The 238848-nt window shown below is 36.2% G+C and overlaps 34 protein-coding genes, 3 long non-coding RNA genes and 5 pseudogenes across 48 annotated transcripts; 23 read left to right on the top strand and 19 right to left on the bottom strand.

Moving 5' to 3' along the window:
• Positions 1–11983: 11983 nt before the first annotated feature.
• LOC121252514 (PHD finger protein At1g33420) lies at positions 11984–15366 on the top strand. Its single transcript, XM_041152208.1, has 4 exons — positions 11984–12515; positions 12671–13019; positions 13695–14306; positions 14395–15366. The coding sequence occupies exons 1-4, from the start codon at positions 12182–12184 to the stop codon at positions 15239–15241; spliced, it is 2142 nt and encodes a 713-aa protein (XP_041008142.1). The 5' UTR covers positions 11984–12181; the 3' UTR covers positions 15242–15366.
• A 3497-nt stretch (positions 15367–18863) lies between these two features.
• On the bottom strand, positions 18864–20751 carry LOC121251489 (B2 protein-like). Its single transcript, XM_041150751.1, has 5 exons — positions 20108–20751; positions 19702–19802; positions 19488–19571; positions 19273–19383; positions 18864–19169 (listed from the first exon to the last, which is right to left on the bottom strand). The coding sequence occupies exons 1-5, from the start codon at positions 20508–20510 to the stop codon at positions 19116–19118; spliced, it is 753 nt and encodes a 250-aa protein (XP_041006685.1). The 5' UTR covers positions 20511–20751; the 3' UTR covers positions 18864–19115.
• A 627-nt stretch (positions 20752–21378) lies between these two features.
• Positions 21379–23494, bottom strand: LOC121253145 (monooxygenase 1-like). The gene is made up of 5 exons (XM_041153082.1): positions 23172–23494; positions 23035–23085; positions 22707–22875; positions 22375–22603; positions 21379–22065 (listed from the first exon to the last, which is right to left on the bottom strand). Exons 1-5 carry the CDS (start codon positions 23396–23398, stop codon positions 21533–21535), a joined length of 1209 nt encoding a protein of 402 aa, XP_041009016.1. The 5' UTR covers positions 23399–23494; the 3' UTR covers positions 21379–21532.
• A 1880-nt stretch (positions 23495–25374) lies between these two features.
• On the top strand, positions 25375–28266 carry LOC121252890. Its single transcript, XM_041152721.1, has 7 exons — positions 25375–25872; positions 25967–26042; positions 26132–26262; positions 26348–26418; positions 26661–26742; positions 27443–27493; positions 27786–28266. Exons 1-6 carry the CDS (start codon positions 25441–25443, stop codon positions 27461–27463), a joined length of 813 nt encoding a protein of 270 aa, XP_041008655.1. The 5' UTR covers positions 25375–25440; the 3' UTR covers positions 27464–27493; positions 27786–28266.
• Positions 28267–30489: 2223 nt separating this feature from the next.
• LOC121252103 (putative clathrin assembly protein At1g33340) lies at positions 30490–31921 on the top strand. Its single transcript, XM_041151589.1, has one exon. The coding sequence runs from the start codon at positions 30722–30724 to the stop codon at positions 31919–31921; it is 1200 nt and encodes a 399-aa protein (XP_041007523.1). The 5' UTR covers positions 30490–30721.
• A 1805-nt stretch (positions 31922–33726) lies between these two features.
• On the top strand, positions 33727–34677 carry LOC121253137 (22.0 kDa class IV heat shock protein-like). The gene has a single exon (XM_041153070.1). The coding sequence runs from the start codon at positions 33946–33948 to the stop codon at positions 34528–34530; it is 585 nt and encodes a 194-aa protein (XP_041009004.1). The 5' UTR covers positions 33727–33945; the 3' UTR covers positions 34531–34677.
• A 772-nt stretch (positions 34678–35449) lies between these two features.
• Positions 35450–38152, top strand: LOC121251405 (annotated as a pseudogene).
• A 4252-nt stretch (positions 38153–42404) lies between these two features.
• Positions 42405–50497, top strand: LOC121252449 (CLP protease regulatory subunit CLPX1, mitochondrial-like). Its single transcript, XM_041152103.1, has 15 exons — positions 42405–43437; positions 43799–43860; positions 44001–44098; positions 44240–44319; positions 44693–44743; positions 44892–44966; positions 45055–45132; positions 46340–46396; positions 47571–47641; positions 47740–47839; positions 47978–48082; positions 48997–49059; positions 49180–49302; positions 49428–49586; positions 50258–50497. Exons 1-15 carry the CDS (start codon positions 42541–42543, stop codon positions 50330–50332), a joined length of 2094 nt encoding a protein of 697 aa, XP_041008037.1. The 5' UTR covers positions 42405–42540; the 3' UTR covers positions 50333–50497.
• Positions 50498–50582: 85 nt separating this feature from the next.
• Positions 50583–51178, top strand: LOC121253108. The gene is made up of 2 exons (XR_005938356.1): positions 50583–50724; positions 50931–51178. It is a non-coding gene; the product is annotated as an uncharacterized LOC121253108 (long non-coding RNA).
• LOC121253107 lies at positions 51016–53715 on the bottom strand. Its single transcript, XM_041153019.1, has 2 exons — positions 53402–53715; positions 51016–51392 (listed from the first exon to the last, which is right to left on the bottom strand). The coding sequence occupies exons 1-2, from the start codon at positions 53626–53628 to the stop codon at positions 51185–51187; spliced, it is 435 nt and encodes a 144-aa protein (XP_041008953.1). The 5' UTR covers positions 53629–53715; the 3' UTR covers positions 51016–51184.
• Positions 53716–55723: 2008 nt separating this feature from the next.
• LOC121251894 (ATP-dependent RNA helicase glh-2) lies at positions 55724–58815 on the top strand. The gene is made up of 3 exons (XM_041151299.1): positions 55724–55921; positions 57101–57275; positions 58103–58815. The coding sequence occupies exons 1-3, from the start codon at positions 55783–55785 to the stop codon at positions 58194–58196; spliced, it is 408 nt and encodes a 135-aa protein (XP_041007233.1). The 5' UTR covers positions 55724–55782; the 3' UTR covers positions 58197–58815.
• A 401-nt stretch (positions 58816–59216) lies between these two features.
• Positions 59217–61086, top strand: LOC121251893 (chlorophyll a-b binding protein CP26, chloroplastic). Its single transcript, XM_041151298.1, has 6 exons — positions 59217–59589; positions 59732–59816; positions 59945–59995; positions 60097–60217; positions 60316–60450; positions 60665–61086. Exons 1-6 carry the CDS (start codon positions 59367–59369, stop codon positions 60923–60925), a joined length of 876 nt encoding a protein of 291 aa, XP_041007232.1. The 5' UTR covers positions 59217–59366; the 3' UTR covers positions 60926–61086.
• A 194-nt stretch (positions 61087–61280) lies between these two features.
• LOC121251892 (protein BEARSKIN2) lies at positions 61281–64115 on the bottom strand. Its single transcript, XM_041151297.1, has 3 exons — positions 63950–64115; positions 62357–62637; positions 61281–62181 (listed from the first exon to the last, which is right to left on the bottom strand). The coding sequence occupies exons 1-3, from the start codon at positions 64113–64115 to the stop codon at positions 61531–61533; spliced, it is 1098 nt and encodes a 365-aa protein (XP_041007231.1). The 3' UTR covers positions 61281–61530.
• Positions 64116–66729: 2614 nt separating this feature from the next.
• LOC121251891 (eukaryotic peptide chain release factor subunit 1-3-like) lies at positions 66730–70242 on the top strand. 4 transcript variants are annotated; one of them, XM_041151294.1, is made up of 3 exons: positions 66730–66862; positions 68217–69677; positions 69802–70242. In XM_041151294.1, exon 2 carries the CDS (start codon positions 68234–68236, stop codon positions 69542–69544), a length of 1311 nt encoding a protein of 436 aa, XP_041007228.1. In that variant the 5' UTR covers positions 66730–66862; positions 68217–68233; the 3' UTR covers positions 69545–69677; positions 69802–70242. The 4 variants fall into 4 exon arrangements, with proteins under 4 accessions (XP_041007228.1, XP_041007227.1, XP_041007230.1 ...); XM_041151293.1 differs by having other exon boundaries at positions 66746–66982; XM_041151296.1 differs by having other exon boundaries at positions 66746–66862; positions 68217–69665; positions 69802–70041.
• An 892-nt stretch (positions 70243–71134) lies between these two features.
• LOC121251887 (uncharacterized protein At1g65710-like) lies at positions 71135–73934 on the top strand. The gene is made up of 2 exons (XM_041151286.1): positions 71135–72715; positions 72861–73934. Exons 1-2 carry the CDS (start codon positions 71360–71362, stop codon positions 73881–73883), a joined length of 2379 nt encoding a protein of 792 aa, XP_041007220.1. The 5' UTR covers positions 71135–71359; the 3' UTR covers positions 73884–73934.
• A 2063-nt stretch (positions 73935–75997) lies between these two features.
• On the top strand, positions 75998–77088 carry LOC121251890 (NDR1/HIN1-like protein 6). The gene is made up of 2 exons (XM_041151292.1): positions 75998–76957; positions 77068–77088. Exon 1 carries the CDS (start codon positions 76173–76175, stop codon positions 76935–76937), a length of 765 nt encoding a protein of 254 aa, XP_041007226.1. The 5' UTR covers positions 75998–76172; the 3' UTR covers positions 76938–76957; positions 77068–77088.
• A 1064-nt stretch (positions 77089–78152) lies between these two features.
• On the bottom strand, positions 78153–87645 carry LOC121251889 (nijmegen breakage syndrome 1 protein). 4 transcript variants are annotated; one of them, XM_041151288.1, is made up of 14 exons: positions 87492–87645; positions 86818–86871; positions 86109–86346; positions 85808–85893; positions 84722–84852; positions 81880–81926; positions 81665–81773; positions 81228–81314; positions 80500–80671; positions 79731–80092; positions 79348–79409; positions 79142–79244; positions 79006–79064; positions 78153–78442 (listed from the first exon to the last, which is right to left on the bottom strand). In XM_041151288.1, the coding sequence occupies exons 1-13, from the start codon at positions 87526–87528 to the stop codon at positions 79011–79013; spliced, it is 1542 nt and encodes a 513-aa protein (XP_041007222.1). In that variant the 5' UTR covers positions 87529–87645; the 3' UTR covers positions 78153–78442; positions 79006–79010. The 4 variants fall into 4 exon arrangements, with proteins under 4 accessions (XP_041007222.1, XP_041007223.1, XP_041007221.1 ...); XM_041151289.1 differs by having other exon boundaries at positions 78153–78436; XM_041151287.1 differs by having other exon boundaries at positions 78153–79064.
• A 923-nt stretch (positions 87646–88568) lies between these two features.
• On the bottom strand, positions 88569–94080 carry LOC121251886 (annotated as a pseudogene).
• A 2697-nt stretch (positions 94081–96777) lies between these two features.
• On the bottom strand, positions 96778–99641 carry LOC121251885 (40S ribosomal protein S5-like). Its single transcript, XM_041151285.1, has 5 exons — positions 99452–99641; positions 99261–99358; positions 97561–97832; positions 97258–97461; positions 96778–97088 (listed from the first exon to the last, which is right to left on the bottom strand). The coding sequence occupies exons 2-5, from the start codon at positions 99348–99350 to the stop codon at positions 97034–97036; spliced, it is 621 nt and encodes a 206-aa protein (XP_041007219.1). The 5' UTR covers positions 99351–99358; positions 99452–99641; the 3' UTR covers positions 96778–97033.
• Positions 99642–100878: 1237 nt separating this feature from the next.
• Positions 100879–102671, bottom strand: LOC121253059 (protein LEAD-SENSITIVE 1-like). Its single transcript, XM_041152955.1, has 2 exons — positions 102518–102671; positions 100879–101616 (listed from the first exon to the last, which is right to left on the bottom strand). Exons 1-2 carry the CDS (start codon positions 102609–102611, stop codon positions 100967–100969), a joined length of 744 nt encoding a protein of 247 aa, XP_041008889.1. The 5' UTR covers positions 102612–102671; the 3' UTR covers positions 100879–100966.
• A 6534-nt stretch (positions 102672–109205) lies between these two features.
• LOC121253274 (protein LEAD-SENSITIVE 1-like) lies at positions 109206–111190 on the bottom strand. The gene is made up of 2 exons (XM_041153271.1): positions 110984–111190; positions 109206–110115 (listed from the first exon to the last, which is right to left on the bottom strand). Exons 1-2 carry the CDS (start codon positions 111174–111176, stop codon positions 109466–109468), a joined length of 843 nt encoding a protein of 280 aa, XP_041009205.1. The 5' UTR covers positions 111177–111190; the 3' UTR covers positions 109206–109465.
• A 3109-nt stretch (positions 111191–114299) lies between these two features.
• Positions 114300–115920, bottom strand: LOC121252102 (annotated as a pseudogene).
• Positions 115921–119714: 3794 nt separating this feature from the next.
• LOC121252927 (nascent polypeptide-associated complex subunit beta-like) lies at positions 119715–121979 on the top strand. Its single transcript, XM_041152782.1, has 6 exons — positions 119715–119855; positions 120004–120071; positions 120251–120399; positions 120524–120580; positions 120930–120968; positions 121623–121979. The coding sequence occupies exons 2-6, from the start codon at positions 120004–120006 to the stop codon at positions 121784–121786; spliced, it is 477 nt and encodes a 158-aa protein (XP_041008716.1). The 5' UTR covers positions 119715–119855; the 3' UTR covers positions 121787–121979.
• Positions 121980–122910: 931 nt separating this feature from the next.
• Positions 122911–131635, bottom strand: LOC121251913 (annotated as a pseudogene).
• A 7852-nt stretch (positions 131636–139487) lies between these two features.
• Positions 139488–140943, top strand: LOC121253270 (F-box/FBD/LRR-repeat protein At1g13570-like). The gene is made up of 3 exons (XM_041153268.1): positions 139488–140300; positions 140407–140565; positions 140671–140943. Exons 1-3 carry the CDS (start codon positions 139488–139490, stop codon positions 140941–140943), a joined length of 1245 nt encoding a protein of 414 aa, XP_041009202.1.
• A 1054-nt stretch (positions 140944–141997) lies between these two features.
• LOC121251999 (protein NSP-INTERACTING KINASE 1-like) lies at positions 141998–145595 on the bottom strand. 2 transcript variants are annotated; one of them, XM_041151442.1, is made up of 11 exons: positions 145072–145595; positions 144834–144966; positions 144603–144674; positions 144379–144522; positions 144203–144274; positions 144052–144111; positions 143830–143927; positions 143556–143705; positions 143106–143447; positions 142641–143020; positions 141998–142531 (listed from the first exon to the last, which is right to left on the bottom strand). In XM_041151442.1, the coding sequence occupies exons 1-11, from the start codon at positions 145172–145174 to the stop codon at positions 142211–142213; spliced, it is 1875 nt and encodes a 624-aa protein (XP_041007376.1). In that variant the 5' UTR covers positions 145175–145595; the 3' UTR covers positions 141998–142210. The 2 variants fall into 2 exon arrangements, with proteins under 2 accessions (XP_041007376.1, XP_041007377.1); XM_041151443.1 differs by having other exon boundaries at positions 143556–143702; positions 145072–145582.
• A 5054-nt stretch (positions 145596–150649) lies between these two features.
• LOC121251997 (pentatricopeptide repeat-containing protein At3g02490, mitochondrial-like) lies at positions 150650–152829 on the bottom strand. The gene has a single exon (XM_041151441.1). The coding sequence runs from the start codon at positions 152718–152720 to the stop codon at positions 150753–150755; it is 1968 nt and encodes a 655-aa protein (XP_041007375.1). The 5' UTR covers positions 152721–152829; the 3' UTR covers positions 150650–150752.
• Positions 152830–156221: 3392 nt separating this feature from the next.
• On the bottom strand, positions 156222–157264 carry LOC121251451 (stress-induced protein KIN2-like). Its single transcript, XM_041150711.1, has 3 exons — positions 157107–157264; positions 156902–156970; positions 156222–156543 (listed from the first exon to the last, which is right to left on the bottom strand). Exons 1-3 carry the CDS (start codon positions 157164–157166, stop codon positions 156469–156471), a joined length of 204 nt encoding a protein of 67 aa, XP_041006645.1. The 5' UTR covers positions 157167–157264; the 3' UTR covers positions 156222–156468.
• Positions 157265–165694: 8430 nt separating this feature from the next.
• Positions 165695–167183, bottom strand: LOC121252571 (S-adenosylmethionine decarboxylase proenzyme-like). The gene has a single exon (XM_041152279.1). It carries the CDS (start codon positions 167045–167047, stop codon positions 165959–165961), a length of 1089 nt encoding a protein of 362 aa, XP_041008213.1. The 5' UTR covers positions 167048–167183; the 3' UTR covers positions 165695–165958.
• A 2643-nt stretch (positions 167184–169826) lies between these two features.
• On the top strand, positions 169827–173307 carry LOC121252599 (probable inactive ATP-dependent zinc metalloprotease FTSHI 3, chloroplastic). Its single transcript, XM_041152321.1, has 4 exons — positions 169827–171171; positions 171573–171896; positions 172341–172641; positions 172781–173307. The coding sequence occupies exons 1-4, from the start codon at positions 170062–170064 to the stop codon at positions 172978–172980; spliced, it is 1935 nt and encodes a 644-aa protein (XP_041008255.1). The 5' UTR covers positions 169827–170061; the 3' UTR covers positions 172981–173307.
• Positions 173308–175465: 2158 nt separating this feature from the next.
• On the bottom strand, positions 175466–178330 carry LOC121253305 (proline dehydrogenase 1, mitochondrial-like). The gene is made up of 4 exons (XM_041153341.1): positions 177675–178330; positions 176139–176784; positions 175800–176040; positions 175466–175709 (listed from the first exon to the last, which is right to left on the bottom strand). The coding sequence occupies exons 1-4, from the start codon at positions 178182–178184 to the stop codon at positions 175670–175672; spliced, it is 1437 nt and encodes a 478-aa protein (XP_041009275.1). The 5' UTR covers positions 178185–178330; the 3' UTR covers positions 175466–175669.
• Positions 178331–183755: 5425 nt separating this feature from the next.
• LOC121252827 (probable 2,3-bisphosphoglycerate-independent phosphoglycerate mutase) lies at positions 183756–188477 on the top strand. 2 transcript variants are annotated; one of them, XM_041152650.1, is made up of 6 exons: positions 183756–183938; positions 184516–184886; positions 185618–185763; positions 186203–186479; positions 187012–187284; positions 187794–188477. In XM_041152650.1, exons 2-6 carry the CDS (start codon positions 184578–184580, stop codon positions 188274–188276), a joined length of 1488 nt encoding a protein of 495 aa, XP_041008584.1. In that variant the 5' UTR covers positions 183756–183938; positions 184516–184577; the 3' UTR covers positions 188277–188477. The 2 variants fall into 2 exon arrangements, with proteins under 2 accessions (XP_041008584.1, XP_041008585.1); XM_041152651.1 differs by having other exon boundaries at positions 183770–183939; positions 184540–184886.
• Positions 188478–189609: 1132 nt separating this feature from the next.
• LOC121252101 lies at positions 189610–191150 on the top strand. The gene is made up of 3 exons (XM_041151588.1): positions 189610–190119; positions 190268–190518; positions 190604–191150. Exons 1-3 carry the CDS (start codon positions 189809–189811, stop codon positions 191119–191121), a joined length of 1080 nt encoding a protein of 359 aa, XP_041007522.1. The 5' UTR covers positions 189610–189808; the 3' UTR covers positions 191122–191150.
• Positions 191151–191363: 213 nt separating this feature from the next.
• Positions 191364–195678, bottom strand: LOC121252540 (pentatricopeptide repeat-containing protein At5g15280, mitochondrial). The gene has a single exon (XM_041152238.1). It carries the CDS (start codon positions 195583–195585, stop codon positions 191770–191772), a length of 3816 nt encoding a protein of 1271 aa, XP_041008172.1. The 5' UTR covers positions 195586–195678; the 3' UTR covers positions 191364–191769.
• A 1608-nt stretch (positions 195679–197286) lies between these two features.
• Positions 197287–199106, top strand: LOC121251398. 2 transcript variants are annotated; one of them, XM_041150651.1, is made up of 2 exons: positions 197287–197721; positions 198021–199106. In XM_041150651.1, the coding sequence occupies exons 1-2, from the start codon at positions 197414–197416 to the stop codon at positions 198892–198894; spliced, it is 1182 nt and encodes a 393-aa protein (XP_041006585.1). In that variant the 5' UTR covers positions 197287–197413; the 3' UTR covers positions 198895–199106. The 2 variants fall into 2 exon arrangements, with proteins under 2 accessions (XP_041006585.1, XP_041006584.1); XM_041150650.1 differs by having other exon boundaries at positions 197291–197730.
• Positions 199107–200565: 1459 nt separating this feature from the next.
• On the top strand, positions 200566–205659 carry LOC121252553 (protein FLX-like 2). 2 transcript variants are annotated; one of them, XM_041152253.1, is made up of 5 exons: positions 200566–200714; positions 203165–203744; positions 204128–204272; positions 204375–204473; positions 204936–205659. In XM_041152253.1, the coding sequence occupies exons 2-5, from the start codon at positions 203185–203187 to the stop codon at positions 205440–205442; spliced, it is 1311 nt and encodes a 436-aa protein (XP_041008187.1). In that variant the 5' UTR covers positions 200566–200714; positions 203165–203184; the 3' UTR covers positions 205443–205659. The 2 variants fall into 2 exon arrangements, with proteins under 2 accessions (XP_041008187.1, XP_041008188.1); XM_041152254.1 differs by lacking the exon at positions 200566–200714 and having other exon boundaries at positions 203141–203744.
• A 1233-nt stretch (positions 205660–206892) lies between these two features.
• LOC121251484 lies at positions 206893–212578 on the top strand. Of its 2 annotated transcripts, XM_041150743.1 has the most exons (8): positions 206893–207055; positions 207373–207481; positions 207561–207707; positions 207901–208034; positions 208346–208529; positions 209556–210140; positions 210850–211029; positions 211968–212578. In XM_041150743.1, the coding sequence occupies exons 2-8, from the start codon at positions 207479–207481 to the stop codon at positions 212142–212144; spliced, it is 1410 nt and encodes a 469-aa protein (XP_041006677.1). In that variant the 5' UTR covers positions 206893–207055; positions 207373–207478; the 3' UTR covers positions 212145–212578. The 2 variants fall into 2 exon arrangements, with proteins under 2 accessions (XP_041006677.1, XP_041006678.1); XM_041150744.1 differs by lacking the exon at positions 207373–207481.
• Positions 212579–213580: 1002 nt separating this feature from the next.
• On the bottom strand, positions 213581–223140 carry LOC121253072. Its single transcript, XR_005938341.1, has 2 exons — positions 223100–223140; positions 213581–213739 (listed from the first exon to the last, which is right to left on the bottom strand). It is a non-coding gene; the product is annotated as an uncharacterized LOC121253072 (long non-coding RNA).
• LOC121253071 lies at positions 213788–214570 on the bottom strand. The gene is made up of 2 exons (XR_005938340.1): positions 214196–214570; positions 213788–214116 (listed from the first exon to the last, which is right to left on the bottom strand). It is a non-coding gene; the product is annotated as an uncharacterized LOC121253071 (long non-coding RNA).
• LOC121253069 (protein trichome birefringence-like 19) lies at positions 216667–221041 on the top strand. Its single transcript, XM_041152962.1, has 2 exons — positions 216667–217386; positions 219957–221041. The coding sequence occupies exons 1-2, from the start codon at positions 216874–216876 to the stop codon at positions 220779–220781; spliced, it is 1338 nt and encodes a 445-aa protein (XP_041008896.1). The 5' UTR covers positions 216667–216873; the 3' UTR covers positions 220782–221041.
• On the top strand, positions 221406–228860 carry LOC121253067 (annotated as a pseudogene).
• LOC121253070 (protein trichome birefringence-like 19) lies at positions 223147–224879 on the top strand. The gene is made up of 2 exons (XM_041152963.1): positions 223147–223729; positions 223897–224879. The coding sequence occupies exons 1-2, from the start codon at positions 223265–223267 to the stop codon at positions 224692–224694; spliced, it is 1263 nt and encodes a 420-aa protein (XP_041008897.1). The 5' UTR covers positions 223147–223264; the 3' UTR covers positions 224695–224879.
• Positions 228861–238848: the final 9988 nt, after the last annotated feature.

Genomic DNA, 238848 nt, shown 5'->3' with positions numbered 1-238848 from the left:
GGGGAGACCACTTTACGTTAACATGATTTCCAATGTTAATATTTGTTGACTTAGTGGTTACAAACAGTTACTTAAAAATCTCAACTCCTAGATATGGTTTTTGAATAAAATAAATAATAACGCTAATAATATAATAATTTAAAACACCAAGATGTGGCATGTGGGCCACCTTAAGTCTCGTAAGGAGACGTGCGCTAACATTCTCCCACTTGGCTCACATAATACATCTTAAAGACTATCTAAGATGAGAAGTTTGAAAACTAAATATGGCCACAAAACTACTTGAACCTCATACTTATAAAAAGATACAATACATGAATCGTGGTGGTTTAATTTTGTATAATAAACAATTCCTTCCATGCATCATTGTGTACGACCTTTCTTAGTAAAACTTTATATGGTAACTCTTTTATGAATAACTTCCTACAAGTCGATGCAGGTCTAAATGTCCCAATGGACAATATTAGGAGCAAATACTATATGTGCACAAATAAATTGTTTTTATCGACAATCAAATAAGAGATCAAGTCCAAAGTGTACTAACCAATCCCATGCTCTCCACATGTTTTGCAAACACCTTAATTGAGAGCCCTTTCGTCATAGGATCAGCCACCATTAAATCAGTATTTATATGCTTAATGATCACTTCTTGTTCTTAGATCCTTTCTCTGATAGCAAGATACTTTATGTCGATATATTTACTTCGACTCTCACTTTTGTTGTTCTTCGAAAAGAACACTGCCGTCGAGTTATCACAATAAATCCTCAATGGTTTTGATATTGAGTCCACAACTTTAAGCCCTGTGATAAAATTCCTTAACCATTTCGCCTACATCTTGGTGCTCTTCCAAGATATAGCACCTCCTGCTACATAAAGACATATCCATAAGTGGATTTTTTAGAATCTTGACATCTGGCAAAATCTAAATCTGTATATCCAACCACTTCCAGATTGTCTACATGCATATAAGTGAGCATGTAATCATTGGTTCCTTGTAAATATCTTATAACCTTTTTGGCAGCCTTCTAATGATCCATTACATAATTATTTTGATATCTGCCAAGCATTTCCACCGCAAATGCTATGTTAGGTCTTACACAGACATGTGCATGCATCAACCTGCCAACCGCAAATACAAAAGGAATGTTTTCCATTTCTTTCTTTTCCAAGGCATTTTTTGGACACTGACTTAAACTGAATTTTTCACCCTCCATAATTAGCTTGGATTCATTCATCCAAAGTTTCTCAAGAACTCTTTTAATGTAGGCTTTAAGAGACACTCCTAACATCTTTCGAGACCTGTCTCTGTGAATCTCTATGCCAATGACATAAGAGGCTTCACCCAAATCCTTCATTGCAAAATTCTTGGAGAGAAATTGTTACGTGTCATACAGTAACGCCCAATCATTGGTTGCAAGTAGGATGTCATCAACAAATACGACTAAGAAAATAAACTTACTCCCATTGACCTTGAGGTATATGCAATTATCCACAATGTTCTCCATAAAACCAAATGAAGTAATAACATCGTGAAACTTTCGATACCACCGTCGGGATGCTTGCTTTAGTCCATATATTGACTTCTTTAATTTGGAAACCAAATATCACCTTGATTAGAACAAAATCCTTCTGGCTTTTTCATGTATACATTTTTTTCAAGATCCTTATTTAAAAAAGTTGTCTTCACATCTATCTGATATAGCTCTAAATCAAAATGAGCTACAAGGGCCATGATTATTCTAAATGAGTCATTCTTAGAAGGTGGAGAAAAAGTGTTCTGGTAACCAATGCCTTCTCTCTGTGCAAATCTCTTGGCTAGTTGCCTGACCTTATATCCCTCAATGTTGCCATTCGAATCTCTTTTAGTATTGTAAACCCATTTACAACCAACAACTTTGACTCCCTTAGGTAACTCAACAATATTCCAGACTTGACTTTTAGCCATAGAATCCATTTTCTCATTCATGACATCATACTAAATATTTGAATTTTCCCCACTCATGGTTTGTGAAAATGAGATGGGGTCATCTTTAGGTCCAACATAAAAATCGGACTCGATTAGGTACATAAGATGGTGACTAGGAATGGCAGATCTTTTTACCCTTGAAGATCTCCTCAAATCTTGAGGCTGAGTCTCACCCATATCATGTGGGTGTTGAACTTCAGGCTCTATATTAACTTGTTCCTCTTGAGGTGGAGGTGGTATTTCTTGATTTGATTGTTCCTCCAAGACATCATGTTGATTGTCTTGAAAGATAATCATTTTACCCTTGTCCACATATTTATCACTTTCATTATGTGTTTCCTCCCACTCTATCTTTCGAGGAATAATGCTCCCACTAATGTCAATATTCTCAAGAAACTTTACATTTCTAGCTTCAACAATTATGGGTGTGTGTGAGGCACAGTAAAACTTATAGCCCTTAGAATTTTCTGCATAACCAATGAAGTGTCCATCGACTGTTCTAGGATCCAATTTCTTCTAATGTGGATTATAAATTTTGACCTTAATTGGACAACCACATATGTGTAGATGTCTCAAACTTGGTTTCTATCATTTTCATAGCTCAAATGGTGTTTTGGGAATTGCCTTGGATGGAACTCTGTTTAAGATATACACTACGATTTTTAAGGCCTCACTCCACAAAAATAGAGGAAGATCGTTGTTGCTCAACATACTTCGAACCATATCCATAAGGGTACAATTACGCCTTTCCACAACACTTTTTTGGTAAGGTGATCCTGACATAGTATACTGTGCAACAATACCCTTATCTTTAAGGAATTCAACAAATGGACCTGGTCTTTGTCCTGATTATGTGTATCTCCCGTAATATTCTTGTAATATTCACCACGCATGTTTGATCTTATGATCTTAATTTTCTTGTCTAATTGTCTCTCTACTTCTGTCTTACATGTCCTCCACGCATCTAGTGCTTCAACTTTACTAAATAGAAGGTAGAGATACATATAACGTATATGGTCATCAATGAATGAGATAAAGTATCTCTAACCATTTAGACAAGGGGTACTGAATGGACCGTAGATATCGGTGTGTGTGATCCCAAGCACTTCATCACTCCTCTTCGCACATTTACTTGTCTTGTTGATTTGCTTGCCCTTTATGCAATCAACACAAGTACCGAAATTAGAAAAATCTAGAGTTTTGAAGACTCGATCTGTGACGCCCCGACTCCCACGTACAAAAAACAAGGGAATCGTGATGTCAGGATGGTGACAACATGGCCACGCATCCCAACGAAATGTGCTCAAGTGTGTGTACAACATGCAAAGGTACACAATAAAAATCGCAGCGGATAATATAAATAAGTCAACTAAGTACCAGAAATTTAAATACAGGTGTCCAAAATAATTTATCTTTAAAAGTTATACAGTCATCCCAAATATAATACAAAAGGTAAATATATAAATTGATAAAAACATAACTCTCTAAACAGGAGCAATCTCAGATCACTCCACCAACGGAGCCAAGCTAAGGCTCGCCATCATCATCTGCATCAAAATCTGCGATACCATAAAATGGTACCACAGGTAAGTATAAACTAAACAACTTTCGGGATAAAAATACATTAATGCAACCAACAATATGACAAAATACATTTAGTCATAAAATACTATTTTTCCAGAAAAATGATTATTTCCAACACACGCCAAAAATCTCATTTTGGCCCAAAAATATAGTTTGTCAATTTTCCAGAAAATGATTCACACAAACAACCCATTTATCGGACACTGTAGGCGGGAATCGCAGGCGGGACTCTACCACCGTCCCTGCTTACCACCATCCCTACCGCGTGCACCGCAGGCGGGAATCACAGGCGGGACACAACCACCATCCCTACTTACCACCATCCCTATCGCGTGCACCGTAGGCGGGAATCGCAGGCGGGACTCTACCACCATCCCTACAGTTCCTTTACACACAATGAATACTTAACAGAGCACTGTAGGCGGGAATCACAGGCGGGACTCTACTACCGTCCCTGCTTACCACCATCCCTACCGCGTGCACCTTAGGCAAGAATCGCAAGCGGGACACAACCACCATCCCTGCTTACCACCATCCCTATCGCGTGCACCGTAGGCGGGAATCACAGGCGGGACACAACCACCATCCCTGCTTACCACCATCCCTACAGTCTCTTTTCCTTTTACTCACATGAGAATCCAATTTTCAATAAACACATGAACATGTATGCAATCATGCGAAAACCCAGTTTTCTTTACAAACATGATCATGCGTGCAATATGCGATGTACATGAACAAGCCATAACCAACAACCAACAACCACAATTCACAATGCAAACAAACACACAACAACTCCGTCCACAATCCATCCGACCCTAACATTTGTTGACTTAGTGGTTGCAAGCAATTACTTAAAAATCTCAATTCCTAGATATAGTTTTTGAATAAAATAAATAGTAATGCTAATAATATAATAATTTAAAATGCTAAGATGTGGCAAGTGGGCCACCTTAAGTCTCGTAAGGAGATGTGCGCTAACACAACGTTTTACCAATTCACTAGACAAATTAATTAGTCATCAACCATGCAATTATTTAATAATGAAGTAATAACATAAAATAAATAAATTGCATAATATTAATCTTGGTATCGAATGAAAACCCTTTAAAGAATTATTTAAAAGTAAAACTTTACGGAGTAGCCAAACTCAGAAAAGTCAATTTTATTATTTGAAAATCAATTACTAGCAAGTTTCAATTACAAAATCTTTGTCAATTGACATTCTTACTTGATCCGACAAATGACCCGTTTGTCTCTACTGCAGTAGCAGTCAGAACCTTTGACGATATTCAAATATTGACTTTTCTCTTGAAACTCCAGTGGCTGAATGATAATCACTCAATCTCAATCTTGGATCAACGATCACATTTTTTTAGAGAAGTAATATGAAAGTTTTTCAAGGAATTTTCTCACCAAATTCCAGTGCTCTAAAATTTTTTTCAGAACTAAATCTCTACATATCCTAACCAATAGGATCCTTTAAATAAACATTCTAAAAGTAGTTTGAATTGCAGTAGGACTTTGTTGACGGAGCGACTCTGTTGTGAGAGACTCTTCTGACGGGATGTTGACACCTAGCACTAAACTTATGAGCAATAGCAGTTTCCCATTTAAACTCTTATCTGGATAATTATAAAATCCTTGGAACTCAATTTTCATACCCTTGACTTATTTAAAACGCTTCCTAATAACTTATAGATAAACTCAAAGTAGTTATAGATAAAGTCAAAATATTTTACATTCATCCAAATTACAAAACCAAAAATAAGATGAAGTCTATCATCTTAGTCACCTAGTTCTATCTAAACTTATCAACTTAATCACCTAGTTCTAATCAAATTTTTGCATTTACAAACTCCCCCTTTAACAGATTGGTGACAAAATCAACTTGATGAATGTAATATAAATCTGTCAAAAGCACAAATAGCAGACTAAGAAATCGAGTAGAAAATCTAAGCAAATAATCAAGAATAAAAAATAGTGACATAAAATAGTGACTAAGTAATACTATCAAAATTTACAAGATTTAAAGTCTAATTCAAAGTCTAAACATGTTCTATTCCAACATGCGGGGCGGGGAGGCGGCTACCCCGCATTGTATGGTGCGAGTAGCACCCATAGGACTCTCGGTTCCTCGGATTGGAAGTTGAGCATGTGGATGACCATCATTCCATGTGCTGTGGCATCCCTCCAGAAATGCTTTTATACATTTTTTGTAATTTCTTTTTTAAAATTCACTTAAATATAAAATACTTTTTAATTTTTAATTTTTTTATCTAATTATTATTTAATTATTATAAATCTTTCAGATAAAACATAAAAAACATTACAACCTTTGAAATTTTCAAAACAAAAATTAGATTAACAAATCATATTCAAACAATATTTTGACTTTATAATATTGATATCCATTTTTTCTCTTTTATTTTTTAAAACTTAATAAAACATCTTAACTCAAATCATTTTATTACTATTCACAAATCACTTTATTATTATTTATATAATTCTTATCTCATCTTATTATCCCAACAATGCAAACATACCTTAAACCTAACTAACTATGTCAAAAAACTAGTATTATATTTTTTAAAACCCACATTTGAAGTGCTTAACGGGCCTCCTAACTTTGTGGAGTTCTTATTTGTATCCTCGACTTAATTTTTGGAATTTTATTTATTTTATTTTATTGGGAGACTCGGAGAGGAACTTGTGCATCTTAAGAGAGTTGCAAATTACAAATGATGTATGGTATTTTGAACTATTTGCAATTGCATTTTTGTATGTTTTATAATTTATTATAATGCCCCCAAATATGAGAAGATGGCAGACGTGGAACCGTGTTAAAATATGCACAAATAATATCTTTTTGTGACAGATTGTGAATGGAAGGCACGGGCGGGGAATTTATGCGTGGCATCATTCGATTGGTATGTAGTGGAATATGCGAATCAACGGAGAGGATAAAAAACGTGCATAACTCATGCGGAGAAGGAGATGGAACTGTTTCGAATGTTGATCTCCGTAGAGTAATATAGTAATACAAATTTTAAATAAATAAGTCTCATATAAGTTTTTAAAAAAAAAGTAGATTTCACTAATAAAAGTTATTTTTTTTTTTTACACTTTTTTAAGGTTGGCTTTACTTTTTTATAAAGACTTGCATACAACTTGTCTATTTAAAACTTATACAATTCATTTATCTTATAATATTATTTGAGTTCAAATTCCTTGTCCTTTTTTTATTAATCTTAAAAAAAAATCATGTCTGGTAACGGAACATATAGCCAGCGAAGTTGATAATAATTGAATAACTTTCATATAAAGTAGTTGCTACTAATTTTGTATATGATATGTGACATAGCTCTAATCTCAAGATGGTAAACTATTCTTAAGGGTCGAGGCTCGTCCATGAATAATTGATATATAGTGGATCTTCATTAGACTTGTTTATGAGCGCTCATACTTGAAGTGATAGACCCAAACTTTCACTTCATAGCTCAAACTTCATTCAAAATCTCATCAAATAGAAGTCCAACACATACTACAGCTAACAGTATCATCTAATCATGGTTCATGTACCTTAAAAATGATAAATACATGTCACCTTTACAATACATTATACATCTATGTTTTAAAATGGGGTAGTGATAGGCTTGCTACCCATATACTACTCAAGTGCATTTCAAAGCTTTTTATTTTTTTATTATTTTCTTTTAAGTATTTTTTTAACATCCTTAACCATTAAGAAAAAATTTAAAAAATATATAACTTTACTAATACCTAATTTCTTAATCATTAAGTAAAATTAAAATTTAAAAAAAATCAAATACAAAAAGAGTAGTAGATGGGTAGTAATAGGGTAGTAACCCTATCATTATTATTTAAAATGAAGAGTAGTTTAGTAAAATTCTTTATAAAAGTAACATCATTTTACAAAAATATTCTTACTTTAAAATGAATGTATTGTGTGAGTATTATTACTCTATTTTAGAATAAACATTTATGATTTAACATATGAGGAAATGGATAAGGACAGATGGTGAAAACTTCGCCAAAAAAACTCCCGAAACATCTAAATATTCAAGCAATTTTCAAGATCACAGGCGATTGCAGCAAGTTTAGATAATAAAGGATAGAATGATGTATTTGGCGTTCACCAATTCACCCAAGCAAATAACATTAAAAAAAGTATTCTCAATGATTCTTCTCATAGAAAATAGGAAAACTCTAAACGCAAGCAAGTTCGTGGACCCTTGCGCACCACCAATCTATCTGGCATGCCACACACAAAAAGAAAACGGTGCGTTTTGATCTTACAAAATGAAGAGTTGGCTAGTTGGGGGACGGGCGAGAGACGAAAATAAGAGGAAAAATTTCATGACCAATCTGGGCGATGAAAAAGGATGAGAATCTCCCTTATGCTTGGCACCCATTGGCCAGTCCGAGAACTCTAAATTCCAAAAATAAAAATCCATTTAAATTAAAGCATTCTAAGAGAGAATCACCAATTTGAAATTAAAAATTAAGATTTTGTTGTTTAGGGGGCCAGATGCTTTGAGCTAGTTAAACCCGATGCAATGTGACGCAATATTTGGAGCAAAGTTGTTGTAAGATAGAGAATAAAGCAGTAAATTTGAGAAACTTGAAATCCTATCAGTACATCGGAGTGGCAAATTTGAAACAAAATCTAAGAAAGTATGCTCAAAATGCGAACTCACAAGATTTTCTCAACTTTGAGAGAGAGAGAGAGAAGTAAAGAGATGGAAATAGATGTAGCTCTCAGAGGAGATTAGCTAATATGTCAAGTTAAAGATTGAATACTCATAATGCAAAAATTTGGGTATAATTTCTTTTTATTGAATATTTACTGTTTGAAAATGTGATTCAAAGAAGATGAACAGGTTCACCAAAATCTGGTCCAATTTATTTCTTTCCGTCATCTGTCTTTTTTTTCTTCCTTTGTTTTTTATTTATTTCTAATATAATATAACTGTTGATGTCAGAGGGTGCACTGGGGTGTGCCAATTCGTCTGTATGTAGAAGCTCTGTAGAAAATAATGTTGTCTCGATAATCCAAAATTTTCTTATTATTTTTCAGGAAAAATCTATGCTTACTATTAGGGCTCTTGCTTAGAGCTCTTGCTGGACTGTTTTTATTTTTTATTTTTTATTTTTACTTCAATATTAGGTAAGTGTTTTTTAATAATATTATAAATTTTTTTATTTTTTAAAAAATATTTAAAGATATTAAAAAAATCATGTAAGAAAAAGAAAAAAAATAAAAAAATACAGAATGTATTAGCGGGAGCCCCCAGTGGGAGCTCCTAGCGGTGGGCGTAGACTCACCCTATTTTTTATGATGATAAAATAAAAAAATATTAATAAAAAAATATTTTTTATTTTTTGGCCACAGGCCAAGTAATAATAAATAGGATAAATAACACGCAATTTGATTGTACGGAAACAATCGGCTTGTTCATTATAAGCCTGAGCCCAATCCAAAATACTGCGAGAAAGACGAAAAGCCGACCGGGGTGGGGTTCGCACTCACTCACTTTCGATTGGGATGTAATATCCTAATTTTAAAAATTTTGGTCGAGAGGCAGAGACATCCCGCCTTATTTTTCGTCTAACTTTCAAACCCGCCTTAATTTCCTCGTCGAAACTTGATGAGCGAGAGGATGTCTACCTCGTTAATTATGGTTTCTTTTAAATAGTATAATTAAATGAGATGAAATAATTTTAGATGAATTTAATAAAATTTTATTAAATATTTTTTAATATTATTATTATTTTAAAATTTTAAAAAATTTAATTATTTATTATATTTTATATAAAAATTTAAAAAAATTATAATGATGAGATGAGATCGTTTCTTTATCCAAACAAACTCATATGTACTTTTTTTTAAAAGAATATTTTGATCAGTCTGGTTTGCATTCGCAACTCATCTCAACTCATTTCAACTCATCTTACTACTATTCATCAACTTTAACTCACAAATCTTATTACTATTCACAACTCATCTCACTATTATTCACAATTCATCTCAACTCATCTTTAAATCTAAACGATACTTAAATATAATCTTATAATGTGTAAATTTTGTACTCTTTTTTAAAAAATGAGATATATTAAAAAATAATTTGTGGATTCCGGATTTATATATATTTCTTTTAAAAACTATGTGTGAGACTTATATCACAGAAATGCATTTAACATGATTCGAATATTTTTAACAGCCCCTCTTAAATGTCGAAACAATTACTTGTTGTACAAAAAAAAAAAAAAAAATAGTCTTAATTTTTTACAAAACCAACATCAAGGGCGTTCTACAATGATCAAAACATATTTTACAATAAGTGATGTGTTAGACACAAAAATTTAAACCTAATAAAACTAAGCTCTCGTTCTTTTTTGGAAATGAAATAAAATTAATTAAAATTAAAGTTAAAAATTAAAGAAAATATTGTTATAATATATTTTTTTAATATTATTTTTATTTTAAGATTTAAAAATGTTGAATAATTTATTTAATTTTATATTAAAATTTAAAAAATTATAATGATTAGATAAAATAAAATAAGATGGATTAAATTAAGAGAAATTATAAAAACAAACTAGCCGTAACAAAAAACCAAACAATTCGTTTAATCGATTCATTCGGATCAAAAGCTTTTACAATTTAATATGAACTGACCTGTAATAAAACAAATGATAAATACATAGCGTTGAAATTATAATATTTATTGTTATTCGTGTCAATAAAATAATATTAAATGTTTAATAAATATTTTATCATCTATTTATGTGCCTACAGACTCTACATCTCTCTCATTATTGATAAAAACTTTAAAGATTCCAAAATTAGTTTAATAAAACTGGAACTTAAAAGTCAACGTGGACAAGGACTTTACATCTTTTCAATATTTGTATAGGCCTAAGGAAAACATGATGAGCAATGATATACAATACTCTTTACAATATTTTTTATAATACATGATGTAAAATGAGAATATTTTTATAAAATTATACTTCTTGTATATGATATTTTACAATAATACTTTTTATTTTAAAACGAAGTATGAAATATATTGTAAAAAATATTGTGTGTTTATCATTTTTCAAACATAATTATGTATCCGCAATTACAGAACAAATAAATTTATGAATTTATATGAGTAGATATTTTTAAACATCAACCATTGATTTTCAAATACTATGGAAGAACCTTGCCATCATATTCGAGATCTCCTTAAACAACTGTTTTGGTAATTGGAAGACATTTATAGCATAGATAGGCATTGCTTGAATAACTGCTTTTATAAGTATCTCTATACATGTTCGAGTTAGAAATTGATTCTTCTTGCTATTTATTTTCTTCTAAACTCTCTCATTAATCCTTCTAAAAGCTTGGTATTCAATTAATTGTGAGCATATTGAATCTAAAATTAATTGTTGAGATTTACATAAATCCTACATGAGATATCAATTAGGGTTTCCAAATAAAATATTTACACATCTAATATAAATATATATATATATATATTTTTTAATTTCAAATTAAATATTTTGGTTGTCGTTCCTTAACATAACCAACTGCTTAAATTGTTTCATTTGTCTCGTCAGTCGTCACTCGTGCTTCGTGGGGCGAGACTTGCGGGTAATTAAAGGGTGAAAAAAGAAAGAAAAGGCAAAAGTTGAATCTGGATTTGATTTTTACCGATTCAAAAAAGACAAAAGAACAAAACCAAAGAGCCGTGCTAGCACGAGGATCGCTGCGACAAGTTATAATTTTTGTTTATTTCTTTATTTTGATTATTTTTTTTATATTTTTAAATATTTTTTTAAAAAAAATAATTCACAAAATTTTTAAAAAAATATATTTGTAATCACTAAATAAAAAATAATGCATCGGGACTCATCCCTATCCTCGATGAGTGTAGATTTATCCAAACCCAAAAGATGTGATTGTAATTTGTGAGTCAAAGCAGATAGGGTCAAGGATCTTTTTTTTTTTTTTTTTTTGTCTTAATTCCGAGTTCTAGATTTAGAAAAAATATATAACAAAATAAAAAAAAAATGTCTCCCTCGATAATAAATCATCTAAAGAAATATATTTTTGTAGGATCTGTTTCTCTTTAAAAATCGAAATATAAATAAGAATAAGAGGTGGGTCTCAAGCTGGGTAACGGTAATAAATAAGAATAGAAATAGTGCCACTGGGTAACTCTTATTAACAAAGGAATTAGAATTAAAATAATAAAAATAAAAATAAAAATTTTATTTATAGTCATTCCTTAAAGTTGGTAAGTGTAGACTTTTATTAAATAAAAAAAATATCGAAAATAATTTTATAATTTTAAAAAATTTTAAAGACAAAATTATCCACATTTGCATTAATTTAGGGATGATTGTAACTAGCCTTGCTCAAAGGAAAAAGCAGAGTGTAGGGAAAGTGCAGGAAGTCCCCAACCGCCATTGAGAACCGTCGATAAAAGAACCACTCTACAGTCTACGTTCCTGAATACTCGCTTTGGAAAACCCTTTTGACTCTCCTTCCATCTCGTCTCGAACCTTATAGATCCATCCGTCGGTTAACAGCGAACAAGCGGGCGAGCCGCCAAGCGATGGTTGTGAACGAAAGGCCGTTGAAGAGGATGAAGAGAAGGATATTCGCAGATCTAAATGACTTTTTCAGTTTTCCGGCCGCGGAGGAGTCGGAGTCGACCGTCGGAGTCCACCACCACCAGCAGCCCTTCAGGGACAGCGTGCGGGCGTTTCTGGAGAAGCACGCGCGGCTCATGCTTACGCCGTCGGTGCTACCGTGCCTGCTGACGTGGCAGGTCCTTCTTCGAGTAACCGACTGTCCGGATCCGGTTGTCGTGGTCCTCTACGTGGTGGAGGAGGACGTCACCGGATCTACTCGGAGATCCGTCTACTGTGACCAGTGCCGAGTCGTTGGTGAGTCGACTCGCATGTGATTCTTCAAAATATTATATATATATATATATATATTTATCGAGAGGATAACGTAACAGTAACTATTTAATTAATATCTAGTATTTTGTTTTTAATTCGAGTTAAAATTATTTTCTGCTGGATTGCTTTTTCCAAAGGTTGGAGTGGGCATCCAGTGTGCCGAAAGCGATACCATTTCATAGTAAGAAGGGAAGAGAGTGGGCTTGCGATGGATGGATACCAAAGGTCGTGTTCGAGATGCGGAAACCAGCTCTCTGAATCAAAGAGTATATGTAAATGTTGGAGCTCTGCGATTACAGTGGATGATTCTGAAGACTGGGTGCATCGTCAACTTGAAGATCTTACTCATCTTCTGCATGGTGTTGTTCACTCCAATGGCTATGCCCATCTTCTTACACTCAATGGCAAAGAAGGAGGCTCCAAGTTCCTATCCGGGCGTGACATTATGGACTTCTGGAACAGGCTCTGTACGTCACTTGCCGTCAGGTGGCATTCTATTTCTATTTCATGCCTAATACTTTCTCTTGGTTTTGGATCATTGCCCATTGCACCCAATTTTCTGGAATGCGTTCTACGTGTTGGATTCATTGCCAACACCACCATCAATACTTCATAAAAATTTCCACCTGTTCAGGGAGAGTTTGAGCGACCAAATTGATACCCACTTTCACACACACACACACACATATATATCTAAAACTTTCGAGATGCTGCCAAGAGAAAAAAAAAAAAAAATCTAGAAATAAATATAAAAAACTAACACAATGTGGCGAAGGTGTGCTCTAAGACAGAGACAAGGACTGTCTTTATTATGGGCAGCGGGGCACTTTTAACTTTTGTATTACAAGCAAATTATTCTGGGACGTAATGCTTCATGCATTTTTTCAACCCTTGGTTGGTTGCTATAAACATGCAAAACTTTTCCTTGGCCCAAGTAGAAAACCAAAAAGAAACAGAATTAGCACTTAATAACGTTGCCACTACTATTCAAACTGTAGAAAAAAGTAAGAAACAAAATGTAATAAAAAATAATCAACACTCCAGAACAGGAGGAAAACTTTTCCACGTGTTTCTTTCATGACAATCTCATTCTTTCCTCGCAATTGTTGCATGATTGACATTTTAACTGACTGGCACAAATGAAATTCATTTGTTGATCAGGAAGGTTAGTGTTATGGATGTATCAAAAAAATATGGGATGGAGTACCGAGTACTTCATGCAATTACCAAAGGTCATCCTTGGTATGGTGAATGGGGTTACAAATTTGGTGCAGGGAGCTATGCTCTCACCGAGGAGGCTTACCAGAAAGCTGTAGATACAATATCGTGCATGCCCTTGTCCTCGTTTTTGTTCCAGGGGAGGGGAGCTCGAACTCATCTGCAGGCCATTATTGCTTTTTACCAGTCCCTATCGGACACTCCACTACAAACAGTCAAGGATCTTTTCTCTTTTTTGCTGAGTTTGATCCATAAAGTTCGTAAGCAACTGAAGCCAAGTACATCTGAGAAGCCTGAGTTCAGCACCTCAAATGTGTTGGTTGCATGGACAAGTAATGATGTTGTACGTGTGCAAGAAGCTATTATTAAGGTGCTACTTGCCGCAGCTGGTGAGGCCAACTGGGTGACAAGTCGTGCTCTTAAGGGTGCAATGTGCAAGTCGGCATCTCCGGGGCTTCTTGATTATTGCCTTAAGCACTTGGGAGGGAAGCTGGCAGCCAATGGCATGGTGGTTTTGTCTCAGTACAATCCCATTTCCAGTGCCGTGGAGTTCAGGTAAAGAGGGCAAAGATTGTTTGGTTTGAGTTGCTTCAATATTTCCATGCATGCACTAAATTGTGTTCTGACCTGAATTGACAAACAGGCTTGAGCCTTCTAGTCTTGTGCACAATGGATTTGATTTGAATTCAAACCATCCATCAGAGGAGCAAATTGTTTGTGATCTCAAATTTTTATATGAATCAATTCTACACCCAGATACCATGGTGAACTTTAAACCCCAAGCAATGTGGGAACGTCTCTTTGATTCTGCAACTAAGCTTCTTGACTGCAAGCAATTTATGAAGGACTATGAAACTGATAGAAATGCAGCCGAGAACCCTTCTGCCATACAGCTCTGGTGTCATGTTGAGCTCTCTGATCGGCCTAAAGATGACCTAGCACTACCTCCAGAGCTAGTGGTCTTGCCCTTGAATGCAACTGTTGCAGACCTTAAAAGTGAAACTACTAAAGCTTTTCAAGAAGTGTATGCTATGTTTAGAAGGTTTCAGGCTGAGAAGCTACCCGAGTTTGGCTTCATAGAAGATTCAATTACTTTGAAATTCTTGGTTGGATTGAGTGCATCAATTCGAGTTCAAGGAGGATGCCGTGCTAAACACGGGCTACACCGCTTCCGGATGGAGAGGGGAATGGAGAAATGGACGGTTGATTGCACATGTGGGGCTAAGGACGATGATGGGGAGAGAATGCTGGCTTGTGATACTTGTGGTGTTTGGCAGCACACTAGGTGTGCTGGGATTGACAACTCAGATGCAATCCCAACAAAGTTTGTTTGCCTGAGTTGCTTTAAATTATACAGCAAGGAATATAAAGAGGTCACTAATTTTTGTTGTGAAACTAATGGGGATTTGTTACCCAGTACATCTTGTAAGGAGGAAGTTGTGGCGACAGATGGCCCTGGCATTGCCTCCATAACTTTGACTTTAGTGTAGGTTCCAGTGTAGTGTACTAGTAGGTCATCTTGTATATGTACAGTTTCTTTTTTCGACGACATGCTATTTATCAGTTTTGGCCCAATTTATAAAAAGCTTTAAAAGAAGCAAAATTTTTGCGAGCCTGTTCATAGATGCAAGTAAGGTCACATTTGGATAGCAAGATTTTATCATCTTATCTCAATATGCAAAACCTATAAATACATTTTTTTTAATTTTAAATATTCAATTTTTTATTTAATCGTTATAATTTTTTAAACTTTTAAATAAAATATAAAAAATAATTCAAATTTCAACAAAAGGGGACACTTTACACTTACCTTACTTTCCTCTTTGATGATTAGTTTTTGTATTTATTCCTTCTGGCTGTGCTAAGGTTATTACCATCCACTTTCTTAAACGTCTGTTATCTCCATATTTTGAAAAAAAAAAAAAAAGAATTAGAAAAACCTCAAAAACGCCATCCCTATATCGGTCCAATCTAATTATTTTGTTATTTTGTTTCATTTTTTTACAAATAAATTAATATTTTTTTAAAATTATTAAAATTAAAATTAAACAAATTATTAATGTGAATTATATAACTAACTCATTAAAAAAAATATTTAATTATAATTATATTTATGATACTAATAGTTACTACTTACTAACTTGACTTTACTCTTTAGTATGCATAATTATTAATAATGTCATACATTTTATATATATTTCATTGTACATAGATTATTCATGATTGACTGCAACTTAGGTATTTAAAAAAAACCTAATTACTTTAATTAATTATAAATAGTAGAGTATGTATGATGTATTAACTATTTATATATAATGACATAAATTATTACATTATTTATGATTTATTATTAATTGATAACATATATTATTTAATATTTCATATGGTCAATAATAATAAATTAGATAAAAATTACATTATTAACTTATATAAAATGAGTTCATTATCGAGACCGACTGGTACAGTATTCGGTCTGAATCGAATTTTGTACACCCTATGGGTGAGATCTATTCCGTCTAGGATATAAGTTGGATCTACTGGATTCTTGTGATCAACAAAATTCATTTCGACTCTCTTTTCATTTTCTTTAATGGAGGCTTGATATAGATCTACCAAATGTTTTGTTGTACGATAAGTATGTGATTAATGTCCATTTATACCACATCTATAATATTTATCCTCACAGTTCTTCGCAAGCTTATTCTGTATGCTTTTATTTTTATCATTTTTTGTCTCAATATTGTTCCACTTCCGGTGGTATATTGAGTTACTCTTTGAGTAATTTTGAATATGGTCTCTTTGATTTCTATAATTTTTTCTACCACAACCATGTCAATGATTTCTTTTAGGATTATAACATGAGGTTCCATTCTTTTCACGGGATGGAGTAGAAATGGTTGTATGAGATTTGTGATTTTTTATTAAAAGCTCATTGTTCTGTTCAACCACTAACAAAAAAGATATTAGTTCATAATATTTTGTGAATTTGTGCTCTCAATATTGTTGTTGTAGGAGCACATTCAATACATGAAATTCGGTACATGTCTTTTCTAACATATTCTCATCAGTGACTTTCTCTCCACATAATTTTGACTGTGAACTTATTTTGAAAAGTGTAAAGTTGTATTCAGACACTGTTTTAAAATCTCTAAGGTACATCCTATCATAGAGAGCCATTGGAAGGATTACGGTTTTCTGTGCTCGTATCTCTCCCTTTAACTATTCCATATAATAAGGGATCTTTTATAGTGAGGTACTCAGTTTTCAATTCTTCATGTAAATGATGACGAAGAAAAATTATTGCTTTGATGCGATCTAGCAAGGATGTTTCATTCTCTTCTTGTATGGTATTTCCAAGGTTCATTGCATCAAGATGAATTTTAGCATCCAAGATCCGAGATAAGTAATTGTTGCCAGAAACATCAAGTGCAACAAATTTTAATTTTGTAAGACTTGATATTATCTATATAAAAAAATATATTAAAAATCACATAAGTAGATATTATGAAATTGAAAAAAAAAAAAAGAATATACAAGACTTATAGACTCTAGGAAGCCATATGAATTGCATTGATACTATAATATTTTACTTCAAAGAATATAGCATAGAACATATGTTATAAGATCATTCATAATAATATCAATATTTATAAACACATAATTCTAACATGATGGTTAGAAAGTGACCTTATGAAATTGTAGAAAGACTTACAGTGATCAGAGAAATCTCATAGATAACTTTCAACGTCAAAGATAAAAAAAAAGGACAATTGGCTAGAGTTTCGTGTTGATAATGTGTTGTGAAATTAAAAAAGAAAAGTAACAAGAGATCAATTGAAAGACCACAATATCTGAAACTAGTTCTTCAAGAACTAAATATTATTTCTTTCAACTTTCTTGTTTTGCATCTCCAACAAATGCACGGTACACCTCAAGACACCATTTTATTGACATAAGAGGAGACATGATATTAAATGAATACATGAACTTAGGGAATGAGAATACATAAATCAATGAGATATATGAACATGAGAAATACGAATACATGAATGTGTAAGAATTCTAATAGTCATCCATCAAATATATTGAATGTATTTTACTATGTTTATGTATTTACAACATCCTCTTCGTTTTAATTTCTCGACTCATTAATCGATATCACAAACACGTTTTATGTATTTTCAAAAATTAACCATTTATATAAAATGTCACCTAATATAAAATATAATTTACTAAGATTTATATAATTAATAATAATAAATTTTATAGTAAAAAAATTATATAAAAAATTAGTAATTAAAAGATTATATGAATTGACTAGTATACTACGATCATTTGTATTTCGAAACATTATCAACTATCGACAAAATTCCGGTCAAACAAAAATTTTATATAGAAGTTTTACACCATATATTTTTATCTAATCAATATGTGATTTATCATTTTTGTTCCTCTATCTTAATACTTAAATATGTGTGTATTTAAATAGAATGATAAAAATGATAAATCACATATTAATTAAGTAAAAATATATGATATAAGATTACCTTATAGAATTTCTCGAAAAATAGTTTATATACTCCCACATTTCTTTCTTGAATTATCCTATTTACAAATTTAATGTTTAACACGTCAGCTTACAAATATTATGGATTGATATTGCAAGCTTTTACAATAGAAGTATGATGGATAGAGAAATGCCATTTATTATCCTCACACTAAATCACACATTAACATGTGATTTGTTATTTTTATTTTTATATTTAAATATATATATTTATAATCAATATGTGTGTGTTTAAATATAAGGATAAAAATTATAAATTGCCCATTTATGTGTGGTGAAGGAGATGATAGATATAATTTTTTATGATTGGTATGCCAATAATAAAAATTGTAAATAAATTATATTTTCTTTCTTTTCTACCGGCATGAAATTGAAATAGATTATAGAAGAGTGGCTTTGCTTGGGCCTCCTCGTACATGACGTTGGTTCGGCTTTACAAAACCTCGGTCTCTTCGTCAAACTGCAATTTCTTTTTGTCTTGTTTTTTTAAGTTGGATGGTTGAGATTTTGTAGCACTCTTTCGCCCAATAATCTCTTGCTATGTATGGCAGTGAAAGCGAAACTACTTTGTTGACTTTGTGGCAGCACATGATAACATCAATAATACACTAATTCAATTCAAAATTTCAATTCTACAAGTCTGACAGATAGCTGACTCTTCAGTCTTTAGTTCTGAATATCATGATCCGGTACTCAATGTGTAGGAGTCCTTTAACAAGTCCTTGAGGATCCTTGTCTATTCCTACATATATAGATGTCTTGTGATCTTTAAGGAGCTCCAGTTTGCAGCAATTCTGCTATGTATCCTTGTAAAGATCCTCTTCTGTAAACAAGTCTAACAATCCAAGTGCCTGCCACAGATGAGATCTCAAATTTAATAACTAGTACTGTCTGAACTTATGTATAAACAGATAACGTCTTGTGGGTACTGAGGATTTCAGCATAGAAGCTTACCTCCGGCACGGTGAGCTGCAACCGGAACTTTGGGCCATCGTAGTGGTGCAAAATTGGCCTAAATGCATCTTCTTCTAATGGTTTGCATTTCTTCTTGATTCGAATTCTAACCTGGAATTAGAATTGTTAACGATCTCATTTGTTTGAAACTTAATTTCACAGAGAGCTGTTAAGAAAATCAATCTATTGATCATTTTGCCTGATCTTTTTTTTACCTGTGCTGGAAATCTTGATTCTCCTTTGCACTTCTTGTCTTCCCATGCTGTTGGGTCAATGTTTGACCCTCCAAAACTCACAGCCTTTTTCATTTCAAAAAATTAAAAAAAAGGATGAAAGAAAAAGTTCATAATTTTGGATTTTCAAGGCCCAAGCAAATGATTGAGAGTGGAAAATAAACTAGCGATTGGAATAGATTTGTAGCATGCAAACCTGGAATAATCCATGCAGCTGGTGTGCTGTGTAGTTGTAAAGGAAAAGGGGTAGGCCAGGGGTTATTGCCCTCACAGAGTCTTTATATTTCTGAGGCAGCCCTGCAAACAAAATTAGACTAGTCAGAAGATTAGCTCAAATTATTATAAGGTCAGTATGATCTCTAAAATTGTAATTTGCTACTATGATCTATGAGGTATAACTGTCGAAGTATCAAATTTAAATTGGACAGCTTTGTTTTGGTCGAGTTCAATTCAGATATGTCCTATTGGATGACTAAATCAGCTTAATGTATACAGTTTGAGCCGAATCCATAGAAAACATGTCTAAAAGTTGTAAGATTTGGTGACCAAGGTAGGTTCCTTGAAGTCTTACAGAACAATGACACCAAGACTAGTGAGCTTACCAAAGAGTTGGCGACGGAGATCCTCTTGCATTGTTTCATTGTTGCATACAAAAATGAAGCCTCCCAAGACCTCATTCCTCGGCAGCATTTCTGCAGGGGGCAGCGTCTTGTGCCACTTATCAGGCTGCTGCCCATGAAAAGGATGCTGGATTTTCATCTCAGAAAACTTGAGTAACATGTCGGGAAAACGATTCTTTCTACAATGACCATCATCATCTGTGTTTGCATATCTTTCTGCAATTCTCAATTCATTGTCAAATGCAAGCCTTGATGCCACTGACCTCCATCTGTGATAATCATCCGCAGTGGCCACTGCTTGATGGAACTGGAATTCACTACCATATTGCCACAGAGTGCTTCCACTAGCAAGGTTACTAATGGTAGTGTCATTAATCATTGACATCGTGAGAGAGAGAGAGAGAGAGAGAGATAAACAGAGAGCACTCTTGAAACCTGCGAGTGAATGAACTTTGCCACGTTATAAAGATCGAAGGGAGGTACTTCTTTTGGGTGGACAGAATTAACTTTCGGTACACTACAACCCTTGGTGTTTTTTTTCCTTGCTTTCCAACCTTTAGCAAGAATTTGAACCAAGAGTCCGCCATCGCCTTCCATAAAGTTATGCTACTGTACACCATTTGTCATTTGATTTTTGAAATCTCCCTTCTGCTTTGATAGAAAGGCGATGAATGTATTCATTACAACTGTCCACTTTCGGGTCCACATTACCCTACTTTGTTAGTATTTTACACAGACAACGTGAAACTGATTAACGTCTCCTTGATGAGTCACAGAGAAAAAAGTTTCCTTCTTTAATTTTGAGCAGTCAGAAATTGGATCGGCAATAAACTTCTCTCCACAATAATGCTTTTCCTATTGGGTCCACCGCGACCTAAGACAATTGATAAACTCATTGATTGGTGATGAATTTGCACATTGTTAGTTAAAACTCTGCTCACTTTTACTCAAAAGTAGGTAACTCTGTCTTTCCACTGTCCCTATTTCTTGCTCCCCAATAATAAAAGGTTTGCTATACGCTTAAACTTCATTTAATGTCTGCTTAAAGTTTGCAGGTTTCTACACAATTTCTTTAAACAAGTTTTTTCACTTCTTTACAGCATCTTCTGTTTCTACCCTACGAGGTTACAGAATTTTCTTCAGAACATCTCTTGTTTCTACCCCTCAACCTAGCAAAAAGCAAGAACCCAAGTGAAATATCACACAAAGATCTCTCATCTGGAAAAGCAGGAATGATGCAATCCTGGTAGAAATTAGTACATATAACAACACCAATAAAATTGATCAATACTAGAGAAGAACATTTGACGACACTGGCAATAAAAGTATCAACAACATATGTAGGATTTATTCAATTCAACCAGAGATATCTCTATTCTCTAAACTTGAGCTCTATAACGGTAGGTTTTAAAGGCGGCCACAGTCATATCGACTGTGGCCGATTGGGTCCCTAAATAGAGCCACCATGGCGATGATAACACCTAACTTCACCACCATCGGCGAAGAGCCTATTAGAAGCGTTCCCATAAGATAAGTTTGTGTAGATAACCGCACTAGTCTCATCCTCCTCTCCTTTGTATATGCATCCAGTGCCTCTCCAACTTTCTGCACCATCCTGCCCCTGTCACCCTTTTCCAAATTTACCTCCAGCAACGTTGGTGCTAGGCATCTAGCAAGCACAATGGAATCTTCAACACCTGCTGAGCCACCCTGACCAAGGAAAGGACCCATTACATGCATTGCATCTCCTGCCACTGTCACAGTTCCTTTCCGAAACTTTCCGAATAGGACGTCCCAAGGTGCTCGATATCTCATGTGCGTGAGGGACAATGACTTTAGGTCACTGCCATCGATCATTTCTATCATCTCAGTAGGGAAGCCCTTGACTGACTCCAGAGCAAGCTGCCTAATGAGCTCTGGATCTTTCCAGACATTTGAATCTGTTGATATAAATAATAAATAATAACCATATGTATCATGAAACAAATGTAGATCTTCTGCTACATAAGAAAAGAAAGGGTCTTCTGCCACATTAGCTACCCATTAAATTGACGTAGGCGGGAACGGCACAACTTACCAGCACCAGTGCAATTTGGTCCTCCAACATTACATTAAGGTTGGAGATGAGAGCTTGTGGGAGAAAAACCTATGAAATAGCATTACAATGCTACGGAAGAAGTACAGTTCCAACCTCAAGGTTGGAAATGAGAGAGTTTTTAGGGGAGAGGGAGAAAATCTATGAACAGTACCTTCAGGGTAAGCTTGCAGAACTACGAACCAAAAAACCAGCGTATCAGTAACAGGAGCTCTCCCAAGCAGGGCTTGCCCTTTTATTTGGCGGATGAATTCAGGGGCAAGTCCATGACCATTTGGATAATTTGTAAAACCTCTCAGCGCACATGCAGATAAAAGCTTCGGGGGTTTTAGCTCAAGAAAATCCGCAATGACAGAGTTGGCTCCATCACATCCAATCACAATCTATACGACCCATCAGTAATTTGAATATTAAAATGGACAATAGCGAATGATCATACCCATTAAAGAGAAATTATCCTGGAAATTAAATTAATTAAAGAACTACCTCGGCCTTAATTTCTTTTCCATCATGCATCTGAAGTATTGGGCTTGAAGTCACTGTGTCCAATTTTACTGAAACTATTTGGCATCCAAGGCGAACAGTGCCAGGCGGCAGATGAGCGGCTAGTGCTTCAATCAATTCACTCCGTATAACACAGCGAGCTTCTCCTTCCCTGCCAAAAACCATTAAAAAAAAAAAAATAGAACCTTGTAATCACTTCCAAATGTAAGGTCTATGCTTCCTCCCTCTTTTTTGAACAATATATCTTTGTTATTAACCATGGTTCAACACACACGAATAATGAAAATGAAAAAGCTTATAAAGTAATTACGAGATGGGTGTTTCTCGTTGCTTCCCACTGTCAAGCCATGCAGTCCGTGCCCTGCATTCATCAGTAGAAACAGTAAATGAAAGATGTACAGATTTGCGGTATCAGAAAAGGGGGATGAGGCTGAGCTGGGGGCTTACACTTGAAGAGGGAGGGCAGTTTTTCTGAGCTCTGAACCAATACCCAGTTGATCATAGGCACGCCAACCATTAGTGTGAACGGCAATACCTGCTCCCGTTGCTCTCAGGGACTCTGATCTTTCCAAAACTACACTTTTAATTCCCTTTTTGTGAAGAGCAAGTGCAGTGGCAAGCCCACAGAGGCCACCGCCGACTATTACGATCTCTATATCTTCAACTGCGTCCATAAGATCTTTCCTTCCTCTGTTTTCTCCGTCAATGATAATTCTCTGTATCTCTCTTCTTAGTTCTTACACAACGGGTTGCAACTTAAACGGGCTATATGAAGAGTGGCTGACCCCTATCATTTGATTTGATTTTTATATTATTTAAGATATTTATCTTAATATAATTTTCCTATAAATTAAAATATATGTCTTATATTCAATATCAATTGAAAAAATAAAGATATAATCTTTAAAAGTCTCTTGCCCTCTTTCTCTTCTCTATCTTCTTTTATATTATATTTTATTTTCTATCATGATATCAGAGCTCTTGACTAACGTTAGACTCGATCCTGTAGAATATTTATTCTTTCGCTAGCTATATTATATATATCTCACAAAATTTTCGTAGCTATTCAATTATGTGTAGTCTCAAATCAATACATTTGGTGTATCTCTATATTAGCCGTGTGACTTTTTTTTATTGTTTATTAGGTTTTGATCTATTGTAAGCATTGTTTGAAGTTCCAGATCCAATTTTGGCCTTTAGATTTTGGTTTAATAGTTGATTAAAGTCATATATAGCCTATTGTTAGTCACAACTTCAGATTTGATGTTTCAATTAATAGTCACTTCATATCAACATTATCATCTCATTAACGATCAATTAATGAATATGAATGCTATTTTCAAATTTCAAACTCAAGATTTCAAAATTTTCTATCTTAAATTTGAGGGAGATGTTGAAAATAATATCAAATTAATAATTTGATTTGATTTTCATAATTATCAAATCGCTTTAATTTGATATGATTTTTATAATTGTTAAATCACTTTTATTTAATATTATCTTAATTTAATTTTTATAATATTTAAGATATTTATCTTTATCTTATCTTAATATAATTTTTTTTTTATAAATTAGATTGTATATCTTATATTTAGTAATAATTGAGAAAGCAAAACGTAGCTTTCAATAGTTTCTTGTCCTCTTTCTCTTCTTCATTTTTTTTATATTATATTTTATTTTCTGTCAATTGTTACTTTAAATATCTTGAAAAATATCCATAGCCAATCGTTCCTTGATTTTGGTGGAACGGGCATTATCCATGCCATTAATTTGTCCCCCTGACGTTCTGAAGTATTCAAAGTTGGCATGTTGACCAATGTGAATCGACTTTATTTTTTCTGGTGGAGAGTACGTTCTTGCTGACCATCAAATTTCCTAAGGCGGCGTGTGGATCAATGATCAAAGTGAAAATATGATTTTGTTTTCATAAGTTCTCTTTTTTTTTTTTTTTTTCAATTTTATACAATAAATTAATAAAGTATTATTTGAAAAATTATTTCAAAAAATAAATAAATGTCGCGTGTCAAAGACAATATATCCTTTATGTATCCGCCAAGTGTCTCAACGAAACCTTAAAATAACAATACGTCATGATTAGAAATAATATAACCTTCTTGATAGAAAATGTTGATTTTTTTTTTCTCTATTAAAACAATGTTATTCAAGGTATATTTATGTCTCTCTCTAACACCATGACAATGGCCTAAATGTGTAATGTCTTTACACAAAAAAAGTTGAAACTCTTCTAGTCTTTTAATATAAAATAAAATTCACAAATTGATGAAATTATATGTTAAATTTCTTTTTATAATAAAAATAATTTTATAATCTAATATATTTTATTAAATCAATTTAATCTAGTGTCAACGGTCTGTGGTATGATGGCACAAAATCTACATCTCCAAGATGGAGATCATGGGTTAGACCCTATCCCAATGTATTAAAAAAAAAAAAAAAATCAATTTTTTTATAAGATTTCTTTACTGACCAATATTTTTTTAAAACTAATATTGTAATATGGTAACTGGTCCGGGTTAATGGGCTTATGTTGGTGATCGTACCCAATAATTTTGGGGCTGGGCTCGAAGCCTAGACCGGGTTTGTCCCAAATGAAATGCAGTGCAGTGCAGTGCCAGTTAAGGCAGCCGCAGCGCAGATATTAGTGAAAGGCTGAGGAAAGGCGGCGTTGCGGAAGAAACCCGAGAGAGAAGGTGAGATGGGGAGCCAATTGCTCTGGAAAAGGCATATCGGTTTGGGATATCATTTGGTTCGTTCATGTTCTTACTTTTATAATTATCCTTTTTCTTCGTCATCACCAAGCTTAGTCTTTCATAAAGCTTCTTGCCCAACCCCACCACTTAGAATTTTAGGAACGGGAAGAGGAAGAGGAACTACTTGGGTGTGCTCGCAGCAAGAGCAACGATATACATATGCGACAGCTAATAATAACCTGAACAATGATGATGATGGTGATAAGAAAGTGTATGGGAATTGGAAGGGGAAAGAATACCTGGAAATGACGGACCAGGAGCTGATGAGGCAGTGCGAAATGGACACCTTCAAGTCATCGGGCCCCGGTGGTCAGCACCGCAACAAGCGAGAGTCCGCCGTCCGTCTCAAGCACCTCCCCACCGGTCTTATTGCTCAGGTTCCCTCCCTATATTTTTTTATTAAATTTATATCTCAATTATTTAATAATTTTATCGGTATTTGAAAATGTTCGTTTTTTGTTTGCAATGAAGGCTGTTGAGGATCGATCGCAGCACATGAACCGCGCTTCAGCTTTAGCGCGCCTCCGTACTCTCTTGGCACTTAATGGTAGGTAGGCCAACACTGGCGGAGATTACATTCATTCGTTCCCAATGGCTACTGATCGCTAAGCATTTTATTTTTCAAATACATTTTAGTGAGGAGCAGTGTGGACCTTGATGCTTATTCACCACCTCCGGAACTCCTTCGGATTCTTCCTCCTAAGTCCACCGTCAGAACCTCCGACTCTGGTCCCCAGATTGGACCAAACAACCCCAAATACCTTTTGGTATATATTCTAATTCTGCTTCCTTTTTTCTTTTTTAAATTGCAATTGGAGGAATTTGATCGGCAATAACCACATTTCTTCGCAGGGAATGCAAGCTCTCTTGGATGTAGTTTTTGCAGTTGAGGGTTCTGTCGCAGAAGCGGCCAAGTTTCTTGGGTATATATGACATCTTGTCCTACGACTATTCTTCATTTTATTTTGTGCTATAAAAATAGTATATCCATCTAACTTTCTTCTCCAACCTCCATCACTGCCCTGTTGATGAATATGGTCAGGCTTAAATTTTTAGAAGGCTCTTTCCTTTTTTATGAATAACTTGATAGAGGCATAAATATGAATGATTCCTTGCTAACACTGGCCTGGGACATCGGGTCTGGCCTTTCTACTATATTTCGCAGCTTAAGCACCGGTGCACTATCACGCTTAATACTCTCCAATGATTCTCTTCGAATGGCCGTCAATGAACTGAGGACTTCGAAGGTACATCATCTGCTGAACATTACCTACCATTGCCATAACAAATGAATTAGAATTAAAAAATTACTAAGAAAGGTTTTAAAGATGGAACCTTTAATTTAACCATGGTATATCTTCCTTGGACGGTGAAATATTGAAAATTGTTCTGAAGTTGACCTCAAATATTCCTGATTACTAGTGTTCATCTAAAATCAAGGAGTGGTTGTTTTTCTCCTTGTGACAAATGAATGTCTTGTGCTGGTTTCTCTTCTTATCATCTATTTTTGATTGAATGTGTAAGCTGGGTACAGGAACAGTTAAAAGAAATCGATGAATGTGTCCGAAGTATTAAGAAGAATGGCTGGTTTCTCTTCTTATCATCAATTTTTGATTGAATGTGTAAGCTTGGACAGAAGTATTAAAAAGAATGAAAAGGGAACTGAGAAGTTTCTGTGAAATCTGTCTTCACTGTTGCTTACATTTTATGGTTGTGTGCTTCCATCACTTGTCTACTGCCTCATCATTCATTCTAGTTTATCAAAGTATGCATATCTTCTTGATGTCAGTAAATTTCATTTTTCTAATGAAGGAATACATCATTCTACTATTGTGCTTCTGTTTTGTTCTTATACATGCAGAAAAGAATCTGCTTTTCAATTACAAGGACAGATGGAAAAAAAATGTTCTGAGTGCAATAATCGAAGTTATTATCGTACTTGTGCAGGGTATGAAGCCTCTCAAGTAGGAGTTCTTGGATGCTAATTGCACATGTCAGGTGCAATTCTCTATTTTTGATCTTTTCATGCTAAGACAAACTCTCTGCACGGAAATTGGTCTTGTTGCTTAAAACCCCATATCAGCTTTACTGTTTAAATTACATGGATGTGGAATTCGAAAGCTGCTTTTAAGCTCCTCATTTACATCTAGTTAATTACTGAAAATAGAACAGATGCAGGATTTGTCGATTTCGCTTCAATCCCCTTTGACCCCTTATCGTGTAGTTTTCCTTTCATTCCTTAAATGTATGTAAAGTCTCTCTTCTTGGTGGGAGCTTCTATCTAATGCAGGACTTTAAAAGAGGTTGCTATGGCATCGTCTTATATATGGTTCGACTCTAAATTGAAAAAACTTGTGTGCGGCAGTCGGAGCAAGTATACTGCAGGGAAATCGTATATGGTGGAATTCTTACCAGTCTGACTCTGATGTTCTGCATTGCTACTAACACTTCGAAATTAGAGAGGCAGACAGGGTAGGATGCCATTCAGATTTAGTTAAATGTGTCAAGCTAGAGGAAGGTTATTTTTCCACCAGTGACAGTGTCAGTGATGGTGATCGGGTTCAAAGTGGTGGAGAATGGGCGGTGAATGGGTGAATGCGTGTGATTGAAATTGAACAATGGTGGGCTCAGTTATAGCTTATTCTGTATTGCAAAGTCAAATTTGAATGATATAGAATATTTTTGTTAGGCTGCCAACAGCAATTCCCTTTTGAAACTCTATTACAAAAAATCTCGAAATTGATTCAATGCATATATTCTATTCCCTCTCAGATTTTGTTCGGTTGCCGGAAGTTATGCTATATTCCATATGTACCGAATTTAAATTATATTTGATGAGTATTGTCCGTGTCATACTATGCTATATTTTATTTGTTTTACTATGTTTTTCTGTCTGTACTTCAAGAATCACAAGGCAGCGTTTAAAAAACCATTGGTGCAACATATTACTCTAATTACCCGCGTGCGCATTGACACTAAGCCTGTCCAACCAGCGAGAGGCTACATACGGGTACTCGTTTTGCCTCCAGTCTCTTGCACTTGACCTCTTGAAATTAGTCTATATCCAAAGCCAAAAGTATATTTTTTAAGGGCTGCGCAACCTCTCGGGGTTTGACACAACGAATTGTCCCGTTAGAGCAAGAGAATATCAACCACAACATTCATCTCCAAATATCAGAACCTGACAGATGTGAGCAAGTATGCATTCGATTGATTTACAACGTAGTTGGCCGAATGACTTGGTGGTTTTGTTTCCTGCCCAGGCAAAGCTGCATATGCTAATAAACTACGGCACAGGAAGCTAGCTGCCTAGCTGGCTTTGTTTTAAAGATGGTGCTATGTCAGAGTCAGAGTCTTTACATCAGTCATTCTAGTAATTAAAATTCTCAAAATATATATAAGACATCATTGTTTGATCTGTTTGTGCATTTTAGGAACATTATAGTGAGACTGTGCTGCTAATACCGACTCAAGTATTAGTTATACAGCACCTGTTTGGATAATTGCTAGAATATAATATGGCAAAGCATTTATTCTTTGTTTTTTTCTCCCTTCTATGCTAGTTAAGTACTGGGGCTTCCAACCTCCTCTTACAGGAGGAAAGAAAAAGTATCATGATGAAAGAACCTGTGGATGATTTTAAAAAGAAGAACTTTCAGGGTGAAAAAAATGTTGTCTATGATGTGATGTTGCGAATGGGAAGAGAGTTGGATGCAGAAGAATCCTATTCCTGAGGAACGAGGTTCCTTAATTCTCCCCACCACTATTAAGTACTTTTGCCTCGTTGACTCTTTGCTTGTTATTCATATCCAAGAAAGTTTAGAAAGAAAGCCTTGTAAGGCACTCTTTGTTATTCCCTCTCTTTACACTTGCTTTTGTTTTGATTTCGACATTCATAACCATCCAAGTCGTCCTTTTAGAAGTGGAAATGTGGATGAACACAATTAATTAGATTGAGTACATTGTACAAAGAGAATCCAAGGCTTTTTAGTGGTGTACATGTACGTGGCCAGTGAGCAAATTTATAAAGTACCTTTTCTTCTTTCTCTCTGTATAAAATAAAACTGTCTCTTTATCCATCAATTCTCGTTGAGCTTGTTGGCCGGGGCCTGTCATTTTTCCCTCATGGAAGCATATGCTTCATCCCTCCATCGTACAAAACAACTGCATGGAGTACATTTTCATCAAACTCAGTACAATCATTGTTTTTTCTTTGTTTTTTTTAGCAGAAGCTAATTGTGCTGTGCTCTCAGTGACCGGATCTGTGAATGGACCCTTTTAAGAGGTTTACGTTGAAAAATAATTTCATATTGTCTGTAAATAAAATTTTGAGTATGTTTATAAAGAATGAATAATTTTCTCTAATAAAACTGGTTATGAGATAAGTTAGACTCATAATTTTCTTCATAGAATTAGAGCTTATTACAAGACGAATGTGGGTCTACATTACTTATTCCGTGATAAGGATCAGAAAAAAATACTGACTTGCGCGTGAGGGAGGTTGTTGAGGACAAGGTCTTGGACATATTTATAAGAAATGAGCAATCATCTCTTATAGAATTGATTTTAATAAGATAAGTTAGACCCATAAATTTCTTTATGTTAAATCCCTCCAGTTAATAATCCCAATCACTCTTGCAGATCTCAAAAATGCTCATTGATTAATAGTAGAGAATTGTTGGGTCTATAAATAAATTTTTACGCAAAATAATTGAGTAATGCTACTCATCATCTTAATTTTTATCATCTTATTATGTGGTAATAGATGATTAAAAATTATTTATTATATTTTACTTGTAACTCTATTATTTAATGTCATATCATAGAATGATGGATTGATGATGAAAGTCAGATCATGAATATATTTTTTCTTAAACATTTCTCCATTTCTCTTAACCGTATACATCTGTCCATTTCTACAGTACTCGTTGACTTGTATTCTTTTGCAGGATATAATAATGATAGAGTTGTAGCCTGTAGGGCCTCAAAACTAGGAAATTTTATTTTTGAACGAACATTCTTCCGCATAATGTCTCTGTTTTTGGGAGAGACGAGACGAGGCACTCGTCATATTTTAAAATGTTAAGATTTGATTCTTCATCTCTTGTCCATTTTCAGTGTCTCTCTATCTGTCTCTAACCCCTTTATATATGTGCACTCCTGGCCCAGCTGCTCTCTACACTCACAAATTGCTCCTATCGCAGCATTTCTAGCTAGCGAAAGAAGATGAGGGTAGACATTCAGGAAAAGCTCCGGCTGGCTCTTGGCTCCGTAAAGGATCATGCATCAGTCGGAAAGGCCATGATACACAATCACCACGATGGCTTTTCCGACATAGAAATTGCAGTCCTGCGCGCCACCGGCCATGATAATTGCCCCGTCGACGACCAGCACATGCATGAAATCCTCTTCCTTGTCTCTAACTCTCCCGGATCCATTCCTTTTCTTGCTGAACGAATTTCTCGTCGTCTTTGCAAAACCAGAGACCGCATGGTGGCCCTGAAAACCCTTGTTCTGATCCATCGCCTCCTGCGCGGAGGCAACCGTAGCTTCGAGAAACAGCTACGCGGCGCACATGTATCAGGCCATCTCCAAATGAGTACCCGTTGTTTTACCAAGAATCCTGACCCTTCGGTTTGTTTCCTACACAAATATGCAGCATACCTGGAAGAAAGGATGGGCTGGCTCATCAACCAAGCTGGCAAACTTGAACCCGTTATGCCTAAAGGCTTGGAGTTTCGATATTATGAAGAGAAGTCAATCGGCATGGTATTTCGTAAATTGCCCAAATGTCAACTACTTCTAGATAGGGTCCTAGATTGTTCACCATTGGATATCTTGCCTTCTGATAACCTGGCTCAAGCAGCTATGAGCAACACCTTGAAAGAGAGCTTTCAACTATACTTGACACTTTGTGAAGGCGTTGCGGCTCTTGTTAACATGTTCTTTGATTTAACAAGGTCGGCGAGGGCTTTAGCCTGTGACATACTCAAGAGGGCTTCCCAGCAAAGTCAAAAGCTTCATGATTTGTACGAGAATTCCAAAAGGATTATTGAAAACAAGAACTTGGGGTACCCTTCTGTTCAAATTATCACCATGGAGCATGTTATGTCATTGGAACAATGCTTGCCCTGTTCACAAAACCTCCAACGTCCGGCTATCTCCCATGGCTCTGTATTCTGCAAGACTACTGGTGGTTCAGCTGTTCATGTCTTGGGCTGTCTATCAAAACCAACCAAAACCCAAGTGACAACAGCAGCGAAAGAAGGCAAAATGAATGAGAACAACAACAACGATATTAGTTCTTCTTCAAGTACTCTTTTCTCGTGCGCACTGGAGACCAAAATAAGCATGGTATGGGTTGTGTTTGATGAAGATGATCCCAACCAATCACAAGGATCAGTTGGCAAGACTCTTCAATTGTAAGGTACTTTGCGATCTTTCTTCCCAGCGTATGTAATATAGAGGATGTGCATATTAATGAGATTAATGAACACTGTCGGCCTTGGTTTTTCTTATAAACCCGTTTACAACGTGCACGTCTCGTTACAAGCATGGTGCCCGAGCTATAAATGAACTCCGATCAACCAAGAAGTTATTGTTCATAATAGGAGTGACCTTACTGGTTTGGTGCAATCAACTCAATTAATTTTCCGTTGTTCTTGTACTTTTAATCGGAGTACGTTCTTGCACGGTACTTGCTAGCTTCTCGATTCAAAGGGGGAATTTGAGGGTGCATGTTTGAGCAATGAATATATAACAACTCGGGTCCAAATTCCTTAGTGATCATGAAGAGAATCTAATTTAGACCTAGTAACATAGTGGTCGCCAAGTTTTGGAAGAAAAAGATGAAAGAAAAAGGAAGAAATTAGGAGTCGTTTGATTGAAAACCACTTTCAATCCATCTCATTTCATTTTATTATTACAACTTTCTTAAATTCTCACGTAAAATATAATAAATAATTTAATTTTTTCAAATTCTAAAATAATAATATATTAAAAAATAATATTATAATAATATTTTATACAACTTTTAACTTTTATCTAAATTCATCTCGTATTACTATCCGAACACTACTTAATCTACCGCAAATAAAAAGTACTAGGCATAATGATAACTGAAGATGTCAACACCAGACTTTGTGGACCAATGTTAATTATAAGTGGGAACATTCCGATTCAATCCGTGGGAGAGGAGAGTTTGAGGATAAGACTTGAGAGTCATCCACTAATCTTAAATATTTGCAAAACAAATCGAAAATTAATAATAATAAAAAAAAAAACGATAAAGAAAGAATCACAACCTGATGATGATCAAGACAACAGCGGAAATGATAAAGTATTCTCCCATTTGAACCATAAATTGGAATAATCCCCAGGATCTTCTCCATGCTTGGTTGATTTGGGCTATGCATTCATTGTCAATGGCTTAGAAAACAGATAATGTCAGTTGCTCAAAAGGAATTGCCTCTTTAATTAATGATCATGATTAGCTAGGAAGAGATCATGGCGCTTAGATAGGTGGCATGCATATTTGACTATCAATTAATTAATAAATGCATTGTGAAGTTATCTAAACAACTTTACATGATCATGTGTAGTAGATGAAGATCGATGCAACTTAACGAATAATAATCCATAATTAGACATATATATATATAGTGATCGATTGCTATATGGGATAGTGAATAGTAAATAATAATTCATAATTCATAATTAATGATGCAAGTGGCAGATGGCATTTATACCATCATAATTTATTCGCATAATCAATATAGTAACACCATCCCATCCACGAGTTGCAAGGAATAACTCTACTCTAAACATCCGATTTTGAAACCAGTAGATTCCTCCTTTTCTCCCTCTTTCCATTCTTCTTTTTTTATTATTTCAGGGTGCTGGATGAGTTCAATTTTCACCCAGGCATTACGCTCTCCCAGAGCATAACCAGTCCCAGCTTGTGCAATTCATACAAAGGTCTTATCTTTGGTTGGAGGATGGGCGGCCATGGGCCCCTTGCATGCAATAAATTATAATATTGTAAGTCGCTTCGGTAAAACAGTAGTTGGGCTCGTTTGGAGATTGCGATAGAAAGGGCCCAAAGTCCCGTAGAAGAGCTTTGAGCCCGCTCAGTTTCCGCAAGCGTCTGGAACATGTTGGAAAGATCTTGCACCCTCGCCTAGTGTCAGAGGCAGCTTCATTTCCACACTGAAAATCAAAAGCTGGAACCTTCCCTACTTCTCTATACCTTTCTAAAGTTTCACCAACCGATCCCCATGATGTCTAATTGCTTGTCCCTTCCCCGCATTGTATAAATAGCATACATCCCCATTTTCTTCCCCATCCTAAAGTAAGATTAACAAAGAGCACGCTACCAAGTACGTATCGTCCATCCATCAACATTAGTAAAAGAACCAAGCGCACGTAGTATATTCGCAGGAAGAGGAACAATGGGAGCACAGCTAAAAGACGTTGTCCTAGCTTTGTTTGTCTCCCTTTGTCTTGTTCAGTTTTCCAATGGGTACTTGCTGCCGCTCGTAGAGCGTCCGGGGAGTATGTTGACTGATATATGGGCAGACCCGTTCCGGGTGTTGGAACAAATCCCAGTTGGCCTTGAAAAGGACGGCAACGCCGTGACACGCTCTCCAGCAAGGGTAGACTGGAAAGAGACGCCGGAAGGTCACGTTATAGAGATGGACGTGCCGGGATTGAAGAAGGAAGACGTGAAGATCGAGGTGGAGAACCGGGTGCTGAGAGTAAGCGGAGAGAGGAAGAGGGAGGAGGAAAAGAAAGGGGATCATTGGCACCGGGTGGAGAGATCGTATGGCAAATTTTGGAGGCAGTTCCGGTTGCCTGAGAACGTGGACTTGGATTCTGTGAGAGCAAAGTTGGAGAACGGGGTGCTCACATTGGAATTGCCCAAGTTATCCCCTGACAAGATCAAGGGTCCCAGGGTGGTCAGCATTGATGCAAATCAAGAGAATGAGCCTCCCAAGCTCATCAAGAACGGTAATGAGGCCAAGCAGGAGCTTTAAACCTTTTGGAGTCTTGGACAAGTTCTGAGTGACCAAACTATATATGCTTGTCACTAGTAGTGTGTGCAATGGTTTGAGTTTTGACTCTGTGTTTCTTCTTTTGTTGTGTGTGCTGTTGCAACATCTTATGATGTAATATCTTATCGTGTGAATTTCACCTCCCCCGTCCTCTCTAGTCCTTAATTTCTTCACAGCATTGCGCTTAGTTTCAGGCGATATATATATATATATATATATATATATATATTGAATGAAAAAGAAATGCTAGATCAAGGTTACATTAGAAACGATTGAGTTTTGGGTCGAGCGAATTAATTCAAGACTCAATAGTAGCAGAAGTGAACATAATTGATATTAATTCTTCAATTCATATACTGCATGCTTTTTTTTTTCTCAAATGATAAACTACATATACTGCATGCCGATCATCATGCTCGATTATGAGAAGTCAAGTGACCAGAAAATTCTAGGGTCGCTAATGCTATGCACAAGTTGACCGCCAGTTGGAAGTGTGAGAAAAATGTACCTACTGATCATCATCCTTGTTTAAAGCCAAGAAAAGAAGAAAATAGACATTTTTCTTAAATTTTAACTTGTTTTATTGCCCTTTTAACTATTCTAAGGTCGTTATTTAAGGAATTTATATGAGTATATGAGCTGAGATTTGTAAATATAAGAATAAAATTTTATTAAAATATTATAATTATTTTAAAATTTTAAAAAATTAAATTATTTATTATATTTTATGACTCTGCAATTTAAATCGGAACTGTGAGAAAAATGCACGTGCTGATCATCCTTGTTTGTTGACCTTTAACTAATTTAAAATGTGTTGTATAATAATAATAAAATTAAATGTAATTGAAGATTGTTAAAAAAAGAATTAGGAGGAAAGTGAAATCCAACGTGCATACATATAAAATCAGACGGCGAAGCGACAGTGAAATGAAAACAAAACAATCCCAGAAAACAGGAAATACTGCTGTGGAAAATGGAAATGGAAGCAGCAGGAGGAGGTGGAGGGGAAGTACGCTGTCGGAAATATACCAGAATGCGAAGAAGGTGGTGTTGAGGACAAGGGACGAGGTGGAACGCCTGGAGCTCCTCGAGTAATCGAGCGGTAGAGCTGGGATGGACTCTTCCGAACCCTCATCCTCGATCACCAGGGACATTACCCAAATCCAATCCCTCTGCGTCGAGATGGACCGCCTTTGCCGCTCCCTTCCCTCCAAGTCCCACCGTGATCTCTGGAAACGGTAACGGTTCTTTTCTATTTCTCCAATGAAAACGTGTTCCGATTCCCTTCATTTTGGGGACGGGGATTTACTTGTTATTATCGCTAGGGCTTGGGTTTCTTCTTCTTCTTCTTCTTCTTCTTCTTCTTTTGTTTGGTTTTATCCTAATCCATTATTTTGGAAATCGATTCACTTTTTAGTACCATCCGAATGACTCATTCCAAGTCATTTTTTATTGGGTGACTAAAATTCCATGTAAAGGAATCACTTTTTTATGTGATTGAGCTTCAGGTCAGATCCTTCAAAAATTTATGAAAAATGTTTATGTGCTAGTTGTACTTCCACGAACAGTACATCTGCAGTTTGTAAGGAACTTTATTGTATACCACGATTGCTTGGGGCAATCTGATGATAGGCTCCATAGCTTGTGTATTTACGATAACTATTGTAGTTTTGATACAATTTAATGGTCATGTCTCATGCAGAAAAGTTGAACAAGTAGCAGAAGAGGCTGAATCGTTGAAACAAAGTTTGGATAAGCATTCTTTAAGAAATCAGAAGAGGTTGATGGAAGCCAAAGAGAGGGCAGAATTGCTTGGAAGAGCTGTAGGTAGTTCTTTCTGTATCTAGTGCAGTAAGCTTGCAATGAAATCCCTTATGGTTTGGGAACTGAATTCTTTTTGCTTCAGTATCTTACAGAAATACTTTTATCTTATAGAACGGGCAATCTCACGTTTTGAGAATATTTGATGAGGAAGCACAAGCAATGCAGTCATGTCGTAATTCTGCCAGGATGTTGGAAGAAGCTAGTTCAACTGGAGAGGCCATCCTGTCTGCAATGTCAGGGTCAAGGGAACTTCTAAAGGTATCTTAACTCAAGCCCCCATGTACCCACACGTGCTCATACATACACATAATGTGCACATATAGTTCATACAATAAGCTATTGCTGACGAAAAATGTGCCTGTAAAGTTGCAATATAAGCAAGACAATTTGCATACCAGCTTTTATCATTGGGTTCTGCTATGAATTTATCAAGATGATATCTACTTTTGTTTAATCGGTAAACAAAGATTATATCTACTTATATAAAGAAAAACAAAATTTATCAAGATGATATCTATGATCATTACAGGCTAGCTTGACACTTTAGGTTTAGGTCATTAGGTAAGAAAATAATTATATTTTCACTTCTGAATGCTCTGGTGACCGATAAAAAAAAAGTTATCAATGTTCTGGGGGTAATAAATCCGGTAGTTGCTACTGCAGCTGCTTTGAGAATTGGTGGTGATAGCAGTTCTGTTTCCTTTTTTTACCATCGAATTAAGATTTTTAGGCTCTGCTTAGCCACCATTCTCAAGAACATAAAAAAAGAAATTGTTCTTGAGAATGGTTCCCGATTACTTTTTTGCCAAATATGCAAAAACAACAATTCCAAAATTTTTCGAACTCATTAAAACAAACTCTTGCACCCTACATGTCAAAAAAAGGCAGGGATGAGGGAGCAGTGTGCCTCCATGGTTGAGGGGGATATCCCCTCTGGCGGTGTGCAGCATGGAGGTGTCTCCTTCAGCTGCCTTGCACGGAAGGGATCCCTTTGCTGCCACGCACGGTGGGCGGAGCCCTATTAAAAACATTTCACAAAGCACTTACCAAACTCTCTTTGAGCCTACAGTTCAGAAATATCCTCAAAACACTTTTTAAGATTCTATAACCCCAAAACACCAAGAAATTTCTTGAAAACATTTACCAAACAAAACCTTCAATTCTGAACTTAAATTTCTCTTGTACCAATCAATGGTTTCGTGAAGGTGTCTTCAGAGATATGTTTTTTTTTAAGCACTCCTCAGAAGCCTTCAGTTGGCTTCAAAATATCATTGCTTTATAACATTATGTATGTGGTATGCCAGTTTCGTATATCTGCATTGTCATTTGGTATATGATTATGTAATGTTGTGGTTCCAGTAGGTTTGAGATTTTAATTATTAATTGGGCATCATTGAGATTTTGTATGAGGGTTCGATTTAAAGTACAACGTTATTTTATTCTTTTGGATTGAGTAGAAATCTGAAAAGGAAGACCGATGTCTAAAATGTTTGGAACAGCTCATTTCCTTAACAAATAATGGTAATGATGCATTGGGATGAATGTTGCAGCTGATGCTAATTCTGTTCACTTTTTCTTGGTTCAGAAAGCACACCGGAAAGCACTAGATGTTCTTAACACAGTGGGGCTCTCAAATTCGGTATTAAGGTTGATTGAGAGGCGGCACCATGTTGATAATTGGATCAAATATGCTGGCATGGTTTTGACACTCATCATTGTGTTCATCAATTGGAGAGCATGATGATCTTTAAAATCGATTTACATATAGGGGCTCTATACTATTCCACCTTTAAATGCAGTGGCTAGTGCAGCTCCATTTTTTGAGTTGTTAGATATTGCATATATGATAATATATATATATATATATATATATATCATAGTTGTATGATGAAAGAAGCATTCTAAAAGGCTATGTTTAGATAGTGAAATGATCTTAAATGATTTGTAAATAGTAGTGAAAAAATAACGAAAAAATAATGATAAAATATTAAATAGTAATGAATAGTAGTAAAAAGTAGTGAAAGTAAGTAAAAATAATAATAAAATATTGAATAGTGTATATCCAAACATAGCCAGTCTTCTGCAGCAAAATTGTACTCATGCAGTTGGTTGTAAGTTTGGCTTTTTGGGTGCTGGTTCGGGTAGCACCCCTTCACTGCACCATGCGGGGGAGGGTTTCCAACCCTGCCCTCCGCCCCCCGCCTTGATACTCGGGGGTGGGTTGAAATTGCCCCCCCCCCCCCCCCCCCAAAAACTCAACCTAGTGATCCATTGAGTCTACAAATTTTTTTTGAATTTGATGAATATAAACTCATTAGAGTTGTATTTTGGATTGTTTTGGCCTCCTAAATCAATTTTTATATAGGAAGTCAAGGCAATACAATAGTCATATTTAAGCAATGTGAGACTTAACACTATTAACTTGAATTCAACTTCAAGTTTTTAATAAATTTTATATATTTATATACAATATATTTATATAAATATAAAAATAATATTTTTTATTATAAATATGAGAGGGGTGTGGTGTGGGGCAGGGCCCCATTGGGTTTAGCTCACCCCCTGCCCCCACTAGGGGTCCTTCATGCAGGGTGGGGGCCCTCGCCCCCGCATGGGTGGTGCAGGGTAACCCGCCTGCAAATGCGGGGGCGGGGCCTGACGGAGGGTGGGTCTCCGCTGTCCACTCCTAGTATTGCCTCATTTTTTGAAACAAATAATGTAATTGAATAATCCGATAATGTTTAGTTTTTTCGTTCAATTATCAGAAACAACTTTTGTCGTCTTAGAGCATTAATAGTGGGCTAGTTAAAGTTTGACTAAAATTTGACTAATACACTTTTATAAATTTAATTAGTCACTTTTTAACATCAAATAACAAACTCTTCAAATCTATTAATATTCTATTAAAATATTAATTTTAGATTTTTTATTTATTTTAATTCTAATTGTAATTTAAATATTTATTTATTATTAAAAAAAGTATACATTAATTTTCTAAGAATCATATTATTCGAACGAATATAATTTTCTAATAGTCATATTCTTCCAAATGATATATTTTTTCAATAGTCATATCTTAGTAATGGATTTTTATTTCCAGGCTTATTTTTTCTAAAAGTTATATTTTTAATGGCTATCTCTTAATTATTAATTATTGGATGAATTGATTAGGAATGCAATATAGAGGAAATATTTGATATAAAAGGATCCGCTTGAAAGAGCTCTAAGAATTTTTTATTTTTGTTTTTGTTTTATTTTGTTTTAATTTTTTAAAAAAGCTAATTAAAATCTGATTCTGGAAAAACATTCAGTCTTGTTTTCGAAATAACTTGTAATGTTTTGTATAAGACCGTTTTGAAAGGTAATAATCTATTTATTAGAAATAAAATCAGTCAATTGTTGTGACATGATTAATTATTATAAGCAAAATCAATAATTTTTTATTCAAGAAAAATTAGTTGACTAGCCGTTTGGGCTGGTCAAATTTGGTTAATGAAAAATAAAAGGGCCAAATTTACTATATATTTGTTGAGAATCGTGCAGAAAGTTTTTTAAGCAACTTAATTATAATTTGACCAAAATTTAATTTTGGTTAAGCCTAACTAATATTCTTAGACTAGACAAATTGCCATTTGCAAGTATTTAGGATGAGAGGAATTTTTCCAAATGCAACTCGCAGTCATGAAAATATCTCGGATTAAATATAGGAATTTGTTTGTAAATCTTTTGTCATTTACAGTTGGGAAATTAAAACCCGTTTTTTTTATTTTTATTTTTATTTTTTTTAGCAACATAGTCTCTAGATTTGTTAAAAGGTGTCTCCTAACCATGTGAGAGAAGCATCGACTTGTTCTAATTCAGAAAATTATCATGTGGGTGGGTGTCAAACACGTGAGACGGTTTTATATGTATGGGAGAAATAATTCGTATAAGTTTTAGATAAATAAATTTTATATAAATTTTTGTGAAAAATAAATTTTAAAAAATATAAAAAAATGATTTTTTATAAGTAAAAGTCATTTTTTTACACAGAACTTGTATGAGAACTGGATGAGAAGAGTGGTAAAGCAAAAGGCAGTGATGCGATGGTCCAGGTGAATAGGTAAACTAAATGGAAAAAATTTCAAACCGGGACGGGTGTAAACTTCTAATTTACACCAACCAATAAAAACCAGACGCGTAAGAGACTCATATAATTTACCGTGAGTGCGAGTTGATGATATTTTCCATTGTTTCTCTCTCATTCTCTAGAAGCTATAAAGTTTCCCCTTTCAATCTTGGTCTCTCTCTCACACTCTCTCTCTATCCAAACACCCCATTTAGTCTTAACTGCTTCCTCTTCCACTATTTCTCTCATAGACTTTGTTCGTAGGTACCACCACTATGGAATGAGAACTTCTCTCGCGCTCTCTCTCTCTCTATCCAACATAAGCAGCAGCCAAGATCTCTTCTCAATAGGTCGCAAGTCGTTTTTTAACCCACCTCCTTCAGCCAGAGGTTGCGAACTTGTCGATTTCTCTCTCCTCAACAGGTTGGGAAATCGTCTGTTGTTGAGTTTCAAACCCATCCATCCATAAGTATTTTTTTCTACTATGACATATCTTTGTTGAGGGGTACCGAATGATTTTCACGAAAGAGTTGAACTTTTAAGAGAATGAGAAAAGAAAAAAAAAATGACTTCAGTAACTATTATTTGGATAATGCCGATCAATGCTTTTAATACTGCCATTATAATTGTGTGTTGAAATTCTAAGTCTGAATTTTGTTCTACTCTTTGGCAGCCAACTTTTGATTCTGCTCAGTTTCATATCTTATTGTTTGCAGCTATATATTGAAGAGTGAGGTTCCTCAAAGTTGGCCCGAGTGTGTGTGTGTGAGAGAGAGAGAGAGGGGAGGAAGGTCTCGAGAGGAGGAGAAAGTTCCTACCAAATTGATTATTTTCTTAGAGCTAATTTTATTTCACATTGAGAGAGACTCATACATGTCATCTCATGATTGGGTGGTGTAAAACATTTTTACAATTCCTGCTCCCAGGCGCTCCCAGGTTTGTCGTTTGCGCCTTGGTTTCTTTTAGATTCTCAACTCATCTCAACTTATCATTATAATTTTTTTAAATTTCAATACAAAATATAATAAACAATTCAATTTTTTTAAATATTAAAATAATAATAATATTAAAAAATAATATTTTAATAATATTTTATCTTTTCAATTTAATTTAACTTAATTCACTTCTACGTCTAAACGTAACTTAATAATTCATGTTGGTTCACTCGCGCACCAGAGAGGCGTGGTGTGGGGGGTGCTTTATCTGAAACTATGGGCAGATGCAGCAGATTTCTCAAGTCTGCCAAAGTTCCTTATACTGTAAGGTAAAGACTCCACGGAATACTTTTGACCAAAGAGGAACACACACTGATACAGTTACGCAGCCAAGCCGAAACAAAACCAGGTTAAGATACGAGGAAAAGTACAGAGATAATACGTTAGGAAATAAGTTTTTCGCTGACATTAAGATGAAATAATTTTAAATAAAGTTAAAAAATTAAATAAAAAATTATTTAAATATTATTATTATTTTAAAATTTTAAAAAATTAAATTATTTATTATATTTTATTTAAAACTTTAAAAAATTATATTTATAAAATAAGATGAGATCAAATCATTTATGTATCTAAACATAATTTGTTTCTTTTATTAAAGAGAAATTTCAAAAACACACATATTTTTTAGCTTTTATTTTACAGTAATGATATACACACAATACATTACATAATATTATAAAATGAAGATATTTTTATAAAATAATTTTATTTTTATAAGATATTTTATGAAAAATAAAATTATTTTTTAACATAATTGTATAAAATATTATACTTAAATAATTTTCTTTTATCTTATTACTTGTTCCTCAATTCTCTCCCACCTCCTTCCCATTCTCATTCTTTTCCTCGGCCTTTCCTTCCCTTCAAGGCTCTCTCTCTCACCGTATATACATAGATAACATCTAAACTCTTTTATCTGGGTCTGTCTTTCACACTGTTCAACTCTCTCCCTCATTACTAACAATATAATAATAAATAATAAAAGAAGTATCCCTGCCAGAAAAGCAAAATAAAACCAATAAACATAAACACAGTTTCATCTCTCTCTCTCTCTCTCAGCGAATGTCTGGAATTTTGCGATGGAGGAACAAGGTGGAGCGAATGGCGCTGCTGCTGACCTCAGATACCTTCCTATCCCACCACCACCCCCACCGCTTAACTCAGTTGTCCTCCATCTCGACCCATCTTAACCACCTCCATTTCGGCACTCAGCGCCGGCGCGAATCCCTCATCGGAGTCCAAGAGCGCTACAAGTGGGGCCGCAGTGGCTCCGACTCCGATGGCCTCAACCATCATAATATCCGTAAGATTCGTGCGGATGCCAATTGCCCCCGCTGCTTCAAGCACATGGATCTTCTCTTCTCCTTCCCCAATCGCCACAATTTAGCTCCTCCGGTTCCTCTAGGTGCCCTTGATGTTCCCGATGATGCTCATGCTAACACCGGAGCTTCCGCCAATCTCTGCCCCAATTGCAAAAGGGCTTACTACTTCCGCCCCGACAGGATTGTCCCTCTCCAGGGCAGCTTCGTCGAGATTGGCAGGCTCAATAACACACCTACAAGACCTAGGAACAGCAACGGGGCTGATGAAAATGGCAACGGCAGAGGAGACGAGCATAATCGAAATAATAACACTATTGCTAACACAAATAGTAGGTTTATAGCCTCGTTCTGGGACACTTTAAGATCCTATAGTTCTGATGTTGGTGGGGACCCGCCAGAGAATTGGGCGCCCCCGCCTTCGGGAAATGACTTGGCCGTGCATACTCCTCCTGGACCGCCTTTTATGCCTGGGGTTAATGTGGTTCGGGCGTCAGGGCCCGGTGGTGGCGGTGATGGTAGAAGTGACGGAGACAGAAGCGGATGGGGCGGGTCGAATTTAGGCAAGAACTTGCCCACGCCAAAGGAGATCTGCAAGGGTCTCGACAAGTTTGTTATTGGCCAAGATAGAGCCAAAAAGGTCTTGTTTCTGCTCCTTACCCTTTCTGCGTATAATCATACCAATTCACACCCACATGTTCTTTCGGTAATTGAGTTCCTCCCAATGCATAAAATGTTCATCAAATGCAAGAAAGATGTTGAGGCTTTGTTTTCACATTGATGGTCCGCTGAGCTTTTTCTTTTGCTATCATGTTTCCTTTCTTTGGTTGTTATTCGCATCTTCTGCACGGAGAAGATTATTCCTTGAATTTCAGTGTCCGCTGTACTTTTTCATCCTTGGCATTTGTGAGATATACAATGCGTATTCGAGCAATTTTGTGTTTAATCTCGATCACTTTCTCCGAAGCATATGACATGGTTGCTTCATGTCTATACTGCAGGTGCTTGCAGTCGCTGTTCATAACCACTATAAAAGAATATATCATGCATCCCTGCAAAAAGGGTTAGTTTTTCATAATGATATTTTATTTAATCTTTTTGTGACCCCTATTCTTATTTCACCGCGGGAATGGTTTTCTAGCCTTTTATAGTCATTTGGGATTTAACTAAGAGAACTGAACTTCTGATTTTAATTCATGTTAGGTCTGGAGCAGAAGCAGGAATTTCAGAGAGAATAGATGATGACGATAGTGTGGAGCTAGAAAAGAGCAACGTCCTTTTGATGGGCCCGACTGGCTCAGGTACAACTACAACTGAAAGCTGTTTCTTCTGTGACATGCTCTGAAAACCACTGGGCTCCGCATTATTTATTTGAAAGCTGTGTATTGAGCCTCTGAATTTTAATATCAAGCTGCCATTCTGATCTACATGTTGTATATCAGGGAAGACGCTACTTGCTAAAACACTAGCTCGATTTGTGAATGTGCCCTTTGTCATAGCTGATGCAACAACTTTGACACAGGTAAGTCTGTTTCTCACTGATGCATCATTAGAAATTACTGAAAATATGCAACTTACATCAGTTTCCTGAACTTATAATATGGGCATCAGGTTGAGTTTGTTTGTGACTTTTTCCCCCTTTACACACTAGTAGTTATTTTCTTTCAGCAACGGTAATTAGTGCTTTTTTACCATGCTTGTTATCTATAACTAACTGCTCAATTGTGAGCGAATTTCATTTTGGAAAAAGGAAAAAGTTTGCCTGCTCTAGTATTGTATTGATGATTTTTTTTTGGCTAAATTTTTCTGGTGTGGATTATTCCTTTATTTACTTACTATAATAAACTGAAGGAGGCAACTAATGCATTAGTTTATGTTCTGTTCTAATCTTGCAGGCAGGTTATGTTGGAGAAGATGTTGAATCAATCTTGTACAAATTACTTGCGGTATATTTCTATTTTTCTTCTTTAGATTGCAGACTGACATTCTTTTGAATGCTTCTTGGCTGTATGCTTTTTATGTGGCCCTTCTCTATCTGCTTGGCGTTTCAGTATCACTTGACTAACCTTTTTGTGCTTATCTATTGGCATTTAGGCAGCTGAGTTCAATGTACAAGCAGCTCAACAAGGGATGGTTTACATAGATGAAGTGGACAAGATAACTAAGAAGGTTCTACGATGATTAGGCTTTATCTTAATTTTATTTAATGTGCACATATTTTTATGCTCGAATATTCTTATTTCATTTTTTTTTTCAGGCTGAGAGCTTAAACATTAGCAGAGATGTTTCTGGTGAGGGCGTCCAACAGGCGTTATTGAAAATGCTAGAAGGAACAGTAAGTCAATTATTTCTCCACTGCTGTCATTCTCTTCAGTTTATTTATTTATTTATTATGCACTTTTAAAATCATTTTTACTTATCCATGCATTTTTGTTCTTCCTTATTACTTAAAAAAATATCTTTCTGAAACTTTTTAAGGAATTTCGGTTTTGGTTTTTCTACTCTGGTTCTAATGACACAGAAGGTATCTAATATGCACCCTGGCCCTGTATAGGCTTCTCAAACTATATGCACAGATTTGAGCTTTTTTCTTGTGATGTTTATGACACAAACTATATACACAATATTGAGATTCTTTCTTATGATGCTTATGACTGTATCAAGTTATCATAGATCACTAAGTTTTGAATAATATGGTCTGTGCAAGGATTTTTTTTTTCCCTTTTTTGATAAGTAAGAAATCCATGTGGTTATGCTAGTTTTGCTTTAAGACACAGCTAAATAGAGGACTAGAAACATTCATTGATACAATGGAACCCATGTTCTTTGGCATCCAAAAGGGTCGGAGGAACCTTTTCAGAGAGACTTGCAAGTTACACTTTGAGGACTGAGTAAATCTTTAAGGGGATCCTTGGAGAAGGTCAAGCTAGAAAAAAAGCCTTGCTTGCCACAAACCCAACAATATGTTTATTGAGAGGGATAATAATGCAAGTGAGGTGAGAAAAAAGGGGGTGGGGTGGGAGTTGAAGTGCCTCGTAGAACAGCTCGAGTTCGTAAAGCAAATCTTGCAGTGTACATATAATCATAAAATATGAAGTGGTGGCCCTAAAACCCAGTGGAAGTATTGAATGTAGCAAATAAGCTGCATGTTAGAGTAAAGACACAAAAAAACAATCGATTTTAAGTTTACCAGATAACTAAGGATCCCGGGCATTTCCTGTCCCCATGATCTCATCGTTTATTATAAGCATTGATTATATGTGTCTTTACATTGTATTAGAGGTCCCTTGTAATTAATGTCTTTTCGTTCTCTCTTGTATACTTTCTGTGTACTTGGGCTATGCCTATTTCAATATTAATAAATATCTTCTTACTTATAAAAAAAATTAATGTCTTTTAGTTCATACCGAGTTTTCATTTTAATTTACCCAATTTCCTTCAATTTATGTTTTGTACAGTTGTTAGCATTTTATTTTCTGGGCAAGTATTAGCACTATCTTTGTTAGTAGTCTAAACACAGATTACACTTTTTTCTTGTCTAGATAGTTAATGTACCTGAGAAGGGGGCAAGGAAGCATCCTCGGGGTGATAACATACAGGTATAATAGGCCTAAATATATTCTTTTATGTTTCATCATTCCAGATTATGTGCTTTGTTACAGATATTTCATAGAAGATTGACCATTTTGGCATTGTTTCAGTGCCATTTTGGTACATTATTTGTGTTTAGCTATCTAAAAGCATTTTATTTTCCCTCAGTAATTTTAAAATTCATGTTGAGAGACAAGGTAGAAGATTTTTGTCTTGAGATATTGTGGTCCTGGTAAATTTATCAAAAGAGGAAGAGATTGTGTAGTTGTAGGGTTTCAGTATACAAATCCCAGATGATTGTCTCAAAGCTCTTTTTGGAGGTAAAGATTTGTCTTTTTCATTTTTTTGGAAGCTAAAGACCCATGCAACGAGGACACAGAGATTGATGCGAGCTTACCAATGGGCTAAAATTACAAATATGAGGATTATGGTTTGATTATGCTGATACCTGTGTATCACTTGTATTTTAGCCGATGTACTTCCCACGGAAAACGTGATAGGGAAATGAACATAGAAGAGAGCACGGTCGTTGCAGGATGGATGAGGTCAAAATTATATGTCAAACTTCAATTAACCAGGGAGATGGTCTACAGAGCACATGTTTGCGAATATTTTTTGCCACAGCTGTAAAACTGTTTTGCAACTAGTGAAAGTTCAACTGTTATTTACAGATTTTTGTTAGGATCCCTATGTCATGCCTTTTCCTTGAGAACTAGGAATGGCAATGCGTAGATATAATCCTTTCCTCATCATGCAAAGCTATATAATGAGAACCCAAATGACTATTAGTTGCCAGAAGGGAACATTTTTTTTATACGTAAGATAAAGTTTTTTGAATCAAGTAAATAGGCGTAGACCAAATACACAAGAAGTATACATAAAAGATCACTTAGTGTTACAAGTTAGGAGCTAGAAAATGATATAGGAAAGTCATGAAAGCTAGATCCATTGAATACACCAACAGAAGCCCAAAGAAATAAGGTGTGGAAAAAGAAATTTCTTAGCTCATCCAAAGTGCACTCCTGATCTTCAAAACTCCATTCCTTCCTTTCAAGCCAAAATGATATCTTTTGGCTTTCATCTTCTGTTTTCATCCGTAGGACCACCTTGTTTGTATATTTTTTTTAGTTTAGCTATTGCATTGGTTATATCATCGTCCAAATTCATTTACATGATTTGCAGATAGATACAAAAGATATCCTTTTTATATGTGGTGGAGCATTTGTTGATCTTGAGAAAACAATTTCCGAGAGGTAGTTCCTTATATAAGTTTTCTCTTGCTGAATACCTCTTCCCTTTGTTTTTCTTTTGGTGTTTGAGAGTGTAACCATGAAATCACAAAACTAAACAGGCGGCAAGACTCTTCAATTGGTTTTGGAGCGCCTGTTCGTGCAAACATGAGAACTGGTGGAGTAACCGATGCTGCAGTGACATCATCCTTACTTGAGTCGGTGAGAAGCAAGACCCTTTAAAGTCATTGACATGGGAATTTAAAGTTTTTATTTTTCTCTTTTATGTTAATTTTTTTTTGTTCTGTTGTTAAATTCGTCTTGTCCAGATGAGTATGAAAGTTGCTTTTTCAATCTCAGGTTGAAAGTGCTGATCTTATTGCATATGGTCTCATACCAGAGTTTATTGGACGTTTTCCTATTTTAGTTAGTTTGTCAGCTTTAACTGAGGACCAACTTGTTCAGGTAATGCTTCATTACACTTATTTATGTTTTTTCTTTCCAGTTTAAAGCTTTGTAGGTGCATAGTTGGGACTGGTACTGTGAATGTCTTGGCGAGCTTTTATACATGGAAAGACTAATAGAAATGTAGTCATTCATTTTTAGGATTAAGAGGTGTGACCCCCCTTTTGTCTTGGCAGGCTTATGCTTGGTTTTTTGTGATAAAAAAATTCTGTTCTGTGCATATGAACTTTAGACCCCGTTTGGATTGCAAGATGCTCTTATCTCATCCCATCCGAACACCACAAACACAAACACTTGCAATTTCAAATCTTCAACTTTTTCATCTAATCAGTACCTAATCATTGATTCATTACAACTTTCTCAAACTTCTAAACAAAACACAAAAAACAATTCAACTTTTTCAAATCTCAAAACAAAACTAATATTAAAAAATAATATTCTAACAATATTTTAACTTTATAATATTTTTATTCTACTCTCTCTCTCATTTCCCAAAATCCCATAAAACATCTTAACTCAAACTATTTCACTATTATTCACAAGCTATTTCACTATTATTCACAATTCATCTCATTTCATCTGACTATCCAAACGAGGACTTAATCATTTTGCAGTCATTAGGAATATGATATACAAGACTTCAATCCTAGCTGTGAATTGGAAAAAAAGCTTCGTTTTTTTAATTATGATATGTTATCACATTTGGTATTGAGAACAGGAAATTAAGCTCCTAAGCTCACCACTCAATTTAGTGCTATGCTTTCCTTCTGCACGTTGTGGAATTATATGCTTAGTTTTAAATGGAGATGGCAGGCCAAGCTTAGGGCTATAATCGTCACGATTTCAGTTAATGGATAGTATATTCCTCCTAGTTTGAATCTCTAAGAGTTGTGTGTTCTACTGTGGTTGTACAGGTCCTCACTGAACCAAAAAATGCTCTTGGTAAACAGTACAAGAAATTGTTCAGCATGAACAATGCAAGTATCTATTTCTTTTTTTCCTACATATGTTCTCTCTCTCTCTCTCTCAGCATGTTTTACAGAATTGGAGTTTTACCTCTATGCTAATGGTACGAATGATCTTTCTCCCAATTTCAGGTGAAGCTACATTTTACTGAGAAAGCCTTGAGATTGATTGCCAAGAAAGCAATGGCAAAGAATACTGGTGCCAGGGGCTTAAGGTCCATACTGGAAAGCATTCTTACAGAAGCCATGTATGAGGTATGCAATTGTCTATTTTCTCTGTTGCTGAGGCTGAATGACTTGTCTGTTTTAATTACTTGGAGTTACTGTTGTATAACTCTTTTATTGACTTATAGAATCAAATGAATGCATGTACTCTTCAGATTCCAGATGTGAAGACAGGCAATGATAGAATAGATGCTGTTGTGGTTGATGAGGAGTCGGTGGGTTCAGCAGATACCCCTGGATGTGGAGGGAAAGTTCTTCGTGGAGATGGTGCCTTGGAGCATTACATAAGAGAAACAAAGTTGAAGGATTCAGTGGTATGGGCACTCCTATTATTTTTGTGTGGGGGCATATTCCCACCTATGCATTTGCCTGAGTTTCTAGGACTCTTCTAAATTATCAAAGGTGTGATAATCCCGAGGGGTAGCTCAGCTGGTCCGGCCTTGAGTTTGCTTCCTAATGGTCACTAGTTCGAGTCCCCTTAGGGCCACTGGAGGTTTATCTGGTCGTTAACTTCAAGGCCCCATGGGATTAGTCAAGGTGCGCACAAGCTGGTCCGGACACCCACGATTATATAGAGAAAAAAAAAAAAATTATCAAAGGTCTGATAGTCCATATCTCTGGACTTGCATTTTCGAAATTGGTTTTCAGGAACCCAATTCTGATTATTTTGTCACCAGATCAATGTTTTCCATGAGAATAGCATCCCCTCCCATGGAACAGTAGATGATTTCTTATGATGATTCCTATTAGCATCGGTTGATGGTGCCAGTGAGCTTTAAATAACAGGCACTTCTCCATTATAAGAACCGTGGGGAGGGGTTAGTACAGGATTCAGGACTCGGATATGTGACTTATAAATCAAAACGTAATAATAGCCTCATGGCCAATTTTAATCTGGTTGTTTAGGGCCCTTACCCAACTTCGGATCAGTAGCAGTCTTAGAGTGAGTTTGGTAATTACATGACCGGTCTTTGCATGTTTGCAGGATAATGTTGAGGCGGCTGAGGGAGAGTCGCAGGAAGGTGAATCAGAGCTGCCATCAAGAGCCATGAGCATGTGACATCATTACAAACATAGTTATTGTTAGGATGCAGCAAAGATTTGTAAAAACCACACTCATAGTTTGGTGTAATTATCCCCGTGTAAAACAAAATAAATTGTGTTTCATGTACATTGCATTTGAGGGAAATAATGAAAGAAAAATGCAGCATTGCTAATTTATGAAGCTTCTTGTAAAAAACTGTTGCGTCTGAGATTTTGTTCACACGAATTATTTTTCCCGCATCATCTTGTTTCACTATTTTTATTCTTCAGATATCCATTATATTGGTAAATAAGCTGTCATGAACAGTCAAATTAACCCAGAAAGATTCAGCCCGAACGGCAGGCATCCAGGGGGAAACCAAGGGAATATTCAGTGTGGTGCATGCGAGGGAGAATTTTGCAGGAAAAGTGAATAAAATACAAGATCTACGTAAAAAAAAAAAAAAAAAAAAAAAAAATTAAGTTTTTAATTGTGAATTTTATTTTTTTCTAAAATAATTACGCGACATTTATGTACTTTACGATTGTATGTAGAATTACTCATTTATGAGGCAGCTTTGTGGAGCAGACCCGTGGAGATTTGTTCCCGGAAGCGAAACAAGAGCAGCAATAAGCAAAGATGATTTTTAGCTCTCAGCAGTTAAATCCTATGCTTATAATGGCTCTTTTAAACCCCACACTGAAAGACGTGAAAATAGATGGAAACATTTTAATATCCAACACATCCAGTCATTGAGTTGAAACCTTGGGTAGTAAAAACTATCTTGGCACCGTAATATCCGGTCCACAAAAGACATTCTAAAGCAACATTGCTCGAAGGTTTAGATAGATACATTACTTTCCTATGTCAAAAAAACAAAAAGATGCATTACTTTTCTAAGCTATAGTGCTTCTTCACGGCTTCAGTAACATCCCAAGTAACCTTCATTCCTTTAGTGAACACGACCAAATCGCCAGCACCAATTTCAAACGATTCGTCATGTCCATCAACATAAACCTTGACTTTCCCCTCCAGCAGATACATAGTCTCCGTGGCAGTGAATTCCCATGGAAATTTGCTTGGACCGCCTTCCCACCTATTCACATCACAAGTGACTATGTCAAACTTGAAGTTTGGAATAAGTGGCAATCTCGCCATCCGATAAATGAATTTCCCATTAAACATAATCAAGTAGAAAATTCGGTATGCCAATGAAATCTTGCTGGCACATCCTCCAGTTGTTAGAACTTGTTGGTTCAAGAACCAAGAGCGATATCTATAACTTTTTTTAAGTAAAGAAAATATCAATAGCTTACCAAAATAACAATAAGAACAACAATAAATATATAAAAATAAATAAAACCAAACTTAAGCGGCTCAGTAGATTTTCATATAAATTGAGAGCAAGGGTGGAGAAACACTGAAATAGGGTGTCCCTTTAGGAGTTGGGATGCTAGGTAATTGGTAGAGTTGTAGTGTTGGTGATAGCAATCTTACTGCAGTGTCGGTGTAGATTATAGGCTCATCATACTCACCAGTCCAGAGCTTGTTAAAAAAGCTCATATTAGATAATCAGGAGAGTTATTTGGAGGGAGCAGGTTTAGCATGAATTGTAAGACAAAAGAGCTTGATGTATTTGAATGTAGCCGAAAATTTCGAAGTGAAGTGTGTTCCAAGTATAAGTCCCATATACCAAGCTTTGTAATCAAGATGGGCACACAAAGGGTCACATTCATGGGGAACCCTAAAGTCCTTTTTGCCTGGTGCCTTTCTTTCTTGATTATGTTCTGCCCAATGGAGCTTTATCTATGTTATAATCCTGAGAGTTAAAAGTTTAACCAAATTAGTATCCAACAGTCTTAGGGCTTTTGGATCAATGGTTGGGTCTTTAATAATTGGTATTAGTTCAGGGATCACATCACGAATTCAAGTCACGTAGGGGCGACCTATATAGCTGGATTAAAATGCCTTGGAGCTATATATGGACATAGTGTTAAGTCATTGAATACATATAGATGAGTGAATCCGCCAAAAGGGAAAGGGCTACCACCGGGTCAGTGTCTATAAGTGGGCTGTCGTGGACGTCATATTTAGAAGCGTGGTGGAATGCTAGGATCCTAAGAGTTAAATGTTTAACCAAATTAGTATCCAACAATCCTAGAGCTTTTAGATTAATGGTTGGGTCTTTAACAATATATTGAAGAAAGACGGGTAATATATCACTTTAAAAGGATTAATCCTTAAGTCAATTGGCCAATATACCAAAATTGGAAATAGTTTTTTTTATTCTAAAGAAATCCAAAATGATCAAGCAGGCATGTTCCCCAAACACAATCATCCCAAGGGGGTTTGGAGTTAACTTGGATGATGGTGCTACCAAGCCAATTTTAGCCATTGAACTTGGTAATCTACGAAATAAAGCTTCAGGGTGTGTTCAGATCTTGCTTCAAGATGATTTTTTTTTTTTTTTTTATTGGCACCGGGTGTCCGGAACAGCATCCCGACTAATCCCGGGGGTGCATCGGCCCTCGGTAAGGAGTTTCCTGCAAGTGCACCTCGGTTAATTCAAGAGAAAAATCCCCCTATCCTATGGCTTGCTTCAAGATATTAGATTCATCCCTCTGTTCCTAATTGTTAACAAAATCCATTCTTTGCCCCTTTTTCTATTCTAACAGGGTTTCCTTGACGTTTAATGCTCGCTCAATTATAAAAACTTAGCAGTTCACTCCAATCTTTGATAGTGAGATTGTCTAACATTCTCCCGTGGTTAACCAATACATAAAGTAAAACATGTGTTTCATCTAATTTGGCACAGACCTGTTGATCCATTTATACTGATACTGATTAGACCAAATGATACGATATCGTTTAATTTTTTGGAGCTTAAAAAAGGACTTCTCCGTCACTTCTCACTTCTCACCCAACAAGGTTTCCCAGTATGCATATCACAGAACCCAACCAGATTCATCACAACATTCGCGATGTATTCAAGATTTTGAAAACCCACAAAACTTGAGGCGAAGAAAATTGAACATGTGGTGAACAACAAAAGCAGTTCAGACAAAACAAATCCAAAAGTGAAAGGTAAAGGTTTGGGAGTCATACGTGCGCCATGCCGTAACACCAAGTTCAACGAGTCTGGACTGGGGAGGATTCCTCTCAATCTTCACTCCACATATTTCAATGGCCATGGGAGATTGTTCTTGATCAGATCGAGCGAAAATTATTTCCTTCAGTTTGGAATTTGTAATAATAATGGGAAGAAAAAGAGGGAGTACCGCTACTAGTAGCAGTATAACCGTTCGATTCCATAGAAAATGTGACATCACCATTGCAAGCGCATTTGCCGGGTTGGAAAGGTTTCGGAGTTTCAAGCTATGGAAAGCTTTTGAGGTCGGGAGTGAGACTATTCCTATTTCCGTTGCAAAAGTAGGAATCCAATACACAAAATATTTCATCCCATTTTCTCATTATAATTTTTTTAAAAATTTTTATATAAAATATAATAAAAAATTAAAATTTTATAAATTTTAAAATAAAATTTATATTTTAATAATATTTTATTTAATAAAATAAAATATTTCATCTCATCTTACCTAATCTGTATAATCAAAATGAGACACTTTGAATAAAGTTGACCTCCGTGCGCCACACACACCGAAGAAACAAACATTTTTTTTTTAAGAAACAGAGTGCATTCATATAAAATGAGACATATACAACATAAGGCAATTACATTGCAGCATCTAATAGAACTTGAGACATAATAAAATCAGACATTGATGCCACAAGCCCAGCATGGCGAGCAAGCAAATGAGCGCTTCGTTATCCTGTCTAGTGTCTACCAACCCCTTGAGATCTCATAATCCTGAAATCTTCTAACCAAAATCTGAATTTTCATAATCAAAGGGCCCAGTATAATGAGGTTCGTTTTCTTTAGAATTTACAACTTCAATAATAGAGGAAGAGTCCCCTTCCAATATTAAACTAGTTATACCAAGATGAAGAGTCATTTGCAAACCCCGTAGGGCAGCTAAGGCTTCAATCTCATTCACTGCAAACTCATCCACTTCCCTCATATTCAATGTCATCAACACTTCACCCTTAACATCCCTTAAGATAACCTCGATTCCAGCAGATAACGAATATTGAAATAAAACTCCATCAAAGTTCAATTTAACCTTACCCACCAATGGAGGCTTCCAAGAGAGCATCCGCTCCGCATGCATCAAGACCTCATTTGATTTAATGGTAGTAAAGCTTTCAACATATCCAATACAATTATATACAATTTCTTGGATAACACAATCTAAATTTTCAAATAACAATAGGTTTCTATGAATCTATACCACACGAGATAGTGAGGAAATAAGGAACCTTTGACTTTGCTTTCTCCATTAATGTCCATAACAAAGTCCTAAACTCCATATTAACAAACAAACATTGTTAGTAATTGGGTTTGTAGTTTTTTTTCTTTTTTAATGCAGCTACGGACCGGACGCGGTGATTATGGCAAATTTACACCCTTCGATATGACGTGTATTTTTTAAAAGTGTAAAATAGAAGCGTGTAAGAAATTAATTCCTCTTAAGAGAAGAATATCTCATTTGATTTCACGTGTAATGAAAACAATTCTAGCATCAAGACAACCAGAAAAAGGGAGAAGATAAGGTTACGGACGGCCCCGCAGAGGGTTGGGGGGGGAGATTGGGCTTCAGGAGAGAAATTATTTGCTCAAGCTCGCATCTATAGTTGGTTCTATAAATTGCATGAGTATCAAATTTTTATAGGCTTGCACACACTAATAAACACAACATCCGATTTGAAGATTTCTCTTTTTTTTTTTTAATGTTTAAGAAAGGTATTTTATAAAATAAAATTAAAACATTAACATATGATACATTAAATCTATTTAATAATAAAAATAATTTTTTAATTTAATATAATTATATCAATTTATAAATTTATTTTTATAAAAATTACACCATAAAATATAATTTGTGATACTAAAGTTTTTCATTTTAGACATAGACAGATTATTGAAGTGGTTTTGGACTGATAGCTGAATTGTCCAAAAAATCAAAAATAAAAGCGAAAAAGTCAATTAGTGCCGTTTGGATGGTGAGATAAGATAAAATAATTTTAGATAAAAGTTAAAAATTAAATAAAATATTATTATAATATTATTTTTTAATATTATTATTTTCAATTTAAAAAAAAATATTTATTATATTTTATATAAAAATTTAAAAAAATTATAATAATAAAATAAAATAGTATAAGATAGAATGAAATTATCTAGCCGGGACCTTAATTATGAAAGTTGGAAGCTGACAAGCCAAGTCCAGTCCAATCCGGAGGGGCTTTTAAGTTGTCGGCCACAGCCCACGAGCCTATTTAGCAATAGCCTCCACCAAATACCACCGTCGAGATTTGTATAAACGAAAAGAATAGAAGAACCCAGGAAGAGTGTCGAGGAGAAAGGCATGGGAAATCAGGGAGGAGAGCTTAAGGGTTTGGCCTGGAAGCTTCCGCATGTCAACTCGAAGCAACTGGGCAAGCTGGGTCCCGCTTTCGGCCTCGGCGCTGGCTGCGGTTTTGGTTTCGGCATCGGTCTTCTCGGTGGTACTTCACCGTTTTCCTTGTTGCCTTTTTGCCCACAGATCTCTATTAATTCAGAGTAATGATAGGTAGAAGCTCAAATAGACAGACAAGTTATACAAGTTTTTTAAAAAATGATCTCACTAACGAAGAATTGTTTTTTTTTTCAGTCTTTTTTTCAAGGTGAGGTCTTTTTTACCGGACCTAACTTGTGTACTTGAAGCTTGTATAAATCATTTATCATTAATCTATATGAGGTTTTTATTCTTGGGGACCTAGTTCTGTAAACACTTACCCACATATGCCCTTCACTTTCAACCTCTGACCATGATCAACCCCGCCCTCGGCTATTGTTTCTGTCAATGATGCTATAAGAGAAAGCATATGGGATTCTCTAGAATTACGATACTTATTTGAACAATTATCTAGAATATATCAGGGACTACAATTTTACATGCTAAATTGTCAGAAGCCACTGCGAACAAAATGTTGTGCGTATAATTTATCATTTCAATTCAGAGAGGGGTCGGATTTTAATGAGATGTGAATATTACTGTAAAGTGGCCTTTTTTATTTATACAGTGCTCGTGGTTGGATTTTATTATAGGTTGATGTAAGGAATTTGATCTTCAGGAGTTTGGGTACGCCAACTTACTTTCAATTTTTAACCAAAAAATGTTCAGAAGGCGTCATTGGAATTGAAAAAGAATAGAGTTTTAAATTTGATTGAGGATTTTCACACTTGGCAGTATTCTAGTCCTTTATCCAGTTTATCTAGAAGATTTGCGATAACTAGGAAGACAGTGTTAAGGAAGATGTTCGATGCACCAAATTTCATTGTGTCATCCTTTTAAGATACATTATGTGTGTTACATTTTGTTTGGAAAGTGTTATATATATATATAATAGCTCCCATTCTCATTATTTATAATAGCGGGGGAGTGAGGTGTCATGCTCGCTTTCTTTCCCCCGTCCACCTTGCCAAATTTTTTTATCATTTGGTAATAGGCTTATCAATCCTTATGTTGCATATGTTGCTGATTAATAAAATGTAAATCAACAATAAAATTTAGATATTTTTTTGGCTCAATTCACTAATTAAGAAAAGCTTTTCCTATAAAAAAAAGATATTTTTTTGGCTCAAAGAAGAAAAATAAAACTCAAATATTCTTTTTTGGTGTAAGATGGTTTTCCTCTCACCAGGTGCAGGATTTGGTCCTGGGATTCCCGGCTTACAAGTTGGCATTGGATTTGGTGCTGGATGTGGGATTGGCTTAGGTTTTGGCTATGGTATGGGGAGGGGCATTGCTTTGGATGAAAACGGGAGATACTCTAATGTTGGGCATCTTTCTCATGGTTCTATGAATTTTCCCTCTCAGTAAGTTTATTCTTTAGTTATACTTGGCGTGTTTCCATTTAACATGCATTAAACTCACTTCCAGAAAGAAAACCAAAATGGCGAGAAAAAGAAAGAAAGAAAAAAGGAAAAAGGAGTGAGGAGAGGAGAGAACCAAAAAAGAAAAGAATAACTGGGAGAATTGTCTTTGATGACTTCTCTTTCACAAAAGGCAGAGAACTTATAGATATAAATGATGGGAGTTGGTATCAGTCTTTAACATATCATGATCTATTCATGATTAGTGATCTGAACTGCCTTACTTCACTTTCATTTCAAGGTTTTAAGAGTCGAGAATCTTGATTGGGCAATGTAAAGATCTTTAAAATCAAATTATAATATTCACTGGAGAACTGTGTGGTTCGATGACATAGGAGGAATATAGAAGTTTATTATTATTGTGAAAACAAGTTAAAAAGTTTCAAATTCAAGCAAAAGAATGAAGCTAAACTTCCCAAATCCCTTGAACAAAATTCCAAGCTCGCATCTCATAAAATTCTACAGGAGTGTGAATATTGCTCAGAAACTTTCAAGGTCCATTCCTTATTCAAAGGTAGGATAAACCTCATGGATGTTGTGAGATACAAATCTTGCAACTATGAGAGTCTGAGATACTCCAATTTGCTTTGTTCTATTGTTCGGTATATATCTACTGCATTCGAACAGAGAATCTATATAGGAATTTTTGTCGCATCGAGACTGGTAAAAGTTTCATAATTATGACTTGCTTTGTGTTAGATTTTTGGCCGTTATTTTTCCTTTGAGCTTCGGTCTATAGATTGTTTGCTCATTTAGCCTGGTGCTGTCAGGGATGAGATCGGTGCACTTGTTGATGAGATTGTCATTAATACCAAGAAACTTATCCGAGCAACTTCTAGAGAGGTTGACAAGTGGAGAAGATGAGGTCAAGCTCCTGCTGTATAATCAAACGAACCATGATGGTTTCTAGATAGATTCTGTACACACGCATTTCCACAAGGAAATATAAAAACCTTTTTTCTATGCATGCATATTATGCACCCCTCTTTGAGTTAATGTGAAATTATTTACTTCCCAATCTGGTTTTCTAGAAAAAAGAGAGTGCTTATGGCGGACTGCTATACACATTACAGAGAAACTCTTGTCCCACCAACACTTGACTGGAAACGTGGTTCCTTGAGGGTGAAAGATCCTCAAAAGCTGTTTCTAGATCTTTGAAACCCAAATGAGTATGATATATAAGATGCAAAATACAATTCGGATGAAACGTATTTCTCTCTGGGTGATGGCACTCATTTTGTTCGGTATCAGATGAGCTGCAGTGCATAGAACTTAAACATATCACATATGCGATGTGGACTGCTGTTGCCGATTCTAGGGGAAGCAAGTTTAAAGGGGAAGATGCATCAGAGGCACCGTGGTGAACCGTGAAAAGGATATATGGTGGGAGGTGGGCGCAAATGCACATGCTAGCTCCAATTTACCCAGCAAATAAAGGAAAAATGGGTGTCAAAAATTAAAAGGGGTTGCAACCTCAACCCCATTTAACCACCCCAAAAGAAAAAAATAAAAGAAATGATATTTACAATTGTGAGTGTGTAAGTATTATACAATCGTTTAAAAAAATAAATAAATATGAAATTTATATGAAAAGAAATTAATTTTTTAATAATAAATTTTATTTTTTTTTAAAATAACTGTACAGTATTTATGTATCTTACGATTATATAAAGTATTACTCGAAACAAAAAGTCACCCCGTTATGTACGATTAGCAGCTGTGGACGAGAGCAAATTTCCATGGAACATTGGATGGGACATGTTATCCAAATCGATGCAATCTACAAGTTCAGGATCAGGAGCATTCCACGTCATCACAATCATCAGCCATATTATCTCAACCCGCCCTATCATATCGTTGCAATGGATTGCGCAGTTTCACAATGCAAATCAACCAATCAAAACCCATGAACACTAATCCTACATGGAATGCCCACGTCCACCAACTCAAGCTTATAGCATTTGCATTCTCCACTACCACGCCAATCCTACTTCTAGCTAGCCACAAAAGGTTTCATTTCCGGCGACCCAGAAAATGGCTTCTCTGGCTGCATCCACTGCGGCTGCCTCTCTTGGCGTGTCGGAAATGCTCGGAAACCCTCTCAACTTCAGCGGTGCCGCCAGGACATCAGCTCCAACGGCCTCCAGCCCCGCCACATTTAAGACTGTTGCTCTCTTCTCCAAGAAGAAGGCGGCACCGCCTAAGTCAAAGCCTGCTGCTGTTTCTCCTGCCGACGAGGAGCTCGCCAAGTGGTATGGTAAGTTGACCAACTGAAACCTGATCTCATTTCCTTACTATTAACTCATGCACGCAGTGCTCTGTGCTGCTGGCTCGCAATACATGGAGATCGAGTTGGTTTTTTTTGTCCTTATCAACATTCTGCTTGGCGGTTTGGTCAGGTCCTGACAGAAGGATTTTTTTGCCGGAAGGCCTCTTGGATCGATCCGAGATCCCAGAGTATTTGACCGGAGAAGTTCCTGGAGAGTATGACGTTTCTTCCTCTAAAACTTGTCTCTTTCAGAAATATATTGGATGGTGCTAAGTTTGGCCTTTAAAGTCGTAGATTGCAATTTCGTTTGGGTGAATAATCTTGCTTATTCATTTCGATGCAGTTATGGTTACGATCCTTTTGGGCTTAGCAAGAATCCAGAGAACTTCAGCAAGTATGTTAAAACTTCCCAGATACTTTTCCTTTAATCAAAGTAAACAAATCCATCAATAATATAAATGTCATATGGTACTAATGGGGACGCTTTGATTGCAGATATCAGGCATACGAGTTGATTCACGCCCGTTGGGCCATGCTTGGAGCTGCTGGATTCATTATCCCAGAGGCCTTCAACAAATTTGGTGCTAACTGCGGCCCTGAGGCTGTCTGGTTCAAGGTATCTTTTAATTGCCCTTCTATACTTTACTTGTAAACAGAGACATCCATTTAGCAAGAGATTCCCCCACATTGAATTACTCTGTGCGCATAATGCAGACGGGAGCACTACTCCTTGATGGGAACACATTGAATTACTTTGGGAAGAACATCCCCATCAATCTTATTTTTGCTGTCGCTGCTGAGGTTGTTCTCGTTGGTGGTGCAGAATATTACAGAATTATCAATGGCTTGGTATGTGAGGATTCTGTTCTGTGACTTACCCCCCCCCCCCCCCCCCCCCCCCTTTTTTTTATTATCAAATATAAGTATTGGTGCCATCAACAGTTATGCCATTTCATATAAAAAGATTCACCAAGATTCTGGTAGATATACCTTAACCATGATTCATGACAAAAGAAAACTGTTAATGTGAGGTAGTTATATATAATTTTGTTTTGGCTGGTAGGATTTGGAGGACAAGCTTCACCCAGGTGGTCCTTTTGATCCATTGGGGCTTGCAAAGGATCCGGACCAGGCTGCAATTCTGAAGGTGAAGGAGATTAAAAACGGTAGACTTGCAATGTTTTCCATGCTGGGTTTCTTTATTCAAGCTTATGTCACTGGAGAAGGACCTGTTGAAAACCTTGCAAAGCATCTCAGTGATCCTTTTGGAAACAACTTGCTCACTGTTATTGCTGGATCTGCCGAAAGAGCTCCAACCCTGTGATTTTAAAGTTTTCTCTTGCTCTGCACTCAGCTTAGATGTGCATTAATTGTACATGTCACTGAGATATTCTCAAATGCATTTAACCTTGATCCTTGAACTTGAAAGTTGAATGTCCGGTTGTGTTTCAATTAATTTATAGAGACCGAGCGTTGTTCACCTTATATGGTTGTAACATGAAGACTATTTCTCCATGCCACATTCTTCTTTCCAAAATATTGATTATGGCCAATTCGCCAATCACAAGTCCTCTACAAATTAAGGGTTTCACAATATATATACATATATATGGTCAATATATAAGTTCATGCCATATATAAATAAAAATAAATACGCACAGTCTGACTCTTCGAAAACAAAAATAAATAAATAAAAATAAAATTGAAGTGGGGGGAGGGGGATTAGATCAGATTTACACTCGTTGCATCAAGTTCAGTATTTAAATGTTTATTAAATAATTTTAAATAATAAATGAGTCACGTAATTACGAAATCAAACAAACATATAATTACCATCAACTTAAGCGCTCTGTTTTTCAAGTTTTCGCATGGCTAATTAGAGCCATATAATTGTATGGTTAAATCCATAATACTTCCAGCTGTTTGCTGCTATTTCTCATAGCCCCAAAAGTCCATCTCTCCGCGCAATGAAAGCTGATTAATTTGGGGTGCAGAAGATGTGTTTGGATCCTCCTCGAACCTCACGGCCTCTTTGGACGATTCTTGATCATGATTTCCAATATGAGAAGTGACAAGCCGGTCGAGCATAGCCCATTCATTCATGCCCTCATGATCTCTTCCTGTTACCAATTGTGGAGCCGGCTGACACGTGCCCACCTCTAAACCCTGCTCACAAGCTTGGTACCGGAGGCTGTCACTGCCACTCTCACAATCTCTAGGGTTTGTCATGAGCTGCTTGACCATGATGGGTGTCTCCGAAGGGAGGCTCGAGTAGTCATAGCCGAGGGGCTTGTGGGTAGGAAGAAGGGGTTGGGATTGGAAAAGCGAGTAGTGAGAGGATGGCATGTGGGAGTATTGATGGAGTGCTAGTTCAGGCTCAAAGATTGGTTGGTTACCGCCGTTGTGTTGTTGACGTAGCAGGTATTGGTTGTCTCTGTGCAGGAAGGTGCGTGGCTGATTGGTCATGTTCAACGTGTTGTTGAGCTGTTGACCCGAGTTCATGCCAGAGCCTCCTTCATTCCCATTAACCTTGAATAGATTCTTCTTCTTGAACACCCTGCAAACCACCCAACCATCTTCCTATACAAACGCATGCAATATAAAATCTGAATTATAAGCTTATCATTTAAAACTTAAAACAAAGAGTAGTTTGAGTTGCTCTCTTTTACTTTAACTTTCACCTATTACTCCCATATTATGAGTTCCGATGGATGAACAACCAGAGAGAGAGAGAGAGAGAGAGATCGATACGTACAGTACTGGCGTTTCCTTGAGGATCATCACTGTCTTCAAGTCGATATTCATGCATGATCCAGTCAGTCTTCTGGCCGTGGGGAGCTCTGCCTCTGTAGAAAACAAGCGTTTTCCTCATACCTATCTTCTGATGGCTGTTTCTAATGCATTTGTCCCTCCCTGTTGCCTTCCAGAAGCCAGAATTTGTCGCTCTATTCGTCCTTGATCCTGTTGGATACTTCCTGTCCTTGTGACTGAAGAAGTACCACTCGTTTTGTGGTGTTGACCCAATCTTACATCTCTCTAAACATAACCAGAGCAGTAACACCAAATTAAATAGTGATCTACTGTTATATGTTTAATCAGGGATAAAGCTGTGGATAAGAAAATTAACAGCTAGCTGCTTGCGGCCATGAACAAATTAGTAGTACGTACGTACCGTATGATGGGTGCTTATAAAAAGCAGTTGTGCTGTAATTTGAATTAAGAATATTGATGATTATTTCCCATTCTATTTTTCTGATCATATATGGCATGCATGAAACATGCATATATATATATATATATATTGTAGTTTAATTATACGTTATATATATATAGCTACCAGCCTTTGGCTTCTATTTATTTTTTGAGTCCTTCCTATATATATATATATATAATATATATATATATATATATATAATATATATATATATATATATATATATATATATTACACTTTAATTAAGTTCGATCGCCACATGAGAAAGCCCTTGAAGGAAGAGTAACTCGCTTTATTTTACCTTTTAGTGTCCTCGAAAAATCAGAAGAAGCAATATATAATATATTATATATATTAAATCATGTCATCATGTAATATTCTTGATCACTCCAGTTTGAAGACTATTAATTCCTTGAGTGTCGTGATCATCATTCCCGACTTATTAATTCTATAGATCATATCTTTTGTTTATATAAGAGTTCGGATCTAAATAGCACGTGATCATGACATCCCTCGAAGAAAATATATAAACTTTCCCATATTATAATTTGTAACTCCAAATTAGGATCGAAGAGATCCACCGACAAATTAAGTCTTTATGTTCCTGAAAGTTATTCATGCATATTAGATCTATTGTTTCTTTTTCATTCAATTATGACTTATATATATAACTCCAACATATATGTATGCATGTATATATATATATATATATGTATAATATCAAGATTTTGCCAAGAACGTCGAGTCCAGATAATCAAACTTTTAACTCAGAAAGATATTAATTTGACTGGTAAAGAATAATTAATGGCTCGATTCATGATCATTTAGTTTGTAAGTTAATTAACCTAGCTGCTGGTTAATTAGAACCTTAAGATTAATAACATTCAAGACTCTAATTAATTAATTTGCAGACGGCCATGCATATTGCAGTACTAATATCTCTTGTTCTTTTTCGTTTTTTCTTTTTTTTTTTTTTGGTAAATGCATTAGAACCGTCGGGAATATTATTCTAGCAACATACACAATTTAATTAAGTACTATTTCAAGATTCGCGTACATGATCATCAAAACATCATATATATATATATATATATAACCTATATATGGACGTACGTAGAGCTTAATAAATTTCACCTTGCAAATCCCAAGGCTCCATCTTATTCAAGTCCACCTCTCTAATGACCTCCATATCAAACTTCTGAAACGATACCTTCTTCTTCAAGTAGTAGTGAAGCAGCTCTTCGTCCGTTGGGTGGAATCGGAACCCTGGTGGCACACCGCCGCCACTAGATGAAGCCATTACCAAGACCCCAAACTACTACGATGCAGCGCGCAACAACGTACAAGAACGCCAATTAACTTGCTCTAGCTAGCTAGCTAGCTTCAAGTCTCTTCGATAGATGGATCTCTCTCAAACTTAATTTTTATCTCTAAAAGTTGTTTCTACGATGTTGTGTGCCGTCATTAGACTTATATACCACCGTGAAGTGTCAACGGGGGGACATGGCTGATGTGAAAAAAGTTGACGGCCGGTCACTACGCCGGCGGGAATGGATAAAGCTATCGTAAAAAGGAAGCTTAAGGTAGGAATGAGACCGGGATAAGTTTAGATTAATATAGTTTCCCATGGAGGAAATGGCGCTTCTTCTAAATGCCGATACGGAGCGTGTCGTACAAACTGTTCGATGCCAACAGCATTTCTTTTAATTTCTGGGCTAAGTTGATGGTATTCTATATCCACGCTCTGTGCATAAAGCTGTGGGGGTGATTGTTCTGACTACCTAGTAAATTAATGTGATGGAACTATTTTATGCTCTAAAAACGATCCCGAGAAACTAAGAGATAATGAAAGTATTGATACGTTGATTGTTCCGAAAGCAAGGATCTGGAGAAAAAAATAGCTATATATCAAACTTTCTTGGGATTTTCCTAATTGATTGGGCGGCGGAAATATTGTATGGATTTTTATAGCCATTTGTTAACTCTAATAATTAATTTAGGGACGTTGGGTCTGGCCTCCTCCTTATAATATACAGTTGGCCAGCCTGAGATGCAGTCGCCATAGCTAGCTTGGGCATGCATGCACGTGTAAGGATGACCTTGAGAAATTCGCTTGATTAAACTGCACGCTAGCTAGCTTTGATCATCTGCATGCAGCAATGATTGACTAAATATATTCTCATCATAATTTTTTGTTCGATCCAGTTCGTACTCTGAACTCTCAAACTATTATCGAGGATCATGTACGTGTGTTATAGAAATTTAATAAAAGAAGTTAAACTTTCTTGAACGATGTTCTAATTTTAACCTCATATATATTTAAATTACTCATACAACGTGATCTGTTACTAACTCTTCACATGTTGCATGCAATCGGTAATTAAAAGCTGCTTAAGTTATGCTACATACAGTCAATATTTTTACGTAATTTTTACGCATTACATGATTGATATAATTAACTAAATCAGTTATTTTATATTAAAAAAAATTATGCAACCAATTACATTAGTGGAATGCATAAAGAATACGCAAAAATCATGACTGCACATAGAATTTTTGTTGTTATTATTCTATTTCTAATTCTTACTTTCTTCAATATATGCATGGCATGCATCTCCTTAAAATTCAAACTTCGATATTGTATGGTCATACAATTTGCAATAAGGATTAAGGAGAGTTCGGTTTAGTTACAAAAAATTAATTACATCATGATGTTTATAATCTAAAATAATTATCAAATACTAATTACATTATGATCGTTAATTATCATTATTCTTATCAACAAGAGCCGTGTGCTTGGCTGCTAGCTTTGAATTTTGTAATTAATTTCCTTGATCTTATCAGACTTATCATCCGTCATCTTTGAAGGATGTTCATTATCTTATATGGTTATACCAAATTAGGCAACTTAATTTGCTAGTTCGATTCTTGTACGTAAAAAATTTAGGATTTATTATAACTACTATTAATGTATCATTAATAATAGGATTAATTAATTGCACTATTTCGGAATTTCCATCTTAGATTTTGGTATTATCTATACAATTCACACCCGAGAAATGATTTGTACAAGTCTTAAATAGACAAATCTCATACAATCTCTTGTAAAAAAATAGACCCCACCTTTAAAAGTGAAAAAAAAAATTCTTTATTAATGTGACCTACCTTTTTATAAAAAACTTATATAAAATTTATTTATTTAAAACTTATACCTACCATTACCCATCCCACCATGCTCGAAACTTTTTTCCTTCTTTTTTCCTGAAAAAACCAATCCTGGAAACTGCAAAGTAGACGAGCAACCTCCAAATCTCGATACGGAGGAGACGTTGTTTTCGAAGAGGCTGCTGCAAAAGCCTGCAATCCATTTTCCCGTGGGCGGGTAGCGGCCCAAGCCCCAATCCTTAGCCCACGAAGTTCAACTCGTACAAGGCTCACAAACCGAGCCCAAAACCGAATAGAATGGTTTTGCTTATTTTTCTCATTAAAAAGAAAAGTTAAAAAATTGAGTTAATAATTATGAAAAAATTAAAATATTAATACTTTTTATCATAATGAGATATTTTTTTTAAATTTTCATACAAAATATAATAAAAAATTTATTTTTTTAAATTTTAAAATAAAAATTATATTATAATAATATTTTATTAAACTTTTAACAAAATATCTAATCTCATCTCTGAACTGTGTAATTAAATAAAGTGTGTGAAAGAAAATATTTACAAATAAACATGAATTATAAAAATAAAATGTCACTTAAAATTATTCACATTAATTGATATTATTCGGAATATATATATATATATAAATATTTATATATATATATATATATATATATCTTACTAAGTGAGAAAATAAATTAGTAAAATATAAATATAAATATTTAATGGGCAGTGGAGATTAAACAGAATACACGATATACCCCAAGGAAGTCTTTTAACGCGGAAGGTCCACAACCACAACCTCTAGTTTTTGACCCCTAGTCCCAGCCAGGAGGCGCGCACACATCCAGAGTCCAGAACACGCCAACCCTTACCATCTCCTCCTGTGGGTCTTTCTCCTCAATTCATATTTCTCTTTTAAATATCAATCTCTTGATTTGTTTATACCTTTGCTTGTTTGGCGGATTCTGTGATCTGAAGATCTTCGTTTCCAATATTTTCTCTGGTATTACTTTGCAGATTTCTTTGATTTTATCATTGCTTATGCTGTCTTTGTTCTCTATCTTTATTTTGTTTGATATCTGTTTGCAGATTCCTGTGATTTTTTGCTTCTTGATGTTGTCCATGTGTTTTTTCTTCTTCTTTTCTTGATTCGATTTATATATTGCCTGATGCTGTTTTGCTGTTGGATTGATCTGATCAGAGTTAAGTAATTAACTGATTCGACTGCCTCGGAGTCTTTTTTTTTTCCGCTGTAACCTAGACCTCCGACTTGCAGCTTAGCCCATATTTTTCATGTAGAAAAGAATAAATTAACCTCCAATAATATTAAGTATATTGATGGTGACAAACAAGGCCTATGGACGATTTTTGTACACCCTTTTTTTTTATGAGTATTAGAATTTTTTTTTTTTTGACACCTTTATTTGAAAGATGAGCTTTAAATTTCCTTAAAATTTAAGCAGCAGATAGAACATATATGTGTTTATTCCCTCCGTCAGTAAAGTGGTTATATCAAAATTATAGAGTAGGGCTATGCCTATTCATATTAATATTAATATAATCGTTTACTTGTAAAAAAAAATTATAGAGTACAATCTCCTTCAATAACTTCATCTTTCGTTGTTTGTATTGCAAATCGACTAATCAGAATTATTTATTTTAAGAGATTTAGGTCATATTTTTGCTAGAGTGGCCGTACGGATTGTGTTGATGGCTATGGATGTCGATTATATGTCACATTGCTTCTTTCAAATAATTGAGAATATTCAGTGGACATCTTTGACTTAGTTTGGTCTACAAATTTCTAATATGGTTTAGATATCTGATATCATTGAAACTGAATTGGTGAACGTGTTCTTTACATATCCATCCATATGCAGTAGTAATTTGCAATGGCCAGTAATACCTGATTCAGCCACTAGCTTAACTGAAGATGTTGCAGACTCTATATTAAACATGTTATTGTTGGAATGTTTAAGCTTCACATGGCATAGGAAATTCATAATAGTTTCACCTGATTGTCTATTCTTGTTGCTTAGAATATACTGGAGTTCCCTGTGTAATCTCTAATTGAGTTTCGTGATGCTGCTTTTGACCCAACTGATGCCTGTGCAGATGTTACCTTTTTCTTGCGCTGCACTATCTTTTAGTTTTGTTAGTCATTGTCCTAGTGCTATTACCTATTCTCTTCTTTATCTTCTGAACTCTGCTAGTTTGTTTTTTCTTTCTTTTTGCAGGTTATAATAAATCTACAATGGCAGATGCTCACGAGACTGATAGAAACATTGAGATATGGAAGATCAAGAAATTGATAAAAGCACTGGAAGCTGCTAGAGGCAATGGCACCAGCATGATTTCTCTTATCATGCCTCCACGTGATCAAGTATCTCGTGTTACCAAGATGCTGGGTGACGAATATGGAACTGCTTCAAACATTAAAAGCAGGGTGAATCGTCAGTCTGTGCTTGGTGCAATTACTTCTGCTCAGCAAAGGCTTAAGCTTTACAACAAGGTTCCTCCCAATGGGCTTGTGCTTTATACTGGAACAATTGTAACTGAAGATGGAAAGGAGAAGAAGGTCACAATTGATTTTGAGCCATTCAGGCCCATTAATGCGTCTCTTTATCTCTGTGATAACAAATTTCACACAGAAGCGCTGAACGAACTTCTAGAATCTGATGACAAGTTTGGTTTTATTGTCATGGATGGTAATGGGACCCTTTTTGGTACTTTAAGTGGTAATACCAGAGAAGTACTTCATAAATTTAGCGTTGACCTCCCAAAGAAGCATGGAAGAGGAGGGCAATCAGCTCTGCGATTTGCTCGTCTTCGAATGGAGAAGCGCCACAACTACGTTAGGAAGACAGCGGAGCTTGCTACTCAGTTTTTTATCAATCCTGCCACCAGCCAGCCCAATGTTGCAGGATTGATACTGGCTGGGTCAGCTGACTTCAAAACTGAGCTCAGTCAGTCAGACATGTTTGATCCCCGCCTTCAAGCCAAAATATTAAATGTGGTAGATGTTTCTTACGGAGGGGAGAATGGTTTCAATCAAGCCATTGAGCTGTCATCCGAGATCCTGTCTAATGTGAAGTTTATTCAGGAGAAGCGTTTAATAGGAAAATACTTCGAGGAGATTAGTCAGGACACTGGGAAGTACGTTTTTGGTGTAGATGACACACTGAAAGCTTTGGAGATGGGTGCTGTTGAGTTGCTTATTGTATGGGAAAATCTGGATATAAATAGGTACGTGCTGAAGAATAGCACAACTGGGGAGATTATCATAAAGCACTTGAACAAGGAACAGGAGGCAGATCAGAGCAACTTTCGAGATTCTGTCAGTTCTGCTGAATTGGAGGTTCAGGAGAAGTTATCTTTGCTCGAGTGGTTTGCTAATGAATACAGGAAGTTTGGTTGCACGCTTGAGTTTGTGACCAACAAATCTCAAGAGGGATCTCAGTTCTGCAGAGGTTTTGGTGGTATTGGCGGAATCCTGCGTTACCAGCTCGACATAAGATCATTTGATGAGCTTTCTGATGAAGAAGTTTATGATGACTCTGAATAGCAATCAATCAACTGTTTCTCAATCCTGGTGCAGGAGAATGGGGGTAAAAAGGCCTGCACCAGTGTGCGCGATATTGCGCTTGGTTCTACTGCTCCTGAGTTCTTTCAAGAAACTTTGCAAGGTCTAAATCAAGGTTTCATTTTCGTTCCTTGAGTTATTCTCTCTGAATCTAACATCTTTCTGTGCGATTATTTTATTTTTCCTCTTCTGTAGCTCACCTAATGTCAATTTTGTTTCTGAAATTTTCTTCCTTGAAGGGGATTGGAATGTTTTGAGCCTGACAAGCTTAGCATGGTGATTTCATTCGGATACGGGAATGGAGCAGCTGGGTGGATCATCCGGATGATAAATAATATGCTGTACTAGTTATGCTGTTGCTTTGAAAGGGTCGTGTAAAGTTGCTTCTATCAACTTTGGGAATATCAAGATCATCAAGGCCCTGCAGTTACTTGCATAAACTTTCTACAACTCTAGTTATGGTTTTTGTTTTGCTGAAACTGTATGCTATCTATTTTGGTTATGGGATGGATATCTATTTCCTAGCTTTTTTCTTCATGTGGGGATATATTCTGTCGAATATATTTACCATTTATCAGCATTTATATATATATATATATATATATATATGAATATGTACTTTGCTTGATGCATCCTAGCTTTAAATATTACAATTAAGTAACATAACTTAATGGTTCAGATTAGATTATGGATGGCCAGTTTGCTTCAACTTCTTTCAAGAGTTGGGAAATAGGTGGGTTTGGAAGTGATTCTGTTACCGAAGGTTAATTTGTCGGTTTGTTTATTATAGTTCATCTGATTCGGCGCTGTCGGCTGCTGTTATTGCCAAACCCACCAGCTACCATGGATGACTGATTTAAAGTTCAAGACAAACATTGGACTGTCTCCGAGAAGCAATATGCTTACATTGAGACTCAATGATTGAGTTTTGAAGCGGGTGGTCGCGACTCTATTATTTGATATTCTTTGGCAATCGAAGTTGAGGCCATAGATGTGTATATTTTAGAGATCCAGCAAGTAAAACCTATCAAAATTGGAGTGGGGTGGGGATTCAAGATTCTTGTCAGGGTTCGCAGGCTTGATCGGAACCCAAAAGGGATGCACCTTTAGATAGCCGTTGTACAAATTTGAATGGCAAAATAATTGTCGTAATAATTATAATAATAATAATAATAGTTTTAAGAGAAATGGAGGAACACGAACTGTAGTTAGTGTGGGGAAGGGGGGCGTCAGTACAGTACAGTAGGGACAGAACAATGATCCAACGACTCCTGTCTCTCTTAACGGCTCTTTCTTTGCAGAGAATCAGAGATTACCAGCCCGCCCCTTTGTCAAAATTTTAAATTACCCTCTCTCTCTCTTTCTCTGAATTAATAATTCAAAGAAAAATACTGCTCATTTAATTTGTCTCTTATTTTGATATTTTATGTTTTTTAACTTTTTTTAATTTTTTATTTATTTAATAGTTAAAGAAGTAACTATTAGTATATTGATATTTCTTTTTTATATTTTTTTAAAATTTTTTAAGTTAATAAAAAATTATAAATAAAAAAATTGAAAAAAAAAAAAAGAAAATTTTCAACTAATGGTAAGATGGAGTTCACTCTGAGCGGGCAAGAGTAGCATCACTCTAATTCAAATTCTGTCTCTCTGTGCCATTCCCTTTTACCTTTCTTCTTTGTTTCCCTTACAACTGCTCGGTCATTATCGTTCCCACCTTCCCTGTTGTCACTGCCATTCATCTACAAACACCTCTCTCCTTCTTTGGCATGTTGGGCTGAATTACTACAAAACATCATGGGTAGTTGTTTCAGCAAGAAGAGAGGATCTTCTTCTTTTTCTCCCTCTGTTGCTGCTGTTGCTTCTGTAGCAAGGGCAGATCCAAACAAGTCTCATACCAATGGTGATACAGGATGTGGAAATAGTATTACCCACGAAGTGACAGTGGACAGTAATGAGCCAATGATGAAGCTGAAGAGGGACAAGACAGTGCCGGCAACACAAGAAGATCAAAAGGTGGAAGAGGATGAAGGCGACCTAGTGAAGGAGATAATCGTCGTCAAGCACCAGAAGAGCCATGAAGATAGAGGTAGAGGTAGAGATTCTCGAAGCCCACCTCCTCAACAAGATGCTCCATTGGCACCACACGGGCTTGCCTCTACTACAGCTGCGGCTACTTGTACTGCTTCTTCAATTGAATCGGCAGATGAATCGATGGTTGACAAGCTGGTTACACAAGCAGCAGCAGTAGGTGTTGGTGTAAGGGCATCGAGCTGCACGAAAGAAGAGGTGGATGCCATTCTAATTCGTTGCGGAAGGCTTAGCCAAAGCCCATCCAGCAAGGCTGCTTCCTCTTCCGCTTCTTGTGACCGTAACAGAAAGTACGCGGGTTCCAAGCGGAGCTATGACTTCGACGAAGTTGTTGCAGCTGATGATGATCAAAAGAAAGCCAATGTCATTGAGAGCAATGACTTGTGTGAGGAGGATGAAAGGAGTCAACACCGACAACGTCATCGCCAATCATCTAAGCCTTCTTCATCTTCGCAAGGAAGGAGAAGGACACCCAGCAGAGAAAGAGACAGAGACCGACAACAGTGCTCGAGCAGTAGGGAGAGACGAGTGAGTCGATCCCCTGGTAGGAGATCATCTGAGAACACCACTCCTGCTAGGACTACAGCAGGGAGTGCACCTGCTGGAGCCAATGCTATTAAGAATGGTAATAGGCCGGGAAAGATAGTCTCAGTCCCTGCTACTGTTTCATCCTTGGTGATGGATAAAAGCAACAATGGTGGTGGAGGAGGAGAATCTGCAACAGCCAGTGATGCCAAGAGGAAAAATGTTGGAAACGAGGCAGTGACGGCGGGTTTAAGGTATGCTGCATCGCCACGGTCCAAGTCTCCAGCAAGAGCAAATGTGCACGCTAAGATTTCCAATAATAATCAGCAGCTGCAGGCGTCTCTTAGCCGCAGCTCTTCAAAGAAAGGAGAGCAATCTCCTTACAGGAGAAACCCATTGAGTGAGATCGATCCAATCTCTCTCTCATATTCACAACCAATTAACAGCAGCAGCAGCAGCAAGGTACAGAATAAGAACAAAAAAGAAACTGAAGAACAAGGGATTGATGTCAAGGATTCCACTAATATTCTGAATCCGGTAGGCACTTGCTCCATGTAATGTATCCGTTTATGCATTTCTTGCGCTAAAATATTTGCATACCCATATTACATCATCTTGAGAAGGGCCATTATTTTTTCTTTTTTATTGAGCCTAATACATCATCTTGTATTCTCGAATGCAGAAGCCAAATGCTGAGATAAAAAACAGTGCTATCAACAACAGAACCGGTGTTGAAGGGGCTAACTACCAAACCAGCAGCAGAGGTACTCTGGACAACCAGGTTGTGACTGTAAATTGCATACCGAAGGAAAAGCGACAATCGACTGTGGAAGAGGGTGAAGAACCACAACTATCAATGACTAGACATGTCACCACTAAAACCGTGGTGGTCTCAGGCGCTGAAAGCCAGAACCCACAGACACCATCAACAAGAACCAGGTCCTCTAGGAGATTGCGAGACCTAGACCTGAATCCGGAGACTTTGTTGAATCCAAATCCGTCTTATGCTACGCTGTTGGTTGAAGACATCCAGCATTTCCACCAAAAGAAAACCAATACTTCTGTTTACCTTCCACCTTGCGTCACCAAGGCCTGCTCTATCCTGGAAGCTGTTGCTGACCTTAACTCCACTACAAGTTCTAATTTGTCCTGTGCTTTCTCTGAGGACAGAAGAAGCCCCCCAACGCATCAATCTAACAGGACTGCCTACAATTTTTCCCTGGCTGCTAGTCTTGTTGGGAACACGATAACAGACACCAAAGAACCTTTTATAGAATCTGAGATAGCGGTTGCTGACGATGTGATGGAGCCGAGCTTTCACAAGTATGTAACGGTGAGGAGGGGTTGTGGGGAAGATATGGAGGACCAAGAGTCCTCAGGTAGCAACAGTTTTGTTAGCGATGGTCAACAGCATTGGGGTCTTTCTTCTTCTTCATGGGAACCCGAGTCGGCTGATTCTTCAACCAGCTGCTGGACTTCAAGATTAAACATCAGAGAGGAAGATCAAAAGATGCCACTGGGCTTTGAGGGGAGTGTTTTATCTGAATCAAGCGGCAACATGGATGAAGCAAGAAAGGGATTTAGTGGGAAAAAGAGAGATTGTGATCGCCAGCAGAGTCGAGGGATTGGGCGTGGCAGGCTTGGTGGCGTCACTAGTAGAGGTCTGCACTCGATTCCTGTTGTTGCAGCTGCTGCATCCACGTAAATGTTATGGATGACTTATCCCTTTGATTGCATACTTGCAACCATTTCTCGAGTTCTGTTAATTAAACCAATATCACTGAATCAAAAGATGTATTCTTTGTCTTTCAGTTTAGTTTGTCTACTTTTTAACCTTTTTTGTGTGATTCTTCCATTCGCAACAGATTTATCCGTTTGTCGTTTAAGATTATCGGGTGGGTGTTATGCAACAAAATAAAATCTTTGATTTCCTTCAGCTGGTCGGTCCTCTTAAATATTAACATTAATATGAATTAATGTTAATATGAAAAGTAAATGAATCGATGGCCTTGAAAGACGTGGCATCGACGATGGGAGCGAAGAGGGGAAGATGGAGAGCCAAGCCATGGCATCTCATCACAGAAAAAATGGGGAAGGTGGTGTGTGTATACGTTACACTATTAGCCCCCTTTAGATTTGAAAAATATCTCATCTCATCGTTATAATTTTTTTAAATTTTTACATATAATAAATAATTTAAATTTTTCAAATTTTAAAATAATAATAATATTAAAAAATAATATTATAACAATATTTTTTTCAACATTTATCTTTTATCTAAAATATCTAATCTCATTTATGAACTATTTAAGGTAAAATCAACAAGAATGCCTTTGGAAGATTCAAGGTAAGAGCCGAAGAGAAGAATTTTTCTAAAAAAGAAGGAAAAATAAGATAGCAATGGCGGGCATTGTCAATGAGGCCATCTGCTTCAGTAAAGTCAAAAATAGTAGGTATTCACACGCTCCCAGTACTACAATTTCTAGAATCAATGCAGAAAATATAAATATATATTATCAAAAAAGAAAAAAAAAACGCGTGGATGAAATCCATGGGGCGGAAGCTTCTATCACAGTGGCATGCGCATGCGTGGATGAGATGAGCATGATCAGCAGCATCTCCATCAAGAGTTTTGTTTTGTTTTGTTTTGAGATGATTCCAGCTCGTCCATACCCATGATGATCGTGTTGATGTAGCTGAAAGCTAGACGGCCATTTTGCCAAAGGACAAAATTAATTGTTTAGTTAAGAGTAGATGAACGACTTGACTGCACCTCCACCTACAGTACCTCCACCTGATCTTTCATATTCCAACGTTCCTCTTTCAAACTCAAAGAGTTGGAAATACTATTAAAGAACTAGACCCAGTACTGTAATTATCAAATTTATATATAAAAGTAATGAAACTTTCGCGACTTTGGAGCGTACACTACTTTGCTTTGGTACTTGACTGGGTCCTTTGAGTTTTTCAAACAAGTGCTTGAAAAAAATAAATGCCTAGTTTTGATTATCTGAACAGGTTTCATGCAAATCTGCATATTATAGTCAAAATGAATCATTCAAATCACGTACTGCATTTAAAATTATAGCGGAAATAATCATGAAATAAAAAAACATGGGAAGAGATCAACAACGAAGTGCAAATCTGTAGATATAATTTTCCTATCACTGATCATCTAGCTCCTAATTAATAAGTTACATCATCACACTCAATCAAAGCTGATTAACAAGCGTCGATCTATATATATACATGAAGATCATGAGCATCCTGAGCCTGATTGATATAGGGACAGACATGCAATATCCTTTAAATCTTAAAGTAAGTAGCATCTTTACGAAAGTAGATTATATGCATATATAAGCAAGATGTATGATTGCTTGCAAGCAAGTCATTGATAAACTCCGTAGGCGCAACGTTCTCATGACTATATATAAAGTCGCATTATTTGAAAAGCAAGACCATTCTCACGTTACACGCAAATTGATTATATACAGATATCTATGTAATGCTCTATTGAAAATACATCATATGGCTATGCTATGACGACTTAATTATGAGTTGTGTTCATCTAAAAAAAGAGAAAGGAAAAGTAATTGCTGTCTATTTTCTAGTCGACTACTGCTCCTATTTTTTATTTCTTTTTGGCCTACAAATTCAGAAGCAAGTGAGAACTGAGAATCCAACGTACTCGGGTACGTAGAAAACTTCCACGAAAGCGGCACATGATCAACCTCCAAAAGTCAAAAGAAGGATGCTTCAGCCGTCCATGACTCTACGAATGAAACTCGTTTATATATATATATATATATATATATATAGCTGAAAATGACTTTGTTTATTATAATAAAGTCCCTTATTAATACAAGACAGAGGAACCATGAATTTCATTCTTCATTAGTTATTCTTGTTCAATCTCAGTACTCGTGATCACCAAAGATTGTTCCTTCTGATCACTCAAACACAATATTTCTCGAATTAATTAAGCCATTAATCAATGGCCGATCCTCAGAAAATCCATCCTGTCCACGATGTTGAAGCACCACATGCATCGACAGCTCCGTTGGTGCCACGGGGAACGTCCAAATCCGATGGAGGCGATCCGACGGCCTTGGGGCAGCGGTACCCACCATTCCAGCGTACCATCCCGGTGATGCACTCCAAACCACCAAAGAAGAGAAGCTGCTGGTGCAAGTGCCTGTGTTGGACAGTATGCCTCCTATTGCTCCAACTGATCATCATCGGTATTCTTGTCGGAATAATATTCCTTGCGTTCCAACCAAAGCTTCCCAAGTACTCTGTGGACAAAATGCAAATTACCCAATTCAATCTCAGCGGCGATGATAGCTTATATGCAGCGTTCGACGTGACGATCACTGCAAGAAACCCAAACAAGAAGATCGGAATATACTATGAGGGCGGGAGCAGCATAGGCGTGTGGTATACGGACAGAAAGCTATGCCAAGGGGCTTTGCCAAAGTTCTATCAGGGCCACCGGAACACGACGGTGCTGAACGTGCCGTTGACGGGACAGACGCAGAACGCGAATGGGCTGCTGACCACCCTCCAACAGCAGCAGCAAGAGACGGGAAGTATTCCGCTCACTCTTAGGGTTAATCAGCCGGTGAGAATAAAGCTAGGGAAGTTGAAGCTGTTTAAGATAAAGTTCAGGGTAAGGTGCAGACTGCAGGTGGATAGCCTTTCTGCTAATAATGCTATTACTATTCGGAACAGTAGCTGTAAGTTCAGGCTTAGGCTTTAGATCATTCTGATCATTTGATTTTATATATACACACACACTTCTTTCATTCTTCATTTTGTTTTATTTTTTCCCTTTTCCCTAAAAGAAGTGGAGGATGATTATATACGTAGGTTCTAATATTCTCATACACTTCTATATATATATATATATATATATATATATATATATATATATATATATATATATATATATATATATATATATATATATATTATATATATGTCCTGTAATTCTTTTTTTTTTTTTTTCTTTTGAGATTATACGTCCTGTATTCTATCCATCAGATCATTTTACTATAATATTTTTTGTCGAGCTCAGTATTCATAGATTGTTAATAGATGCAAGCTCTCTCTCTCTCTCTCTCTCCCTCAAACAAATTGCTATGAATATAATACGATCGAGTAAGAAAGGACTGGAATCTCTAATGCATAATAAAGAGAATTACAGAAAATTAATGTCCCAGATTTTGTTGATGTTCTTAAATGAACTTTCTTTTATTTGACACAAACAAGAAAAAGTAACAACCAAAAACAAACAAGAAGAAGAAGAAAGTAAGAACCATGCATGTGGGTGTCACACCATTGAAGTTCTGGATCGGGAACGCTTATTATTTGTCGACAAGGCTTTTTTAGTTTCTTTGACCGATGCATAGGGTGACTATGGAGGCCGTGTCTGTATTTAATTATATTTAATTATGTTTTGCCATTCATCCGCCAAAACACAAAGATGTATTCCTAATTCAGTCGCGAAACTTGAGATTCTGGCAACGGTTGGATAGAAGTGTTATGCCACTTTGGAAAGGAGCTGTCGTGGCATGGTTGTAGATCATGCAAGCAGAGCTCATATCACCATGTTTCACGCATTATTACGCTCATATCTTTATAGCAAACCAAGTAATTTAAGACCTAACAAGCAGGTTCAAGTTACACTTGAAACCAGAAATACCTTACTTGCACAGTTTACACACACATATATATGTATGTATGTCCATAAAATTTTCTCTTATAAGCACATTGCGAGCCGCATGCATACAGATGAGGACGTTGCAAACCAATGCTACCCATCTTTGCCCACTCCAGATTTCCCAGTGTCGATTAGTACAAGTTAGGGTGAGGGTCGCTTACTGATGGAAACATTGTGCTCATAAGCTTGAGGATTAAATGTGCTACAAGAAGTTGCAATCTGTCAGAGTGAAATCCATAGCTGACTCGAATGAGAACAAAGACAGACCGTAACTTTCTAACATCCATTATAGACCAACATCCATTTCTTTCCAAATCATCTTTTAGAAGACTGGAGGAGGAAGTGCTAGCTAGACATGTATGTTTAGTCATATATATATATATATATAGTTTACAATCAACCATGGAAGAGAGTAAAAGACAACAAAACATGAAGGTGCAGGCAGGAAATAGTCAACAAAATCCGATACTACATATGCATGTGAGACTCTGAGTCTCCCTGCTTGCTTCTGCCCTCATGTTTGTCGTTACCAGGTCCTGTAGCTTCAGAGCATTCATTTTCAGAAACTAATTAAATTGCTGACCATAGATGGTGACAAGGCAAGCAGAAGTATGGAAGAGAAAGCAGATGCCAAGAAAAAAAGGAAAATAAAGAAGATAGCCATGTCAAGTTCTTCAGGTTTCTTCAGAGAAGATGAAACATTAGTCCTAACAAAATGAACGTCAGTCACCGAATTCAACACAAAGGCCACCAAACAAGAACCAGAAGATTTGACAAAACTAAGGCAGACAATAGACAATTGAAACATGCTACCAAACCCCACAAAAACAGAAAACACAAGTATAACAGAAGCAACTGACAAACTTTCCTCTGTTACATTTTTCAGTGTGAAATATGCAACGCAATGTTCTCTTTTCTTTTTCAACTTTTTCACCTCAATGCTTTGAATATTTACCAGTTAGCACCATTTACCAATGGTAACCGTCTTACTGTTAACCAATAAAGTTATTAGATCACTTGGAGGCATGGAAGTTCAGCACAATTTGTAACTATGATGTTTTATGCTTTAGCCATAACAGAAAATATGAAGTCAAGAGAAGATTACCTTTGCTAAACTTGAGTAAGAAGCCCACGGAGAGAACCAGCAACACCACGCCGCCTCCCCTATATGATGAAAGAGTGACTTTTAAGGCATGTCCTTCAGTTATTCGAGTTTTGTTAGAATACCATACATTTCTCACCTTCTCATTGTTAAATAAGTCTTCTGCAATGGCTTCCATTTGCTTTCGCTTTTTCTCAGCCATAACGGACTCAACCACTTCCTCACTACCGTAGTCAGAATCTCTACATCAAGAAACAAAAAAAAAAAAAAATTATTGTCCTATGCCCATTGAATGGTCCAAACCAAACAGAATTAGAAGTAGGTTTAGTGACATTGAGTTCTTACTTGAACGGGTACTTCGAAAACGGGATTAAATTGTTGAAGCTATTCCCAGATTGGGTATTTGTCTGCAATTCCATTCCAAAAATACATAACAAAATTAGGCATTTCATAACCCAACCGGTTTCAATATTAGAAATGAGTTGATAAGTTTTGTCGCAATTCATCGCACTCACATATTTCAATGTGAAGTCCAGCCTAAAAATTTGAGTTTAATCAGTTGTGTTACCCATCATAATGAATACGAACCACAATCTAAGAGTTAAAATATCATTTTTCTAATGCCACGTGACAAAATGAAGAGGAAAGGATAAATTGGTTGTTTCCTCCAACAAGCCAAAAGTGATTGTTCTATTCAGTGGTAGCAATAGAAATATCACGGCCATTACCTTCCTGAAGTGTTTGAAATTTAGAACTCCATTGTTGGCAGTAGTATTGGCACGAGAAGGTAAGTCCATATACTGCACAACTAAATCTTGGCTGTAAATTATATCTGCATTCCCACATTCGGGCTCATCAACCTTGTCTCTTTCCACTGTCATGCCATAACTACCATCTATGCAGCTCATAACATGGGCATCCACTGATTTGGCAGCAGCATGATCCATGGATGTTTCAGCTTTGCTCACAAATTTAATGGCTTCATCATCGCAGACTGTGGCATTTGCATGAATTGATGTGGTTGTTTCCTCCTCTACATCAGAATCTGCTACCACTGTCTCATCTGTGGAGCAGGAAGATGAAACAAGAACTGCAAAATGACAGAGATTCAGCTACATCACTATGGTATGACAAGAAATATATAAAAGGCCACAGTAAGTGAAAACAAGTATCAATCCCTGTACTTGGGCTATGCCTTGCCTTTATTAATAAAATGATTGCGTACCTATATAAAAAAGTGAAAACAAAAAGGCCATAATGCTAATTTCCGGCAAGGATTTTTGGACCTATTAAGTAAGAGCATTTTGGATTTGCCTTAATTATTGTCATTATGTAAGACAATATGCTCTCTATTTTTTTTAAATGCAAATTAACTAGCCCAGTGGACGGGTTACATACATAGAAAAATCATGTATAGAATTCCAAAATGATATGTGCACATCCTTATTAGAAGTGATCCACAAGGTACACCTATTCCGTAGTGTTACAAGTACTTACTGCGTGGTGATATCAATATGGATGGATCCATCCCTCCGGATAAAACAGCACATACTAAATCCATCTCATTTACTCTCAACAATGAACTGAGATTTTGGAATTGATCATACTCCTCTGTTGATCCTCCAGGGACAACACAAACCATACGATCATTGTCTCCATGCTCTGTGTCCTACAATAAATTATTCAATTGAATCATTTTAGTACATAGGCCACCCAGGACATAATAATCTTGTAAGAAACAATCACCAACTTAAAGAGAATGGATATATAGCTGATTATGGGTATTGCATTCTTTAGCTAGTGTTTGATCAGGTCATTCATTTTTCTTTCTGATAAGTAAAACTAAATTAAAAAAAAAAAAATAGGGCAATGGAAACAATGAAAGAAAATAAGTGGGAAGATTGGAGATGGTACTCTTAATAAGAGTAACCCTATCCCTTTTAGATAAATATAGCCGCTTCCAACCAGCCAACCTTCTTCTCAACTTTCTCAATAACCCCATCCCAAATAGCACCAGCCTTAAAAGGCGCCCCCAATGGAAGACCCAAGTATATCATAAGCAGACTTGCACAATATCAATATTATAGCTGTTTTCTAATCTATAAACCTGACAAACTGAATCAAGAATAGTTTGGAGGAAGAAAGGGTTCACATACAAACATTTAAATCAGACGGGAAAAAAAAAAAGCAAAAATCCATACACATAGAGAATATGAATTGCATACCTGGCTACTCAAACAAAATCCTTTTATAGAAACAATCTTCGCGCCACCCACTTCCAATAAGGATTGCAATTGATCCCTGAACTTGTACTGTGTGCAAATAAAAAAGGAATAAACCCGAGAAATTTCAAATGCTCTCAGCATTGTGCATTCTCTAAAAAATGAATACAACTCGTTGTAAGAAACAACTGGATTATCCATTACATCTAGCAAAGCTTTTAGTCTCATGATATAATGCTTTACTTCCATAACAGACACTCACCACACACCCTTATTTCATGTGCTCACATGCACATGTAAGTGCAAATATCCAACTAAAAATCCACAAGATATACATTAAAATATTTATCAAGAATTTCATTTTGCAACAGAATCACAAATGAGGGAATGCTTGTGTGTGCATGAGAGAAAGACTGAGATTGAAGGACTCCAAATATCACCATGTGAGTTGACCCCAACAAAAAAATGTATCCTTCCAAACAGTTTTCACGAGATTTAGGGTCTGCAACTTTGACTGATACTCCTCCTACTGTCAGCATTGGGGCATATCTGAAAAGAAAAAAAAACACATTTTAATCAGCTAAACACGAGCTAGTCTCCATGAAACATCATAGAAAGCTGATTGGGAAGAAGCAAGATCAAACGCAATACTTACAAACTGAAGCTAGGAATTTCAGAGCAAATTTTCTTTTCTGCAACAAACTAGATAAAATGCACAATCAGGTATGTTTCACAAGTTAATTATGCATGTAGAATAGCACACTAGTGCCCAAAAAAAAAAAAAAGATAACAAATCAGTGCCTCTACATGATTCCATGAGTATTAATTACTCATGGTTCTGGATATAAATATTGAACGTACACAATTAAGTATATAATGATTATAAAGCATATTTTATGATCACTTGTCCTATGTTACTTAATTGAACTAGTGGTCGCATATAATCTAAATGAGAAGAGAAGAAACAAATGGGAAAAGTGCCAAATACATAGGAAACATCAATTCCTTCTGAAAACACCATTGGATTCATCCTACTAGCAGATCATTGAGGCAAAGTGTGCTGGAGTTTTATATAAAGACACCTTATCACTCAGATTCTTCATTTCATATAAGTACTGTGCATACATAGGAGAATATGGCGTTGAGTTTATTGGCCAATAATCATATGAACACAAAAATGCCAGTAAAAAGCCACGCAACCCATATACATAATTTATTTTATTTTATTTTTGATAAGTAAGAAATCAATATTATATATATGAAAGAGAGAGGCATAGCCTATGTACACAGGGAGTATACAGAAGAACACCTAAAGACATTCTAAGAGCGATAAATTAAAGACAAAAAATCATGAACATTGTCCCCATGCAATACAATAGCAGAAAACCAGCACATTAAAGTGTGTAACAAAAAATTCTTCATCTCGGCCATTGTGCGTTCCTTGTCTTCAAAGCAGCGCGCATTCCTTTCCGTCCAAATGCACCACATGATGCACGACGGAATCATCTTCCATAGCGCTGCCACTTGATGACAGCCTTGCAACTTCTCCAACAACCCAACAAATCCACCACCCTCATAGGCATAACCCAAGCAACATCAACCCTTTGAAAGATCTCATCCCACAACACCCTTGTTACCTCACAATGAAGTAAGAGATGGTCCACAGATTCTCCATTCTTTTTACACATGTAACACCAATCCATTGCTACACATCCTCTCTTCCTCAAGTTGTCCGTAGTCAATATCTTCCCAAGAGTGGCAGTCCAAACAAAAAAAGCTATTTTAGAAGGCACACGGGACCTCCAAATCTTCTTCCAAGGGAATGGAGTATGCTCTTGTGATGTCAAGATGTTATAATACGCCTTAACTGTACATATCTTATGGTTATTAGACCTCCACTTCAATCTATCTCGTTGTGCTATAGGAGTCCCCATGGAATATAGTAGGCTGAAAAAATTTGAAACAATAGGTAATTCCCAATCATGAAAATTCCTAATGAAAAGAATATTCCATTGGTGCGAGCCATGAGAAAGTAGCCGCACATTTGCCACTGAAACCTCCCTGTTAACTGCAATACGATATAGGCTCGGAAAAGCTCTTTCCAATGCTCGATCTCCACACCACACGTCCCGCCAGAAACTTATTCGATTGCCCTCACCAACTACAAAGCGTATGTGATTTGCAAAGCATGGCCACCCTTTCCTTATAAACTTCCATAAACCCACACTATAGCCCCCTCTCACTTCGTTGGAGCACCAACCACCCCCAGCGACACCATGTCTAGCGTCAATAATTTCCTTCCACAATGATCCCCCCTCTAAGTGATATCTCCACAGCCATTTCCCCAAAAGAGCTCTATTAAAAGTTTTCAAGTTACACACTCCCAACCCCCCATTCACAACTGAGGCACAAACTGTTCTCCATCTAACTAGATGTAGTTTCTTTTCCTCCCCCAAGCCTCCCCATAAAAACGCCCTAAAGAGTTTTTCCAATCTGTTCATCACCCCTGCAGGCATAGGAAACAAAATTAAAAAATATGTGGGGAGGTTAGTGAGAGTACTCTTAATAAGGCGGCCCTTTTTGATAAATACACCCGTTTCCAACCAACCAACATTTTCTCTACCTTCTCTACCACTCTGTCCCATATAGCTCTATTCTTGAAAGTTGCACCCAGCGGAAGCCCCAAATATTTCATTGGGAAAGAGGACACCTTACAATCCAGAAAGCTTGCTAAACTGTAGATATTAGAAACCGTTCCCACAGGAACCATCTCAGACTTGCCAAGGTTCACCTTAAGCCCTGACACTGCTTCAAAGCAAAGTAACAGTGCTCGCAAAGTTTGGATCTGGCTATTATCCGCTTCGCAGAAGACTAAAGTGTCATCTGCGAAAAGAAGGTGCGAGATAATAACAGAGCCACTAGAGCCATTGCCCACCTGAAAACCAAATAAGTATCCTCCCCCAACAGCAGCCTGCACCATCCTACTTAAAGCCTCCATAACTATCACAAATAAAAGGGGAGAGAGAGGATCTCCCTGCCGCAATCCCCGCAAACTATAAAAAAAACCAGCAGGTGTGCCGTTAACTAGAACTGAGAACCGGGCAGTTGAAATACAGTGCCTCATCCATGAAATCCACCTATCCCCAAAACCACATTTGAATTGCATGACTGCTAATCCAATTATGGGTCCCATTCCAAAATCGGAACCCCATTTGAGTCCAATCATGGAGTTTATAGGTGTATCACACATATTCACTCATTCACCCATGCGCTTGAAACTGGTATAAAAAAAATTGGGGGAGGCAAAACTTAATTGGCATTATAGATTAGTGTCTACAGCACACCAATTCTTGGCACCACAGACCCCTTGATTTAGTTTGCATTTAATGAGAAGTACTTTTTATGCATACTCCACAAAAACAAATAACTTCAAAATATAAGTTAGCAACATGACTATACCCCAGACAAGAAAGGCAGAATGTTTTATGTTAGTTTACCTCAACCCAACTATCAAGAACAATAGGTTTCTTCGATAAAACGGCATCAATGATATCGTCATTCACCAGCATGAGTTGATCAACAAGCACATGAGTGCATTCTTGAGTCAGACTCTGAGTAACACGAGCTCCTGTAAAGAAAGCAGGATATTAATCATAAAACGCATATACAATATTATCAAAAGAAGACATCCCTTTGTAAGCAGGAGATAGAATCATTCAACAAGAGTCAGATGCAGCCTTGAGAAAAACCTATGATGTTTCCAGATATATTAATATTAGGGAAAAAATATTATAAAAAGATGATAAAGGGTCCGACAAACTTCAATTTAGAGAGGTCATTGAGATGTTCTATGTTGGAACAATAATGTTAAGTACAACATCCCGGTTATCCCACATTTCTAAATTGGGAATTACTTGAATAACTGCTCGCAATGGTTAGGTGTGCAAAAAGCTTATTGGATCCCGAACCCCCGGCGGCGCAAAAAAAAAAATCTGGATGCATATTAAGACCCATAATTCCTTGCAAATAATAATGGCCAAATATTTTTAATCTTCATAATAAATCCAAGATAATAACAGCAGTGAACAATTATTCAAGTAATTGACATGCAGGATAACTGAGGCATTACATTCAGGTCGCCCCACCAACAGTATTCATAGCACATGGAGAAAGGCATTTGATCATGTAGTGACATCATAGTTACTGCCTCGTATTCCCTCTACACCCGAACCATATAAGACAGAGGTGATAGCTGCTCTAACGAAGGGAAGGTGAAACTGTACCCTATCTTTCTCAATTTGTTGATGGCCAAAAGTAAACCTATAAACGAGAAAGCATTTCATTTCTACTCTTTTTTTCTCCCTTTCTTGCAATGTGAATAGAAGTCATGATTTTTTTTATACAAGTAATGCCAATAAAAGTCATGATATCATATAAGGAATAACATATTCAAACAAAATATACTTAGATTTTTTTTTTTATAAGTAAATATACTTAGACATTTTAGATCAAATTGCCATGAGATACTTTACAACATTAAAGCAAGCTCATATCCCTTGTCAGCTAAGAAGTGCTTCACTTACCAATTGATGAAATTTTGTCTTGAAGGGGTTGATTCGAAAGGAAGGACTCCGAGCACACAAAAAATATGAGTGGGACGAAAGAAAACCTGCTTAGAGTAAAATTACAGAGGAATGACTACAGAGTAGGCCACACCGGTGCACTACATAGCATCAAGTTATAATCTAGATATTTTTCTCCAGACAGACATTACATAAGTAACATAGAGATAGACATGATCATGCAGTTCTCGAAGATTTCAATAAGTGAAAAGATTCCACAAAATGTACAATTGCAGTAGCTAACTAGGAAGAATTAACTTACCTGTAGTTTGCATTACCAGTTCCAAAACGCACAAGGTCCCCATCTCCTAAAGTTGCTTCCTTGTTTGGGAGCTCATGAACTTTTTCCGTTTGCCCAAGATTCTTGTCAATAATTGTTCCATACTTGGAGCAATCTCTAATCCGGACTTTGGACAAAATACTGGAAGTCATGGCATCAACAACTATTTCTGCATGGATCCGAGATACTCCTTTGTCTTTGGTAATAATTACTTCACAACCTGCAACAAGGAAGACATGATTTTGGATAGTATGAGTCGGATGTTAAAATAGAGAACGAGACTTGGAAAGATAACCATAATCTAGAAAAAACAAATGACAGTTATAATGTAGGAAACAATTAAAACTAATACATACAAGGAAAACATAATTTTGGATAGTATGATTCGGATGTTAAAACTAATTTTTTTTTTTTTTTTCAATTACCTTGACTGGGAATAGCTTGGTCACTGCCAAGAAAATGTTGACAATGGCTATGGTCGATGAAAAATATGGCAGACATAGATCAATTTATGAGACAGCATGCTTTTGAGTGGTATTTAGACATCTGGGCATCAGGCATACAATTTAAGAACGCTTTTGTAGTTAACAGACCTTAACATTACAGTTTCGCCAAGGTATATTATCTTTATTGAAATATATACAAATTTCGGATATATGGAAATCTATTACGGGTCCAAGTTCTAGAATACCTTTGCGACCTACTTTGTACGTTCCTGAAGAAAAGATATAGTACTTATCTTCCCCTGTCATACAAATCAGACTAAGTTAGACATCAATATAAACCAGATCCTAGACAATAGAACAACGTAAGTACTATATATAGAAGACATAAAATCCATCAAAGTGTATAAAGCAGTGAAATAAGTGATAACAATGCAAAGTTTTGTACTCAATGTTATCTAAAACCCAATAATGCCAAATATGTAGATTATAGAAAACCATGAATTGAGTCAGTCTCCATAAGTCAGTGCCTCCACATTTTAAACAAGCCTGACGCAGAAAAAGTAGCCACGGCAAAATCTACTTTCGCCAGAACAATTTTTATCCCACATCAGAAGTACCCCATCAGTACTGATAATGGCATCAAGAGAAAACCAATCCACAAAAGGTGTATAAAACACTCGTTCTAATCTTATCTGTCATCCCTCCAGTCTCACGTCTAGTGACAGAAAGTATCCTCTTTCTAATCACAAAATACACACTCTTCTTTACAGCCATTGCCTTTAAAAAAAGAATACCACCCTTTCCTCCGCCAGCCCACGTGTTTCCTGTCGCTGACATAAACCCAAAGCATGTTTCTAAAAGGTCATCCAGAAACAAGTAAATAAACGCTGTTTCTACACAGATGCAAAACGAAACTTACCTGAGAGAGGATCGACGGGCAAAAGGCCCCAAACCATACTTCGTTGAAACTGCTTCTTCCACCGCTAGTGGAATTGAATCACCGCAAGCAAGAGAGCTTGGAAAGCCAACGTACGTCTTTCCTGCACGAACTCAACAAGACAGCTTATACGGCTCCGTTGGGCTTGCAGTTTAATTTACTGAGTCCGGCCCGCTCTATGTTCCCACCGGTTTTTGCATATAATCCATAATTCGTTATCCTCCTTTAGAAAAAGTAAATGTCTTTTTAAAAAACAATTATTGATCCACCTAACACATTGTTAATATTAAGAAAAATAATTGAATTATGTTATATACAGATATTTTTATATAATTTTTATGTATTTTATTGATGTGATTGATTAAAATAATTATTTTATATTAAAAACAGTGTTGTAGCCAATCATATTAATGAAATGCATAAAGAGTACGTAAAAATGATTGCATGTATAATTTTTTATAAAAAGATTAATTTTTTTAATGATAGACTCTACTTTTTTTTAAAATGAGTGCGCGACTCTTACACAAAGATTAGTCAAGCAAATATGAAAGCACTTCTCTCTATAGATAGAATAAAAGTTAATTTTGTTGAATAAATAAATAATCCTTGACTAATTAAAAGTTCATGCGCTCCTTGCGCTGTAGATTTGATCAAAATATCTCATATTTTGCACTAAAATATCCCATGAAATAGAGACAATTATATATCTATTAATTATTAAGAGCTTGGATGTTCGTTCATTCGGGGTTTTTCATTGGCTAATTAAGCGGGAGATGTAATTTTAAATAAAGGGTATTTTTATAAAATATCTTATAAAAATAACATAATTTTATAAAAATATCTTTTATTTAATATATTATTATACAATATGTCGTATAAAATATTGTTGATATATCATTACTCTTTCGTGATTACCAAGTCTTCTAGCTAGACAGACTAATGATAACGTAATATTGGCCATGCTTCGTTCGCAAGGAAAGCCCACTGATCATGCAAATATCGTGGCTGTAATCGACATATCTGTAATACTTGGTTGGCTGAGATTGAAAGAAAAGATGTGGATCAAATCTTAGTACGGAAACGGAAATACATATGCAGTTAAAAGCCTCGGCTACACATACGAGCGAGGCACGGCTGACGTTTGAAGAATTGCTGAACAAGGAAATACAGAGACTTTTTAACGTGGTTAAGAACCTAAGAAAGCATCCACCTTTGCATTCGTTCCCCTAGACAAAAACTTCATGCAAATGGGTGGATTAACACCTGCCAAAGCGAGTATTGAGCTTGGCAGAGTCCAAATCCCATCGCCACAAATCAACCCAGACGCTACTGCTGGTCCAAATGCATCGGCCTTTGCCTTGTTTACCTTCCCCCACACAAATAGGATCAAGCTCCCTACACACATGTCAATGGCAAAGTATGATCCAAGATAAAAGGGTATTGCCATTGCCATGGGAAGTGGAATAAAGCCAGCCTTCTTCTTTCCAACTAAATCCCTGATCCCGTTGATTACTATGGCTGCAAAAAAGAAAACATAACAAAGTGTGAGGCAATGCTTCGGCAAAGCCGAGAACCCCTCAACCCCTAGGATTGACATATTGCGGTAAACGAGCGCATAAGGAGCCGGGTATTGTGAACCAGGAACTCCAAGATCATTGAATGCCTTGTAGAAGAGCCAAAAGACACAAGGAGAGATAACGCAACCCATTGCGGTTCCAATAATTTGACTCACGAACATGGACCTGGGTGAAGCCAACGTCATATAGCCTGTCTTAAAGTCCTGCATCAAATCAGATGCTGTGGATACAATGTTCATCATGACTCCACATGCTGCCAAACCTGCAAGAACCCCACCATGAGAGGCACCTGCCCATGCCCCAATCGTAAATATGGCAAGCTTTCCATACGTGGATGCTAATGACCAATCTGTCAGCCCGCAACCATAAGCATTACAAAAGGCTAGTGTTGGCGCTGTTATGTAAATTACCACAATATAGTACCACTTGAGCTGGCTAAAGATGTGCGGAAGTGTGACGACAGATATAATTGCTATGGTGACATAACCGGCAACAGCAAGCCATGTTGGAATCTGGTCCTTGAGAAATAGTGCCGTCCGACGTTGGTCATCATAAGACAGAGATGGAGAAAATTCAGGGGGGATCGACCTGATAAGGGAATAACTGAGCCCGGGTCTTTGTTTGATAGTTGTTGATACAAACCATATAGAGTGTGACTGAGGACCTTAAAAAAGTTATAGAGGCCATCACCAAGGATCATGGCTATAGCTATGAACACCTACAACAAAAGGAAAGAAGCAGGAGTTCATAAATTACAAACCTTTCAAGTTCAACAGTACCTTGGGGTTTTGAGCATGAAAAGATGAGTTACCCTGTAACCTTGAAGGCCATGTAGGCTGCTTGGGCTAAGCTCTGCAGAGTACCAAGAGCCCTTCCTTGCATCTATCAGTGGCCACATAATACCCCATGAAAGAACGGCTCCAACAAGAAGAGATATGTTGATTAGATATGGACAGATCATTCCAACGCCAACATAAGTAGCTGAGAAATCAAAGTAAAACCTGGTTTTTTGCCCAGTAACCACAAGTCTTTAGCATTTATCTGAACACCTTGTTGATCAGTAAGCAATGACCTAGCTAAATAAAGATAGCTAATTGCCGATGTTTATTATTCAAAAGAGAAGGTTGGATGGGGTGCTGACTCGGCAGTAGAAACAATTTACCACATATTTAAAATAAACAACTATAATTAAATATCCTTGCTCTAGATTTATTCAAAATATAACTATAAAAAATAGATTTATATTAAATATATATGCATTAAGGTTGAGTTATGTACCTGTTATCAAAGGCTTTGAGACCAAATGTCGGGAAGTTGGCAAATCCACAGCCATCACCTGCAGTAAAAAACCATTGGAAGAAGCCCCAAAGAAAGCTGAAGGAGAAGAACTTCCCAATGCTCTCACTTGTTTCCTGTTACGAAAGGATCATAGAAAAATTATGAGAACCAAAGATAATGTGTCAGTGATCCTAATAAGGAAAGTGCATTGTGTAGAAGGGTCAAGGCCTCACTTTGCTAGCTTGGCACCCTGTGGAGTGTGGAAGCTGTTGATAAGGTGGGCAGTTGCGGTACCACTTGGATATATCAACTTGAAGTCTATAATCATAATCTGTACCAAATCACACGTGAGTGTATTAAAAAACAATATGGACATTGCACCAGTCACCCCCTACCACATATATGTCAAAATTTTATGGAGTTTTCCGTTTTGTTCACTAAAAACCTTACTGGGTAGATGACGAAAGGTGAAATATACAATAAATGGGTCACCTTCATATATAGGTCAAAACATTTTTATATACATTGCGTATGTACTCTGTACGCCACCAAAAAAAAAAAAAAAAAAGGTTTTTGGAAGTCTATATGTACTTGAAGAATCTGTACATAGATGAAGAGAAGTTTATGTCGTAGACTGTGTATAGGTCAACAAAGGCCATTGACAAGCGTTGGGTTGTTAGTATGTTACCTTTCGAAGAGGCACCACTGAAAACAGACCGAGAAAGCTAACAACAAAAAGAAACCCAATCATCCATCCCAATGTTGGATTCTTAATATTTTGTGCATTATTAGCCTCTGTAGATTGTTTGGCAACAACTTCACTCATTCCAAAGAGGTAACTGCCAAAGCCACCTGCTCAATCAAACAAAAGATAAGATATATAACAATATGACATGGGAAAAATATTTAAAAGGTTGACAGGTGCCTGCTAATTTGATTCGGTTTGTAAAATTTTAACATCAACTTCTTTATCACTTATTTTGTAATCATCTCCTTATCTATTAATTATGGTGATAAAGGAGTGCATAAAAAAAAAAAAAAAGTGTGCAAATAATGCCATCGAATACGCAAAAATCCTAGAATGTGACAGTCATAGGGCCAGAGCTCATGTATATTAGGTTTATATGTGTATAATAAAAGAAGGGAGGCAAGGAAACATATGGCCAGTTTGTTAGTAGAAAAGGAATGTCAAATGTGCTGGTCCTCTCATTCCATCACACTATGATGCACTAGACATCCGTTGTCTTATTAGGTAAAAATAAGCTGCAACACGTTGCTGGATACACCACGAGGTCCAAAATAGTTTGAACCTGTAACAGGGATATGGAGATGTAATAGTTTATACATGTAAAACAAATTTTTTTTTTTTTAATTTTATATTGAAACATGTAAAACAATTTGATGGATACTCTAGAAACGAAGGTAGGGACAGTTGTCTTTGGCAGTAACCTTCTCCAGGAACAGAGGCGAAACCACAATCTTAAAATGAAGATGACAGATGAAATTAAGATTGATAGGATCATGGAGAAGTTGAGAGAAAGTGAAGAAGACATCTTTAGCTCCTTGATAATTTCTGTTTGAAATCTAAAGAATAGAATGACAACAAAAAAAAAAAAAAAAAAAGGACGAAAGAAGATTTGTATGAATGACAATAACTGTTATCCGGCTTCGGTGTGTGTCACTTTCTAAGCCCAAAAGTCAGATAGAAAATAAATAACATCACGGTCAAAGAAAGCGGGACAGCCGCAACTGTGTTAATATTTTACTTGAAAGTTGAAACGAAGAATATAGTTCTCCGCCCCATCATATAAAAGATGCAGTCACATCATACGGCGAAAAGGACACAATCGACTTGTAAAAGTAACGAATTATCAGGTCAATTTGGATACATATTTTCGGAGGATAGAGTCCCGAATAAAGACCCAGGCCAATAAAGGACTCACATGAAAAAGGAAAATGATAATGTCACGACTGATTCTTACCGTTCGATGTGATCGTTGGAATTTTTTATTTTAATTTTTTACTCAATGATTAAGAAAATATTTTTTAATAATATTATTATTATTTTAGTTTTTAAAAAAATATTTAAAAGTATGAAAAATACATGTAAAAAAAATAACAACCACAACCAAAAATGCTATGCAAATGGATAATTATCTAACATTATCTCTATCGTTTGAATTTGAGTCACGAATCACGATTACATTTGGTTTCAGTTTCATGGTTTTCGGATGCTCTGTTTGAGTTTGAATAGCAATAGCATTATCTTTGGAGCAGTTATTGGTGGACTGCTGTGGCACGGCATCATGATGGTTTGGTGCTGTCTCCACACCCACCCACCACAGCCACAACCAAAAATAAAAGGGAGGGAGATGAAGAAAAGGAAAAGAACGCCTCGAGCAAACGTCTCGACAAATTGGACTGCCAACTTAGGAGTTCACACCGGTATTTTAAATTTCATATCGTATCAGTTGGTATAGTCAAAATTTTTTATTTCGACCATCCGGTTGGTACAGGTACTATAATTGTTCCGTAGTGGCCAAAAACCGACCTCAATTTCTACATGTACCGGCCTATATTTCGGCCAGTACCAGCCGATATTTCGGCCTGTATTTTTTTTTTTCATTTTTTCAAACTATAAACTTATTTTTTAACCTCCAATTCAGACTAGACTATTTATAATTTATATATATATATATTTATATATAATTTATTTATATATAGATTATTATTTTGGAATATAATTTTTATATATTTTTTATATATATAATTTATTTATATATCAATTATTCCGAAACGTTATCTATAAATACTATCCTGAAACGATATTGGTATCGAAATATTTCGTTCCAGTGCCTTGACTGGTACGGTATTCAAAACATTGGTTCACACGTAACAAATTAACTTATATCAAATTAGATGCACATAGATTTATCTTTGATCAGCGTTTTGCAAATTAGATTCAACCCCTAATTCTTAACGAAAACATCCCTCACGCCACCCCAGATTCTGTGACAATCTCTCGGAGAACCGAGAAATGGAATTTCAGTTCTGTAGCTTCAACCCGCCAAAGCGTGACATCGACAAAAATCAACCCAATAGTAATAAACGCATCACGGAAGCGAAAGAGCAATGAAACGAAAGGAGATGCACATACCACTGAAAGCAATGCCGGAGGAGGCAACAACGCAGGTCTGTATAACGGTGTTCTCTTGCCTGGTGAAAGGCTGCCTCAGCATCCCGGACTTCTCTAGGAACTTGGTCCAAGTCTTGACGAAGAAGAAGCCCAGCAGCCCCGCAGACACGTTGAGGGATGGTATAATCCCAGTGGTCAGGTTGAGCTTCATCACGATGAAGGTGAAGAGAACCCCTAACACGAAGCTCACCACAAAGGCCCTCAACGTCAGCTGCTTTTGCCATGGAGGCACCTGCATGCTAGAGAATACTTTCTCAACGGACAATAGTTCCTTGTCCTCGGCAGCTGCTTCTCCTTGTGCGGAAACGGTCAGGGCATCGGTATTGGAAGTAATCTGATCCTTCTTTTGCTCGCCTCTGGTCCCCATCATTCCAGATATGCCGATCTTCGTTTCGAATATCGGCGCTTCTTCTGCGGTCACTCTCCCCCTGGCTCGGGTCACGGCTCGCTCTATTTCTCAAAGCGTGAAAGGTATCCTTTATATTTAATGCAGTGCCGTGGGGAAGTCCACGAAGCGACGATAATCAAGGGCAGGGCCGTTAGTTTTGGAATGCTTTTCTTTCTTATTTATTAGGGAAGGGAAATACCAGACGGGCGCCACCGTTGACACCCTTCGACAGATTTAATAAATTAACAAAAAAAATTTGTGTAATCTTTTTTTCCTCTTTTTTTTTTTTTTAATGCATTCCACTTACGTGAATGATTGTCAATATGTAAAAATAGTTATACGTAATAAAACTCATAAGTTAATTGTTTTTATTGTCAATAAAAAAAATATTTATTATTTCGTTTAGTTACACACTTCAATGAAATGAAATGAAATATTTTTTAAAAAAATTAAATAAAAAATTGTTATAATATTATTTTTTAATATTATTTTATTTTATAACTTAAAAAAATTAAATTATTTATTATATTTTATATAAAAATTTAAAATAATTATAATAATTATATAAAATAAAATAAAATAATTTAATTTTGTATAACAAACCGAGCCATAACTTATAGCAATTTTTCTTAAAAGAATATTAGGTCAACTGTAATCACGTGTAGCAGGATTCGTTACCATAATTGCAGCCTCGAACAGTTGGAATTGTTATTATTATTATTATTATTATTATATTTCCAACCAAAGAGTAACTAAAAGCTGAAACGATTTTACGCTGTCAAAATCCCTCAGTCCTGACAGCTCAGCGTAGTTCAAAACTTTGATCTCACACGAGAACTTGCGCCCAATTCTACATCGGCAGTCAGCCTTGCCAGTCAGCCTTGCCTTTACTTTAGTAATAGCTGAGGCTGTAAACGAGAGTAATTAGCAGGAAAGCTGTAATGCCAGCTTAGCTTTACCAATCAAGACTAATTAATGGATTAATAATCGTATGAACTGAATTTTTATTTGTTTATAAATAAATAGAAAACGCCGCCGGTGAACAAATAATATTTAGTACGAAGAAGTTATAACGGCAAATCAGCAGAGCACTCTCAATGGTATTGTAAAATACACTTTTTTTTTAAAATATAAAGAAAGATAATTCTTCTATCATATATTCTATTTCTATTTTACATTTAACTACTATAAATTCTTTACATATAGAGGTAACTATTAATTCATTTAAATAATTTTTTATTATTTATCTCTCATTTCATCTTCTTTCATTTTTATTTTATTTTTATTTTTATTGTATTTTCATTTCAACAAAGCTAGATACAACCGGCATGTGCACACGCCGGATACTCGCCACGTAATTTAATAAAACACACCATTTTACTCGAGTTCTACTCTTTAGTCTTTACCACCTTCTCCTTCTTCTTCCCAACATCCCCTTCTTCCTTTTCCCTTCACCTTTTGTCTGTTTTTTCTTAGAATTTCCTAAGCTCGCACGTCCCCTTCTCCTTAACCTGTGTAAAACCATCGAAGTCCCTTCTTAGTTGCCATCTGCAGTATGATTGCAGATTCATGGCATTATTTTTAACCAGATTTTCAACCAAATCTTGGCATTATACTGCACACATATATATATATATATATTTCAATCCTCAAAACACAGATAGTATCTTCCTTCCCTTCCAGAAAGTCTAATTGTATTGAAGCGTTTTTTTATGGAATGCTTTGTTACTCGGTGACTCTCATACCCATATGGTTTCTGAATTAAAGGATTTTGTCAAAAAACTAAACTCATTGCCAAAAATGACTATAAGTATTTCCCTTCTTTTTTTTCAAAAAAAAAAAAAAAACTTGATACCTAGTGATGGCGTTTTTCTTCCCAAATGAAATGTTATGTTAAAAATAGGTTTGAGCATTTCCAATGAAAAATGAAAGATGGAACGCACAAAATGCTTCTTCCCTTCTCAGATCTTTTCTCTCTTGAGATGTTAGGTATGTTGGACTTCAATTTGAAATTGAGTAATTCTATATATAATTATGAAATGTACAACTACCGCATAATCTTTTAAAAAAATAATAAAATTTATTATTAAAAAATTAATTTTTTTTATGTGAATCTTATATTTTATTTTATATTTTTTAAATAATTACAAGATAGTTATAAAATTCACGATGCAAATATCTTTTCTCTTTAAAATTTATTGGACTTCTCCTTAAAAAATAAGTTCCGGAGATGTTAGGCGTGTTGCCAAAAATTTTAGGTGCGTTGAACTTCTCAATTGTTTTTTTCAGTTTCTGACAAATGTCGACGTGCCACGTCAGACGGATTCACACCGGTTTCAAGCCGGTGGTATGTAGCAACTCTCTTATCAAAATCAAAAAAAGATATTGTTAATAATAAAAACTTGTATTTTTTTAAGTAATTTAAAATATTAAATCATACATAAAGAAATATTTTAAATATCAAAATATATGATGTATAGAGAAATATTTAAAATATATACTATGTAGAAAATATAATATTTTAAATAAATTAAAATTTAAAAAATATAATATTCAAATAATATAAATAAAAAATAAATTAATTAATGTATGACGTACTGTAAAAATTAATATGTAAAATAAAAATAAATAAATTTTGATGATATATTTTAAAAAATAGGATAAAGATGCTATTAAAAAAGTGCTCTTAAATATGGAAAAAAAATAACTGAGCAGGCAGCAAGTGCTTAACACTTTGCAGTCTCTTGCTCTAACGCGTACGCTTGAAGACACCAACCAGAAATTATGAACTAATAAATAAGCTTTTTTGCTATAAAACAAACTACGAAATTCCAACAAATATATTCGAATATTTCTTTTTCCGTTGTTTTCTTCTCTTTTATAGGAACAGTTCAGAAACTTCAACAAAAGCTTATAGATGACAATCCGGAGAACTAACTGCAACTCGTAATAAAACAAAGACTCGGCACAAAAATCACCAAACAACAACATCCATATTCTGAATGTGCTCCAGAGTAACAAAAGAAAAGAGGATACAAAGTTCTAGTAATGACATGTAAACCGTCCTCTTGTGTAAAGGAGTTTTCTAACGGTTTGCCTTGGCAACTCTCTCAATCTCGTCCTTCTTCTTGATGGCATAACTGAGATACATCAGTAGATACCATTAGTGATCACTAAAAAATAAATATGACAAGGAACATCATAGAAGCAACAAAATCAAGCCTATTCTGTTAACACTACAAACTAAAATTTCAAGCAGAATATTACTAGATGTATGGGTGAAGTGCAGAAAATCGAGGCTGCAGTTACCTGTTTGATGAACCCTTTGCAGCATTAATAAGCTCATCAGCCAAACATTCTGCTATAGTTTTGATGTTCCTAAAAGCAGATTCCCTCGCTCCAGTTGTAATGAGATAAATAGCTTGATTAACACGTCGCAGTGGAGAAATATCCACAGCCTGACGCCTGACAACTCCTGCAGAGCCAATACGTGTAGCATCTTCCCTTGGCCCACTGTCGTAACAATAGGAAAGAGTAAATATAAATATGATTCAACCATGAAAGGTTACACTTGAGGGACCCATACAAATTGATACTTTCTCATTTGTATACCTGTTGACCACGGCATCAACTATAACTTGGATGGGATTTAGGTCTGTCAGCAAGTGAATGATTTCCATTGCATGCTTTATAATCCTCACGGCCATCAACTTTTTCCCATTATTTCGCCCATGCATCATCAGAGAGTTTGTAAGCCTCTCCACAATTGGGCACTGAGCCTTACGAAAACGCTTGACCGAGTACCTTCCAGCTGTATGTGGGACAAAGGTTGCATGCTTGGCTGGAACAACACCTATGTAATCACTCAAAGATATGTCGCTAACCTACAGAGCATATTACAACATGCCATCAAAATTTAGGCAATATGATTCGGATGAGCAATTCTAATTACGAATGACGTCAATTTTTTGCAATAAGTTGGCCATGTGACCGATGCAAGAACAAATTTGTTAACTTCTCTGTAACAAATTTTGATGCAACCAGAAGGAACAACATCCATTTTTTTTTTAACAAGTACGAAGAATTTATTAAACCACATAATTAGGCAAGGCCCAAGTACACAGGAAGTATACAGGAGATGAACCTAATTACAAGCTAAGCGCTGTGAAAAACAGAAACAACATCCAAATTGACAGGCAACCTAGATAAAATTGAAACTTCAAAAACCTTGGGAGGAAAATACCCTACTTTTTTCCCTCTTTTCTCTGGCAAATACGTCAATGAGAAGAGAAGAACATGGGTTTTAGATATGTCATGCTTCAGGCAGAGTGGATAAGTATGCCCCTAAAAGAATCACGAAACATATCCATCTGCCAAATTTTCAATCATAACAGTTCTCCTGAGGGCTCCATCATGAATTATGAAAGAATAATTTTCATAAAAATGGCAATTTTTTGTATCTCATAATGGAAACAAATGGTACAAGGAAAGATTTATCAAGTATGACTCCTTAATCAAAGATCCATAACTCTTTATGGGAGCTGATGGCAAAGAGAGCAAAGGTACTCTTTTATTAGTAGTCAGTTTTATTGAAAAGCGCAAAAGGCTCAACCGAGGGACACATGATGTATACAAGAGACAAGAAAGAAGCTATGCTTATAACATAAAACTAATATAAGAAGCTCAAAACTTCATGACATTGAAGTCTCAACACCCATATACCTTGGTAGATTTGGTCAAAAACTAGAAAATACAGAGAAAAAGCAGTCTCTCTTAAGTGGAATATATTATATTGAATCACAGGACTGCATTGGTTATAAGTAATCTCCAAATACAACAGATTGAAACGTCGCTCCTAACATATTTCATTCATGAAACTTTTGAAACTGCAGAGGCATTAGATTTCACCAACTACACTCACTTCCCAGTTGTCAGTGGAAGTTTTTTGCAATTACAAGTCTGGTTTCGCAAGGTTTGCCGTACATTGCCCTCTGTTTTGGACTTATTTGGAACATAATAAAAAAAAAGTGTACGTAGTTCATACAACAGTAAAAAAAAAAAAAGACATGAACCACATATACAGACAACAACGGAAGTGGAGATTTTTTACAATAGTGTAAGAATTGAGGTTTGAAGTTTTTTCATATTCCAGTTGCCTCTGAAGAACCAAAGTAGGCACAAAATTAATAAATAGGGAAAACAGAATCTATTAGAAAAAATAGACTGGCAGACTAATCTGGGAATGTAAGAAGGGTAGTATTAAAAAATAATCAACATTAAAACCAAAAATATAAAGGAAGAAGGGAAAAAACCTGAACGTCCTCAAAGGTCCAGCGATTGAAGAGCTTGACTTCGTTGGAAAGCAGGGTTGGATCCTGAGGAGTAACCACCGCACTTTCCATTCTTGTGCCTTCAATACACGTCAAAATACAGCCTAGAATTCAGAAAGAGCTTCGTAGATATATCTCACAGAAGCAAATAATAGAGACACACCGAACCTCACCTTTCTGTGCGAGAGATAAAGAGTGACAGTTTCACAGCAGCGGCCGGCAGGGAATGGGAAAGAGATTGCAGTATGCGGAAGCTATGCGAAGAAACCCTAAATTGTTTTGGGGCTAAAACCCACGCCTAACAAAGATCGACCGCCGGGTCCTGCTCAGCCCGGCCCAAGAAGAATAATAATTTCGTTTTCTAATATTTCTCCTCAAAATTCAATTACGGCATGTTTAATTCTGTTAATAAAAGTGAAATATTTTAAGTAAAAATATTTATATGATTTTAAAAAAATAAAACAGAAAAAATTAAATAAAAATATCATAAGATTAAAAATTAATTGAATATTATTTTTATTTTGAAGTTTATAAAAGTTGTATTGATTTTTATGCTTCAATAATAATTAAGTAATGATTAGATAAAAAAGATAAAAATTTAGAAATTAAAAAGTGTTTTGTGTTTGAGTGATATTTGTAAACGAAGTTATGATAAATTTTGAGAATCCTAGTAATACCCAACAATGCCTTTAATCATTTACTAACATAATATGCCTCTAATTAGATGAATTATTTGGTAATCTCACTATATAGTCAGGGATGTCATATTATAAAAAATTTTGTTTATATAAAAATCTCAATGATATTATATTTTATGATAGAATGAAAATACCAAGTCATCCATGTTTTAAAAATATATAATAACTTTGTTTTTAAGAATCCTTGCAAGCAAAATACAAGGTCAAAATATACATTAAATTTATGCATGTCCTTTTAAGGATAAAACGTGGATCTATTGAAATTAGACACGATAAATGAATAATATATATTTCATATCAGGATAATATATATATATATATGTCCTTATATATCACACGAGTAATGCTAAATACAATTTAAGATGTACAAGTCACGTGTACTCATTTTGAAAAAAATTGAGTCTCTTTATTAAAAAAATAATTTTTTCACGTAAATCACAGATTTAATCACTTTTTTAAAAGGAAGTACACAAAACTTGCACATTATATAACTAAAAATATCAACTCACATTTCATCCATTAAAAGCTTCCCAAAGCAGCAGGTTAGGAGAGAAGGCCTCTATCCGAATATGAAAGGTCCTCAATAGAATCAAACAGATTATAAACTCGAGATATTGGGGTAAACATTTTGATTTGAATGCCTACGAATCTCCAATGGTTAAAAATGAGTTCACAACTGAATATCCATGCATGCATGACCCTCAGGGCCTCGAGATAAGAAGTAGAATGACAACGAACGGAATGCCATAGAAAGGCGGCTGCATTAATTCATCGTTTCATACAAAAGCATCACTGGTTCGCTACATTAAAAATTACAAACCCATAATTAACAAGGAGCAATGGTATCAAGTAGCGAGCCCATTAACACACTTGCAATGACAACCTTAAACAATGCCCAGAAAAAAACAAAGCATTATAAATGTATTTGACATTTGCAGCAATCAAATTATTACAACCACCTTGCAAATGCCTCCTGCCAAACTCAAAAGATTAGCCCCGCTTAAAAATCTCAACAAGAATCTCCACAGCAACTTTTAGGACATCACGGCGTACTCCAATATCGGAATAATAACGAGCGGCACAATACATGCCCAAACCAACCACTGGCAAGCCGCTAAAACTGGGAGTGACATATCGTAGTGAATAAGCAATTACAGCATTAGCAGCAGCTCGAATGGATGACGCCTGTCCACTTCCTCCCATGCCGATGCTACTGAACACAATCAAACCTGTTTTGCAATATATGGCAAAGTCTTCGCAGTTGTTCTTGAAAACATCATAGGAACCAAAGCCATTCTGAAGGAGATATTTAGCACGGTGAATAACATCTTCTGGTGGATCAGATGGAGCAAGAGTGCAGGTACCTCCACGAACTTGGGCAAAAAAGAATGCGGATGTGACACCATACTCAAAAAGGTACAGATTTCCACCCGAAAGAAAACAATCTATACAAGAAGTGACGACTCCATTGAGTTTCGATTGATCTCCACAGCTTGAGCAAGGAATGTCCATGGAAGAATAGGATTTATAGCCAGGTGCTGAGCTCACAATGATGCGGTCTAGCACAAATCCTATTCCAATATCCTGGCCGTCTGGACCACGAGTAAAGTGGATAACATTTCCCTCGCCGACATATATCCCTGTTATTACAGGGTACCAAAAAATAAAAAAACAATAGAGAACTAAGAAAATGAAAACATGAAATAGGGGGAAAAAGTCCATCACCGCATGTCAATTATGGGCACCAGAAGCTATCACAAAAGTATCTTGCATCATTTTTTTGGAGTTTTCACGACTCTATAACCTCTACATTCTCAGCCATTGTCAATCAATGGACATGTTTCCCTACACCTTTTTTTTCATAAGTCCAATTTCCCCTACACACCTATTTGGATAAAAAAAAAATATATGCACTGCTTGACAGAGACATAGTTCTTCAATAGAGTGAATGTCAAAAGGGAGGAGTGGGGGGAAGGGGGAGATCATGGCTTAAATTCAAGGTCTATCATCACAGGAGTGGGAAAGGGAGAAACAAAGATAAAGATTTGAAAGGCAATAAACATGGTATAGCCTTGTTGTTGTGAAGAGTCAATTCTGCAGATATTAAGTCTAACTTTGAAAAACGGTTAAAGCTGGAAAATCAAAATTCTTAAGAAGGTAAATCGTTAGCTATTTTAATAAGATTTCGCTGCATTGTCATAACAACTGCAAACAAATATAGAAACGCATCCCCAATGCTTTAAACATATATTTAGTAGAACCATTAATGTATAACAAAGGGAAATTAAGATATAAATGAGAGGACGGCGTTTGTTTTGCTTCACCACTCAAAAAAATTGTCTTTTTGTTCTCTCCAGAAACAGATCATGAGGCATGGTTCCCAGAATTGTAATTACAGTGAGATAAGTTGATTAAGCAGTAACTCTTTTAAAGATGAATAATTAGCACAACAATATCCATGAAATGCATAAGTAATAAACAAAATGTAGACTTCATAAACTTGAAAAAAGAGAAGGAAAAGAAAAGGGAAGAAGGCTTGACCATGGTGGGCGTAGATATAGGCGTGCCTCCAAGAGTAGATGTGATCCCCCGGTTTCAAATTCTCCCTCTCGATCTTGTTCGACAGCACTCCCATCTCCTTCGATCTGTGAGAGAGAGAGAGAGAGAGAGAGAGAGGATGGGGGATTCTAGAAGGCGACGGGGATGCAACTCCTTAAATGCAGTAGCTTGCTCGGCCTCTACGCATTCCCTTTTAAACAAAAAAAAGTTGTAACACAGTCTTCGATTCTTTCATATGATAATGATACGTCTGTGTTAAGACTTCTAATCATATTTTGGTTCCCCCCCAAAAAAAAATATTTGGGTAGTACTAGTGTGCAAAGTTTTACTTTTTTTTTTTTTTTCTTTTTCTTTTTACTTTTTAAATTTGTACTAGTGTGCCGTCCATTAGTACAAATTTTAATTTTTTTTTCTTTATATTTTTTTTGACATTTAAATATTTCTAAAAAATATATAAAAAAATCAATACACTAATAATCACTTTATTAATCAATAAGAAAAAAAAATTAAAAAAATTAAATATATAAGCGGTCAAAATGACACGGCGTAGTAGCATTATTCATTATATTTTGGTGTGGAATGCTCCTCCCTCCCCCTCTCTCTCTCTCTCTCTAAAAACTCCAATTCTGATTTTTGTCCAAAGATGTTTATTTTGCTTAGTTTTATTTTACTTCCTTCAAGGTGGAAAAGGATAGATTTATAACTTTCCAGCAACTCCCAAGAGACACACGCTACACAAACAAATTCTCAGGTAAAAAATCGTTAGGAGAAAAGTGGTGGTTTTGCAAAAATCATCGCGTGTGGTCCTCAAGCACCACCCATTCCGACAGGTTTTCTTGACACACGCGCCAGATCACCGGACTAACCACCACCAGACATTTCAGATCCGACCTTTGTGGCTCAAAAAAGATAAGTGTGCTGTCTTCACAGGCTGTCACAGATTCTGAAGTCTACTAGAGTTGGTCAAAACTATAATCCGTCATTTTTCGCATCTATATTACTTCTCTCATTTTTGGTTTCTTTATTGTTAATTAAAAAAAAAAAAAAGAGTTCCTCTCTCGAACATTTATCTGTTGAGGTTGAGTCTCTGTTTAGGCAGAGAATGTTGTCTCTTGAACGTTTGTCTGTAGAGAGTAACAACAATAGTGAAGACTAGACCAATCACAAAAAGAAATAGTGTACTGGTAGAGCTCCAAATGTATTATTTTAGTTTATGATGTCATGTTTAATATAAGAATATCCCAGAATGTATCCGATCATGGATGTAAGTTGATTTGATGAATGAATGATGACAATTTCTCTTAAAAAAATATTTTGATGTCGAATGGAAAATTTTAAAACTTTTAATTATGTAAATCAAATTTTGTTAAGTAAGGAATATCAATCACGCGTTTTTTACACAAGTATTTTCATTAGTTTGGATAAAATTTATTTTAATTTGTTATATTTTTATGGTTAGTTTTGAGAACACCCCCCCCCCGGGGGTGTTTTTAAGGAGCGTTAAAAATTCTATTCATTTTCTATTATCAGGAGAAAATATAGCAATTGGGTTATAGTTTGAGAAAACTATTTTCATTCTAACTTTAGTAACCTAATCTTGTTTGGATTTTATTTTTCAAATTTGACATTTTTTTCTTTACTTGTTTTTATCCAAGCGAGGACCTATTGTATTCTCCCCTGTTTTGCACTCTTAAAGGATCTTTTTAATTTAACAATGCTCATCACTTTGTAACTCTTAAATATGAGAAATGCTTGGGATTCCGATTTTGGGTCCCAAGCATTTATACCGATATTTTTTTTTTATTTAATGATTAAGTAAGTATTTTTTTTAATAATATTGTGATTATGATTTTTTTTAAATGTTTAAGAATATAAAAAAAATGCATTAAAAAAAAAAAAAGGGCATTTAGCCTTCTAGGTGGGCAACATCGGAAGCAATTATCGGTGGCTCTAATACTGTCTATGCATTCTTAGTCTTTTTGTATATTCAGATTTGATACCAAATAATTTATAAATAAGTAAAATAAAAATAATTTTTTAATCATTTAATATATGAGAAAAGATTGATAGTTCAAACAATGATAGATAATAATTTTTATATTAAATAAAATCAATATTAAGTTGAAATTTAAAATCTAAAATAGGTATAATCCGTGGGCTAAAGGATGGTAATACTGATAAAAATAGGATAGACTTCAAAAAAAAAAATTAGGAGAGGTTTTATTTGCAACACATTACCATTGACATCGACGGAGGAAGGGCGAGAGGCAGAAATCCAAATTTCCAATTCCTCCGCAACTAATCGCGAAAGAAGAGGAAAAAAAAAAAAAAACGCATAGACGGAGACCACGAAAAATTCAAAAATTCAAGGCATGGCTTCATCCACACAGTGTCTCCTCCAATTAGTCATCCTCTCCGTCTTAGTAATCTCCGCCGACGCCAGGCCCTGCAAAACGCTCTTCATCTCATGATCCTACTCTTTCTCCTTCAAGCAAAACCCTTCCTCCTCTGGTGTCATCACTGACGTAACCGAGATCAGCCGCTTCAACCCCAGGACCACGTTCGATCGGGCATTCCCCTCCGATGTCTTCATCTTTCCGGCCGAGGATGAGGTGCGGGATCGTCTGATCCAGCGGGACGACATGGCGTACGGGTTGGGGTTGAAGAAGTCTTTGTCCTCCTCCTACGACTTCAGCTCGCTTCGGGACCGCACCAAGGATATGATGAGCGTGGTGCTGGCTCTACTCTTCGGTGTCGGTTGTGGGGCCTCATGTCCGTCACCTTGTACCTGGCATGGTCCCTCTTCTCCAACCGCTTCTACGACCTCCGCTACGGCTCTCCCTATTCTGCCGAAAACGACCGCCACGAAGACAATGAGTTCAGCCCCAAGAAGATGGGATACATGAAAATTCCGGCAGTTGATTCTGTGCCCGCACCCGCATCCGCCCCTGCCTCGGCCAAGCAAGTGGCATGAGAGTGCATAGTTCAAACTTCACCATTAATAAAAAGTAGGGTTGATGGAGCTTGTGAGTCTAAGAGCCCCCTCAATGATTCTTTATCTTTTCCTTCAAAATACATTATTAAAATCTATTTTTTTTTATTTTACATACTAATATTTATAATATATCATATATCAATTTATCTATTTTTTATTCATATCATTTAAATATTATATTTTTTAATATTTTTTTATTTATTTTCAAATATTTTCTCTATCTATTAATAATATCCTCAACTCAAATCTTTTGATATTTGCAATAAATAATATGACATATACAATGTCATATAATTATATTCTATTTTAAATTAATCCAAATTTATAAATTAAAGCAGAGTATAAATTAATTGAAAAAATAAAAAAGAATAGATTAATTCAATTTCAAATTTTGTCTTTAGGGTCGAGCAAAGAATAAAGTGTAGGAATGAGAGAGAGGATCTGAAATAAAAATAAATATCTTTTGAAGAAATGAGGAAAATCAAATAGCAAGATAGAAAAACTAATTTAAAATGTTTACAAGGATGAATAGTTCCCTCCACATCTAGCATGCTACTATAGCAGAATGTAAAATGAAAGATGTAATACAAGATCCATTGGAGGGCACTTTTAGGAGAATTTCTTTATATTTTAAAGAAAAATATATTATAGAACATCTATTGGAAGTGCTCTAAGGGTGGGTTCAGGGGCGGAATTATGTTGGAGATTGGGAGCAGTAGTTTTAAAAATTAGTCTTATATATTGTATAATAAGATTGCCCTCAACACTCAAACACACAGTATATCAGTCAAATGTCTTTAATTTCATTAACATAATAGTTTTGATTTGACATCTCTATCTCTCTTTATTTGTCTTTGGTGTGCATTGTGCGGTTTATTTAGTTTCATATCATTTATATCATATAAGTTTTTCTTATATTTTTGAGCTTACATAGTTACATAATTTTTTTTTTATTTTTTTATTCTCATCTGGGTTATTCTCAATTTCATTGAGTTTCTTGCCTATCACCTATATATAATATTCTTTTACAACATTTGAGATGTTTTTAAGCACATATTAATTAGTTAACCAGCTAGAAGTTTCAAGAGAGTTTATCTAATAGTTAAAACAAATTCGAAATATTCTTGCATACGGGAGGCAGCAAATTTATCTAACTAGATAATTGATGAGATGTTTCTAGATAGATAGAGAGAGTGTGTGAAGAATTTATTAGTTATTCACATGCTTTTTTTTTCATTTATTAATAGTAATATAATTATACAATAAAAATCTAACGACTTGTATATTATTAGATACTTTTTTAGATTTATTATTGATCCATAAATTTTTCTTAAAGCTTAAAAAAATATGAGTAAACTGGAAATAATTGTATAATTTTATTAGGTATGATTATTTTTTTTATATAATCACGTACAAAAAGTATATATTATTTATACTAACACATATTGCACACTTTATCCATCGTATCCCAGACACCAAATTATAGTTCTGTCCCGGGGTGAATTGTCTAGAATCACTAATGATTAAAAAAAAAAAAAAGAGGGAAAAAGTACTATTTGTGTGGTCTGTATCTATCAATTTACAACTTCACTGTTCTATGTGTGGTCTATAATCCCATCCTTCGTGATATTGTTCTTTTTTTGTTTATTTTGTTTTATAATGCCGTTTATCTATTTATTTCTCTCCACTTTTTAACATTATGATGTTTAATGTGTTAGGATGCCATAGTTGAATCAGGTGAAACTCCAGATGAATTTGATCTCAGGTCTGTTTTAGCGATATATTTATCAAGGTTTGATTTTGTAGTTGAGATCGCATTCAATTTCAACTTTGCTAATTACCTCTAGAATGGTGATAAACGTGCAGTATATTAGATTGTGGCTATTAATTTGCTATCTTCCTATTTCCCTCCAGTTTTGAGCTACTTATGATTACATGTTCTGAGTTCCCAGATTGCCAAACATTGGTAAGGTTTGGTCAATGGAGTTGCAGCCTTAGCAGGAGAGAGCCTTTTCAAAAATTGCAAGTTTCAGGATCAGTTGTAATTTGTGGGTTATGTTTGTTGAAGTGGAAAAAAATATCGTTATCACAATCACCAGCATTTCTCTTGTTTTTTTACTAGGGCACTTGTAGGATTGGGGTGTGGGATGAGGATTTTTTATTTTAGATAAAAATTTAAAATATTATTTTTAAATATTATTATTATTTTAAAATTTAAAAAAGTTAAATTGAGATTTGAAAAAGTTAAATTTAGATTTGAAAAAGTTGAATTGTTTATTATATTTTGTGTGAGAGCTTGAGAAATTTATAATGATGAGATGAAAATTTTCTATCTCATCCCATGCCCCAAACATACAGTAGTCTATAGGGTTATCTGATCTGATCATGCCTTAAAGCATTCTTATTGGCTTAGCTAAAGTTCAAAGATAGTTAAACTTCAATCAATATGTGCCAAAAAACCACCACATTGGATTAGGCATATATATAAAAATTTGAACTTCAGCTACAATAATTCACCAAATTTGTAGGTGAACAGTAAGTTAGCCAAACATGAAAATATTCAATTCTCATCCCTCTCACAAAATATGTAGGTATTTTTAGTAATTAAGAAATTTGGTTTGATTTATTATTATTAAATACAAAATGTGATAAAAATAATTTAATTAGTTAATATTAATTAGAATATTAATTATTAAGTTAATTATAATATAATTAATATTAATATTTAATATTTAATAAATGTGATAAATATTAATATTAATTTAATTATATTATAATCATTTACAAACATAAGATGCCTCTAATTGGATGAATTATTTGGTAATCTCAATATCTGGTCAAGGATGTCATATTATAAAACTTTGTGTTTATATAAAAATCTCAATGATATTATATTTGATGATAGAATGAAAATACCTAGTCATCCATGTTTTAAAAATATATAATAACTTTGTTTTTGATTTTAAGAATCCTTGCAAGCAAAATATATGGTCAAAATATACATTGAATTTATGCATGTCCTTTTAAGGATAAAATGTGGGTCTAGTGAAATTAGACACGATAAATGAATAATATATATTTCATATCAGAATAATCAAAAAATTCTAAACATAAGTCCACACTTTTACATACTATTTTAAAACATGTGATTTTATTATTTTACCCTCATGAATTATGAGGATAAAAAAGTAAAATTACATATTTTTAAGTGATGTATAGAGTGTAAAACTTTTGTGTAGCATGACTTGATATATATATATATAAGGACACATATTTGAAACGAGTAATGTTAGATACAATTTAGGATGTATAAGTCCCGCGCATGTAATCATTTTGAAAAAAAATGAAACTCACTATTAAAAAATAATTTTTTCATATGAATCTTAGATTTACTCAATATTTTCAAAGGAAGTACACAAAACACACACACTATAAAATTACAAGTATCATTTCACATTTCATCCATTAAAAGCTTCCCAAAGCAGCAGGTTAGGAGAGAAGGCCTCTATCCGAATATGAAAGGTCCTCAATAGAATCAAACAGATTATAAACTCATGAGATATTGGGGTAAACATTTTGATTTGAATGCCTACGAATCTCCAATGGTTAAAAATGAGTTCACAACTGAATATCCATGCATGCATGACCCTCAGGGCCTCAAGATAAGAAGCAGAATGACAACGGACGGAATGCCATAGAAAGGCTGCATTAATTCATCGTTTCATAGAAAAGCATAACTGGTTCGCTACATTAAAAATTACAAACCGATAATTAACGAGGAGCAATGGTATCAAGTAGCGAGCCAATTTACACACTTGCAATCACAACCTTAAACAATGCCCAGAAAAATGCAAAGCATTATATATGCATTTGACATTTGCAGCAATCAAATTATTACAACCACCTTGCAAATGCTTCCTGCCAAACTCAAAAGATTAGCCCCGCTTAAACATCTCAACAAGACTCTCCACAGCAACTTTTTGGACATCACTGCGTACTCCAATATCGGAATCTAAACGACCGACACAATACATGCCAAAACCAACCACTGTCAAGCCGCTAAAACTGGTAGTGAGATATCGTAGTGAAAAAGAAATTCCAGCCTTAGCAGCAGCTCGAAAGGATGACGCCTGTCCACTTCCTCCCACGCCGATGCTACTGAACACAATCAAACCTGTTTTGCAATATATGGCAAAGTCTTCGCAGTTGTTCTTGGAAACATCATAGGAACCAAAGTCATTCTGAAGGAGATATTTAGCACGGTGAATAACACCTTCTGGTGGATCAGATGGAGCAAGAGTGCAGGTACCTCCACGAACTTTGGCAAGAAAGAATGCTCGTGAGACACCATACTCAAAACGGTACAGATTTCCACCCGAAAGAAAACAATCTATACAAGAAGTAATGACTCCATTGAGTTTCGATTGATCTCCACAGCTTGAGCAAGGAATGTCCACGGAAGGATAGGATTTATAGCAAGGTGCTGAGCTCACAATGATGCGGTCTAGCACAAATCCTATTCCAATATCCTGGCCGCCTGGACCATTAGTAAAGTGGATAACATTTCCCTCGCCGACATATATCCCTGTTATTACAGGGTAACAAAAAAAGAAAAAAAAACAATAGAGAACTGAGAAAATGAAAACATGAAATAGGGGAAAAAGTCCATCGCCGCATGTCAATTATGGGCACCAGAAGCTATCACAAAAGTATCTTGCATCATTTTTTTTCGAGTTTTCACGACTCTATAACCTCTACATTCTCAGCCATTGTCAATCAATGGACATGTTTCCCTACACTTTTTTTTTCATAAGTCCAATTTCCCCTACACACCTATTTGGATATTAAAAAACAAATATGCACTGCTTGACAGATAGAGTAAATGTCAAAAGGGAGGAGTGGGGGGAGGGGGAGATCAATGCTTAAATTCAAGATCTATCATCACAGGAGTGGGAAATGGAGAAACAAAGATAAAGATTTGAAATGCAATAAACACGGTATAGCCTTGTTGTGAAGAGTCAATTCTGCAGATATTAAGTTTAATGCTGGAAAATCAAAATTCTTAAGAAGGTAAATGGTTAGCTATTTTAATAAGATTTCGCTGCATTGTCATAACAACTGCAAACAAATATAGAAACGCATCCCCAATGCTTTAAACATATATTTAGTAGAACCATTAATGTATAACGAGGGAAATTAAGATATAAATAAGAGGACGGCGTTTGTTTTGCTTCTCCACTCAAAAAATTTGTCTTTTTGTTCTCTCCAGAAACAGATCATGAGGTATGGTTCCCAGAATTGTAATTACAGTGAGATAAGCTGATTAAGCAGTAACTCTTTTAAAGATGAATAATTAGCACAACAATATCCATGAAATGCATAAGTAATAAACAAAATGTAGACTTCATAAACTTGAAAAAAGAGAAGGAAAAGAAAAGGGAAGAAGGCGTGACCATGGTGGGCGTAGATATAGGCGTGCCTCCAAGAGTAGATGTGATCCCCCGGTTTCAAATTCTCCCTCTCGATCTTGTTCGACAGCACTCCCATCTCCTTCGATCTGAGAGAGAGAGAGAGGGGATGGGGGATTCTAGAAGGCGACGGGGATGCAACTCCTGAAATGCAGTAGCTTGCTTGGCCTCTACGCATTCCTTTTTAAACAAAAAAAAGTTGTAACACCCTCTTCAATTCTTTCTTTTTCATCGTATAACATATGATAATAATACGTCTGTGTTAAGACTTCTAATTATATTTTGGTCCCCCAACCAAAAAAATTTTTGGATAGTACTAGTGTGCCCAGTTTTACTTTTTTTACTTTTTTCTTTTTCTTTTTAAATTTGTACTAGTGTGCCGTCCGCCGGTACAAATTTTACTCTTTTCTTTATATTTTTTTGACATATTTAAATATTTTTAAAAAATATATAAAAATATATCAATATATTAATAATCATTTTTTTAATCAGTAAATAAAACAAAAAATTAAAAAAAAATTAAAAGCATAAGCTGTAAAAATAAGGCGACATAATAACATTATTAATTATATTTTGGTGCGAATGCTCCTCCCCTCTCTCTCTCTCTATCTAAAAAACTCCAGTTCTAATTTTTGCCGGAAGAGGCTTCATTTACTTAATTTTTTTTACTTCCTTAAAGGTTGAAAAAGACAGATTTATAGATTTCTGGCAACTCTCGAAAGACACGCGCGACACAAATAAATTCTCAGGTCGAAAATTGTTCTGAAAAAAGTGGTGGTTTTACAAAAATCACTACGTGTAGTCCTCATGCGCCACCCATTCCGACAACTTTTCTTGACACACGCGCCAGATTACCGAACTCACCACCACCAGACATTTCAAATCCGACCTTTGTGGCTCAAAAGAGATAAGTGTATTGCCTTCATAGGCCATCACAGATTCTGAAGTCTACCAGAGTTGGTTCAAACTATAATCTGTCATTTTTCGCATCTATCTTACCTCTTTTCTTTTTAGTTTCCTTATTATTAATTTAAAAAAAAAAAGAAAAAAGAGTTTGTCTCACAGACATTTGTCTGTTGAGTTTGAGTCTCTGTTTAGGTAGAGAGTGTTATCTTTTGGACATTTGTCTGTAGAGAGTAACAACAATAGTGAAGACTAGACAATCACAAAAGAAAATAGTGTACTAGTGGAGCTCCAAATACATTATTTTGGTTTATGATGTCATGTTTAATATGATGATATCTCAGAATGTATCCAATCATGGATGTAAGTTTATTTGATGAATGAATGATGACAGCTTCCCTTAAAAAATATTTTGGTGTTGAATGGAAAATTTTAAAATTTTTAATTATGTAAATCAAATTTTGTTAAGGAATATCAATCATGCGTTTTTTACACAAATATTTTCATTAGTTTGGATAAAATTTATTTTAATTTGTTATATTTTTATGGTTAGTTTTAATCCGCCCACCCCTACCCCCGGGGGTGCGGGCGTGTTTTTAAGGAGCGTTAACAATTCTATTCATTTTTTATTGAAGAACGCTTATTGCAAGCACCTGGTGTAAACGGCGTGCAAACGTAACTAACATGGAGACAATTGATAAAAGAGAGACCGAGCTAATGAGAGAGATGAGAGAGCTGAGGAGAGGGAGAGACTAAGCTACTGGAGCTGATGAGAGGGAAAGACCGAGCTGATGAGAGAGGAATAATTTATTTTAAATTTGACGTGACATGGATGACTGCATGCCAATTGTAACTACAGACTGTATATAGAAAAACAGTTTTCTATTATCAGGAGAAAATATGGCAATTGGGTTATAGTTTGAAGGAGAGAACTATTTTCATTCTAACTTTAGTAACCTAATCTTGTTTGGATTTTATTTTTCACATTTGACCTTTTTTTTCTTTACTTGTTTTTATCCAAGCGAGGAGCTATTGTATTCTCTCCAGTTTTTCGCTCTTAAAGGATATTTTTAATTTAACAATGCTCCTCATTTTGTAACTCTTAGGGCTCGTTTGTTTTTAGAGATGAGATGAGATGAGATGAGATTAAAGTTAAAAAATTAAATAAAATATTGTTAAAATATATTTTTTAATATTATTTTTGTTTTGAGATTTGAAAAAGTTGAATTGTTTATTTTATTTTATGTGAGAATTTGGAAAAATTGTAATGATAAAGTGAGATAAGATGAGATGTTTCCTGAAAACAAACGAGGCCTAAATATAAGAAATGCTTCGGGTCCCATTGCGGATCCCGAATATTTATACCAATACCTTTTTCATTTAGTGATTAAGTAATTATTTATTAATGATATTATGATTGTATATTTTTAAAATAAAATGTTTAAAAATATTAAAAAAGAAAATGACCTTCTCGGTGGGCAGCCCACATCGGAGCCACCGTCGATGGCTCTAGTAATGCCCATTATTAGTCTTTTTGTATATTCGGATTTGTTATCAAATAATTTATAAATATGTAAAAGAAAAGTAATTTTTTACTCATTTAATATATGAGGAAAGAATGTTAGTTAAAATAATGATCGATAATAATTTTTATATTAAATAAAATCAATATTAAATTGAAATTTAAAATCTAAAATATGTATAATCCGTGGGCCAAAGAATGATAAGATGAGCGGTACTACTCTGCCACTCAAAATAGATCATTCCAACTTACCACTAGACCGAAATCACCATTTTATTTTTTTCCAATTTTTTTATTATTTTAAAATATAAAAAAAATATATTAATACACTAATAATCATTTCTTTAACTATTAAGTAAATGAAAAAAATAAAAAATAAAATACATGAAGAGACAAATTGAGTGAACAAAGTAATATTTTTCAATTAAGATAGACTTTTTTTCTCTTTTAAACAGAAATAGAAGACGTTTTATTTGCAACACAATTACCATTGGCATTGACGGAGGAGGGAGGGAGCGCAATCCAAATTTCCAAGGCCATGGATTCATACACAGTGTCTCCTCCTCCTCCAATTGGTCATCCTTTCCGTCTCAGAAATCTCCGCCGACGCCAGGCCCTGCAAAACGCTCTTCATCTCATCTTACTCTTTCTCCTTCAAGCAAAACCCTTACTCCTCTGGTGTCCTCACTGCTTCGCTTCATTAAAAATTACGAACCAATAATTAACAAGGAGCAATGGTATCAAGTAGCGAGCCAATTTACACACTAGCAATGACAACCTTAAACAATGCCCAGAAAAAGCAAAGCATTATATATTTCTTTGACATTTGCAGCAATCAAATTATTACAACCACCTTGCAAATTCTTCCTGCCAAACTCAAAAGAAGACTCTCCACTTTAACCTCTCAACAAGACTCTCCACATCAACTTTTTGGACATCACTGCGTGCTCCAATATCGGAATATAAACGACCGGCACAATAACGACGGGCAAAACCATCCCCTGCATAGTCGGTTAAAATTACAGCCTCAGCAGCAGCACGACAGGATGCCACCTGTCCACTTCGTCCCACGCTGATGCTACCGAACACAAGTAAACCTGTTTTGCAATATATGGCAAAGTCTTAGCAGTTGTTCTTGAAAACATCATAGGAACCAAAGCCCTTCTGTAGGAGATATTCAGCACGGTGAATAACATCTTCTGGTGGATCAGATGAAGCAAGAGTGCAGGTACCTCCACGAACTTGGGCAAGAAAGAATGCGGATGTGACACCATACTCAAAACGGTACAGATTTCCACCCGAAAGAAAACAATCTAGACAATAAGTGATGACTCCATTGAGATTCGATTGATCTCCACAGATTGGGCAAGGATTGTCCATGGGACGAGAGGAAGATGCTGAGCTCACACTGATGCTGTCTAGCACAGTTCCTTTTCCACTCTTCTGGCCTGGACCACTAGTAAAGTGGATAACATTTCCCTCGCCGACATATATCCCTGTTATTACAGGGTACAAAAAAACAAAAAAAAAAAACAATAGAGAACTAAGAAAATGAAAACATGAAATAGGGGGAAAAAGTCCATCACCGCATGTCAATTATGGGCACCAGAAGCTATCACAAAAGTATCTTGCATAATTTTTTTGGAGTTTTCACGACTCTATAACCTCTACATTCTCAGCCATTGTCAATCAATGGACATGTTTCCCTACACTTTTTTTTTTTCATAAGTCCAATTTCCCCTACACACCTATTTGGATATTAAAAAAAAAATATGCACTGCTTGACAGAGACATAGTTCTTCAATAGAGTGAATGTCAAAAGGGAGGAGTGGGGGAAGGGGGAGATCATGGCTTAAATTCAAGATCTATCATCACAGGAGTAGGAAATGGAGAAACAAAGATAAAGATTTGAAATGTAATAAACATGGTATAGCCTTGTTGTTGTGAAGAGTCAATTCTGCAGATATTAAGTCCAACTTTGAAAAACGGTTAATGCTGGAAAATCAAAATTCCTAAGAAGGTAAATCGTTAGCTATTTTAATAAGATTTCGCTGCATGGTCATAACAACTGTAAACAAATATAGAAACGCATCCCCAATGCTTTAAACATATATTTAGTAGAACCATTAATGTATAACAAAGGGAAATTAAGATATAAATAAGAGGACGACGTTTGTTTTGCTTCTCCACTCAAAAAATTTGTCTTGTTGTTCTCTCCAGAAACAGATGAGGTATGGTTCCCAGAATTGTAAGTACAGTGAGATAAGCTGATTAAGCAGTAACTCTTTTAGAGATGAATAATTAGCACAAAAATATCCATGAAATGCACAAGTAATAAACAAAATGTAAACTTCATAAACTTGAAAAAAGAGAAGGAAAAGAAAAGGGAGGGGAAGGCGTGACCATGGTGGGCGTAGATATAGCCGTGCCTCCAAGAGTAGATGTGATCCCCCGGTTTCAAAAGCTCCCTCTCGATCTTGTTTGACAGCCCTCCCATCTCCTTCGATCTCTGAGAGAGAGAGAGAGCGAGATGATGGAGGATTATAATCCACAGACGAAGGAAGCAGGCAACGGGGATGCAAGTGCAACCCCTCAAATGCAGTAGTTTGCTTGGCATCTGCGCACCCCTTTTTAAACAAAAAAGTTTTGTGAATATTGTGTCAATTATTTTACCATCTCTGCTTTATTACTCTAATATTTGTATATGCAGCTTATTAAAGGTTGGGACACTTGGTGATATGCAGTGACACTTATCTGATAGGCAGAGGCAATAACATGTGCTACTCACGTGAGCACCTTTTGGCCTTCTGTCTCTACGAATAATAGCCGCTGGATCAAAGACACGTGCAGCCATCTCTTGTATATATATATATATATACATCTTTTCCCGTGTTAGGGTTACGGACTGTTTTACATTTTGAGCAATTGTTTCGCCGTTTCGAAAGAAAGATGAGAACTTTTGTACAGAGGGAGAGAGAAGCTAGGGTTTACTGAGGGAGAAATGAAAGTTGTGTTGAGGCTTGTATTTGGCTCAGTATTAGCTTGATCTTGTGTAGATACATTGGCTTTTGAAGATTGCTCAATAAAGAATGATCTTTGAGGCTGTTCCTGCCGTGGATGTAGGCCATTAGGGCCGAACCACGTAATCTCTATTTGTATTTCTTATTCTTTATTCTCTTATTGTTTCTTGTTGATCTACTTGTTGTTGTTGTTATTCTTGATGTTTTTATCTCCGATTCTTGTAATTTCTTGACCGAGGCTTTCTTCGAAGTTACTAAGTTCTTTAAACAAAAGGAGACTCTGTTTGTGTGTATCACAATTTTTTTTTTTTTTTGAAACTTATAAGTTTATCCAAAAAAGTTGTAACACCCTCTTCAATTCTTTCGTTTTCATCGTATAACATATGATAATGATACGTCTGTGTTAAGACTTCTATTTATGTTCCCCCCCACACAATTATATTTGATTTGGGAAGTGCGCCAGCGGTACAAATTTTACTTTTTACTTTTTACTTTACATTTTTTTAACATATTTAAATATTTTTAAAATATTAAAAAATACACCAATACATTATTAATTATTTCCTTAATCAGTAAAAAAAAATTAAAAAAATTAAATACATAAGCAATCAAAATGAGGCAGCATTGTAGCATTATTTATTATATTTTGGTGTGGAATGCTTCTCCCCCGCTCTCTCTCTCTCTAAAAAACCAAGAGCTCCAGATCTAATTTTTGTTGGAGGAGGTTTCTTTTGTTTAATTGTTTTTTTTTTCAAGGTCGAAAAAAGATAGATTTACAGCTTTTCACCAACTCCCGAGAGGCACGCGCGACACAAGCAGATCCATAAAGTGAAAATCGTTTGGACAAAAGTGGTGATTTTGCACGTGTGGTTCTCACGCGCTGCCCACATTTACGTGTGGTCCTCACACGCCACCCATTCCGGCAGCTCTTATTGACACACGTGCTAGATCATTGGACTCACCATCATTAGACATTTCAGGTCTGATATTTGTAACTGAAAAGAGACAAGTGTGTTGCCCTCACACGTCATCACAGATTTTGAAGTCTACCAGAGTTGGTCCAAATTGTAATCCGTCATTTTTCATATATATTGTATTTCTTTCATTTTTGCTTTTCTTATTATTAATTAAAAAAAAGAGTTCGTTTTTCAGACGTTTGTCTGCTGAGGTTAAGTCATCTCTTTCCATGAAGGGTGAGGTTATCTTTTAGATGTTTGTCTATGGAAAGTAACAACAATAGTGAAGATCAGACCAGTTATAAAAGAAAATAGTGTACTGATAGAACTCTAAATGTATTATTTTGATTTATAATGTCATGTTTAATATGGAAATATCCTATTTAGGGTTATCTATAGACTACTAAATAGGCTGGTCTTGGGGGAACAGTAGTTCATTGGGAGTGGGAGACTTCCTAGCTGAGAAAAAGTTTGGGAGCCTCACAAGGTGACGTATTTAGGTGGTGTAGGTTATGGATTGATGGACTGCTATACAAGAAACTGACTGCAATAAGAATGGTTGTGGTAGTAAGGGAAAATTCTGTGCGTGTTTAATCCCTGCAAGAACTAGGTATCAGAATGTGTATCATACTATGGATATATCCTACATATACATATATATATATATATATAAATATATATATATATATGAAATTGTCAAGATGTGTTAATGGGCAAATAGTAACGAAAAGCTAATGCTTGGTGTTTTTCCATTTTTTCATAGATTGCTAGATTTGGAGTTTAATGGCCTCTTGGTTTTAACCTTTGATCTGATCCTCCAACCCTGAAGTAGGGGAAGGGCAGGAGGGAGGATATGTGGGTGATGCATTATGTGCAAAATCTATAGACTCTGTGTGAGTGGAAAGGAAGTACTGGCATCATGCGAATTGGGTAGAGAAAATCATGTTTCATTCCAAGTAGTGGTTATGATCACTACCTATAACCTGGGAAGGTCGAAGGGTATTGAATTCTGTTTGCCATCCAAGAATCAAGCGGAATAGGCGTGGGCCGAGACAAATTGGAGAGACCAAATAGAGCATAATATTACCGAATACAACAGTTGTGGTGGCTTGCCTCGGCCCATATAAAGTGGGGCCGAATGAGCATCCCGATACTCGAGTCGAGAGAGGCATGAACCCACCATTAGTATTCTCACTCTACGTAACTACAAAGAGATTTCGTGAAAGTAAACATCTCGTTTAAATATAGAAATGATTTTATCTCTACTTACTTTATTATTATAATTTTTTAAAATTTTTATATAAAATATAATAAATCATTCAATTATTTCAAATTTTAAAACAATAATAATATTAAAAAATAATATTATAATAATATTTTATTTAACTTTTAACTTTCATCTAAAACTGTTTAATCTCATCTCATCTCACTATCAAAACGGAACCTAAATGATGTGATACGTCAAATTTAATAAAAGTAATTTTATAATTGAGATATCAATTTAAAATAAGTTTATTTTTGTGAAGTCTAACAAAAACATTTTGGTCCACCATAAGTGAAATTGTTAAGAAATTGTTAATGACATGATATCATTACTCCTCCAAAAATTAAAATGCTTCCAATTTGAACTTGAATGGATCCTTATAATATTAGAGCATTCTTATTGAATTAGCTAAAAGTTAAATTTATTGAGTATTTAGCTATTAAAGAGCAAAATATGCTTACAATGGATTAGCTAAATTTCAAATATTTAAAATTTAGCTGCAGTGACTTTCTAAAGTTTTTTCAAATTTGAAGGTTACTGTACATACATCAAATACATATTTTATTAATTATTTCTCTCTCACTTTCTTTCTATCACATATTTTTATCATAATTGGTATATTAATTTAATAAGAATATGATTATTAATTAATATATAATAGGTAGAATAGCAAAATATGATAAAATAAATTAAATTAATAATTAAAAAAAATTAAATATTTTTAAAATTATTAATTATTCATTACTATATAATGAATAAATATATAATTTAATGTAAAGATTTGATGTGAATAATCAAAATTAAATTCATTTTATATTATTTTATTTTTATATAATAAAAAGATAGATATTCTAATATGAAGATTCATGTGAATAGAATAGCCAAAAATCAAATTTTCTTACATTCATTAAAAATATCCTTCAACATTAACTAATCTAATTAGAGCGTGCTTGACGGGCTATTCCCAAAATCAGGAAATTATTTTATTGGAATTGGAATTTGGAGGTATGAAAAGGAAATTGGCAGTTTAAAGCGAGGGCAAAGAGGGCATTAACGAAAAGACATTATATATGGGTCCAGCCAAACCCTAATATATATACCCCATTTCCTCTATCTATATCGCCGGCTTCTGGTGCTTCTCTTCTCTTCTCCGTTTCATAATTCTTTATTCGGCACTTCAGACTTCTCAAAGGTGCTTCTTTTTTTCTCTCTGAAACTGTATATACCATTTCTGAGGATTGCTTAGTGTTTCAGTTTCTGTTTAACTGTGCGTACTTTTTTATTGGATTTTTTTGGGACTGAAAGTAGTATATTGCTCATAATCTATTCTCCCTGCTCAGATGGATCGTGAGAGGCTCATGAAGATGGCTAGTGCCGTTCGCACTGGTGGAAAAGGAAGCATGCGAAGGTCTGATAACAGATTCCCTCTTAATTCGCTCCCAAATGTATATACATGTATATATGGTCATATTGTTTGGTTCCTCTTTGGATATCTTCAGTTTATTCGGCAATGTTTGTGTTAGTTTCTTTTTATGACCAACAAAAAATTTCGGTTTGATTAAGTTTCGTCTGTGCTTTCGAACTTAGAAAAAAGAAGGCTGTCCACAAAGCCACCACCACTGATGATAAAAGGCTTCAGAGTACATTGAAGAGGATTGGGGTTAACACCATCCCGGCCATTGAAGAAGTTAACATTTTCAAGGACGATGCTGTCATCCAGTTTCTTAATCCCAAAGGTTGGTATACTGACCTAAATTTTTGCCTTTAGGATTGTGTAGCCTAATTTTTTATCCTACAATTTTTTTATGCTTTTGAATTTTGGTAACTGATGACTAATAATGTTTCTTTCTTGTATATCAGTTCAAGCTTCAATTGCTGCCAACACTTGGGTTGTCAGTGGTTCTCCCCAAACAAAAAGTAATTTCTTATTCGTTTCTCCTCTTCTTTTATAATTTCTACAACGCTTTTCCCTCCGTTTCTGGATTTTTCTGTATCTTTAGCTCTTTCAGGCTGAGTAATAACATGGACTTCTGAATTGTTGCTAGCTCATTTAATTGATGTGGTGTTTTTGGGCGTCTTTTATTTTTTTCTAAGCATTGCCAGATTTCCATTCATGCCATATACCTAGCCTTAATGGCATTCTGAGACTCTTTTAAAGAGATGGTTCTTGGCATTGCACTCTCGCCACTGATTGTCACTATTGCACATATACTACTTCAATATCTTTGATGCACAGGAACTAAAGACTTGAATTTTTGTGTTTCAGAATTGCAAGATATTCTCCCAGGGATCATCAACCAACTTGGTATGATATCATTATTTCTATTTTCCTTGCAGTTAAATCGTACTTGTTTTCTGTTCAAAGGGTGCCAACTGGTATCCATCAGCTACCAGAATCCCGATCTGTGTATTGATTACCTTTAATTCTTAGGAAAAATACTGTATATACCTTTTGTTATGAATTTTACATACAAACTTCTAGTAAACCAGGAAAAGGCTCTCCAAAAATTCATTTTTGCATTCAGTGTTGCCATCTATTTCTTTGGAAGGTCCCAAATCATTTATTTTATTGTATTCTTGAGGGCTTCATAGCCCAAGTGTGAGCTAGTAGTTTGTGCAAAGTAGTTTAAACGTTACCTGAGGAGTAACTGATTCCCAGCACTGCCATCTTTGTTGCACTCGGTAGCTTTCTGCCAATGTCGAACAGAAGTTGGATAAATAGTGGTATAATGTATACATTCCAGTGCTAATATTTTAGTGATTGATTTTAGATATGAGGCTATTTTAACCCAAGGCATTCTATTAATATTATCAGCTTATATGTCATGGGACAATTATTTAGTTGGAAATGACATTCTTTTTAGCAGTCTTGACAGAATTTGGACTTTTTTGAATTGAGTTTGTTTTTGGAAATGAATTTGAACTTAATTGTCCATGACACACGGTTTTCAAATTTCAGGGCCAGATAACTTGGAAAATCTAAGGAAGCTTGCGGAGCAGTTTCAAAAGCAGCAACCGCCTACTTCTGCACAACCAACGCAAGATGACGACGACGACGAGGTCCCAGAGCTTGTTGCTGGTGAAACTTTTGAAACTGCCGCGGAAGATAGTCATGCTTCTTAGGCTGGGTGTGGGAATGGCTCCCAATATCATATTGCTTGGTGTTGCTGTCTCTCTTTCTTCCTTTTGGCTCCTGGGATAGTTTTCTCTCACTTCTCTCGATATGTTTTTCAAATTCAGTGAAAGAATTGTAGTAGGCACGAGACTTGAAACGTTTGTATGGCATTTTGTTGAGTGATGTTGCCCCTTGCATACACTGCACAGTTGCTCTTTCGTCTTCTGCATGTGATGCCTGTTAGAGTTTTGGTGATAAACTTCTAGTGGAGAAGATGAAATAACTTATATCGTATGTCTTTGCACTTTAAATTTAGGTTTGAGAAGAATGGGTTCGGTGGATTTGGGTGTTGACGCTCACGCAACAGATTATTAACCTACAAATTTTCGGCCTTCGTGAGAGTATTGGCATTGACTTCATCAAAAGTCTAGTCAAATATAAAATTTGATGAATTTTATCAAAATAGAGCTGCATTGGATTAGGTACAGTAACTCTATAGGTTTCTTCAAATTTGAAGGTTTACTATTCATTTATTAAATCTATTTTTTATTTATTTTTAATCTTCAAATATTTTTTTTATTCACATTTAATCTTCAACCTTTTGTAATAATAATGTAAGAATCAAATTAAATTATTAATTAATAATTATAAAATATGAAAAAAATAAAAATATTTTTATTAAAAAAATAATATTATATTATTATTTTGATGAATTTAATGGCTAATTCAATACGAAATTATGACTAAAAAAATTTTAGATTTATAGAAATTATGTACTTTTTATCAAATTTTAGAAATAATTTTGATAAAATTAATGAAAATGCACTGAAAAATTAGAAATTTAAAACTTTTAAAGATTCTATTTTCAAGAATATGTTCTCGGGTTGAATTGTCTTATATGAACGCGTGTCAAGTTTATCGATTTCTAATTTAAATTAAGCATAAATAAAAGTAGAATTGTCATAGATAAAAGGAGTAAAGCATTTGTCACCTTCAAAATTATTTTAAATTTATGATCATTTAACTCATGAACAACGTGAACGAATTAAATTTGAGCATCGAATCTAAACTTAAAAAATATTTTGCGCATCGAATGTCTCTGAGCAGAGAGATTATTTTGCGCATAGAATACTTGAGGATATCTGCGTTTAAAATCCATAAAAGAAATGCAGCAGAGTTTTTACAATAACAGTACCACGAGCATAGTCTGATGAGGGCAGTACTTTATTGTACAGTACTACAGTACATTTTGAGACAAATTAAAGGAAGGGCCTCTTTAGAGGCAACATAAGTAGGCGATCCATTGGATTAAAATTGGTGCAATGTCCGTGTGATGGGGAGTGTATCGAATGCTTCTCTCCACCTCAGTACTCGAGAATGTCAGAAGATGGTACCCCGGAAACAAGTTCTCTCTTGAGCTTCACCGCCACCATTATTTAGCCTTGGAGATACATGTGGGCCTGCTCGCTCTCACATTGTATGGATATCCTCGGGTGAAAGTATCTTTATATACCAAACATTATTCACAAACGCCCTGCACAAGTGCATCATCCGTAGTCACTACTGCAAAGTGCTCCTGTTTCACTTATATTATAATATAAGCATTCCTATGTAGACATATATAGACCAAAAGGTGAACCGAAAAATAAAAAAGTCAAAAGAGAGAATATTTATTAAGTAAATATAGCTGAGTGATCGCTTATCTTCAAACCACCCTTCTGTCCTTCAAAAAATTTGGTAAGCTCATCCAACATGACTCAAGACAAAAAGGATAAACGGGGAGAAGGGGCTTCTGTAGAAGCACCCAACATAACACGAAACCGTTTGCCAAGCACTTTGATTGATAAAGCCTAAAACAAAAGATTGAGAGACTCCAGAAAATGTATAATCAATGTGCCATATGCTACTGTGGCAAGTAATTACTCCTATTTTCAAAAAAAAAAAAACTTACTCCCATGGGCCGTCTCCAAGGAGAAGCACGTCATTCTCCCTGTCAACAAATACAAGCTGCCAGCCTGATCTAAGGGATTCTTCTAACCTCCCCCAATTCCAAACATCTGAGCCAGCTCCTCCCGCAGCTCGTTATAGCTGCTGAACCGGGAGATGTCTAGTGAGCGCCCAACCGACCCTGATTTATAAACCTAAACACAAGAGAGCATCATATGGCCGAGACTCTGAATTGTACGAAACAAGCAACAGTTGAATAAATTGAAAGACTCAAATCACTTGCAGCTCATAGCCTCATACCTTGACAAAAGTCCGAGAAGGGATTGGTGGGTCTTGCCCTGAGCTCTGAAATAACTCAGATGAGTCTTGCACAGAACCATACAGAGAATTCTGAAATCCAGAATTTGTTAATGGCATTGAGGACACGTCAGCATCAACTGAAGTAGCAAAAATAGGCATGGTGACAGGGAGTAGAAGCCCAGATGAATCGAGATTAACACCAAAAGGTGCAGGATTATGGGAATCAGAAATACAATTCTCTGGCTCTTCAGTAGCATCTTTCCCAGGATATGGTGTGCAAGACATTGAGTGGGCAAAATCAGTGACATGTGAATGCGTGTACTTAGAAGCCCAGGATTGTTGGGGTAACTGCTCAGCCAGCATTGACTGACCAACTCTGGAGAAGTTCAATAAATTGCTACTCCCTTCAGGACAAAAGGAACTGGCCATAATCTGTCTAGGAGCAACAGATGCTGAGAACTTTGTGCTTGGATCCATGAAGTCTGTTTTTGCAAAAGATGAAGGCACATTTGTCTGAATTCTCTGATGCAGCTGATCACTACGAAAATTAAGTGCATTCTGAAAAGTATGTTGGTGTTGCCGTGCCTGTTCCTCTTGTTGATTGTTCAGCGGTTGCCCTAAAAGGGGTGGAGGTATGTTCTCTGTTAAACCCTGGGTTTGTACCTGCAGGACATTATGAGGTACTACTTGGTTAATTGCTTCTTGTTGTTGGTGTTGCTGCTGCTGCTGCTGCTGCAAGAGTGAAGTATGGATCTCACGCTGTTGAAGATGCTGAAAGGGCTGCTGCTGAGATTGCATAGTTTGTTGTCTCAGGAGATCTCCACTTCCTAGGTTCTGCATACCAGCAGCCAACATAGCTTGGTACTGCTGATTAAGATCATTTCCAAGCAATGTTGGGTCCAGTCTCTGCTGCATCCAGGGTAATAAGCCAACGCCTTGAAAATTAAGGGAGTTAAGACCATGATGCTCTCCCGTTACCCCCCTTAACCACATAATCCCATTAGCTCCATCCCTGCTATCTGTAAAAATCATAGTGAAATAATAATAATGATAAAAATAAAAAATAACAACAATAATAAATCCATGGTAATTATGCTAGAGGTTACCATTGTTACAAGAAAGCACACAAAACAAGCAGTTGTACAATGTATCACAACATTACTAAATTGAGATTAAAAAAATAGAGGTAGGTGAAACCACAAATATAAGCCTACACATACTAAATACAATAACTTGGGCTGCTTTGGCAAGAGAAGTATTTTTGTTCACCTCAAACTCAGTTGCTTAGAGTTGGCATATCAAACAACTAAACAAAAAAGTTTTACAGGATTCAAATCCAAAAGGAAATAGAATATAGAAAGAACGGAAAATCAATCGAGAAAGTCATGAAGTTGATATTAAAAATGATAAATACCAAGCAAAGATGAGACCCCAGGATGCCAGGGGCGTTTCAGTCTGAGGGGAAACATTGATGGATACATGGGGAAAGTTGTTAAAGGTTCAATATCCCACAAAGATACCCTTGGCTGCCTCTCACCGGCTGTTGACTCGTCCCAACCAACCTATACATGAAGGATGAAAGATGAATAAATAAATAAAATCTCAGAAAGTTGCATCAAATGACGGGCGAAAGCACTTGTGCTATTCAAGTTGGAGTGGAATTCACTTAGATCAATTCGAGATGAGATACCGTGGTATATGCCCTATCCATATGATATCAAGTGATCAGGCCAGAGTGAGACTTTACTCCAAAATGGAAGTTTGGGGGATACTTCGAATTCGAATTCTAATGGTTTTAGGTTACCAAAACTGTGTATATGGAGTGCAAGTTTAGTAAATATGAAAATAAGGATAGGGGGACAGTAAGATTTTATGACCAAGATATACCAAAGAGCAACAAATTTCAGCATCTTGGATGAGTAATAATTCATAACGATTGGGATATGGAGAAAGATATGGTCATAGAACAAAAACAAGATGGGCTGGAATTAGAGAAGTGCATGACAAGTTTTGGGTGACCATAGAATACCCATTAAATTGGAGGATGAATTCTACATGACAGCAATAAAATCAGCTATGCTGTAGTGGGATGGTGGACTGTTAAGACACAACATGTTCATGGAATGAGAAAGTTGCTTACGATAGTCTGGCCATGCTCAATAGATAACAAGTAATATACTGTTGAAAGAGAGTAATTTACTTCAGTTGATTGCCTGAAAGGAGATTAGCAAGGTCTAAAATAGCATGCGTAGAAGTGGTGAAGACAAATATGTTAAATAGGGAAACAACAAAGGTACTTTAGATAAGATAAAATGGCGGAAAAGAATATGTATGGCTGACTGTTATAAGCTGGACGACCTACAAGTGGAATTATGGAAAACAACAAAGGTACTTTAGATAAGTTCACCTCAATTTCTAGAAACTAAAGCCTAGAGTTCACCAAAAATCGAGTGAAAGTGGAATTATGGCATAGTTTACAATATTGATTAAGAAACAAAATTATACCTGTCCCCTCAAACTACCACTCCTTTTTGCAATATGACCAACAAGCTACCAAAGTTGCCACTTTAGCCCCCAAACTACCATTCTTTTTGCAATTTTCCCCCTCCTTTAAGATCCAACCATTAAAATCGTGTTATGTCACTTATTTTTTCATCTATCTAAATAGTCAGATCTGAGCAAAGGGGCAAACTGCAAGTCTGCAACTTTTCTTTTTGGGTCAAAATGACACTTTTATTAAAAGACAAAATATGACAACTTGTTTTAGAGTGAAACTTTGGGGGGGGGGGGGGGGGGGGGGGGGGGGGTTGTAAAAGTGTGATTTTTGCAAAAAAAAAAAAAAAAAAATGGAACAAGCATGGTCAATTAATGTTGGCGACAACACTGGATTTATACACTGATATATTTCTATACCAACATACTTTTTCTTTATAAGAAACTAATTTCCTAATTTTGGGTCAAAATGACACTTTTATTAAAAGACAAAATATGACAACTTGTTTTAGAGTGAAACTTGGGGGGGGGGGGGGGGGGGGGGGGGGGTTGTAAAAGTGTGATTTTTGCAAAAAAAAAAAAAAAAAAAAAAAATGGAACAAGCATGGTCAATTAATGTTGGCGACAACACTGGATTTATACACTGATATATTTCTATACCAACATACTTTTTTCTTTATAAGAAACTAATTCCCTAACAGTAGACACAGAAGTATAAAAACTCTTTCCCTCCATAAGCACAGAGAAGAATGCAGCATAGTAATATATACAAAGGAAAGGTATGGCGGGCAACGGTAAATACATACATGCCACGATAAAGGCTCCATTACCTTAACAGATCTCCAATGAGATTTTGGCCAACGAACAGGATCCAGTTCACTTATTCCAGTTATCGTGCCCATATACCTGGGTAAAAAAAAGCCTTATACATTTGAACAGAGGTACATCTAATATTACTAGAAGCAATCTATCCTACCTGCTCCTTTCAACTTATTTTCAGTTTTTTTTTTTTCGGGTCCCACGGGGGGTGTAAATTTACAGCTACAGTTTTCAAACTTGTATGATGATTTTAAAGAATATACTGTTACTTCTTCACTAAACAAGGGGATCAACACAGTTTCACCAGCCACTGAGGCAAAATTTAAGTGGTCTTACAAAAAACCACATTGTTCTCATACAAGTGGCTCTGCTTTCCATCTTTTGCAATATTTCAAATTAAAGAGATGTGAATCAGGTAAGTGAATCTAATCACAAATGAAGTGATTGTCACTAGAACAACTCTTCTGGCTACCCAGTCAACACAAATACCTTGCCTAAATGGTGATGGATATACACGTACCACTTGAACCTAGGTAATGTTTCATGGAAATACCGCATCCACATCATGACTAGTTTTAGTTCCTCTTAATTCAAGCCATAACCAAAAACGATACTCATTTGACAGAATGCCACCACAAATAAGAAACTCATCAATGGCCAAACCAGATATGAAAGGTTCTAGCACAAGAAAATGCAAGAAACTTATCAACATGACAGAAGAATCATAACCGCATGAAGACAATGAAACACATTGTGAACAATATTACCTTCTAACACTTGACTCTTCAGTCTCAAAAAGCATCCGGAAACGCATCCCAACTGATACACGTGTGTGAAATACAGCTTTAACATACTTTGAAAGGGGTATGACAAATTCAGATGGACTAGCCCTGTAAATTATAGAAAAAAAAAAAAGGCCAAATGTGCATTACAGAATAAACTAAAAATACATAAAGAACAAACTTTAAAAACTGGGTGCCACCTCGGGTTATAGAAAACAGTAAAACAGCTATTAGTTGAAGCCGCATGAGCAGCAGCAGCTAGGAGTCCGATGTGCATGCTATCACTTGACAAAACAGATGATGGTGTCACTGTTTGTGGTCGGGTGGCACGGCGTATTCCCAAAAGCAGCTGATTCTTTTCATTCCTAGTAATAGTGATCAATGAAAAAAACTCAGAATTCATACGTACCAAAGACAAATCAATGCAGGAATGAAATAAAGGAAATATTTACCAGATAAAGAGAACAGAGTCCCTGCAACAAGTCTTTTGGCACTAACAAACACACTCCATCCAGTAGTAAGAAGATGCCGTTTAGGCTGTCCTGCAATATAAGCAAGCTAAAAGGTGTTGGCTAGTTCAGAAACTCACACGTTACACAATTTAACAGACCAACAGCATATTTACAACAAGTGCACTAAGCCACTTAGAGCATTCTGATGATAGAAAATCCAATAACTATCCTAATTTAATCTCATACCAAATAGAGAAAAAAAAAAAAAAGTAGCAACAGCAGAAACCAAATTTGGCCAACCCATGGGTAACCTAACATTCTACACATTACATCTCATGTGTTCTATTTTCAAATAGCTTAAGAAACACACCCTCACAAGTCACAACATAGTGAAAAAATATTTTTTGATAGATTCCCCTTCCATAGGTTCAGATGTTATAGAGATGATCTCACCAGAATGTAATCCTTAATCTCTTAGATCTTCGCTATCAGTTATCACACTAATGTTTCCAATGCTGATTTTAGGGGCACTATTTCACAACTCGCTACACCTTAGTATAACATCATCTTGAAGATACGAGCAAAACTGGAGCATTCAAGGCAAAATTAGTGGAATTAAATTCTAAAGGGCTACCAAAACTAAATTTTGAGAAGTCGTGAAAAGCATGCTTCTGGAAAATTAGTAGAAGGGCTAAACAAGTAGTTCTACCATTCATCATCAATAGATAGAAAAGCTACAGAAAGATGGAAGATTAACCATCTTATTGCTTTCTTTGTTTGGCCAATTGTAAACATTATAATTTCCAACAGTAAAAGTGTGAATTTACGGCATGGCAATTTTCTATATTATCTTAAACAGCAGCTAAACATCAATGAATAGTTTCTCTCCACTCCAGGCAGAATTAATTATACAGATTAAAGTCCAAATCCATCAATGAATATATCTTTTTCCTTGGTTTTCTGATAAGTACCACAGATGAACAATATTCAAAATCTACCTCGAAAAATATGCCTAAACTTCCACTCAACATCATGTAGATCCCTTGCAATAAGTTCCTGAGCCGGTGGCTGTTGTGAGAAATCCTGCAGGACCAAAAGAAAGAAGATACAACACATCCCACTTAGAATTTCTTTTCTTCTTTTTTTTTTTTTTTTTTTTTTTTTTTGTAATTCTTTTTAAAAGGAAGTAATGGACACTACCAATGGAGGGAAAACTTTCTCAGCAGCACGACGAGGAACAGAGAACCCTCCATGGGTACTAGTGTCACTCGCTGTCAATGTCTTGCAAAAGTAATTGGTGGGCTGCTTGCTTGGAATCCCCAATTCCAGAGGTAGGAACGTATCCTTTTGCTCTTCCTACGTGCACCATCGAGAAAGTAACTTTGCAATTCCATGCAGAAGACTTTGCAATACACTATTATTATCAAAAACAAAAAAAGAAAAGAAAAGAAAAGAAAGAGAGCGAATAGAAACAAAGTCCGGAATACCAGAGTCAAAGGCTGTAATGTCACTTGCGCATATACTTCATCCGTTTCCACATCTGCCTGAAATTCCACAAACAATCTACCGGTGACTTAAAATTCCAATTTGGTTTCCTATTTTTTATTTTTTAAGGAGTTACAGATATAGCTCAATTGCTGTAATTTTACAGACAATAAGAAAAGGAAGAGAACACACATGCATCGTGACATTGTGGAGCTGACAAATCAACTGGGGCAGCAAGCTCGGGTAATTGGGAATGTGTCCATCAACTTCTTTGTTAGTAGTGGCAGCAACCTGCAATACCAACGACAATTACAACTTCACTTAACGTTTCGTTTTACTCCAAATCACTATGTCTACTCTAGATTATATCTGCAATTCGTAAAAACAAATTGATTTAAGTAACGAACTTTTGAAAATCTGTAACACCATAATTACAATGACAGTCTTTCTAAAGTAGGCTCGGAAATAAAAGGCAGCCTTTCCTTTTTATTTTTTTAATGGGCAAAAGAAGCCGATGCTTAAAAATGGAATTTAATATGTTTAATTAAAAAGGAAAACACTAAAAGAGAGTAGGGGGAGCAAATAATAAAGAGAAGAAACCTGCTCGCTATGACCCTGAGGAAAGTAGACGACACGAGTCCCCGGCGTCGGTAGCGACACCAGCGGTCCAGCACATGCATGCCACAGCTCCGAATTTAAGCATTTCTTCTCCCCTCCCCCTTCCCCTCCAATTATAGAAAAGAAAAGATTAATTAGTAGTCCTGTTTTTACGGGCAAGAGAACAGCGGCAAAAGAAAGCCAGTACTAAAAATAGGAACATGAAAATGACGTAGAAATAAAATATTTAGATATTAAAAATGTAAAGAAGAAGAAGAAGGATATGAGCTAGATACCTTCGTCATCCAGCTGACTCAATCCCGATGTTGAAAGCTTCATATCGACCTTTTCCTTTGTCGCTTTTCTTCTTCTTCTTTTTTGGAGGGGTATTGTTTCTAATTATAGAGATATTGATACAACCCTAACCCTCACTCATGGACATGCCTACCATAAATAAATTTTAGGGAAAAAAAGGAAATATAAAGCTATGAAGTACAAGAAGAAGCCTGACTATGCAAGCTCAAGCCATTGTTCTCCAGCTCTATTACCTAATTCAGGCCATTGCTCGCAGATGACGATCTTTGAACAGTAGCTAAAAAGACTTCACAGACAGGAGAGGAGGCACTTCCAGTAAAATCACGCAAGGTGAAACCCCAAATGGAAAGGATCCGCGTCGACTCCACTATCCATAAATGAACAGAGCGCGTCGTTCGAGATCGTAGCCATGAGAGAGAAAAGAGAGAGAGGAGCTTGGGAGGAAGTGACGGACCGTTGAACAGTAGGCCCTATCGCTATCGATTGAGATTATAGAGAAACAGAGGATTTTTTTAAACTCGGGGTGAAATCGAAAGGAACTCAGGTGGCATTGGAGAGAGAGAAAAGGAAAGACGAGATACTTTCACTGTCTTGTAAGGGCCGGCCGGGGGGGGGGGGGGGGGGGGGTGTCCGGAACAAGCTGGAGCGCTGAGAGAGAAAATAAAAAAAAGAGGGAGATTCGGAGCCTGTCCCAGTAGGGGGGAGTTTAGAGGGAAGTGAAATCGGAGCCGTAGGGGGATCCGTACAAGAGGAGAATCTGTGACCGTCCATTTGGGTAAGTGAAATGACAAGAGGCATGGCATGTGCCACCATCCTTGCAGTCGTCCTTGTCAGAGTACGGATTACGTTTTCAAATGGAGAGAGAGAGAGAGAGTTGTAAGTAAGTAGACGCAGACGCTGCAAGCGAGCGTGTCATCCGAGAGAGAAGGATAGAAAAAAGTGTGTATTGATTTGAATTAAATTGAATTGAAATGAAAAAATATTGTTAAAATATTATTATTATTTTAAAATTTAAAAAAATTAAATTATTTATTATATTTTATATTAAAATTTTAAAAAATTATAATAATAAATTGAGATTAGTTGATGTGAGTTAAGAAATCCTCAAATCGAGCTGGCTACTTCCGGGCTCAAGCAGCTCGCCCCAGCCTATTAAATTGTCACATGCCATATCTTCCTCAACTTCGTAATATTGTTTAAAGGATCAAATTTTTTATCTGAATTTTAAGATATAAAGAAAATAGAGAAAAACATGTAAAATATGAGTAGTGATAGGTTTATTTTCTATGCTACCTATTTATTATTTATAGTATTTTTATTTTTTTATTATTTTATTTTAAGTATTTTTTTAACATCTTTAATCATTAAAAAAAATTAAAAAAATATATAAGCTTATTAATAGTCACTTCCTTAACTATTAAGTAAAATAAAAAATTAAAAAAAAAATCAAATATAAAAAGAGTAGTAAATGAGTAGTAAGAGGGTAGTAATCTTATTATTTTCTGTAAAATATGTTATACAAAATTTAATATTTAATATTTTTTTTAGAAAAACTTATACAGATAATAATGAGAGAAATGATATTTGCAGTCGTCGAGTGCGTAAATATCGCACAATTGTTTTGAAAAAAAGAGTAAATAACAGATCCAAATGAAAAAAAAAATTAATTTTTTTAAATAATAGACTCTACTTTTTTTCAAAGTACTTGCACACTTTTACGAGTGTATATAACATTACTCTAATAATAAATATTATATGATCTATTGTCTGACTATTTTTCATTTTATGCTCATTACTTATCCAAATCTTATTTTCATCCTCTGTGGATGCTGTAAACGAAATGATGTCAAATGGTTTTGGGAATCAAGATTCTTATTTTCAATATATATGCTGAATGGTGGGGTGTTTTTTGTTGTTTTTTCTAGTGAATGGTTAAGGACACAAGTTAATCGGCCAGGAAGGCCCAATGTCTATAAATGAGCAGCTCCTCCTCCAAATGTTCTTAAAGCAGCAGGTTGAGCTTTAAATAAGTCAAGCACTGGGCCGCCGGAGAGTATCTCGGCGATAGATACACATGAGCGATTGCTTCCTCGAGAGCCCAAGGCAGACATTGCATGCATGCATCTGTTTCTTTCTCTTCCTGTCTGCATCAGGAAGAGTGTCAGCAGCACGAAGCCCTTGCACTTTTTGCCCAAGTAAAATTCATTACACCACCTGTTTTAGTATTGACTCTGTGCATCTGGTCGATCAATGGGGCTGGAGGCCATCACGAAGAATATATGAAAGTTCATCTCTGTTGGCATGGAGTAAGAAATCTTTCTAAAAGGAAAGGAAAAGCACTGATGCCAAACCAATTACAAAGCAGAAATGGATCATGTCCTGAGGACCCCGGGGATCGTGTTGGTGCTCTTGAGGTAGGCTTGCCCATCAAGCTGATCTGGAGCTACCCAACAATTACCAGCAAGAATATCTACACTTTTCATGGTTGAACCTTGTTCTCTCTTATCATTTCCTCCATAAAAGTGCAGAGTGAAAAATCCACTGTTCTTCAAAAGTGCAAAAAGTGAAAAAGTTCATTCTGCTCTGAGATCAGCCGCATGCCATTCAGTTATGAATACCTCCATGATATTTGCCTGTGTTTCCGCTCAATTCCAAGATCCAATACTCTTCTACGCAAACATCAATTGGCAAACTGGCAAAACCTAGACACAAATCTATTTTCATTTGCTCATAACCACGCTGGAAACGTGTTCAACGAGTAAAAAGAACATAATTAGTTATATATATATATATATATATATATATATATGTATATATAGAACTCATGGAATCCAGCTACATTATAGAATATCTACTGGACCAACTGTGTTATCAACACTGTTTTAGGGCTAGGGCATGGCCGTTGCCACTGTGTACGCATATATGGCCTAAAGCAAGCGCAAGATAAGTACGTGCCGTTGGTTTTTATACTTAAAAATGATTAAAATATTTAGTGTTAAGTAAAAAATAATGTGAATCAATACCAATATTGTTCAATGTATCGATTTGGTTGTCTAGATTTAAATGAATATGTCTCATAGTGACTTGAACCATTGCATACCTCTTGAGGATATGAGCCTTAACCACTTGCCAACCAAATAAATGATTGTCATTTGATGAATTATAAATATTTTTAATGTATTCTCTAATATTTAAGAAGTTGTGACTTTTCACAAGTGCTCATTCATTTTAATTGTGACTTTTCACAAATATACTTTCATTTATATAAGTTGTGACTTTTCATAAGTACCATTCCATCCATATGTTGTGACTTTTAACAAGTATTATTTGATTTATATAAGTCGTGACTTTTCATAAGTGTTATTTCATTCTCTATAAATAGGGAACCACATATGCTAACACTAGGTAGACATTCAAAACTGCAAGCTACCTCTATTGATGCATATTACTAGTCCAAAGAAAAGTTTATTCTATTCTATCTTTTAAAATATTCTAATCAGGTGGGAGATTGTTGGTTTAAGTAAAAAATAATGTGAACCATTACCATTGTTTAATGTATTGGTTCGGTTGTCTAGATTTAAATAAATAGGTGTTATGGTGACTTGAACCAATACATGTCTCTTAGGGATAAGAACCTTAACCACTTGTCGACCAAATAAAGGGTTATGTCATTTGATGAATTATAAACATTTTCAATGTATTCTCTAATATTTGAGAAGTTGTGACCAAAGTTTTAAATTTCGTACCGGCCAAAATACCGGCCGATCATACCGGCCTAAATTTCGGCCTGTACCGGCCTATATTTCGGCCGATACCGGCCGATATTTCGGCCTGTGTTTTTTTTTTTTTTTTCATTTTTTCAAACTACAAGCTTATTTTTTAACCCTCAATTCAGACTATGCTATTTATAATTTATATATATATGTATTTGTATATAATTTATTTATATATAGACTATTATTTTAGAATATAATTTTTTTATATATTTATATATATAATTTATTTATAGATCGATTATCCCGAAATGTTATCCCGAAACGCTATCCCGAAACGGTACCGGTACCGAAATATTTCGTTCCAGTGCCTTAACCGGTACGTATTCAAAACATTGGTCGTGACTTCTCACAAGTGCTCATTCATTTTAGTTATGACTTTTCACAAATACACTTTCATTTATATAAATTGCGACTTTTCACAAATATCATTTCATCCAAATGTTGTAACTTTTAATAAGTATCATTTCATTTATATAAGTCGTAACTTTTCACAAGTGTTATTTCATTCTAGTTGTGACTTTTTACAAATGTCATTTCATTCTCTATAAATAGGAAACCAAATACGCTAATACTAGGTAGACGTTCAAAGCCGCAAGCTACCTGTATTGATGCATAGTACTAGACCAAATAAAAGTTTGTTCTATTCTTTCTTTTAAAATATTTTAATTATGTGTGGGATTATTGGTTTTTAAACTTAAAAATGATTAAAATATTTAATGTTAAGTAAAAAATAATATAAATCATTACAATTGTTCAATGTATCGGTTCGGTTGTCTAGATTTAAATGAATATGTGTCATGGTGACTTGAACCAACACATGTCTCTTGGGATAGGAGCCTTAACCACTTACCAACCAAAGAAAGGGATGTGTCATTTGGTGAATTAAAAACCTTTTCAATGTATTATATAATATTCAAGAAGTTGTGACTTCTCACAAGTGCTCATTCCTTTTAGTTGTGATTTTTCACAAATACCATTTCATTTATATAAGTTGTGACTTTTCACAAGTATCATTTCATTCATATGTTGTTAAAAAGTACTATTTCATTTATATAAGTTGTGACTTTTCACAAATGTCATTTTATTCTAGTTGTGAATAGGGAATCCCACCCATAAATTTTCTCACTCAAAATTATATTCAAAATTAGAGAAATACTTTGTCTTTATTTTTTCTCTCTTTCTTTGAGTTTTGACTATTTTATATCGGGTTCGAGAATCTCATTTTATGTGTACCGATAAGGAGATTGACGGGAATCGACATTGTTATATCTTGGAAGTAGACTGTCAAGAAGGTTAGTGCATGTTTAAATTTGGAGGTGGCGAACTGTACTCTAATGAAAACGTCCATTAGAACGTGCCTCAACACCGAATTTTTTCTTTCTAATTTTTTCTTGTTATTTTATATATTTTATAGTTTACAAAGCGCTTGCACATAAATCATTTATTATTCCAAATATTTTTCAACACATACATTTTGAGGTTCTTTACTTCTTTTACCTCGAAAATAAGCATTCAATGAAAAATATTTTCGCTAATCTCTACCCCTGCCTGAGTATAGCAAAAAAATTGGTGGCCTAATTTCACATTCAAGAAATGAGAATATCTTGGTCTCAAAATTTTCTTGATGGAGAAAAACTGGTGGCCTAATTTGTCCTCATCGTTTGTTTTTTTTTGTATGAGAGTTGTTTCACGGGATGATTTTGCTTATAGGTTGAGTACTCTACAGAAGTCCAATAACTTTTTTTAGAGGAGGGTTATTGGGCCAAGTTGAGCCCCCCTTCCCCGAAGTCCCTCATGGGCTTGTTACTCGGGTCTTGGGAGGGAAAATCTCCTTACATCACACAATTTTTTATTATGACGACCTTTCTTATATAATTAACTACCAACTATATAAATTAATTAGTATTTTACTAGATTATGGAACCCCCATAAGTACAGAAACATTTGTAAGAACCTCATGAAAAGGAAAATAAAAAAATTAAAACCGGTCGAGAAAGCAATAATAGTAAATATCACACATGATATATATATATATATATATATATATATATATATATATATATATATATGCTTTGCAAGTCCGTTTAAGCAGGGAACAAAATTAATGTAGGGCTAGTACTATAACTGACATTATTCATTAGTAGCGGTTTCAGTAACAACCAAATTTATTTAAGAGAAAATTGGTGAGTATTTTAGATTATTTGTGAATTGTACGTTTGCGAATAACAATAAAATAATACGAGAATATCTGAAACCAGTTGTATTTTCAAAGATGACCGAAGTGTACATGCTGATTTTACAATTAATAATGATAGATGCGGATTCAGAGGGTGTAAATTCTGTGCAAATCCTTTGAAAAACACCCATCGTATTAAGGACTTGTTTGTTTTTAAAGATGAGATAAGATGAGATGAGATGAGATAAAATTAAAATTAAAAAATTGAATAAAATATTATTAGAATATATTTTTTAATATTATTTTTATTTTGAGATTTGAAAAAGTTGAATTGTTTATTTTATTTTATGTAGAGATTTGAAAAAATTATAATAATGAAGTGAGATGAGATGAGATGTTTCTTGAAAACAAACTAGGCCTAAGTTTTTAATAGTTTTTTTTTAAAAGACATATAAAACTTGCGGATTCGAAACTTGCATAAACTTTTTTTTTTTTTTTTTTTTTATAGATATCCTCATTTCCAATAGAAAAGGAGTTTGTAAGGAATGGCTTTAATAGAAGTCTGCAAGGGACTAGCTGCAAATATTCTTTAAATAATTATTTTTTATTTTAAAGCAGCGGAAATAAAATAAATGAGTAGAAAATAAAAAATAAAGAGAAACGATGGATGGTTTTGGACTCAACCCATTGGGTTTCATGGCCGTAAAGTAGGTAGTAATAGGCGCATTCTAGACCCGACTAATCAGAAGTTGTGTGACCCTAAGCTGGGCCATAAGCTGAACGGGTTTGTCTTGTAAGGGTCCATCGTTGTAATAGTAACTAAATTGGGTGCTAATCCAGTTTCATGTTTTTTTTTGTAAGGATATCAATATTGTAATTTATTATAGTTATAAAAAGGTTAAAATATAAATAATTTTTTAAGCTATTGATGTGAGAGGTTTTACATCAATTATTTTTTTTGGTGTGATAATGAACTGATTTGAAAGTAGCTTTTCTATTTTTTATTTTTTCTTAATTTTTTAGGCAATAAAGTAAAATATTTGCAAGTGGATATAAAATTGAAATGGAGAATAGAATTTCTGTCATGTTGCTTTTGTTATATATGAATTGAAGTCGTGTTTCGGTGCTGAATTTCCAAGCGGAAAGGAGAATATAACAACCATGAAAATACTGTAAAAGGCTTAAGAATTCGACGCGTTTGGAAACGTTGAAAAGCCTGAGCTATTGCGAGTTTTGGTGCTCAACAGTTCAAGTCTTTATTTATTACTTTATTGTAAAGGTTTCAGATTTTTGAAAATCTTTTGGGCTATCCATAAAGTTAATATGCCTAAGAAATAGGCAAGGTAAGCCCAAAATGCAAGTTTCAGCAGTCTGGTTAAAGCACGTCCCGTTTTAGCGATCAGGATCGGAGACAGATAAACATGCTTATATCTTGATTGATATGCTCGACTCTCTTTCTTTCTTTTTCCCTTTTTGGAGTTTTGAATAATGCGTTCGTGATTACAAATTGCACCAAAAAATACAAGTAGGGTATCGCGAGAGGAAAAAGGATCTGCCTTCCAAACACTTGTCGAATGGTACAAGTTACAACTTTTGAAGCATACCACTGGCCTCCCGTCGTCCCAGTTGGCCAGTTCCCGAAGAACAACTTCTGCGGTTTCCGCCGTCACCGATCACTGCCGATGTCAAGGTAATCGTTTTCTTCTTCTCGGTTTCTCTCTATATTATATGCACACACTTGTATGCATTGCGCGCGCGTATTTATGCGTATATGTTACTGGGTCTGTATTTTTGTTGATAAATGGGTGCTAAAGTCTGCAGATTGTTTTGAATTCCTGAAGATGGTACTACCCAGTGGTTCTTTGGATTGGTTTTGTTTTAGTTTGTTCATAAATGTTTCATTTGATCGTTGAAACGTAGGGAATTAAATGAGGATTTGGAAAGTCACATGTGTCGTTAAGGGAGGGATATTGAACTTGAAGCAGTCGCTCATGGATCATTTTCTTTTTACTGAAAGGGGAAAAACGTATCTTCCTGTATGCTCTCTCCCCGGGGAATTAACGTCCAGGACACACACCCCCCCCCCCCCCCCCCCCCCTCTCTACTAGGCCATCTGGGCATGAGAACAAGTATGGTGGGCAAGTCCCTCACCTAGGGTTTTTTGTGGTTAATGACGGAGGAATGAAAATTTTGTCGCACGAGATGTGTGGTTGCTTCAGCACTACTCGGTACCTCGGGAAAGGCAATTGGTGCTGGATTTAGTGAATTTATGTTTTGTTGGTTATTGTGGTCAATTATCTCCACACCCCCCCCCCCGCCCCCCCCCCCCCCCCGCCGGCACCCCTCTCTCTCTCTCTCGCTATTCTTATTTCAACTTGATTTGAAAAAGCGTCTTGAAGTTTGAGCACTTTCTTGTTGTACCTATTGTCCGTAACACGATCTGTTCTTTTCATACGTCAAAGTACTTTTGCTTCTGATGTATATGCTTTTGTTTTTAAGAATGGACATTGATTAAATTTGTTCATCTTCAGAACATGAGAAAAGTTTATCAGCCTGGTACGACCGAGATGGAAAAGCATACTGATGTTGACAGGATTAGCAATCTACCATGGGATGTATTAGACACAATTCTTGTCAGCATGCCGTTAAAAGAAGCTGCAAGGACTAGTATCTTATCGCGTAAATGGAGATCCAAATGGACTGGCCTTTCACAGTTCATTATTAACGACACATGTCTCCCCAGTTATTTATCAGACAAAGTAGTAAGATGGAAAGAGATCATGAAAATCATTCATCAGGTCCGGTTAAATCACAGTGGCCCAATAGAGAAGTTTAAGCTTGCTACTTATTGCCACCCAAACCATTCTGATTTGGAGCAGTGGATTCAATTTTTAACAGAGAAAGGTATCAAGGAGTTGATTCTGCAGGAGTTTGACAGTGTTAAGCGTTTTAAGTTGCCTTCTTGCCTATTCTCTTGTCCGCAGTTAAGTTGCTTGGAACTTTATGGTTGCATAGTCAGTCTGTCTCCTACATTCAGAGGTTTTAACTGTCTTGCAAGCCTCCATCTCACTCACGTTTCCATTAGCAGTTACACACTAGAAGTTTTAGTTGGTAACTGCCCCGTACTTGAAAGTTTGATGTTGTTGCACATTCATCACCCATCTTTTCTTAAGATCAACAGTCTTAAACTTAAGCACCTAAAAATAGATTCCAAGTTTGAAGATATTTGTCTCGAAAATGCTCCGCTTCTTTCAAGTGTTGATATTCGCTTAAGGATCATACCCCAGCGTCCTGATCAAGTAAAAGCTTGCAATTTGGTCAGAGTTATTGGTTGTCTGCATGGTATTGGCAAGCTTATTTTATGCAGTCATTTTCTTGAGGTAATAGTCTCTCTTTTTTTTTCTGCTTGATGTTTTTTGTTTCTCTTTCTTCCCTAAATATTGACAAATTATCTTTCTTGTATGTATTTTGTGCGTTTGTTGCTAGTTCCTTGCTTATAATGATGTACCAGAGAGACTTCCTATCATGCTTGACCATCTGTTTGCGCTTGACCTAAGGGAAATCAGATTTGAGAGCATAATGGATGTGAGGGTCCTGTTTTCCCTGCTTAGTAGCGCCCCAAATTTAGAGGAACTGATTATTTCAGTGAGTTTTAGTGTTCTCTTTCTCTTTCCAATTTATTTGCTAAAATTCTTGTTTACAGCTGCTTTAATTTAAGGAATATAATTTCCTATCTTCTTGACTCTATAGGTTGGTCCTTCTAATGATTCAAACCCTGTCGTGCATTTTCTGAAGGCACAGTGCCTATTAGGCTCGTACTTCTACAAACTTAAAGTTGTGAAGATAAGAGGTATATGGGGCACAACACCTGAGTTGGAGTTTATCAGGTTTATTCTTGCTCATTCGCCGGTGCTTGAGATGATGACTATTGTAAAATACAGAGGTGAAAGGCTTTCTGAATCGCTACTTCAGAGAGTTGAGCGGGCTTCAGAACATGTGAAGATTATTAGTTTAACCTTGTAAGCCTTGTCTCTTCGAGGTATCCCTAATTCTGTCTTTGCATACTTGCATGTTCTGGGTATATATTCTAGAATATCAAGAACTACAAACAATTTGTCAAGCATCAGGATAGTTTTTTTTTTTTTTTTTTTTTTTGCTGTGACCTTTGATGATAAAATCACGGAGTCAGACTGGAAGAATGATATCTTATGGGAATGTAAGCACTTTAGTGTTACTGGGTTTTTCTCAACACTTCACTTGCATCTTTGACTAGGTCCAAAAGAAGATCATGCAAGGCACGAAAAAAAACATTAGGATTCGGATTTAGTGCGAAGGGTTGAGAGCACAAATGAGGGTAGAAGGTAGGTAATGTTGGATAAGAGGAGCAATACTAAACTAATTTTGCAGTGTAATATATAATGTAGACTACAACTCCTATTTAAAGCTCATGCGTTGGGCCGAGGTCTATGATACTACGGATTGTTATGATCCAGAATTGGGGCAATCTGAATGAGAATGACCCGTAAGACATTAATGATACTGCATGTTTTGATCTACTTATGCGCAATCTGGATGACCAATAAAGATAGATGTTTGGCTAGAAAGGCGATGTCATATAAACTGTAAATAGTAGTGAAAAAATGGTAACAAATCAAAGATAAAATATTAAATAGTAATAGAATAATCTAAGATACAAGTTTTTAGAGTCGACGGACATTTCGTCTCCAGATAATTGGTAGCATTGGACAGCTTACATATATTAGTTTAAAATAGGTGTTTTTTACTCATTTGTCGGACATTACACGTAACAAAATTGAAATTAAAAAAAAAAAATATCAAATCATTTTGTGAAGAGCTATTGGTCTCTTTCCTCGCTCAAGCAAATTTTGTGAGGTTTCTTATTACTAGCGGTGCATAAAACCAAACAAGAGTAACATGATTGAAGATTTCTCGTTTGGATAGTGAAAGTATTTCATCTCATATCATCTTATCATTATAACTTTTTCAAATTACTGCCATGATGTTGGACTAATTGTTCTATAAAGTTCAGGGGATGGATTCTTTTTCCCTCACAGAGTTGGAATACAAACAACCAACAAATTTCAATCTCAAAATATTCTGTACAATTGAAGAAAAGATCGGAGTATTTTAGAGTTCCTGTATACGACATCTATACAGCAAAGGCTTTCGATCTTCCTTACCTTTTATGAATATCTTCAACTATAACTTGTCCCATCAAAATTCTAACTTTCATAGATACAATAGTAAATAAATCAATGTCGGAATTTATTCATCTTGGCCCAGAGAGCTCCATTGCTTGGACTAGTAGGGAAGAGTTATCGGCGAGATCAGAATATCTATCTGATGCAGAGAACTCATGGGGTTTGCACTTGGTAGATTCAACTCTTTGAGAAGCTTCCCATCTTTCGGCGAGCCCATCACCTTCAAGCATTCTAACAACTTCAGACATTTTGGGTCTGTGGCCCGGGAGGTATTGGGTGCACAAAAGAGCCACTTGAACCATCTCCTCCAGCTCAATTCTGTCATAGTTGCTTTTAAGATCCTTATCCACAAGCATTTCAAGCTTCTTCTCCTGATGGATTTTCTTTACCTGTGATCATAACTCGATGTCACGTAAATGTATATCCAAAATAGACTAATACCACAGCAATAAGCATAAACTATTGTGAAAGAAAAGCCTATGTAGAACTTGTACTCACCCAATCGAGCATGGCACCTTTCTGGTTGGCTGCCTTGCCGAATTCTAGTGCTCGCTGGCCTGTAATTAATTCTAGGAGAAGGATCCCAAATCCGAAGACATCTGTTTTCTCAGAGGACTGACCGGTGGAAAGATATTCCGGGGCTATATGCCCCACCGTGCCTCTCACTGCTGTGGTAACGTGTGAATCTTGGTGATCCAAAAGCTTTGCCAAGCCAAAATCTCCTACCACGGCCTCACAACAGTCATCAAGCAATATATTTGCAGCCTTCACGTCCCTATGAATTATTTTCGGGTCACACTGCTCGTGGAGGTATAATAGTCCCCTGCCAGCTCCTAAGGAAATCCTCTTCCTAGTGTTCCAGTCCAAGACTGGTTTTCCTGTCAAAGATCAATTTGAGTCTAATTTAGCAAAACACTGCATCTCGCATAGCAATCATGTTTGCTTGTCTTTTAACTAGTTTACCTTTGAGACGAGAAGCAACACTGCCATTGGACATAAATGGGTAAACTAGAAGCCTTTCTGTGGGCGTCACACAAAAACCATATAGCCTGAGGAGGTTTCGGTGCACGGCTAGGCTAATCATTTCAACTTCAGTCTGGAATTGAATCTCTCCTCCAATTGCATTACCATCTTTAAGCCTCTTGACAGCCACAACAGTCCCATCTTGGAGAACTCCTTTGTACACGTTTCCAAAACCACCTTTTCCAAGTATGCTTTTGTTGCTGAAGCTGTTGGTTGCACTTTGAAGTTCCCTGAAATGGAATCTCTTCAAGTTTCCAAGGGAAATCTCTTCATGATGCCGGTCTGAAATTTCAAGAGATTTTGACTTATAACTCGAGCCAATTATTACCAAGCACTCAAACACGCCACATAAATGTTTCAGTTTCTGAAGTGTCATCATCTAGCACTAACCTTTGACATCAAAGAATTTCTGTTTGTGGTGCCTTTGCCTCCACCACAAAAGAAGACCAAATCCCAGGGCCATGAGACAAAGGCATCCGAGGCTCAAGCCAAAGGCAAGGGCTATTTTGTGACTGTTAGGTCTACTATAAGGCTGAGCTGCTTAAGGCGCAAAGATCTTGAGGTCAGAATGAAGACGAGTACACAAAACATGAAATTGCATATTAGGGAAAGGGGACACAGTTTTTAAGACAAAACTACAGCCAAAAAAGTATTGTATTCATACTTTGTGAACCATTCAAGTTCATGGACATTGGCAAGAGTGTTGTCCCATTGCAGTCTGGTTCAGAGCCTGTTGGGCATATCAAAGGGTTCCCAACAATGCTGCGATGATAAGAGAAGTTTAGTATCTATTGTACGGTTTTCCACACATGGGCACTCGTCCTACATATATATATATATATATATATATAGAGAGAGAGAGAGAGAGAGAGAGAGAGAGATTTACTTGAATGTTTTAGCAGGAAATCTGGGTACAGGTCCACTCAGACTGTTGTAGGACAAATCACTGAATAATAAAACCTTTTTTTCAGAAAAAATTCAATTATAGAAATCAAACAGTTCTACATGACGAAAGAAAAATTGGAGAAGAGAATTACAGAAAGGCAAGCTGGGTCATGTTAGCCAATGACATTGGAAATGCTCCCGAGAGACTGTTATTGTTAAGTCTCCTATAGTCAATTCAAGCAAACCTCATCAGATATAGACCGATGAATAATATCATAGTTATTGTACATAGATTTTGAGCATCAAGTCTTAACTCAGAAATTCTTACATGTATTGGAGGCTTCTCAGATGACCCAGAGTTGTAGGAATTTCCCCACTGAAGAAGTTATTCGAAAGATCAAGTGTGTGAAGCTTCGAGAGCTTTCCAAGCTCTGCAGGGATTGGTCCTTTAATGTTGTTGTTCTGTAAAAGCCTGCGGAGTAGTGCAGAGAAGACTAATTAAAACCAATTACAAAGAAGAACCATTTTCATTAAGGAGTGAATGAAACTTACACAATCTGAAGATTTTTCAGATTGCCTATACTTGGAGATAGAGTACCGGATAGATTCTGGCTAGGAGTACCCCTGCAACATGAACATTTCAAAACTTTAGAACATATTTCTTTTCTTTTCTAGTTTTGTTTTGTTTTTTCTTTTACAAACTTTTGGCTATTTTTCATGGAGTAGAATGTTTAACATCATGCTCTGTCTCGCTCCAAGAAATAGAATTGCAATACGACTTACAGGCCAATGACTAGGCTCTCGGCAGAACAGGTAACCATGGTCCAGCTACATGGATCAACAGAGTCGCCATCCCAATTATCAAGGACACCATGGGGATCCTTTAAAGAAGTTTTTATTCCCATTAAAGCTTGCACTGCAAACAAAGCAGCAAGATGATAATTTCGCACCATATAGGCACCTAAAGAACACCGTTTTTTGCAGATTTTAAAGGGAAGGAGGAAAGAAATTTTGGAGTTACCTTCAAAGTTTACACCTTTGGGAGAAAGTAATCCATATGCAGAAGCCCAAAAACAGAGAAAAGCCACAAAACACAGAGAAGTTTCTTTTCTTTTCAATGCCATTGAATTGAGATTTACTATGAGCAGAGGCTCACAGATAGTAAAGCCTGCTTATGGTGGGTGATGGAGCTACTTGGAAGAATAGCCCTCAAAGTGGTCTCTCACAACCCCACTTCCTGCTTTCCATACTAGAATCCCATTCACCGAAAATCTTATGTCAGACCCCAAGTAAAAAATCCGTTTTTGGGTTGTTTAAAAGGAACTAGCATGCTTGTCATTGAGTCAGGAGGTTGTAAAGAGAAAAATATATGAGAAAAAGAACAAAACGAACCAAATCTCGAGGAGACAGGAAATTCCCCTAGGGTGTCAATCATGCATTTGCGTAAAGGGGGCGTGCTATTTTTTATTTCTCTGTTCCACTACTTCATTTTAAGTAAAAAGCTCTAAGCGTTATGAAGATGAAAACTTTACATTTTGCGTGCACATTATCCTGATACCAAATTTTTCACTGTTCAGGCATGAGTCATCTTGATGCATAATACTGTCAGTGAATTCAGTCGATTTATTATCATTATTTTTTGGAAAAAACGATACATATGACTGAATTGTTCAGCACAAAATGGTCAGAGGTCAGTGTGTGGATTTGTATGGGATCAAAAGCTTTGCTTGGGACTATGGGGAATCCAGTATTCCATGAGTTTGGCCACTCAGTACAGTCCCAAATACAGTCGGTTTTTTTTTCTAAGTATTTGAGAATGCGAGAATCTCAATGTAATGGGGCTCGAGATTGATGATGGGTTTGGCCACCCCCTACCTATATCTATTATCTACGAACTATGAGGATATTTGTACGGCTCTTTTCCTTTCTAGTTTCTTCCATTAATTTTTAGTATGATTTCATATAATTACATATTTAATATCTTTCAGGATGGTGAAGTGTTGAGTGTGCTTTAGAGATTCCACAAAGCACTAACAGCTAACAATCACACATGCCCTTGCTTTACATACCACAAGCCGACAGTCATTCTTCAAAAACTATTCAAAAAGAGAGAACTTTAAAAAGCGAAAGCTGCTCTCTCTCTCTCTCTCTCTCTCAAGTGAGTATTTCCAGCCGCTGCCAAGGCGCGTTTATTAACGGTCCGGCAGTTGTGTGCATACTTCTATAACACAGTGACACACCTTAAAATTTGAGAGAAAAACCTTAAGATTTATATAAAACACCCAAAAAAACCTTAAGATTTATATAAAACACCCAAATCAATTTTTTTTATTCTAAAATACTACTGAGCTTCAGTATCTCTCTAAATTTAGAGAGGCACTACAGCTTCTTTAAATATTTTTATTTTAAAAATGATCTCTTCCTCTTTTTGCACTCTCTCTATTTCAAGAAATAAATTTAAAATGTTATAGGGAACAAATATAAAATAGAAAACAATATCTAGACAAAATTATCCTGATTAATAAATATTATAGCATTCAATGAAGAAAAACTTTTATTTTACATCTTTAAACTTTCATTCTTCCTTTTCTTTTTTCGAGAAAGAAGAGGACAGCTAAAACTAGTGGTTCATGTCTCTAGAAGATGTAGTTCTATATATCGCTGGCTTGCAGCAATGTGATTAGAAAGAGATGCATGTAAGGACCCCCCCTCCAGTTTAATGCCCAATCACACTCTAATATGACAAAGATAGAGAAATTGACCAAACATAAGAATAGAACAGTCATTTATAACACAATGACAAATATGTCCACGGTTTACGGGCAAAAATTACCGATAACAGCTTGGCATTGTTGTCTCTTTCTTCACTGCTCAGTGCTCAGGACCATAAGCTTTGATTTTGAATACGATAATCCAAGATAAAAGTATAACCCACTATTTTGTCTGCATTCCATGTCTAATGGGAACCCACCATTTTTCTACCGGCTAGAAGATGACTAAACTCTGCATCCTGTGATTAGTTTGGCTTGATTTGCATTCTTGACAGTGGTCATGTTTACCCAATCATTGCCTAGTGAATACTAAATTCACTTCCATAATGAGAAGAAAGATACATGGTGAACATCACTTGTATATACAGATGATCAGGCATGCATCCAGAGCCAGTGGGCATCACAAGATTTATTGCACAAGCTGATGTGCACCATTTTGGTGATATGGACCATCACCCTTAGCTCTGTACTTGTTTTACAGCTCAATAGGATAGGGGACATGGGAATTGGATTCCTTGGGTCCTCCATTATTTATGAAGGAGATTAATTTAGAGCTTCTACTTGAAGAATGTTTAAATAAATGAAGTATAAGATCCAAGAATGAATGAGAGATACTTATAATTAGGAGATAGCGAGTGTGAGAAATATGTAGTCTAGGTTATTAAATTAAATGACAAGTTCATTAAAGATATGGATACTCAGCTCAGTTGCTGACCTTAATAGACACTCAAAGTTTTGATACTGATTTGGTGAGCCCCAACGATGGTTCTCTCTCATAGCCCACGCGCACAGAGGTAAGTTTCATAAAAAAAAGATCACGTTTGGCAACTATGGCCGACGGGAAAAAAAAAAAACAAAAAAAATAGAAGGTTCCCATCAGCAACAACAACTCCATGTGCCGCTTGAACGCTGCTCCATCCAGCGACAACCAACGTGCATGCTCTCACAAACTCATCCATGAACAATATGCAGGATCGACCCCAGTACTAGACAGCTGAAAGCAGCAGTTATTAGCATTATTTTAACAAAACCTTACCGTTTGATTAATAGCTGAATTGATAGGGGATTATCAATTGATATGATTACTCCTCGTGTTCTAATATAATCATTGACATGAGTAGTGTTGCAAAATGATGGTTGGTTTAGTTCGATAGCGAGGTGGTAACGATCTGTACTGATCTTTTAAGGCTTAAATCGAAAGGCTTAAGTACAGATCCACATGACACTTCCTAATTTGGCACTGTTCTCAAAAGTAGGCCAGACTCTTGCACACCTGCTTAGAAATCATAGGCCCCATCTTGTCCCCGTAACTCATAACTCTTTCTGAAACTCTTCCCTCCAATGAAAATACATGTGCTACTCAAAATCCAGATACCTATGCCATCACCGTACCCTCGTTCATTTCGTTTCGTTGGGTTTATTTTATTTTTTATTTTTTGTGATTCAAAAGAGTCATAAGCCGCTTCACAAACTCTGCGGTGTTCATTGGAGTGTCATATGCCGTGATTGTTTAATCGATTGGTATCAACAGAGTTACAAACATCTTAATGACATTTGTTCATTATGAATATTATGGCACAGGTGCTTTCTGCGGGAGTAAGGATAATGGCCTCTTTAAGAAAGTAATCATAATGTATAATGGGGCATCTTTAATTTGTGCTCCCACGCAAGTACGATCGAAGAACTTCTGGCCTTCTTTCGAAGTTTGAACTCGTCCTCTTTCTAAAAGCGTGATTTACCTTAAATTTATTAATAGTGATAATGATGGAAATACATGTATGAACATTTTCTTTAACCGTACATGTTTGGTTGTTTAGTGCCATGGGTACAAAACATAGCAAACAACACTAATTTAGTGTAAAAAAAGGGTAAATTAAGAAGGGATGTCATTGTGTCAATGGGCATGCACCATTTTGGAAGAAAAACCATTATTGGTGGTATAAATGGAAACATAATATATGTGACAAAGGGGCAGGTCATGGACAGGAAGGCAAAACCAATTCATATGTTAACACGAAGGAAGACAGTCATCGTACCCAAGTCCGAACATGGCTCAGATGGCGCTTGTTTTAGGGAACATAGCAATCCATCTTCCTATTCTACAGGGATGATGTTTTTACATCATGAAAAGGACCCCCATAGACTCTTCAGCTCACTTTATAGCGGCGGAATAATTTGAACCGGTCCCCCTCCATTCCCCACTCTTTTTACATTCCAAGCACCGTAAAAGTAAAACAATAATAGCTCTTTCTCTGCTCACCTTGTCCTCTTTTTCTTTCTCTGCCTTCTTTTTTCTTTTTCTTTTTCTTTTTTCCATTTCTTGTAACCAGGGGTACCCAGATTTTGGACCATGTTGTAACTTGGAGGGTTCACCGGCGTAAGGACTACACTCGTCCTCGTGTTTATGTGGATATCTATCAAAGGGAAAGCTCCAAAAAGAACTTTCATGCGTAATATACCAATTTATACAATAAAAATTAAATGCAGAGATAAAAATGGAGGGAAGCAGCAGTCCATTTTGTAAGGCTTGTTTTGTCACGCTCATTGCATTTTGCTCTATCGATAGGTCTAAGTCAATCGACAGATTGGCAATACTGTCTTGTCTTCGGCCTGGAAAAAAAGGTGCTATATGTAACCCAATGAAGTTTCAAAGAAATGACGAATGACAAGTGTGAGGAGTAACACATATATTAACAAAATGAAGAGTCTTCAAAGGGAAAGCATAAGAGATAAATAACATCGAAGAGAAGTATCGATATATCAATTTTGAGGTACAATTTAAAAGTGACAAAAATATGGACAATTGAGGTACTACCTTGAAAAAGATGTCTATGCATTTGAAATTTTAGAAAGACTCGTACCTCTCTCAACATGTTCTCTCCTATCATTCTCAATTACATCTATTACAAAAGGATAGACTCATAGAACTTGCTTTATCGCAGAGATTTAAATGGAAAAGGGTACGCTTCTTTGATTTCCTTTCCTCAAGACAAGTCATTATTTCTGCAGAAAGACCGCGTTGTAGACTGAACAAGAGGCTCTTTGTTCGGGTCCCCCCCTCTCTTGTGGTTTCCTGTTACTGCAGTCTGCTGTTACTATTATTTTTGGGTCCATCCCTCCCACCTTTGTTATTTAGAAGCCTATAAACTTGTATAAGATATCCGAATTTACAACTGTTGCTTCCATCTAGTCTATTTTCACTTGCTCTTCAGTCTTCAATGTAAATAATTTTTCATCTCAGTTTTTCAGAGGGGCAATGTGTAGACACAGGTTCTACCTAGAAAGCATTACTCAGCAAGTTCCAGAGTTTTTAACATTATTAGAAGCTTGTAGCCAATCAGTAGGTAGAATAGAATACCGATTGGCCCATAAAACATGAAGACCAAAATAAGACTTGTGGCGTACTCACTGTAGAATGAAGAAAGGCCCATTAAATATGAAGAACATGCACGTACAGTAGGATTAAACCAATTTTCTAGTCCCCGACATTGTTATTTAAGAAATGAAATGCCATGTCAAACTGCACTTATCGCCTCCACTTTAAATGGAAAATTGGATCCATTTAATCTGTTCAACAGTAAGCAAAATACTGATTACCGTGTCCATGAGAAAAATAACAGAAAGATAAAAACCTTTGCAATTGAAACACTATGAATTTAATTTTATTTTTTATCTGTAAACAAGATTGTATTGACTATAAAATAGTATTGACTATAAGATAGAATAGGCAAGAGCCCAAGTACACCGGACATATTCAATAGCAACGCCCGCATGAATTTTATTAGCCGCTAAAAAGTTTATCACGCCCCAATAATCACTAATTTCAGATTGGAGAAAAGAAAAAATGCATTCCAAAATTTCCTCAAAAAAGAAATACCATACTACATTATCCTGACGTGATACAATCAGAAATACAGCCCAGTAATAATGCCTAAGCAGCCAAATTAGCCGTAGACACACCTTTTCTAGAATTAACGGAACAGATGAGATTCAAGACATCAGCGTGATTACGAATGAATCCGGGACATTTGGAAAGGAAATTTTGAGCTTCAGTATACCTTCCAGCCTTGAAGAAGGCCTCAAACATTCGGATGAACAAAGATGTTGCTGGAAACCTCTTCGAAGTCATTTCCTTCAGAAAGACAATAGCATCATCACCAGTTCCAGACTTCGATACATACTTGATAAATGGATCCACATAAGGTGGAAATCCCTGGTTTTTCATCAACCCCAAAAGCTTCAAAGCATCTTTAAACCCATCCTGAACCAATAACTTGCTTATCAGTTCTTTATATGTGTTATGACAAGGCTTTAACTGTTTTACATTGACCAGACCAACGAGAAGCATGCTTGCGTCTATTGCCCTGTTCTTTTGGCAATAAGAATTTACCAATATGTTAAATGCATTACCAGCGGAAGAGACTCCCTCCTTCTCAATCATCTTTTGGAAACACTCAGAAGCCTTGTCATGATTGCCAGCCACACAATGCCCCTCTATGAGAGAAGCCCATGTCCCATGATCAAGATTGGATCCACATTTTTCCAAAGTCTCCAACAGTTCACTTGCCTCATCATTTTTACCAGAACTACTAACCTTGAACACAATTTTACTCTGTAAATGACCGCTAGCCACAAACCCACCTTCCTTCATTGCTTTCAAAACCTTATTGCAGTCTCTAAATCTACCAACGCTGGTTAAAGACTTGAGAACCGCATGAAGCATAGAATTTGTCATCACATTCCCACTCTGAGTAAAAATCCTCACAACCCTCGAAAATAAGTGCATATTGAATTCTTTACTGACTGCTACTTTCCTCAATAGAAAGGTACAACAATGGACCGAAGGCTTCCGTGCTCCAGCCATGGCAAACTCATACAAATCCACAGCATCCTTGGTCATTTTCCTTTTACAAAACCGCCCTAAAACCTTTACATATGTCTCCTCCTCCATTTCATAACCATTGCTTCTCATCTCATCAACAACTTTCCAAAACCTGTCGATACAATCTTCCCTCCCCAACACCCTGGCCATAACATTATAAGTCTGCTTATCATGCTTAAACAAACCACTCTCCTCCACCCATCTAAAGAAAATCAATGCTTTCGTCGGCTCCACGCCAACATTCTGCAATACCATCTTAACCATATCACTTGAGAATGTAACACCAAATTCCCGTAACTGTCTCTCGACATCATCACCCCACACGTCACTCCTAACAATTTTACACACCCTCGAACACACCTTCTCCATTGAATTATCCACTGAACCCGATGCATACACACCCCTCAATTTCTCAATATCACTACCCAATCCATCCTTTCCAAACTTCTCCAAGACCTTGTTTTGCACGCCCTTGGATATCCCATACCCTTTTTTCTTCATAGCCTCAACCAAATCCCAAAACTCATTCACAAACCCATAATTACCGAGAATCCCTAGCATCAAATTATACGATTTAGAGCTCAATCTTTCACTATCACTCTCCAAAACCCAATCGAAAAATCTCTTCGCTGCATCGGGGCTTGATTCGAGCCTACTTAAAACCCTCAATGCCAATGCATGACTAAGCACGACATCGCTCGAGTCCAACTCTTTCCTAGTATCATCGACACCCATAGCTTTTGCAAAAATATCGGCTATAACTATGTGATCCGAATCTTTCTCTTCGAGGGCTGGTTCAGACGATAGTCTACTAGAAATCGTATTCGTAGGGTTTGTGAATTGGGAATCTGAAATGGGTTGCGGAGCTGTGCAGTGGAAGAGTGAATTGAGAGAGTGGAGTGATGGGAGGTTGGGATTGGAGAGTACCTGGAAATGCGAGGAGTGAGAATGAATGTGAAGCTGAGATCGGAGAAGGTGGTGGCGTCCGAGGAGAAGCAATCGCCATTGGTGTCTCATGCTTTTGGGGATGAAGAGTTTTAGCAATACACAGAATTGGTATACGAGAGGGGACAGATTAGGGTTTAAGAGGGGATGCAAGTTTTGGTATTTAAATGGAGATACACGAGGAAAAAAAAAGAAAAAAAGAAACAAGACTTAGATGGGCAAGCATGGTTTGGTTAAAATTTAATAATAGCTAAATTTTAGTCAATATATATAAAAAAAATCACCGCATTAAATTAGACATCTCTATAAAATTTTAAACTTCTGCTACAGTGATTCTTCAAATATATAGATAAATAGTAAGTTAGCTAAATATTAAGAAACTTGGTTCTATTTATTATTAATAAATATAAAATGTGATAAAAATAAATTAATTAGTTAATATTAATTAGAATATTAATTATTAAGTTAATTATAATGATAAGTTAATTATAATACAATTATTATAAATATTAATATTTAATATTAATTTAATATTTAATAAATGTGATAAATATTAATATTAATTTAATTAGAATATAATCATTATTAATATTAATATTTAATGTTAATTTAATATTTTGATAAATGTAATAAATATTAATTTAATTTAATTAGAATATAATTATTATTAATATTAAATTGGTAGAATTATAAAATGTAATACAAATAAATTAAATAAAAAATTATTAATTAATAATATTTTATTATTATATAGAGAGTAAATGACTAATCTAATGTGGAGATTGAATTTAAATGGAATAGACAAATGTAAAAAATTGTGATATTCACTAAATTTTGAAGATGAATTTAGCCAAGCTAATGAGAATGCTCTTAGATGGGCATGTTTGGATAGCAATAAACATTCTCAAAATTTCTAAAAGTTCCATTCCATTACTCAAACTTAAAATACATTTCTATTTTAAATTTTAAATTTTTATCGAATTATTACCTAATTATTACTCAAACATAAAAATCAATCTAATTTTTACAAACTTTAATATTAAATAGTATTAAAAAATTAGATTCAAACAACTTTTTAATTTTATATATTCACTTTCACATATTCTAATACAATAATTATTTTAGAAAATATTTTTATTTGATTTTTTTCTCTTATTTCTCAAAATTAAACAAAACATCTTTATTCAATCTATTTCACTATCAATTTCGTTTTAGAGCGGTACCATTTACTTTTGAGGTGAAACCAGCATCCAATAGGCAACTGCCACATTAGTAATGTAGTAAAAAATTCTATGAGGACCACTGCATCATATTCTTTTTTCAAAATACTCTAAAGTCTAAACCTATTTTCACTCCAGCATTTCGTTACCCACCCACCAGACGTACCACTACCCACCCACCAGACACTACGGCTTGCCCTTTGCTATTCTCCACTAGTCCGACGCCAGGCAGCCCGACGCAACTACCTAATCTGAAGCCAACCAATTTCACGCAAAGAAGTTAGCCACCATGCAGTTCGTCGCCACCCACATCCTTATTAGAACCAGATTCACAACAAGGTTTATAACACATACCATACATCAGGGTTATTTCATCCAAGTTGACTTCAAGCAATAATCCACCCATTTGTAAAGCCACGATCACTGCCCTCCACACCAAAAACAAGTAAAATTAAAAACCAACACACAGTCCAAAACGAAACCCATGATAGATATAAAATTTGATGAGATTTCTAGAGTTCTTAATATGTTTGAAATTGATGCTAGATTTTTGAAGGGAAATAAATATATTAAGTTTCTAGGACAAAATTAAAGCTATAAAAATCCATGGCAAAATGTACCACCGAGGTTCGTATCGATGGTATCTGTGAATCCGACCTCAATGATTGTAGAATGCAGTCACAACATTGAGGGGGGGAGGGATTTTCTAAGACATAGATGGTGAAGCTTTTGGGATCTCCAATGAAGTTCATGGCGCCGATGTCGATGTGTTCACGGTATTGAGTGGTGGCGAATTTGATGAGAGAGAGAGAGAGAGACAAGCAAGAGGGATGGAGATTTGATGTGAGAGAGACGACTGGTACGTTTGGAAATTAAACCAAACTCAATTCATTATTACAATTTTTTCCAATTCTAATATAAAATATAATAAACAATTCAAATTTTTCAAATCTCAAAATAATAATAATATTAAAAAATAATATTCTAATAATATTTTATCATATCAATTAAACTGAACTCAATATTCAAACGCAACCTCAAACGAGGATGAAGGAGGGATTGGGTTTCGAGGGTGAGGGATGTTGCTTTGGTGGGATGAGTCCTATTCCTAGTCTAATGGGCGGCCTATGTGACCTTAGTCTATTGGAGGTTGTTCTCAACCCCACATAGACGTACTGCTTAGAAGATCTTCTCTTTCACTATTATTCGTAAGATTGTAAGATACTTAAAAAGTATTCAAACATGCAACTGACTTTTGTTTGTTTAGCTGTTCCAACGAAATTTGTAACAATTGGCAAAAAATTTATATATATATATATATATATTAAAAAAAAAGGAAGAAGAAGAAGAAGGTAGAAACCACGTTTGTAACATTGGTTTGATAGAAAATTTGAATAACAGAAATTTATGGTACATTTGGATTCAAATTTTCTAGATAATAGAAAAAAAATTATGAATCCATTAATGAGTAATCCAAACATTTTGTATCTCAGCAGCCATAAGAAATCAGGACCAGGGTACTTTCTGTATCCTGAATTATACAGTTTGAGAGAGTTCATTTTCATGGCATCATGAAAAATTAAGAATACAAAATAATAATAATAATAAAACGATGGCATAATAAATGTTAGCTTTAGACTTCCCTCAATATGGTTCTAAGTAACAATCATTGTTGCAATACTTTTTAATGCCTATTGAAAAAAGAAAAAAATTGGCACTCCAATATGGTGTGTATGTATGCTAAATCTGCAAGGAAGAAGTCTGAAAAAAAGTGATTGCCAACGACTGAAAATTAGTTGGCGATTAGCGTTATGTAATCGAGTAGCTAAAATAAGGATTGTGCTTCTGTTCTATGATTATGATGATGTTAGAATGCGAAAAATTGAAACTTTTGGTCCTGAGTTGGGTTGTGGGCCTCGATCTGGATTTCACTTGGTGCAGGAGGAAGATGCTTGAAATAAGGTCGCAGGAAGCCTTTTCTCAGACACTGCATTATTTGCAGCACGTTCGCTAATGAAGCTATCCGGAATGCAGGATTTACCCATTTAGTTGCAAGATTACGATTGCTTGAGTCATCCAAGTGTGCCTCAGTTCGCAACACTTCGATAAAGGATGGAACTAATGGAGCATTTCATTTCAATTGCATGCAGAAAGCAGCTGCATTAATATCAACCAAAAGCTGGTCTTATCACCAAGAGTTGCCCACGAATATAGGATGTTCATGATTGATTCATGATTGTATTTGCTTATCTTCGTGCACCCGCTGAAGTTGAATGCACAACACTTTGGATACGTTATTATTAATTGTTGCCAACCCGTAACTTAATTTCCATAAAAAAAGCAGAGACAGAAATTGTCTTAAAACCAATGACTCGAAGTTTTATAAACGCCGATGAGAGAGCATTATTGCAGAACTCTCTTCATACTACAGAGGAAAAACCATTAACAAGCTCCTAATAAAAGTAAAAGGAGCATTTGAAATTGAAAAAAAAAAAAAAAAAACCAACAAGGTGAAAACTCGATCATAGGAGCCCTCTTTGTTGAATGAAAAAACAACCACCACAACTGAATAGGGATGGATCGGATGGATCCCTCCAGCTTCATTTGTTCATGCCAGTCGCATTCTTCACAGAATCAGCAGCTCCTTGTGCCTTTTCTTTCATCTGACTACCAGTCTGCACGCAGTAGAACAATTTGTAAGTATTGCATTTCTAAAAATGTAAAAAGGAAATCATATGGAAAGCTTATTCATTAAACATATATGTATTTGCTAATTTCAGATATCTAAGCTCCTCTTGAAATCCACCATATTTAAGCCACTCATGTTCGAACCCAAAAACGAGTTATAAAACAAACTGTACCAGTTGTTTTTGGGTAGTATCAGCATGTTTGTTTGCTCCATAGAGCAGTAACTAAAAGCAAATGCTAGCTTTAGATTGTCGTGAAAGCAACAATACTGATTTGATAGTGATAATGTTAATTTCCTCCTTTATTTACAACCCTATATTGATGTTTTAGACAAGAGTGATGCACCTCTTGGATTGACTCTTTGGCAGATTGAGCAACATTGGCAGCCCCGTCCATCATGTTGCTGGCTTTCTCCTGAGACAAACATACCCCAAAAAAAAAAAAAAAAACATCATCAACATCATTCGTCAGTGCCATTTGCATAAGGTAACAGACATCATGCATGCAAGTGAAATGGGGACTTCAGCGCTGAGAGGAAGTTAAAGCTGACCTGAGCTTGGCCCTTTTTCTCCCCAGCTTGGAAACTCAGGTTCTGTGAATTGTCTGCCATCTTCGTTCCTTTCTTCGAAAATTGAAACCCACGAAATTAATTGACTCAACTGATGCTTACAAACTAGACTCTGGTGATGCACCTATCATTATTTTGTCAGCTTTATTTATACTTTTTCAAAACCTATCCATTGCCTCACACGTGTTCTTTCACGTGGAGCCAAGTTAGAAACGTGTCACTCTGTAGTTAGAGAAAAATTTATCGTTCCCGTTCAAGGCATGCTAGCAGTTAGCTATTTTAAAGGCATTTGACGGGTTCTGGGTCGTTCCTGCAAAGCCATAAATTAATAGAAAATTACGGTCATAACATCCGCAACCGCAAACTAAGAATTTGAATGATTCAGAATGATAAGGTGATCGACTATGTCTATAACCTCAAAAATTCAGCATTTGATGCGACTTATGATTATGATTTGGATAAGAGTATAATCAATCGTCAAGAAGGATACGTACTGTGAGTATGTGAGATCAATGTCTCAACCTTTCGTTTATTTTTTCTCCATCATAACCTAAACACGATTTGGGAACACGATATGACGTAAATCAGCGACTTTGAATTTAATATAAATGAGTTTCAAAACGGATTCATTCGATACAACACGATTAATAAATATTAATCGGGTTAATTGCAAATTAATGTGAAACTCGCAATCAACCCATATATATGACACGTATAAATCTTAATTTCAAATTTTATAAATGCTTAATTTTATATGTATTTCTTGTTGTTAGGATGTCATATTAATATTAATATTAGCACTTGACTATTTAAATCTCAATCTATTAAACTATTTTTTTTCAGCATGATATTTATTTTATGAAAATATTAATTTTCTTATATATTAGTAGTTTGGATATTGATCATAAATTATTTTATCATGAATCAAGTTGTAATTGTAAAAAATTTATATTGTTATCCTTGTATTATACATGAAATTGTATTAATTGAGTTAAAAAATAAATATACAAGTCAATTCACCTCATTTATATCAAACATGTTGAAATGGATTAAACAGATCGTGTTCAAATTCGATAAAACTAATTATTAAATGGGTTATGTGGTTTGTATCGTGTCACATGTTAATTATATGTATCATGTTAGGATTTTAGGATCTGATCCATTTAATTAAACGGATTGTTCGATTTGACTCATATAGTCAGAAACTCATGATTTGACACGACATAAATACAATCTGCGAGCACAATTTGCCACCCCTAAACTAAGGTCGGGGTGTATCTTGAGCTATTCCAATTGTTGTCAGCCCTGGTGGTTACAAAAAATTTTTATTTTACATTTTTTAAATAAATCAAAAGAGAAATGCTACAATGAAGCCTTATACCACACTCTTCAAAAGTTCAACCTAACCAATATGTGTTTTATTATTTTATTTAAATACATATTTAAGCATTAAAATAAAAGGAAAAATGACAAAATTACAATTGATTAAGTGAAGTTGTGTGATGTAAGAATTTCATGTAAAATTTCTCATATGTAAGACTTTTATCTAAAATTTATCATATTAAAAACAGCTAATGTAACTTTCTATAAAGCCTATACTTGTAAGTATCAGACTTTATCGTAGTGTTCCACAATCACAACCTATTTAGATAAGAAGACTATTTGAAGCAATGTTTTAAATTGAATTTCGGTTGTCATTTCGGTTGAAGTACTGGAATCATATATTTCGGTAACGATGCGTTCTAATGTATCATTTTGAAATTAACTATATTATATATATATATATAAACTAACAACTAATATAATAAATATATGTATATTAAGCGTGTATCATGTATTTATGTATATGTATAGAAGAACTGATGATTTATTAAAAATAGTGATATTTAAAAAAAAAAAGGATGATAAGACATATTTAAAGTTAAAAAAAAATTAAAATTATATAAATAAGTTTTATATTGCCATGAAAAAGTCCGAAGTGGAATATGGCCCGGAATGTCAATTTCGTCTGGAATAGCCGAAATGAACCGAAACCGTCTGAAATTTGGACCGAAACAGAACGAAAAGGTATAGTGTACTGGACACTGCACCGATATAGAAAATTTTGATCGAAACGGAACGGAATTTAAAACTACGATTTGAAGCTCAAAAAAAAAAAAAAAAAAAAGAATGGTGCCGTGGCGCCCCAACCTGCTCTGTATTTCGCTCCTCTGAAGTATCAACTGGACCTCCATAGTCATTGATTCATTGCAGAGAGAGAGAGAGAGAGAGAGACAGAGACTAATGGACTCGCAGGACAGGAAGAAGCAAATAATTAAGAAACTTCAGAAGAGAAATCACGAGTTGCCCGAAAAGGGTTAGTGGTTTTTATGCTCCTTTCTCTTATTAGTTTACGTTGTGAGTTTGATTATAACTTCGCACTCCGCTTTGTATTTCCGTTCGGTGAAATGGCTTCTGGGGTCTTTATTCTTAGACCTCTTGATTTCAAAAGATGAGTTTCTTTATGTATTTTTATGGGCTGCAACCTCGGATTGCCTAATTTTTTTCCTCGGGGTTTTGTCTTTTTTGCTATGCTAACTGGATTCTTTGGTCATTAGATGATGGAGTGGAAAAAGGAACGCATTTTCAAACTGAACTAGAGAGAAACGGTTCCATATGGCTCGGAGAGACTCAGTTCGAAAGAAAGAGCAAAACTTGTAAACACTTCATGGCTTTTGTTTGGTTTATAGCAAGTCTAATATAAAATTGACATTAATGTTGCAGCTATAGTTTAGATTTCATAGGAATTTATTGGTGTAAACACCTCACTCACTACTGTTAAAAATAGTCACTTTTAGAAAATCACAAGAGGGGGAGTTCCTACTACTGAACTTGACTTAAAAAATATATATTATTCTAAAAGAAGTGTTAAGTATAAAGATTCGTTATAATAAATAAAGTCATTTTATAAATGAGAGTGTGCAAAAATATTTATTAAAATTTCTCAAAGTTTGTGCCGTAAAAATTATAACTTAAAATCTCTGTACATGATCTAGGCCACTGTCACGCTTCCCTAGACCAAGTCCCGTCCTGTAGCTCTACTTTCATAAATATTCTGATCTGGGGTGATTTAAAAATATAAAAGAAATTAAAATGAGGCGATGACTCAGTAAAAAACTCATCACAACGTAAACAAACTTAATATAAGAATTTTTGTAAAATAATTCGTGATGAGAATTTAAAATCATTACTATTCATAAATATGATGATAACATGCATGACTTGAAAATATTTCTGGTATATTGCCTGATCTAAATTATCTAACTGTTCTGACTGGCCAACACGCTTAACTCTGTGTGCAATGTTGTGTACTGGTCCCACATTTTGTAGTCACAAAGGGAACCGCTGATCTGATCTGGTAAAATACTATGGCGGACTACGTTTGAGTCTGTGGCTTGCACATCCACCCTGTCTGCATTAGTACCATGGATCTAAATGGTCATCTAATTTAACTAATTTTAATCTTATCTTATGAAAATTTACGTGTCTTATGCAATGTGGGATGCATGAGACCCATAATATATACATAACTATAATATGCATAATGGTCATGAATTATGATGAATGACGTGCTTGCAAATATCATGACATGCATGGTACATAAAAATTGGCTTCCAAAGAACTGTCTTTAATAATAATATATATAACTAGCTAACGTATGCTAATATTAATTTATGATTAAGCTACTTACCTCGCATCATTAATTCACTATTTCCAGCATGAAATCGATTACATGAACTAGAAGGAGAGAGAAAACATAAGAAAAATGAAGCAGTCGGTTATTGTTGTGGTGAACGTGGGACAGGCACGGTGTTGGACTGGGTACCTTGGATTTGGTTGCTACAGTTATGGAGGTTTGTGGTTTTTTTGAAATAACACATGGAAGTGAGATAGTTATAGAGAGATTAGGGAGAGGGTGCCGACAAGTTTGAGTTGAACTCGGTTAATACATGTAATGACACTAATCTGCTGAACACTTAATTGTGATCATTTAATAAGAGAGTTTGAATTTAAAAAATATGATCTAATAGTTCATTCAATGTAAGATTGACAGTAACTGAGACTGCATAATGGATTTCAATCAGTGATGATTTTAAAATGAAATAAATTTTTTAATGGCTGATATTTAAATTTTAAAAAGAATCTAACTCGTTTAATAATAAATGAGATTTAATCTAGTTATTGAGTCTAATTAAAACTCCTAATCAATCTCAATAATTTATCACTCGTGAGCTTATCCAATATAGCCCATTAAATGTAATTTAGATTTAATAAAAATTATCAATATTTTGATTTTAAAATTATTGGGTTGGTCGTTATAATAGGTTTCTCCTTTTTCTTTATACCTAAGTCCAAGAAATCTAAGAAAGGAAAAGGAGGATCATGGTTCATCACAAAAAGGTGAGAAATCGCTGGAAAAGGGAGAAGCTGATCACGATGAGGTTTGCCACCTCTCTCCTGGGGACGGGGGACTGTTTAAAGAGAATGATATTTATAATTGTGGAGTGTGTAAGTACTGCATAATCTTTTTAAAAATTTTAATAATATACCTCATTTTTTTTCAAATGATTACACAATATTCGTGCATTTTACAACTATATGTAATATTCCTCGTTCAAAAGGAGGAATAAAAGGTATGGATTGTTGAATTCAGAACATTTGCTTTTGTTTGTTCAAATATCACTATCTAGTGGCAACATATTAGTAATCATCTGTCAATAATCTTTGTAGGTAAGTCCAAGGAAGTGAGGATAAAGATAGAGAAAAATGATAATTTGTCCAAGGAGGCTGAGAAGTCGCAGGAAAAGGAAGGAGGTGCTGACCTAGATATTGTTCATCAAATCTCTTCTGGGGACGAGGAGGAATACAAAGTATGAATATCAGAATTCGGGCCATTTATCTTTTTGCTTTTCATTTCTTAAAATCTGGTGGCAAGAAAGTACAATTTAGCAGTATGGGTATCCCCCACAATTCCCCCCCGATACATACAGAAGACCTTATACCACTAAAAACGAAGATTACACCAAAAGAGACTGCCGGGCTCTACCCTTAATCAGATATTAGGGCATCTACATAATCTAATAAAATTCCACTATTCACTACCATGACGGCGATATGTCCATGCTTTAAATAATCTGTATGGCTATCCTTTTACTTCAAACATAAAACCTCCCCCAAACCCATATCGTGTGAATATGTGGCTTCTTTGTTTTTGGTTTATGGGCATGGTTCATGATATGGGTTTCTTACTGAAAACTTCTTAACAAGGTAGACCAGGGTTGAACATATTAAAGCAAAAAACTGATGACTTTATAACTGCACATGAGGCACAACTAGAACAGGTACTGTCCGTGGTTTTTAATTTGATTTCGACTTTATATCTTTTCGATCATCCTCTCTCTACCGCTGTTGGTCCTTTGGCCTGAATAAAGTCGCCTGCTTGCACATGCACAAGCAATCTGTGGCTAAAAAATGGACAATGTTATGTGTCATGGTTGTTTGATTAAAAACACACTTGGTTTTCGATATCTGTGGTTTCAACTACACTCTTGACCAAATTTCTTGAATTGTAATGCTTGTTTGTTAAAAATTTGCCACATGAAGCACTATCTAACCTTCATTCTGCAAGACTAGCATTTGCTTGTTTAAGAGGGAAAGGCACTGTTTTTTTTCTATGATATTATGTTTCATGGTTGATGTTGCTCATGCGCTTGTAAATTTAGGAATCATGCATACGGCTTTCATGGAAAGTTATCTATTGGTCAGTAATGCAGATGTGCCAGATCTTACAAAACTGATATCTTGCTCACTTAAAGAAAAGCGGTGGTCATTTTTCTTTTTTTTCCCAATTTTAATCCAAGAGGCCCACTTCTTTAGTCATTATCATCGTGTTATGGCACGTACATGAAAGGAAAGAAGGAGAAGCTCAAGCTGCTGAAGGGGGCTGGACAGTTGTCATACATCATAAAGGAAGGAAAAAGTCAGCGGATGCTGGAAGTGGCATGGCCTCATAGCCCTGGCTGGCTGTGGAGGATAAGATGGCCAAGAGGAAACATAAAGAAGTTGGCTTAAATTTCTACTGCTTCCAAAGAAGAGAAGCCCAGAGGAATGGTATGATGAATTCTATTTGGAAAGTTTACTTTCATTTTTTTTTCTTGAAAACTACTTTTTCCATATATACTAAAGCATATCATCAAAAATTTTAATAAAGAACTTAAGAGCGCTGGCATCAGATTCTCTATATGTTGACATCCATAAGTTTCTGATGTTGAAGGAGCATTTTTTTCTATCATCTACATTTAATTTCTTTCACCCAAGTATTTTCCTTTTCCTATTTATATGGTTTTTTTTTTTTTTTTTTTTTTAATCTTTGCAAAAATTTCTAGTATGGATTGAGGATAGAAACAATATAATTAGAGCTCTTAGATTTAATTGTAGTTTCTGTTGGAACTGAAATGAATTCATGCTTCTCTAGGTAAAATAATTCAAGGGATAAATTTCTGTTGTTTGTAGCAGCTGTACACGCCCAAGAGCTGCATACTGTGTGTGTTTCATGTAAAAGAGAAATATAGAGCTATATCAGACACTCGTTGTACCCCCACACACACACACACACACATATAAATATGTCAAAAGATTGGTATGTTTCTTCATTTTTTTTCCCAAGTGAAAGAACTATAGCATAAGCAATTGGTTCATGGATGATTCTTGGACAATCTAGACAGAACGGATACTGATGCCTTAAATTATTTCCTTGCAGAGCAAGTTTGAGCAGGATAAAAAGCGGATACAACGGTTGAGAGCTTCTAGGAAGTTTCGACCTTACTGAATATTGGACAATGGAAAGAATGGCCAGCAGTTGAATCACCAGAATCTTACTGAATGTCTATTTTGTAGTGTCCCTTACTGTGGATTTCTGGTAGTGAATTTCCTGGAGAAATCAACGAGTGTAACGAGTTATTGTGATGAGTTATTGATGAGCATACAGTTGACAGACCGGATTTTGCAGTTGGGTTTTAAGGAGGTTCTTTGACAGCAAGGTCGGTTACTAATGCGAAATTTGGTCTGGATTTTACTCGAGTTAACCTGGTTGTTTTTCAGAGAAAAAGGAATACCCTCACTAGAAATTTACATTCATGACTAGAATGGTGGGTTATTCCTGTTCTTATACAGACATTGATTGGTCCTCCCTCGTCTCTCGTTTCATGCTGTGCAATATTGCTGTTACAACGGGTCAAACACGTTCTATAAAAGAAAAAAATTTGCCAGACTGATCGAGTGGAAAGTAATATGCCTCCTCTATGCAATGTCAGATTTCTACCTTTGATTATATACTAGTGGTCGTGTGTACAACACACTCTTTTGGAATTTATGCTTGAAGAACAAGATGCACCCAAGAAATTAGTGGTTTGACCTGCCCAAGAATACCATTTTATGGTTCCATGTGGTGGCGTCGGTCTTTCGTTATTTAACTGTTGCTGCAAACTTCCTAGCATCTTCATGTGCGGGTGTGTTTACAATCCAAGAATTTTCCTCCCATTTCAAAAAAAGCTTTAGATGCCAATCACTTTTATTCCAGCATGTGCTCAAGTTGTCTGGCTCTTTTGCTCGGGGTCAAATTAGGCAGCTGCTTGACTCCTTTTGTTCGCTTCCAATTGTCGGGGCCGAATATTATTTTTATAACAGAAAATAAAGGCAAGAGATGCCTGTTTATCCATATATAAAAAGCACAAAAAATAATCATCCCAAGTTTGTGGCATAATCCGATTCATCTCAAAATAAGTTCTATTAAAAAGAATAAACATTTAATAAAAAAATAAAGTGAGAAAAAAGGGCAGATAAACAAATGCTGCCGACAATAGGTAGAAACTATTAAGTGTGTGGGTAGCTCAACGGAAAAACCCGGACTGTTAAGGGAATTGCACTCATTTGCAATGGAAGAGTTCGAGCTTATTTGTGACAATTGTGGATGTACGTAAAACTAATATGTAACACGACCCGTTAATTCAATACAAATACGATACGATAAAAATGGATTAAAATTTAGTCTTAACAGTTCGGATTAAAACAGGTTGATCCGTTAAGACACAATTACTTTACGAGGTTGATAACGGGTCAATCCGTTTTGACCCTTTATGATCCGTTAATAAAGTTAAAGTTACAATTAAATACTTTTATACCTAAAAATAAAATTATTCAAATTTTAATTTCGATATTTTTATTGTTTGATTGTAATTTTAGACTTGTAGTTAGTTTTATATTTTGTATAGATATAATGATTTTAACATTTATATAAAATTATGCTAAATTTAACTAGATCAAACGGATTAATTTCGAGTCTGTTCAACCTATTTACATAAACGGATCAAAATGAGTTGACATGACACAACTCATTATGTTAATGGATCGTGTTAGGGTTTGAGATTTTGACACGATAAGCTTAACGGGTCGGATTAAGATTGACTCATATAATATAATATACATATCTTGACACGACACGAACACAACTCGCTAACACAATTTCACACTCCTAAAAACCACACAAACTTACCATTTAATAAAATGATCGTTCAACGTTTTCCCGCATCTGGGAATCAACATACATTACCAATCTAAAGAGAATATGCAGCAACGCACATGGCATACTCATAACATACTATCAGCAATCGTAAGACAGAATTTAGCCTCGTAAACTAACAATAAGACAGGCTATGCAGCAACTACAAAGCATTCTCAAGAATTACTCGGACAGCATAACAACAACTTTTATTCAGGCAAAACAAGTAAAAATAGAACTAATTATCTTCTTCAACGTCATTGTCCTTCTCGTCCTCACTCCAGCAGCATTTCAGGATTGATCTAGGAGATCCAACGCATTCAGCCCTGACAAAGCTGTGATAAACGATAGAGCCACCCAACCCAAGCATTTCAGAGCACTTCTCTTCACAATGGTAGCCCTTCAAGTCCAGAGGGTACTTGGATCCAAGTTCCATTCCAGCAACGTCAGCATGCAGAGCCACAGAGAAATCAGTAGGTTGGAAGCAAGCCAAAACCCTCTCAAGTAGCTGGGCCAAATTAACATATTGAAAATGATAACCGACTGCTTCAAAGCTTGCATAACTAAAACCATCTTCTGGTGTAATATGGATTGTAGAAATTGCAGCACCTTCAATAGCATTCATGGAGTATCCACAAGGATCAAACTCAAAGTCGCATATCTCAGATTGGGGAAGAATCTTCCTAATACCAGAATCCTCTGTCATGCGAGCAGGTGAACTAGCATGAGTTTTATAGAAAACTGAAGCCCTATTTCGGTCTAAACCCGTCATGCACATTTCAAGAGTGTAAACAGCGCTTGACTGACTCGCCAACTCTGCAGAAGCTGAGTAAACATGCCATTTCTGTGACTTCTCAGGGCCACCCATCACATATGCCTTGCTGGCCAAACCAAGTTTGCTAAAATGACCATCAAGGACAGCTACTTCCTCTGAGAAGCTACGATGTGGAAACGACTGAGCCCCAGGAAAATTAAAGCTTCCACGAGTGTATCTCACAGATTTTACAGCAAGGGATAAAGCATCAGCCAATTTAAGGATGGCTGGGATAGAGAGAAGCAATTTCGTTGTCCCACAAGTTTTAACGATAGCTTTGTAAGGATACACAAAAAGGCTAGATTCTGATAGAACATAAGAATCAACATCATGATTTGATAGTGAAGCAACAATAGTGCATTCAGCTGGTTCTAAGATCTCATCCAATTGAGCTTTAGACAAAGACCGGAGGCCCATGCCCCCAGGGTCAGCAAAGATGCTTGGTTCAAAAAAGGATACTTCAAGCCTCTTTTCATAGCCTTCAAACCCAATGGCAGAAATTGGCAAGGCCATTGCGTCAAGGAAAAAAAAGTCTAACTTGCGAAGCGAGGACAAGAGAACATGTGAAGAAGAAAAGAAAACAGACTACTGTATGAAGTTCCTACGGGGGGGTTATGTCACAATTTTGGCAAACTCAGGATGGTTTCCGCGCACACTGCACAAAAATACAGGATAATGTAAACTCGGCAAACGTTCATTCGGACAGAAAAACAAGAATTGCGAACATCAAGTAACATGCAACTTACGTTGGAGTAAGCAGCAGATCTGAACTTCTTGATTCCACCAGCAGGACGGAGGTCTTCGATGCTATAACCGAGGGGAGCTTCATAGAATAAGGATTTACTACTACTACTAGACTTCTTTTTCCCACCTTTGGACTCCATTAGTTCATTCAGTCTTGCCTGAGAAAACCATTAGAAACAACAGACATTAGCAACGGCCGTATTCAATTCCCAGCAACATAACTCACTTCACTGTGAGTACCATTTCATTGATTTATACAAATAAGAATGTTAGTGTGTACCAAAAGCTTAACTGTAACTGAAAAGGTAATACCACATACCCAAGAAAAGCACGAATTTTAAAATTACAAGCAATATCAACAACATAGTGAGTATGTGAATCAACAAAGCTAAAACGACGAAAAAAAGGCAATTAGGACAAACAGAGGGGGAAAATACACATGAAAACTTAAAAATTCATTAAGAATTTCCAAATGAAATACAAAACGCATAGAACAGAACCGAACATGTACTAACTGGATTTTAATTTTAACAAATGTAATACGTAAAGTTTAATTCTTCCACACACAAAAAAAAAAAAAAAACACATTTTGAAAATCCTCATCCATAAAAAAAGGAACCCAAAACATGCCTTAAAGAATTTAAAAAAAAAAACAAAATAATTAACCATAAACCGTACATATATATCCGTGGATAACCAAAAACAAAAAAGAACATAGACTAGAATACTTACAACTATATAAAGATCGCAATTAAAAGCGAGAAAATCCTTGCGAAACCCTTTGTTCCCAGAAACCTCGATCAAAACCTAATATTCGAAGCAAGCACAAATCAAAACCGAAACGAGAATCAGAGCCAAAGCAGAGCACGATCAAATCGAAAAACCAACGAGGGAAATCAAGATCTCACCAACAAGAAAAATCAGAGAAGAACCGTACAAAAGCAATTTTCGGCGCGTATGAAAATAACCCTAGAATTGAGAGACAAGAATCGAATGCGGAAGGGAGAAAAAGAGAGGCCGCTATATTGTTGTTCAGGGAGTTTGCGAGTATCGTTAGTGTTAAGGGAGTTTATATAGGGGCAGAGGAGCCCGTGAAGAGGACGCCACGGGGAGGTACAATTACGGTCTTGCCCTTACAGTTGTAGAGCGTACCTTCGTTTTGGTATTTTCTCTGTGGAAAAATTGCCAACCTAAACAGTCACAACATATATGTGACTCTGTTTGCGCGCGCCTCAGATCCTTTAATATTTAGGAATTATTTTATGGTAAGCTGCTTTTTTTTTTTTTTTTTTGGCTCTGGTGAGCTGCTATCTAATTTAATTACATCGAAGTTTCTTTTGCAGTTTCCAAGTCGTCACAATTTGTAGGTGGACCAAGTTATGAGTAGTGGCCAAGTTTGAATACACAAAATTATCTCATCTCATTATTATAATTTTTTTAAATTTTTATACAAAATATAATAAATAATTTAATTTTTTTAAATTCTAAAATAAAAATTATATTAAAAAAATATATTCTAACAATATTTTATTCAACTTTTAACAAAATATCTTATCTTATCTCAATTGAACTGTGTAACCAAATAAGGTCTGATGAGATATTCTATTTTTATGCATATTAGAGGAGAAAAGTTTTATTTTTAAATCAAAGTATAGATAATATTTAATAAAAATTTTATATGATTTTAAAAAATAAAATGTTTATATGAGATAATTAAAGATAATTAAGTAAATAATGCGATGATATACTCTAACACATACCAATTTAAAAATAAAATACCTCTACAAAAAGAATAAATATAGATAGCAGTCGTTGTTGAGAGCAACTATTTTATACATATGATATGACATCATATAGACTATATATCTCTCAAATCTTAAAAAAAAAAAAAATATATTAAAAGCAGTCATGTAATAAATATAAAATATACACTATTATAATGACTTTCCTATAACATTACTCCTACAAAAATAATGATCATGACTCGAGTATTAGGGACGTGGAGGATAAGATGCGATTGCGGGTGGGGAGTGTGGAGTCGTGGACAGGTGTGCGTGAGCTGAAATTGCATGCAGTTTAATTTTAATTTGGCATAGTGACCCTATTTCCCTCAAAGATGGGCTGGGCTGGGCTGGCTATATATATGTTGGTTGGACAATCATGCTTTAATTTTAAAGGAAAACTTGCTACAATTTATCACTTATTGCCTATTGGCACGCTGACCCTATTTCCCATCCCCACCAGCTGCTTTACCCCGAGTACCACTTCCCTGAATTTATATTTTATTTATTTTTTCAGCTTTATTGTAACTTTGCCCAGGAAAAAAACACCAAGAAGTTCTATTTGCATAAATTATATACTATTTTGATATTTTTGAATTTAAGATTTACAAATAAAAATAAAATCAATATGACATACCATTTGGCACTAAAATGGAAATTTGAGAGAATGCTTAAGTTAATTATAAAAGAATTTAGAGATATTTGTCCTGCTTCCGTGTGCAACACGAGGTTTGCTTTGCGGCTCTCTTGTAATCCTTAGAGATCTTCTATAAAACGTGAAAGCCCTCTCCCTGTTTCTTATCTTCTCCCACTCCGCAGCCAAAGAAAGTTCCATTTTTCCATCTCCGTCTCATTCCCTGACGCTGTTAGGACCAGGTAATATCCCCTAAAGCTATTTACTTTATCGGGTCTGTCGCAGCTCTAGCAAGTGTTTCTCTCATTGCAATTTATCGTTTTTCCAAAACTCAACCTTTTTGCCCGTTTAAGGTTATTAAGCATAAGATGGCTTGTTTTTCTGTTGTTTGCAACAATGGTTTTCTTATTTCTCCGGAGAAATTGGGAGCTCCTAGTGGAAAAAACAAGTGTTTGGAAAGATATAGAGGTTCGCTGCGTAGTTCACTTGACTTTCCGTCTCTGGGGTTCTATAGAGGTGGGAAATCTCAACATGGATTGTCCTGGAACAATAAGCTTAGTTCGCTGATTGGTAGGAAATTTGGCTTGGGGTTTTATATTTGTTGTAAAACTCAACGTGGACTGTCTCGTAACAATGGAATGGAACCACTGAGTAGTGGACACACCGGAGATAAGCAGATCCACGTAGGTAAAAGAGAGAATGATTCTGCGAGATTAAGAAAAAGGTTCTCATTAAGATTACGTCCGAGGTTAAGGCTATTGAGCATAAGACTAAAAATGCTTTCGATTAGGTCTATTTTAAATGATATTGGAACACTTTTGCGGAAGAATATAAGACGAGTGGCGCTTTCAACTTCAATTTCTATTGCATTGGGGGTCTTCTATTTGTGTTTGAAATTATCGGCATTGCCGGCTCCAAAAGTTGTTCCATATTCAGACTTGATATTAAGCCTTCAAAATGGGTCTGTTACGCAGGTTTTATTTGAAGAGGGATCTCGTCGGATGTTTTACAATACAAATTTGGAGGGTGTTGAGAGTACTGGAGAGTCACATGAGGAATCACCAGTAGTAAATGTTACAATTCAGAATAAATCCGCTAAGGTTGCAACAGATGACAGTACAAGAGCCAGCCAAGTAGTGAATTTGAATGTATTGAAAAGATTTTTGAGTACTCGAGCTTCTAGCCCAGAGTGGCACTATTCCACAAGAAAAATTGATCGTGATGAAAAATTTCTCCTTAGTTTGATGAGAGAAAAGGGAGTTAAGTATAGCTCGGCCCCTCAATCAGTGTTGACGTCGATGAGGAGTACTTTAATTACTGTGATATTTTTGTGGATTCCTCTGATTCCTTTGATGTGGCTTCTTTATCGGCAACTTTCTTCTGCAAATAGTCCAGCAAGAAAACGGAAACCTAATACTGAGATGGTTGGGTTTGACGATGTGGAGGGTGTTGATGCTGCTAAGGTGGAGCTTATGGAGGTAAGATTCAGTCCTTGAAAATACATCCAATGCATGAGGTTGTTGCATTTCTAATTTGATAAGACATAGTTGCATTGGTAGCTTTAACATGGCCAATAACGAGGAGGTACGAGTGTTTTTCCCCTTTCTTGGGGATATCTTTCACAGTCTAGTTCTCTTACTTTACATGCATGTTACTGGCCCTTTGGCTTTCTCATCGGTTGTCATTAACATTCTTGTGAAAGCTTGCTTATCAAAAAGAAAAAGAAAAAATCATTTGGAAGCTTCTTCGTTTGCATGAAAGCTGACTGACAAGACTGTTGTTTATTGTCCAAGTGGACATTATGTGAACTAAGTGCGCTGGCTCTGACTTTCGATGTAGTTTTCTTCCTTTACTATTTATTGACAGTTGACTTGTATAGATAGTTTCATGCCTGCAAGGAGATGTTAACTATCAGAAGCTAGGAGCAAAGCTACCTAGAGGTGTATTGCTGGTGGGCCCTCCAGGAACAGGAAAAACATTATTAGCCCGTGCAGTGGCTGGGGAAGCCGGAGTACCATTTTTCCCTGTTTCTGCAAGTGAATTTGTGGAGTTGTTTGTTGGAAGAGGAGCGGCTCGTATTCGAGATCTCTTTAGTGTGGCAAGGAAGTGTGCTCCTTCTATCATATTCATTGACGAACTTGATGCAGTTGGAGGGAAACGCGGTAGAAGCTTCAATGATGAACGTGATCAAACACTAAACCAGGTAAAAACTCAAATCAACTAGCATTTTTACATTGTTCTCGTTTTTAAATCACTATTATGTCAAATGAGTTGTTAGTTCAAGTAACCTGTTGCATTATAACTATGTAATTCCATTTTGTAGAGCATGATTCCTAATTATCCAGAAAGTTTGAATTATTGTCAAACCTACTGAATTATCCAAAAAAAGAATCAGAATTACTTTGTTCTGATTTTTTTTATTTTTTTTTATTTTTTAATTTTTATTGATAAACATATGCATCCCCCTCAGAGAGTCAGAAGTTTTGCTTTTCTTTTCCAGACTACTGCTTTTTTTAGCGTATACTTTTACTGTACATCAAAATCATCGGATCATTTCCTTTCATGATCCGAAAGCTTAGTTTGCAATTTTTTGCAATGGAAGTTCCATTTTTTTAACTGGTTTTTATGCCCATTCCTGCTTTTGTAGTTGCTGACAGAAATGGATGGATTTGAGTCGGACATGAAAGTGGTTGTTATTGCAGCCACAAATAGACCTGAAGCATTGGATCCAGCCCTATGTAGGCCTGGTCGCTTCTCCAGAAAAGTTCTTGTAGGAGAACCAGACATTGAAGGAAGGAAAAGGATATTGGCTGTGCATTTGAGAGGAGTTCCGCTAGAAGATGACACACAACTTATCTGTGATCTGGTTGCTTCTCTGACTCCAGGTTTTGTAGGTGCTGATCTTGCAAACATCGTCAATGAAGCTGCTTTGCTTTCTGCTCGTAGAGGTGAGGTTGAAGAAAACTTCTTCAATATCATTGAAACTGCCCATCGCTCCCCTCTTTTCTTTCCTCTGTGTGGATTTTCTGTTTTCCTTGTGAATAATGGACCAGTAAATGTAGATGTAATTTCTTCTTGCTTTTCCAGGTAGTGAAAATGTGTCGATGGAAGATGTAATGCAAGCCATCGAAAGAGCAAAATTTGGCATCAATGATAAGCAGCTGAGACGTGGTACATTAAGCAAGGAGCTTGGGAAACTGTTCCCATGGATTCCCTCTCTGGTAGGAAGAAATGACACCAGACAGGCTGGATTGCAAGGCCCGTTGGGCTATCAAACTTTCAGCTGATAATTATGGTTGCCTAGTGTTTTATTGAGGCATATCATGGCTTTACTTGTCAATAAACGAAATCCATATCACGGCTTTAGGAGGCACAAAACTGCGCCTACAGTCGGGACTCGGAGGCATCTTTGGAAGTTGTGGCGATGGCTCTTAGCTTGGTTGAACGCATACACCCAAATCTCCAGTCATTTCGAGTGGAAGTAGTTTTGCTCCTTTTCTTCTTCTAGCTAGTCGAGTGTATGCTTTGTATACTTCGTGTGGACTAGGATGTGCCCTTCTATAATTTTTTTGCATTCCTTGTCAAAAAAGAGAAGCCCCCTGTTCTATAACCAATACCATGAAAACTTCCTCCACAAGACCAGACCAGCTGCCAATGCCTTGAGAACCGGTGCCTCGAACTCTTCATGAAACTTATGCCCCACATGGGGATTACGTTGGTGACCTCTCCTCCATCCTTTATTGGGGAGGAGATGCCATTCTGGTCCAGGGATCATTGAGTTTTGTCAACCTCTTTGTAATGTTGAACTGCCGACCTCTCAAGATTGCAAGTCCCCCAGTTTACATTGGACCTATGGGCCGCTAAATACAACCGAAACATGTTTGGGATATAGACGCTCAAAGGATGTGTTGTCTGCAATCCCTATCATGTATGAGTTTGAATTATTTATGCCATTCCGGTCGTTATGCATGGGTTCGGATAAATCTTTGTTGGGGAAATTCGTTTGGAAATTTTTACCATATCTTTTGACATCCTTTTTGTCCTTCCAGTTCCTTCTCAGCATTTTAGAAAACTTCACCATTCATTTTGTATGCGAGTTTTGAACCGTAAAGAATTACTAGTTCTATTTCCACTCATGCTGCTGACTCCTTAAGAAGACATAAAGGTCCATGCATGCATGAAGTCACAGAGTTTCAGATTCCATCAGTAAGACCGGGAGGACCACGTTTTGAGTCCTACGGCCACCGAAAAAGTGGCCCGAATAACTTCACAAATAGTATATTTCACTTCTATTTTTTTTCATGTTTTTTTTAATCATCATAAATACTTTTAAAAAAAATAAAAAATTTACAATATCGTTAAAAAATATTTTTTTAATCAATAAAAAAAAAAAAAATTCATTCGAAACACTTTTTGATCCGGAATTCGGGACCAAAGCATTTCTGCCACGTTTTTTGTGGAAATCATTGCAATAACTGCACTGCAATGACATCATAACTTGTGTGAACGAGCTAGCTTTGGGATCTGATTAAAGAAAAAAGTGACAGCGACCAATGGAATCTCCAATTGAATTTGTTCGGCTTGTGGAAAGATGGGATTCTATGGGTTGGTTGGTTCCCGTTGTCTTGTGATTGAAAAGTCATTTTCCAAATGGAAGGTGCACGCAACGCTCTAGTCTAGTCAGAATATCAGATTGACAGGACGAAACCTATGATCTCCCAGCTAACTGGAATTCCACTTGGTGTGATTTTGACAGCCACAAAACCCATGTCATGTGGTGTTAAGCATCCCGGCCATATGTGATGGACAGAGCATTTTGCTTATTAGACGACAGAGCAAGTCTTTGAGAGGGCGTGCTTAAGAAGTACGAAGGGCTACTTATTCTTTGCATTGTACTTTTTGCATCATCGCACAATGCTATATAAATGGGAGGAGCTTTAGTAGGACTTAAATTGATGGTGCATGGATAATGTTGTTCTGAATTCCTCAATGGTTTGGAGTGTTCAAAAACAAAGAAAAGAAAAGAGTGAAAAAGAGACAATTGTTGCAAAATAGCGTTCTTTCGTCCCTGAGCAATGCATTGTATGGAATCTTATATAATAATATGGTGACATGCACATATATATCTAAAAAAAAGGTAATGTCTATACAATCTATATATGAAACGTATGGGATTGAGATTTGAGAGATCCCGCTGCCCATGCCGTATCAAAGGGTCGTCTGTTTGCATGTGGCCGACCAACTCATCAATACAAATTGTGAGGATACTCATAGTCCAGATCTCAAGTCCCAACTTCAATTTCCTAGGGAAAAAAAAAAAGTACCACTTTCATAATCACCATGCTTCATAAGATAGCGCCGATAAACAACAATTCCCATGTTTCCAACCATTTCGCTTTGTCCAGCTGTAAAGATAGTGGACATATTTCTCATTCATTATCCCAGACCAAGACAGATTTGGTAAACATGGAACATATTCATTACCTTTATTCCTTTCATTTGAAAAGAAAATGAATTTTCCGGCCTGTGGTCTCAGTCTCTCCTCCCCTCACCGACCATCTTAGGATATAATATTTTCTTTATTTATTTTTTGAAATATTTGAAAAGCTTATTTTGAAAAATCTTCAAGAATTTCTTTGTTGCCAAGACATACCCTTTGTTTTCTCCCTACTTTTCTCGGTCTCTCTTTAGTGGGTATGTACGAAATAAGCTACTACAAGTTTCAAGCAAAAAAACATCAAATGAACTTTGACAAAAGATAAACATTCATAATAAAATAAAACTCTACGATTTAAACATATATAGATTGATTTCCAATAGGAGGTTGAGTATGCATGGGTAAGGAGTAGCTTTTTTTCCTTTCCCCTTTATAATTAACATTAATTCCCATGTGGATCAGGCAGAGTATGCCTGATTACTGTTTGTTCAAGTTTCTTTTAATGTTTGTACAGATTACTCGAAGCCATCCTCCTCCCTTTAAAAAACAGCTGCTATTAGTCTCCTCTTTAACTCTTTCCTGCATGTAGAGGAATTTAAACTCCACCTTAACATCATCGTATCAAACTCTTGTGCCATAAAAAGAATTTCTCAGGTTGCTTTTATTTACCTCATGAGTTGCCTGTCAAGGGTTGAAGCAGATAAAACACCTCTATTCTCCTCAGCCCTCCTTAGAAGGTATGGGATAACCATCTCTACTTGCCCGAATGGCATGTACTTGCTAACATGACACCCTGCATTTTTCAGGCTAAAGGAAAGCACATCTGCCATACCATATAGCTGTGCAAATTGTAGCTTCTGGTGTATCTTCCCCATACCCAAATCATGAGCTTTTGCTACTGCCAGTCTCCCTATTTACCATCAAAATCTTGGAATATTAGACATATTATTCAAAATCAGGAAGCCTTATATTATACATTTGCAAGAAATATTCTTTCAGATTCTTCACCTGATTCAACATTATGAGTTGCAAGAACAAGTGCACCGGGGCCATTGGAAATCTTGTCCAGCATGATAGAAGCACAGTCATTGTAGCATGCGTGCGTTTCCTGTATGCCATTGTGAATAGGAGATTCAAATCCCAAGGAAGAAGCCGTTTTTATTTCACTTGGCATGTAAGCTCCCCTCACCAATTTGAACCCCATGGGAACACACGCCTTATCCGCAGCCTTTGATGCGAGCAACAACCTTTCTTTTGCATCTTTCAAGTAGCATTGAATAGTCCCATATATTATTGGACTATCATCTTTGTTGTATAAGATTGCCGAAGAGTACGTAAAGTAATCAATGGCGGGCTGAACGAGTGTGTGCTCTGCATCAACCGTCAAAGGGATATTTGCTTCTACACATTTTTGGCATATTTTTTGCAGTCTCTGGTGACCTAACTGGAGATCATGCTCTTCTTCAGGGGTTAGCGGTTCTGGCTTTTTGAGGGTGTGATAGGTAGGGCTTGAATCAGAGAAAATGGGAAGGGTGTCTAGCTTCCATGGCAGATTGAAAGAAGGGTCTTTGTGTTGCCATCTCAGCAAGTCACTTACCCGCTCAAGCAGCTTCTTGGGGCAAATAGCAGTGATTTTCACAACTACAGAGCTCACCTTTTGAAACAAAAAAAAAACCTTCATTATCAATTACTCCTGTTCTAAACACGGTCAGACCCAACTTCACAACAAAATGAGGAAGAACTCAAATTCAACTATCCTTTTGGCAAGTATCATTGAAATTTTCCATAGCGTACAAACAGTTTGGATAGTACTGAAATAAAAGTAGAGCTTTTCTCAAGAAAACTGGCAATTTTTTTGCACTCTTTGAATTTGAAAAGGTAGTGGAAATTAAAGTATTGTACTTTTTTTTTCCCAAAACATTCATCTCTAATAGGACAAGGAAACGTAATGCTCCATATAATTTTCCAGATGATTAAATACGGCAAATTTCCCCAAAAAAAAAAAAAAAAAAATCCTATGTGCCAGTGACTGTGATTACTGATTAGAAATTTCATTTGTAGAATGATCATTCTACAGCTTTAACAACGTTTTTTTTTCCTGCAAATGTTCCTCTCTTTCCCGTTGTATCCCTAACAGGTGGGTCCACAACACTTGAGCTTTTCCCTATTGGTGAACCTACAAATATTGCCACTTGGGAGTGAACTGGCCCTCGTCCCATAAACAGGCAATCAGTGACGTCATACACAACAAGAAAGAACGAAGGAAAGATTCATGATACTAACATTTCTATCTCACTGCCAAGCAAAAGAAAATAAATTTCGATCTAAAAAAAAAACCATTCTTTTTTTGTATTTTCTTTACGTTTTATGAGAGATGATTTTTTTTTAGTTGAAAATAATGATCTTATATATCTAATATTTTGCAATGAAATTAATATAGCCCGCTTGTAAATCAGTTCTTTAAATATATATGTTTGTTCAGATCGAGAAGACTTCAAAATAAACTAATCTCTGAGGTATGAAGACGTACGATCGAAAACTTACGGAAGAAGATGGAAGAGACTTGGCGGACTCGACTTTGTGAAGGAAGGCATCGGAGTTGCGATCGCAGGACTCATTGTCGGTGGCGTATTCGACGGCGTAGGTTAGCATGGCACTGAGGCCGGCACTGTGGAGGCTACGGACGGTGTGTCCAGCGGCGACTGTGTCCTCGCCGGCACAAAAGTGATGGTAAAAGGTGTGCCTGAGAGCTGCGAATATGGGAGCCCGGAGCAAGTAGAGGTCCATGAGCTTGGAGTTGAGGAGCCATGTTCCGAAATCGACAAAGGGCTCGAGGGACGCGGCGTGGAGGTTGGCGGAGGCACGCAAGAGGTGAGTGGTTGGTAAGGAAGAGAAGAGCTTCTGAGTATCATGGAGGTTGAGGGAGGAGATCAGGAGGGGTCTTGGGAGGTTGGGTTGAGGAGGAGGAGGTGGAGGACTACTGTGGGTGAGATGGACGGTGGAAAAGCGGAGACTTTTGAGGAGCTTCGAATGAACTGTGACACGGTTTGCCATCAAAATGTCCTCGGCTTTCTTTGCAATAATATTATTATGGACTCTCTCTGTCCGTCTCTGTTAATTGTGGATTCGATTGGGGGCGGCCTGGGTTATATGTAGGGGAGTTAAAATGACACTGCGGCCGGAAGCCGACAAACAGTGAAATAATAGCGTATAATCGCCTCCAACTGTATTAATTAACGCTATAAATGAGAATTTTTTTTTTAGTAAAATCATTCAAAATCAATTGATGTGGTTCAAAATCAATGAAAATGAGCGTGGAATCGTACTATTTGGTTATATGGGTAAGTATATAGATATAGAAATCAAGGAGAAAGGCAAGGTATCGGATGAATGGACATGAAAACGAAATATACATGACTTGAGTAGATCAATATAATATAATATAATTTGATAATGTATGGATGGTTGGAATGGTGTCAACGTAATTTAAATGGGTTTATATAATAAGAGAAATTTATAAAGAAATTGATGCCAATATATAGATAGATAGAGGTTTGATGGAGTACTGGCCGGGGTGGTTGCATGCTATTGATCTCCACCTGTTCATCGGAAACAGCGCTGGTTGCGGCGGTCATTCATTGATATATGATTCTATTTCCTAAATAATACGTGACCAAATTAAGCAAGCTATTTGCTACCCTCTCTCTCTCTCTCTCTCTCTCTCTCTATTTATGTTTAATTTTTTCGGATCTTGCTGTATTAAAAGGAAGGAAAAGATGCTTGCCAATGTTGCCGTCCAGAAATATATATGTATATGCTATATATATTATATATAGGATTTGTTGCTATATATATAAAAATAAATATCTTCAATTCATGCATAAAAAGAGAGAGCACTGCACCCATGCATACTTCTGTCGACGAAAATGGATGGTGCAAGATTTGTGCACCATTGAACATGTAGCAAATTTACATATATATATATATATAAATTTTGTGGTCTTTTGACTGTGATTTTGTGGTCTTTCTTCTGATGGTTATAGTGGAAACTTATGATATGCTTTGAGGTTTTCGCTTTTTGTTGGCAAATATTTTTACCCACTTGAGAAACTTACGATGTGGAGTGGAATTTATGAACATTATTACTTGAGGTTTTTCCTTTTTTGTTGGGGTAATATTTGTAAATTTTTGAGAAAAATAACGATTGGAATTCTTGAGAACAGTTCGATTATTATGTGGTCGGTGGCTAGTGGAGGAGAAGATGACATCGACTATGCTGGACGAAGCTCGGAAAGTGACCGATGGCATTGGAGTTTCTGGGCTGTATTCTAATCTGAGATAAGAATGAGAAACTCAGAGAAAGGAAAGAAGATGATGTGAAGTAAGGGATATTTTTGACATTTGAACAAGATTATAGTAAAATTACTTAAGCACCCTCTTCGTGCGCACACAGGCCCCAAGTGGGGACTGTTCGTAGCACAACTCAAATTGAAATCACATGTGGTAGTTAAGCCTGACCTTTGGGCCATGTGGATGGACTTTGGACTAGCTGGATATTTTGGAGGTGTTGTGGTGACGAGTTTGTCCTTAAGGCAGTAGATATGACTCAAACTGAACATTTCACAACGGAAAGGAATTCTTATGGTCACGTCCAAAAAAGATTGCTACGTTAGTTGCCCCACCGATCGCCCCTGCCTCCCTTTTAAAAAATATATATAATATTCTTTTTAAAAAATAATGACCATATTGTGATTTACATTTTATAGACACGTTTTAATTTTAATTATTGGATTAAATTAGTGCTGCACAATCAGTTATTTTTGTTTATTGCTTTTGGGAAAGTAACAATATCTCGCTTAATGAGCCCTTTGTCTAATGACAAAGACTATACACGTCACTTTCTCCAAACACTATACACGTCAATTAATGAGCCCTGTGTGTAATGACAAAGACTATTCACGTCCCTTTATTTTAAACTATCTATTTCTCCAAACACTATACACGTCACTTTTTTTCAATAACAAATAAGTTTTTATAGAGATTAACCTCTACAAGAGAGATTCAATACAACCACGAGTTTCCTCCAACTCGATAATTACATCTTAAATAACCAGAGCATTGTTGCCTAGAGCATGAGCATGTTTTTTACATCAGTAATTAAGATCTCCTTGTTGTTCCAGTTTTCTCTTGTGCCATTAATGGCCTTGACAGCTTGTAATGCATCACCTTCAAAAGAATGATCTTTCGAAGTCCTAGCCCAATGCCGAAAATGGTAGCCTGAAGTGTAGCATATGTCTCTGCTAGCAGAGGATCTGAAAACAAGGTTCTATTCTTTCTCATTGTAGCTATTATTTTTCCTTCCCAATCCCAGATTATAGCACCAACTCTAACTTTGCATAGAATTTTGTTGATGGCGACACACCAATTAATCTTGAAAACGTCCATTGAAAATTTGAAAGTTCCACCCATTCACTACTGACTTCTGTAGGAATAGTAGCCTGATTAGTGGATTGCTAGTGTAACATCCTAAGATCCCGCAACTTTTGTACTGTTTGTTTCATGAGTATAGTAGGATGTGTGAACTCCTCTTGAAGCAAATCCTTCCAAAGTCTTCACTGTCTAGAGAGCCAAGCATTGTGAGTAAAGTTTATTTCAAGCTTTAGTACTTTATAATCCTGCATTTCTGCAGTTTCCTTGAACACTGTTCCCGAACATCTCTACTTGATTCACATTCCCAAAGTGCAAGTTTGATAGTTTCCATAGCTTGTAAACAGATGGGGGACATTGGATTTTTCACCATTCTCTTTCTGAACATCTTTGATTTTGTAGGCAGTGCATCATGACAAGCTTTTTATAAGAAAATCTTCTGTTATATTCTTTCACTACTCTATCTAAATATTTTTCCTTTTTATTGTTTCTCCCAAATAATTCTAATTTTGAAAAGAAAATTTGATAAACAGACATTAATTTTCACAACATTTTATATCTTATATTATCAAAAATTGTATCTAAAAAATTATAATCATGAGAAATAGTCTATAAATAAATATTATAAAAAATAAATCTACAAGATTTAATGATTTGATTTGATGGAATGATATTTTTATAATAAAATAGAGGCGGTGAGTAACAAACTCCTAGAGATCGTTCTCAATATTATATATTAAAAAAAATTGTTAGTTATGTACATATATAAAGATCACATTCAGACGGTTTTGGGTTAAAAAATTAGATGAGGTGATTTTAAATAAAAAATTAAAAGTTAAAAAAATATTGTTAGAGTATTATTTTTAATATTATTATTATTTTAAAATTTGAAAAAATTGAATTGATATTTAAAAAAGTTAAATTTTTTATTATATTTTATGTAAAGATCTAAAAAAATTATAATAATGAAATGAGATGAAATAAAACACTTTTTGAATCTAAATGAGACCACAGTCGTGTCATTAAAAAAACTAATTTATAATTTTAGTAATACTATATCTTATAATAAATTGATAATAACATGTCATTTATGTTTCAAATTACAAAATAATAATAATAATAATAATCTATTCATCATTAATTCCCATATTATATATCAAAAATTATAAAAATATTGATCATTTTCATATAGGGGCATTATTTACAGGAATGGCAATTATTCTTTCGACACAAAAGTTTATACGATGAGTCGTTGGGTTAGCACGAGAGTTGTCACCAATAAAGTAAAATATATATATATATATATTATTTTTCTTTTTATAAATTTTTTTATACTTTTAAATATTTTTTTTTAAAAAATTAACAACATCATTAAAAATATTTTTTAAATCATTTAAAAAAATTTACAATATTATTAAAAAAATACTTTTTAAACCATTTAAAAAGAAAAATCGATGAACATCCTCGAAACAATTCATCGGTGGAGGCTGACGATAGAGAAATGCTAGCCTTCGCTTCAATATGCCTGCTGCAGATGATCGCTTGATGTGGAGGCTGACGTAGCGACTCCATGTGGCATGGTCAAGATAAAAACAGAAGATTCTTCAATCACGTGACCTGATTGTTGTCTGTTTGTGTGAAGTGAGGACTGAAGACCCTCCCTCACGGCACCGACAGAACTGTAGCACTTACGGACGATTTTAGCAGCAGCACTTACCTCACCTCACCGAAATCAACCGACAGAACTTGCACTCGATTTCATCGATCAATCTACTGGGTTCTCACCAAAAGAAAGAACTACATCTCACCAACAGGAAAGCGAAAATATTCAGATACGGTAAAAATTAAAGACATGATTGTCAATGTTGTGTTTCGTGAGCCTGGGCAACATCACACCCCCGATATATAAGTCACCTACACAGTCACTATGGGGGGCATCGGGGTCTGTTGATCCTCCGATGCTTAAGTCAGTATGGTGAAGAAGATAATAAACAATAGTCAAAGAATGATAATGTAAAGTGTTAGTGATAAATTGACCAATTACCTCGTCTGCTATGAGTTGGGCCTTATTTATAGTTATCGATCAGGCCCCCACCATAACAGGGGATAATACGCTTATACTGTCGATTCACCGAACAGCTCCTATGTCGTTTCCTTGCTGAGCTACGAAGGTCTCAAGCTTACTCTACATTGCTCGGACCTTGAGTTGCATTGAATGCGGCATGGTTGTTGCTCCTGGGCTGCATTAAATGCATCATGCTTTCTGTTCCAGGTCTCTTCCATCTAGTGATGTGCGTTGTGTCCCTTCCCTCCCAAGCTTTGCCCATATCTTTTGCCTCATCAATATGGCCTGACCCGAATTTCCTACCCGAGCCTTGAACTAAGTATTACCTGTTTTGCTCAGACTAGGTGATGTGGCCGAGCCTTGCCCCTGGCCCAATCCACCCTAAATCATATAACCACTATTGCGCCCTGGCCCATTATTTAGCTTGGCGTAAGGGATTTTTTCCTTTCGCAATGATGATGGTCATTAATTTTGCGTGATGATGATATTTTTTATGTAGACCCCTGCACCTACCTTGTCTTCATATGTATCATTAATTTCGCATGATCTGCTTGCTTAATTTCGTGTGCATGGCAGCTATAAGCTTGTGGTGATGACCTTGAGTGAATTGGTTTTGTGCGAATTAGTCATACAAATTAAAGATTGAATTGGTTTTGTGCAAATTGGTTGAGCTTATCCATTTGCTATTACCAAGTTTGGCGATGGAAGACATTTGTGAGGTGTGATGGTGTTTAGTGACGGAGGCGATTGGAGGGCGATGCATTACGAGGGATTATGCCTCTCTCGCTCGTCTTCTCTGCCGAATTTGATTTCATTCAGTCACTTTTTTGTTTTTTTATTTTAATTTAATATTATGTGCCACGTCAAGCAATCACATGGGTAATGTACAAGCCGTACAGTAGCATCGCTTATTTGCGAATGAAAAATGCTTTGGCCACCGATTCGATTGTATTTTTTTTTTTTTACTTAATTGTTAAGTAATTATTTTAAAATGAATTTATATTTTTTTATTTTTTTAAAAAATATTTAATAAATTTAAAAAGAAAAGAAATAATTTTTATTTTTTATTTTTTTTCTATTCGATGGTTGTTTCGGTGGACTCCTCTGTGTGGGTGTAGCAACGTCCTCGAATATTAGCATTTTAACACCCCGACGCAGGAAAGAGTGAGAGATGCCTTAGTGATATAAAAAACAAAAAAAGAAAAAAGAAAAGAAAGTGATAAGAGTGGAAGCGATTCCTCTGCAAACTCTACAGCAAAAATAGTTTCTTCCTCTTTTGGCTTCAAGATTGAATCGCCGGTCAAGCTCTTTACGAGGCTCGTATTCTATAGTCTCTACTGCGCGGCACACAATTGTGCAACATCGTCACCCCCCGCCTCGTAATTTATTTTCCGTTTTGTAAATAAAAAATTGGAGCTTTGGATTCTTAGAAATAATGTTGTCGTTGTTTCAGGCATGTCTTCGTGTGAATTGTTTCATTACTTGACTTGGTATCGGGAGTCTTGATCTATGTTACTTATTTCTCCCGTGCTTTAGTTTTATCTGAGAGATGTCCGTTTGGAATTCCCTCCTTGTATGAATAGATCAGCTTCTAATCCATAACAGTTATTTTTTTTCTTTGGTGATTAAAAAGTTAACATTTCTTTGTTGGTTATGATTGATATGAAATTTTAGATATCTTCTTTATTGTAATTTTTTACTCAATCGTAACTCTTTTCTGAATTTTTTACATTATATATAAGCTCTCGTCAAGCACCTATAACGATTTCAATGACCATGCCCCATTTGTGTGAGTAATTATGCCCCATACATTCGAGTCTTCATTGCTTGCTTATTGTAAACTTAAATTAAGGGTATTTTTTTATTCAAGCGTTCATTTCTTCTGCATTATAGGTTTCCAACATCGTTTATAATCTAGGAAAGAAGAAAAGGTGAATTTTTTTGCATATCGAAACATGAGTAGGCCCCAGCAACCTAGGAGAAGAGTGGCATTTGTGCTGATTGATGGGTTGGGCGATGTGTCGTTGCCAAGGCTTGGATTTAAGACTCCTCTCCAAGCAGCCAAAGTACCCAATTTGGATGCCATTGCATCTGCTGGAGTTAATGGTCTTATGGACCCTGTCGAAGTAGGATTGGGTTGTGGAAGTGATACGGCTCACCTCTCTTTGTTGGGTTATGACCCAAGAGTGTATTACCGGGGTCGCGGTGCATTTGAGTCCATGGGTGCTGGTCTGGCAATGTCACCTGGTGATATTGCATTTAAGGTGAGAATGCATTATTGTTTACATTTTTATCACTCTTCAGATGCATCTGTTATTTTTTAAAAAACAATTTTTATAAAGGTTGTTTGCTTAGTGATATACGTTATCTTTTCCTGTACTTATTTCTGCATCATATGACATATGGTATAATAGTACGTGCACATCAGATAACGTGATTTTTCAACATGTGGGCATTGTCAAACAATGCATTATGTCTATTTAACATGGAAATTAACTGCTGATATGAATTTTGCTTTCATTTATAGTAAAGAGAATCCATCGGTTACTGTATATTTAGTTTAGTATAAAAGTACGAATGCTAATTGGATCAAACGAGGTTGAGACGGATGTCATCTTATGGTTTTTATTTTGTAGGCATTGAATCATTGCTGTATGTCTTCTTCTATTCAATGAAAAATGAACTCTTATGTAATTTGGCTCGTTGCTTCAATAGACGTCAAAATATTGGCATGAGAAATGGTGTAACTTTATTCTTGATATGGAGTATTTGGAAGGAAAGAAATGCTATTGTTCTTTAGATGGATCCGAAGTCTCTTTGCTTAAACTGGAATCATTACTCGTGTACCTCCCATGTACTAAGGCTATGCTGTTTTATTTGTTCAATTTCTATTAAATCCTGTCAAATAAGAAAAACAAAATTGTATGCTTCAGAGATTATTGGTTGTGGTTGGCTTTAATGCATGATAACTCGTTGCCATCTTTTGGATCACTAGTCAAATTTTGCTACCTTGGATGAGAAAACTGGAATAGTCACAAGTAGGAGGGCTGATAGGCACTTTGAAGAAGAAGGGCCCATACTCTGTGCGGCACTCGATGGAATAAAGCTGCCGTCTTTTCCTCAATATGAAGTCAGAGTCAGGTGCGGATACTTATAGCTGCTATAGTATTGCTTGTTAATTGGCATCACCACATACCTCCATATCAGGGATATTTGAGATTTTTGCTAAAGACAACCTCCTTTATGTGGAGAACTGATGACTTGTCAACTTTTCCTGTTATCTAAAATGTTTTTGAACAAGTTTGAGTTTGGAATATATTTTCACGAGGTTTAGATGGCAAGTTTGTGGGATCATAGCCAGCTTGCCTAGTTAGCACTGCTATCATGTAGTTCCAACATAATTTCTCAGCTTTTAAATTTGTGTAGGTGCTTTGGTCACAAATCTAAAAATGAAAAAAAAAAACCTAGAAAGAGGGAAGGGAGAGAGAGACGCCCTACCTCAGTTCTTCGATTGAAGCTTCTTAAGGATTTAATTTCAGTAATAAGCTAGACTCAGATCACGATAAGATATTTCCTACAGGTATGCAACAGAACATAGATGCGGAGTGGTCGTCAAAGGACCTGGATTAAGTGGAAATATATCAGGAACAGACCCATTGAAGGACAATCGCTTACTATTGCAAGTTGAAGCTTTAGATGATACTGATGAAGCAAGGCACACAGCTGCAGTTGTTAATGAGTTATCCAAAGAAATGTCACGGATTCTGGTTTCTCATCCAGTGAATGCAAAGCGCATTGCAGAAGGGAAGAATATGGCAAATGTTGTCCTACTACGAGGTTGTGGTATTCGAATTGAGGTATGTTGTATTCAAAATTTGAAACCTCTTACAATTTATAAGTTTTTTTTGGAGGTCTATTTTAGGTGCCATTATTTCTCTTGCAATTAGGAAAAGGGAAAATTCACAATAATTAATTTGAGCTTAATGCTTTAAACAGCAGCTGGTGGGTGTTTGTTGTTAGGAAACAGTTTTGCTGGCGACATGTTCTATTCTTGAATTTTCAATATTTCCTCACATCCTATTGTTCTTGTAACATATCTTGTTAATAGATATATTATTGTAAGAATGTTACTTTTAAAAAATTATAAGAATGTTAGCTTGGGATTGGATTCCATAGGCTTGGAATTCCCGTGTAACTTTGGTATTTAGTTAACATGACACAAGCTAAAGCATACCTTGCGGTGAATATTCTGTGACTAGATCACTGACTTGGACAGAATTGCTTGTTCTTCTTTCAGATTTTCATGTATTTTTCTAATAGGTTGTAACTTTTTAAGGGGTTTCTGTTATGCACTTCCCCTATACTGAAGTTCCCTTTAGTATATTGCAGGTTCCTCCATTTGAGAAGAAACATGGCTTGTGGCCATGCATGGTAGCTCCCACCAAAATTATAGCTGGCTTGGGCTTATCACTTGATATTGATATCCTTGAAGCTCCAGGAGCAACTGGAGACTATCGAACACTTCTAACTTCGAAAGCAACTGCAATAGCTAAGGCACTTATAGCTCCTTTGCAGTCTTGCCCCTCTGTTTTTGTACCTGGGGAGGAGGAGCACAAACCAGGTCGATCAGATGGCTATGATTTTGGATTTCTTCACATCAAGGTTTTATCTTCTAAGATTTTTAGTTTTTTCTGTTTCAATGCAACTTGAATAGCTCTGTATCAAGCCAAAATACTACGAGTGCCCAGCTTGTATTTGAGGTTCTGAATTTTAGAATCTCTGGCTCTCACTGACTTTAATTGCTCCATGTGTGCATGACTAACATGAAGATGAACTTTTTTAGAAGGTAATCTAGGATTTGACAGACAAAAAAAAAAAAAAAAAAAAAAATCATTATAACTAATGGTCGTGGGCCTTCTAAATTGAATACCTATTGGACATTTTTGCTAGTTTTTTTTTATGAAAAAATAGAAATATCAGAAAAAATCAATTGTAGAAAATCATTTTACTCTTCGAATCATTTTATTTTGGATACGGTTCTTTCTTTCCGTCTCTGCAACTAGCCTGTTGGAACTGTAGGCTGGATGGTGATGGAGGAGGCCAAAGTGCTTGCCTCAAGTTCTTCAAATGTCACCGCCGTGATGGAGTCTCCTTGATAATTGGTGTTGCAGGCAATAGATGATGCAGGTCATGACAAGGCAAGCCTTTTCAAAGTCAAAGCACTGGAGGCTGTAGATCGAGCCATAGGACAGTTGATCAGGCTCCTCTGGGAGGCAGAATCAACTGGAAATTTTAAATTCTTCCTTTGCGTAACTGGAGACCACTCTACTCCAGTTGAATATGGAGACCACAGCTTTGAACCAGTTCCATTTGCCATGTGTCGATTGAAAGACTGTGTGGGTGCAATAGGTGGAGAGTCCATCGTTTCGGGAACTTCTCTTGATCCATTTCCTCTTCCAACCATTAAAGCTGGTGAAGATCTAACAGACGATGTGGGAAATGAACAAGAGAGAAGAAACAAACAGTTTGAATCTTTTAATGGAGATTCTGTTTACGAGTTGAATGAGATAGCAGCAGCAAGGGGGTGTCTTGGGCGTTTTCCTGGAGGAGAGATGATGGGAATTATAAAGAAATTTCTAAAACTTGATGCGTGAACTATGTTTGAAGTAGGGATATTCATGGTTGTTGCATATCACCTCGAAAGGATTCGCAAGGTTTTTCTTATCCTTTTTCCTTGTTAGATTGCAATATCTGTATTCTGGAGATTTCAATCGTCAAAATTTTGACACTCATACTGACATTGTCAAATCATGCAATCTGAATCTATATATACTATCAAAATATGTTGATCAGAAGTTCTTTGTGTCTTGCCCCTTCTCTCTTTGCCGCATGGATCTATGAGATAGACTTGAATGGTGGACCATAATTCTCTGCTTGTTGGCAACATGCTCATTGACGTACAATTGTTGTAATAATCAGAACTGTTCATCTCATCTAATTATTACAATTTTTTTAAATTCTCATACAAAACAAAATAAATAATTCAACTTTTTCAAATCTCGAAATAAAAATAATATTAAAAAAATATATTCTAACAATATTTTATGTAATTTTTAATTTTAATCTTGATTCATCTTATTTCATCTGCGAAAATAAATCAGGCATATTGAAGCGGAAAATATTACTTTCTGCTGCAATTTTACAATAGAGAACACAAATGCTCCAACTGAAGCGTATCTAGTCATTTGGAGGAACCATCAGAAGGAAAGTCATTAGAGTAGTGAAAATGGTCTAGTCATTATCAAGTCTAAAATTTAGATAAAAGTTGAGATTTTTGCTAAAGTCAAAATTATTGAAGAAGCTAGTCTACATTAGACTATCCATTACAAAGTTAAAATAATAATATAATATTATATATTTTAATAATAATTTTTTTATATTTTGAAAATACACTCCATATATGAATTAATAATTTAATTTTTACTTAAAATTATTGTTTCTCAACTATTTTTTTCTCAACCTAATTATCCAATATAATATAACCTTATTTACAAAAAATATTTCCTAGACATAATCTGAACATAAATCTGGACGATATCTGTCCATCAATAATTTCAACTTGTGAATAAAATTTGTGAATAAGAAGGGAAATGACCATTGTTGATTAGTTATGAAAGAAATATAGGTTTGAGGAGTGAATGGTGACTCTAATTTTGAAAATTTCTTTAGAGTTACTGTAACTTAAAAATCTAAACTAAAAATTTTTAGTTAGTCCAATACAAATTATTTGTATAAAATTTAGCTATATTTTAGATTTCACTAACATTTATTATTCCAATATCAGTGCTCTTATGACTGGCATTGATAGCATTGATATTCACGCGGTTCCTTCTCCATAAAATAAAAAATTACTTGGGTCAAACGTAGAAGCTTCAAGGAATGTGCTATATACAGTAACATCATCAAAAGAACAGTTGGTCGGGATGGAGCTGTTCAATCCCACATTATCAAAAGACATTTCATCCCGGTCAAATCTTGGAAGCTCCGAAGTTTCATCGTTTTATTTCATGGTTTTTTCCGTTGCTTGTACGTCTTCATTATCTTGGACTCATCCAAGTTCTGTATGTATGTATATAAACATACCATGACAAATGGCCAATAGCAAAGAAGAGAGACAGAGAGAGAGATGTACGTGACAAGGCGTCTTTCGGAGTACAGAAGGGACCCCAGCAAGCTCTCAACTCCACCCCATACAGCTCCTAATTCAGGCTATATGGTCACCATGGATACAGCACTAGAGACTGAGGAGACATGTTGTTGGGGCCTCTGTGATTCAAACGAAGTGAAAAATTTGCCTTTTCCACAAAACAAAACACTGGTTGTCTCTCACAGCGATGATGAACACCCGATATATGAGCTCTTGTTCATCCCAGTTCTTGACGAGCCCCTCTCCTCTAACGGCTACTATGTTATCCACGCAAAAGGCAGTAGCAAAGGGTGAGGGTCATGTGCTGACTCTACTTTCTCGTTTGTTTCTTCAAAATTTCAATCTACTTTTATTCCATAAATCATAACTATACGTAGAGTCAATAAACATTTTTTTGATAACAAAAAAGTAAAAAAAAAAATAACAGTGATTTTTCAGGCAAGCATGCATGTGCGCGACGGAAGAGGATAAGATCAAGTCGATTTTTGGAGACCATGTACGAAATGTGAAACCAAAAGCTTTTGACCCTACGAATGTATACCAACAAGTGGAAATTTGTAATGTACCCTCTAGAGGTTTTTACGCCAATTCTGCACTTCCTAACTGTTACCCTCCATCATTTCTAAGGGAAAAGTACCGAACAGCTGCACACTCAAGCCCGTCTTATTATAGTTTTGATGACGCTCCAGGCCGGGCTTAATTCCTCACTTCGAATGTGCCTTCCAGAGTTTAATATTCCAACAAGTCACAAGCGTTCAACACCTATTATCATAGGGAAATGGTATTCTCCCTTTGTATTCATAAAAGAGGAAGGTTCTGTGAAGACCCAAATGAAGAAATCTTTGTTTTACAAGATGACTTTAGAGCAATATTGGGAGCAAATTTACTCCCAGGAGAATCATGGCGGTGAAGGAAACATTGTGACGGTGAACACGAATGTAGAGATCAGGGAAGTGTATTGTCTAGATGGCATGAAAGCTGTGAGAGTTGATGGCAATGTTAATGAGTCTGATGGTTTTATTTGGTTTAGGGTTCAGAACCAGAATAGTGGACGCGTGGGCTTGAGTTCAGCCATCGTGGATGGAATGAGAGGGATTCAAAAGGAAGGAGGGTCGGTTGATGGGCAAGATAGCGAGGTGTGGGCTGAGAAAGTAGAGGTGACTGACAATTTGTGGAGGAGACTTTGTGGTTATGTGTTGGTGGAGAGCTTTACTTTGAGGAGAATGGATGGAAGTTTAGTGCTGAATTGTGATTTCAGGCACACCCAACGGATTAAAACCAAATGGGAATGAATCAAAATCCTCGGCTACATCAACGTTCATAAACCCCTACCTATTATGTCTGGTTTGTCAGTGGGGGCAGGATGGGTATAACAATGTTTGCTAATGTACTTCCAACTCTTTTTATGGACAACTTTTCATTTATAAAAAAACTTGATATGGTATGTACTATGTAATAGAATATTATTTCCAATTCAACAATGAACAATTCTGAAAAAAGAAGAGGACACAAGATAATTGAGTCCTTTATGATCCTCTTAAAGATGCGTCGCATATTCGATTTTTGATAATACGATGGTCATTGTACACTGGAAATGATCTCAATTAGTAATTCTACAGTTGTTCTACTCTATCTAACGGGCTTACAAAATGTAGAAGTCTAAATTGTTTTGCAGTTCTAGTACATGCCTTATTTTAGCAAAAGCACCACGGCAATGGAAACATATTGCAACAAAATGGGTGTTAACACTTCTCAACAAAGTTTAAGGTTTCAATAAGACCGTCTGTCCAACATGATTACGTCCAGTACTCCAATAGCCTCACGGAAAATAGAGTTAGTGAAACCAGTACGCTCAGAAGCAACCGTTTGAAGTTTCTAGGGAGAACCGACCACAGCCTAAATTGAATAGAACTCAAAAAGCCCAGTTTGATGTTGCCGAATTATCCCAGTTCGGCCTTGGAACCCCTTTTGCCAGCAAATCCACTTACGGAAAGCAGACTTGACAGAAAGCCCTGGTTGTTGTTGCAATCGTCCTTGTCACTGGAATTGCTTAAATTGCTTATGAGAGACCAGTGTGTCTCAAAGTCTGGATCATAACCCCTTTGTTGCATCACATGCATGAGCTCCGATGCCTTCTTGAGATTGTTTTCTAAGCGATTCCTATTAACTACAGCACAGTACATCTCCCTTGTACTTTCACCAACCTGAAGAATAGAAATTAGTAAATTTTCAGCTTCTGCAGTTCTCCCATTTTGGCATAAGGCATGAACAAGCATGCCAGAAGTTTTGATGCTAGGCTTAAGATCCCTATATAACATCTCAGTATAAAAATCCATGGCTTCATCCAATCTATTTTGGGTACAGAAACCTTGAATTACTGAATCGTAACTACTAGAATTTGGGACAGTTCCTTTCTTCAACATTATGTTCAGAAGATCAACTGCCTTGTTCAGTCTATCGAGCAAACAGAAGCGCTTAATCAGATTATCATAATTGATATTGTCAGGAATTAGACATTTTTCAACCATCCTGTCCAACAGATCTTCTGCTTCATGAAGCTTACCAAGAGAGATAAGGCCCTCAACAATTGCATTTTGAATGATTGAACCATGAACCCAGCCTCTTAATTCCATTTCTTGACTCAAGTACAAGGCCTTTCCAAGCTCCCCAGCACCACACAGGCTGCTTATTACTCTTCTCAAGCTCCGATTACTGGGCCTAAGTTCCTTAGAAATCATAGTAGAAAGACAGTGTGCAGTACTTGATACATCTTTACACTGAGAAAACCCATAAATAAGAAAATTATAAGTAACTTCATTGTGCAGTAGTTCCTTTTCTTGCAATTGATATAATATATTCTTGACAAGTGAACTGTTCCCCGTTGCGAAGAGATAGAATATGAGAATGTTGTAGATGATGAGATCATGAGACTTGCTTTGTCCAAGCATAAGCGCTGTGAGATTCAGTGCATGAGGGACCCTACCCTCCAAAAGCATCAAGCGCACCAGATTCCTGTAGCTCGAGATTGAGAGACTTAAATTTTTTCTTATAAAACCACCTAGTAGCTCCCAAACTTTCCTCAAGTTTTTCACTTGACAATGCCCTTGGACCAGCATGTTATAAAGTTCCACAGCTGAAAGCAGCCCCTTAAACAGAATATCCTGGAATACAGTGGCCACTTCTCGAACATTTCCTGTCATACAAAACCCTTTTACAAGCGCACCTTGTAAAGAAGATGAATCTAAAATTTGCTCTCTTAAAGCAATCTCTTTTAAGGCAATAGCTTTCTCAAATCTGCCAACTCTACATAGCTGAGGAATTAATAAAACAGACACATCCAAGCAAGGAACTAAATTCTTGGCTAGCATATTGTCCAACATCATAAAGGCCGCTGAAAATTTTTTCTCCCTACACAACCCTCTTACAACATGGCTATAAGCCACACGATCCAAGATGAAACCCTGCTTTAGAAGTTCATCCAGCAATACATGTGCAATTCTTGTAAAACCAGAAGCACAAAGATTTTCCAGAAACACTGAAAAAATATCTAACCCTGCAGGAATGTTATAAACCAGCATATGTTCAAGAAGCTGTAATGCTTCCTTGAGCATTTCTCTCTGGCAAAGACATCCCACAAGAGCTTTACAATCCTTCAACCCTGGTAACCATTTGTTTCTTTGAGCAACTTCCCAGCAACAATGAAGGTCCTTCAAGTTCCCTTTCTTACATGAACCCAATATTAGAGCAGTGTACGTCTCACTCTTGGCAATTAAATGCCTTTGGAGCATTCTGTCCAATATTATTTTCCCACTGTTTATCAATCCTTTCTTGCAGTATGCCTGGACAACCAAATTGAGAGTTTCTTGGTCCAGCTGATCAGCCAACTCTGGCATTTTCTCCAAAAGCTTAGCGACTGCCTTGATATGGGAACGGGATGAACAAAACCCTTGTACTAATGCTGAGAAGACAGAAAAAGACAGTTCTTGTCCCCAGTGAACCATTTCATTTACCATTAGCAATGCATTTCTAAACTTTCGATGACCACATTGCTCCATTATAAGTGTGTTAAAATCGGGTATCATGGAATCTTCAAGGACCCTGGTGACTGTTTTTTCATAATCATCCAGGTCCGTGTCTAAATAAAGACCATTCCCAAGATTATCAAGAAACTCTGTTTTAGAAAGTCCGATATTGTTGTCCCTTTTCAACCTCACAGCTAATGGATCGAGCCCCAAGACCCTAAATGCTTTGGAAAGCGGATCCTCTAATGAGGAGAGCTGAATAAAACCATGCCTAGCCATCTGGCAAACTGTCCTTTTCACTTCATCAAATTGTCTAGCCTTGCAAAATCCAGCTAACAGTATTCTGAAAGTTGATATATCAGGGGGTGTTCCCCGATCCACCATTTCATGAATAATGTCCTGGGCATGCTTCCACATACCTTCCTTAAACAACCCACTGATAAGAGCATTATAGGAACATATATGGGGTTTCAGACATTTGGACAGCATGTCTGACAAATAAAAGAAGGCCTTTTTCAGTTTCCTTTCATGGCAACTCCAACCAATTAAAATTCCAAAGGTTATTTCATCGGGTTTGAAACACAAGGCTTTCAACTCTTGTAAAAACAAACCTGCCCTTTCTGTGCCAAAATTGAGACATAGACAATGCATAATCTTATTTCCAGCAATAACAGTTGGAACACACTTCATGCGAGCAAAGAAACTCAACAGATCCTCAAAGTCCTTCTTCTCACAGTACCCACGAGCAATTTCATTAATAACAGAGCTACTGGGCTCCAAACCAGAAACCAGAGCCTTCTTGGCAAGATTTCTTCCTTCCTGAATATGTCCGTTTCTACACAGTAGTCTGATGACATTCTCAAAACTAGCCTTCTCCGGATCACTCAAATTAGCATTCATCTCCAGCATATCCCAACAAACTCGATTCGCCAACTGAATTTTCTTCTTTTGAACCAAGAAATCAAGAAGAACACAACAGCAGGCCACCGATGGCATAAAACCCCGCCCCCTCATTTGTTCATACACCACAATAGCTCTTTCTAATTCCCCATCACCAGCATACCCTTGAATCAAATTACAGAAAATTTCAAGACCATCCAATGAAATTCCTTGACTCTCAATCGTAGAAAGCAAGAATTCAACTTCTCTAAGCATACCCGCATGAATAAGCAAGGAGGCCATGACCTCACACGACCGAGGGAGATGCTTAAAACCGTTATCCTGTTCATTCGCCCGCTTGAAGATTTCCCACAAAGTCTCAACCTTCCTAGCTCCAATCCTAACTTTCCCGTTCTCAGATTGAAAACCCAATAATATTCCAAGCACGTCTTCGGGTTTCAGTACCGAAATCCTAATAAACCTACGCGCAGTATTGGGCTCTATATCGGATATATAGAAAATGAGGTCCTTGACAGAGGCATTAGCAAAGTCCTTGCCATTCTTCTTATCCAAAGAATGGGAACAATTCAATATGACAGACTGTGCAAAGCCATTGAATTTCACAGAAGATAAATCTAAGCGGGTATCGTTGTTTTGGAGTTTCGAAGATGATGGTGATGATGGATCAGTGAAAGAAGTGGCGGTGGTGGTGGGTAAGGTTGAGAAGTGGTAGAAGAGAGAACGAACCTGTTTGATGCGGGGTCTGTGAGAGTGGATTATGGCGGAGAGGAACTGGAGCATGTGACTGTGGAGAGCTCTGGTGGTGGTGGAGGTGCTGACGAGTCTTGGTCTCATCTATGTACAGCTGCATTGTTTTCAGCGGTGAACGAGGGAAACTGTAAGACTCAATTGCGTCTCACAGAATTTATTTGTTTTTCTTATGGTAAACTGTAACGGCGGCGATACGATCTTTTACGTCAAAAAAAAAAATATAATGAATTAGAGCCGGTTTTGATTAGAAGCTATCATCAACTCATCTCACTATTATTTATTATTATTTATAAATTTAAACTCATAAATCTCACTACTATTTATAAATCATCTCAATCATTCCATCTCTAAACCTAAACCATACCTTAATTTCGGTAACGCCCTCGCTAACCTCAAACTTGTGGATAACATTGGGAAAGGCCTTAATCGTGTGCGTTGTACAGTTAGGAACTTTTGCCTTAATACGATTTTAATATAGAATAATTTTGAAAGCTTTGTACAAAGGATTTACAATCTTAATACTTTAAGGATAAAGTGGTTAGAATTCAGCGCTCAAGGATAACTATATTGCTAAGATTACGATTAATTTACAAGCATTTCTCTGGCCCGTGAAGGATGGAAAAAGTGGTGTCCATGCCTTATTTTGGTGACGACTGTTATATGGCCATGAATGCAGGAAGGTTGTGAATTTCAGCCACCGTTTAGAGTAGTAAGAGCAATGTGAAATTACAGAGGGTGTAGATATACAGAGATGTTGGCGTTTAATTGTTGCAGTAAAGTTTATCTTGGATTAGAGAAATTGAGAGTAGATATATAGGTTATTATGGATTATACACACATCCGTAGAATTGAATTCAAGAAAGAAACAGCCTGCCTTGCCTTCCATGTTTAGGATTTGAGATATTATAGTCGCATTATACCATATGGCTAGTTAATATTACAAGAGCATTCATTTTAATGGGACCTATCTAATCACACCATCCATACAGGATCTGACACGTTTACTTCTTTCCTTTTAATGTTCAATAATGCAAAAAGGTAATCAGCCAATTGCACGAAGTTTATTCGATCAAGTTGGATCTGTGTACTGTTGATATATAGTTCCCAACAAGCAGTTTAGAAGTTAGTTTGAGTTTAGAAGTTAGTTTGGATTCATAGAAGAGATGAGATGAGATGAGATAATTTTATATAAAAGATAAAAGTTAAAAAAAATATTGTTAAAATATTAATTTTTAATATTATTATTATTTTTATATTTAAAAAAGATGATTTGAGATTTGAAAAAGTTGAATTATTTATTATATTTTGTGTAAAAATTTAAAAAAGTTATAATGATGAGATGTAAAACTTTTTGAATTTAAACAGGGGCTTTGTTTGGATCTTGAACTACTCTCAACTCATTTTAACTCATCATTACAATTTTTTCAAATTCCAACACAAAATATAATAAACAATTCAACTTTTTCAAATCCCAAAATAATAATAATATTAAAAAATAATATTCTAACAATATTTTATCATTACAACTCAACTTAACTCAACTCATTTCAATATACAAACACACTCTAAAAGCTAATACAACGGACAATGATAAAGTCGAAAATAAAGTGAGCAGTGTTTATCTCATTTGCTTTATTTCCCCTTTCCCAATTCAAATTGAAAATGTGTGGCAATTGGCAAAGTGCTAAAGTCCCAAAGTCTGTCTCTTGGTTCATACTTTGATTCTACTATTAGAAGTACAAAAACTCAATATTCAAAATTGATGTATCATTCATTCACAATTCCATTATCAAAGGTAATACTCCACTTTCAATTCTTAATTCATAAGATATCAACCTGATAAGTCTAGTCACCCCCCGCCCCTCTTCTTCTACACTTCCATTGAGAGAGAGAGAAAGAGAGAGAGAGAGAGATGTACGTGACAAGGCCTCTTTCCATGTACCGGAAATCCCCGAGCACCCTTTCAGAGCCGCCACCTGATGCTCCATATTCTGGTTATCTTGTAATTACAGATGAAGAAGCAGAAGCAGGAGATTCATTTTGTTGGGGCATATGCAAGCGTAAGAGAGTTAAGAAGCTACCATTCCCCCAAGATAAGATCCTGACCATTTTTCATTCATCCGAGTATGGAGAAACGACTGCCACTAAGGTTTTGTTTATCCCAGTTCTTGATAAGCCTCTGTCTTCTAATCGTTACTATGTTATCAGAGCAAAAGGCAGGTACAAAGGGTATGCTCTTTACTCATAGATGCTATCTTATAACCTCAAATTACAAATAAGCCTCTAGCTCTAAACTCAGTTTCAAGTTCAACTTCATGAGCAGTGCTCGACTCTGCAAACCTGCTTAATTTGACACCAACGATGTATGCTATGTCGCATTTATTAAGCAGTTTCTATGCAAGGGAGTGATATACTTGTTGCAATGCAACATTACTGGTATATTATATATGCATGCATGTAGGTCGGTAATCCCTCATACATAGGTTTATTTTGCGGGTTTAATTCTGTCAATCTTACAGGAAAGTGTGCAAATGTTCAAGAGAGATGGATGTCATGACATGTTGCTTTAGTGACATCTTGAGGGACAAAAGACCAAAACCTTTCAATCTCAGAGATCTATACCAACAAGTTCAGATTCACAGCCATCAAAGCGGAGGTTTCTTTGCCAAGTCTATAGCACCGGACGGTATTCCTCCAAAATTCCTCAGAAAAAAGGGATGGAAAGTCCGCGGCTCAAGTTTCTATCGATTACGACTAAGGGAAGCTCTAGGCCTCGATGCCTCGCTTCGGGAACTTCTCCCGGATTTCAATTTTCCCATCTTTAGAAAGCGTTCGGCTTCCGTTGTTGTGGGGAAATGGTATTGTCCGTTTATATTTGTAAGGGAGAAAACCAGAGTAAGGCGCCAGATGAAGAAGACAAGGTTTTACACCATGACTCTAGAGCAAAAGTGGGAAGAAATTTACTCATGCGGGAATGCTAATAGCCAAGACAATGTTGTCATCGTGAATGCTGATGTGCAAAGAGAAGTGACTTTAGTTGCCGGGCAGGAAGCGGTGAAAGACGATAGACATGCTCAAAATGGGTTCATTTGGTTTAAAGTCGATAATAGCCAAAATGGTAGGAGAGGCAGAGGAGTTGTGGGTGTGGGTTTAAGCTATGCAATTGTAGAGAATATGAGATGGGTGCAAGAAGCAGGAGGGTGGGTTAATGGAACAGAGAGAGAAGTGAAGGTGGAGAGGGCTGAACAAATTACAAGTGAGAGTGAGTGGCAGAGATTTGGATGCTATGTGCTGGTGGAGAGTTTTGTTTTGAGGAGAATGGATGGACGTTTAGTGCTGAAATGGGATTTTAGGCACACTCATAGGATTCGATGCAAATGGGAACACGATTAGTAATGAATTTCTGACAACAAAAATCCTTGAAACAGTGTTTCCATTGTTCATGTGAGTGTGCATTGTGCACCTCTATTGTACAAACAGTTTGTAATCAATCCTTTGTATGTAATGAACCCACCCTTTTCCTCTACATGGTGGACTGCCTGCATGTAGTGTAGTTGTCAATTCCGAAGCATCAATTACATGTCCAGCATACAAAGTTTTCTGAATGCTAATCTCATTATGGAGGTTATCGAGTTCGATTGTTAGTTTTGAATCAAAATTCTTGAGAAACTTGCAATTAGAAAATAAGATTGATTTTTTTTTTTTTCTACTAACATCTGGAACAAGGGAGTAGTAATAACTGATACGGCAGGGACGATTCAAGGTGTATCAAAAGAAATGTACCAGTTACAGCAAAGTCCTAGAAACAGAGTTAAAATACTCATGGTCCGTAAGTTTCACACATGTTGCCAAAAAAAAAAAAAAAAAAAAGGAGAAGAAGAAGAAGAAGAAGGAAAGAACATGATTTGGCCCCGGGGTGTCAAGTCGTGTTTTCAGGTCGTGTCAAGTCATAAACATTCGACTATATAAGTCAATTCAAATCCAACCTGTTAAGTTAAATATGTCAAACTTTTAAATCCTAACCTAACCCATTTAGATAATGGGTCGTGTTATGTCACTCATTTTGACTCGTTTAATAATTAATTAGAAATATGTTAACACGACACAACTCATTTAAACCCGTTTGTTTCATGTAAATGGGTTGAACTAAAACGCATAACTCATTTGACCTGATTAACATAATAATTTTACGTAAAAGTTAAAATCGATATTTATTAATAACCATAATATCTTAAAAAATATATCATTATTTTTCAAATTTTAACATATAATAAAACCAATACTACAAACCATACAATAATAAATATGAGCATAGGTCTAAAATTACAATCTCAATAATAAAAACAATAAAAATATTAGCATACTGAGAAATACCAATATTACAACTTAACAATAATAAAATTTTAATTTCGAAATAAATTCTAAACATGTCAAAACAGATTGATTTCGTGTTAAACAAATTAACTTGTTATTGATCTATTTATAAATTGTGTCTTAACGAGTCAACACATTTTAACTCGAACTCGTTAACATTAAATCTGAACCTGTTAATTTCATACCGTATTCATGTTAGGTTCACGGATCGGATCACATATTACCACTCATAATTTAGCTTTCATTATCAATCAACTCACAAACTACCACCTTTGTGTGTTTGAATGGCTCGCACACTCCATTTATATGTAAATATCTATATACAAGATATGGATGGAACTTTTTTTTATGTGAATCCCATCCCTTAGCTGCTTATATAAAATTTAGTTTTTATTCATAACTAATTAAAAGAATTTTGGTCACAATTAATTCAATTATTTAATCTTTAATATAGACATGAAATCTGCCCACGTGTTTAATTCAATTCATGCGTGGATCTAAAACATTGCTAGATCACAAGGAATTACTCAAGTTTTTACATACAACATTCATTGTTGTATTTGTGGGAGAAATAATGGGAAAAAAAATAAAATTAAAAAGTAAGATAAGGCCGTTTTTTAATTTTATTTTAATGCTTTTGGCTCTGAATCTCTGATTCAGAAGAAAGGAGGTTAAAAAAAAAAAAAAAAAAAAACTAGTGAAAAACGTCGCCGTTTCTGACCTTTAGGTGCTTAATTGCCTCTAATCTTTAAGAGGGGTTCGCTGCGCCTGCGTTAGAGAGAAGCTCCAGAGGTCTCTCTCCGTGTCTCGAGTCGATTTCCACTGAATGCTTGCTTCAGGTACGCTACAACTACGTTTTCATCCATCTTGTTCTCAATACCCTATTTTCTGTTTTCAACTTAGAAAACAACCTTACTTTCACTCCCAAAATTACATTTTTTCTTCTCTCTCTCAATCTCTTTTCTGTTCGTCACAGCGTGGTAGAAATTTCTCTCTTTAATAATACCAGTCTTATGTGATTTCATAGTCTATATTTTTTGCTGAGAAATTGCAATATTCTGGGTGCGTAAGGGTTTGGGATTTTTTTTTTCTTTTTTAAAAAATAGCGCTTGAAAAACCTAAGAATTGATAAGAAAATACGTACCGTGTTCGTAATAGCGCTTGCCACTTGATTGAAATCTGGTTCGTCATAGAGCCTTGCGACTGGTTTGAATTTGGGCTTGGGCTTAGAATGTCTGGTCTAAATTTTTTTTTTATTTTTTATTTTATCAGTATGTCAGGTCTAAATTCTAAGTGTGTCAGGGTCATTCAAGTGTCAATCTTTGAGCTTCTATGTTTTCTTGTCAACTTCCTAAAATTATTTTGATTTCTGATATGCTAGTTAATTACTCCATAACCTGTTCATTTTTAATCTTTTGGGGGTTATTATGTTAAAGATATTGTATCGATATATTATGCATGTTACACCTCAAATAGAAATTTAAATTCTGAGGATGAAGAGATATAGTAGTATTTATGCTAGCACGCATAGGCGATGCTCTTGTATATGTCCCGTATACTTGGTCTCTTGCCTATTCTTATGATCAATAAAATCTTTGTTTACCGGCTATATCTATGGGATAAGTTAGTTTGATGATTTTAGCCGCATGGTCTAGAAATTATTGCAGATAAACTAACTTCTCGTATCTTGTTCAGTTATTCTTATGGAGTTTTGTGTCTCCACCATTTTAAAGTACCATTTGGACTTCTAAACACCCATATTTTGAAATCTCCAATCTTGTTGCATGTATTGGCTTCGCACTTGAATCCTTTCATTCCATGTACTTTGAGTAATGCCTGTCTTGGTTTTTTAATATCTTGGTTTCAAAATTATCTCCTTTTAAAGAGTTGCCATGCTGTTAAAAAACCAAGATATTAAAAAATGTAGAGTACTTGTATCTCCTTTTAAAAAAAATTCCCTATCATGGGCTTAATGTTCATGATTTCCTTGTATCTATTTCTGCTTCCTAGCTTGGTGTTTTCTCTTGTATGCATCCAATGTACTTGGCTTTGCCTATTGATATTAATAATTTTTTACTTATAAAAGAAATTAAGTTACTGCTCACTTCACTTGCCATGGAATCATCTTTAAAGTAAATGTTTTGCAACCTATATTGTGATAGCCCTGCATACCATATTTTCATTAAGAGAAAACCTTCCCGCAGGCGTAACCTTTCTTCCCTCAAAAAGGCATCCAATGAAAATATGCCACCTAGACACTCCATTTTCAAACATTGTAGCCGCATTGCAGAGAAACTCCCCCTGTTCCATCTCCCTCCCTCCCCCCCTTCTCTCTCTCCTCTCTCTCTCTCTTAGGAACCACTCCCTCCCTCGAGCGCTTGCCCCGCCCACTCCTGAAAGTCCCGTCAAGCCCGAGCCTCACCACTCCCTCCCTCCTGTCGAGCCCTAGCCCCACCCCTACTTCCCTCCCGTCTCTCTCTATACTCTCTCTCCCGCAGGCAAACCCCTTCCATTGTTCCTAGCTTCCCAAAAAAACTTGCAATTTGATCTATATCCCCTAGAGGACGAACGTACAACTGGAGAGAAAATGGCCACTCGGACTGGGAATGGCTTTTAATTTTCATTGTCCCTCAAAAAATCATGTCTGATGATTCTCCAACGCTTCAGAAGATAACTTTAAATAAAACAACCCTTTGATCAACCTAGCAGACAAAACTAAATAAAACAACCAAAGAACGGAACAATGCTCTGTTTGGTCATCGAGAAAATGGTGGGAAATAAAAGGAGAGAAAGAAAACCCAATATTCTAAAGCTTTTAATTTTCATCACGTAAAGCTCCAGCTCCAGCTTTTAATGGTCGATAATTCTTGGTGGTTGGAAATATAGATTTATGAAGAGAAGATGGTGGGAAGATGAAAATGAGACTGAGAGAGAGAAGGGTTTTGCAGAAGGAAAAAAAATGAAAAATAAAGAGAGAAGCTTTGTTCCAGCGAGAGAGAAGGGGAGATTTAGCTCTCTTTTTTGTTACCTTCAGTTGTGTTTCCTCTCTCTTCTTGTCATGGCTGAGGAGACGAATGTCAGGTGCGGCGGAGTGCAAGGATTTCACTGAAATGAATATATTCTCTGTTTTTCTAACATATTTAATTTTGCTATCCCCTGTAATATAGTTCATGGGATTTAGATGTAGATTGCTGACGTGTTCAATTTTTATTTGTTGCCGTTCAAGGACTGAGAACGATGACACCGTCCAGAAGAGGGCCTGTTTCATTAATTCCATTTCCTGGTGCAGATTAAAATTAGCTGCTCAAAATGGATAGCAAAGGTCGAATACCACCTCCTCATCTAAGGCGTCCTCATCCAGGACCTGGAATGGTGCATCCAGAGCCATATGGTCTGGGATTACACCCGCCACCTGGTGCTTTTCCGCCTTTTGATATGTTGCCTCCTCCGGAAGTTATGGAACAAAAGTTTGCTGCACAACATGTGGAGATGCAGAGACTTGTGACTGAGAACCAAAGGCTTGCTGCCACCCATGGGACTTTGAGACAAGAACTTGCTGCTGCACAGCATGAACTACAGATACTGCACGCTCAAGTAGGAGCTGTAAAGTCTGAGAGAGAACAACATATGAGGAGCCTTATGGACAAGATTGCCAAGATGGAATCTGAACTGCAAGCTGCAGAGCCTGTTAAGTTAGAGTTGCAGCAGGCACGGTCAGATGCGCAGGGCCTGGTTTTAGGAAGGCAGGAACTTATTTCTAAACATCAACAATTGTCTCAGGATCTTCAGAGGGTCCACTCAGATGTTCAGCAGATTCCTGCTCTAATTTCAGAACTTGAGAGCCTCAGACAAGAATATCAACACTGCAGGTGCTTAGTGTTGTTCTTTATTGATTTATTATAGAACTTCAATGAGTTAATTGAAGTTACCCAATTTTGTTACCCTCAAGCATTTCAGCCCAAAATTATATGACAATGAATGATATTTTAGCATAATAAATATTTTTTTAAAAAATTTTAATCTTATTTCTACTTCTGTGTATTAAAATTTGTATTATTTATATTTTGTAGTTTTGTAAAGGTATTAGGAAAAACTACTTATAAAAAAAGAAAGGTGTTAGACCTGCCTTGCTATGGAAGACTTCAACTGCTGATCTTGGAGTGCTTTTCCAGCATGATGTGTATGTTTCCCCTGATGATGTTTCAGTTACAGATGGAAGAAAACATGACCTTCTATTCTTTTGGTTATGCAGGGCAACTTATGATTACGAAAAGAAATTGTACAATGACCACCTCGAGTCACTTCAGGTGATGGACAAGAACTACATCACCATGGCCAGGGAACTGGAGAAACTTAGAGCAGAGTTATCAAATACTGCCAACATTGACCGAAGAGCTGGTATTTGTACTATTTAATTCACTTTTTCATCTAGCGCTCTTTGTTTTCTTGAGTTTCGGATAGCTCGTCTTTTTTTTTTTAAATAAAATATAATTGCAGGCGGCGGTCCTTATGGTGGCACACCTGGAAAAAATGAAAACGAGGCTTCTGGGAATCCTGCAGGGCAAAGTGCTTATGAAGATGGCTATAATATTCCCCAGGTGTGTCATCCTCCACATGCTGGTTTTAACCTTTTGCTGTATTAGTTATTTTATAGTGCACACTCAGGATATTATTCCTTAAACTTTTCACATTTAATTTGAAGGGGTGAGGACAACTATTTTCCAGCTTGACATACTAAAAATATGTATTAAATTATTAGTCTTTATCCATCTTCTAGACTCAATCTGTTAACAATTCCCCCAAAAAAAAAAAAAAAATCTATCTGAAATTTGATATTGCTTTAAAGTTGCATGGGAAGTTGTCATTCTTGGTACATTTTAGATGATGAACAATGATCACAGAAACAAGAAGGCAAGTTGGGCAGTACTGAAATGGATTGGAAGAGAACTCACTTCTTCATAGATTGACCTTTTTAAGTTTTAGACCTGGATGCGAACCTTTTTGCTACTTATAGTAGATGGAAGTGAAAAATGCTGTTACAATTTGCATTGTGTACATAGGTACGTGGCCCTCCTCCTGTTGCTAGTGGTGGTGGCAGTGGTGGCGTTGCTGCTGCTGCTGGTTCTGGTGGCACTCCTACTTATGTTGGAGTTCAATCCGGGTCTGCTTCTGCACGGGCTGGCTACGATGCACTGAGAGGACCTGGTTATGATGCATCTGGAGGACCTGGTTATGATGCACGAAGGGGACCCAGTTACGATGGGCAGAGGGTACCTGGATATGATATGCAGCGAGGACCCAATTACGATATACAGAGAGGAGCTACTTACGATGCACAGAAAGGAGTTACTTACGATGCCCAGAGACCTGGTTATGATGCACAGAGAGGGCCTGGTTATGATGCATCCAGGGGTGCTGGCTATGATGCACAGTCCAGAGGTGCTGCTGGGCCTCACGGGCATGTGGCACCTGCAAACAATGTGCCTTATGGGTCTGCGACGCCACCTACTCGTGGTGCAACCGCATACGAGGTACCGCCCCGAGGTGGAAACCCTGTCAGGAGATGAGTGTGATGCATTGCTCCAATATTGACGGCGTTCATTGTGGCTCAGTTATATGTGATTGTTCACAGTTGTATCATTGATCCGCTAAATCTTTGCAATTTGCTGTCTCCTATGTATTCTCACTTTCTTAAAGACACCCAAGAGGGGCAAGAATCTAGTATCTTGCTTTTTGCTGATTACTTATTTTGATCATACATAATGCTATTTGCAGTAGTCAATTTCAGACGATGGTTTAAGATAGACGAGTTAAGGAAAAACATAGTCTACTACGATTCTCAAATTCCATGCCGCCGGTGGCTGGTCTTTTTGAACGAAAGTTGGACCGGAGAAAGTACTGCTATAACAACGAATTCAGACCAAATAACAAGAGGGACTAGAGAGAGATGGAAAAACAAGAAGAAGACGCACAAAAATAGAATTGAACCGGGGGAGGGGGAGGGGAAGGGAAGGGAATATGAATTATATAAATAGAATTGTCCAATATTAAGATTCCACTCTCAATATCTATACTTCCCCCGTAATTAATTCTTGGATATTTATATATGTTCTCAGTTATTGAGAAAAAAGGGAGTTTGGAGGGTTCTCAAACTTGTTAGGGAATGAGAAGTGGGTCTCTCTGATTTTTTTTTTTTTCTTAAAGCCTTTTAAACAAAAAAAAAAAAAAATGGCATAGATGAGTTGACAAAAGTTCTATAGATTCATTACGCAGGTATTAAAAACTACTCTTTTTTATTTGAAAATATAGATAAATAAATAGTCATATATCCGGTCTGGACGGAATAACTTTCTCCTGAGTTGAAAAGAACTTCAGCCCGACAGTCGATGATACCGACGAATCGTGATATGTTTAATCCATTGGGTTTAGGGGTGTAATTGGTCCGGTTCGGTATAATTTTGGACATATTAGAACCGAATCGATATATACCGATTTTGAGATTTGAAAAATCGATACCGCACTGGTTACACTTATACCCCTAAACCAGTACTTCCAATTTTATTAGTTCCGGTCCAATTCGATTCCATTTTTTAAGTACATTATATAATATATATTATAATATATAATAATATAGTGATAATATATTGTAGTATATTATAATATATATTATAATTATATTATAGATTATAGTGATAATATGTAGTTATTTATATAGGATTTTAAAATTTAAAATTATATTAATTAGTAATTTATCATATCATATAAAATTATATATAATATAAAAAATATTTTTTACAATATAAAAAATTAAAAAATATATATAAGAACCAGTCCGATAAATTGGAATCGACTGGTTTCGACCGGTTTTGAAAAAAATAGAATCGATATCTGACCAAATCCAATGACTGGACCCGGTCCTGTTCTGTCCGATCTGAACCCGTTTTTTTTTTTCAGTCTCGTTTCGTCATTAAAGAGTTCAAAGTTCTCGCTTTTCCCGGCACTTTTTTAAAGGTCGAGCGGAACAAGCAGCCTAGAAACCAGAAGAGACGATACGCTTCCACCTCTCGCCTCAGCCAATCCAACGGTCTTTAATCTTGCTCTTGTAGAACCCGATTTAATTAGCCTTTTGATTGGTGCCGTTTAGCTGACGATAAATTTCCGGACAAAAGAGGAAATCAAGGTTTGTATGTTTGCTTTTTATCCGCATTTTAGGGTTGACAGTGCTAATACTTTCTGACTGAGATTGATGGGAGCTATTTGGCTTAGCATGGCCAGTTTCATCTTCCTAAATTGTGTCGATTATGCTAATTTAATTATCATTTCTTTTTCAAAATATTTTGCGATTCTGTTATAATATTGTATTCCTGTATGATTCGCCGATCATTAATGTTTCTTTTAAGATTACTGATTATATATGCCAGCTCGTTAACAAACTATTTTTTTTTTTTCAATTGTTCCACTAGCTTTGATCAATTATTTCATTTTTCTGGTAACTAGTTTCGAAACCCATGACATCGTCCTCTCCTCCACCTTGTACTTGAAGGAGGTACGACTTACGAGCTCGTTGGTGTGATCAATCATTATACTTTCTGTGCTACGATATATGGTTCGTATTATGTTGTTTTGTCGAGTTCTACTTTTGAAGTGTTTGTGGATTTGGGATCTAATGTCATGATATTACATGGTCTAAGGCCTGTTCAATCCAAGGAATGGAGACTGTAATAGCAACAGTCAGCGGCTACCATGGCTCGGAGCGGTTCAACCTCATAAAGCTGATATCCCATGCTGGTGCAAGTTATGTAGGTGCATTGTCAAGATCAACGACACACTTGGTGGGTTTTGATCTTTGGCTCTCATTTTTATCTGAATATGTTCCATGTCAACGCATTGCCGTACTTGAAAATGAAAAAAATAATAAATTGAAGGGGAACTTTTTGAATTAAATAAATAAAAAGGGCAAAACCAATATCCAATGTGGTGATGTCTTTTGTTAATTGAGGATGTCGGCTTTACTTGGGTGGTTAGGTGTGTTGGAAATTTGAAGGAAAGAAGTATGATTTTGCTAAGAGGTTCAGTACGATAATTGTCAACCATCGATGGGTTGAAGAATGCATAAAGCAAGGAAAGCGTGTCCCTGAGCATCCTTATATCTTGCAAAGGTATGACTGAGTTCCTTTTCAGCTTCCATTATCAAAGAAAAATAAAAATAAAAACTACTATTTATATGCTAAATTCTCATCCTATTCCCATCTCAGGGTGGCATTTATCATCAACCTGAATGTGATAGTGCCATATTAATACAATAGAATGTGATTGAAATGTGGTGTAGTATACCTCATGTTATTTTAGTAAAATAATTAGATAAATCCCGTGATACTTATCACCCTTGAACTGCTGTTTGACATATACTAATGAAAATAGATATTACATTACAGGAGACTCATGCTTTCAACGGTTTATTTGTATGCAGTGGTGAAGAAGTGGGGCCTTTATTAATGGAAATCCCACTTGTTAATGTGGGCGTCTCAACAAAGAAACGTCGAGTGCTTACTAACAATGTGGACGCTAGTGACAACTCTGGAAAACAGACTATTGATTTGGTGTGTGGAGTTTCTGGTCTTGCAACATGGACTCAACCTTGTTTGTTGAATAAGGTTAGTATTAGGACTGTCCACATGATGCGTGATTTCTTCATGGTTCCCAGTGTAGTTGCCAATAAACACTGATTTGTCAATAATCATTTACTTTTTGATGATTTGGCTCTCGACTGTATTAGTTTTTGATGATTCAGCGATGAACCTTTATGTCTTCTTCTAAATGAATCGTCGAGTTTATTTTCTGATTCTTGAAAGTGCAATGATACATATTCTAAAGCAAAGAACAAAATGGTTAAAAAGACTTCGATATTGTGTTGGGAGATGATGGCTATATTGATCAAAATGCATCTTAGGATTTGGTTGAATAAATGTTTTGAATTTGCATGCCATGCCTAGATCAAGGATCCATTTTTGTGCTCTGACTCTGAGTAGCATGCATAAGAACCTTCTTAAATAATACATTTCTTGATTAGTTTGTTCAACATGCACTTAATCATTACATGCTGAGTCTAATCATATTGTGTACTTTATAAAAGTTTATCATGTCCCATATCACATTTCAACTAGAACAATAGAATCTATTCCACTGAAAACAGAATTTGTCAAATGTTTTCATCTTGGTGTGTACCAATATAACATCTGAGTTTCAGAGAACATTTGTTAGCTCATGGTGGCAACTTGTTTGGATATTAATCTCCATCAGGAGCATGGAATTTTCTGCCAAGTTTTATAACTTAATGATCTAAAAAGCTTATCTTCTTTTTGTATAAAATGGAGTGTTTACATTGGCATGCTAAACCTCAGCAACTGAGTGGCCTGCTTAAGATGCGAGCCTTGCTTACATTGTAAATTTTCTTGGTTATTTGAATTTAGTATTTCCGTTTGCAGTTTGTATTTTTTTTCATTTCCCTGAAAAACATTGTTCTAAATTAGTCGCACTAGCTTCTTTCTTTGCTTTATGAGTTCATATGTAATTCCTTTGGCAAATCTCAATTAATCTTTTTAATCAACTGCTTTCACAAAAAGAGCATTAACCATTTCTTGTGATGTACTGAGAAATTTCCTGTTTCCCCCCTTGAAAAGCATGAGGCGTCCAGTTCCCATCCATCAAAGCATCCAGATATAGAGAAGAGAAAGATATTTAATGGTAAAGGAAGCATTACTTTGTCTGAACCTTCTTGTAAAGGAAGGAGGCTTGTGAAAAGGAATATTTGTATAGATATGTTGGAGTCTGCCCATTTGGATTCAGACCAAGAGTGCTACCCAATTAGTGTTCATGACCCAGAGAACAATGTTTCAGCTACGCCTAATTACTCAGATGGTACACAGAAAGCCAATATATTGAAAATTGGAGGAACATCTGATGATCAATTCCATAATCAAAGAGGAATTAGAAATGAAGGTTCAGAAGCTCCCAAGGATTCAAACTTATGTCTTAAGTTTGCATCAACTGCCTTGAATAGAACTTCACGAGATGAGTGTACTGATGTTGAGGACTTAAACAGGGAGGTCAAGGATGAGAGCCAGATTGAACATTTGACCAGGGTACCAACATCAACCGAGTTATCATGTGTTATATGTTGGACAGATTTCAGTTCAACCAGGGGGGTTTTACCATGTGGACATCGATTTTGTTACTCATGCATCCAGAACTGGGCTGACCATATGGTATACATTGTCGTCTTGTTGATAGATGTCCAATATATTTCCATTAATATCCTGTTCATATTTCCTGTGCTAAAATTACGATTCATAATTCAATGCTCAAAATATCCTCATCGTGCAATCGAGTGCTTTGAAAATAATTTCATTTCATTCTTCATTTTTAAAAATGTTCAACTATCCACATGACTTAGGTAGTAAAAAGTCATTTACACATGCAAGCTTGTTATTCTCATCAGCAAGCTTCATGTCCTTTTTCCATATGATCTAATATCTTCTAAAGATATGGTGTTTGGTTTTCCCTATAAATAAGAACAGTGGCCCAGTTCCCAGCCAGTGGCCCTCTAACTCGAGTTGCTTGAATTATATGACATTTCAGTTTGATATCATTCAAGTTGAAGACATTTTAGATGAACAACATAGTGGAATGGCAGATTGTGAATGTATTGTAATGCCTGGGCAAATTTTATACCCTTTGATCTCAGAGAATTCAATTTTCTCAATAATGTATCTGGATAAACTGGGGGAATTAGGGTAATTAAAAGGACTAGGGAAGGTATTAGGATGAGAGAATGTGATAATTCAAACTGCCTGTTGGTCATGTTATGTATTTTCATCTATTCAGTTAAAAGGATTATAGATCAATGTACTACTTTTAGCTCTTAATCTGAATTTCACTTTCACATTGCTCACAAGTTGGTGGTCGGGTGTGTAGGCTTCAAGGAGGAAGATTTCAACCTGCCCTTTGTGCAAGGCGAGTTTTATTAGCATCACAAAGGTCGAGGATGCAGCCACCACTGATCAGAAAATATACTCCCAAACTATTCCATGTGCTTCTTCAGCCATGGATATTTTCATTCTCACTGATCAAGAAACATACAGTTTTGGTGCTCAGGTATGCCTATTCTATCAAACCTGTCTAGGTTTTGGCATTATTTCTGAAAACTTGCTTCCTTCTGACTGCTTGTTTTTAATAGGAGTTCGGTCATTTCTTACAATTAGAATCAGTAATCTGAAGATTGTGGAATTAACTTGATATTCCTATGCTGTATACATAACTAGGGGGGTAGTTATTCTGATAGTAGCCTGGCCAGTGTTAAAGAACATAAGTTATTTTCTATATTGATATGAATTGTATTCTTTGTCTTTTCTTTTACGGGCCTTGTATTCTTTTTCATTAAGACACTTATATGACCTTAAGGATCCTTCATCTAGTGCAACAGTCAAAACTTGGGTTGTCGTGTGCAAGTGCATAGGTTCTATAGTTAGATTAAGCACTTAATGCAAAAGATGTCAAAGGCTATGGCTGTAACTGAGTATTCCTTTTAGGACCCTGCTTTGGTGGGACCAATGGTCCAACGCTAGGTAAAGCATTTTTAAGAGAAAGAGACACTACATTTTTTTTAATGGCGAACTTTCACTTGGTAGTACAGAATATATTCTGAGGTCTGTACCATCCCAACGCGTGCATATGTAGCTTCAACCCATTCAGCCATTTGCCTTGCCGTGGAGAGTTCCATTGACCATTACTAGTCATTAATTTCTATTACTCATTTGAAAATGGTACTTTGTGGACACAGTTTTCCTCGAATGTTAAAGTTCTCATCTTCATATTTGAATGCTATGAGACTAGATAAGCTATATTGACACAGGAACAAATATTTATCACACAATCACACCCATCAAGGTACCGTAAGAGGTTTGTATTTGTGTATTAGTAAATATCCTAAAGTACCCAATTGTAGCTTGGGCATGTGTTGGTTGAACATCAGTCAACATTTGATAGAGCAGATTTGATAGTTTTAAGGCTAACTATTTGTTTGTGCCATACAGTCCTCTCTTGCACATGTTTGTAGTGAATGTCGTTTCCGAGAACCTGAGGATCTCCTCATCAGCTGCCATCTTTGCCAGATGCGATGCATCCATTCCTACTGCCTGGACCCTCCCTTGTTACCATGGACTTGCATGCATTGCAAGGATCTCCAGATGCTCTACCATCACACCTACTGATGTTAGGATCTCCAGATGATGCTATATCTTTGATCTTCAAGAACGAACTCAATTCTGAGACTAACGGTATCCTTTGTTTCAATTAGTCGATTCGTGTAGTCAATTTGTTTCAATTATTAGAAACTGACAAAGATGATGGAAAGGAGCATTATATTTTGTAATGTTCTTAATTCATATCTTTGATTAGGTGTTGGATATGAATTTCTAGATTCGTTTAGCATAGAAGAAATCTAGTATGTCCAATGAAATGGAATCTGTGACCGAAAGTGTGCAATGTCAATTTTATTATAGCCCGAGAGTAGGTGATTAGTTGGAAGTTTTTTGAGTGGAGAGTCCTAGTCGCGTTTAGCTTTCTGCTTTATAATACAAAGATACAGACCCATCCCGTCTTTAATGAACATGAGGAATCGTGACTGGGATCGACGTAGACAAGTCCTGCGTAGATTCTTTGTAAAAAAGTGGGTTTCACTAAAAATAAATAATTTTTTTTAACAGTACTTTTTTAAAATGGGGTCTACTTTTTACAAAGATTTGCATGTAACTGGTCTATTTGTGACTTGTATAAATAATTTCTTTTGCTGAAAAGCTTATAGTAGTTATATAAAGCATTATCTTAGACTTTTCCTAAAAGCATGCACCTTTGTTTTATGGGACCTTTCAACTATTGTTTTATATGGACGAGTTACAGGCAGAGATACGTAGTGGAAATGAATGGATTTCCTTTTTCAGAAAAGAATTAACGATTAAAGGTCTAAAGCATGGTGATTCTTTCTTTCTTTCTATCTTTTTTTAAAAGAGCTACTATCATTGTCATGCCCAAACAACTGTCTCATCCGGACTGACTTTCCCCTCTTTTGCTACTGTTTAAACTCGGGTACTCTTGTTTAAAAATAATAATAATCAGCCTATTATCTTCCATCTCTAAATCATTTCATACGCTTGAGAGCTTAGTTCTTGAACAAGGATTAATTTAGTTTTGCTTATAGTAGCGTACGTCCAGAACCCAAAAAGAAGAACAAAGTACTATGAAATGCTCCTTTATTAATTGTTGCTCGTATAGCTAGAGGACTGGTGCTGTTAGCGAAAGCAGTTTCCTTCATTTATATATATATATATATATATATATGCTTTGAGAAAGTGAAACATCTCTTCTTATAGCTTTAAAGTTTTACAAAACTGCCCGAGTAATCTACAAATTACGTACCAGCTCCCTGATCCGTTCCCTAGCTATATACGTTGATCGTGGGAAAATAGATCAAAAATGGGAAAAAAAACTCGATTGTCTGGATACGAACATATATATATATATATATTGCAAGCAAGCACGCACGCACCTTCTGGCTTAGCTAGCTAGCTTCATTTGCCACTTGGTCGCAGTTCCTGATCATCGTCTGAATGACTAATGGGTGAACAACATCTTAAGCAAAACTATGGCGTGAATATAATTGGTCAATATTATATAACAATATCTTAAAGCAATGGTTTTACAAAGGCTTGCATGCAAAGAGAGAATGATCAGAATTATATATCACCTCTCGAATCCTCAACACTATCCAAATCGTGGAAGACAAATTCACACCATATATACATGATATCTATATATATAAGAGAGAGAGAGAGAGACAGAGAGAGAGAGAGCAAAGGGAAAAAATCCTTGCGTTATCTCTTATGAAAGGCAATGGGTAATTAACATCAAAAAGAGAAATTTATAAGTAGTGCCAGCTTTTTATTCCAATCATAGGACGAGAATCGCTTAAAAGGCAAGAGTAGTACTAGTGCTGGTCTTGGACGAATCAGCTATTTTCAGGGTCTTTTCAATAAGCTTGCGAGCCTTCCTGCTTCTTATTTCAATTCTCATGCTCTCACTCTTTTCGATCTTATCGTAAGGTTTCTTCATCTTCAAGGACCTTATTTTAGATTTCAAAGTCATCAACAGTCTTTCCAAGCCCGTCATCTCAATCGCTAGCTAGACCTGTACATGTAGATCAAGAGATAAATAGTACTAGTGTATATTATATATGCATCATGCATGCATGGCAAAAGAAAAATACCTGAAATCACAGAGAGCGAAGAGGCCGGTTGAGGTAGATGGCAAATTATCAAGAAAGCAAACGTTAATTTGTTGACCCTAATGGATGGAACGCAAGGAAGACCGAATTAACCATAGCTATTAGCTAGCTAGCTAGCTAAGATATATAATGGTTTAGAAGCAGAAGGGGCAAAACAAGTGAGACTTCTGATCATATATATGAATGTAAGGGATGGATATTGGACGTACGTCACAAACGTCATTATGCGTCCGTGAAAATTAAGATTCCTAATTTTGCTAATTTGCTGCTTTTATTTAATTCTTTTAATAAATAAAGGCAGTTGGGTGCATTGCGATAGAATGACAGAGATGATGATCGAGTGGAGGATAAGCAGAAGCAGAAGCAGAAGCAGAACCAGCAAGCATGATGATATTATATATATATATATATATATATATATATATATAATTTTGTGGACGAGAACTCAACTTTGGAGATAGCGATATATATGCGTCCAAAAGGGTTTGTATTGCCATACATGATCCACTATATTTATTTATAAAGAAATTATTATCTCATCCATTCATATTTAAAACCCAATGCTAATTTTGCAGCTGGAATATTGCTCGCACGAGTTGCTTTTCTCTCAATCGATTGGGCCTGGTTACTTTTATGATAATGAGTAATGGCAAATAAGGCTAGTTTAGTTACACAAAATTAAATTATTTCATCTAATTTTATATGATATAATCATTATAATTTTTACAATCTCTCATACAAAATATAGTAAACAATTCAACTTTTTTAAATCTCAAAATAAAAATAATATTAAAAATTTATATTATAATAATATTTTATTTAACTTTCAATAAAACATTTCATTTCATCTCATGTCATCTAAATTGCGTAATCAAACTAGGCTTAAGTGATTTTTAATTATTGCCTTTAAAAAACATTAAAATAGAAAATTGAGAGTGCCACGTACCCTAATATAAAAACATTAATGTATGTATGTATATGTAGTTCTACTAACGTGTTGGGCCTCAATCCTGCACAAGAACCTCTTTTATGTTATTAATAGCTTGGGAACTTTTTGTAGTATCTCGAGAAACGTAAAGAAAGAAGCCCAACCTCTAAACCTGGTAGTGTTGAGACCAGGCCGGCCCACTGGTACGTGGGTGCTGCGATCGCTAATGAATGTTGTGGTGATCACTGACCAGGGTTGAACTGAATAGGCTTTTAATTAATTAATTAATTAATGTGCGGGTGTTGGAAATTGAAAGAAAATAATCTTGTCGACTTCTCTCCGGCCAACTCCTACAGTCTACTTACCCCTTCAACTTTAGTAGTATAACGATCTTCAAGAGTTGGCCCTATATATACTAGTACATCGCCATTAATCAGTTGCATCGAATTTTAATCATCATGTATATATAAGATTCAGGTCTCAATCATTAAGTTCATTTTTATTATTATTATTATGTTAAAAATATAAACTAATCTGATATTGTGTATATATATATATATATATATATATATATGGGCAATGAATGTCACATAATATATAACATGAGTATCATGTATGATGAGAGTTTGATGAGCTCTAAAAAATAAAAATGATAAGAGCTCCGGCCTCCATCATCATCATATTCTTACTTTTTAAAAATTTTAATTAAAAAAATAAAAGTAAATAAGGTTGGAGTGCCCATGAATTAAGCCAATATGCATGCAAGCTTGCATGTTACACCCTACCTACTTTTCAATATCGGTACAAAGTTGAAAATAAAAAAAAAAATTAAGATGATAGATAAAAAAAAAAAAAAAAAAAAAAAACCACAAGTACTTGTTTGCCAAGCATATATATATATATATATATATATATGTATATGCAAATGGTTTACTGATTTTATATATCATCAGCCAGCATTATTATATATGAATATAATTCAATTACTATCAAATTAATTTCATGATACACAAAGCCAAATTAGGGGATTTAATTTACGTGAAAACGTTTTCATCAGTACGTCTTTTTGAGTACAGAATCCAAGAGATCAGATATAAAAATGCATTTGATCTAACACCCAATTAGCAGTATATATATGATATTTTAACCGAGTTTTCGAATCCAATGCATGCGTTGTCAAAGATTCTTCTACAGCCTCATTTTTTTTTTTAATCCAGAAAAAAAGGATCCGTCTGGTCAAGTTTCTATAAATTAATCAGATTACCCCACAGCTGGGGGTTTTTCTCATCACAAAATGCATGGTTTAGACCAAAACCATATATTATATATAAGTCGTGGTGCGAAGGGGTGTAGCACCAGGAAGGTTTCGATAAGATTAAATGTCTTTATTTATTTATTTATTTTTATATCTTTAAATATTAAAAAAAAAAAATCATAACATCCTTAAAAAAAATACTTACTAAATCATTAGGTAATAAAGAAAATAAAAGGTGTCGGTATAAATGCTCGGACCCAAAATGGGACCCGAAGCATTTCTCAATTATATATATAACCATCTGCTAATTATTCTTTGAATTTTCTACACGCATCTACCAGCTTATATGATCTGACCAGCTCTCATTCTGATCAATACGGCCTGCATAGCTTCTCCGGCTCCCTTCTCTCTCTCTCTCTCTCTCTCTCTCTCTCTGTGATCATCTTCCAGCTCCCTCCTTCCCCGGCGTCCGGGGGAATGACGCTCCAATCCATTGAGCTTCCGGCCTTAGGGAAAAACCAGCAAGTACTAGTACCGAAGTCTCCGAAGATAGTACTAGTCGTGATCCTTACCCTAGTATTCCTCGTAGTAATCCCCTATTACCCTTTGCTAAAGTACCCTCTATTGTTTGTCAACAATTCACCACCTGCATCTTCATATGAGTCGTCTAAGGTGGATGACTTAGCAAGTATACCGTCCAGCGACAACGCCGACAAGTGCGACATATTTTCTGGTGAATGGATTCCGAATCCCAAGGCTCCTTATTATACAAACACGAGTTGTTGGGCAATACATGAGCATCAAAATTGCATGAAATATGGGAGACCCGATACAGAATTCATGAAGTGGAGGTGGAAACCATCTGGGTGTAACCTTCCTATATTCAACCCAGCACAGTTCCTAGAATTGGTCAGAGGGAAGTCATTGGCCTTTGTTGGAGACTCTGTTGGACGAAACCAAATGCAATCCTTGATCTGCCTCCTCTCTAGGGTAAGCCCCCTTCTAGCAACATATATAATTTTATCTATAAATCGTAGTACTACTGCATATATGTTTTAATTCTGGCCGCCGATGCTAGCTATTCTCAAAACTAGTTTAATTTTTGTGTGCAATATTAATTGAGTGCTGATCATTAGGTTCAAGGTTAGTTGACCTAAGCCATTGTTATTCAAGGAGTAGGTGAAATGACAGGAAAGTAACGTTATACCAAATACATCATGAACATGGCCGAGTAGTACTACTTAGCTAGCTAGCTAGCTAGCGTGCAATGGCATGGGAATCTTGCAGTAGTACTGCTTGGATATATAAATATGAATATATATATATATATATGTATTAAATTAGAGCAATATATATTTTAATGACGCATCGATCAAAATGAATTTATCTCGATCCCCAATTAAGTACCCCTTGATCAGATCTGTCACATGCATGCCATGGAAGAGGTCAATATATAAGACATGTGAAATTAGGATATTGATCAGCTTGATGATCATGCATGTCATGATGTATTAGCACAGCTAGCTAGCTGCATCTTGTAAGTCAAACTTGACCCTCCTAGCGAGCTATATTTAATTAGTAAGATCCCTACAGCAAGGTCGATAAAATTAGCATCTTACTCTTTTATATATGGATCTGGATCATCATGATCCATACCCATTGCGCTAACCAATATATGATATGGTTATATAATTGGGGATCCAAATCCGTCGTCCGTACGTTACTTTTGCTTTTTAGGAATTACCTTTGGAAATTTTTTAGAGAACTACGTACGTACTAAAAATTAGAAAATGATGAAGCCAGATCATGGTTTAATTTAGAACTTATAATTCGACATTAAATTGCATAAAATTAATAATTCTACATACAAAGAAAGATATATATATATATATATATATATATTTGTAATCCATTGAAACCGGAAAATACAAATACACATGATGATTAGATGTAATATTTAAGTACGTACGTTCATGGCCATGGCGTTGAAATGATGTGGCATGCAGTGGAGACTCGGGAAAAAAGAAAAAAAAAAAAAAGTAATTAAGCAGTAGTACTGGAGACGGTGATATTCATGTAATTAATAAATAAATAAATTAAGGATCCTTTAAAATTAAGGTCTGGTACTAGTGGTAGTAATGCTTAAATATTGTATCCCACGTTCACTAGTTATTTAGTATAAATAACTTAATTAGTTTTTGTTCGAGTACTGCGCTAGCTAGCTAGCTAGCTGCAGATAAATACAAAGAATAAAGTCATTTAACTGAATAAAATAATTATATATATTAATTTGTAAGTTGCGGCTGTACTAGTACGATCTGAGATAAGCTTAAGTAGGTGACATTTCGTGAAAGCATCTACTTTCCATGCAGTAGTAGTGTTCTTTCCATGCATTTCAATTCACGTACAGATTACTATATTAACATCCTAATTAACGAAATGGGTATATTATATCTACCTTTAAAAATGGAGCTTCTTTTTTGTGATAAACCCAGCTAGCAATGAAAAATTAACATATATATTTATATTTATATATTAGGTACTGCATGCATGGACCTGCATTGGCTGATCAAGTTCAATTTAATTCTGCCCGCCTTTCCCTATTTAGTGGTCAACCTCAACCTCATAGACTGAACTTCATTGAATTTCATTCCAATGATTAATCAATTACTTGGGAGTACTACTATAGTTCATATATATAAATGCATGAGTACTAGTACTGCATGCACAATTAAAGATTTGTCACGTCGATCTAACGCTAGCCAGCTTAATTAATTAACACCTAATAAATAGTTGAAAAATATATATGATCACAAAAATTAATAAGGAACAACACCTTCTACCTCATTATAAACAATCATATTATGATCCACATGAGATCACTTTTTTTTTTTTGAATGGCCCGATCTTCTCTCATATATAGCTAGGTTTATTTATTTTCTTTTAAATTAATACAGTATTATATATTGAATTCTCTCTCTGTCTGTCTGTGTGTCTGAAACACATGAATATATAGACATGAAATATTAGTATGACAGCTTAGTTTGGCTTAAGCGACGTTTTGTCTCTTGACATAATTCGAACAGCTGCATTGTTCATAATTCTACTCATGTCCCTAGCTAGCTTGACTTATAATATTCTTACGATTTAATCACCTATATTATATTATATATATAGCTAATTAATCAATTAATTATTATAATCTTCTATATATATATAGAATATGTAGCTAGCTAGTACTAGCTAGAGATCGGGTGCATGTCTAATTACCCTCCAATCAGTACTGTTCTGGTGCGTTTATTACTATATATTGCATATTATATTCTATATTACTACTTTAATTAATTAATTGGTAACTGGATCTGTACGTACGTCGTCACATGTCGTTGAACATTACTAGCTTATAATACTTTCGCATTAGCTGGCCGGCCGGACCCTGCAAATTATATATTGTAACGTGCATTGGAAACCCCAATCAAATTAATGTTGAGTCTCATGATAATCTGCTTTTCCGCTTTTCTCATTCCCTTGTATATATATATATATATATATATGCTCAGGTAGAATATCCTATAGATGTTTCATACACTGCGGATGAAAAGTTCAAACGTTGGAAGTACACAAGCTACAACTTCACCATGGCCAGTTTTTGGACTCCCCATTTGATAAAATCCAAAGAATCAGACAGTAACGGCCCAACACACACAGGCCTCTTTAGTCTCTACCTTGACGAGTTTGACGAGGATTGGACAACCCAAGTCGAAGAGTTTGACTACCTCATCATCTCCGCCGGGCATTGGTTCTTCCGGCCAATGGTATTCTACGAAAATCATCGAATAGTTGGGTGCCACTATTGTCTCCTCGATCACGTTACCGACCTAAAAATGTACTATGGCTTCCGAAAGGCATTTCGGACTGCATTTAGAGCCATTAATAGCTTAGAGAACTATAAGGGTGTAACGTTTCTTAGGACTTTTGCACCCTCACATTTTGAAAATGGGCTGTGGAACCAAGGGGGAAACTGTGTAAGAAGTAGGCCATTTAAGAGCAACGAGGCAAAATTGGAGGATCAGAATTTAGAGTTATACATGGCTCAAGTGGAGGAGTTCAGGAAGGCAGAAAAAGAAGGGAAAAAGAAGGGTTTGAGATATAGATTACTGGATACAACACAGGCAATGCTATTGAGGCCAGATGGTCACCCTAGCAGATACGGGCATTGGCCTCACGAAAATGTAACATTGTACAATGACTGTGTGCACTGGTGCTTGCCAGGGCCCATCGACACGTGGAGCGACTTCTTGCTGGAGATGTTGAAGAGGGAGGGCGTGAGGTCCCATGAGGAGAGGCTTCAATTTTTAAGCGACAGAAAAATGCAAGTCAGATAGATAGATCATCTATATATTAATTATTGTGATCTATATATATATATATATATATATATATATATATGCTTGATTTCTGTGTCCTTAATGTTGCTACATATTTTTATTTAGAATTCATGTGATCGATCAACCAAATTATTTTAATATGTACAAGGTGCATGCTGTGGGCGAAAATGGATCAGATCGAAGAAACATTAATTAATGGTGTAATCAAAATGTTTTGTCAAGATCGATCGTTAATTAGGCGCCCAGGGTTGATCAATTCCTCGATCGAATTAATTAGTAAACAATAATAAATAAATTGTCCATGTGTTTAGACCATCTAATTAAAAAATGGTTATTAGGTTTTCAACATTACTTTTTTCTACATGGGTTTATAGTTTGAGTGAGGCTATTATGCCGCCACACTCTTACTGTTGGACGTATCACTCAATGATTTTTTTTTTTTTATAATTTTTTTATAATTTTTTAATATATTTAAATATTTTTAAAAAATAAAAAATATATAATAATACATTTAAAATTATTTCTTTAATTATTAAATAAAAAAAATTGACAAACAATCAAATAAAATGATCAAAGAAGGGAGGCATACTAATTTTATTCTTATAGTTTCAAAAACAAAAAATGATTAAAAAAAAAAAAAAAAGTAATCCTTGAGTATAGGTACAATACCGGATACTTCGGGATGCTACGTACCACCATGGATGGGTCCCGTGGCCTATGCGACAAAACGTGAAAAAAATGGACCAACGTACAGCACACAGTGTCTCAAAAAGAAATGTGCATTGTGATTGATAAACCTAATTTAAGAGCACTGCAGTTGTGTAATCATCTTTGGCTTTGCTCTCAAGCCACTCCAGAGAACCAAATGATAGCTAGAAAAAGCTCCATATATATGTATACATGAACTAAATGTAGAATTGGACATATTTATAAAGAAAAAAGATATTTTGCCCACTTAATTTATCTTCTCATTTTAACACTTTGTGTATTTTAATTTTTTTTTTAAATTTTTTTCTTTACTTTATAGTTAAAAAAGTGACTATTAATATATTGATATATTTTTATATTTTTTAAAAATATTTTAAAATAATAAATAAATATAAATAAATAAATAAATAAACCAATTTAACTTATTGGTAAAATAGAACGATATTACTCAAGCGGCAGAATAGTACCGTTCATTTATAAAAGTGAAAATTTGATCTATTTTGCCCTTACAATTTCGCTAAAGCCTAAAAATGTTTGATAGGAATATAGAACTTAATTGTGGTCTTGAGAGAGCTTTTATATTTGCGTAATACTACATGCAGTCGTACAGTCGTTTTGAAAAATAGTAGAGTCTATTATTAAAAAATTAATTTTTTTTTCATGTAGGCCTCATATTTTTTCATTTTTGTCAAAGTAATTACGTGACACTTGCACACTCATGACTATAACTATCATTCTCGTTATACTATAAGGTGATAGATCCCTCCATTATTCACTTCTTAGTTTATAGCGATAAAATTATGAAAAACTTTTGCTTATAAAAATTTGGTAATCTATAGCTTCGATGGACAATTTTTTTTAGGCTCCGAAGACAGAAGAAGCACAAAATTAACCAGTCTAAATTCTTAAGAAAACATGAGATTCTGTAAACCAAAGGATCGGGGCATATGCTAGCTAGCTAGCTGTTCATAAGCCATAAAAACTTGGAATTTTAAATAGCTAGCTTCTTTTCCTTTTCTGACATTAATCATTTATAAATAATGAGTAATGTTAGATATAATGGTTGAGTGCATAAGCGTCGTGTAATCGTTTTAAAAAAAGATGAGATCTATTATTAAAAAATTAATTTTCTTCTCATATGAATCTCGTATTTATTAATTTTTTTCAAAGTGATTGTATAACGCTTGCATACTCATCACTGTGACCATCATTTCTCATAAATAATAATAACAACATCAATACCTTGAACAATATATGCACCTGAGGATATATGCACAGGAACCATTGATTATGAAACACATGAGACGTAGGCAATACGTTTTTTTTTTTTTTTTTCCTAGAATTAATTCTAAAGCATGGCACCAAAGTTGAATACAAAAGTGACTTGTTCCATTCTCTCTCTCTCTCTGTCTCTCTCTCTTTTTTCTTTTACAAGCTAGTATTAATTATGAATTATGATGCTTTACCTTAAAACAAAGACAAGTCATGATCAGGATGATTCATCATATGCCCAATCCCCACCTCTAATAGCAGCTTCAAAGAATAAGATTACAATTCACTACACTATCCAAAGTCCACACAAATCAACCCACATCATTATTGAACACCTATATATATATATATATATATATATATATATATATATATATTAAAGTCATGTATGTTATTGAACCACAATGTTATGTATATTGAAGGCTTGAAGCCATGACATCAGTTTTGAATCCATCTATATTAACTTGAATGCAGAGTATCTTTCTTGACACACCTCCACCATGAAGTTTCATGCCATTGTGCTTCCCAGTGGAAAAAACACATCTCCCAACATCCCCAAACAGGTTTTCCAAGTGGCCGCTACCTTGCTTCTTCTCACCGTAATACCTCTTCTCTTGAACAGAACTTCACATTCGCCATTGCCCTTTTCTAAGATCAATATCCATAATTTGAGCATAGAATTTGACAAGACATGCGATATATTTAGTGGAAAATGGGTTCCATTCCCCAAGGGGTTGTATTACACAAATACAACTTGCAATTTGATCATTGATCAGCAAAACTGCATGAAGTTTGGGAGGCCCGATACAGAGTTCCTGAAATGGAGGTGGAAACCAGAAGAATGTGAGCTGCCTCTCTTCGATGGTTTTCAGTTCTTGGAGCTTGTCAGAGGGAAGTCATTGGCATTCGTCGGTGATTCGGTCGGAAGGAATCAAATGCAATCATTGCTGTGCCTCTTGGCTAGTGTAAGTGCTCATTCACTTCCAAGCAAAAGTTTCTTTCTGCTTCAAGAATGCTTGCTTGCATGTTTAGGTGAAAATCCCCGTTAACATGATTACATAATTCGATTAAAAAGTTAGGTCCCACATGGACTGATTGCACCCAGAAATGATCTCCGTTCTGCGTTTTTCAGGTGGTTTATCCGGAGGATATCTCTTACAGGTACACCTCAGACACAAACTTCAAGCGCTGGTTTTATGCCGACTACAGTTTTACATTGGCGACACTCTGGTCCCCATTTCTGGTTAAAGCCAGTGACGCGGACCCCAGTGGTCATTCCTACAACAGCATCATGAACCTCTACTTAGACAAGGTTGACGAGGCATGGGCGCTGGAGATTTCTAAATTCGATTATGTAATCATCTCAGCTGGACAATGGTTCTTTCGGCCACTAATGCTCTATGAAAAAGGTCAGCTTGTTGGGTGTCACAAGTGCCAACAAAAAAATATCACAGACCTCACACACTCCTACGGTTACAGAAAGGCCTTTCGAACCGCTTTCAGAACGCTTCTAAGCCTTAGAGATTATAAGGGGGTGACATTTTTGAGGACATTCTCTCCAGCACACTTTGAGAATGGGGAGTGGAACAAAGGTGGAAGTTGTGCGAGGACAAGGCCCTTTACCATGGAAGAATTGAAGGTTGATCAGTATATTTTGGATATGTACTCAACTCAAGTGGAGGAACAAAGAGCAGCAGCAGAGGAAGGGAGGAAGAGAGGCTTACAATTTAGGCTGCTAAATGTAACTGGAGCCATGTTGCTGAGGCCAGATGGACATCCAAACCATTACGGACACTCGCGGCATAGGAATTTGAACATGGCAGACTGTGTCCATTGGTGCTTGCCAGGTCCTATTGATACATGGAATGAGTTTTTGCTTTATATGTTGAAGGGGGAAGGTCAGATGGCACCCGGAAGGAAACTACAGTAAAATGCTTAGGAAATGGATACATGTAATACATGTCACTATACTATTAGTTAATTAATTCTTTACATTATAAAATGTGCTATAATTTACGTTATCAAATTTATTGGCTCTCACTTTGTACTTGCAAAATCAATCTTGTTTTGTATTAAAAAGAAAAAGAAAATAGTATTTATTATTGGACATAATTTAGTTCTATCGGTTGAGATTATCCCGTTGCTCAACTAATAATTGAAATGATGCATCCTGCATAGAGAAACAACTGGGTTACACAGTTGGCAGAAGCATAAAACTATAAAGAAAATGGGATCTACCAGTACGTGAAATATACATTGGAATCACTCTTAACAACCATGGGTATGAAGAAAGAACAGAGAATACAGTCAGATACTCTTCAAAATCAAATCTTGATGAAGACCAGTACGAGTAAAGCAAAAATGCAGAGCACAAAAGTCGACCGGAGTAACATGAGTACTTTCTGCCTACTTTCAGATCAGTAATACAAAGGTTTGAGAGCAGTATAATCTCAGATGAGCCTCTTCCAAACCGGTTCCTTGCAGTATTAACTTCTACGTTGCCACCTTCAACCCTCTTCCACAATCCATTCAATCTTTCTAGGTTCATTTCTTTTACATGCATTTCACCAACCAGGTTTTCTGCTTGTGCCTATAACCAAAACAGAAAACACTACTAAATTACTAATTAATGAACTCTTTCCTCAGATTACATTTCCAAAATCAATAGTAGATACATCCTCCAGAAAGGAAAACTGGGCAAGAGAAATTTCTCGAAGTGAAAATTCGTCTACTAACTGGTTACTACTTGGAAAATGTGTTATACCTGTGATATTATACAAATTTCAAATCAAATTATTCTTGCATAGTTTTCAAAGCATTGTGAAAGGTATAATGCTAATAAACCGAACAAGATAGGTGTGCCTCTAAATGCTATGGTTCACAAGCCAGTCAATCGTATATCCAGAACGTTAGAACTCACCTCTAACTTCCTCTGAAGGAGATCTAACTCCTGCATTTCTCCTATATTTTATTCTCACAATCGGATATAGACTTTTCATATGCAGAATTTTTCTTCCTGCAGTATGACCTCTCTCAATTGAGCCTGCGTATCATGTTTGGTAGCAACTATTAATTCAGAAAAGGAAAAATCATCCATTCATATTGAATTGATCAGCCTCTGGACTAAAATTCATCCAAGATAGTTAACTACATGCAAATTTTGTATTGGTGAATTCAGTAGAGACTGGAGCAGTATCCGCAAAGAAAAAAGAGTCATGTGACACGATTAATTTTCCTTTAGACTTTTCTGCATCTATATTATTTCTTATCCAGTCGTGCTGATCTTCTCAAGCCTGGAGAAGCCACACGTCGATTTTCGCACAGCACATCAAACATGAGAAACGCCTTCAATAAAAGAACAACATGCCATACACAATCTTCCACTAGATTTGCAAATGAAATTCAAAAGACCCACAAATCAAAACCCCGAAATACAATCAAAATCCAAAGAAACCACATGATAAAACCCTTGAACAAAAGTAAAAACGCACCACAATAACCCTATATGACAAAAAGAACTGCAAAACCGAAAAACCCGGATAAGAAAGACTCGGCGAACAGAGAAGCAAACCCGTTCGCGTGTGGCCGAGTGAGCGTTGAGTTGGAGGGCAAGAGCGGCGTTGGAAGCGAGGGAGTGGACGTGGAGGTGAGGTAGGCATTGGGAGATGTCAGGGGGAGGCAACTGCCCATGCTCGCAAGCCCGCCATCTCTCTCTCTCTCTCTCAGAAGTGACGTAAAGCCAACTCAAGCCCCACCATCTCCCTCTCGCTCCCCTGATTTTGGGATCAATTTATTACGCCTTGACTTGACACAACCAAGTCAACAATTTTACTCCAAATCCAAACCAACAAATCCACCTCCCAATAACTTTCTCCACTCTTAAGCACCCAACTCATAATAATACCAATCAGAAAGGCTCAGAAGACTCGAAAAGGGGTCAAAACCTTAATCACCAAGACTTTTGGAAAACGTCACAGATCTTATAAACCCGAAACACCACCACCATCACCACCTGAACCCCACCATGCCACCAACGCCTCCACAAAGCCAAGCTTTCAAACCATTCCTCTTCCCCCAAACCCAATCCAGAGTCCTCCCCGACCCCTCCCTCTTCTTCTCCCCTACTCTCCTCTCCACTCCTCTTCCCACTAACTCTTTCTTCCAAAACTTTACCCTCAATAATGGTGACCAGCCCGAGTACATCCACCCCTACCTCATCAAATCCTCCCTCTCCTCTCTTTCCCTCTGCTACCCATCTCGCTTATTCAACTCAACTTTCTTCTGCCAGATTTTCAATCCTGATCTCACCATCTCTGCCTCCGATGACACCCGCCCCGATTCACAGAAACCCCACATCATCACCTCTTTCAGTGATCTCAGTGTAACTCTGGACTTTCCCTCTTCCAACCTGAGGTTCTTCCTCGTCCGGGGGAGCCCGTTTCTGACTTGTTCCGTCTCCGGCGGTACCACCATTTCGATATCGACCATCCACGCCGTTCTGTCTTTTTCTTCAAACACTGATCTCACCAAGTACACCGTCAACCTCAACAACAATCAGACATGGCTTATATACTCGTCCTCGCCGATCAGTCCACCCAAAGCCTCTCTTTGATCACTTCCTCTGGATTTACCGGCATAATTCGGATCGCTCTATTGCCGGGCTCCGATCCAAGACACGAGGCGATCCTCGATCGGTTCAGTTCTTGTTACCCGGTTTCGGGTGATGCTATATTCACTAAGCCATTTTGTTTGGAGTACAAGTGGGAGAAGAAAGGGTGGGGGGATTTGGTTATGTTAGCTCACCCTCTTCATCTTCGGCTGCTACCCGATGATGATTCTGGCGTTACTGTTCTGGAGGAATTTAGGTATAAGAGTATTGATGGCGAACTTGTTGCCGTTGTTGGAGACTCTTGGGAATTGAAACCAGACTCAGTGTCTGTAAATTGGCATTCAATTAGAGGTATCAAAGAAGATTTACACGCTGAGATCATCTCTGCGCTTTCTCAGGATGTTGAAGCTTTGAAATCAGCGGCGATAACAACCAATTCATCATATTTTTATGGGAAATTGATTGCAAGAGCGGCGAGGTTGGCATTGATCGCTGAGGAGGTGGATTTTCTTGAGGTGATTCCGAAGATAAGGAAGTTCCTGAAGGATACAATTGAACCATGGTTGGATGGGACTTTTGGTGGTAATGGTTTTCTGTATGATGCTAAATGGGGTGGAATTATCACTAAGCAAGGGGCATTGGATTCTAAGGCTGATTTTGGGTTTGGGGTCTATAATGATCACCATTATCATTTAGGGTACTTTCTTTATGCAATTTCAGTGCTTGTAAAGATTGATCCGGCTTGGGGGAGGAGGTATAGGGCTCAAGCGTATTCGCTGATGGCAGATTTTATGAACTTGGGCAGGCGGTCAAATTCGAATTATACACGTCTGAGGTGCTTTGACTTGTATAAATTGCACTCTTGGGCCGGAGGGCTGACTGAATTTGCTGATGGGCGGAATCAAGAGAGTACGAGCGAGGCAGTGAATGCTTATTATTCAGCAGCTTTAATGGGGTTGGCCTATGGAGACACACATCTTGTTGCCATTGGATCAATGCTTGCAGCAATGGAAATTCAGGCTACTCAAACATGGTGGCATGTGAGAGAAGGAGATTATACGCATGAGGAGGATTTCACTAGAGAGAACAGGGTGGTGGGCGTATTGTGGGCTAATAAGAGGGACAGTGGACTATGGTTTACTCCACCTGATTGGAGAGAGTGTAGGCTTGGAATTCAGGTGCTACCTTTATTGCCAATCACTGAGGTCTTGTTCTCTGATGTTGGTTTCGTGAGGGAGCTTGTGAAGTGGACTTGATCTGCTTTGAAAAGAGAGGGAGTTGGAGAAGGATGGAAGGGATTTGTCTATGCCTTGGAAGGGTTTTATGACAAAGAATGTGCATTGGAGAAGATCAGGAACATGAGTGGTTTTGATGATGGGAACTCGCTTACTAATTTGTTATGGTGGATTCACAGCAGAGGTGATGAAGAGGACGGGGGATGTGGGGGAGGAGGAAAATACTGCTGGTTTGGACACTATTGTCATTGAATTTGTTTGTCATATAATTTGTATTGCATTTAGTAAGACATAATAATATGATTGGATTTTTTTATACAATCAAAATGAAGTTAATTACAAACACATTATGTGTGCGCGTGCTATGTAAATAAAGGAAAGCATGCCTTAAATCTACAGGGAAACGCAGTTCTGCAGAAATGTCCAACATTTTTTAGTGGAATATGATTACCTGTAGAATTACATCCAACTTTGCACTGTCGTGCCAGTAAACTGAGAAAGTTTTATGATAAAAATTGGAACTTTTTGTTTGAATGCACGACTTAACTGCAACGGGAAAGCGATTACATTCACTAAAACTCTTGTTGGATAAAGTTTCTTCGCAGAAAATTCATTGAATTCTGTTACCTAGTATTAATCTATGTCTACACAACGCACCACTGCAGAAAAAAAGCAGAGAATTCCATCACAGAGGAGGCAGCACAAACAGAAACTTAGAGAATATTCTCACTGCTGCAGAGTTTGTTAATTGTTATATTTCCAGCAGTAATAAACCTTTTACATTTTGTGTCTGTAAATTTCCTATTGGTCTGGTATGTAATTGGTTGCCTATATAAAGGCATGAACATCAAATGAATATCTATGTCTGAGAACTTTTTCAGTAGAATGACAATTCTTCCTTTTTCTTTCTGTACTGCATTTTGTTTTCTTTTCATTTTATCATGGTATCAGAGCTGCTGACTAGCAGTCTCTTGATCCACCTTCTATCATGACAACACAGTCTACAAATCCGCACTCTTCTTCCTCGTCTATTCCTTCGTCTTTTTCTCACATTGTTTCCATCAAGTTAACTCATGATAACTACTTGATATGGAAAGTTCAAATATCTGCTTATCTAAGAGGTCAAGATCTATTTTCTTTCATTGATGGCACACAGACACTACTCTCAAAATACATTCAAAAAGAGCCAGAGTCTCAACCAAAAATTAATCCCGCCTTTCTCTCATGGCAAAAAATAGATCAAATGATTCTTAGTATTCTTTTCTCTTCAATTACTGAATCTGTTGTTGGGAATGTCATTTCAGCTAGAACCTCGAAAGAACTATGGTCTCTCTTGAATCAATGTTCAGCTCACACTCCCAAGCAAAAGAATTCCAAGTTAAATTTCAACTCACCAATTTATCTAGAGGAGAGCAATCCATATCTGAGTTTTATAGTAAAGTGAGAATGCTTGCCGATACACTTACCGCCACTGGTAATCCACTTTCGGATAAAGATTTTGTCACTTATCTTTTAAATGGTCTTGGTCCATCTTACGAGCCATTTGTTACATCCATCACCACCAGATCTGACCCGATTACATCTCATGAGCTCTATCATCTTTTACTTATTCATAAAAGTAGAATGTCTCACAACTCACGCAACACGAGCTCCCTCACTTCATTTACACCATCTGTGAATGTAAGTACTGGTAATTCCTCCTGTGATCAACGTGGTAGAGGAAATTATAGGGGGAACAGATATACTAGAGGAAGAACAAGGCCTTTCACCAGAGGGAGATTTTCTACCCACCCAAATCAGTCAAATCCCGCATATTCCGCAAACCGACCTACCTGCCAAGTTTGCCAAAAACTAGGACACACAGCCCTTCAATGCCACTATAGATTTGACCATGCATACCAACATGAACCACCGCATTCGTTCTCAGCTCATTACACCGCCCCATCCTCCATCATTGACCAAACTTGGTACCCTGACTCAGCAGCCACCAACCACATAACCCATGATCTCTCTCACCTTAATCTCACCTCTGAACCATACTATGGAAATGAACAAATTCGAGTGGGTAATGGACATGGACTGTCCATCAACAACATCGATGAATCTTCTCTTCTCTCTAACTCATGCTCTTTTCATCTTCATAACTTGCTTCATGTACCTTCCATTACCAAAAATTTGGTGTCAGTATCTCAATTTTGTTCTGACAATAACTGTTTCTTTGAATTCCATGCAAATTATTTTTCTGTTAAGGATCTAAAGACCAGGAAGCTCCTCATCAGCGGCCCTCTTCGTGATGGACTGTATCGATTTCCTCCACCCCGTTTTCCTTCTCCTCCGTCCGCTGCTCTTGGTAAAAGAACTTCCATCGCTCAATGGCACAGACGTCTTGGCCATCCTTCTCTCAGTCTTGTCTCTAGAATCGTGCACTCCAACTGTTTGCCTTTCTTCCCAAATGATGCTCAGTTCACTTGCCCAGATCGCCCTCTTGCTAAGGCACGGCAATTATCTTTCCCATCTAGCTCAACACGCACCAATGGGCCTTTAGAAATAATTTGGGCTGATGTTTGGGGCCCAACTCCTATTTTATCAAGAAATGGATTCAAATATTACTTGTCCATTGTTGATCATTTCACTATGTTTTCTTGGATATTTCCCTTAAAGTTTAAATCAGATGTTCTACAAGTTTTTTCCTCTTTCATTCAGTTTGTTGAACGCTTCTTTAATTCCAAAATTAAAACTCTTCAAACTGATGCTGGAGGAGAATTTTGTCCTCTCACAACACTTTGCAAAAAACTTGGAATAATTCATCGCTTCTCTTGTCCACATAACCATCAACAAAATGGGCTCATTGAACAGAAACACCGTCATATTGTAGAAACTGGATTGACCTTATTAGCTCATGCTTATCTCCCCCTCTCTTTTCGGGAAGATGCTTTTGAAACAGCCACTTACTTGATAAATTTACTTCCCACTCCAGTGCTTCAAAATAAATGTCCTTATTTCATGGTGCATCAAAAATTACCATATTATTCTTTTTTAAAAATTTTCGGATGCCTATGTTGGCCAAATTTACGACCATGCAATCATCACAAAATCAGTTTTCGATCCACTCCATGCATTTTTCTTAGGTACAGTTCATCACACAAAGGGTATAAATGTCTTGTTCTTAAAACAAATCGTTTATACATCTCACGCGACGTCCTTTTTTATGAACACACTTTTCCTCACTCCAAACCTGAATTCACTCCCTCATCACAGACCAACTCTCCTCTTGTTTCCTTACCTGTTCTAAACCCGTCTATCTTGGGCCCAGCACCCAACCCTTTACCTCATCCACCTACCAACTGTGGCGCCCTCGACCCCACGTGTTATTTTTTGTGGAGTTCGTGACACAGGGATGATGACCACACGGATCACGCACCCCAACGACCAGTGCTCAAAGTGTGTACAACATACAATAAATGTACAGTATAATATTCACAACGGGAAAATAAAAGGGTATTTCTATATTAAATACCAGAATTGTTCAAAAAGCAGTAAAATAACTTTACAAGAATTTTACAGTCTTCTGTCAGATAATTTAAAGAAAACAAATAACATAAAGGAAAACAAGTCTCAAAACGCTGAACAACATAACAACGACTTAAGCTTCTGGCGGAGTCGGTCCTTCAGGTTCATACTCGGGCTCTGCGTCAAACTCTACGGCACCATAAAACAGAACCGTAGGGTAAACACCACTATAAGATTATGACATCTCAGCAAGTAATTAACCAAACAACATCCAAGAGATTTAAAACACATTTATGCAAACACGTGTTCCCATATGGACAGAATAACAACCCACATTCATTTTCCCAAAAATACCATTTTTATACTTACACCAAAAATCTCATTTTGGTCCCAATCATATTTATTATGAAATTATGCATGCACCACGGTCTCCCCTATGGACCGTTCGCACACCCTGGCTCTCTTCGTCACATCACAGGTAACGTCCGTACATGAGATTTCGTAACGAGCGATGCCCAGTTTCGCGCCCAGCGCGTACATGACCAAGCATCCTCTAACCTCGCCAGCCAAAAGGTCACGGAATCGGTACGAGAGCGTTACCGTCTCGTCCGTTCTGGTCGTCGCCCTGCGACAACTCAGAGGACGTCACGTCAGTCTGTTACGCTCCCAAGTGACCAAAGGAGCTCCACCGAGATAATGCCCCATCTCGGCTTGGGGTCGTGATACACACGCACCCATGCCATTAATAACAATAGTCTCAATTTCAACAGACAACGTGACATCACAGCACAATTTATTATAAACGATAAATATGCATTGCAACAGTTTATTGGAATAAATATTAAATATTTCATTTACAATAAAATAAACCTCCATTTACAATTATACAGTTTCACAAATACACGCGTAATCCCGTCCATCAATCCGGCCCAAGGCCCAAATCCAACAACTCCAATTTTAATAAACCCAACACTTCAACTGCTCAAGGCCCAATTTCCAACAAAACCAACAGTTCAATAATTTACAAATGAACAACAGTTATAAAGTCAATTTAAATCACTTGATTTACGATGAAAAATTACATACACACGATGATGGGTATTTCTGAAAGATCACTCAAGGGCGTTGCTCAAGGCGGCGGCTCAACGGAACAGTGCCCAAAAATTGGGTTTTATCACACGGCAACAACAACCCAACCGATCAATTTTTCCCTCAATTAAAACAAAACCAAGCACAACAAAAATTGAAGCTCTCGGATTCAATCACCCAAACTCACAAATTTCAGAATTTGAAGCTCTCGGCAAAACCACACAACACTCGGGTTCATCCCAAAAATTCACAGATCAAAACTCCAATTAAGAGGGACAAGATGGAGGAACTCAGAAAAATTAATTGTAGAAGCCGTGGCCTATTTATAGGCCAAGCACGGCAGTGGCAGGTGCCCGTGTGTCACATGGGTAGAAGAAGAGAAAACGGCAACAAGTCGTGGAGGAGTGAGATGTCTTCGCGCGGACGTGTGGAGCGGCGGCAACGACAGCACATTCGGAGCCCATGCCCAACGCCACCGAGATGCTTACGGAAGAATGAGGTGGTGGTGTGGGGAACGGCAGCTCGACAGCAAGCTTCGGAGTCACTACCGAAAGACACGGAGAGGAAAAGGCAAGGTGGAGGTGGCGGCTTGCGGCTGATTTGCGGAACGAAGTCCCGATTGGCGTCGACAGCAGCTGCGTGGAGAGTAAGTTGCAGGAAGAAGAAGGAAGAAGAAGAAATAAGAAGAAGAAGGAGGAAGTCAAGCGGCGCATGAAGGAAACGATGGAGCCCTAGCTTCCTGACCAAAAACGGCACCGTTCGGATTAAAAGGGGAGGGCTGGGTTCACAGCACGGGCTGGGCTCAGCTTGCACGGGTTGGGCCCTCCTTCACACGGGCTGGGTTAGTCTAGGCTCACCAAACTCACACACCCACGGCCCACAATGAAAAATGCACATACACACACAGCCCACAATAAATAATTACTACAATAAAATTACACAAAAATTACTATCGCATACAAAATAATTAATAAAGAAATTAAAATCCCTACATACCAAAATAATTAACAATAAAATAATACACTTAATAAAATAAAAATAACACAATAATATAATTAAGTAAATAATTTAAAACCCATAAAAATAAGGATCTCACACCAACTCTTCTGGTCTGTTTCTCCCAACCTATCCTCAAGCCCAGTTCAAACAACAGCTCAACCCCTCACCTTTTCAAGCCCAAGTCAGTCTCATTCACCCAATCTCTCTTCGTCATCTTCTTCCCCGATATCGCTCTCATCCTCTCCTGCGATTGAACCTTCCTCTTCTCACTCTCATTAAACCGACTCTTGCCTTGTCCCTCCACGGGCACCAATCATCACTCGCTCCATGACTCAATCGTCTCGACCCCCTGTCCTCACCGATGGGACAATTCCATACCCATCTCGAACTTGTTCAATCTCTACCAAAACTGTACCTGATGAACTATCCTCATTTACCCTAGCTTCAAAATTTTCTAAGTGGAAAGAAGCTATGAACAAAGAGTATGATGCCCTCATGCAAACCCAAACTTGGTCTCTTGTTCCCCCTCAAAATACATCTAATCTTGTTGGTTGCAAGTAGGTATTCCGCACTAAACTTCACTCGGATGGTTCAATTGAACGGAGGAAAGCTTGGCTTGTTGCTAAAGGTTTTCATCAGCAACCTAGAGTTGACTACAATGAAACTTTCAGCCCCATTGTTAAGCCCACCACCATTCGGTTAGTTCTCTCTTTTGCTATTGCTCAAAATTGGTCTCTGAGACAAATTGATATTCAAAATGCCTTCCTTCATGGAAGGCTCAATGAGACTGTTTTTATGCAGCAACCCCCTAGCTTTGTTGATCCCAAACACCCGAATTATGTGTGCCAATTACACAAGGTCATCTACGGCCTAAAACAGGCACCCCGGGCCTGGTTCTCACAATTAAGCAATTGACTTCTCAGTTATGGTTTTGTTGCCTCTCAAGGGGATCCATCTCTGTTCATCTTGAAAAATTCAAAAATCTGTATTTTTACATTAGTGTACGTAGATGACATGGTAATTACATCTCCCACGTCCACTGCTATTGATAGCCTTCTCACTGACCTTAGTCATGCATTTCCCGTAAAAGACTTAGGTCGACTCTCATATTTTTCTTGGACTGGAATTAGACTACCTACCCAGTGGCATGTTGCTTTCCCAACGAAAATATATCTCTGATCTTCTCAGAAAAACCAACATGACTGCAGCCAATCCCATTTCTTCCCCCATGTCTGCCTCCAGTAAACTTTCTAAGTTTGATACTCCCTAATTTGAGAATCCTACACTTTTTAGGAGTGTTGTTGGCAGTCTTCAGTACTTATCCCTAACCAGACCAGATATTGCATTCTCTGTAAACAAGGTCTGTCAGTTCATGCATGATCCAAAACTTCCCCATTGGACTGCTGTTAAAGAAATTCTGAGATATTTAAAATTCTCCATCAATCATGGTCTTTTTTTGCCAAGAAATCTGGTTCCACTTTGCATGCCTACTCGGATGCCGACTAGGCTGGCTGTCCAGATGATAGAAGATTCACTGGAGGGTTTTGCATTTTTCTGGAAAATCATCTTATTTCCTGGAGTTCACGCAAGCAGCACACAGTTGCAAGATCGAGCACTGAGGCTGAGTACAAGTCTCTAGCTAATACCACTGCTGAGATAATATGGCTTCAGATCTTGATAAAAGAACTTGGTTTTCCTATCTTCAAGCTGCCTGTTTTATGGTGTGATAACTTGGGTGCCACATATCTCACCTCTAATCTTGTCTATCACTCACGCACAAAACACATGGATATAGACTTTCATTTTGTACGTGATAGGGTAGCTGCCAAAACTCTTCAAGTTTGTTTTTATAGCAGTAAGGATCAGTTGGCTGATATCTTTACTAAGCCACTGGTGGTTGATCGCTTTTCTGTTTTGAAGACGAGTCTCAATGTCCTTGGCACCCCATTGGACTTGAGGGGGCGTATTAATCTATGTCTACACAACGCACCACTATAGAAACAAAAAGCAGAGAATTCCATCACAAAGGAGGCAGCACAAACAGAAACTTAGAGAATATTCTCACTCTGCAGAGTTTGTTAATTGTTATATTTCCAACTGTAATAAACCTTTTACATTTTGTGTCTGTAAATTTACTATTGGCCTGCTATGTAATTGGTTGCCTGTATAAAGGCATGAACATCAAATGAATATCTATGTATGAGAACTTTTTCAGTAGAATGACAATTCTTCCTTTTTCTTTCTGTACTGCATTTTGTTTTCTTTTCATTTTATCACCTAGATACTTGTATTGTATTGTATGTATTTGTTTCGGTGCATGCAATCAAACCCTGCATTCTTGTGTTTTCTCATGTTCATCTCTCTCTCTATAAAGAGGAAGGAGAAGATTGCATTATTTGCAACTCGTATTATTGGAGACGTTGTCTCCTTGTTCTCAAGTAGAGAATGAGCTATCCCAGCCATTTTTGGCTTATCATCTTTGTTTTAATAAATGACCTGGGTTTATGTCAATTAAAAAGACCAAAAGATATATAAATTGCAAGGCCTTATTGGATCCATGGAATTTCTTGGATCTTCAAAAAGAGAACACATAAGAATGTATTGTATTGTTAAGCATTTAAATTTGAAATGGGAATACTTTAGTCAAAGATGCTTTATTTGTACTTGTCTGGCGTTTTTTCCCTTCTCCTGGATATTATGATAAGGACTTAAACCAACGTAACAGGCAAAGCAAAGCCTCCAGTTGCGCCTGTTTCAATGCCCGAGTGCTATTTTCTTTCAACCCTATCACATCCGCAGGACTTTTGACTTTGTTATCAATCCCATATGGGTAAAAAAATCATTAGCTTAAACAAAGTTTTCCAAAAGAAAAATTGTTTTTATCGGATACTATTTACTACTCTACATTTTATAGGAAAAAAAAAATTATTGATGTAGAGTGTGAAAATAAATAGTAGCTGATATATAGAATTACTCATGAAAAAAAATGTTGTAACAACTTGTTAAAACTAAATAGTTTTCAAGGTCACTATCACCAACCTTTTGGTGGAGGGTGGAGCCATGTAAAATGAATGTTGAGAGTCTCGACTCTCTTTAGCTTCTCACGGCAAGAAAAGCTTGATTACATCATTAGCTCAATAAAAACATTAAGCTTTGGATTGAAGATTGTGGTGCAGGTGAAAAAGAAATGCCTTCACAAGCAATGCCAAAAAGACAAGCTACCTCTGGTAATATTTTCTATTGTTACTTTGTCAAATCGAACACATTTGGCAAATATGGCAATTGGAGACTGTGACAATGAGATCTGAGATAAGTTTTACATATAAAATCAGATTTTAGAAATCCTTGAATCTGAATAGAAAAGAAACTCTATACTATTACTAACCTCTAACTCGGCCTTTGGGTTTCCATTGACTTGTTGGCATTGGTTTGTTAACTTTGTTTTTTGTCACAGCCAGCTTCGATGATCTTTTCAATAATTTGTTTTCTAACTTTTCTCGGGCATGTTTGTGAGACTCGCATATCCTAAGTGCATGTGTAGAGCTCCAGTCTCCAAAACACATGTTCATCTCTCTCTCTCTCTCTCTCTCTCTCTCTCTGTGCCTGTAAAGTAATCTAGGACTACCAATTACCATATATATAATACAATAAATGAACATTTTTTACCTATTATATGCTCCATTTTGGCTTCCTATGGATTAGCAGACATTAAGGAAATCTTTGCAATTGTCCCCAATAAGTCCATATTTCTCATTCATTACACGACATATTGACAGACTCCAGGCTTCTTGGATTGTAATTAGAGCTGTTCGCACCTCATCTATTGTTTTCCTTTCTATTTTTTCAGTCATAAATATCACTTCACCTTTGCATTCTTTATTCTAACCCAAGAAAAAGAAAATGTGAAGGCCTATGGAATAGCAGTAATTCATTATATCTTTACCTCTTTTGTTGACGTGGAATATTCTTTCTTGATAAATAGACAGAATTTTTTTCTTCTTTTTTATTGGCCTGACCAAAACTTGTAATTTAAGTTTTTAAAATATGGAATATTATAAATTTCAAAAGCAAAAATAACCGAGAGAATATCAAACAAGAGGAATGGCGAGGAATTAAAGGCCAACATTTTAATGATTTATTTTCCATGTTTTTCCACCCTGTGCATGTGATGACTGAGGAACAGTGAGAAAATGACTAATTGGAAGTCGCCCCCACGTTTGGTTTGCATATTTCTTGGGCACAGACATCCTCTTTGCCATTTTCCACGAAAGGAGCTTTCTTGGGAGCCCCAGTGGAACTCGAAGATTCCGACCTGTTTTGTAATGGTTCCAAAACACCTACAATAAAGGAGAAGGCATGCGTAAAGGCCATATTGAGTTTCTGAAAATTTTGGAGATCTGGCTCGTGCTGCAGGTATAGTCATACTGGACTGTATTTACTCTGATTGTTGATCAAGTTTGTAGTTTGCTGGTCTGGGTGATGTTGGCAGAAGACTTTTTTGAACGGGTTTTGCTTAGTTTCTGTTGTATTATGGGGTTTCTGAGCCAGTCAGTGTTTCGAGAAGCTGAGTGTTCGAAGTGAAGGAATTCTGGTAGATTGGTTTTGCTTGGTTTTGTCGAGTTGGGTTTTTCTGGGTTCGTTG

Source organism: Juglans microcarpa x Juglans regia, chromosome 2S (assembly GCF_004785595.1).
Source record: "Juglans microcarpa x Juglans regia isolate MS1-56 chromosome 2S, Jm3101_v1.0, whole genome shotgun sequence".
In the NCBI taxonomy this organism is placed as follows: domain Eukaryota; kingdom Viridiplantae; phylum Streptophyta; class Magnoliopsida; order Fagales; family Juglandaceae; genus Juglans; species Juglans microcarpa x Juglans regia.
The sequence above is the reverse complement of the archived record's forward strand: the minus strand, read 5'-3'. Positions and strand labels throughout refer to the sequence as shown.

Excerpts from the sequence above, each read along its gene's own strand:
- LOC121251997 (XM_041151441.1), bottom strand. The coding sequence starts at position 152,720 with ATGAGACACCAATGGCGATTGCTTCTCCTCGGACGCCACCACCTTCTC.
- LOC121251891 (XM_041151294.1), top strand. The coding sequence starts at position 68,234 with ATGGCAGATGCTCACGAGACTGATAGAAACATTGAGATATGGAAGATC.
- LOC121251892 (XM_041151297.1), bottom strand. The coding sequence starts at position 64,115 with ATGGCTTCATCTAGTGGCGGCGGTGTGCCACCAGGGTTCCGATTCCAC. Across the intron at positions 62,638-63,949 it reads GGAGCCTTGGGATTTGCAAG|AGAGATGTAAGATTGGGTCA; the intron begins GTGAAATTTATT and ends GGTTATGTTTAG. Across the intron at positions 62,182-62,356 it reads CTCAAGGAAACGCCAGTACT|GAAGATGGTTGGGTGGTTTG; the intron begins GTACGTATCGAT and ends GCGTTTGTATAG.
- LOC121251451 (XM_041150711.1), bottom strand. The coding sequence starts at position 157,166 with ATGGCAGACAATTCACAGAACCTGAGTTTCCAAGCTGGGGAGAAAAAG. Across the intron at positions 156,971-157,106 it reads AGAAAAAGGGCCAAGCTCAG|GAGAAAGCCAGCAACATGAT; the intron begins GTCAGCTTTAAC and ends TGTTTGTCTCAG. Across the intron at positions 156,544-156,901 it reads CCAAAGAGTCAATCCAAGAG|ACTGGTAGTCAGATGAAAGA; the intron begins GTGCATCACTCT and ends TACTGCGTGCAG.
- LOC121253274 (XM_041153271.1), bottom strand. The coding sequence starts at position 111,176 with ATGCGTAGAGGCCAAGCAAGCTACTGCATTTCAGGAGTTGCATCCCCG. Across the intron at positions 110,116-110,983 it reads CTATATCTACGCCCACCATG|GGATATATGTCGGCGAGGGA; the intron begins GTCACGCCTTCT and ends CTGTAATAACAG.
- LOC121253107 (XM_041153019.1), bottom strand. The coding sequence starts at position 53,628 with ATGGTGATGTCACATTTTCTATGGAATCGAACGGTTATACTGCTACTA. Across the intron at positions 51,393-53,401 it reads GGTGTTACGGCATGGCGCAC|GTGGGAAGGCGGTCCAAGCA; the intron begins GTATGACTCCCA and ends TGATGTGAATAG.
- LOC121251999 (XM_041151442.1), bottom strand. The coding sequence starts at position 145,174 with ATGGCATTGAAAAGAAAAGAAACTTCTCTGTGTTTTGTGGCTTTTCTC. Across the intron at positions 144,112-144,202 it reads ATGACCCAGCTTGCCTTTCT|TGATTTGTCCTACAACAGTC; the intron begins GTAATTCTCTTC and ends TTTATTATTCAG. Across the intron at positions 143,706-143,829 it reads GAACTTGAATGGTTCACAAA|CAGCTCAGCCTTATAGTAGA; the intron begins GTATGAATACAA and ends TTGCGCCTTAAG.
- LOC121251890 (XM_041151292.1), top strand. The coding sequence starts at position 76,173 with ATGGCCGATCCTCAGAAAATCCATCCTGTCCACGATGTTGAAGCACCA.
- LOC121253270 (XM_041153268.1), top strand. The coding sequence starts at position 139,488 with ATGGAAAAGCATACTGATGTTGACAGGATTAGCAATCTACCATGGGAT. Across the intron at positions 140,301-140,406 it reads TATGCAGTCATTTTCTTGAG|TTCCTTGCTTATAATGATGT; the intron begins GTAATAGTCTCT and ends GTTTGTTGCTAG. Across the intron at positions 140,566-140,670 it reads TAGAGGAACTGATTATTTCA|GTTGGTCCTTCTAATGATTC; the intron begins GTGAGTTTTAGT and ends TTGACTCTATAG.
- LOC121252101 (XM_041151588.1), top strand. The coding sequence starts at position 189,809 with ATGTACGTGACAAGGCGTCTTTCGGAGTACAGAAGGGACCCCAGCAAG. Across the intron at positions 190,120-190,267 it reads GCAAAAGGCAGTAGCAAAGG|GCAAGCATGCATGTGCGCGA; the intron begins GTGAGGGTCATG and ends GTGATTTTTCAG. Across the intron at positions 190,519-190,603 it reads TAGTTTTGATGACGCTCCAG|GGAAATGGTATTCTCCCTTT; the intron begins GCCGGGCTTAAT and ends CTATTATCATAG.
- LOC121252599 (XM_041152321.1), top strand. The coding sequence starts at position 170,062 with ATGGCTTGTTTTTCTGTTGTTTGCAACAATGGTTTTCTTATTTCTCCG. Across the intron at positions 171,172-171,572 it reads CTAAGGTGGAGCTTATGGAG|ATAGTTTCATGCCTGCAAGG; the intron begins GTAAGATTCAGT and ends TGACTTGTATAG. Across the intron at positions 172,642-172,780 it reads TTTGCTTTCTGCTCGTAGAG|GTAGTGAAAATGTGTCGATG; the intron begins GTGAGGTTGAAG and ends TTGCTTTTCCAG.
- LOC121251893 (XM_041151298.1), top strand. The coding sequence starts at position 59,367 with ATGGCTTCTCTGGCTGCATCCACTGCGGCTGCCTCTCTTGGCGTGTCG. Across the intron at positions 59,817-59,944 it reads ACCGGAGAAGTTCCTGGAGA|TTATGGTTACGATCCTTTTG; the intron begins GTATGACGTTTC and ends ATTTCGATGCAG. Across the intron at positions 60,218-60,315 it reads CTGAGGCTGTCTGGTTCAAG|ACGGGAGCACTACTCCTTGA; the intron begins GTATCTTTTAAT and ends CGCATAATGCAG.
- LOC121251887 (XM_041151286.1), top strand. The coding sequence starts at position 71,360 with ATGGGTAGTTGTTTCAGCAAGAAGAGAGGATCTTCTTCTTTTTCTCCC. Across the intron at positions 72,716-72,860 it reads CCACTAATATTCTGAATCCG|AAGCCAAATGCTGAGATAAA; the intron begins GTAGGCACTTGC and ends TCTCGAATGCAG.
- LOC121253305 (XM_041153341.1), bottom strand. The coding sequence starts at position 178,184 with ATGGCAAACCGTGTCACAGTTCATTCGAAGCTCCTCAAAAGTCTCCGC. Across the intron at positions 176,785-177,674 it reads AGTCTCTTCCATCTTCTTCC|GTGAGCTCTGTAGTTGTGAA; the intron begins GTAAGTTTTCGA and ends TTGTTTCAAAAG. Across the intron at positions 176,041-176,138 it reads AACTCATAATGTTGAATCAG|GGAGACTGGCAGTAGCAAAA; the intron begins GTGAAGAATCTG and ends GATGGTAAATAG.
- LOC121252827 (XM_041152650.1), top strand. The coding sequence starts at position 184,578 with ATGAGTAGGCCCCAGCAACCTAGGAGAAGAGTGGCATTTGTGCTGATT. Across the intron at positions 184,887-185,617 it reads CTGGTGATATTGCATTTAAG|TCAAATTTTGCTACCTTGGA; the intron begins GTGAGAATGCAT and ends TTGGATCACTAG. Across the intron at positions 185,764-186,202 it reads CAATATGAAGTCAGAGTCAG|GTATGCAACAGAACATAGAT; the intron begins GTGCGGATACTT and ends TATTTCCTACAG.
- LOC121251889 (XM_041151287.1), bottom strand. The coding sequence starts at position 87,528 with ATGGTTTGGGGCCTTTTGCCCGTCGATCCTCTCTCAG. Across the intron at positions 84,853-85,807 it reads AGACAAAATTTCATCAATTG|GAGCTCGTGTTACTCAGAGT; the intron begins GTAAGTGAAGCA and ends CTTTCTTTACAG. Across the intron at positions 81,315-81,664 it reads TGTTGGGGTCAACTCACATG|TACAAGTTCAGGGATCAATT; the intron begins GTGATATTTGGA and ends ATTTGCACACAG.
- LOC121252103 (XM_041151589.1), top strand. The coding sequence starts at position 30,722 with ATGAGGGTAGACATTCAGGAAAAGCTCCGGCTGGCTCTTGGCTCCGTA.
- LOC121253069 (XM_041152962.1), top strand. The coding sequence starts at position 216,874 with ATGACGCTCCAATCCATTGAGCTTCCGGCCTTAGGGAAAAACCAGCAA. Across the intron at positions 217,387-219,956 it reads TGATCTGCCTCCTCTCTAGG|GTAGAATATCCTATAGATGT; the intron begins GTAAGCCCCCTT and ends ATATATGCTCAG.
- LOC121252553 (XM_041152253.1), top strand. The coding sequence starts at position 203,185 with ATGGATAGCAAAGGTCGAATACCACCTCCTCATCTAAGGCGTCCTCAT. Across the intron at positions 203,745-204,127 it reads CAAGAATATCAACACTGCAG|GGCAACTTATGATTACGAAA; the intron begins GTGCTTAGTGTT and ends TTGGTTATGCAG. Across the intron at positions 204,474-204,935 it reads ATGGCTATAATATTCCCCAG|GTACGTGGCCCTCCTCCTGT; the intron begins GTGTGTCATCCT and ends TTGTGTACATAG.
- LOC121253070 (XM_041152963.1), top strand. The coding sequence starts at position 223,265 with ATGAAGTTTCATGCCATTGTGCTTCCCAGTGGAAAAAACACATCTCCC. Across the intron at positions 223,730-223,896 it reads TGCTGTGCCTCTTGGCTAGT|GTGGTTTATCCGGAGGATAT; the intron begins GTAAGTGCTCAT and ends TGCGTTTTTCAG.
- LOC121251489 (XM_041150751.1), bottom strand. The coding sequence starts at position 20,510 with ATGTCAATGATTAATGACACTACCATTAGTAACCTTGCTAGTGGAAGC. Across the intron at positions 19,803-20,107 it reads TCTCCGTCGCCAACTCTTTG|GGCTGCCTCAGAAATATAAA; the intron begins GTAAGCTCACTA and ends TTTTGTTTGCAG. Across the intron at positions 19,572-19,701 it reads AGCTGCATGGATTATTCCAG|GCTGTGAGTTTTGGAGGGTC; the intron begins GTTTGCATGCTA and ends GAAATGAAAAAG.
- LOC121252449 (XM_041152103.1), top strand. The coding sequence starts at position 42,541 with ATGTCTGGAATTTTGCGATGGAGGAACAAGGTGGAGCGAATGGCGCTG. Across the intron at positions 47,642-47,739 it reads GAGAAAACAATTTCCGAGAG|GCGGCAAGACTCTTCAATTG; the intron begins GTAGTTCCTTAT and ends AAAACTAAACAG. Across the intron at positions 47,840-47,977 it reads CATCATCCTTACTTGAGTCG|GTTGAAAGTGCTGATCTTAT; the intron begins GTGAGAAGCAAG and ends TTTCAATCTCAG.
- LOC121251398 (XM_041150650.1), top strand. The coding sequence starts at position 197,414 with ATGTACGTGACAAGGCCTCTTTCCATGTACCGGAAATCCCCGAGCACC. Across the intron at positions 197,731-198,020 it reads GCAAAAGGCAGGTACAAAGG|GAAAGTGTGCAAATGTTCAA; the intron begins GTATGCTCTTTA and ends TCAATCTTACAG.
- LOC121252927 (XM_041152782.1), top strand. The coding sequence starts at position 120,004 with ATGGATCGTGAGAGGCTCATGAAGATGGCTAGTGCCGTTCGCACTGGT. Across the intron at positions 120,072-120,250 it reads GGAAAAGGAAGCATGCGAAG|AAAAAAGAAGGCTGTCCACA; the intron begins GTCTGATAACAG and ends TTTCGAACTTAG. Across the intron at positions 120,969-121,622 it reads AGGGATCATCAACCAACTTG|GGCCAGATAACTTGGAAAAT; the intron begins GTATGATATCAT and ends TTCAAATTTCAG.
- LOC121252571 (XM_041152279.1), bottom strand. The coding sequence starts at position 167,047 with ATGGCCTTGCCAATTTCTGCCATTGGGTTTGAAGGCTATGAAAAGAGG.
- LOC121253059 (XM_041152955.1), bottom strand. The coding sequence starts at position 102,611 with ATGGGAGTGCTGTCGAACAAGATCGAGAGGGAGAATTTGAAACCGGGG. Across the intron at positions 101,617-102,517 it reads CTATATCTACGCCCACCATG|GGATATATGTCGGCGAGGGA; the intron begins GTCAAGCCTTCT and ends CTGTAATAACAG.
- LOC121253145 (XM_041153082.1), bottom strand. The coding sequence starts at position 23,398 with ATGGACGCAGTTGAAGATATAGAGATCGTAATAGTCGGCGGTGGCCTC. Across the intron at positions 22,876-23,034 it reads CAACGAGAAACACCCATCTC|GGAAGGAGAAGCTCGCTGTG; the intron begins GTAATTACTTTA and ends GGTTTTTGGCAG. Across the intron at positions 22,066-22,374 it reads TCTGCAAGCTTACCCTGAAG|ATTCAAATGTCTGGAAAGAT; the intron begins GTACTGTTCATA and ends TTATATCAACAG.
- LOC121252540 (XM_041152238.1), bottom strand. The coding sequence starts at position 195,585 with ATGAGACCAAGACTCGTCAGCACCTCCACCACCACCAGAGCTCTCCAC.
- LOC121252514 (XM_041152208.1), top strand. The coding sequence starts at position 12,182 with ATGGTTGTGAACGAAAGGCCGTTGAAGAGGATGAAGAGAAGGATATTC. Across the intron at positions 12,516-12,670 it reads TGACCAGTGCCGAGTCGTTG|GTTGGAGTGGGCATCCAGTG; the intron begins GTGAGTCGACTC and ends CTTTTTCCAAAG. Across the intron at positions 13,020-13,694 it reads TGTACGTCACTTGCCGTCAG|GAAGGTTAGTGTTATGGATG; the intron begins GTGGCATTCTAT and ends TTTGTTGATCAG.
- LOC121253137 (XM_041153070.1), top strand. The coding sequence starts at position 33,946 with ATGGGAGCACAGCTAAAAGACGTTGTCCTAGCTTTGTTTGTCTCCCTT.
- LOC121252890 (XM_041152721.1), top strand. The coding sequence starts at position 25,441 with ATGGGGAGCCAATTGCTCTGGAAAAGGCATATCGGTTTGGGATATCAT. Across the intron at positions 25,873-25,966 it reads CCACCGGTCTTATTGCTCAG|GCTGTTGAGGATCGATCGCA; the intron begins GTTCCCTCCCTA and ends TTTGCAATGAAG. Across the intron at positions 26,743-27,442 it reads ATGAACTGAGGACTTCGAAG|GGTATGAAGCCTCTCAAGTA; the intron begins GTACATCATCTG and ends GTACTTGTGCAG.
- LOC121251894 (XM_041151299.1), top strand. The coding sequence starts at position 55,783 with ATGGGAAATCAGGGAGGAGAGCTTAAGGGTTTGGCCTGGAAGCTTCCG. Across the intron at positions 55,922-57,100 it reads CGGCATCGGTCTTCTCGGTG|GTGCAGGATTTGGTCCTGGG; the intron begins GTACTTCACCGT and ends TCCTCTCACCAG. Across the intron at positions 57,276-58,102 it reads TCTATGAATTTTCCCTCTCA|GGATGAGATCGGTGCACTTG; the intron begins GTAAGTTTATTC and ends TGGTGCTGTCAG.
- LOC121251885 (XM_041151285.1), bottom strand. The coding sequence starts at position 99,350 with ATGGAAAGTGCGGTGGTTACTCCTCAGGATCCAACCCTGCTTTCCAAC. Across the intron at positions 97,833-99,260 it reads GGACCTTTGAGGACGTTCAG|GTTAGCGACATATCTTTGAG; the intron begins GTTTTTTCCCTT and ends TATGCTCTGTAG. Across the intron at positions 97,462-97,560 it reads GTTGATGCCGTGGTCAACAG|TGGGCCAAGGGAAGATGCTA; the intron begins GTATACAAATGA and ends TTGTTACGACAG.
- LOC121251484 (XM_041150743.1), top strand. Across the intron at positions 210,141-210,849 it reads AGAACTGGGCTGACCATATG|GCTTCAAGGAGGAAGATTTC; the intron begins GTATACATTGTC and ends TCGGGTGTGTAG. Across the intron at positions 211,030-211,967 it reads CATACAGTTTTGGTGCTCAG|TCCTCTCTTGCACATGTTTG; the intron begins GTATGCCTATTC and ends TGTGCCATACAG.